Here is a 271,660-nt window from a genome sequence, read left to right on the forward strand (position 1 = left end):
CCTATCTTCCCTAGGACTGTTGAACCTGGGATAAGAGAAAGCATGAATCAGTCCTACATGATGGCATAAAATATGAGATAGGTACATCTCAGGAGCCTTAGAGGTCATTGTTCCACCTTGTTGGTATTTGATCTGAAATAAGAAAGAATGAAACCAGCAAGCTGAAGGAAAAAGAGAGATGGGGAGAGAGTATCAGATGCTCTCAAGACCCCGTTAGGAAGGCCCAGCTCTAGTCTTGTTCTTCCAGCAGTTTCACTATCTGACTCTTCCTTCAATTATTTTGCACTTAATAACACAAGGGAGGGGCAGCACAGTCCATCACCATAAAAATGTACTGCTAGCTAGTCACACAGACCCAGAGTACAAAGGCCAGTCCTCACAGAGTCCACAGAGAGTAAGTCATGTGCAATAAAAAGGCACGTTCTGCCCCACGCATGAGATAATCCTTTTAAATAAATTTCCCTAAATTAATTTGAGTTGAGTGTTTGTTGCTTACAAACAAGAGTCTAAATACTTGATAAGAAAAATAAAAAGATTTTATGGCTGGCTACCTTCAAACGTAGGAGATAATAGGAGATTTAGAAGGATGATTAGTTTGAGAAGCAAAGACAAACATGACTTTTGGCCCTCCGAGTATGCTGGAGTCCTTTGTCTTGCTGACAGCGGGGTTCTTTGGGACCTGATCACTCATACATATCGATATATGTGCAAATATATGTATGTAGGTTTATGACTGTCAGGTCTTTTCTTAGCACCAGATGTGAAAGCCAACATCTTCTCTCCCTGACTCAACGCAGTCTTGAGATAATATGGGATTATTTCGGAAGAGTAAGAAAGACAAATTTTGCAGTCCTCAGAGAAGTTCTGAAAGTTTATAATTTTCTAAAACTATATGCAAGACTTTGATAAAACATACCAAATGCTAATGTTTATGTGATAAGATTAAGAAGAAGACTAGGCCTCATGCAGAAGATAAGAACTGACCCTGGAAAGCAGATTTAATTCCCATCATATCGATGTAAACTATGTATCTTAGCAGCAGGTGATGTTACCGAAAAATGTAAAATGATACTAACAAGTTTTGATATTTAGAGATATAATGCTGAGATTGATGGTAGTTTTCTTGGTCACATCTTGGTAGATTATTCTATCAGCCCGCAATATTAAAAACACTCTGAATTAAAGATTAAATCATTTACCAGGAGCAAGTTTTATCCCACCAGAAAAAATATAATTAATTCATCAACTTGTTTTTTTAAAGAGATGGTGTGTTGCTCTGTCACCTAGGCTGGAGGGCAGTGGCATGATCATAGCTCACTGCAACATTCCAAAGGAACTCCTGGCCTCAAGTGATCCTCCCACCTTGGGCTCCCCAAATACAGGGGTTACAGGCATGAGCCACCATGCCTGGCCACACCTGTTAATTAAATAAATTCTAGTTTTCTTCATAACATCGTCTCAATGGATACTTCATAACACTACAAGTACTCTACGCTCATAAGTCCATGGTTCCTAAAACCTCTTAAATGCCCCAATTCTCAGGGCTCAGAAGTGTACAAAGCAAACAAATCTGCACATCATAAGTTAGTACAGGAGGCACAATTGTTGGCTAGTCCTGCCATTACATAAGCCAATACTGTCAAGGTTAGCTTCTTCTCCAGATTCTGCAGGTCATTAATATTCTTGAACTTCTATACAAGCTTGAAGCAGATTGGCTTTTTCATAATGTAAAAGGTCAGTTGCACTCCCGGCCCCTTTCTACTGCAAAGTGGAGGGAAAAGGTGAGCACAGGTGGTTCAGGGACACTTTGTGGTTTCCCGAAAACACAGGTGTGCTTCTGAACACAAATTGGACAATGGGGCCACAGCCCTGTAGTCCCGTCTAATCTCTTGTTCCACCATGTGTTGATGCTCTGGGCTTCTATTTTATATGGTTTTGCCTTTCTCTCTTAAAATGCTGTAGGAAAGTAGCTATTGAAATGGCCTTAGCTAAGAGGGGGAACCTCTACAGCCACTACCTTTACTGTACCCACCTCTTACCTGCCTTATCCACCAGCGAAACACATCCATGAACTGCTAAACAACGTGAGGGCAGGAGGGTAGATCTGGGAGACAAGCACAGGATCTTCTATTTGCATCTTTCTGACACCAACTCATTTCCCTAATTATACATTCTCATGCCAGACTTCAGGATAGAACTCCTTTAAAAAATGGCAAAATACACTGCTAAATTTGCATTCAGTTTTCTTTTTTATTTACTTTTTGTTTGTTTTTGTTTTTTTGAGACAGGGTCTCACTCTGTCACCCCAGCTAGAGTGCAGCGGCATCATCATAGCTCACTGTAACCTCAAACTCCTGCGCTCAAGTGATCCTCCTGCCTCAGTCCCCCCAGTAGCTGGGACTACATGTGTGTGTCACCACACTTGGCCAACTTTTTTTTCTTATTTTTTGTAGAGATGGGGTCTCACTATTGCCCAGGCTGGTCTGCATCTGCATTTGGTTTTCAGAGGGAAGTTTCAGCCCCCTGCATGGAAGGCAGACCACCATCTCTGGCCCGTCATTAAGAAGTGATCTTTATCACAGGCCCCCACTGCTCCCACCATCATCTGTCTGGTGCCAGAAAAATTTGATTTAGAAGCTGGAGAGGCACAGAAAAGATCCGTAAAAAGGTTTGAAGGTGGAGAAATTTTTTTTTTAATGAGCACATTTAAGTTGCTATGTGCCAAGTTCAAAATTCAAGTCACATATGAACAATTTTTACAGGGGGAGGAGTAACCTGATGTTCAAATTCATTTGCCTCCCATTTCGAAGTAATTCATCTTTAAAATTTCTGTGAAAATTCTAAAGTTGCCCAGAAAATGGCACCGACCATCTGTAAGTAAAAACAAAAGCTCTCTGTAGTATATATCACCGGTTCAAAGCACTTTGGCATCGGCAGATTGAACACATTATTAAAAGAATTTAACTGCAAGAAGAGCTACCATAATTACACAGCAGCTGGTCTAATGTTGACAAAACAACTTTTAAAGGCTTGCAGAAGCCTTACAGGCTAATCAATTAAAAAGGCATGAATAGTAATGTGCATCCTATCCTTAACACTTCGAGTTGCATCTCCTGCAAATACAGTGAGGTTTTCATTTTAGAACAATCATTTCTTATATCCTACAATTAAGCCAAATTTAGAATAAATTCTAAGTTGTGTCTAGGTGAGACAATTGTACTTAAAATAAAATAACTCCATAAAACTCAATTATAAACATTGAACTTTATGAGCATTTTCATTCTAGCAACGTTATTGTCAAAATACCAACAGCTCATGCCAGAATTTGTGCTTACTTTACCAAGAGCAGGCAAAGGAGTGTTTTAGATTACTACATTGGCCAACAATATGCTAGAGGCACTATGAATATGTGAATGAATGCATGCTGGAATGAGTCTGTGCACTGCATTCAAGGAAATGTGACTTAATCCTCTTGAGGTTTGCCCAGGTGGTCCATGCGAAACAGCCTGCTCTGCCAGGACAGCAAGTGTTTTCCTGTAAGGCCCCTGAAAAGACTTTCTGCCTCTCACAAGAACCCTTCTCCAGGCTTCACTCAAGGCTCTAGTCTTCTTTCTTTTCTGAATCTCTTACAATCAGAAAATTAGAAAGGATTTTACACATCTCTGGATTCAGTCCTACTTAGGGCCTTGCAAACGTTTTCTACAAAGGGCCAGATAACAAATATTTTAGGTTTTGTGGGCCAAAAATCTCCATCACAATGACTTGCCTCTACCACTGCAATTGGAAAGCAGCCATATAGAATACTCAAACAAATGAGCAATGGCTGTGTTGTAATAAAACTTTATTTACAAAGGGAGGTGGCCAGCAGATTTGGCTGAGTCCCCTCTTTCCCATCCAGGACGCAGAGTCTCTTTGTGAACTCCTCCAGTGAAGGGGCTAACCTCCTCCCAGCAGCCTGTTATCTTCTCCCAAGCTCTCCCTTCTACTGACCGAAATGAACCTCCCTGGAACTTGGAGCCATGGCCACGTCTTCATATCCTGCACACGCTGTCCCCTCCTAAGTCATTCTCCCTCCCCAGAGTACTCTGTATAAATAGGTCTTCAAAAATGATTTCTTTAATTAAACAGAAATACCACCAGTTTTGCCTTCTGGAGCCCCAGAGAGTAAGTCTAACACCTCTTCCACCCGACAGCCTTTTATGCATCTGAAGACAACGATTGGATATGGCATTTACTGTCTGTACCACTCATTGGGGATCTATCTTGTAGCGTTTTTTATCGTTAGTTTTCTTCTTCCATGTACACATTTTTTTCCTCCTCATTTAGATGGCAAGTGAAGCATAGTCCCTGGCACACAAGCTCCATTTAGTTTTACGAGAGAGAGTGGCAGAATGGCCACAGAAATATCAACCAACAAATCTTTTTAAACACCTTTCTCAGCAAATTCAATTGGGACGGCTTTTGAAACAGGAGGGGGACAGCTCGCCACAGCAGCGGGCAGACTGCCGGTGTGCCCGACTTCTCCAGATGTGAAGACTGACAGTGGAGAGGCAAAAGAACTCCTTTCTCCATCCTCTGCCACCCACTGTGCTCCTGCACTGTGACTTTAATTAGCACATTCCATAACACCGATGCTCCCCTGTCGCCTGTACTTGTCACACTCTCAGTCCTTCTTTGGCTCACAGTGAGTGACCCTATCTTTGCCATTTTAATATCCTGTACTATTTATCCCTCTCCTCACTAACCCCCATCCCAGAGCAATGCATATACCTTTTGCATTTATGTGAAGGTGCATGGTAGGCCTTTAATAATCCACCCTTAAATTAAAAAAAAAAAAAAGAAAACCCAAAGAGTGTGCCTTATGAACATGCAATCCTCCTCGAGGTATGAAACTGCATCCTTCGCAGGACTCCTACATTCAAGATAACATAAAACGAGCATCTCCCAATGTTACCTGTAAAATCTGCTCCCCAGGAGAATGCTCTCTCTCAATCAGTAATAAAACATTCAAATAGGCTATTCTTTTAATATCTCTGTGAGGAGGGTCTTTAAGACCATTAACAATCACCTCTTCTCATTTAACATCATCCTACCTTTCTATATTCCTGCTCCCCACTTCCAGAAAGGATGGGAGGGAAGTATTTCACAAAGTCCTGTACAATATCCAGTTCCTAGAAATAACCAGGGGTGCCGTGTCCCTGTGTGAAAGATCTGCCTCTGGATGCTCAGCAGGGAGGTGGGCGAGCCCCAGCAAGGGCAGTGTGGGCGTCTGTCCATGCTCCAGCAAGCCCAGGACAAGCTGTCAGCTCTGGCTGCACCATCACCAGTGTATGATAGACACTAGCTACATACATGTGGCTACTTACATTGAAATTAATTAAAATAAAACCAATTTAACATCCAGTTCCCCAACTGCATCAGTCACATTTCAAGTACCCAGTGGCCACGTGCGGTTAGTGCCTACCATGCTGGCCAGAGCATACATAGAATATTTCAGTCACCAAGGATAGAATAGACCGTTCTACTGGACAGTGCCAGAGGGTCCACAGGTAACTTTCCCTACCCGGGCGCCACTGGCTGATTGCTGCTCTCCAGCCAACATCTGCGGGATTCAGCGGAGTCAGATAAACTGTCTAGTCCTGCTGGAGTTGTACTCTGCACTTCCTTGAACCCCAAAGAACACACAGGGATATGGAATGCCACACCTGGTTATGCCAAGCAATTACCACCACATTATTTTAAAGGCATTCTTTAAGGAAAATGAACAAAGAAACACATAATTTGCTCTTATCTTGGGGGGAATTCTGCCAAAGTCCTCAGCTTTTGCAACTCCATGAGAAACTTTTACACAGAATAAAAACAAGATTTGACTCTCATCTAGATTCTAGTAATAAGTAGGAGGAAAGCAGACAAATAACAACATTTCTCTAACCATTTGTTCAGAAGTCAGCATCCTTTGTATTCATTTATGAAGTTCATTTTTGCTTTAGTTATCACTTTGCATTCAAAGCAGCACCAAAACTGCAGGATTGTCTTGGTTTTCTTTTTTTTCCTTTTTAAAAATATGACTCCAAAGTTGCAGGGAAAGTGTTAAAATACTTATGTGCCTTAGATTTATCACCAGGCAAGTAAAGTTATTCAATAATCTACCTCTAGGTAACACAGCATATAATTTTTTTTTCAAATTTACTGAAATTGTCATCACTCTAAACTCCAAGAACAAAAGAAAGAAAGTTGCCAATAAATTTTAAATTTCCCACATAGTTACTTTGGAGAACATGAAATTATAAGAGGAACTAAATTCAAATTCCAGGCTGCTTTCTGAAAGACGAGATAACCTCCTGATAGTCTATAAAGTCTGTGAAACATCTGTTTTGATAACATATGTACTTAAAATTCCACACATGTCAGTTTCAAGTTACTACAAAATATAAGGCGGCACCAGCTGCAAGGATAAGAAGGAGAAGCTGTTAGCAAAGTGTCGGGCAATGTTAAAGATTTTAATGGGACCCAAGTCTCTTTGCTATTTGCATATCATGATCCTAGAAAACAGACCGAACAGAAACTCAGTGCTACCCCTTCTGCACATGAGAATATTCCACCATGACCTTGGTATATTTTCCCTTACTACTTTATACTGCAGTGTGTTTACCTCTGGTAACTTTAACCAAAATGCCCTCTCCTCATTATTTCTGCCCCTCCAAATCCTAACCATCTGCAAAGACCAGTTCAACACCCTCACTTTCCACGAAGGTTGCTTCATCTCTCTAGCCCACAAATTCCTGCTTCCCTCTGCACCTACAGCAAATAATAAAGGACCACACAACTGCCCCTTAATCGTTCTCACTCTGTTTCTGACATACTGATCTCATCTCACGCGTGGAGATTTGCTCCCCTTTCATGACTTTTACTGAGAGTGCAAAGCTCCTAAAATTGTATCTTTAGCCGAGACTTTTCCCCTGAATTCATATTCATATTCCCAACCTCCTACCCCATAACTCCATTTGGAAGCCTAACAGGCATCTCAAATTGAAGGTGTCCAGACCTGATCTGATACTCTTCCCAATCCACTTCTCTTCAGCCCTTACATCTCAGTAGATGACAGCCCCACCCTTCCAGTCATTGGCCCCAACCTTGGAAGCACCTCTAATGCTGCTTTCTCACTCATGCCCCACATCCTTACCCTTCAGGAAATCCTGTCTCCTCTACTCTTTCCAAAGAGACAAAGAATGCCCTCTTCACCGCCTCTGCAACCACCCGGATCTAAGCCAACATCATCTGGATTATTCAACAGCCTTGTACTTAGTCTTCCTCCTTCCAACCTTGCCCTCCCATTTATTCTCACAGTAGCCAGTGATCTTTTAAATCATTTATTGGGCCATTCCTCAATGCAAAATCTTCCAACAGCTTGCCAACAAGGAAGGAAGGAAGGAAGGAAGGAAGGAAGGAAGGAAGGAAGGAAGGAAGGAAGGAAGGAAGGAAGAGAGGGAGGGAGGGACCAAAGCAGTGTGGTGAGCTCCAAGGCCCTGCATGATGGACAGCTCCCCTTACATCTGTGACCTTTGACTGTTCCCCCCTGGATTACTCTACTCCCACCACTGGCCTCCTTGGAGAGCAAGCCAGGCATGATGTCACCTCAGCACCTTTGCATTTCTGTCTGGAAGGTTCTTCCCACAGAGGTGCCCAGGGCCCTCTCCCTTACCTGGTCCAGGTACTCAGTTTCTCCATAGCACTTACCACCAACTAACATACTGCACATTTTCTTATTCATCTCCTTACTTTATGCTCCTATCCCTCTAGAATGTGAGCTCTATGAGGACAGAGATTTTTGTGGGCTTCCTTTACTGCTTTATCCCTAGAGACTTCTGCCTGTTTCATTTACTGTTATATCAATATTTCTACCTAGAACTGTGATTGGCACGAGTTGGCCCTCAGATACTTAAAGAGAGAGAGAAGCCAATCCCAAGTTTCATGAGAGCAGTTGCCGTGTCTTACACTCCCTTTTATGTCTCCATGTAGGGCCCAGAAAAAAAGTATTTGTTGCCTGACTGTTGCTATGTTTGCATTGGCAAATATAAAATATTAGATCATTCAAATTCTTGGATGCGTTAAACATAGGCAGTGTTGATGTGATATTAAAAGATGTAGCTATTTTTAAAAGATTTTAAGACTATTTAAACTTAAGCTCATAATCTCTGTTCAAGTATGAACAATTCGCAAAATCACCAATAAGAGAAAGTTTCTCAAGTGCTGCCAAAAAAATGACACAAATACCTAATCAAAAAAAGATAGGAAAGGAAACTGTCATTTTGGGGCAAAATTATAGCAAATAAAATAAATTTCAATGCTAAGCACAAAAAAAGTAATTTGAATTCTTTTGCCATTAGGTGGGTTATTAAAATGAACAAGTGCTTTTACAAATCAGTTCCATTTTGCCAAGTGATGATGTTGGTGATGACTTAGTCAAACTGTTAGGGAATTTGGAAATAGGGAAAAGTCAGTAGAGAGACAAGGAACCTTTCCTTTCCCGTGTCATAAAAAAGAATGGTATGTGTCTGCTCAACATTTGTATGTTGAAACCCTAAACCCCAATGTAATGGTATTTGGAGATGGCGCCTTTGGGAGTTTATGAGGTCATGAGGGTGGGGCCCTCATGAATAGGATTAGTGCTCTTATAAGAGACATTAAAGAAGTTTTGCTTCTTCTCTCTCTCTCTGTCACTTAAGAATGCAGCAAGAAGACAGCCATCGCCAAACCAGGAAGAAGACTCTCACCAGACAAGAGATCTGCCAGTGCCTTGATCTCTGACTTCTCAGCCTCCAGAACTGTGAGAAAAACAACTAGTCTTCAACAGAGACTTATTTAACTAGTTCAATAAGTCTGAGAAAGAGCTGGAAAGCCTCAATCTTTCTACACATCCAGAGCATCACCTATAAAACATCGACAATTAAGTACAGACCAATTGCAAACTAGATTTCTTTTTCACATAATAGGACTTGAAGGTTATGTAGAAGGCTTTATGGAAATCCTCCATCCATAAAATGATAGAGCATTCCAGAGGGGAAATGCTGTAACACGCCAAAACAAACCCTACCAAGTGGTTTTATGGCACTTATGTTCAGTCTCATAAAGAGCAACTCAGTCCTACGTGAGAGGACTCAGGTCTCTCCCAAGTTCACCGAGCTGCTGCAGTACAGAACCAACTGCATGGAAATATCTTGTCTGCTTTGTAAAATCTGTACAAGAACATCTATGTAGAATTTTTAAAATTTTATCTGTGCATTTTTAAAAATAGAAAAATTAACATTAAATACAAATTAGCATCAAGCTTGTAAGTCACAAGAAAAATTACTATTAATTGTTTTTAAAAAAAAATAGTGTTAGATGCCAGGTAATGGCTATATTACTGGCATGAAAGTGGTGACAATTATAATAAGCACTGCTCATTAACTAATCTGTTCATTTATTCAGCAAACATTGATCTAGTAGGGAGAGTCTGCTCGTCAAATATCTACTGAGCATCTCCTCTTACCAGTACTTGCTATCGGTGATGAACTAAGACACCCTTTATGTGTCTAAGGGAATAGAAAAGGTGGCCTCTAAAAATGGGAGCATAGAATTCAAAAACTGGTGCACACTGCACTTTGGAAGCCTCTCCAAGACAACTCAAGGAGGCTAAGGAATGAGACCTCAGAATCGAGTCGATATTATAATACATCTCTTATCTCTTTGGAAAAACATAGTTATCAATTGTTCACCAAATTTCAAAATGCAATTTGGAGTTTAAAAAATATGTAATTAAACATACATAACTAATTCCAATTTTTTTAAACAAGACAAGGAAAACTAAATAGGAATATTTTCATCAGAGTATAAGCTTGAATTCAAATAACAGAAAATTTGACAAATATTCTTAAAAATTTTAAATAAGGGTGGAGGACAGACAATGAATCCAAACTCATAGACCACTGTAAGATTTCTGCTGTAGATTACCTGTAGATTACCTGTAGAGATTCAGATTACTCTAATTTCAGAGAATTCATAAAGTAAAATTATTTCTATATGAGAAACAGCCCATGTGAATGCTTTTCCTCTCTCTCTTTCTCTCTTTATTTATTTATTTAGAGACAGGTCTTGCTATCTTGCCCAGGCTGGAGTGCAGTGGCTATTCACAGGCATAACTGTAGCCTGCTACAGCCCCAAACTCCTGGACTCAAATGATGCTTCTGCCTCAGCCTTTGAGTAGCTGGGACTACAGGAGCATGAGCCACACCTAGCTTTTTGTCTTTTTGACCCAAAAGATTACAGATGACCACTCTGTATTCCCCAACTCAACTATTTCTGTAGGAGGAGGTCCAACCCAGACTCAGCCATGCTATGCCCTGGACATCTATACTTGCCTCTAGTCCCCCACAACCTCCCCACAAAACACCTCAGCTTTCACCAAATCCTCTTCAAGACAAGGATGAATATGGAAGAAACCAAATAGAAAACCCAAGACTGGTGTTGGTGAGGCAAGGGGCAATAAACATCTGTAAGCCTAAAAATGAGGGGAAGAATAGCGCACATTTTGTATATATTCAGTATTCATCCTTTCATCTTTATGTTACAGCTCTATGATTAATTGCACTGCTTTGTTCAGAAATGGCTTTGTCAGAATAAAATCTTGGTCTTTTATAAATTGTTCTTTTCTGAAATATTATCCCCTCTATTAATATAAATGTTTCAATATTTCTGTTAGGGTATTTGGGGTGTGTGTGCAGCACTTGGGGAATTCATTATTTATGTGTTGACTGCCTGTGACTTAATGTAGTCTAAAATATAAAAATAAAGGGAAAAATGCATAGCTTGCAGGTTTGCACTATGTCAACGTGCACCTCTCTTAAAGTAGATGCAGGGATTTTTCTAACAGAGTACATTTTTGATCAAATTATTTATATACAGCACAAAAACTCTTCTAGGTAAGAGGCCAGGAGGCTGGCTAGGCAAGAAACAGGAAGGGAGACAAACTATCTAATTGTAGATTCCCAGAATTTAAAACCCAGAAGGATCTCAGACATCAGCTTGCTCAGTATTTTGTGTTGCAGAAAACACTGACCCTGAAGATAAGCCCTCAAAATGAGTATCATTGTCAAGTAGGCTGCCAAGCCTACTTGGGACTCATTGAATATTATACTTCCTTTCATATATTTAGAATGAACATTCAGGTACTAAAAGCTCTGAAAAGTGCTGCAATTCAAAATACAAAAATATTTTTTAACCCACTGTTTCTCAAACATACTTGTATTTGACCATGCTACACTTTTTTTTTTTTTTTCCTTGCACCATCCCACAGAGCCACTGTTTCTCCTTGCAGATCCTGCTCTGGAACTGCTATTCATATACAGTCATTTTAGGGAAACTGAGGTTCAAAGGAGTTAACTGGCTTGGCCAAAATCCTATATCTAATTGGTGGCTGATAATTCAGCAAATAGCATGATGAGAGTTTACATAAAAGTGGGAAATAAGCAAAGATCTCAACATCTTTCCTTTCCATCCACACCTTACCAGGAAAAGGTTACCTTCTCTGTGTTCCTGTCTCAGTCCCTTGCTTGGACTCATTGTCTCTCAACTTTTACTTGCCTACTTGATCAATATGTTACCCAGCTTAGATTCATTCATTAATGAGCATGTCCTTCCCCTTGGGGAAGCCTTTTAAACAGTGATCTTCTAGACTCAAGAGTTGAATCAATGACTTACCAAGGGAGTGGGTTTAGTGGAAGTAGTGGCAGGATCGTGGGAGATAATTTAACAGGAATGGATCTCTGTGGTTCTCCTCAAATGTATTTCTGTTTATTTTAGGGATTCCCCTGGACAGGAATCAAATAGGTTCAGAAAGTTTTCTTAAATTGATTATAAAGTAGATGGTACTTTTCTTATTGTAAGTCCCTTAGCTCCTTCTTCTCTGCCCTCCTTTCCTTTCCATTTTCTATTTCAATCTTATTGAGTCCACTGCTTCTCCTGGAAAGGCTGAAACCTACAGGTCAGAACCGCCAAGAAGCTGTAGGAAATGAGTTTACCCACTTGCCTGCAACATCTTATGGATGCTATAGCACTCTACGTTTCTTGAATTTGCATGACCTGGCTGAAAATTGTCCCACCTAGCAAAGTTAACTCCTTAATAGTTCCCAACTGAGAAGAAAATACCATTGCAGACATTTTAAAAATGCTTATTCCAGGCTATGAAATGTATTGCCCTTCAATTAGAAAGTTGAGCCTCCGAATAGCTTTGGTGGGAAAAACTTTTCACACCATGTTGACTTTCACTTGCCTGGTTTGCCTATACGAAAGAATAACATTGGCAACAGGAGTTGAACACCGAGTTGTTTCTCAGAATTGGGTGGAGTTGATGCTGATCCAGCCATATCTCACCTGGTACTCTTTTTTTTTTTTTTTTAATTTCAGCTTATTATAGGGGTACAAAAGTTCAGGTTACATACGTAGTCCATGTACCGCCCATCCCCCCGAGTCAAAGCCCCAAGTGTGTCCATTCCCCAGACAGTGCACACTGCACTCATCATGTAGGTATACCCCCATCCCCTCCCCCAACCCATATCCCCCCCGAGTCAGCACCTTCAAGCATAACCATTCCCCAGACGGTGCGCAATGCACTCATCATGTAGGCATACATCCATCCCCTCCCCCCACCCCCCACCTCAGTCTGATATCACCTGGTACTCTTAAAACAACATTTTAAATTAGTTGGCTATGATTCCAATCTATGGCAATGAACAGGAAGAAGAACCTTGGCCATTAGAGATTAAACAGATCTACCCTTTATTTCTCTGTTTAAAAGCAGCAGCCCTAATTATGAGCATTACTCCCATCTATGAACAGGGGGCCATATGGGAGACAGTTCATGAAAGAGTATTTCAGTGATATAGAAGGACAGCATACATCTTTACCAATATAGAGCAAGTTTGCTATCTTGTCCTCTATTTTACTCTATTCGGAAGAGAACCAAACACACTCAATAAAATGCTATATGCATAACTAGGTAGCCACCACGTGACCTAGAGAAAAAGAAATTACACATGAATAATTAAATCTTGGTGATGGAAAGAGGAATTATTTTCTTCCTTGAATTTTTCTGATTTTTTAAAATAAAATGACCTACGCATGGTTTAAAAGCACACTACATCTTAGTATGAAAGGGTGATGCAGCCAGAATTTTATTTTCACCTGTGAAGATGTCATACCTAACTTTCCAAAGTCCTAGGTCATAAGCAACTCAATGGCTTAGAGTCTGTTTTGTGAAGACCCTCCATACCTAGAAGGTAGTCCTAGGGCACAAAGGCAGGCTCTAAGGAGAATCTTCACAGCTTGTGGTATTTGTTTGCTTTTCCTGGACATCAGAGACCAAAATTAGATGGCAGTTGTCATTGGATACAAAATCCATCTGCTATGGTTGGACTGTGTCCCCTCAAAAATTCAGGTGTTGCCAATGTACTATTTACAGGTGGGGCCTTCAAGAGGTAATTAGGCCATAAGGGCTTCTCCATCCTCAGCGGGATTAAGGCCCTCATAAAAGAAGATTCAAATGACATTAACTCATTAATTTTTCCTCCTTCAACCATGCGTGGACAGAGCAACAAGGTGTCATCTTAGAAGCAGAGAGACCTGGCCCTCACCAGCCCGCACTTTGCTCTTGGACTTTCCAGCCTCCAGAAATGTGAGAAAATTGTTTTCTTTATAAATTTCCCAGCCTCGGGTATTTTGTCATAACAGCGCAAATGAACTAGGACACAGTCTTTTCGGATTTCCCCCCGATCGATACAGCTTTTCTCTGTGACAGCTGTCATGCTATTCAACATATGTACTGAGGGCTTACTCTGGGCAAGACTGTATGCCCATGCCGGCATCCATGAGAAATGAGAAATTAGGCAAATAATAAGCTAGAAAGAATCTGTCAGTACAAAATACAGGCATAAGTAAGAGAGCAAAACTTACAGTGATGAGGGACCAGGAGAAAGGGCTTCTGTGGGCAGGCTGCATTGAACTAGACCTTGAAGGATAAAAGGATTGCCAATTGGGGCACAAGGGATGGATGGATACTCCTGACCAAGGACACACCTGACCGAGAACAAGTCAGAACTGAGGCAAAAGATTCTGTGAATTCACTCAGCTGTGTGATTGGGAATCTGAATTAAAAGAATTCAACAAAAGAAAATTCTTTTATGAAGTCATACATAAAAGAAAAACCATGTACTTCTAATACCATTCCTTTGCTCTTCCATGAAAAGCTACTACATAAACGCAGAATATTACTTCTATTAAATTCAGTATTTTTAAATGGTAACATTTTTAGAACACCTGAAAGTGAATTTTTTTTCCTCTCCAAGATTGAAACTTTCTAAGAAATTAAACATATTCCACACTGATAGTCAAGGCAAAAAAGAGTGAAGATCTATATGGCAGGAAAAGAACAAATTCTGGGGGGACATGCTACATCTCTTAAATTATTTATCATAGATCTCATGTCCTTAGAAGCCAAGAATTCTTGTATGTTTAATTATTTTAGTCTATATACCAAAATTATGCCCCACTTTCAGTTAATCAAAACTATTTTATTAGATCAGCATTAATGGGTAGTTTTAAATGTCAAAAAATATATGTTGGTTCCTACTCATCTGGGAATTTAATTAGTGTAGCTTCTTGATTTTATAGTTGAAGCAAATGATGCCCAGACAGTGGGTGAATAACTGGCTAAAGGTCAGCCAGGTAGTTAATGGTAGCCAGTTGAACTGGAGAAAACTAAATAACTTGCCCAAGGTCACCCAGGTAACCACTGGTGGGGCAGAATTGCAATAGAAGAGAGTCCAGATCCCCCAACTTTCATTCTACACTGCCTCTCTGCCAATGGGAAATTAACATAACCTCTAACCAGCAGGTAGAGTCCTGTGGAAGAAAAGCTAAGCAGGTAAAAAGTGGAGGGTAAAACATGCTATTACTGTAAGTGCAAGTAAGTATATGCATTATCTAAATTGCTTTAATGGCATAAAGGAACTAGTATTTCTAGATGTCTTGATGGAAACATAAGTAATGTGTACATCTGCTAATTTATTATACTGTTTGGTACTGAAAAAAAGAAAAAAGTTTAAAATAGCATAATCTTTATTTCTCCCTTATTGCTCCTTTTAGGGAATAAAAATATTAAGAAATACATTTTTGAAAATGTTCACCCAAAATCCTACCACTAAAACACATTAACTGCATGGTTATTTAATTATGGAGAATGCTTAAAGATACTTGTTTTCATAGTTCAAGTAGCAATCATGATTTAAAAAAGAAACCAGGGATAGTAGGATAAAGCTGGGCTTAAGAATTCTCACATCTATGGCTGCTGAAAGGTCTACCAAAAGAGGAAGACTTTTACACTCAATACTTTCATTTTGCCTAACAACCCATTATGTGGTTATTATTCATGCATACACCTAAACTTTTTTGAAACTCTTTTTAATTTTACTCTGTATCCTCTTGGCAAAAAAGAGTAGGGATGAGCAGGTGGGAATGCAGGACAGGAGAGGGGGACCACATCATCTTTGAGCTTACTACTTTCTGTCTAAAATCCCTGTTTTCAGATAACAACTGATCTGTTCTAGTTTTTTATTTTCATGAAAAATAACCCAAATTCACTCTATCTTTAACTTCATGCATGAGAATTTGGCTTCAAGCATCTGTCTAGCTGTTCTACTCTAGCAACCTGATAAGGGTAAAAATGTCAATCTGATAAGGGTAGAAATGTCATGGTAACTAGTTACAACTATGACTCCTGATTGGTAGACTGGGAGAAAACTAAAATTACCTGATGGGGACATCATGCTTAGGGCTTCTCTGGGAGCCATGGTTCTGTTAACTGGACACATCCCTTATGGCTGCGGTTCCCAACCCCCAGGGCCATGGCCCGGTACCAGTCCGTGGCCTGTTAGGAACCTAGGAACTGGGGCACATCACAGCCTGAGCTCCGCCTCCCCACTCGCTCCCCTGTTCCTTCCCCTGCCTACCTGGAAAAATTGTCTTTCATGAAACTTAGAAACAGGACGGCACAGCAGGAGGTGAGCAGCAGGCTGTATTTACAGCTGTTCTCCATGGCTCACAGCTCTGCCAACACCCCACCCAACCCCCACACACTGTCAGTGGAAAAACTGTCTTCTATGAAACCAGTTCCTGGTGCCAAAAAGGTTGGGGAGTACTGCATTATGGGACCCTGGAAGCCTTGTCTATGAAATTGTTACAAGAGATATTGGCTCCTGGAGGCATAAGGCTTCTAAGCCAGAATGGCTTCTGCACCTGTCCAATATGGATTTCACCTCCTCACACCTGAGCTGTGTTACATGGACCATTTCAAGTGTTTCCTCAAGCAGGAATTCCTATGGGTTGGCCTCTGGTAGCCTTGGAGTCAGATTTGTTGAAGAAGACCCTCTAGTAGGCAGTAGCTTTCATAATGTATGGACAAGTGTCCTATCCCTTGAGCCTTTATCTTTACATGCCAGAGTTCTTATCTTTATATCCTGTCATCAGATAGCTACTTCCCCAGATTCCTCACTCACAATCCTGGGCACTAAGTTGATCATTTAAGCATTCTTATCTGATTCCTCCAAATCTGTCTTTCTTGAGAAATGAAAATCAGAGTTGCACGCTGTAACATATACAACAGATTTTATATAAGAATATGACAAAATGTTTTGTTCTGCTAAGATTCTTTCTGACAATACCAGGTATATTACTGAATGTTTTGACCATAGCACCTTATTAAGCTGATGTTGGAGAACGATATACAATGACTCCTAGATCCCTTTTGGGAATCAGGTGTTAATATTTCTCTTAGTCCATTTCAGGCTGCTATAACAAAATACCTTAGACTGGGTAATTTATAAACAACAGAAATTTATTGCTCACACTTCTGGAGACTGGGAAGTCCAAGATGAAGGTGCCAGCAGATTTGGTATCAGGTAAGGGCTCATTCTCTGCCTCATAGATGGCACCTAGCTGTTGTGTCCTCACATGGCAGCAGGGACAATGCAGGTCCCTTCAACCTGTTTCATGAGGGCACTAATCCCACTCATGAGGACTCTGCCCAAAAGACTCGCCACTTAAAACTATCACATTGGGTATTAGCTTCTAACATATAAATTGTGGGGTGATACCAATATTCAGACCATACCAATATTCACTTGTTAATATTTAATAGTTTGGGGAATAACGGCTCCCATGCAAAGATTCCAGCTTCCTAAGATGGGCAGGAGCTAATTGGGATCATACACACTGGTATCTGCAGTGGGGTAAAAGGTGTTGAACCCAAGCCAAGGCCTGAGAGAGAGGTAAAATCCAGAGCAAACGAAAGAAACAAAACACCAGTTCCAAAACACAGAAACAAATAAGAGATGGATACAAGTGGCAGGAGCTGGATCAAAAGTCGAGAATAAGCCAGAGGATCCTAAATGACCAACACAAAACACTTTTGTGACCCAGGGGTCATCCGATACAGGGACGATCAGGATGACTTACAGACACACAAATTAAGAGTGGGGTGAATCACGTGACCTCAGAGGATAAAATGGGCCCTAAGAACTCTTCTTATTTCAAATTTTTATGAACCTATAAGAGCTCTCAGTCCTTTCATTTAATTCAAAACATTCAATGGTATTTACTGGGAGACACCTCTGTGCCAGGCACCAAAGGAAGCATTGTGTAGTCAGAAAGGAAAGAAACAGACTTGGTCCCTGTCCTCTCGGGGTTTACAGCCTAGAAAGAAATCAACAATGCTTCCATAGCTTGGGTCTTCATATCCTAACAGTTATGGCAAAAATGAAATCTCTTTAGATTTCCCAGTTCTATCTAAGAAAGCACAGGTGTTCATCTTCAGCTGCACTTTTTCCCAATACCAAATGCAAAAATATTATCCCAACATGCTGCCCTTTTTATACAGGCGATTCAGGGAGAAAAACAGGCAAAATCTTCAACTACAGATTTTCAGAAAACATGGAAATGATCATCAAATGAGCTTTTCTTTAAAGTAAGACTACATGAAATCTGAGGTTATAATACTCAACTTATTTTTATAACATTTTTTTCTTATAAGAGCAATACATGTTTATTTTAGAAAATTTGGAGGATATTGAAGTAAAAGATGATAAAATCACTTGCAATTCCATAATACTCAGAGATAGTCACTGTTAATATTAATATTTCAATGTATTTCTTTCCATATAGATGAACAGATAGAAAGGATTTATATAAACTTACTGAACTACACATTTTTTAAAAAAAAATAGCATCACACTGATAAAGAGTTTTTTATCCTACTCTTTTCTTAACATTGACTTTAACTTGGTGGACACAATTTTTTTTTAGAGAGCTGAGAGAACATTAGCCAGCTATGTTGTCTGCTGATGGGAATAGAATTTAAAACCATCTCCTATAAATGTGCTTGGGATTGCTTTTCCCAAGTACACTTATCTTCAATCTTCCATTTTGACTTTAATCTTCTATTATTTTTCTTCCCATTTACGTTGTCTTCTAAGTTATTTTTATAGTTCAACTTTAGCAGCTGGGTTTTCACTTACCCAAAAGAACTGCATATCATCTGTAAACATTTATATTTAATAGAAGTGTAAAATAAGACCAGCCCCAAAGCACTTTCTGGAAGAGCCTACCTGTCCACTCAAAGAAGTACCTATTGATCTCCGCTTTTTGTTCCTCACTTCTTGGCCAGCTTCCCATTCAGAACAAAAGGTCATGAATGGAGAGGGAACTGGGATTTGAAACCTGGTTAGCCTTTTGGAATGATTAAAATATGACATATTATGCAACTCTTTAGCAACAATTACACAGTCATGCAGCCCTTAATGATGAGGATCTGCTCTGCGAAATGCATTGTTAGGTGATTTTGTCATTGTGTGAACATCACAGAGTGTACTTACACAAACCTACATGATACAGCCTACTCACAGCTATATGCCTATTGCTCCTAAGGCTAAAAATCTGTGCAGCATGTTACTGCACTGAATACTATGGGCAATTGTAACACAGTAGTATTTGTGTATCTAAATACATCTAAACATAGAAAAGTTACAGTAAAAATTCAATATGAGAGATAAAAAAAAAAAAAAAGGTACACTGGTATAGGGCACTTACCATGAATGCAGCTTGCAGGACTGAAAGTTGCTCTGGGTGAGTCAGTGAGTGAGTGGTGAGTGAATGTGAAGGCCTAGGACATTACTGTCCACTACTGTAGACTTTATGCACACTGTATAGTTAGGCTACACTAAATTTATTTTAAAATTTTTTTCTTTCTTCAATAGTAAATTAACTTTAGCTTTTAATAACATTTTTTACTTTACAAACTTTCAAATTGTTTAAATTTTTTTTACTCTTTTGTAGTAATATTTAGCTTGAAACACACTATACAACTGTACAAAAATATTTTCTTTCTTTATATCTTTATTCGATAAGATTTTTTCTATTTTTTAAAATTTTAATTTTTTTTTTTTTACTTTTTAAACTTTTTTATTAAAAACAAAGACACAAACACACACATCAGCCTAGGCCTACACAGGGTCAGGATCATCAATATCACTGTCTTCCACCTCCACATCTTTCCACTGGAAGGTCTTCAGGGCCAATGACACCCACGGAGTGGTCATGTCCTATGACAGCAATGACTTCTTCTGGAAAACCTTCTGAAGGACCTGCCTCAGGCTGTTTTACAGTTAACTTTTTTTATATATATATAAGTAGAAGGAATATACTCTAAAATAATGATTAAAGGCATAGTATAGGAAATATATAAACCAGTAACATAACAGTTTATTATCATTATCGAGTATTATATACTGTACATAGTTGTATGTGCTCTACTTTTATAGGTCTGGCAGTGCAGCAAGCTTGCTGACACCAGCGTCACCACAAACACATAATACGTTGCACTATGACATTATGGCAGCTACAATGTCATCAGGTGATACAAATTTTTCAACTCCGTTATAATCTTATGGGACCACCATTATATATGTTGTTGATCCTTGACCCAAACGTCATTGTGTGGTGCATGACTATATTTTCCTCCTTTAACTCTAATACATTAATCCGTCTTTCTTCAAAAGAAGTCGTTATTTTCTATAATCTGTGTTTGCTTTGAATACTGATCTCCCAGTCATCCACAGAGACACAGATCTGGTTTGATGGTCCCAGAGTCCTTCCTGAACCATTTCCCCTGACTGGAGTTCCTAAGGTCACCAGCCAATGCCCACCAATGCCACAGAGAGCTGTCACTTACACACCAAGTTTCTTCAGCACACTTGGGTGAAGGCCATCTAGTCTTGGTGATTTATCTGTATCTAGTCTGCTGATTAGGTCTGGAATATCTTGAGCACTTGGCACTCCTTGATTTATTACCTCCAATGTGTGTATTGCTTGAGAAAGTGTGGGTATAGGAATATTACTCAGCAAAAACAGAAGCAAAGAATTCATTTACACTCTGTTTTATCTCTTTTTATCTCTCAGTATATATTTGGTATGATGAAAGCCAAGTGCTTCCACAATTCTCATTTCACAGTATTTAAGGGCCTTTCATTACTGTTTTGGAAATCCAAAATCCAATTGTAAGGATCTTTTTCAAATTAATTTTTGGCTACCTCATTCTAGCGTGCCTGGGTCTCTATCACCCTTCATGTGCTCAATTTAATAACCTGCCCCTTCAATTTTTCTTTTTTCATTACATGTATCTAAATAAGCATTCTTTTCTTTCCTTTACTTTTCCTCTATGTATTTAGTGTTTTAAAGAGCTGGGGTACGAGATCTTTATTTTTCTTATCACATTGGGGTAGTTCCCATAAGGTAATTCATATACTCTGCATTTTCTTATGAGTAATGTGATATTTTGTAAGTATTGCTTTTCATTTTTCCCCCTAACATATCAGCTTTGAATTTCCTTGTAGAGATTGATTATGCACTTGATGTCTTTCTTTGGAGTCCTCTCTCCCATTAGAATATTTAATTGAATTAAAATATATTTAATTCATCATTATATGTAACAATCTGTTTACATCTGGCAGGCACTTGGTGAATATTTCCTGAAACAATGTATGATACCAACAGCCGACAATAATGGTGCATTTACTAAGTGCCATGTCCCATGCTAAGCACTTTACATTCATCATGTCACTAGGTGTCAGGTGATAGACAGTAAATTTCACAGGCAAGGAGTTTGTCCATGTATCCCTAGCATCTATAGCACAACTGATACATACTAGGCATACTAAACATTTGCTGCATGAATAAACTGAAAAACTGCATATGGTAGGTACACTCTTCATGCTTTACACATAAGGAAACTGAAGCACAGAGAGGTTCAATCATTTTCTGAAATCTCACAATTAGTTTAGACAGGATTCGAACCCCAAACTAATGTCCTTAACTAAGTCTTATCACTAGTAAACTCAACACCTACCCACATTAATGCAAACAAAATTAATCCCATTCATCTTAATAAAAATTATGCAATGTCACAATACTGTAAGCAATAATCTTCCAAGAAAAAATTTGCAAATGATGAGCCTCTTAAAAATAATCAGATAGGCAGATATCTGTAAGCTTCTTATTGCTAAGCTTTGCAAGTAAAAATATGATTTCTCTTTAACAATGTCTTCTGCTGCATTTGTACACTAGTTAATGAGGATTTCAGGACTTCAGATAAGTGGGTGCTTTTTTTTCCAGAGTGGTTCTGGGTTTACTTAAGTCATCTGTTTTGTCAATTCTTTTAAAAATAAGAATAGCACTAATGAAATAATCATTATGTCTTCATTGTTAATTGTCTATAGAGCTGATGAGGAGTTTCTGCTTATAAAATGAGATACATATTTCTCAAACATCTCTCCCACTACTAGTCACTTTGTTTTTCTGAAACACTCCATTAGGACATCATTCTTTAGGGTTTTGATTACTTGTATCTTTAACAACTCATTAGCAAAAATAATGTATACCTTTAAAAAGGGTAGTTCCTTAAAATCATTGTTAGCTTTCTCCTTAAATCTTTATCAATCCACACCCAAGTGGAAGCTAAGTGATATTTAGCAGAGAGCAAAGTCTTTTGGGAATGATTCATAATGGTCTTTCAATTGGGTTGAACAATAAAAAGAAGGGCAGAAATTAGAAGTAGGTACACACCAAAGATTTAGCCCAGCAAGAAGGAAGGAAGGAAGGAAGGAAGGAAAAGTGGAAGGGAGGGAGGGAAGCATTTGAAAAACACTTGACTTTGAACTCTGCTGTTCACCTTGAAAAAGTCAATCTCAGAAAGCCTCAGTTATTCCATGTGTGAAATGGGGATGATAAAAATTACTTCCTCACAGACACTTTAACAGATTTCAATGTGCCATATAAACTGTACAGTATGATACAATACATGGTATGATTTTTCTTTTTACTTGGCATCATTTGCCAAAAATCAGCCCCATTTCATGCATTAGTGCTAAACACATTCATCTTACAGAAACTGACAACAGCTTCAAAATGTAGCCCTATGAATTGTGTCTACCTTTTTTGGTCTGGAAGCATTTCTGATATTTTTAATGCAAGGAATCAATTCACAATTTTTAACAAGCTTCGCATGCCTACAAGCTCAGAAAGCTTACTGTGTGCTCTCAGGACTAGAGTTCTGTAAACCTCTGTTTAAACAATGAAGCCTCTCTTAAGTCCTGTTTCAACCTGGTGCTGTTGGTGGAGGTGAAAACTAAAATTGAAAACAGATAGATGTTTTACATTTCAATGGGTTTAACATAAATGTGCATTAAGCCATTTCATGGACCGTTGCACAAATATCTTTTGCAAACTTGGTACACGTGAGCACATATACAGTAACCATTAATGTCTTCTAGAGAAATAAGGTGCAGGTCCAAAATTTTAAACAGCTAGCTCGAGTTCCTCTTACTCGAAAGAAAATGTAATGGCTTTAAAGGAATTGCTCTAATAATATCATGGCATCTGCAATGGCTGGCCAGAGCAGAGCAGAACAGAGTGTATGTCACTGCAAGTCAATTTAACAAGAAATAAGCTTCTCCCTGGAGAATCTAAACTCCCTTGCCTCCCACAAAGAAAATTGAATTTTGGAGGTCACACCTTGGGTAGGTTACCAGAGGGAGAAGCTTAACATTCTTCATATGCTCTGGGAGGTCCATGGTGTTCTACCAACAAGTCGCTACCAAAGACCCTCTTCCACCTTCCCCAACCCCGCCCCCACCCCATTATAACAAGTCTTTGGAGTCCTCTAGGAAACGGCATGTGATTGTGACACTAAAGATACCAGCGACCACGCCGGATGCAACCATGTTCAGACATCAAGTTCTGAACCGTGAAGAGTAGGATCGATACTAGGGGGGACGAGGAAGGCAGAGGTGGTGAGGCTGTGGTGGGGGTCAGAGCGAGTCATACATACAGAGAGCTTTAGGTTGAAATTGACTGCTTAGCCAAATGGGAATCAACCGAACTGCTGTCACCAAAGAGAAAAACCGGTCGCCAAGTCAAGCCAAGGCGAAGTCCGGACTCCACTCTGGGGGTCGTCGGGGTGGGTGGTCGAAGGGCCTAGCGCGGTCTCGCAGAGGCGGGGAGGTGCCCCAGCGCATAGCTACTCCCGCAGCGGCTCCGGGTGGGCGCAGCCGGGCCACCGCCCCCGCCCCCCGCCCCGTAGCAACATGTGGGGTGTTGCCACTTCGCCACCTGGGAACTCCCTCCGGCTGGAGTTCCTAGTGGACGCACGCTCGGCCCTGGGAAGGTGCTGAATTACTCCTGGAGAAGAATCCTCCAGCCTTGAACTTGGCAGCTCCTGACATTTCCATCCCACCCTCCGCGCTCCAGCACCACACACACGCACACACACGCCCCTCTGGACCTGCCCAGGCTGCGCGCAGTGCTCTCTGCCCTCTCCGGAGCAAAACACCAGAGCAGGGTGCAGAGGCCGGGACCCACCTCTGCTGGCCCCAGGGGACAGTCCTAGCACGGGGTAGTTCCAGCGCCTCTGCCCACTCCCTGGCTTGGCCCAGGCCCCGCAGTAGCCGGGGCCGCTGGCACCAACCCCATCTTCTTTTGTGCTCTCCCGGGAAGCCCGCCTCTACTCACCCGGGCTGCGCGCGGATTCCGGCCGCCAGCGGCAGCCCGCTGCCCCATCCCACGAACACTGCGGCGCCCCCAGAGTGTGCAATGCGGAGCCCCGCCAGCGCGCGGCCGGAGCCCAGGAGCGCAGGGAGGGAGCGAGGAGGAGGGAGGGAGGGAGCGCGGCGGGAGGGGCGGGGGGCGGCGGGGGGCGCGCGCGCCACTCCCACTCGCGCCGGGCACTCGCCGCCGCCCGCAGCCGCCGCCGGCCAGCCCGGCCTCGAGGGCCGCGGCACCAATCACCGCGCGCGGGGGGAGCCGAGCCCTCCTCGGGGCGCGCTCATTGGCCCGGCGCGCGCGACCCAACTCCGGGAGAATCGGTCTGAGCGCCAAGTCTGCAAACTCCGGCCCGCGGGAGCCGACCGGCCCGCGCAGGTGGGGCGCCCCGGCGCCGCGCTCCCGCCCGCAGGGTGAGCGGAACGGGAGGCGGATTTGGGACCTGAGGGCGAAGCCTGTTCCCAGTGAGCGTTCAAAGCGAGCAGTGTTTGCTCAGGCTGGACCGATTCCTTCCTGTGCGCGACCCCCGGCGCCTCTCCCTCGCCGCCGGCCTCGCCGCGCCTAGCAGCTGCGAGCCGGGAAGCCTGGCAGTGGAAAACCGCCCGGGCCACATCTCACTCCCCGCCGGCCTGAGAGCTGGCGCTGAAGAGCAAGTCGAGCTCCGAACTCGGGGCGTACAGAGGCCACCTGACGTTTGCAATGGAAGACCCCGACTGCCGGGCGGAGGATGGAGGGGGTCGGTGGGGGTGGAGAGCGAGACAGGCAGGTCTAGGAACTGGGAGTCCAGTTACGGGTTTTGGTGGAAGAGCCCAGGGCATAAATCTCCCACACTCCGCCAAACCCTTTCCTCAAGTAAAGCCCCCGCAGCCCTCCCAGGAGGTATTGGTTTTTCTCCTCTTTGTTGTAACCCGTGTTTGACTCCTCTGCACTTTTCAGTCCAGAGCCTTGGCGTGGAAGTGGAGCACGACCCCACTGTGCTCCCCTCGGAGCAGCGGCGGGGTGAGCAGGGAAGGCCCCGGGCAGGTCCGAGGAAGGACTCCGCGGTACGTGGGCCGCTCGTACCCGCCGCCACTGCTCCTTTCCGCCCTGCGCCTGGCCGGCGGGGCTACCTCCACGGGAGCTGCCCGCCTCCGGGCTACATGTGTCGCCGCTGAGGCCACACCCCCTTCTCCTTGGACTTTCTGTTCCTGGAGCTTATTTTCAGGCCTCCCCTGAATCTCCCTGTCTCTGCTCTTCCCCATAATCTATCCTTCTCAAAGTAAAAACATCTTTATTCTTTTTTTTTTTTTCTTTTTATTATAACTTCCCTCCCCAGTCCCTCTATTTGGAAGGGCCTAGGATAATGTATTTTTGATCGACAGCTCCTGGGCCTCAGGAAGGTTTACTCTTTGTTTATGTGCACAGGCTTACTCAAGCTCAGAGTTCGAGGGGGCAAAAAATAATCAGCGCCCCTCAAGGGGGAAATCGCTGCTGTTCAGTCTTCCTGCGGGGCACAGCACGCTGAATGGACTGAATATGAATTAGTCAAAGGGAACCTGGAAGTGTCCCTCGAGGTCTGGGCAGGTTACCTCTGCCGGTTAGCATGTGCTAATGAGGGCATGTCCCGGCTGTCTTCGTTGACACTCATTTAGTTTCCAGAGGAGAAATTCCTTCTTCGGCAGTTTCCTTCCATGTACCTATTCACTCGATTAAAAAAAAAAAAAATCGGTGCATACTTTAGTCAAAACTTAATATTTGGGTTCAAAATGAAGTTCAACATATGAATGCAGTTTATGACAGTTCCTGGTGGAGAGAGAATCCTTAGGATCTCTTTTTAAAAATCAATCTTAAAAGAAGGGTAGAAGGATATGTATATGAAATGTCTGCAGTGGCTATGTCTGCATATTGTGATAATGGATAATTTTTTGTTCTTTGTACTTTACTGGATTTTCTAAAAAACATGTAATATTAATCAGAAAAAAAAACTTTAAAAAATTATGTTCACACCAACATACAATAACCCCCAGAAGAGCTAAAGTGTTAAATTCTCCTTCTACTTTACCCTCCCCTCTGATCAATCACCAAGTCCCGTAATTCTGCCTACTAGAATAGCTTTCAGATCTGTCCCTCCTCACTGTCTCTGCTGCCGCTGCCCGACTCTCATCAGGCCTTATGAGCGCTTTGGCAACAGCTTTTCACCGCTAGGCTCTCCAGTCAGCCACCACGCTGCCATCTCCATTTGAGAGTCATGACCATGATCACGTCACTTACAAGCTTAAAATCCTTCAGTCCCGCGACCCACTGCTATGAAGTTCAAACCAAGACTGGTTGGCAAGTCCTTTCCTTGCCAGTCCGCCCCCAGCTTTCCACGTTGGCCTTGTCTTCTCTCAGGCATCCTTAGGCAGGATGATCCAGCCCCGCGTGCAACTTTCTGTCCATGGGCCTTCACATGCCCTCGTCTGACTTCACAGCGCTGGAATGCTGCCCTTCTCCACCTTCCCAACCCTCTCTTGCCCCGAACAGCACGTTTCTACCTCTGCTTCAAGACTCACTGCAAATGTCACCTTTTTAATGAAATCTTCAAAACTGCCGGGGGCAGAATTAGCAATTCCTCCTTTCTGTACTTCAACAGCAAGCACCTTTATTCAGTGACTGTTAATCTAGTTCATTGTGCTATATGCCAAGCACAATGATGAAAACATATGTTGTATTTATACTCCTGGAGCCCACCATGAGAGAGACAGACTTTAAATCAAGTAGTCACACAAATAATTTCAAACTGAGATAAATGTGATGAAACCACTACATGCACAAAAAGAAACATGGTTCACTGAGAATGTATGTCAATCACATTTCTTACCACATCATATTGTAATCTGTTGATTTATTTATCACAAGTTCTGTATCTCATATTCATCTGTGTACCCCCATGTAGAACACAGTGCCTGGCTCTTAGGTGCTCAGTAAAAATTTTAAAATAAAGAAATGGAGGAATAAATGAATGAGTATTTGAAACCCCATGAGGTATTTACTTCATGTGTTTACATGCTACTATGATACAAAATCTAAAAGACTTTAGTTTTTTTGGTTTAAAAATTATCATTAGATCCTTGTCTCATCTTTCTGAACCCTAACTTGGTTCTTTCTGCACAAATTATCTAATATTTAATCTCTTCCCATTTAGGTTCATATTTAGGAGATATAGCTAATGTATTATTTATAGATAATCTATTGTTGCTTGGAGGAATTTATTCTTTTTGTGTTTTGCAAATTTTAATTTTAGCATATAAAAACCCAAGGCTGAAAATTTTAGTATACAAAGCTAAAAGCACAATCCATAAGAAAAAATAAATAAAATAGACTCTCTAAAAATTAAAACATTTGCTCTTCAAATAACACTGTTACGAGAATGAAAAGACAAGCAAGGACTAGGAGAAAATATTAACAAATCATATATCTAATACAGGACTTGTAGCTATTATATACATAGAACTCTCAAAACTTAACAAACAATAAGAAAACAAATGACCAAATTGTTTAAGTGGGCAAAAGATTTGAACACTTTACCAAAGAAGATATACAGATGACAAATGGTACATGATATGATGCTCAGTATTATTAGTTATTAGTGAAATACTAATTAAAACCACAATAAGAACTACTATACACTTATTAGAATGGCTAAAAATAAAGCCTGACAATACCAAGTGCTGACGAAGATGCAGATTGACCAAAACTCTCAGATATCGCTGGTGGGGATGCAAAATCGTATGGTCACACTAAAAATAGTTTTGCAGTTTTATAAAGTTCAGTATAACCCTAACCACATAACTCAAAACCCCCACTCCTCATTTTATTTTGCTTTACTGTATTGTGTGCACTTTAAAGATACTGTGTTTTTTACTAATTGAAGGTCTATGGTAACATTTTTCCAACAACATGTGCTCACTTTGGGTCTCTTTGTCACATTTTGGTAATTCTCATGCTATTTCAAACTTTTTAATTATGATTATATCTTTTATTGTGATCTGTGATCATTCATCTTTGATATTACTGAATTAATTGTTTTGGGGCACCATGAACCCATATACAATGGCAAACTTCATCCATAAATGTTGTATGTGTTCTGACTGCTCCAACAACCAGCCATTCCCCCATCTCTCCCCTCTCCTCGGGGCCTCACTATTCCCTGAGGCACAACAATACTGAAATTAGGTCAGTTAATGACACTACAATGGCCTTAAGTACTCAAGTGAAAGGAAGAGTCACAAGTCTTTCACCTTAGGCCTGGCATGGTGGCTCATGCCTGTAATCTTAGAACTTTGGGAGGCCAAGGCGGAAGGATTGCTTGAGGCTAGGCATTTGAGACCAGCCAGAGCTAGAGTGAGACTCCGTCTCTATAAAAAATAGAAAAATTAACTGGGCATGCTAGCACCTGCCTGTAGTCCCAGCTACTGGGGAGGTGGAGGCAATAGGATTGCTGGAGCCCAGGAGTTTGCTCACACCACTGCACCGTGGCCCAGGCGACAGAGCAAGACCTTGTCTCAAAAATAAACAAACAAACAAATGAAAAACAAGTCTCTCACCTTAAGTCAAAAAGCTAGACATGATTAAGTTAGCGAAGAAGGCATGTTGAAAGCTAAGATAGGCTTAAAGCCTAAATAGGCCGAGAGTTAGGTCTCTTGTGCCAGTTAGAAAAGTTGTGAATGCAAAGGACAAATTATTGAAGGAAATTAAAAGTGCTACTCAATGATAAGAAAGCAAAACAACCTTATTGCTGATATAGAGAAAGTTTTAGTGATCTGGATAGATCAAACCAGTCACAGCATTCCTTTAAGCCAACGCCTAACCCATACAGCAGGGCAGCAGGGTCCTAACTCTCTTAAATTCTATGAAGACTGAGAGAGGTGATGAATCTTCAGAAGAAAAGTTGAAAGCTAGCAGAGAGCGATTCATGAGGTTAAAGGAAAGAAGCCATGTCCATAACATGAAAATGCAAGTTGAAGCAGCAAGTGCTGATGGAGAAGCTGCAGCTAGTTATCCAGATTTAGCTAAGATCATTGATAAAGGTGGTTCCACCAAACAACAGATTTTGTTGTCAACCAAACAGCCTTCTACTGAAAGACTATGCCATCTAGGACTTTCATAGCTAAAGTGGAGAAGTCAATCCTGGCTTTAAACCTTCAAAGGACAAGCAGACACTCTTATTAGGAGCTAATGCAGCTGGTGACTTTAAGTCAATGCCAATGTTCATTTACCATTCCAAAAATCCTAAGGAAAGTCCTTAAGAATGATGCTAAATGTATTCTGCCTGTGCTCTAGAAATAAAAAAACAAAGTCTGAATGACAGCACATCTGTTTATAGCATGGTTTACTGAGTACTGTAAGCCCACTGTTGAGACCTACTGAACAGAAAAAAAAGATTCCTTTCAAAATATTACTGTTCATCAACAACACCTCTGGTCACCCAAGAGCCCTGATAGGGAAGTACAATTAATGTTGTTTACATGCCTGCTAATACAACATCCATTCTGCAGCCCATGGATCAAGGAATAATTTCAATTTTCAAGTCTCTCTCTTTTTATTTTTTTGAGACAGGGTCTTGCTCTGTCACCCTGGCTAGAGTGGAGTGGCATGATCATAGCTCAGTGTAAACTCAAACTCCTGGGCTCAAGTGATCCTCCTGCCTCAGCCTCCCAAACAGCAGGGACTACAGGCATGTACCACCACACGCGGCTAATTCAAGTCTTATTTTTTAAGAAATACATTCTGTTAAGCTACAGCTGCCATAGATAGTGATTCCTCTGATGGATCTGGGCAAACTAAATTGAAAACCTTCTAGAAAAAGTTCACCATTCTATATGCCATTCACCATTCCTGGAAGGAAGTCAAAATGTCAATATTAACAGGCATTTAGGAGAACAGTATGCATGCTATAGAGAAATCTTTCAAAAAAGGAAGAGTCAATCAATATGACAAACTTCAATTGTTGTCTTAAAAAATTGCCACAGCCACCCCAACCATCAGTGACCACCACCCTGATCAGTCAACAGCCATCAACATTAAAGCAAGACATTCCACTAGCTAAAAGATGACGTCTTGCTAAAGGCTCAGATGATCATTAGCATTTTTTAACAATAAAGTATTCTGTAATATAAGGCATGTACTTTGTTTTTTTAGAAATAATGCTATTACGCACTCAATAGACTACAGTACAGTGTAAACATGACTTTTATATGCACTGGGAAAATGAAAATTTTGCGACTCACTTTATTGTGATATTGCTTTATTGAGGTAGTCTGGAACCAAAGCAACAATATCTGCAAGGTATGTCTGTATTTACCCAAGTGAAATGAAAGAGCTATGTTCACACAAAAACCTGTAAACAAATATTTATAGCAATTTTATCACCCAAATCTTGAAACAATCCAAAAGTCCCTCAACTGGGGAATAGATGAACAAACTGTGTAGTACATCCATACAATGGAATACTCCTCAGTAATAGAAAAAATACACTGTAGATATAAACAAGATTATGTATCTCAAATGTATTCTGCTAAGTGAAAGAAAACAGACGCCTAAGACAAAATGCATACACTGGTTAAGAATGGCAGAGTATCAGGATAGAAGTATTCAAGGTTTTTCATTGATAATGGAGCCTGTCTTTGAGGTCTGAAGATCTAGATTTACATGAGGCAATTGTTTAAACCATTGTTATTTCAGATTTCCTGTCACACAGAGCTAAATCTCATTTTACCTAATATAATAAGTGCATATGTTAATCAAGTTAATGAAAATTCCACTAAATGTAAGCTTCATGAAAAGAGAAACTGCGACCGTCTTATTCACTGAAATATCACCATTGCATCCCAGGACACCAGTACACGGAGCGGGTACTCAATAAATATTAGTTCAGCGAATGAACAGATAAGAATGAAGATACAGTTGGAATTTTACAGGACAGAGTTTTACATTCAGATGAGTAAGCTCTCCTTCAAAGAAGCTACTTTGGCACATTACATTTTTCATTTGAGTGATGCTGCTTGCATTTGAAAATATATTCCCTTTCCTCTTTCTGCTTATTAAAATATTGCCCTTTAAGTAAAATTGTTTCCCCTAAATAAATTATTCACTTTCTTTCTTTCCCTCAATAAATTGTTTCCCAAACAATAAATTTAATGCGTCTTAACATTTTACTCATTTTTCAATATCCCAAGTAGTGTCTAATTTATCTTCTTTTTCTCTAACAAATATACGAAGTTTATATAACAGGCACAGAGTTAAAATAAAAATCCAAATTTTATGCAAAGCTTGAGAGATTTGGGCTCAAAAAACCATCATATTTCCAGATGTATCACTAAAAGTAATTTTCATTTATTGGACACTGATGGGTGACATTAAGCTCTTGAAATATCATTAAAATATTTCTGCTCTAACCAGTTTGCACAGTCAAGTGACTTTTAAAAAATCATTTACAGCTAAGCTGCTGTTACGGAATTTATTATAAGAACTCAATTTTCTCTACTGGTTTTTCTACTAGGAAACAGTAATCCTGGCTGCCAGCAGAGACCCCTCAGTCGCTGTAAGACTTCCGTCAGTTTTATACCACGTTCCTATCAGGGATCACTTTCTGCATAAGCACAGATACCATCCGATACCATCCTACGTGGAATTGACACTGTAATTCTTCAGATAAATAAACTTGTCTTCTAATGACCATCTGAGAATAAAAATATTGAGAGTTAAGGAGAGGAAGTTCAGGGAGATGGGCAGATATATGTAAGCTAAAGAGGATTTGCAAAGACTGTCTCCAAAAAAGCCTAAGAGTGTCATTACCTTTGTTTTTCCCAGTTTCTGTCACTGTGCCCGAGATCATCAAGTACAGTTTGAATTTTTCCCTATGATCTCAGTTCTGTACTCAGGGCCAAGAAAGGTGAAATGGGTAAGGGTTCAAGACACTGGGTTTCCTTCACCCCATCAACTTCCCTCAGCCCTGTGGCTGGTGCCTATAATTCCACCATCGGAGCAAATTTCCTTAGTCAGATGGCAAAGAGGGTTTATACTGAATTGAGCATTAATTTGAACTGTGGTCATGGCTGCCTGGGACACAGTGTTGACAAGGATCATGAGGCCAATTTGATGGATCGTCAGCAAACCTTTGGTGAACAAGGGCAATTTTAATTTTGATTTTAGACACGGACAGATTGAGGCGGTTGTAGGGTATCCAGATAAGATTACCTCGTGGGTAGTTGGATATGCAGATCCAAAGCTCAATAGAGATATAAATTTTTGAGGCTTAAGTATAAAGTTTAAACTGTCCCCACTCTCCATGTGTGCCCATAATAGGCATGGTGAACCAATCATGTGCTTGTCTCCTATGAGCCCAGCTTGACCTCGGCCCCCTTCTCAGTGCACTGCTCCTCAGAGTCACCCCCAACAGATAGTTGGAACAAGAAAGAAAAACAATTTTTATCACAAATTGTAAGACTAATCCAGGTTAGCCCTCTATGGGTTAGTACAACCCGACAGTGGCTAAGGAAGTTCTTTATGACAGTGAAAGCATTATTCAGGTGACTGACCATGTTGTCTAAGTTGGGTAAATGAACGAAAAATTAGGAATAGACTTAACAATGAGTTTTTTCCTCCTCAGTCCCAAGAATTGCTATGCCCAGGTGCTATACTCTCATCTGGCTTCCTTAGCTGTTGTGAGGATATTTGCATGCATGGATAGTTGTTCAAATCAGTGTTTTTTGCAGGAGGACAAATGTTGGCTTCCTGGGCTGTTTGCTGCAGAGGTTGTGAGTCACTTATGGTCATACGTGGTCTGGCCATTGTCCATTTGAAACTTAATTCCCAGTGCACCAGTGTTGGAAGGTGGGGCCCGATAAGCGGTGATTAGATCATGAGACTCTGCCCTCAAGAATGGATTAATGTCATTATCGCAGTAGCAGGTTAGTTATTTCAAGAGTGGGTTTGTTACAGAAGTGAGTTTGGCCCTCTCTTGCAGTTGCTCTTGTCCTCTTGCACTCTCCTGCCCTTCTGCCTCCACCATGGGATGACGCAGCAAGAAGGCCCTCGCCAGATGCCAACATCTTGACATTGAACTTCCTAGCCTCCATAACTGTGAGAAATGAACTTCTTTTCTCCATAAATTACCCAGTCTGTGGTATTCTGTTACAGTAACACAAAATGGTTGAAGACAGTATGCCTACTAGATTTTTGGACCTGCTATAACTATTCCCTAATTTTCTTTTCTCTCTTATTTTCTCTCTCTCTCTCTTTATTCTAGTTTCTAGGAAATTTCTCTAACTATCTTTCAATCCTCATATAAATTTTTTTAAAATTTCTGCTAACTTATTTCTCATTCCCAAGGGCTCTGTTTAATCTTCTGTTCTGATTTTCTGGTAGCCTGTTCTTGTTACGTGAGTTCAATATTAATCATTTCTCTAAGGATGTTTATAAATTTAGCTTTCATTATGAAATCTCATACATATATTATATATAAACTTAGAGTACTATGGTGACTACCCCCCTCCATGTGTTCATCACCTAGCTTCTCTGAAGGTAAAAGGTAACTGAAGGCAAAAGGTAACTGAAGGCTGTAGTGCTGAAAACAAGGGGTTAGGTAAAAATCTATACTCTGCAGCTCAGATCTCAGCCCTTCCCCCCACTCAGCTATCAGAAGCCTAGTAGACATGTTTCCCCCTGTATTAATTTCCCAGGGCTTGCCATAGCAAAGAACCACAAATTGGGTGGCTTAAAACAGCAGATGTTTATTCTCTCACATTCTGGAGGTTAGAAGTCTGACAGCAAGGTGTCCTGGAGGGCACTGAAGGAGAATCTGTTCCATGCCTCTCTCCTAGCTTCTGGTGCTTGCCCACAGTCCTTGGTGTTCCTTGGCCTGTAGATGCATCTCTCCAATCTCTATCTCATCATTATTTGGTGTTCTTTCTGTGTGTCTTCTGTCTCCTCTGTTTTCTCTTCTTGTAAGGAGAAAGTCATTTGATTAGGGCTCATCCTAATCCAGTATAACTTCATCTTAGTTACAAACACCATTATTTCCAAATAAGATTACATTCTGGGGCCAGGCATGGTGGCTCATGCCTGTACTCCTAGCACTCTGGGAGGCTGAGGTGGGAGGATCACTCGAGGTCAGGAGTTCAAGACCAGCCTGAGCAAGAGCGAGACCCCCGTCTCTACTAAAAACAGAAAGAAATTAGCTGGACAACTAAAAAGATATAGAAAAAATTAGCCAGGCATGGTGACACATGCCTGTAGTCCCAGCTACTTGTGAGACTGAGGCAGAAGGATTGTTTGAGCCCAGAAGTTTGAGGTTGCTGTGAGCTAGGCTGATGCCACTGCACTCTAGCCCAGGCACAGAGCGAGACTCTGTCTAAAAAAAAAAAAAAAAAAAAAAAAAGATTACATTCTGGGGAACCAATGGTCAGGACTCCAACATAGCTTTTTAAGGTATACAATTTAACTTTTAACACATACCCGTCCACTCTCCATCGCAGGAGATTGGATGGTAGTTTTTGCTAAACTCTTCCAAACCCCTGGTTTATCCCAAATCAAGCTCAGCCTCAGTTCCCCTACCTTTCAGGCCTTCCCTTTTTAGCAACCTAATCCTTCTGACAAAAATAGTCAACAGTTCTGTTTTCTATGACTACTCCCGTATGCACTAATATATTTCAACTCTGAGTACTCACTTGGAAAAAAAACAGTATTAAAGCATTTTCCTAGTGTTCCGCTCCTAACTGAGACATGTTTTTAAACTGCCATGCTGTTTTAAATCCAATTCACAGGGTTTTAGGAATGCAGTAACTACCTAGTTTGTCTTTGTAAGCCTAAACCATAACTTGAAAGGAAACCTGGAATATAGGGATAAACTTTCAATCACTTAGCAAATTATGTTTTTGTTAAGTATTCCTCATTTTTTCTCATACAGATACACGGACACATGTCTTACAGTGAATTCCTTTAATTATAGTCTTTGTCACTCACAGCCAAAAATTGCCCGTGTGTGTGTGTGTGTGTGTGTGTGTGTGTGGTAGGAGTGGTGGCCTCGCACAGATTTCACGTCCTTTCCCCCATTTTATAATCAAAATGCAGGCAGCATTGGGTGGGTAGAGTCCTGAGTAAACTGCCTTTCCAGCATGGGCCAGATTTCCGCTATTGTGTTGTGAATGAGCTGCTGTCTATTGGGAAGGACTGGGGGGCTCCTGCAGATGTCACACCTTGTCACCAGCCACCCCCACCATGAAGAGAACACCCTGTAGGCATCTGTTCCCTTTGAGTAACTGCCACCCTCCAAAGGGTTTTATCTTTTCCACAGGACAAAACATGCTTCACACAAAGTCCATTCCTGATTCAATGAGGGGCACAAAGAACATTCTTCTCAGGGGTTAAGTAAATGATCTAAAATGTAGAGTATACAAAGTTTTGCATTTTTTCCTACTGGCTGCATCTTATCAAAGGAAAGATTCTTATTGCTGCATCATGAACAACTGATGGTGTGCATTAGTTAATTTATTGGAGTAAAAAGAAAAAAGGGAGAACTAATAAGTATTTTAGTCGAGACACAGGAGCCTTTCTATACAGCAGAATAAAAAAAAAATGCCTGTTAAGGTATATTTTTCTGTATTTCTGCAGTCTTTGCCTGGAGGCAGTGCAGCCCCTGTCTTTGAACAAGGTCAGGTGCATTGTGCATACCCATGATTTGAAGAGCGTTGAAAGATTCCTGCAGGGGGTGTAGCCCCAGTAACAAATGGGTCTGTGGGGGAGGAGAAGGGACCCCACACAGACGGCTTCTTTAACTCCCAAAGGTAAGAGCCCTGCAGGCTCTTAACTAGCAGAGGTGGGTTAACACCTGCTCCCAGAAAGAATGTACTCAGGCTCTCTGGTCACAGGTAGCTGACTTCCTGATGGGCAGGGCTGGAGGCCCCTCTCGTGGGAAATTTTTCTCTCTTCATAGCAATGGTAAATGGATGGTAGACAACTGTATAATGTTTTCCAAGTTGTAAGGTCAACAGGTACTAGCTCTCAAAGCATGTAGCAAGGGGAGAAAAAAAAACCTGAAAATGTCAAATATGTACACGTTTGTATGTAGCTGTCCATTTTTGTATTTTAACATTACCTTTGGATACATAAATATTTTTGTTAAGCATCATAGTGCACTTGATTGAGTAATTAAGAAAATTTGAGATGCGTGGAGTAAATCAGTCTGGTAATTGATATTTATATCGAGAATTACTGTGTGTGGCTACCAGAGAATATGTCATTTGGGGAACACTTTAATGGTAAGTCATGGTCCCTGCTTTTAAGCAGTTGGCAGATTATTTGGAAAACAGGACATGCACACACATAACATTTCTAGCAAATCAACAAGTACTGACTTGTAAAACATATCACAAGTATTAACAGAAGATGTCAATGCTCAGGCTCTGTCAAGTGGAGGAATAAATAGGAGTCAATCATAGGTATCTTCCAGAAGGATTTCTTGCATTAACACAGAGGATGTGGAGCTCACTGTGGAGACGGGGGCTTGAAAGAAAAGTCATTTATTTACCACTTTCAAATGAATTAATTCAGACTTTTATAATGATCAAAAGGCTGTGAGTTCACCTTTCTGCTCTGAACATATTGCCAATGACAGATGAAATATTTGAAAAAAGAAAAGAAAAGCAGGAAGACCTAACCAGGCTCTGGTACAAAATAAACATCTCTGTGGGCCAGAAACAAAAGAAAAACATAAATTGTGGGCTGTCTGGGCTCTGGAATTAGGCAAGAGCGACTGAGAGTTTGGTCCCTGTGGGACAAGGGGCTCTGACTGTGAGTGAGACCTGGCGCAGAGCCAGGCTTCCTGTTTGATGCCAGAGGCGGACAGGGCCCTCCACCCTGCTAGGACCACGGCTTCAGATGAAGCTGACAGCCTGCAGCACAAAGCGGGAAGATGACGTGTGACTCCCAGGAACTGACGTGGAGACTCAGCAGTGGACCTGCCATATCCCTCAATGTCCCCCAGGGGAAGTACATCCCAAGCTCGAATGTAAACCTGGTTCTGCTTTAGGTGTAGGAGAGCTGAGCTAGGTGGAGAAGACCACCAAACTCTTAGGCAGAGAAAGGTTTGGAGGAGATATTCCAATGAGCTGCAAGACAAAATTTCAAAATGTATGAAGAAGGCTAATTTCTCAAAGGACAACCAAGAAACAAAAGACTTGGAAGTGTAATTTACTCCACTCTAAATGAAAGGTATTTTAGACAATAGTCTGAAAAGTTGTCAGAATTAATTCATTAGGATGGTTCAAAGATATAAATAAAGGCATTTATGCATTAAATAAATAAATTACAAAATAGAACGAGTCATAAATGACATGAAAATGAAACAAATGAAATCACATCCTCAGTTCTGACGTTGCTAGAAAGGTTGGGAACAAGCCTAGGTCATAATCAGACTCCTTCACCTACCTTGGAAGGGATGATGAATCCGTGAGGCTTACACAACGTTATTAGATGAATGGAAGATCTCTGTTGTTAGTCCATCCTGGTCCTTGTTAATATCCTCATGTCTAGGCCCTGTGGTCCCCCACAATGACTGAGCTGCTTGAGTTATAGGGAAGCAAAGACTGTACTGAAGCTAAGAGCCCTCAGGTCCAGGGCTCTGCCTTCCTGGTGTGCAGGTCATGTCCCTGAGCAGAGTGCCACCAAGGAGGAGGACACTGGTCCCACTGCTCTTAGGATATTCCCATCACTTCTATGTTTAAATATATTATACATGTTCTCGGGCCCTACTCAAAATTTTTGTTTCATTAGACCTGGGGCAAGCCTTGGAAACTGGTGTTTCTAAAAAGCTCCTCTTGTGATTCTTACTCAGCAGGCCCAGCATTTGGGAAATACTGATATTGTTTATAATCCTCATTTTTCAAGTGATGAAACCAGGTAGAACCAGAGAGAACAATACTTGCCCAGGTCCCATGGTTGATTGTTGCCAGAATAAAGCCTGATTCTTTCTTCTGTTCATTTTAGGTTTAATTCTCTCTTCTTTTTCTAGTTTCTTAGGTGTGAACCAAAGTCATTGATTTCAGACCTTTCTTCTATTCTCATAGAGGTGTTTAGTACTGTAAATTTCCTCCTAAGTACTGCTTTAGGAATCCCACAGATTCTGATATATTGTATTTTCATTTTCATTCCATTCAAAATATTTTTTAATTTCCCCTTTGAAGTCTGCTTTGACCCATGGGTAATGTATAAGTATGTTACTTATTTTCCAAATATTCGGAGATTGTCCACATATCTTCCTCTTATTGATTTCCACTTTAATTCCTCTGTGGCTAAAGAACATGCTGTGTGTGACTTGAGTCCTTTTTAATTTACTGAGACTTGTTTTATGGCTGAGAATATGGTATATCTTGGCAGATGTTCTGGGTGCCCTTGAGAAGAATGTGTATTCTGCTAGATGGGTGGACTATTCTATAAATGCTAACCAGGTCAAGTGGCATAGGAGTGTTCAAGTTTTCTTGCTGATTTTCTACCTACTTCATCTATCAATTATCAAGACAAGGGTGGTGAAACCTCCAATCATAATTATGTGTTTTTCTATTTCTCCTTGCAGTTCTATCAGTTTTGGCTTCATGAGTTTCGAAGCTCTGTTGTTAGCTATATAAATATTTAGAATTGGTATGTTCTCTTATGGAATTGGCCCCTTTATCAATATGAAATGTCCATTTATTTTTTTATCCCAGTAGTAGTCTTTGTTATGATATCTACTTTGCTTGATATTAATACAGCCAGTCCAACTTTCTTTTGATTAGTATTAATATGGTTTATCTTTTTCCACCCTTTTACTTTTAACCTATTTTTGTCTTCACATTTAAAGTGGTTTTCTTACAGACAGCATATAGTTGAATCTTGCTTCTTTTTTCCAATCCAATAATCTCAACCTTCTATTTTTATTTTTATTTGTTATTTCAGGATATTACAGGGATACAAATGTTTTGGTTACATAGATTGCTTTTGTACCATTTGAGTCAAGGTTATGAGTGTTCCCATCCCCCAGATAGTGTGCATTGTACCCAATAGGTGTGGATTTATCCACCCCACCCACCTGCTTGATTTCCAATGAATGTTATTTCCATATGTGCACATAAGTATTGATCGATTAGTTGCAATTTAATGGTGAATACATGTGGTGTTCGTTTTTCCATTCTTGTGATACTTCACTTAGAAGAATGGTCTCTAGTTCCACCCAGATTAATACAAGAGGTATTAGTTCACCATTTTTTAATGGCTAAGTAGTACTCCATTGTATACATATACCACATTTTGTTAATCCACTCATGTATTCATGGGCACCTGGGTTGTTTCCATATCTTTGCAATTGCGAATTGTGCTGCTATAAACATTCAAGTGCAGGTGTCTTTTTTATAGGATGTCTTTTTTTCCTTTGGGTAAATGCCCAGTAGTGGGATTGCTAGATCAAATGATAATTCTACTTTTAGTTCTTTGAGGTATCTCCCTACTACTTTCCGTAGAGGTTGTACTAGTTTGCAGTCCCACCAGCAGTGTATGAGTGCTCCTATCTCTTTGCATCCACACCAACATTTGTTGTCTTGAGACTTTTTTGAGAAGGCTCCTCAAATATATTTTTAAAGTAAAGAATTGAATCTATATGAAGAAAAATATTATAAAGTTACTGGCCTAATGCCATGTGAATATAGCAAAAATTATGCAAGTACTTTGTAAATAACTGAAGCTTAGGAAATACCTGTCTACCCCAAATCACGCACAGTACAAGGAAAAGAGCCTAGATGGGGCAAAAAATGCAATAACACACAATTCTTTAGTGAGAGAAGAAAAGCAAAATTCACTTTTCCTCTCACTATGTCCAGTATTCTTGCCAATATTTCACTGTTTCAAGCTACCCCAAGCCTGCCAATTAAAAAGGAGAGATTTCATACTCTTACAAAATATACCTGATCAAATAGCAATGCCTTTACAGTTGAAAGCCATAAGTAACCAGCTACTGGTTCAATTTATTTGTATCATAATAAAAACTTATTTTCAACCTCCTTATGGATGCTTCAGGGACAAAATTGTTCACACTCCTTCTACTGAAATTAAATAATTTTACAATTCATCTGTGAAGGAAAGGGTGCTTCATGTTAAGTGATAGAATCTGACACTGGCTTAAGATTTCCCCTACCTTGTAAATTCTGCTGTTTTTATGAAGAGCAAGAGGACAAGTCGGTTGTGAGAAACCGACTGCATCTGACTGCAAGCTCTCCATATAGATAGGTCCTTTAATCCATTAGGCACCAAAGGTACAATTAATTGCCTGCAACCCTCAAGATTTCCAAGGCCCTGTGAGAATGTTTGAGATGTGGAAAAAGAAATTGATTGGTTTCGAGTATAAAAAAAGAAAAAAAAATCACAAAATTAAAACTAATGTTTTTACTTATAAAAATACAACCTGAAAAGCCGTAACTCTTATATTTCTGTATTTATTTAATTAGATGGGGGTTTTCAGTTCATTCTAATATGCTTGATATGTTCTGAGTGGAACAGCCACAAGTAAGTGCTCAGGACCACTAAAGGTCTTTTAAATACCCCATATTTGATTACTAAAATTCCGGAGAAGGATTCAGAGTGTTGCTGGTCACTTTTGCTTAGAAATAGTGATGAATTGCAATAAATACAGGCTTAAGTTTTTCTTTTTCCCATTTTACCAAATGGGAATGCTGCTTAGGTAAATCCTAGTTATTTTACATTTTTGGTGTTAAATTTTCTTTGCTTGTTAAGCCAGTTCTCAAGCAAGATCAGAGAAATCCATATCCCAGTGGAGGTCAGGTCTTTTTCTCAGTCATCTTCTGTTGGAGAATTTTAACAGATCTGAATTGCCGCATGGCTTCTGGAATGCAATAACATTTGTGTTTCTTAATTTTTCTAAATAAAAGAAATCTGCTTCCAACACTCCTTCACCAAAGTTGATGAGGAGTTTGGTTATCAGGGTTTTATTGCCACTCTTGGATCTTACAAGAAGCCCAGGCTGATGTCATCAAGACAAATGGAGGATAACCCAGTTGGGGTGGAGTTATTTTTTCTTATTTCTTATTTCCCTGAAGCACCCTGTAAGGGTACACAAAACAACCGGTAGGGCTTACAGTGCCTCCAACAATTCTCTACACTCCCACCACACTCAGCTGAGGGCATCTCTGCTGGGACCTCTTAGTCTATGCTGCTCGGTTCCCAGTTCCACAGAGCCATCCCCACCGAGGTTCCGCCATCTCTGGAGTATTGTATTGCAGCCACCCCATCACGTTGGCTAATTACAGGAAAACTAACCATACCCCAGGGTCAGGCTCTGTGACATAACAAAAAATATATATTTTGTCTTTGCCCTAGGTTCCTGGCATAGAGCTCTAAAACCCTTGTAATTTCCTAAGTGACAAGGATATTAGGCACATCTTTGTATTTAATATTTGGTCTTTGATCCTAGTTCCCAACATTGAGTGCCTAAATCCCTTAGAATTTCCTGGAGATAGGAGCATCTTTTGTTCTTATGAGGCAATTTTGGATGGGCTCCTGGATAGCTTCAGGATTGGGGGAGGTCATCAGAAAGAACAAGACATGATCAGAAGCTTGGAACTCAGCCCAAGTCCCCATCTTCCAGGAGGGAGGAAGGGGTTGGAGATTGAGTTAATAGTTGATTGTGCCTCTATAAAAATCCCTAAAGTATGGGGTTCAGAGAGCTTCCAGGTTAGTGAACACACCCATGTGCAGGGAGGGGGATGTACCTCAATTCCATAGGGACAGAAACTTCTGTGCTCAGGACCCTTCCAGATGTCATCTATATACCTCTTTATCTGGCTGTTCATTTTTATTCTTTGTTATATCTTTTATAACAAATCATTAAGTGCAAATAAACATCTCCCTGAGTTTTGTGAGCCATAATAGCAAATTATCAAACCTGAGGAGGCAGGCATGGGAACCCAAGATTTGTCACCAAGTTGGACAGAAGTGTGGGTAACTTGGTGACCCTATACTTGCAATTGACATCTAAAGTTGGGGGAAGTTTTGTAGGGCTGAGTCCTTAACCTGTGAGGTCTGTACTAACCCTAGGTCGTTAGTGTCATAATTTAATTGTAGGACACAAATAGTGCCCACAGAATTGGAGAACTGGTTGGTGTGGAAAACCCTCCCCCTCACATTTGATGTCAGGCATGGTATGAGACTAGATAAAAACTGTTTTTCCCATTTAGGCTCTTTCTGTCTCCCGCCCACACGGCCCAAGTCCCCATCTGGTTCTCTTTTCAGGCAATGTAGTCCGTTCCCTCTACGGACCTAAAGCAGTGTTTCCCGTAGTGTGTTCCAAAAGATGCTGGTGGTCACTGGTAGCCCATCACATAATCTGCATGTGTTTTGACAGTTTCAAATGAATAAAAGCATGCAAGCAACTTTGTTTCCATCCGGTTCACAAATCAGAAATGTAAGATTAATTATGACTTTTACAGAAATCCCATTGAATCTTTTATAACAAACCCAAGTTTACCAAGAAGCCTCTGCTGGAATAGATGCCCAAGGGAATGAGATGAACCAGTCTAAGAAAGGACCAGTGTAAGAGATAAGTTTTTGGTGGTTTTCTAGGTAGCATTAGGCATTAACAACTATGGCCTCTGCAGAAGGGCCGGAAAGGTCTCCTCACACAATGTCACTCATACTGCCATCTTTTTTTCCTTCAGCTTCGCTTCCCCAATAAATAGAGTGCAAAACAGCTGAAGAAGGATCCTCATTACTCACAAGGAAATGTTAACACACCTGAGGGCTTTAAGTGTATACCATGAAGAGCCCAGCTTTATACCATATAAAGTAGTAACGTTGATGGCAAATGAAATCTACTCTTTAAAAGCCCCCTGGTATTAGTCTTCATGAACACTGTTAGGCATCTTAGGAAAGACTAAAAAACATTCTGGAGAGAGAAGAATGAGTTTAGCCAGTGGGATCAAAGCTATCTGGTGAAACCTTGAATTAGCACCACTTTCTCCATGGTAAATCTTCGCTGGAACCCTCAGATTGAGCCTAATACGTGATAGCAGTAGTGGTATATTACTTCTCTTCCCAAACACTAGAGTAACTAATAGGATCTGATATCAAAAATCATAAATACTCACAGAGCAATGCAATACCACCAAGAGCAGAATTGTTTAAATGCTGCCTAAGAGCTGCCTTTTAGTAGTTACCCAACAACACTACACGTAGTCATCTCTCTGCAACTGCTTCTGCTTCTCTAATCTATACTATGCAATTAACACCTCATTCTACCCCACCCTGTTCTCTGTGCTTTGGCTCTTCAGCACTTTGTTTTGTCAGTATAAAACATAGTTAATTATCACATTGTCTTCCCACTAATTGCTATTTGAAATTATTTTGTTTTCCCAACTAAATTTTAAACTTCTTGTGAACAAAAAAGTATTGAAATGCTTTGGCACAGCATACTTACTAACATAAGTCTAAATACCTAATAGCTTCTTAATTATATAATCAATAATTGACTCGGGTTCAAACCACACATGAAAAAATAAAACAAAACTGAATATTTCTTAGTTTTCTTCTTCCCAAAATTAGATGTTGCCTCAGAGGTACTACAAAATGTTAGATTTTTTGTGTTATAAAATCTATTTTTTTTTCTTTTTAAAAGTCCCTTTTAGCAAACCAGTCAGAAAAGTGCAATACCACTGAGAGATGGTGACATCATAGGAGAGTGAAGATAAAAATGGGTTCCCTGTTAGAAATGGAGTTGTTTTAGTACTAATTTGAGTCTTCAACTGGATTAGTTAGATTAAGAAGGACAGAGCCATTCCTCAGGCATGTTTGGAAGAGTCAAATTTGGACAGGTGGAACACTGAAGGTAAAAAGAACAAGACCCAGGTCAAAGGTCTTCCCAAGGGACAGGCTTCATGACTCTGCGTGATGAAACCCTTAGTGTCTGTCACTATGTTCAAAGCACAAAACAGTGCACAACCCAGGGCAGGTCCCTGGTTCCATCTGCCCTGTGATTAGTGACAAGATCACTGAATTGCAGGCTGATGGGCCCAGTTGCTGACTGAACCTGTCGGGCTCACTTTTTATCATCCTAGTATGCATTTGTGAATAACCAGAGTTTCCTTCCTCCCCTTCCTGTCTGGTTTGCATCACTGACAAATTCCACTTTTCCTCTCTTGAGAAAGACATTCTTCCTCGGCCTAGCCTATTTGGAAGAGCACATTCCATTTCAAAATGAAGTGGAATACAGCCTTTATCATAAAACAAGTGTAAGTGGTTGAGATAAAGCACCCAATAAAGCAACTGGAAGTAGGAAAAGGCAGAAAGAATCTGTGCCTTCTTATGAAGCAATACTCCCCATCCATCAGCTAAGAAGGAAAATCTGGATGGAATGTTGCTTAAAATTTTCATTAAAATGGAATAAAGTATCAGGAAGTTGGATTTGGACCAATAAAGATGAGATATTTTTCGTACAGTTCCTTTCCTCAGGACAGCCTTGCAGAGAACTTCAAAGTTCTCTCGCTGACCAAATTCAGTGAAGTTGCTTTTTCCTCCTTTCTCTGAATGAACCAGAGCTTTGGGAAGGGCAGTGAAGTAAGCTGAAATGAAATTGCCAAAGTTATGGTTCCCGAGTAAATGAGATTTTCTCTAATGCTTACCGACTGTCACCAGGTCAGATGGATTTTTCTGCTTGAAGTCCCTTGATGCATTAATTTCCCTGCTGTCTTATGGTATCCCTCTGAAAGTAACCTTAGCAGCCATAAAAACATAAAAAGAAAATGCATAGCATAACTGGTGCACTAAAGGATGGTAAGAAATAAAAAGTGGGAGAAGGCTGGAAGAAGGGTCTTAGATAAGCATGTTGTTTTGCTTGGCTTCCAGCTCAGAGGACAAATTCACACATCACTCCATTCAGACCTACCGGAAAATAGCATGACATGAGAGGTCTGGGTTGGCTGAACTAGAAATCCTAAGGTAGCTGCATAGTCTCTTTCCTTGGTTCATCGAGTGCAGTGATTTTGGGATAAGTTATTAAAGCAGAGGAACCATGATATATAAAGCAGCCAAAAATGGGGCTGCCCTGGTTGAGTAAAGGGTCTGTCCAGGAGGGCCTCCCCTTCCCACAGCAGTAGCCCAAGCAGGATTGGAGGTGAGATAGTCACCACTCCAGAGGATTTTTAGTGATGCAGCAAGTGACAACACCAGGACTTAATTTCTCTGAATGCAAATGGCTGTCATCTACGTTAGGGAGCAAGAAGATATTCTCTGCTTCTCTGTAATGTAATCATGTACAGTTTCCTCATTCACTCTGGTTTCTTGGGCTAAAAATTAGTATCATTTATAATAGATACCCCAAGCCTTACCACCTACCATCTAATGGCCTTCATCTTCCTTCCTTTGAAAAGCACTTCACCGGGTGCTTATTGAATCTCTCTTATGTCCAAGGCACTATCTGGTCATCGAAAGATATATATAAGTAAAACAGTAGTAGTGGTTACAGCAGTAATAGTAAAAAATAATAGCAAACACATATATAGCACTTACTAAGTGCCAGACACTGCTCTAAGCTTCTTACATGTACTAAATCTTTCAATCATCTAAATGACACTTGAGAAAAGACATGATTGTCATTTCCAATTGATAGATGAGGAAACTGGGACACAGAGAGGTTAAGTAATGTGCCCAAAATTGCATATCTAGCAAGTAGCAGAGCTGAGATTTGAACCGAGACAGTCCAGCTCCTGAATCTGTGCTTTCGGTATATTGCCTGTGCACTGTCCTTGGGGGCTGCCAGTGTGTTTTTATTTGTCTTATCATCTATGCTGCAAAAGAGAAGTTTCTGCTCACAGACCTTTAAAAGTCTTTCTTCCTTTAAGAACTTCATAAAGAACTACGGACAGTGTGTACGTGAGAAACACTGCTGACTGCACCTTTCCCTCCCAAATCACTCATCGAATACCTATTATTTCTTAGGTACAATCAATATCATTAATTAAAAATGAATCAATGAAAAAACTGAGGATTAGAGGAATTTATTAATTTGCTCACAGGCCTGTAACTCATGAGGATTCATGCTGAATTCTGACTCACACTCATCTCACAACCAAACCCACATCCTTAACGCTTCCCTTATGCTGTGAATCTTGGCCAAGATTGTGAAGTAGTCAAAGTTGCTCATCAATACCTCTAATTAGGATCATTAATGCCATGAATCCTTTGCTGCAACTTTCTTCTCTTGTACTGTGTATGTCCTCAGGTAATTGTTACGCTTGTGTATATATTCTGCAAAACATACTTGTAGCCTTTCACTTATTGACTGTCTGTTGTCTAAATGTGGAAGAGGGGCAGATACTGCTTCCCTGTAAGTCCTGAAAATGACACGTGGCAAGTATGGGGACTTGGACACTCCACCTCCTGTGGTTTTCCACTGCTTTATCCTGAACCCTGAGCCCTAGCCTGCTCAGAAGCATTCAAATGTCTGAATATTTATGATCTCGTTCACTCGTTAGAATGCACCACAGAGCTCTGATGACTTGAATGAAGCTAACGGGAGCTGACAAAGTCTTCCCACACCAGGAGGGTTGAGCTAGTTTTGAAGAGGGGCAAGAATGACAAATCTGCCTCAGTTTAAGTTGGTTTTCACTTCTCTTGCCTACCAACTGGCAAATAAAGCAGTGCAAACACCGTACACCCGATTAAAGAGCAACACGAGCAGTTGTCATTCCTGGTTCCTTTGGTGAAAGTCAGTGGTCCACTGGAGTGAGACTCTGCTGTGCTGGAGGAACTGGACCTACAGACTTGTAGACATATTACAATAAGTATCCAGGAGTGCCCTGGGCGGGCCGGTACACATGCATGTGCCTGCTGGTACCATATAAGTAATTCCTTGCAGCGCCAGTCCCACTTCTGAGTTCTATCACTTACAGCATCACTGGGACTGCAGCAGGTCTGGCCATGGCCTACTGTTCTGGCAAAGAAAATCACTGATGTCACACTTGTGTGATTGAAAAGCCCTGTTCCTGCCAGATGTCATTAGGTGTTCTGTCTGGGCTGGGTGTGAGACTGTTTGGGTAGAGCGTGGGGTTAAACAACACCACCTCCCGAAAGTCTTTTGGGTTTTCTAAGCAAAAAGCCACCTGTTGTAGATATTCAGTGAATTTATTACTCATCATACAGTACTTGAAAATATTTAAAACAGATGCCCACTAATTTCTCTTGATTTTTATGAAACCTTGAAGACCCATGTCAAGGAACTTGAATCCTCTGTACAATGTGGCTGCAGACATGACGAACCCATTGGATGGCCTAGGCATCCTCAAAAAGAAGAAAGCTCTAAGACATGAAACCTGAATCCCTGCCAAAAAAAAAAAATCATCTTGAGGGAAGAAACCTGTCAAGTGTGGCCAGCTGAGCAAGAGGGGCTGAGCCTCTCGTTCTGGGTGGAGATTAAGGCCCTCGTGTGCCCAACCAGATAAAACCCATCGTCGTGCCCCGGGGACGCCTGGGAGCTCAGCAAAGCAGAGGGATGGGGGATGGGGAACTATGTCATTAGCCACCCCCCAGCTCTGATATGGGGAGCCCTTCCGAAAGATCTGGTCAGGGAAGCAGAAAGTGCTTCCCTAGTGAACGGTGGGGAGGAGAAGCCATGAGACTGGTGAATTGGAGAAAGGCGCTGTGTGAACGGGAACCTGTGGCAGCAGGGAGGCCAGTGGCCCCTAGGGCAGGCTGGGCCTGGTGAGGGGTAGAGTCAGCAGGCTCAGGCTTGAGCGGCTTCCTGTGGTGGTGCAGACCCAGACAGGCCAGAGGAAAGCCAACAGCAAGGTGGGAAACAGCAAGGGCAGTGCCCAGCGGTGGCCAAGTGACAGCAGAGAGATGAGAGGCAGAAGCAGAGCTGCAAAGCTGCATCCTCTGTGAGACGACACCCCAGCTGGGACTTACGGAGGGGGACTAGCTCCATACCGGACCCTCTAATCCTAGAGGAATAAGGAGGCAGCTAGGAACAGTCACGGTGCACTTGTCAACACACTCAGAGATTCTCCACCATCAGGGGAGAGAGGAGACCAGACTTCTTGCCAGCTAGCCTGGCAGGGGCTTTGGAGCATGGAGATTCCAGCTATTACTACAAGTGTGACATGACATCTCACCGTGTGAAGCCTGGGACTTACAAATTACATGAATAGCATTTGAATCTTAGTCCAGATGAACGTGCCATCTCTGTTATTTGCTACTGGAGTTATGTTTCAGGAGATAACTCTTTGGGGGCTGCTTTAGTTTGTATGCTTCCACCTTTTTTAATTCAGCAAACATTTGTTGAACATCTATAATATATCAGACAGTAGGCCAGGGGTTGAGAAAACAAAAATACATACACAAAAATAAATATGGTGTAGTCTCTGACCTCAACAATCTCGCAGCTTAGTGGGGCACTGACCTGTTAAATAATGCATGTGAGGTGAAGTGATCGTTGTCACAGAGAGGTATGGCCACGTGTAGATAGATACGAAGGAAGGGCTTGGGGGAAGTTACAGAGGGTAGCATCATGGACGAGCTATACAGGGCTTACTGGGTGACGAGTTTGCCGGGACAAGTGGGAGGCAGGGCATTGGATCTGCAGGGGCGAAGGGACAGTGCCCCCCACCATCTCCAGGCTTCTTCTCCCTGCTCTGTGTCCTGTGAGTTTGACTTCTGTGAACACGTCACCCCTTGTTCTCTGCCTTTACGTTTTGTATTTCTAAGGGGAGGTGCCAGCAGGAGGTCAGAGGACCAGAGGAAAGAGAGATGTTTATTCCCCCAGCTCCCTGTCTGCCCACTTTGGCAGTAGCTGTGTTCCTCTATCCAAGACCGAGAGAACAGTGACCAGAAGGGGGCAAGAGTGGCAGCTTCCTGCTACTGCTGGCCCCAGGGTAGTTACCTTCCTTTACTGGCTTCATTAAGCTGCCCACACCTCTGTAAAGAGTCCCTTCATTTAACGTCTTCCCTCACCTTTCTGGGAGCACCATCTGTTCCCCGTTGGGACCCTGCATGAAATAGAGCTCTAAGCATAATAGCACATGCAAAGGAGCTGTGAAACGACACTGCTCAGTTAGGGAGCTGTTACTAGCTCACTGGCTGGAGGCCGAGCTCCCAACCCAGAGACAGGAGATGCAGGCGGAGAGGATGTCAGGGCCAGCTCACACAGAATTTCATGTGCTCTAAGTAAGAGACTTTATTCCAAAGACTCCACTGTTAATATCACTGCGGTTTATGTCTTTGACTTCACTGGTGAGTTCTTCAGAATGCCTCACAATACCTTAGAATCTCATATTATTCATAACTTTGGATTAAAGGTATTTCTCTATCTCTGAATTATAGAATAAAGCTTTCAAATAACCAAGCTGAAACATAGTATTATAGAACTTGCTCTGTGTTCTGCTGAGAACCCCTGTGAATTACTCTTACAACGAAAACACAGGACTCCGTCGAAGGAAGTAGTTTCCTCCTCTCAATGTGCATAATCCTTAGACAAATCATCTACTAGTAGATGATCCAGAACTTACTGCTCCCCTAGAATTAAACAGTCGTTGTTCTTCATTTTATCTTTCCCCTAAACAACCACTGAATTATCATGGGAACATGAGTCAGGCACGAGTCTTTGCAAGCCCAGAAAATAAAAGGCCTCTGTATATTCCATATTCCTTCTCAAAGTCAGATTTTTATGCTAGCTAAGAGTAGATGAGCCAAGTGGCAGAGAAGACAGTTCTTTATTATCAAGCACAGCACATTTACTATAATAGGATCTTGGTGGTGGACAAGAAGGCTCTAACACATAAACTCTCTAGCCAGCCCCAATTTAGAGGCCATGTTGTAGGTGGGCTGACCTGCACTCATTCCCAACCCCTTTCTCCCTTGTCAACCTCTATCATAGAAAACAGAAAAGTTAAATATTCATTTTACCCACCTCCCTAGTGAAATGGACATGTGTTGAAATTCTGACCAGTGAAATGTAAGTGGGAGTCTGCTAGGGGTTTCTGGGAAAACTTTTGCATTTCTGAGAAAAAAGAGACATCATTCCCTCCTCAAGTCCTCCTAACCTGAACATGGAAGAGCTGTCTGGAGCAGCAGCAGCCATCTTGTAAGTAGGAGGCAATAACTATGAGGACAAAAGGTATACAAAGAGATTGGGCCCCAAATGGCATTGCCGAGCATTTAGAACAACCCAGTGGTTCTACCTCTGGATTTCTTGTTATGTTAGATGCTATTGAGGCTAACATTTGTTGAGTAATCTGCTCTTATAACCAAATACATTCTTAACTAACACACAGGAACCACAGAAAAGCCACAGCTATTCTAAACCTTTCATTTCTTGATTAGAATCAGTGCTTCTTAAAAGATAATAGCATGTCTTGTACAATGAGCCAGGATTTTTTTTCCAAAATGACCTTGACATGTCTCTACACAGAAATTAATGTTCCTATCTCAATGAAACACATTTTGCAGGAACATTAAGTGCACTTCCGTTCTTGCCCACCTTAGATTCCATGGCCATTATTACCAGAATTTTTGAAAAGACCTTCCCCTCTTTAACCCCTCACTCCCGCCGTCATACTCAATTAGCAAGACCCCACAACTGAGAAGATCCACCCTCTTCTCCTTGTGGGCACCCAAGCTACTAAAGATCGTAGACTGGTTTCACATGAAGTCACAGTTGCCAACCTCAAACTGGTCCTCAACTCTGCCCCGAAATCTGGGCTTTTCTAGGGCCTTACATTTCTACTCTCTGAGATGGCTTTTATGCCCTTTTTTCTCTTCTCAAATTTCCTATTCAGCCTCCTCCTCCCTCACTGTCACAGTTTACTAAAAAACTAGACACTCTCAGGTAACCACCGCTTCCTACCTCTGTAGCTGCTCATCTTCTTGGGCTTCCCTTCTCTTACAACTAAAGAAATAGCATTTCTTCAGTTAAAGATATAACCCTTTATCCTCTACCCTTGCTACTCAAAGTGGTCTGTGGACCTGGGAAACTGCCAGAAATCTCAGGCCCCTCTCCAGACCTCCAGAATCAGAATTTGCCATGTAACAAGCTCCCCTGGGGCGGTTATGTGCATGTGTACATGGACATTGGACAAGTACGACTATCGACTCATTCTTCCTTAAGAACTTCATGCCTCTGGCCACCCTCATTCTCCTGAGTCATCATTTGCTTTTTCCCCACTGACACAATAGTTAATTCCTATTCTAGAAGATTGCTTTCTTCCTTGGGGAAGGTGGTCTTTTTGATTTGGGAGAACTATCAGAAGGGGCCCTTTACTCTCGCTTAAATAAATCAAGTTCCTACCAAGTTCTCTTTGGGTACACTTTGACCTAAACACTTTTAGTCTGGATGCTAAGAGTTCCAGGTCATCTGACCCACTTGGTATAATTAAAGCCGAATTATTGCTCTCCCTGCTGATGGGTGAGGACACGTGTGTTTTATCAGGCAGATTGTATGTTGCATTGTGCCTGCAGTTGTCTCAGAGGCCTCGGTACAATCTTTTGTAAGTAAAAGCTCACCGAGGTGATGAGGACCATGAAAGTCAAAGGCAGAGGTTACCATTACCAAGAATTAGTACCAGTCAGGCACTGGGCTAAGAGCCTGATATATACTGTCTCAGTTCATGTCTTGACTCGTCTTTGAGGTAAGTACTATCTTTGTCTCCGTTTCACATTTGAAGGAAACAAGACTCAATGGTTGAGTTACATTCAAAATGCACTATAGCTACACAGAGCAGAGCCAGGATTTGAACAAAATTCCAGGCAGTGTTAAGGGGCGGGTGTTAATCACTGTAGGTTAAGGAAGGCTCTTCATCTCTTGCTGGAAGAGAGGCACAAACAAAAGCAACTCAACAGGACTGGACTGGTCTGGCGCAGTCCTACACAAGGTGCTATTGAAGGCCCATTGCATTGTTGGCCAACATGTGCTGAGTCATTATCCAGCCGGGGCCGTGAGCAAGACCATGTTCTTGTGGGTGAGGTGGGCTTTCTCTACAGGGAGAAGGGCATTTCCACTGTTCACTGCCTTGGGAATAGGAAATGATGTTTGCAGAGGTGGGCCTTAGTCTGGAGAAACTGGACATTGCACTTCTTTCCTGGGCCTTGGCTCTGAGGGAAGGACACGTGTGGAGAGCGCGGGGAAGCCTTGCCCCTGCGGTCAGGCCAGGCAGGGGAGTCTGGGCCTGTGGGCCCTGCGAGCAGCCAAGCTAAACACGGCAGAGAAGCTGTGCTCTGCCCTCAGGGGTGTGATCCAAATCAGGAGAAGGGCGTTCTCTCAGGTTGGGAAGGAAAGATAAAGGGAAGAGCCGCCCAACCCCACCTCACAAGGCCAGATCTGGAGATGCAGCGACCCAGGGGAGACAGTGCCCTGGGCTCTAGGGAAAGCGTCAGAAACAGAGGTGTGGCAACACGACACGGAACAGAGAATGCAGGGGCCTCGCTGAGGGGCCCATTTCTGAGCACTGGTAGGAAAGCACCCTCTAAGACACAGATGACCGGGAACACTTTTGTTTCTTGTCCCCGCCTTCCGATGACGAGGATCTAGCCTGTCTCATGCATAATTCATTACTTAATATCTATAAGATTGTATTTGTAGTCACAGGCTGGTGAGACCTTTTCTTGTTTAAGGTGACATTCTTGATTTATAACTGATATTTTGTGTTTGTGTTTTAGTCAGAAATCTTTCAGATGCTGTGACAGAAATCCTGCAGAAAAGGGAATTAATTGGCCCATAGACCCTATAAGCGTAGGAGCCTGGGGCCGAAATGTCTCAAGCACTCAGGGCAGCCCTCACCCTCCCGGCTCTGCTGTTCTCTGCGCTGGCGTCTTTCCCAGCCAGACTCCCCCCATGTTGTGGCAGAGATAGCCCTTGCCACTCCTAAGTGGTGCTCTCTTTACAGCTAGCAATCCCAAAGGAGGTGTAAGAAGGGGCCACTTGCCCAAAAAGCTGCCACAAAAGTCCCAGAGAGGATTTGTGATTGACTTGGTTTAGGGCACATGCCCCCTACTGAACCACTTAGGGTCCAGGCTAAAGGGATAGTGTATTTTGGCCAGCCAGAGCTGGGTACCAGAGTGGACAAGAGAGACAGCACCATCAGGCAGGAAGCTCCTGAAAGGAAAAGATGCTGAACTAACAAAAAAGTAACCTATGTCCCTTTCAGTGAATAGCACATAATCAATTGACAATTTAACCAAAGGCGCTTTCCAGCGGGAAAAGATGAAACATGGATGTGCAGACACAGAAGAGTGAACAGGAAGAAAGAATAAATCCGAGGGGTAAAAAGGAGAAAAAGAATGACAACAAAGAGGAAAAGGTAAAAATGTGTCGATTCCAAAATAACCCAGGAGCTCCAGCATACGATTGATAATATCCCATAGATAATGGGAGTTGCCATGGTCTCCGGAAGGTGTAGAAATGATTCCTAGAGCTGAGGCCTGGGGATATGCAACCTGAGACGATGACATCCCTTTCAGTCCCCAGAGAGAAACAAAGGCTATTCACAGACTGGAATTTGGAACACAAGGAGAAAAGGCATCCATAAAAAATTCACAGATTTTAGGTTTGTCCTCTATTATTTCCTGTAAATTAAATTTCTGTGCAGGGAAGCTGTAATTGTATATATTCAAAGGAGTTCCATGCCAATAGTGACCACTTTCCCTGAAGCAGAATACCAGGGGATCCTACATGATCCAACTGGTATAGCAGCTTGCATGTAATGCCCAGGGTGGCCAAAGATGGAGAGAAAGAAGCTACGTGTTGGTGATGATCTTGAGATATGGTCTGACTCCAAAAGTGTTTAATTAGGCCCAACTGATATCTCTGCCAGTGAGTCTCTGGAACAACAGACTGACTGTGGAATCCTGTTAAAGATAAATATCTGAAACCAAGGCAGATTTCATAGACCATAAACCATCTGGTACCAGGCATGTAGATGTAAGTGTCTCCATTCAGAATATCTTAAAAATAGGAAAGGGCATACAAATAGGAAGAATATACACATAGAGAATGAGAGAAGGATTTTAGGATACATTATAACTGGCACCTTATTTTCACAAACAAACCCACCTGCATAAGGTAAGAGAGTAACATGATGAATTCCGTAGCCACGGGACTGCTTTGACTCATAGTGACCCTGTCACAGAAGGGTGATCCCCACAGTTTTAGCCAAAGGACTGAGAAAAAAATGCATCTTGTTTTCAGCATTTCAAGTTATCACCTTTCCTCCCTGTGCCCCAATCCCTTACCTATAGCTATTCTCATAGTGCTGGGATCCTCTTTCACCTGACAAGACATCTAACAATGTGAAAAAAGAGCAAAAAGTCTAGAACAGGTGAGGAGCATGCATGGGGCCATGCGAGTGATGGAAAGGGGTGAGAACGCACAGGTACCGAGCTGTCAGCCAGCCCCAGGCCCATAGGAAATCATCAAAACAACTATTTCATTGAAAGTCAAACACCAGCCATCATCCCTGTTATGTCATCTTCTAGGCGCCACTCATATTTCAAGTTCAAGCGCTAGGACACTGTATTACTTGGTTTTGAAGATACACTAATAAATACCCCACCTTGCAGATTCATTTTAATCAGCCCTGTCTTGAAATAGCTGTTTACTAATGTTGTATAATATAATTAAACACCCAAACACTATATTTAAGAAACATTAAAGATATGACTTATCCTGATGAGAGTTGGGAAATTCCAAATTTAGAATATCTACAATCCCTGGTGTTGTGAAAATAAGATTCTCCACAAAGACAGCAAGCTGGAATGAGAATTAAAGAGTATGGTTTCTCTTCTATTAACTATTATGATACATGAAGAAATACAAAAGGCAGGAGCTCGGGGACATTTGGAATCTCGTTCAACATTTTCTCCTTTAGTGAATCCAGTCCACAAAAACTGAATTTGACGTTAGCCTTTGGAGGCTCCTAGCTGGAAGGGTTTGCAGAAAAAGGAGGAAAGGTATGGTAAAGGAGTTAATAATTTTTACCACTTTTTAGACCACCTGTTCCCTCTCTGTCATTTGACGTCTCCCTCTCCCCTCCACAACTAAGTAAGAAACCTTGAGGTCGTCTTTGATGTCTCCTTCCTCCCTTTGTTTATCTTTGACCTCTCATGTTTGATCATTCTTACTCATCCTACATGGCCTTTGTCCTAGTGAGGACCATACCTTACCTGGGTCTCCCAACTGGGCTTCTGCCCTCCAATATCTTTTTACTCCAGTCATTGCTGCTCATACTGTCAAACTGGCCTCTAACAAGTTGTCTATGTCATTCCCATTACTCAACATCCACCAATATACTTCAAACTCTTGCTGCTGGGATTTAAATTTCCAGGCCATGTTTCTCATATGTTTTGGACACCTCTCTACTCAAATGTTTCTGCCTCAGGCAAATTTATCTACTTCTTTTCCCCTAATAAAGTAGGTCAATAACTTAGCACAGTGCCTGGTACACATAAGGGAGGATAAGATGTATTAGCTTATCCTGCTTGGAATTAAATAAAGCTACTATGCTCCTAGCCCTTTGCCTACATCATCCCTCCTATCTAATGCCCTCCTTTCTCTTTGCCACTTGTCAAAATCTGTTCTTTCTTTTAAGAGATAAAGTTCCACATCTTCCAGGAAGCCTTTTCTATCCCGCCATTTTGGTTATTCTTCTCTAAACTTCTGTAGAACTTGCCTGTCTAGAGCAATATTGGGTTCCAGTCCAAGGGAGAAGCTGGGGTATTTATCCACTAACTCCCATCCACCACTGGTTGAGAGCTGCTTTCAGAAGCATTGATTCTCTGGCATTTTGGCCTTCCCCATGCATGGACCAAGAATGCTTTCAGCCAGAGAAAGCCTCAGACAGAAGGCAGCAAGTCTTACAGTAGAAAACTGTAGGATTGTAAGGGAATGTTGAGGTCCCAGGGACATGGGGGTCCATCCTTCCATGGTGTCTTGGGCAGGGAGGCACTATGAGCTCCCCCAGGGAACCTCTTGTGTGTCAGATACCCCCCTCCCTGCCCCTGTGTTGTAGCAGTCACCCTCTCCCCTCAAGATGTCATTATCAGATGGAGCATGGTGGCTCATGTCTGTCATCTCAGCATTTTGGGATGCTGAGGCAGGAGGATCACTTGAGACCAAGAGTTTAAGACCAACCTGGCTAATATAGTAAGATCCCATGTCTACAAAAAATAAAAAATTAGCTGGATATGGTGGTGCCTGCCTGTAGTCCCAGCTACTCAGGAGGATCACCTAAGCCCAGGAGTCTGAGGTTACAGGGAGCTATGATTGTACTGCCACACTCTAGCCTGGGTGACAGAGAGAGACCCTGTCTTAAAAAAAAAAAAAAAAAAAAAAAGATGTCAGTGTCAGCAAGTGACTCCAGCAACCCCTTTCTCTACCTGCTAGACTATTGGCATGAAGAGCCAAAATAACTAGGCAGCAGTGGATTAGTATGATGTAGTGGATTAGTATGATGCTCTGTGGAATAGCAAGATAACCAAGATTCTTTGGACTATAGTCTGCCAGAGAACAGTGAACACAGCCTGAGGTGAGGCTCTGATTGGGCACTGTCGTTCATCCAGACAAATGGAAACTGCTTTGGATCCTACTTTCTGATGCAGCCTGAAGGGTCTATGCACCAAATAAAGAATCACATACCAAGTGCCCAAGAGGGAGAAGCTATGTTGATCTGACAAAGACACTGCATCCAGCACAGCTGCTGTGACTGAGTTTATGGTGGTCCACCATAATTACCATGATCCACCTGGATTTTTCAAGGGCTAGGTTGATGTATTAAATTCAAAAATCAGTGTGGGAAACACTTAGAGTACCCTGGGTTTATGTTCTGTGTGAAGTTTGTCTACAGAATCTTTGAAATCTGGGGATGATAGGAGATACTAGGGGTGAAAAACAAAGCTGCTTTCAACTGGCAAGAGGTGGAAGACTTGGATCCACCTAAATGGTTTGATCTGGGAAAACCACCGGAATCAACCATTGACTTACACGAATGATACCATTACTAGAAAAAAGGGTTGTGAGATTCTCTGGCTATATGGTGTTAAACTGTTCAAAAGTTCTCTGTGTTGGATGCAGAGAACACTGAACACATAAGGGGCTGGGACCTCAAAGTCTGAAGCAAGAGTGGTGCAAGTCTCATGCTAAACTCACTGGGGAGGAGTAAACAGCTGGACCAGGATGGATAAAGCTTCCCCTTGCCTGTTGCTGTCCTACACATGGAGGCTAGACCGAATGAATAATTCAGATTTTGGGAAATACACTCGTGTATTCTGATATCATTTTTCTGATGGAGATAAAAGGCCAGAGTTGAAGCTTTCCCTGGGAGCCTGGTCGTTTCCACTCTGAGTCATCCTGGGAAGAGTCAGCTCTGAGGACAAGATAAAGATTAGAGACAGGCTTTCAAGGAACTAATACTTTGAGAAGAAGATAAGAATATAAACGGTGATTATTAAAATAAATAATTATAAACAAAAACAAGAGATCTAGGTTATCGTTATTTTCATCACAAGTTCAGCTGCCCAAGCAGGTTTAGCCTGAAATCCTCTGAACCAGTTGCACAGAAGGGAAACATGCAACCCATATCAAGGACCCACACAACTAGAAAGCAACTGTTTCATCTTGCAAAATAATGTTCAAGGTGATGGAAACTATGCCAAGAAAAAAATGGGCTAAGGTCAAAGATAATGGAATGAGCAAAAGGGCTCAGAACAAAGGTAGTTATTACACTGGCTTTATTTCTCTTGAAATCTTTAATAGAAAAGACCAACTCTAACTGACAGTGAAGTATTTATATTCATGCTGCTGGAGGCTCTCTGAGGTGCCACGTAGCAGGTCGTTACTGACCAGCTCAGAGCACCGGCTTGCAGGGACAAACCTATGTCTGCAGCTCCCCTGGTCACAGACCTCTCCTCCTGCTCATGGGATCCACTGGGGGCCTCTACAAGGCTTCAGATTTCTATAACCCCATCACCAGAATGGGGAGTTGTCTCTCCACACCTCTTAGAGAATTTTATTTTACAACAGTATTTGATTTGATGTATCTCATCTCCAATGATTTCCAAGGCAAGTAAACCTACTAAAGTTAGTTACAAAACCAACACTTCATGAAGTGACATAACCAACCATCCCCATCTATAGGGCATATGATCTCAGGTATTATTAGGTAATATTCAGTATTATTCTACCAAAACTGGATAGATCCTAGTTATTACCAAGTCTATAATAAAAAGTAAGTACATTCATCCAGTTTTCATATCACATAAAAGGATGTGAAACACTACACCTGGGGATTGGTACCTTCTTTTCACAATGTGTCCCTCTTTGCCTTTGTTCACAGAGCCACCAAATGTTACCCTTTTGTCGGAAGCTAATGGATGGTGCCTCCACTTTGTCTACTCTCAGCAGCTGTGGCCATCATCTAAATGAAGATGTGAATTGAATTAACGTGCAAAGTGTGCCCACAGTGTCCTGAACTATATTAACAATGGGGATTGATGGCCCTGAGGAATAAGTTCCTCTTTACTTTGAAGCTCAAAATCTGTGCGAGGAATAGATTAAAACTATCTAGTCCATAGTTCACCCCCCAACTGTGAACTAGAAAGATGGATAACCCATAAGTGTACTTTACTTTGGTCCTGGGGTTTACTTCTGTACTGACCCCTACAGGTGTGCATGAAATTCTGGGAATTCATGAAACTTTGATCAAAATAACAAAACCACTATGTGGAGCTCTGAGTCTGCCAGGAAGGTGTTCAATTTCCCCTTGGCAGTCCACTCCAGACCGAAGAGGCCGTAACTGTTGTAGTCATGGGGCCCACAAAAAATAGAAGGCGTGTTCTGATGGGGTTTCTGGGGAGACTATAATGAAAGGACTCTCTGCAGAGGTTTTGGTGTGATCATGGAAACTTACAGGCAAAGTTGAGAATCCCAGGGATAATACCAGGGGAAGTCATTACCACCCTGACAGTTCAATAGAGGTTGACATTTTGTCTGTGTCTAGGTGATAATAATGGTGGTCATTCACCTTTTGCCCTTTCCCAAATCCATTCTCCACCCTCCTCTATCCTGACCTCTACAGGCTACATCATCTGGGTTCCATTGCCCTCTGGTATCTGGTTGCATTTGGCCAATGTGAGGCAATGCAAGAGATGGAAATGTAGGCAGAGAGAGAGCCGTTGGAATGTGTCTTCCACTACCCATGTTTGGAACTAAAGTGCTAGCGGTGGTTACGTCTCTCTCTCTGATGGTCACTCCTCCTCCCCTGGGGTCCCCTGTCCTCTCAGCTCTCCCAGGCTCCAGTAACACCCTGTCAGGTCTCAGTGTGGTATTTCCCAAAATATATTCCAGATGAGGAATCTGTGTGGGTGTGTGGGAGGGGAAGTTTCCTGTGGATACATTCATTTGGGAAACACTGGATTAACACATTAAACTCTGGATCAACACACAAAACACGTCTTATTACTCCAGGAATTTTCAAAGCTACAGTATGTTCACAAATCTTTTTTTAACAAATAACTGAGGGCTATGATGAGCCAGGCACTGGACCTGGTGTTAGTGACACAGTGGTAACAGGGTGGTGACTACTCTTGCAGTACTTACACACAAGTGGAGGACAGACAATAAGCAGCAAACAAAAAACTTACTTATTACAAAGTGTTTGCAACGAAGCTCCCACATGGGAATGAAACGTGGAGTGTGTTTCACACATAAGTTATTTAGCTTCAAAAATCTTTATTCTGGAAATCTTCTAGGTAGAAAAGGACTTTATTTGAGAAAGACCACTCTAAGTTTTTTTCAACTATCGTTTACATGTTTTGGTCTAAAATTTACTTAATTAAATGCTTAAAACCTAGTTTTTGACACCAGCTTTTCCCCCTGCTGGCCCTCGGCAGCCAATCAGAGAGCAAATCTGAGATTTACAGAAAACAGGTAATGGGAAGGTAACACAACAAACGGGAAGCAGTATCTCAGCTGGCAAAGCCACTTAAATCAACTTAGTATTTTTCTTGCAATGCAGACTTTTTCTTGGCATCCGTCCTGTAAGGCGAGATGATATTGTTACTGAAATGACCATCAGAGTAGAGGTGTGTGAGGAAGACAGACTGACTTACCAGGTTTCAAGGCAAAGTGCACCGTGGTTCAACAAAGATAAAACAAAGAGGAGAGAGTAACTTTCAGGGGTAACTTGTTTATAAGACACATTTACCTGCCTTTCTGTTAGAGAAAAGGCTTTTTAGAAGAAAACGTGTGCAGTTGTCGTGGGCGCGGGTCTCTGGACTGTGCACACTGCCCCAGCTGCTGTGACTGTTGCCTGCTAAGAGCTCACAGCTGCCCCTTCTTACGCCTCCCCTGACCTCTCTCCTGCAAGGGCCAAGTGCCCTTGAGTGCTTTGTGCCAGAGGCGCCTGCGAATCAGGCCAAGGCTCCACGTCACCCACGCCACGTTCGTGCTGACTTGGCCCTTCACGCCTTCCCTCATAAACTTCCCACAGAGCCTTTCCATAGCTGTGGTCCCCCGTTGTCCTCAGGCTTCACAGGAAACTGGAATCAGAAGGGATCGGGAAGGAATCACACAGCAAATTAACGACAGAGTGCGAAAGACATTATTAGCCTCTTCAATATTCTGTCTGCTGGTCTTTCTATTGTGCCTCGTGGAGGTCTAGCTACATTAGCACATTTAATAGCTCTCAATTTTGACTCATCTTCAGAAAGAATATATGTGTAGAAAAGCTTATTGAAGTAACTCTTTCTGCTACCCACGTCTATGAGAAGCTGAGCTATTTAGATCATTAGTCACCATGACCTTCTGTTGACTATTGACCCAAATTATGGGCTTAACTATCTGGGAAGAAAATAAAAAATGTGAGCTTCCAAGAGCAACACTCTAGTGAGCTCTTTAAAGTGACAGCAAAAGTTACAATCCTTAAAAAATTTTGCCACCTATTAAATGTTGTTAGGATAGCATTTGCATTGCACATTATGACTTATAATACACTGTCAGAAATATTTCACTTATCCTCACAGTAACCCTGTGACATGAGTAAAATATTAAGATCTCTATTTCATAACTGAAAAAAACTGAAGTTCAGGGATATTAAGGGACTTGCTCAAGGTCTAATAGTTATTAAGTTGCATACTGGAGATTTGACAGAGTATTTTTTTTTAATTAGCAAATTTCGAGCCTTTCTACTTAATTGTCTATTTTATCAACTTTATTGTGTTTTGTCATTTCTTAAAGTGTTAGACATTACAACAGCAGCTTATTTCGTCATCACAAATCTCTGTAGTACTATTTTTTTTATTTCAGAATATTATGGGGGTACAAACATTTTGGTTACATATAATGCCTTTGCCTCCCCCAAGCCAGGGCTACAAGCATGCCTTTCTCCCATACTTTGTGCTCCCCATCCATTCGTTGTGAGTTTATCCACCCCCACCACCCCCCCCACCTGACCAACACCCAATGAATATACTTCCATGTGAGCACCTTAGTGTTGATCAGTCAGTACCAATTTGATGGTGGTAGTGCTATGTTTATGCTAGAACACGAGACCTTCTAGAATTTCTACAAGATAACAAAATAGGCTGCATAATTAAACATGTATCCTATTTCTATGAAGTTGATGTGTCAAGATTTTTGTTTCACTCCACTTGTTATAAATTTGATTTGTGGCTCTGTAAAATTAATGTCCATTGATTTCTCAGAAAACTGTGTATTCCCTACATAGAGGGTTTGGTTTTTAGAAGAACCAAACAGTACATCATTATTGATTATGTATTGCCTTTCCTTAACAGCTGTTGAGAATGTGAATACTCTTCTAAATGGATACTCAGATGTAACATTTTATTTAATTCATCTCCAAGATTCAGCCTGTCTCCTAGCCAACCACAACATTGTTTACTTTAGAAATATCAATATACTCTTTCAGCCAAGAAAAGTCAAACAATATTGCCCCAAGTGTCAGCTTTTATACACAGAGAAAATGTATGTTTTCAACTTTATGAGAGACAATAGAAACCATTTCTTCCCTGTCGCTAAAAAGAATATACCCTCGATTTCCACTATCTTCTTGATACTGGAATGTGCAGTTGAAAGTGACAATGGGAATATTGATAAGCCAGAGAGGGAACACAGAACTATCGAGGGGCTCTGGCATATCTTAGAAATTATCATTCCAAGTGCCGTGTGCACTTATCTCTAACTCTGGGCATGCATGAAAGAGCCAAGCAAATTTCATGTAATTGCCACACTCTGAAGGTTCCAGAGGGAAATCACCGAGCACAATTATTTACTTACACACAAATGGGAAACTTAAGTAACCTCAGGGTCACACCGAAACAGCTCTGGACTTGGGTTACAACTTCAAAATTAATGGGAAAGAGCAGGCAGTAAGGTCACGGGCTCATTGAGCAGCCTCGCCACAATTAAAGACCCACACCAGAAAAATGACATTATCCACTTCTCTGGTGGGGAGAGGGTTTACTCATTCCAGCAGGTCTTAAACATCAGGTAGCTGCAAGTTCTGGCCACAAAGTTCTATGCCTTTAAGAAAGCAAGTTTCCTTCTGTGTTGTTGGTAAACTGATTGTCAGGGGCAGTCATTTTAATTACTTTTAAATCTTTTATAATCATGTTATCAAAAGATTTACATACCATCCCGTGCCTGGCATAGGGCTGCAGGCACCACGCACAGAAGGGATCCGTGTACAATTAATTAGCTCTAATAAGCATAGAGAGCTTAACTCTGCAAGCTTCAAACAAACATAACTTGTAAGTCGATCAAGTCACTCAGAGCCAGAGATCTAACTGTTAGATTCTTGGAAGGTACAACTCACTTTGGAAGGTGATTATAATAACAAGATGAAGTAAGATTTGGAGTAGAGTGAGAAACACATGCAGAGCGCCCCAGCCGACAAAACTTCACTACCAAGTTCTCCCGTGGGACACATGCAAGCAACGATTTAAGCCTGTGGATGCAGCGAGGTCACTGCGATCGTCGGGCTATTTCATCACAGCTGGGTTTGGGTCACTGTATTGGCAGAGTCTTTCTCCAGAGGTGGCTCCTAACACAAGGAAATAGACAGCCCTTGTCTGTGGCCTCCCCAAAAAGCCTACTTTGGTCACTAGCCCTTAAAGATGGAGATGCCACAGAGCATCCTTTTATGAAATGTGTGAACATAAGTAAGGCAGAGAACCAAAGCAAGATAGCAACAATGGAGAAAAGAAAAAAAAATTTTAACTATTGCTTTTCAAGATATCTGATAAAATTAGCTGACAGAAATTAGAGTTTTTGTTTTTGTTTTGTTTTGGGTGTGTTTTATTGTTTTGTTTTGTTTTTTGGATTTTTTGTTTGTTTGTTTGTTTTAGCTTTATCTGCATAATTGCTTCTGGTTCCAGTCTGGGTGGTGACATACCAGACATCGGGTCCAGAGGCATCTCATTAGAACCGAAGGTTGATACAGGGGCACCTGGCTTCACCATGATCAAGGCCACACATTTCCTCAGCTTTTCTGGCTTAGAAGCAATAATAGCACCTTAGCGAGCTGTAATAAGAACAAGAGATTTTGCTTTTACTGTACTTTCCCACATGACATTTGAAAGGCATGACTGATCTCAAAAGTTGGATAATGGGGTAACTGAGTCAGAGTTTAAGAATTATTTGCCCCAAGTCAGGGAATCTGATAGAGTCACGTCTCCCAGGTGCAGTAGAGCATCTTTGTGAGTGGAAGTATTTGAGATTAGCCACCCAGAAAGTTTCCAGTGTTACTTAGTAAAACCAATTCTCAGCAAGCACTTGAAATATCAACCAATGCTTTCAAGTCTCTCTATGATTCACCAACATGTTTCTTTGTCAGGGATTTCTACTTCATTTCCACTTCATACTTTTTATTTGTACAGTATCAAATTGATTGCAAATACTTACAGAATTCTGGATGCAATACCTGGAAGATCTGGATTTTTAAAAATTTCCCTTCCCCAAGGATTAAGGTTAACTGTATCTTCTTCCCAGTATAACTCAATCAGACCAATAGATAAAACTAGGATCCAAATACTCATGTATTCGATACATGAGTGGACTAATAAAATGTGGTACGTGTAGACCACGGAGTTCTACTCAGCCACAAAAAACAATGGTGATATAGCACCTCTTGTATTATCCTGGATGGAGCTGGAGCCCATTCTACTAAGTGAAGTATCACAAGAATGGAAAAACAAGCACCATATGTACTCACCAGCAAATCAGTACTAATTGATCAACACTTATGTGCACATATGGTAGTAACATTCATCATGTGTCAGGCAGGGGTGGGGGGGGGAGTGGGTATATTCACACCTAATGGGTGCAGTGCGTACCGTCTGGGGGATGGACATGCTTGTAGCTCTGACTTGGGTAGTACAAAGACAATATATGTAACCTAAACGTTTGTACCCCCATAATATTCTGAAATTTTAAAAAAATAATTAATTCATTATAAAAATTAAAAAATAATAATTATGTCTTCCTAATGAATTCACCATTTTTTGTTATAAAATGTCTCTGCTTATCTTAGATAGTTCTCCTTATCTTGAAGTCTATTTTGCCTGATATGAATATATCCACTCCAGCTTTCCTGTGCCCAATGTATGTATGATATATCTATATTCATCCTTTTACTTTCATCCTATCTGCATTTTTATATTTAAAATGTGTCTCTTATATAAATAAAGATGGATCATTTCAAAAAACTCATCAGAAAAAAAAATACCCATGTTATTGGTAGACTACAGAAAAATCTGTGTTTCCTGATATAATAATCAGCAATATTGCTGCTTTCCAATTATTATATTAATTTTTTAAAAAAATTAATGTATTAATTTTTAAAAAAAACAGAAATATTTAATATTTAGGTGGATTGTTAAACATGCAATGCTAGCATACTTGCTGCTAAGTGCAAAAGCTATTTTAATGCACCACTCGGTTGGTTAAGCCATGTGCGCACAAGATAGCACATGACACATGTCCCTGCAAAGTTGCCTCAAGCTCAGTGTCTACACCCACCTTCCTAGACAGTAGGATCAGAAGCCTCTAATTTCTTCCAAAATCTTCTGTGGCTCTTTAAATGAAAGCTACAAACAGTATACAAATTAGGCTACATGCAGGAAGAGGCATTTAAAGAAAAGTTGAGGATCTACCCTAACATTATTCCACCATTCTTGTTCTAAAGAAATCTTTTGTATCCTTTTATAGTTAAAAAAAAAAAAAAAAGAGGAAATTACTCATTTCAGAAAAGTAAAATCAGACCATTTTTATGTGTCTTCGTATTTTCAGTGACTGATAGGTAGGTTTTTTTTTTTTTTAATGAATATCCTTTTTGTTTCTTGAAATAAATTTCTTCTGTTCTAAATGTAATGCTTTATTTTCAATTAATCTAAGACCTGAGAGCATTAATTATCCCAGCAGCAAGTCAAACTAAAACACTGATTACAGACATTTAAACTTTGACCCTAAGAAGTAGTTACTCTTCGACATGATTCATTTTATTTTTTTCCTCCAGAGGTCTAATCTTTCAACCCTTCCCAGACAACCTATAATTCTGTTCCTTTGCCCTCTCTGAAATTACCCAAGTGCTGTCTGCCTTCAGGGGAGATTTACTGCCCTAATGGCAGAAGCTGTGAAGGTCAGCCGAAAGCTTCGGGTCTGTCTGCCTAGGGACAGGGGATTCCTAAATAATTTCAGCAGTCCCCCAAAATAATGATTGGTTTCAGTAACTTGATGACAGGCAAACTACTACCCCATACAGCAAGGAAGTTTGTTTCTCCACTGGGAAGAATTCATTTGCTCAGTTTCTGTATATAATGACAGTAACTGACTGTGGGCAGAGTCAACACCACTGACTCTGTGACATCATCAACAAGCCATTAAACCACCACCACGTCTCCAGGAGTTTGTGCGGTGGTTGCTGTTGCTCCCTTTTAAGTGCACACAGCATTTCGTTCTCATACCAAATCTTCCCCTTGCTTTCCTCAGGGCTGTATAATGCAGTGTTTTATCGTCCATCACAGAACAGCTTCAGACCTGGCTCTCCAACTTCTCTTAAAAGATGTATGAGATGATTTCAGCTAAATTCTTTTGAAGGTTTGGTCTTGAACTAGGTTAATATCCATAAACTTTGTGAGCTAGAAATGGACTCGAATTGCTGAAGTCAACTCTTCATTACCTGAGAGGGGTTTACCTTGGCTCCCCATGACTCCCTACGTGCCTGTGGGTCAGCCCATAAAACACCAGAAGAGGCTAGATGGGGGTGGGATGAGAGTGTGAAGGTGCCGGAGATCGGTGTGTGTGCTGTGGCTCAATGTCCTTCCCATGGCGTGACCAAGGCAGATACTGACAGCTATTCATTCAGTGTTCACGAAGTCCATTCATGATTAACTCCCTAGTATCGTCCACATTTTTCCCCTACTGATTGAATGTTTAAATTATGAAAATAAACCTTCTCACAGACGTGACACTATATCTGTCGACAAATCCACAAGTATTTGTCTGGTTAGTGGTCCTCTTAATCAGTTTTCAGTCTCAAGTGGACAAAAAGTAGGAAAAGAAACATACCAACAGCATAAGGCAAGACTCCGGGATATCAGAGTGGAGTTCCCAAGGCTTGGCTTAATATTTTAGCCAGCATCACAAAAAGCATTATTCAAATAATAGAGAACTAGACTTTCTTGTACTCCATACCGTCTCCTTTCCATTTTAATTTCTAGATTTCAATTCAATTTCAATTTTCTTCAAAAAGCACCAAACAAGCATGCCAAACACATACTGATGCATATAAAGTCACATGATCTCAGCTCTGAAGGATTACCTAATTGTACTATTTTCCGTAAAATCTCCACAAATCATTCTCCTCCGCTCCTTGGCCTTCAACTGCCTTTCTCAGAGGGTGATGGTGACTTTCTCCTTTCATCTGTAAAATATCAGGGGTCTCATCCTAGTCTTAAAATGTCTTCAAAGAATTGTTACTTCTTCAATCTCTGTACAGGCTTCACTGTTCCACTTACGTTCTACTTCTCTAGTTTTCTACAAACTTCCCGTGGTCATGTAGTGCTGTTCCTTTTTTTCTTTCTCTCAAGCTGTATGCATGAACAAATTCAATGACACTACCTATACATATATGCATGAGCCATTTGCCTTATTTTTTCCTTGCTTTAAGGCAAAACTCATTCAGTTTTAACAGCTAATTATTTTATATCATTGTGCTGGTATGTCTATGCGCAGAATACACACCGAAGAAAAGTTATTGGTTTTCTAAATACTAGGCCATTGCCCCACTAATTGCTATTCTTGTTTAGAGCTATTTATGCAGGCTTCAAGGTCATAATTTAACCTGGCTTCCTTAAATAAGTTTCTGCCTCATTTTTCTTCCTCTATTTAAACTTGCTTTGTCCCTTTTTTCATACTTCAGTTTGATTATTAATCACTTGTCCTTGTTTTCCACCAAACTTAGATTAAATTTCTTAATAAAAATCTCCCAAATACTAAATCAGCATTTCCTATGCAGGAAAAGACACAATCATTCACACTGTGCGGGGGATTTGCCATCTATCCACAATAACATCTGCTTCCAAAAAACAAAGTCACACATATTACTTTTGTTGATTTTTATATTTTGGTTTCTGGCTTCCTCAGAAGCTCTGGATTTATTGCCCCATTACTATGATTTGGTCCCTACTTCATCTTTGCATTGTTGACCCTTCCAATCTATTCACTGATACAATTACTTTCCTTCAAAAATGGAAATAAATCTGCCTAAACTTGGGATGGAATTATAATTTATTCTTTCAGTTGGCTTCCTTCATTAGTCTCTCACTTTTCTTTAAGAGTAGTGGATTTTTCACATCGTCTCTTTGTCCCTGCTTGTCTACTAGAGTCAACACCCTATAGTAATTTGAAAAGCGTCAGGTAGCATTGGTTACACACACATTTTTGTGACACCCAATAAATTCAGCACTAGTTCCCTAAGGTTTAATCAAGAGAACCCTTCTAGTACTTGGCTAAGCAAATGAACCTTTCTTGAAGTTTTTCAATGAAGGGAGCTAGCATTTACTGAGTGCCTGACATGCATCTGTCCTTTTACCACATTAACTCATTTAATTATTGGAAATAGACTCATGAATTACGTAGTATTATCCCCATTTTGCAAATAAGAAATAGACCATCTCACAGGTGAAGTAACTTCATAAATTATATAGTTGCTAAATAGCAGAGATGAAATTAGTGCCCAAGTCAGCCTGACTTCAAAACAGCTGCTTTGTCTATAATATACTATATCATTCTGTCTCTAAACAAGTTCTATTATACCTTTCAAGAAACAGAAGAGCAAGACCTACCAGCCTACCCTCTCTCCGAGTCAGAAAAATAAATAAATAAAATTCACATTCTTTGTTAATGGCCCATCATATATTACTCCCAGACAAGCTGGGGCAGGCAAGTCATTCCATGACTGTTCATGCTGGAAAGATTTTTGCTGTCTTCAGTTCCTAAGTTCTATTCAAACTATTCTCATAATTTAGTATCACCAATAACTAGCTCCCGAACCTATCAAAATTTATTAGCTTGTTCTTAAACATTGTTGACTCTGAGTTTACATAGCATGTTTGTGTCTACAAAATAGCCCTTGGGCATGGGAAAACAAAAAAACTTTTATGATTTATCTGTGTGGCTCAACTGACATTAAGGTATTGAATGTGTATTTGAGAACATCTGGATTTTTCAACCACACATATCCATTTTCTCCCAGCTGTTAAGCATATAAATTCTGTTACCGTCTCTTATTTGTTCTTCCTTTAAAGAATTTCTTGGTTTTGCCTCTTTCTGTCCATTCCCGTAAACTCAGTCCATGGATTTTTATTCCTTTGTTGCTGTAAAATCTTCCTGCATGCAGGCTCTCTCTCTCTTCAATTCACAGGATGTGCCATCATAGCCAGGCTAATCTTTTCAAAGCTTTGCTTTCATCCTGTTACCCCCTTACACAAGCATTTCCAATGGTTCTGCCTGTTTCATCAAATATGAAATTCCTCTAACTGCTGAGCGCTCAGAAATCAAGCCCCATCCACATCAAACTCCTTTCTCCCTGTTCACCAGCACAAAACCATCCCTTTGGTCAGGCCAGTTCTCTCTTTGGGTTCTACATGAGTCTGTGCTGTGTAACCCAAAGTCCCACATCTGTGCTGACGGCTACATGGCAGCCTTGATCTGGAGCCTTCTCCACTTCCCACTCATGTTGTGTAACTGAACGTGCAGCTGGTGGAATGAACCGCTGGTAGACAGAACAGACAACAGGTGGCCTGAAGAAGGCCCATGAAAGGTCGTGGGAACTGTGCTTCCTTGGGAACTGAGTATCAGCAACAGACCTAGGAGGGATGAGGAGAGAAAGAAGGGCAAAGCAGAGAAGAAACAAATGGAAAGGGGGTTAAACAAGTGTTACCCTAACAGCAACAAGGGTCTTGGGGAAATAAAGCATGAGCCTATTTCTGGGACGTTGGGAAGAAATTGGAGATCATCAGAAGTCAGTGAACTAACCGGAGAGATTTCTATTGTCCTAGTGTAGAAGCACAGAATTTAGATTCTGAAGAGACTTACCCGTAACGGTGGGCGAAGTAACTCAAGGCTGCAAAGATCAAAAGCGATAATAACAGGGTACCAGATAGAGCACTACAGCATTGAAACTTTCAGGGGTGATTGAGCACCCTTCAAGAGGACCAGAACATGAGACTAACTCCTTTCACAGCGGGCACATTTGCTCAATCTCACAGTGCTCAGCAACTTCCTTGTAATTCCAGCAACTGTTTCTAGGCTTATGCACAACGTATGGGGATGTGTCTTAGGTGGGAGGCAGTGTCTGTATTATACATACTACAGATGGCACAGCCAGACTAGAACCCTGACTTCGGAATTTTTTTCTGTCTTGAAAGTCATGCATCCTTTCATTCAACTGTGTGTGAGTCTAGACATCTGTGAGCATAAATTGGTCTTCCTATGGGCTTCAGAGTGCCAAGGGGAATTTCCTTTTGGAGTAGCTGGATGGTAGCAAGATGATCCTAAAGATGCTGTTCATGTTAATAACCAACATTTTCTCGGGTAGGGGGAAGTTGAGGCCAAAAGTTTGTTGTCAAATACTACATCTCTAACAATAGCCTTAACCAGGCTGGATCTGGCCGTATTCTAACTTGGCACAAGAGTTTTAAAGAGCCCCTTAATTGTGTAATCAGCATTGGAAATTCAGCAAAAGGTTTATTCAGCATGATACTCCCGAGGAATGTATAAGCATAGCTAGTGAGCTCTGTCAAATTACATAACCTTTTTAAGTCACAAAACTGTATGTAATTATAGCACCATAGTCTGTCTTGCAGTATTGTTGTAAGGATTAAATGAGATCATGCATGCAAAGTCCTGAACATGTTGCCTGGCAGATGGCAAGTGCTTTCATATGAGAAGCTTTATAACTTTATTGATAATGCATACAACAGCTCCATGTGTTGTAGCATTGTTTGGAAATACAATGTATTCTGCAAGTAACTGAAGCCTAATTCTGTATTAAAACTTTAAATTTCCAAATTTTAGTTGAAAATATTTCTAAAATGTGTTCCATACATTTGTGGTCTTCTAAATTACGTAAAGTGAGATGAGGTCTGTTCTAGGAGCAGAGAACAGGGGGCTGTGTGGGAAAGATGTTGTACTTTAATCTCTGGATTTTCCGTTGCTGTATGTTTTTAAAAATTAAACCCCAGGCTGGGCATGGTGGCTCACACCTGTAATTCTAGCATTTTGGGAGGCCGAGGCAGGAGGATTGCTTGAGGCCAGGAGTTCAAAACCAGCCTAAGTAACATAGTGAGACTCCATCTCTACAAAAAATAGAAAAATTGGTTGGTCATGGAGGTGCACACCTGTAGTCCCAGCTCCTTGGGAGGTGGAGGTAGGAGGATAGCTTGAGCCCAGGTGTTTGAGGTTACAGTGAGCTATGATGTCTGAGCAACAGAGCAAGACTTCGTCTCAGTAAAAATAGTAATAATAATAAATTAAAAAAAAATTAGATCCCAAAGTGGTGCTGACAAGGACTGAGAATCTCAAGACTAATATTAAATTTGTTTCAATCTTAGTATTTATTTTCATACCCCCAAAACACCATTTAAGCCCTGAGGAGAAAGAATTGATTTGTTCATTTAACAAATACCTCTTGGGTGCCTACTGTGTGCTAGGAATTGTTCTAGATACTAAGTAAACAGCAAGACATAAAACAGACAAAAATCTCTATTCTCATGGAGCTCACGTTGTGGTAGGAGCTTACATTCAGACAAACAAACAAACAAACAAAAAAATTTCAATATAAGATATGAAAAGGTAGTAAGTGCTGGGTGGGGACTACACTTTTAAATAAGTAGTCTGGAAAATCTTCACTGGTAAGATGACATTTGATCAACGTCAGAAATTTGTTTAATGTATTGCTGCCCCAGCATCCATTTTTAGCCCCAAAATAAGCTATTTGAAACCCAGCAGTAGCCTGTCATCTTTGGCCTAGTTGAAACTTCCCCTCCCTGTGTGGTTGTTGGCAACATAGCCCGTTTGTTACTCATCCCACTGACCCAAAACCCAACACAACCCACAGCTGCTGCCCACAATACAACCCAATGGTCAACACCGGAGTCCTATAAATAAGTTTCCCCTTTGTGCACGTTCTCTTTAGCCACTCCATAGCCCCTAAGGGCAAGCCTAAGGGACAATATCCATGGCCCTTAATAAAGACATAGTCCCACAGGACCTCTGTGTCTCCTCCCCCAACCCCACTTGTGAGCTCCCTGCCACCTCTGACTTCCTGTTGGCCTCCCATCAGCACCCCTAACCTCTCTGCGACCTATGGGTAATAATTTTCTTCTGTTTCCTGCATTTTAGTTTCACCTCCTCATTGGGTCTCACCTGACACACACACACCTGCACCCAATCCCCCTCCTCCATGGTTTCTCCTAGACAGTGACTATCTTGGCTTATGGCCACTCTCAAGAGAGAGGTCTCAAGACCCAATTAGAAAAGATCACAACAATCAAAGACATGAAGGAAAGGAGGGAGGAAGAGTGTAGTATTATGGGGAAAGAGCCTTCCAGGCAGACGACACTGTAGTATAAAGACCCTAAGGTGGGACCTCCCCTGCCATCGAGGAACAGCAGCACAGCAGTGGGGCCTGTGACAGTGAGAGGGAAGAGTGGCAGGAGATGAGGCCAAAGAGGGTTCATAGGAGGTGAAGGTTATCTTCCGGACCTTGGCCTTTCCTCTGAGCAGAGGGAAAGTCCCTGCAGTGTTTTGAGCAGAGGAATAATCGGACTTAAGTTTTCAAAAGTCAAAACTCCAGCTGTTAAAAATAGACTCTGGGGGCAAGGATGAGGACAGAGATCAGAATAGTCACCCAGGTGGAAGCTGATGGTGGCTTGGCAAATGGTCAGATTCTGGGATGCATTCTGAAAGCAGACTTCCTGATGGAATTGGTGTGAGGTGTAAGAAAGAGTGTCCACAATAACTCCAAGATTTTTGGACTGAATAGAAGAATGGAATTATGATAAACTGAGATGGGGAAGACTACATGTAGAAGAAGTTTGAAAGGGAAGAAGGAGCTCGGTTTAGGAACATGTCTAGCTTGAGATGTCTACTAGACATCCAGTGGCAATGCCAAGTAGGCCATTTGGATATCTGAGTCTGAAGTTCTAGAGAAAAATCCAGAAACAGCCTCTCATATTAACAATCAATGTTTTAACAAAGGCATTAAGATAATTAAGTAAGAAAATAAAAATATTTTCAATAAATGCTGCTGGAAGTAGATATTTATGTGGAAAGAAGTAAATCTGGATTCCTGACTCATACCATACCTATACATTAATCTGAGATGGATTATACTTCTAATTGTAAAAACTGAAACCAAAAACTTTTGGAAGAAACATTAGCGAATATCTGTACCACCTTGACGTACGCAAAGATTTCTTATAGTGGACACAAAAAACCACTAACCATAGTGTGGAAAACTGAAACTTAAACCTTAACAAAACTTAAAAGTTCTTCTCCTAAAAATAATTTAAAAACAAGTCTCAGAATAGGAGAAAATATTTAAATATATCTGATAAATGACGTGCATCCAAAATATATAACAATCTCTTACAAATTGGTAATAAAATGACAATCACATTTTTAAAGTGGATATAAGTCTTAAATTGTCACTTCATTAAAAAAGACATAAAACTAACCAATAAGCACCTGAAAATGTGCTCGACATCATTAGTCATAAGGAAAGTGCAATTATAACACCCATGAGATACTACTTCAAATCCATTAGAATATCTAAAATTAAATAGTTTGATAATGCCAAATGTTGGGAAGGCTGTGGAACAAGTAGAATCCCCACACATTCCTGGTCACAATTTAAGATGGTACAATCACTATGGGAAATCACAATAGCAATTTATTATTATAATTTGAGCATATTTGCCCTTTGACCCAGCAATCCCACTCTCAGATATTTACCCAAGAGAAATGAAAACATACATCCACAAAAAGACCTGTAGAAACATGCATAGCAGCTTTATTCACAATAGCCAAAATCTAGAAACATCTCACATGTGCATCCACGTGTGTACATTCAAAACAAGTGTGGAATATTCATACAATGACATAATAATAAAAAAGAACAAATTACAGATGCATGCAACAATATGCATGTGTATCAAAAACATTTTGCTGACCGACAGAAGCTGGGCCAAAATAAAAGAACATACTATAATAAGATTCCATTTTTAAGCATTATAAAAATAGAAAAAACTAATTTATCATATTAGAAAATCAGAAGAGTGATTACCTCTTTAGTTGGGTAGGGCTGACTGGAAATGACATGGGAGACTTCTCTGAGGTGACAGAATTGTGCTCTATCTGGTTTGGGTTTGATTTTAAAATAAAACTACTGTATACAACCCCTCCCCCCTCCCCCTCCTCCTCCCCCTCCCCCTCCCCCTCCTCCTCCTCCTCCTTAGCAGCTTAGCTCCCTGTTCTCCCAACTCTAACACAAGACTCTCCTCGGAGCAGGCAAGAGAGAAAGCAAGCCAAGTGTGAGCTGCAAAGCCCTATTAGGTGTTGCTACTTATTATTAGACCTCACAACAATAAGGGAGGGGAGGGAAGAATTTATCAAAAAGGAAGGATTAATTTTTATAGACACGTCAAAGTAGAGTTGTATAATATCTTCCAGGATTTCACCTGTCCCAGTTGTACCTAAGGTTAAAATAACCTGGTTTTAGGTAGCTTGCATTCTATAGAGCAATCTAGAAAATCTGCATATTCCCACAGTTTTCCAAAGAGAAAAATACACATTTGCTAAATAATTGGTTCAACTATTTTGTGAACTGACTCAAATTTGTATTCCTTTTGATTTTTTTTGTATGTTTTGCACAGATTATAAATAGGGTCTGAAATTTATTACATAACATCCAGCTGGCAGAGCAGGGTCTGGGTTTTCTCCAAACTTCACAATAACCCCGTTCCATCCAAGAGATAGCCTCTGATTCTAAGCACATGTGAGTATTTATTTTTTATAGCCTGAGTTTTTTATGAATATGAATCATGTAGTATAAGTCTCAGAAGCTATTGAGATCTTGAAAGAAGTTTGACTTATATTAAGTCATCCCAAGTAACTCAATGAGTTTTCAAGACTATTTTGTAGTGTTTTCTGCTTCTCACCTTGTAGTCAGGCTGATCACAATCATTCTGTTTTTTTCCAGCTTCACTGAGATAATTGGTAAATAAAAATTGCATATATTTAAAATGCACAACGTGATGTTTTGATATACATATACATTTTGAAATGATTACCACAATCAAGCTAATTAACATATCTATCACTTCACATAGCCACCTACGTGTGTGTGTGTGTGTGTGTGTGTGTGTGTTGAGAACATTTAAGATCTATGCTCTTAGCAAATTTCAAGGATATAGTACAGTATTATTAGCTTTAGTCATGGTGCTGTATGTTAGAGCTCCAGAACTTGTTCACACTGTGTAACTGAAACATTGTACCCTTTGACCACTATCTCCCCATTTCCCCACGGCCCAGACCTTGGTAACCACCATTCTACTCTCTACTTCTACCAGTTCGACTTTTTCGATTCCACATGTAATTGAGATCATGAAATATCTGTTTTTCTGTGCCTGGCTTATTTCGTTTCTCATAACATCCTCCAGGTTCGACAACTTTGTCCCAAATGATAGGATATCCTTTTTTAATAAGGCTGAATGATATTCCACACAATAATTTCTAGATGAACACATACTTCCTTCTAGGAGCCTTGAGGTTACTTCCTGTAATTTGCTAAGGGCCAAGAAACTAGAAACCCAGTCAAGTACTGTGTAAATTAAGTACAAATTGTAGTTAAATTAAGTATGTCCCCCTTCTTGGTCCCTGAATGTTTCACCAGTTAAGTGTGCAGAAGCAGAGAAGGGTTTTTACTGGGGAAGCCATATTTTCACTGGGTTTCCATCAACTCTGGACTATGCTTGTAAAACAGGTAGCCTGGGCTAAGAATGCAGACTATGAATATAGGATAGTTAAAAGTTCCTTGGCTATTATAGCCTAAAATACATGGCATTGTCCTCATTTACATAATCGTCCCAAGTTCCTTGAGATCAGAAGTACTATGAACTGAATGTGTGTGTGCCCCCAAAATTCGTATGGTGAAATCCTAACCCCCAATGTGATGATTACGAGGTGGGGCCTTGGGGAGGTAATTAGGTCACCAGGGTGGAACCCTCATGATGGGATTCGTGTCCTTATAAAATGGATATCAGGGAACTCTCTAGTGTTCTTTCCACCCTGTGAAGACACAAGAATATGGCCATTTGCAAACCAGGAAGCAGGCCCTCACCAGAACCCAACCACACTGGCACCCTGATCTCAGACTTCCAGCCTCCTGAACTGTGAGAAATAAACGCTTGTTGTTTCAGTCACTCGGTCTGTGGTAATTTGTTACAGCAGCCTGAACTGACTAAGACAAATAGCCACAGACAGCAGATATTGTCTTCCCTCTCTTTGGTGCAGGAATAAGGTGTGTGGAGGCCGTTCTGTGGGCTGGTAGAAGAGCAGGACCTAGACTATTCTAGAATCATAGCTACCTCGTTTTGAATCCTGGCTCACAACTTACAATCTGAGCTCTTAACCTCTCTGAGTCTTACTTTCCCAACTATAATATATGGATAATAATAGTAACTACCTTAAAAAGTTGCTATGAATATTTAATGAGATTATGTTTATAAAGTACTTAGCATAATGACTTGATATGATACATGGGAACTACTCCACTATTGGCTATTATCTTTATTGTGGACTAAGGACCTTAATTCTCTATCTTCTGAATAAAAATGTGCTAAAGTATCACAGGACGATTTAGGTTGCCTTTTCGTGGACATTCACATGGTATCTTGAGAAAAGTATAGTACTTCCTATCAGGAGGTCTGATGTTGGTCCCAACTCTTGCCTCTAACCACGTGAGCACTCTGGGCCTCGGTTTCCCCATATGTTAAATAGAGTTGTTGAACTATTTATTGCTATACCCTTTTTGGTCCAATGTTATACCCTAGAGAAATGCAAAACGGCAGATAAATCAGGGTCTTTATACATGGCTGTATCTTCACTATGTAACAGTTAGCGTCTTTGAGCTACCATAAGTCACAGTTTTTAAAGCCTAAAGGAAAGTATGTATTAATTTGCCAAACAGCCAGAATTATATCAATCTATTATAGCACTGATTATGTCACATCAATCAGAAACTCCAATTGGCAGTTAAATATCTTCAATTAATTTTTTAAAAATTACTTAATAAAAGAAGTTAATTAAGTATGCTACAAAGCATGGAGAAAAGTGGTGAACACTTTGCAAACCACTAGCCTAAGTGCCTAGTACCAATGAAGATAGCCCAGCCACTAACAGTTTCATAGGAAAGCGGAAGTGATGTTAATTAACAGAGCACATAACAATAGTAATAATGAACATACCAATAGTGTTGTGCATTTACAGTGAGCCAACAACTATCCAAATCTCTTTAAGTGGATGATCTCCTTTAATACTCACAACAACTTTGTTTAGTTATTTCCATTTCACAAATAAGAACACTGAAACTTAGGAATGAGACCTATTGTAATCTAAATAGATCTCCAGAATGCAGTGTTTCAAGGACCAAAAAGTCTACAAAAAGTAGTCTGAAAACATTTGAAATTAAATGCCTCTTTTTTCCAGGCAAAGCATTGGTAATACACAAGCCACACATAGGAGGTAGCTCCTACTCCTCAAGTCCCGATTTTTAGAGGGGTGAGGGGTTGGTGAGACACATAAATAACACATGACTGTCATTTAGAAAAAGTAACTGTGAGTGGATTACCTACATCAGAATTATCACCGGAACATTTTTAGTTTACTCTTGTATCTCCTTGCTATCCAGCACCCTCCAGGTTTGTAAATTCACATAATTAGTGTGAAAGCACTAAAAAACATGAATTTTTGTTTTAACGCAAGCAAATATAATTAAAGAAGTAAATCTACAAAAAAAAAAAAAAGAAAGAAAAGAAAACCATATAATGCCTTGCAACATCCAAGAAAATAGCTTTTGGATTATGTGCTATTAGGAAGTATTTTGCTCATGTTCCCTTCTCTTTACTCATTTATTTATTCATTCCATAATTATAGGGAACCTGCTAAATATGCAGGAATATGACCCTGAATTAAGGCAGATCATGGAAAACTGATGATGCTGAATTGATGCTGAACAACTGTTATCATCGTTAACCGAGGTCCCTTCCAGAGGTGTCCTTTGATCTCCAAGTGCAGTTGCGAAGGTGTGAAAAAGAAAGAGAAAAGTCAACACTGGCCACAGTCAGGGCTTTGTCTTTTGGCCAGAGGGTTCAAGGTGGATTTACAGCTAAATCTTTCACAACTGATTCCAATTACACATCTGAGTCTCACCTCCCACCAGTGTTGTCCTAATCTTCCTCAAAATACAGAGGTCACTTTGAAAGTGCCTCAAACAAACTCTAAATTACCAGGCTTACTTGCTGTTTTTTTGAAAATGACTTTCATGTGAAAATGGTCCAGCAACATAAAAGTTAATCGCCCCCTATCATTACTCGCATCTAGCAGCAGGGTAAAGAGGAAATTAAATTCTTCTTCGTTCTTTCCTACAAAATGAATTAGAAGCTCAATCTCCTTCACAGTATATGTAGAAATGGAGCACAACTCAATGCTTCTCTTTTTTTCTTTCTTTCTTTTTTTTTTTCTTTTTCAAAAAGCCCAAGGTAAAACACAGAGAATGTTCTAAAACTTTCAAAGTTGGAAAGGAATTCCAGGGAGAGTTATAATTCTACCAGAGGTAGAAATACACTAGGGGTGTATTGTGAAGGTCTGGAAATACAAGTTAATGAGAGGTTAGTTCTCTAGCAAATGAGATGTGACTTATTCACATATTCAACATAAACCATGGGGGCTACATAAGAAGTCTGTTACCCTAGATAGTTATTCAGCAAATTCAGCCAGTATTCAGCAAATCCTTTATGTTCATTTTTTAATATTGATGCCCAATCCCCATGCTTCCTTCTTTTTCAAACTTTTCCATAGCCTGGCCTGAGTGTGAAATGGAAACCTTGTGTTTTCCGAACTCCAGGCTTCTCAGCTTGAGCTCTATGAATAAAATATGACTCTGATCATTAAAATGTAATAAAAGCTAGTACTTTGAAGCCTTAACCTAAACAAGCTTGCTCTCTGATCTTGGGGGCAAACTTCAGCTGTTCTCTCAGCAGGGCCTCCTCTGCAGAAAACCCAGGCCTCCCAGAAACCACTGTAACCTGCTAATCCGGGACCTGCACAGCTAAACACACAGTCAGGACCATTTCCACAGTGGGGGCCTCCCAGTGGCTCTCGGTGCCTTGTCATTTTCAGGATGCCGGAGCCTTCTCACCCTCCTGCCAGAAAGAACAATGCAGTAGACAGGGGTCAGGTTCAGGTTATACAGAGGCTAAGTTTGTAGCTGAGTGTCTCTACCTTTTGTCTCCCCCAAAATCCCCTTCCAGGGGAACAGAATAAGGTGACTTGTTAGGCAGCTCATTCTTTAAGGAAGGTTGGACAAATGTTCACAAAGATTGGCCAATGGGATGGAGAGAGCAGGCCCTCAAGCAAACCGCAGAGAAACGATACACCTGTGGTCCGACTGTGCTCTTGGAATGTCCTTTTGACTGGCGTTAATGTAACCCGCTAAACAGTGGATGGGAAACAGCCCCAAACTACTGCTGTTGCTACTGCTGCCAGGATTCCCCAGACAGGATGTTAACACCCAGAGAAAGCTGTCCTAAGGCCTGTGTTCTTGTGCTGGGGTGAAAAGGCCAACGCAGTTCACATCCCGGTGTGGAAGTGACATTTCTGCTCAAGAGAACACAGTTCAAGATTTCTCTCCTATTATCACAGCACGGACAGAAAACAGAACTACTCAACCAGAGGAAAAAGAGGTTTTATTGAAGAAAAACAAAGCTGTAAATAAATAAATTAGATAACCCCAGGTAATATATAACTGTCTGATTATTTTTGTGGGGATTTTCAGAGGAAGGAGAAAACATCTTAGCAACACTAGTGATTAAACTTTCATACTTAAAGAGAATTTGGGGTTATCATGTAAAAAGAGTGATAACTTCCTGAAATAAAGAAATAAATAAAGGACTGAGAGTCTAAATTCAAGATCCCAAACCTCCTAGTGCTAGGCAAGTGTGACTACATCAAAATGGTGCATTTGGAATCTACTGAAATACCTATCACTGTAAGTTTTTACTCACAATACACAGCGGGCAGCAGAAGGAAAAGGCAACTGGCCCAAACACACACACGCACACACACAATACACACACACACACACACACACACACACAGAGATATAAATTAATTTGGTAGGGGCTTTTGAAGACAGAGCCAGCCTATGATCTAACTCTTAATGTATGCTTGTCCCATATCTAGAACTCTGTTGAATAAATTTCTGCTTGAGGAATTTAATCAATAGCTTGAATCCTTTAAGGAGATCAAATCACCAAATAACATGGAGTCTGGGTATGGTTTCCATATAATACTGGCAAAGTTCTATGCTCAACTAAAGCATTTTTCTTAACCTTAGCTCCTTAGGAGGCAGGGTGCCCCAGGAGAGTCTATTAATCTAATCCCAAAGTTCAGCTGCTTTCTGGAAAATATCTATATCATTGATGAATTTTTCTCTTTCATTTAGGCCGGAGTCAGGTAGGCTGACCTTCAGAACACATCTATTCCTTGTTCTAATTCCTTCCAGCCTACAGGATGATAATAGTTTAATCAGGGCAGCTCAAACCCAGAGACTAATCCTTCTGTGCCTGGTGCAGTAACAATCCCATTAACACAGCAGTGATGTTTGCCAACCCATCTGCATGGAGCCCTGCGACAGGGACCTGCAGACTCTGCTGGCCCTGGGGTTAACCCTTTGGTTGTCAGGTGTGAGGAGTTGGGGTCCTGAAGACAACGCTGAGGCATCGGGCAGCAAGCAGGCGTGAGTGAGTGTACCTCGGGGCTGAGACCATTTCTAACTCAGTATTTTAACAGCTGCTACCACTGGACTGGTTCATCCTGGCTGAAGTAAGCCCTGAGTGGCTCACAGAATACGAGTCAGAAGAACTAGAGCTGTGAAAATGGAAGATCCGTAGAATCAAAGTTTTAAGTGCCTGGTTTAATATACCCAACAGTTAACCTCCACTAAAGCTCCCTTTAAAATTACTCTCCCCCTCTTTAACCCCCTTCCCCTTTCTCTCAACCAACTCTCGTTTTTCTCTATTATTACATTTATCTTCCATTTAATGCCTGGACTCTCCCATCGCCTCTTCTCTTTAAAAAAAAAAAAAAAAAAAAAACTTCTACATTGTTCTCTGTCTTTGCTCTTTTTCTTGTTGTCTTCCCTTTCTCTTCCATTTCCTCTCTTATCACTTCTCTCTACTCCCTACAATGCCCTAAAAGTAAAACATTTAATTTTGTAGAGTTTTTCTGTAAGTCATTGTGGCCCACTCAGTGTAAGGGCAATATGGAAGGAATTATACACATAAGAAAATAAAATGAAGAATAAGTCTTTGTCTTCATTGTGTGCAGAAAAAATTAATTAATTTCAAAGTTACTAATTTTAAAATCCCCCACCCTGCCTTCCTTGTATGCATTACCTAAGGCACCCAGGTCTTGGCTTTCCCAAACCAGCTGGCCAGACTTGTTTCCATAAATTACTTAATTGCATTGTTCAGCCAAGGTCATGAGTTTGGCCATTAGGCTGCTCACCCCTGCCTTGTCCTCCATTTGCACTTCTACCCTAGTACCAAATTGTCACAGCCTTGGCCAAACCTGAGGACAGTCATTTCCCTTCCAACTGATAGCAGCCTAAGTATAAAGCTTAGACAACAGGCTTTGAGAGGCACCGCCAAGCCCAGCAGATGACATGCACAAAAAGAGCTGCGATCTTCCAAATAAAGCAGGAGACGGTTGTTGGTATCCCACAGCACAGGCGTCCCAGGCACACCTTGCCATCCTAGGCCTGTCTGCCTTGGAGTGATTTCCCTGCCTGTCCCCACTCTGCTGTTTCTCTGGTTCCCAAGGCGGTTGGCTTCTGGCTGGTGGAAGAGAGAAGCCAGTGTGTTTCTCTCCTTTCCTTTCTGCTTTGGGCTATTCCCAACACACCACTTTTCTGCTTTAAACAGAACTCTGGGTTGGCTATCTATGGCCTGGTTGATTTGTCAGCTTCTTTTACCTTCTGTGAAATCAATTCCCTGAATTAAATTCTCTCTGCTTTAAGTGCTCACGATGGTTCCCATTTTTCTAGTTGGACCTTGACCTTGGTACATCGCCTTAGGAGCAGCCACTTACTTTAGGCAGCACCACTCCTGCCTCCCCATCCCTAACTGCCCCCCTCTGCACCCACACACACCCTCAGCCACCACCTGCACAAATCTGCGCCTTCCTCTGTGCCTTTCCAGTTAAATTCCTGTTGTTACAGGAACTACAGGCCTAACTTTTCTCCACTAGAGGAAATCCAGGACCAGGGTCCAGAATCAAGCTGGTCTGGGTTCAGAGCACAGCAGAGTAGGAGCTCTCTCCCCAGCACCCAGCATCCGCACCAAACCTCAGCTGAGGCATCCTAAACTGAGCAAATGACAAAAACTTCCCCAGAGCTCTCTGGATAGATGCCACAGAGTCAGAAAACCTCATGAGCTGGCATGTGAGGTTTTATTTGAATGTGTCTACATTTTGTTTATCAGGGGAAATGGTCTGTTTATTTTATTGATTTCTTGAAGGGAACACAAGCCAAAAACTGGTGAAGAAGAAAGTGACTACATCAAAATTTAAAACTTCTGAGCACCAAAGGACACAATCGGTAGAGTGAAAGGGCAACCTATGGAATAGGAGAAAATATTTTCAAATCATATATCTGATAAAGGATTAATACTCAGAATATATAAAGAACTCCTATAGCTCATCAACAACAACAAAAAACCAAACAACTCTATTAAAAAAATCAGCAAAGGACTTGCATAGACATTTCCTCCAAAAGATATGCAAATGGCCACCAAGCACAAGAAAAGGTGTTTAACATCACTAATCATTAGAAAAATGCAGATCAAAACCACAGCAAGATACCACCTCATACACGTAGGATGTTTAGTATCAAAAATAATAGAAAATAACAAGTGTTGTCAAGGATGAGGAGAAATTGGAACTCTTGTGTGCCATTGGTGGGAATATAAAATGGTGTAGCCACTATGAAAAATAGTATGATGGTTCCTTGAAAAACTGAAAATAGAATTACCATATGGTCTGGCACTTCCACTTCTGGGTATAGGTACCAAAGAATTCGAAGCAGGGCCTCAGAAAGATATTTGTACACCCATGTTCACAGCAGCATCAGTCACAATAGCCAAAAGGTGGAAGCAACAGCACCCAGCTTCACAACATTTTTTAAAAAATTTTTTAAAAAGGAAAAAGTTGAAACCTACCATACACTTGCAAACTCATTTTATAGCCCAAAGGGTAATTAAGGAAGACTGGATTTAGGTCACATTACATCTTTTCTTCTTCACAATATAAAGTAATTCATTGGATGGGATTTGGTTTGCTCAGTTTAGGGGTGTATGACTGGCCAGAATATCTCAGATGAAGATGGCTTTGGAGACGTGGTTTGCAAGTATTGACTGGGTTTCAGATTTCAATAGACATCACACAGCAAGTGGGCTTATTGCTGTGTAGCCAATGCCAGGACCTCTGTCCTCTGGTGAAAAGAAAGCAACATGGCCTGAAGAAAGGAACTTTAAACCTGGAGCCAGGAAATCTGGGCACGAATCCTTGTCCCACCACTAATGACCTGGAGCAAGTCAAACAGCTTGTCTGTGCCTCAGACCCTTCATCTGAAAATGAGGAAGATGATACCTGTTCCCTATTTCATGATGTTGTTACAAGGCTCCAATAAGAATATGTATGCAGATATACTTTATAAACTGGAAATGTGATTCCAGCAAAGGCATTAGTATAATTCCCACTTACAATACTTGGTTTATGTTCTCCCTCAATTATTTTTACATCACTTTTCCAAGTCAATCTGTTATTCATTAGTTCTATTAACTTAAGCAACTTAGCATTTAACAAAGACTATAATAAACAATACCAGCCTTGTGAAAACTATCTCCCAATCTTTGTTAATGTGCAGACGCACATCTCTATGTTGTAATGAGCTGTTGCATACCACTTTATGTTCTGTCTTTTCCACTTAACATTATACACCATTCTCAGGTATTAACATGCCATGTAAAATAACTATGTTATTGCAAACCATCAACATGCTATAGTTTGCACCATCATTCCTGAATAGGCCTTGGCTTAAAATATCAGCCAATAAATAGAAGGCTTTAGAGGAGAACCTACATGCTAGATGTGCTCTTGTACAAAAATGGCAGACTGTAACAGAATGGGATTTGGGGCAGAGGCAGCATCAACCTTCTTCGTTGAGAGAATTCTGAGGCAATAACCAAAGGAATACAGAAATGATGAAGGTAGTAAATGACAGTCCAACAGGAGATAGAACTAAAGGCTGCCAAGTTATTACCAAGAAGCAAGACTAGATTTATCATAAGTGAAACACCAAAACAGTCCAGCAGGGAGTGGGGAGAAGATATACAAAGTGGCCCACAATTTCAGTAGCAGAGTTCATGAAAACTTGGGTTTGAGTTCTGACTCTGCCACCAGCAGGTACCACTTACATATTACTGAGATGGATACTTAACCTTTATCAGTCCCTATTGTTCCATCTATAAGAGGAGATAATAATAGCATCTAACTCATAGGGTTGCTTGGAAAAGTAAATGAGGGCATTCACATAAAACACTTAGCAAGTGCTCAACATTGCAGATATGAAATTAATTTGGGCAGTATGTTTCTATATCTTCACCACATTTAATGTAAAGGCTAAATGAGGTCTCTGCAGAATGTTCAAGGCATATCAGTCTTGTGGGAGTCAAACAGACATCCTCAACTGAGAGGTACCAACTCGCAATCCCTTCTTAAACATGTTAACTGTTTTATGAAAGTAGCATTTTGGTTGCATTCAAACTGTCAATGAAAGGATGGCACCTCCTACTCTAAATTCTTGACTGTTCCCTATGTGCATAATAAAGTATGTTCTACTTCCAAACGTCTGATCATCCAGTACTAATAATCCAGGATACTGGCCAGCCCCACCTCAAGTCTCAGAAATCATCAGGCTGACATTCATCCTTCATTAGATAGCAGTATCTGTTGTCCAAGGAAAATATAGAAGTCCACTTCTAGACATTGCAGACTCCAGACAAATGGAAAACATTTCTAAAGCTGTTAATGAAAAGTAGGTGTATCCATGTGTGAAAACAAATCCTGTGTTCTGAGGAAGGCAAGTGGCATGAAAGCAGCAGGAGTTTTGCAGAGTTACTAAATTCTGAGGGTTTGAAACTGCCCCACAAGCCACAACACCCAACAGGTTCAGGGTACGTGTTTCTCCTTTTAGTATTGACCCAGGACTAAAAGCTTGGCTCTTTGCTTCACTTGGCAGAAAAGATGATTTCTAACATGTAGAAAACATCAAGGAGTTGATGCAGGGAAGGGGACTTGTGCATTTCCCTATTGTTCCCCAAATATGATCTTTACAGGCACACCATTTGCCTCTGCAATCCCACTCCTAGGTGTGTACTCAACAGATGGGCCACATATGTGCACTAAAAGACACACACAATAGGGAAGCAGCTTCACTCCCAACAACCTCAAAGTGAAAACAACCCACATGTCCATTATTGGAATGGATAAATAAATTGTGGTGTATTCATATAAAGGAATAATAACCAGCAATGAAAATGAACTACTACTATACACAACAATATGAATGAATCTCACAAACATGATTTTGAGTTAAGAAGCCAGACAGAAGACAATATTTTCTCTTCTGCCACGGGATTGGTTTCATAAAAAGCCCCCAAACAGGCCAGCCTAATCTATGATGCTGGAGGTATGAGAGTGGTCACCTTTGGCTGGGGACAGGGCTCAGGGAAGAAGGGGATAGTGACTGGAAAAGTGCCAGTGGGGCTTTTGGGATGCTGGGAATGTTCAATTTCTTGATCCAAATGTAGTTATATGCATGTGTTAACTTTGTGCTAACTCATCAAATGGTCACTTCGATTTGTGCGTTTTTCTATAAGCATATTATTACACGTCAATTAAAAATTTTATCAAAATAGATTTTTACTGTATTGTAAATATTTCTAAATTTTCCATATGTTCTGATGTTTCAACATCTTAGAAAACCTGGGAAGAGCCCCTTCCTGGGGCAAGTCAATTCTTAGAGCCAGCAAAGGGCCCCACCTGGGTCATGTCTATATGCCAACTAACCAATCCGGAGCCACACCCCCTCTGTCTGGCCATGCACCCAGGAGGCAATATTCCTCCACTGAATCATCCCCAGGCCATGTCCCAGTTAACTAGGCACCTCTCCTGCATTCCAAACCCTGCTGAAATTATTCAAAGTAGCCAGTCCTAAATTACTAAACTTGTCTGCCTTGCCTTTCCCTAAGGAAACCCCAATAAAGGTGGTGCCCTAAAGCTTTCCCTGCATCCTCTCTTTGGCCTGCTGGTCACCCTGGCGTCTTTCCTGGATGGCATGGCCTGCCCCTAGTCCCTTGGACCTGCAAATATAATGGACTTTGTCCTCCTGAGCCTCTCCTGTGTCTCGTCTTGTGGCCACATCAGAATGACCATCTCATAAAAGAATACAAACCATTTACAAAATTGACTAATACCAAAAAAAAAAAAAAAAAGGAGAAATTGCCTTACTGGATAGGACTGATGGACAATTCAACCTAATTTTCTTATAACGAAACCAAGGACATGCGTTGGAGTTGCTAACTGAGGCATCACCATTAAACTAAACTTCCTTCTTTTATCCGAAGGCTCTAATCTAATAATTCACTATTACCTTCTTGAAGTTACATTCTTTTGATTTAAGTTTCATATATTCATTATTGCCATGAAAAATATTTCCTCCTTTTGTATAATAGGTACTAAAATGAGCTCTTTTAAGCCTCAACATGTATTCCATCCATCCTAATAGGATAAAATTTAATCAACAAATCCATTTTCATATTTCATAATTTTGCTAATGCGTTTGGTGTATTCTCTTCAAAAATTTCCAGATTTAACAGTTCTAAGTTTTAAACAGTTGATAGAACTCCAGTGCTGGAGTTTCTTTTTATATATCTCTTTCTGGCTTCCTGATCACTTTAGTTGCCTTCTTTGGACCCGGCTCTCATTCATTATGTCTTTCCTAAGGTCTCGATGGGCAGCGATTACTTAGGAGGTGGGGGGCTCTGCAATGGCGAGCATCTCCCCTGCTCGTGCTCACCTTTCCTGGGCCTTTCTGGGCAGCTTTAAGGGAGATAGAAACTGCTGGTCTGGTTGGCCTGGATTAAAGCTGTTAGCTTACCTTTTATATGTGTTATAACAAATATATTATTTGTATTTGTCACATTGAAGCTCATCCACCTCATTTTGGAAACACCCCATCACAGAACCTTATGTTAGCTTTCTAAAATAGATGACTACTAGAAATTCCTAGAGTTTCTTGATCCTTTTTGCAAAGCTGGCAACTTCTGTACTCTTGCCTTCAAAACAAGTATAAAAGACATAAAAATATATGGGTCCAGCATCAACTCCTACGTGACCCCACATTTTGACTTGCTGATCTAGAGAAATACTTATGTAATTCTATTTCCTGGTATTCATCTGGTTCTTGATAACACATTTTTGCAAAGTTTACAATAGCATATTTTTTAAAAGATTTTGACATAAAACCTATCCCTTGACCTTTCAAAAATCCAATACATATATCTAGTAGCTGACACTTATCCAAATAATGACAACAATAAGTAATAGCTAACATCAGGAACTTACCATGTACTGAGAAACTTGCTAAGTGATCACATGCTTTTATCTCTTTGAATCCTTTCAAATATGCCATGACATAAGTACTACCACCATTCCAAGTTTAACAACGGGACTGGGGTCACCTATCCCTCCGCTGGCAGAGCCTCAGTGAGAATTGACGTGCACCTGCTGCTGTCCACGCTCTTAACACATTATTGTCCCTTTTGAAGCTTACTCACTTCCTTGAACAAGGGAACTAGCTACCCCATGCTGTATTAATATTACGAGTGCTTCATTACCCCATGTTAAAATTAAAGCACCAAAGTCCATTTCAAAGCTAGATTTAAGTTATTTTTGAATTAGGAACTGCTCTTAAATTATCTGCCACCATTGGCATTGGTAATCAAGGTTTGGATGTAAATAGTAACAATCAAAAGAGTAACTAGAAAAAATACTTGGCCCAAAGGTTTGGTACAAAGAAAGGAACAGAAAGAATCCCTCCTTTTGTCTGACTTTGCTGCTGCAGGCAAAAGTGATCTTGTTACACTGAAGATATTTGTAGCAAACAAATATGTAGGCAGGTGTATTAGGTGTCTTTATATTTATTTGTTACTTTATCTTTTTTCTATTACCCTCCGGTCTCCAGAAGTCAACGAGATTAGTGTGCCAGCCACTTATTTAATGTTAATAGTATGAATTGCACTTTACTTTTACAGGACTGTGATAAATGTCCAGACTGTGGTCATCAGCAGTCTCAAGAAAGAGGTACTTAAACTTTCATAGGCAGAGTTAAGGGCCAAGAAGTCACTGAGAACATTATGCTAATGTACATTAATACTTATAAACAGAGTCCACTAAATTAGAAGCTTTGAACTGAACAGGTAAGATAAGTGAGGGTCACTAGGAAAGTGCTCCTCTAAGACAGCTCCTCTAAAACAGGCTCAAATGAAGACAAGGAGATTTTAAAAGGCTTAGTTTGAAATGAGCTAAAAAAAAAAAAAAGAAGCCCGACAGTGAACTGCTGGACAGCAGTGAACTGGCATACATTTCATTTGAGCAGTATTTTTATCCTCGACATCATTAGTTCTGTGACTGAATCAAGAAGAACACTTGAAAATTAATTACACATCTATTCAAAAATGGAGATAAGTTCGTACACACAGGCCAAGAAAAGGCTTGTTAGCTGAGCATGTTAATGCAAACACTCTGAGGTCATGGAATACTCAGTATAAACCTCAGTCACCTTTGGGAATTGGACAATGAAGAAACAGGGCTGATGGGAACTGCAAGATATTCATTCATTTCACGTATAAGCAAATTTTACCGAGGTTGAACTATCTCCTTGGAGGTGATACTAAAACACTCACCAGGAATAGGCTTTTCCATGAAGAAAAAGAAAAAAAAATAACCCTCAGAAAAAATTGTCCTCAATGAATCTACCTTATCTCTCCTACTGCAGTTACAAAAGGAAGAAGGAGGGAAATAGGGAGGGAGGGAGGGAGGAAGGAAAGGGAAGGAAAACTTGCCAAAGGACAACTCTTCTTTGTTTGTCCAAAAGGCAGCGTGATGTTTATGGTAAGGTTAAGAGTATGGTGCCTATACGACCCACCACTGTCCCATTTTATGCTTTGACCCTGCTTTCTTTGTCTTCACAGTGCTGATCAATACTTGAAATCAGCATCTATCACTTATCCATTTGCTGGTTGTCATGTATTTTCGCCACTGCAATGTAAGCTCCATGCAGGCAGGGGTGTGTCTCACTCTAGCTGTATCTCCAGCTCCTAGACCAGTGTCTAAAACAGTAGGCACCCAATACATATTTGTGAAATGACTGCGCTAATGAGTGCGTTGACTGATTAGTTAATTAATTAATTAATTGATAAGCTGAGGTATCAGAATATTTTATTTTTTCAAACTATTAATATCTGGGCTTCCTTTCCCCCATCAGCCATCAGGACATGGAGGTGGGGCAGGGTTTCTCTCACAGTCACAGGAAGATTATATGATTTACCATTCAAACTAGAATACTGTTGAAAGTGAAAGGAAATATTACTCATAATTATACAAGGCGAATATATATAAACCACTACTATCTCAGGAAAATTGGGATATATGCACACCTTACTTATTAGAGACAAACACATTTCCCAGATGACCTGGGAGTTGGAAAGGGTGTCCCCTTCTTTGAGCACTTTGCCATCAATATTGGCTTCTGTCATGAAGAAGATGGGTTAGCTGTTGAGTAGGCAACAAACTGTATCTGCTGTAATCCCAGCCCTCAGTACAGGTCTATGATAATGCGGCTGAATTTGCTCTTCAGGCCATAGAAATAGAGAAGGATACCTGCTTTTCTGAGAACAAAGCTGCTGCAAAAACAGATAGAGCTTTGATGGCAGTTACCACCCTTCCTCCAGGCTTAAATCCTCACAAATCCCACTATTAGACATAAAACTCTCTACTGTCCCATTTGAGTTGGTGTTCTCCAAGTGCATAGAGCAGTGACTTGTATTTGCAATTGGTTTTTCAATGAGTGGACATTCATTCCTGAGCCCAAAGCATACATGCACACGTGCAGTCAAGGATGCTCACCTGGGAGACACATTTCAGCCCAACTATCAGGGTGAATGGCGTTTATACTCTCAAAGTTGAAAATTCCAGAATAAATATCTTAAGACTTTATTCTAGTTTCATTCTCTAAGTCATAACAATGAAATATTGCCTCTTATATAATTTCTAACCATTCTATTTTTAAAAATCATCTGATATACCTTTAAATCAAAAAGCCTCAAAGTCCTGAAAGGTTATTCAAAAGGCTGGCAAGCAGTCAAACAGATGTGCAATTAAAATCTTTGCAATCCTTTTTTGATGGCATCTATCTGAAAACCTAAATCCAACATTCTGTTCCAAGACTGTTTCTTATGGTAGGAACACATACACAATATGTCTTAAAAACTAAATGCTAAGGGCACTGAACCAGTTCAAGTTCAATATGCTCACAATGAAAGGGGAAATACTTGCTGTCAGATCTTGATTTTCCTTCACATCCATACAGCATGATGCCTAAGGTCCAAAAATCAAGGCTTTGACATTCGGTATGAAAAAATACTCTTAAACCCTTGTATTTCTATTATTAAATCTTAATTTCCATCTGGAATAATTGACAGTGAAGCGTAGGGATGAAGAGAAGCATTTTTACTTTCTCTTAAGTCTGATGCCTGACTTCAGTAGTGCAGGTGAGACTGCAAACCCCAATCACTGGAGCAAAAGGTCACGCTGGAGAACGCGGTAGGATGTGTGTGTTTGCACGTGCAGATATTGGGGGATGCTGCTGGTCACTCAGGGAGGACTCAGACTCCATCACCACACCTCTTGGGGCATCATTTCCAAAATCTCCAAGGATGAGAATTAACCTATATGTCAACTACTGATCCTCTCAGCTTATGAAATATTAAAAATCCCTAATTAAGTAGAAGGCAATGAGAATCAGCCAAGATTCTCCATTTCTAACATAATTAGAATCCCATTATTCTTCGCAGTTTTTAGTGTGTATTAGAGAGATGCCTCCCTTTCCATGAATGTGTAACATGCCCAAGAAAATAGAGAGCCCTAACTATATCTTAGACTGGTTTCAGTGACCCTTACCAAGGAGGGTTGATACTCATAAATGTGCTTCCCAAATGATCATGTATAAATTCTTCTAATCAATCCAGTCCATTTTTTGGACAAAATCATATTTCACTATTATTTTCAGGCACATTGCATTGGTCAAAAACAACCAAAAAATCAACTCAAACATTTAAATACATTCTATTTCTCATGAAATGAAGAAAAGGGCAGGATTGCCTTAGTCATGGTCCCCTTCATGCTCATTTTTTTCATGCAACAACAAAATGATGTCATGGAGAAGACATTAATTAAAGAAGTAGCTTCGGAAAAGCAATTTTCTGGACATAAATGATTGCCAGTGGGGGGCGCAGGGGAAAGAGGTTTTGTACCTGTCAGACAAAAGGATTCTCATTCAGCATGTTGCAAAGACTAGGGCTCAATCTGAGACCTTAGTTTCCCACTAAGGTCTCAGACTGAAACCTAATATCACCACACAAAGTCCACCTTCCACCTTGGAAGACTTTGTAGATTTCTGTGCTTTGCAGTTCCTCATGCAGAGATCGCGTATCAAACATGCCATCCCAGGAAAAGCACCGAAGTAAAACGCAGTCAGGATCCTGCCAAGTGTATTAGGGGGTGACTAATAGTCAAACAGATGCAGGTAATATCTTTCTTCTTCTTCAATAACAGTCTCAAAAATCCACAGGGATATGTTTTGCTTGTTTGCTTTTAACATGCCTCATTTATATAGCCTAAAATTGTACATTGCTTGGCAAATGGGCAGATAATTTTAGCCAGAGGACAAGTTTCATCAGACAATGGACTGTTTGCCCCAAGCTTCCCAGGCTTCACTCAATGGTGGTTCTCAGTAAAGGCACATCAAAGTCAGGAAAGCACCCAAGGAGGAAGGAATTAGAAAGTAAAACAATTCCAATAACAAAGTTGGCATTCTTAAACTGCCTCTGCACTCTCATATTAAAAAAATAAAATCTCTAGATAAGTAAAATTGTTCTCAGCACACAAGTTCACTCTATCCTCTCCTGGATCTCTCTTATAGGATTAAAGACTCAACACAGATTGGGGTGTCCTGCGCTAGTAACACTAACACATAACTTAAGACCTTCACAGACAAATCACACTCCAAACTCACAGCTATTGACATAAAGCTTCTCTACTGCCATGTGACTCTTCTGTTCTAGAACTTGAGTTTCCCTCTCACCCCAGCATTACATAGTGACATGAAAACATGCTAATTTTTAAAAAATTAAATGGAAAAAGATATGATACATAGAAATAAGACAATAGAAGTTATTCTTGAGTTATGAAACTATGGGTAGTACTAATATTTCTTTCTGCTTTGCAACTATTCCTAGAGTTCTTCAATAAGTATATGTTATTTGCATAAAGAAACATAAATGCATAGAAAACTAATAGTCACAATCATTATATTGTTGATATATTCTCTTTCTGAAATAAAGCATGTGGACTTTTCTGAATGCAAATGTTATGCAGTTCTATTCAGTAGGTTTATTTCCTATTCAACTCCTTTCTTCACTCTTTTCATTGCTTTATAATTTCCATATTTAGGTTGGAAAGGGCTCAATCTTTGGTCCTCTTTAACAGAATTTTTAGACATCAGTTGAATACAAATAGATTATATATACTGCTACAACATATAAATATCTTCCATGTATCTATGTATTGCTCTTTTATAAAAAAAATGTCTTGAGGGTAGGGAAATAATTATCAATGCACTGTGTGGAGCTGTAACTATAAAGGTTTAAGTGGAAATATAATACAGGCCCTATTCTCTTACCTCTTACCTAAGAACATTTTTTTTACTCATTATCTGTCCAAATGTTCCAAAAACCAATCAGCTGAAAGCCCCAGAGTTCTGAATGATAACGTGTGGAAGAGAAGAGATGTCCTAAATCTCAGAGATTCTGAGAGCAGGGCCTATCAACTTTCTGCCCCTTCCAAAACATAACTTTAACATTCCAGTAGAATAATTGATTTTTGAGGAAGACTGCATACCAATGAACCTGCCAGGTCAGTTAACTACAAAATGTGCTTCCAGGTAAATCATTTACCCATGCCCTCTGATGCACACAAGCCCCTTTGCAATAGTTTCCACGCTGAATTGAAATTATTCGCATATACCTCTACTACTCTGGACATAAGGGCTCCGGTGAAGGCAGAATGCTTCTCCTTCCCTCCCAAGTCCTTATCAGAGTGCTTAGCGCATAGCTAATATTTATGAAATATTTATTCAATGACTCATTTAATGTATTGATTATTTGAACTTTTGGATGAACAAAGCTATTACCAGAAAAATACATTTTTTTAAAAAAAGGGCTTTGTGATAGACACAGATTAGCCAAGGCATGACGTTTCTACCTATTCCTCTGCTCAATCCTGCTTCCCCTCTTCCTCGCACGGGAATTGATCTCCAGTTAGCACCTCAAAGTCTGTTTCTGTACCTGCTTCCAGAGAATCCAATCCATGAGTGCCAGAAAATAAAACATAAGACAAAATAGACTTTAAGGCAGAACACCTTTCTGGGCTCTGATCAAACGTCACATCCTCAGAGAGGTCTTTGCTGACCCCTCCCGCTAAAATAGGTCTCCTTGGTCATCCCCACACACTCCACTCCTCTTTCTTCCCTTTTGTTGCTCTATTTTTCTTCCTGGCAATATCTCTTCCTGGATTGTCTGCTTGCTTACTGTCTCCCTGCACTAGAAGATAAATTCCATAAAGCCAGGACTTTGACTTGTTCATTGCTGTATGCTCAGCACCCGAGAGCGCTGCCTGGAATGTAGAAAGCATTCAGTAAATATTTATTGAGTGAATAAACCATCACTACATTTATTATCTAGGAAACGTAAAAGAAAAACCTAAAAGCCAGGTTCTATATAGTGAAATTTTAATAAGAGTTTCTTATAGTTAAACTTTTTTAAGAAACTTATTGGATATACCAAATAGTCTCAGCAGTTAATTGGATTCAATGGTTATAACTATAAGCTTTTGTGCAATCATGGAAATAATTACAAATTCATAAATCGTGAGCAAATAAAAATGTGAGGCAGACCTAAGAGGATCATCAACCACCTTTCCCCACTACTGATTTGGTTTGGTTTCCATGTAACCTCGTCTTATTTTGTTTTGTGTTGTCTTGTTTTTAGAGAAAACTTCAAGGGTAATTGTTTCAGGAAGATGTCATTCTCTCATAGGCTGGAGAGGGGGATCATAGTAGAGGGAAAATGCAATGACTAGGAAGAGAAAGAGACATTATTCTATGTGGGCTCATCCAATTCATTAATTCACCTTTAAAGTATGTATTTAAAAGTATAGCAACAGAGAGATGACTTTGAAAGCTTTGGAAATAGATCCAACCACCTCGGTGAGAGTTGAGAACAGCTTTTCCACCTTGGCTGCTCATTAGAGTTTAGATTCTATCACTTCACACTTCACCTCTGACAGTTCACACTTCTAACCTTGGATTTCCTGCTTCACACTCCTCACTTCACACTTCCTAATTCCCACTCACAACTGTAAAACTTTACAACAGTGTGATTCTATTGCCCTTCCCTCTGTGTGCCCTTATTGTCATATGTTTTACCTATACATTCGTTATAAACTCCACCTTAACATGTTACTATTTTTGCTTTTAAATAGTCAGATGTCTTCTAAGAAAGTTAGAAGGGAAAAACCATATCCTTTTATATTTACACATTTTCCATTTCTTGTGCTTCCCATTCCTTTGTATAGACATGTTTCCAGACCATTTCATTTCTCTTAGCCTGAAGCTTTTAGCTTTTCTTATGGCACAGTTCTGCTGGCTACAAATTCTATCATGTTTAATTTATATGAAAATGTCTTTATTCCACCCACATTTCAAAATAGTATGTTCACTAAATACAGAATACTGGGTGGAGAAGTTTGGTTTTTCTCTCTCTTTTTTTCTCAGTACTTTCAAGATGTTATATCATTGTATTTTGATCTATATTGTTTTTGGTTGAGTATCCAGCCATCATTCATATCATTATCCTCCACACAATGTGAAATTTTTCTCTGGCTGCTTTCAAAATTATCCCTTGATCTTTGGATGTCAGCAGTTTGACCATAATGTGCCTGTGTTTGGTTTTCTTTGTGTTTTATCTGTGTGGGGATTACCGAGTTGTTTGAATGTCTAAGCAACTTGATATTTTGCATCAAATTTGAACAATTTAGACCATTACTTCTTTAAATTTTTTCCTGCTACATTTTCTCTTCTCTTTCTTAGACTCCAATTATGCATATATTAGACCATTTGATATTTTCTATAGGTACCCAAGGCTCTGTTCATTTTTCTTCATTTTTTTCTCTGTGTTCTCCAGATTTTATTAATCTGTCTTCAATTTCACTCTCTATTTTGACATCACCAATATGTTATTGAGTCCACCCCATGAATTTTTCTCTTCAATTATTTTACTTTGCAGTTTGAGAGTTTAAAAGCTATATAGTATAGAGAGATGGAATGTGCAAAAAGGAGAGATGAGATCTAATGGAAAAGCAAAGAGATTTATCTTTAGTTTTAATGACAGGGAGGAAGATGACAAGACAGGTGCACATGACGATTGACTTTTAGATTCTATCATGGGGAGAGTTCAGAACTCTGGTCAATAGTGTCTGATTTCTCAGTGTTGTCAACTGAGACTAGGTATGAAAAGTAGCAGGGAGACTTAAGAAGACAGAAGATGGTAATAAACTGTTATCTTCAAAAGTAGGAGTGTCTTTCTTAGAAAATAAGCAAGGGTTGTTTGGTATGCTTACAGGAAAACTGTTTTCATGACTTTCTCACAATATTGGGCTACGTGACTGGAGGTAATTGGAAGTTTTGCCAGGCAGGTGTGATGAAGGGAGAGGACAAAGCATTTGAGTGAACTTGCTACTCAGTAGACGATGCACTAAAAGACAAATAGGAAAGTGAAGGCATTTGTGAGAAAGTGTTGGCATCACTGAAGTGAAGGTCATGATGAGTTTGAAGACTGGCAGCAGTAAAGGCAGATGCCCTAGGGAGCCTTAGGTAGATAGAGTTGGGAGTGATCTAAGAGTGTGATGTTTAAAACTGAGAGTTTTAATTTGGCAAATTTTCTAGTGAAGAAACCTTTCTGCTAGAAATATGGAAGGCATTCATAGTTGAGACAGTCAAGGAACTGAGATGTTAGGGGGTCAAATGAATAGCAGGGCTCAGGAAGGTGAGAGAGTCTGAGTCAAAAGGTAAACTAGATACAGAGGAAGACCTTTGAGGGGGAGAGAAACTAGGAGATGCGCCAACCAGTACGTAGAAAAAAAGTCCAGGTGATGATGGAGACCTGGAAAAGAGAGTGGGACTTTTGGAAGGACCTGAAATAAGCAGGGGATGAAACATGATAGAACAAGTTTTAGAGGTCCCTTAAAGGGTGAGAATACAGTTCTAGAGTTATGGACCTGAATATTTAGCTCCTTTCAGCTCAAAGCATTCTGGCAGAGAAATGACTTGTGCAAACTACATACAATTATCCTGAAGGTCTCTGATGTAGGCTTGGCTAGGCTGATGATAAACTCCACCTCATTGGCAATATCTAGTCTGCCAAAAGATTTTTTTTTGAAAACTGATGGTATATATCTATCTAGCTTTGGTGTTCTCCAACTATCCGTAAACCAAGTCAATATAATAACTTTTATAAACACGCAGATGGAGATTTTTTCTATTTAAAAGAGAAATAAGTCTTAGAACTATTTTTATAAATCAGCATGCATCTGAGTTTGTTCATGAACAAAGCAGAAGCAGTATCCAGAGGCTCTTTTGCAATAGGTTTACAAATGCAGTCTGTGGTTTACAAATGTCTGGAGAAATTTTATGCACTCTTTGGATTTTGAACCAAATGAAGTAATATTGAAGAGGAACATATATGTTAGAACTTGAACTCCACATGTTCAGCACAGCTCCTTAGGAAAGCATCCTTTGTGCTTGCAAGCTAAACAAGCAAACTACAGCGTGGTTTTTAAAGGAAACCCCTTCATTACACAAAGGTAACACAATAATATGATCATTTCATATGCATTTGCCACAAAGGACCCTCTGAAGATAAAGCCAGTCACATTTTTAATATGATATGTGCCCTCCCCAAGTACTCCGATATTTTTTGACAAATATGCATTTCGATGTCTGTATTCCTTCTGGTATTCCCTGCGGCTCTTAGGGTAGGATCTGAGTATACAAAGACTAAAAAAACCTTATTTATGTCTCAGTGTCTGACATATAACAGGTACTCGAGAAGGATTTGTGGAGTGGATTGATATAGGCAGGCAAAGGAACACAACCAACGTAGTCCAGCAAGGAAACTAATGCTGTAACCCCTTGAATCCAGGATCTGTGACAGAATAATAGTTCATCTTCTCCATTCTGTTTCTCATGGAAAGGAAGAGTTAATATAATGCCATGAGTAATAAAATGGTCAGACTTTCTCTTTAAACTGAGTTTTGAATTGCACTTCCCTGAAAAAGACAGGCTTCATGCTTCCAGGACAGAGAAGACGAAGAGAACTCATTGACTCACCAAAATGTGCCAAGGAGTTGACTCGATCAAAAGCTTGTAAAAGTTCTGGCAGCATCCCAGCCACATGGAGGCATTTAATACGCAGCCTATACTGACACTACATTGAACATAGTACGTATGCCTTGAATGACATATTGTAGAGATCCACTCTAGGGTGACAAATAAAACAGGGATGTTGCAGTTGACACTAGTGGCACCTTTGAGAGTTCCTGGTTCCGTCCTTTCCTCGTGGCTGTTATTTTATGTGGCTGCATATACCAACAGCATTCCCAGATACTTCAATAGAAAACAAAAGGGAAAAATAGTATCTTAGTTCAAAGAGAAGGAGGAAATTGGTATAAAAGTACTGTGTACACTTTAAAAAGAAAAAAAATGTGAATTGGCAACATATTCGATACGTAGAAATCACTATAGCAGAAATCTTAAGGGAAAACATCCAGATTTTGCCTCCAAAAATGATACAGCTACTCTGCCCAATCAGCAATGGTAATACACCTCCTACACCCTTCCACATCCCTGTGATTGTTGCCCTCTTCCCCGCACAGGCATGTATAGCCATAGTACTTTGCACTGGTTTATGTATTTCCTTTGTGGTTATTAAGGTTATTCACATGAGACCTGTTTGTCTCATTAGAATAAAGATTCGCAAAAAGATATGCTTTTATCTTTTCTTCTTTCCCCTTCTTCCGTATCTCTGCCTTTCCTTCTGCCTGTCATCTCCAGCTTTCTTTCCAACTTTCTCTTTATTTAGTCTCTAAAAGGGTTGCCTCAATCCATATGTCTCTATCCTTGTTTACAATCACATTCTCACTCCCACTCTTAACTTCTGGGCTCCCTCATAGTCTTGGAACTTTACTGGGTAAAGGGAAAAGCATTCCATGCAGAAGTGACAACAAGAATTTGTCTTGGAGGGTAGGTAGGAGTTGACTTCAATATACCTCTTTTCCAGTGCATCTCTGTGAGATACAGAAGATGGTGGTTTACCTTGAAAGTGATGCCACTCACCTGGGCAGGAAAAGAATGTCAGGTGTTGAGACTGGAGAGCCAAAGACCACATCTGATCTTAAGGGCTGGGACATGGAGGTAGAAAGAGAAGGGCTCATTCCAGATGTAGTATGTAGCCAAGACTAGAAACCCTTCAGATGTGTCTATCTGCCATGGCATCGTAGGAACGCCTGGGCAAATGTCTGTGCTTAAGTCCTAAAATAGCTGGTAACTTTGGGAGCCCAGTTCTGAGAAGGCTTGGAATGACTTTAAATGAGCAAAACAATTGAAGATAAAGACTTTCACCTCTAACCCAGGACCACTGTATGGTCAGTGGCCCTAGTCCACCAAAACGCTCTTCTTTGGTGGGTATATATTACTCCGAGCTGCCATGTTACTGGACTTCAGTGCCACGTCCCTGCAGAGCTTCCAGCCATGGGCTGGCGTGGCACCTGGTGGCCTGATGTCAGTGTTTCAGCAGGATAAAGGCAACAACTGCCAAAAGAATAAGAGGACTATTGGCTGACTGAGACTGAGCAAGTTTCCTGGATTTCAGTCAATAGAAGATGATCAAATTAGGCCTAGATCCCCAGACAGTGCAAACACTACTGGAGTTCTTGGAAAAACCCCAGGAAGGATAACAGCAGAGAGGAAAGAATGGTATTATTTGTGATAGACAGAATGGGACTCCTTGACATTTAACGTGCATATTAAAAGTAATGAGCTCTGCTCTATGCCCTGAGCTGAAGCGGTCACTGCACCTGGCCAACCCAGAGGTCACATGCAGACGGTTTTTGCACGCACCAAAGTTCTGGCAGCTCTCTCTGGAAGGAGCCATAGCAGCATGTTCAGCCAGCCGGCAGGGCAGCCCAGAAGGATAGAGTTAACAGCCCAGGAGCCACCCTCAGCCAATGCCTGACCTTCCTTGTCCCTCAAGGAGACAATTCTGAGGTGTGATCCACAGTGTCTCAGAAGGTCCCAGGAGTGTGGAGCTTCAGTTGCCCGCAGCACTAACATACTCATTGTGGTCTCCTTCATGTCTCTCCTCCTTTTCCTGTCTTGCTTCCCCACTCCTTCGTGGGGCTTCCTGAGACTAGCTCTTTTTCCCTTTGAAAGGAGAGAGAGAGAAAGCTGACTCATCCAAAAATCCTTGTCTCAGGGTCTGCTCTGGGGGAAACAAAACTAAGACAAGCCTAAGCTATGGAGAGAGACATATCTATTTAACCTCTGCACATCTGGCTTCCTATGAGACTGAATTCTTTGGGGGAAAAGGACTCTATTCTTTGCACCTACCACATCCTGATATTTAGAAATTAAAAAGACCTCATCAGGTCTTTCAATATTTGCTTAATAAATGAATGAGGAACTTGAAAATGTCCATTTAAGCTAACAAATTTTCCATCTTATAAGCAATGCATTCAGTTATTGCGTAAAAGCAAACTGATGACAACTATTATAACGAATGAAAAGTGGTACCCACTTCTAAAAAAGATGCCCATTTGGCTTTTGACAGAATGAGAAGCAAAGATGACCTCACAGCCTAGGCCTACCAAGAGTTCACTAAGGAATCATTCACCACCACACACACAAACACACATACACGCTCACACCCCTGCACATGTGTGCACACTCATATATACATGCACACGCATGTGCACATGACTGATGTCATACCAGACAACACCAACACTATGCACACCATGAAGGGGAACACACAGCTAAGGCAAAGTGCCTTTCCATTCCTCGCAAAAGCATTCAGCAACACACATCCAGACTGGTGAAACAAACTTAGAGAATTGTCCAGCTGTCGTCAGCGTGGAGAAATAGCTGAGACCCAACTTTGAAAGACAGTAGCTTCAAATATAATTTCTATCCCTTACTTCTCAGCCTAGTTTTTGTATCTATTTCTTTCTACCACTCCCCTAAAATAATTGCAACGCTAATAGGTCAAAGAATGATCCAACATCAGTATGTTCTTGGTTTTTCAGTCTTAGCTAATAAAGTACAATTTTTTATACACTCATTTGTGAGGTGAGAAGGTTGTAATGTACCATCAGGGTGGGAAGCGGGTCTCTTGAATGAAGTAGATATGCCCATGCAGTCATCCTGAGATGAGGCAGCTTCAGGGCAGGAACAGAGACCTAAGAGATAGGCTATAAAAGGGAAAGAAACTCCTTCCTTTCTCTGTACCAGGTGAAGATGGATCTGCAAATAACGAAAGCATTAAAATGTTTGATGGATTCCTGGCAGTCGGGGGTATTGTGGGCAAGGGAGGGGATGGTGTTGGCAAATGGGTGGGAATGGGTAGCTGGCTGCTGGCACACAGAGGCTGGCTGGGCAGGTGTCAGGGCCCTGTAGAGTGACCCTGTGCAAATGCTTTAAGTATCAGTGGTCACTTACTCTGTGCTCTACTTTCTCTCCAAGTTGACCTAACTTGTTGTGTTCAAACTTTGCAGCATGGTCTTAGCTAGGAGGGATTAAGAGAGAGAATTAGTGTAGGGGAGGCCATGCCCAGCTCTCTAAGCCCTGAGTGGTGTTAAGAGGAGCAAGCAGCCTGAGAACAGAGGACGATTTGTCCTGATAGTGGGGAAACAGAGCAGAAAGATGCAAGGAACCAGTTCTTAGAGAGAGCAGCATTTCAGGGGAGTTTTTAGAAATAATGAGAATCACTCTTTGATTGTTGGTTCCCTAGGTCACCTCAAAGTGGGTGTGGCTGAACATTTCCTGGAAGTCCTTGGTTGCATGCAGTGAGCTTCTGTTTGTTCTGCACCATGATAAGGGGGTCAGATTGCCTAAGAGACTCCCTCTGCAGCTGGCTAGCCGGAAGTGACCCCTCCCTCTCTTGAGAGTCCTTTGCAAATATCGTCCAGACAGTTCTCATCTCCCAGCTATTTGGCAAAAAAAGAACAAATACCATTTATTGATTACAGTGGTGGCTCATTGCAATGACCAAGGTTAATGATTTATCCATTTTAACTAGACTGATGTGTTTACATTAATCCTTAGGGTCCAGAAGAAAATTTTAAGGAATTTGAGTTTTCAAACTTCTTCAATTTCACTTCGATCTTGGCATTTGAAAACATAATTCATCAATCCGTGAATTCTTTTCTGCCATTTGGACATCCGCTTGTTGGATTTTTGCCTTTTAATGTAAATCTGTTAGGGGTTAATCAATAGGTGTTAAATTCTAACCCTCCTCCACCTCAAATTCTAGAGCCACTTTTTCTATACCAACCAAAACAAAACCTACACATAAATGATTGAAATGCATTGAAAATGGAATACAGAATGAGACCATGTTTCTGAAATTTTGATATAGAGGCACCTTTCTGGAAAAGCTCTTATACGCTGATAGTCCAGATCTCTTGACCTTTGGGAAACAGGAGAGACAACCCAGTAGCCAGCCCTTGGCCTGATGTGGTTGAGTCCCAGAGCTGACATTATTTATGGAAACATAAGCAGTTGGTTGGATAAATGCCCAGGGACCTTGGCATTGTAGGTACTTAAATAAATCAAATGATCCAGAAAACCAGTATAATGTGAGACCTCCACTTGAACTGCCACCTCCCCCGTACCCACCGGCAATCCAAAGGGCAGGGAGGAAGAGCATTACAAGGAAGAGCGGGGCCAAGGAGGATGAGGGGGCCCAGCCAGGCATGCCTGGTGTTAAGCGACATGGAAACCTTGCAATATCATGGTAGGGGGCAGAAAGAGACTGTGCCCTCCAGATATAAGAAATGCTGATTAGAGTGTTTCTGGTGCAAACTTGGCTTCTAGAATCCAGGCCATTCCTCAGGACCTTGTCCTGAAGCTTTACGGAAGCATACATGCATTTTAAATCAGGTTTTGATTATTTTAATAATTTTGAAATAAAGTTATTTCTATCATTTTACTAAACACCTTTATCCCTGTGGCTTGCTCTTCAAAGATCTGGTTATCTTGCAGTCTCAAATATTTCTCAGAAATTTGCCCCCAGGAAAAATAAATCCTACTTGAACATATTAAAGAAATGCAAACTTGCCATCTAAAAACTCAGGCTAAAGGCAAAAAGACCTAATTGAATATTGACCAAATAAAAGCTATCTTGCTTATTCCTTACTTTAATATTCTTTCTTAAAGCAAATTTAAGCAGTCTAGCCTCTTTTCCATTAGACAGATCTTCCAGCAAGATCAGCAGGAAATTGGAAATGCTGCATTAGGATATTTAGATCATAAGTCTCCAAAACTGGAACCACATCTGTCTGCTGGTTCAATGGATACTTGGGGAGACCGATGAATGTTACATCAATTAGCACGACAGCAACACCAGCAAATGTGCAGTGAGTTACAGCTCGAATGCATTCAAGATGGACTTCACTTCCTCAAGAGGTAATTAGATGCTGTGCATATAAATAATCTCACACATCCTAATTCCCTATCCCAGTTAGGGTCACCCTGGACCTGCAGCCACTTGCTCTGCTTCACCATTAGATGTTGATTTGAAAACCAGGGGCAACTAATGTCAGGGCCAGCCCCAAAGGAAAGTAAGCTTTCTGGGCCTCTCGAACCTCCTTCTTTGTGCCTCTGTGGATTGTATCCCCGTATAAGCATAGCCCCCACTGTCCAGAACGTTGGAACAAAGGACGTTTCCCACCAGCCCTGATCTTCAAAGTTTCAAGCCACTGAAAATGTGATAGCTGGCAAGCCATGGTCTTGTTAACCAAAATGCAAATACTGATGGAATAAATCAGATGTTGGGGGCAGGTGGGGTATGGAAGTGAGAAGAGAGACCAAGAGGGAAAAGCATCCACACATCGCCACATTTAGTTTTAAAAAGACCTTCCAAGGTGGGTTCCCACATATTATTTGGGGTGCTGACCAATCACAGTACTTAGCCCACCTATGGCCACTTCTAAGGGAAACTGCCCCACCTAGCTGCCGTGCAGAGGGGCAGCACTGGGACCCAGGCTCCCTTACCTGCTGCCTTCCCCACTGTTGGACCACAGTGCCCTGGAGCAGAGACAGCCAACCTCTGGCTGAACAGGGGCTCTGGGGAAGCGTAGAATGAAAATGACTTCCACATCAAGAAAGCGCTGAGCAAATCAAACCGTGCAATCGGAGCAAACGCAGAAAGGTCATGAGATAAAGAAGTTACAAGGGCCCAGAAAGCCAGAGTCATGAGGGGCTCAAACATCTGAGTAAGCAGAAGCTGCACCATAAAGAGAGGGTCAGGAAGCCAGTTCCTAGGAGGAGGGATACAATGAAAAGACACCAAAAAGAAGCATAATTGGAAAATCACCTCAAAGATATTGCAGTAGAGAGATCCAAGCTCTTCTGCTTTACAAGTGTCTTGAATCCCAGTGGGCCTTTCGTTGCAGTCTCAGAGAGAACTGGCTAAACCACGTTCTGTTCTGCCCAGGAGGCCTGGTTCCCACACCGCCTTGTAGCTGGGAGACTCGCTTTCATTTTCCCCACATATTAAAACTAAGCCTCTGATAAGCTGGGCTAATGCTTTTCTGGTGGGCACATTAAAGTCTCCTTACGTAACAAGCATCAAGGACAGTGTAGGAACACTCCAGATGAATTTACTTTTAACTGTCAAGTGCAATAGAACTGTTACCCATCAGCATCTTGAGAAGCAGGCAAAAGCAGGATAATTAAACCCAGCCTTTCAAATAAGCGTAGTTGTAAAGGTTACAAAACACTGCAGTGTTGCCAAACTTGGTGAAATCAATTTCCATTTTGTTGCAGTATGTGTCATGCAGAGAATGCTGAAGCCAACAAAATGAAAAGCATTAATAATTGGTATTAATAGCATGTATAAATTAATTTGCTTATTTGCCTAAAAAAATTAGCCAAACAATTCATTAAATGGAAGCCCTGCACGTTCGCTAATATAAAGCGTATACTTCCTATTGTTTTCAAAAATGAGGCATTTGAAGTTAAAGAACTCTAACCAGTTGATGGAAACTAAATGAAAATCTTTGTCAAGAGAATGAAGTCAATTTAACAGGGTGCATAAGAAGCATGTTAGTGACATCGAAACCACAGAAAGTATAAAGGATAGTGAATAAAATATTACTGATTGGCTTAAAGTGAAATGGAGATAATATTTAATATCTGTTCACATTTGTTTGCAGCACTTGCTGACGGCCAAATACGTGATCTTCCTGCAACGCCTAGGAGGTGGATGGGAAATAAATAATAAGCACAAATGGGAAATCAAATCCTGGTGAAGTTAAGTACTTTGTGAAAAATATTTCATGGATTCAATTTAACAGGTATTTATTGTTGGGCCAAGCCATGGTTTGCCTGCTGCCGGCTCTATTACAGGAACCAGTGTTGGGTGTGGTGGGAGTTGGCAGGGGAGGGAGTTGGAGACCGTCTGTGCCAGGTTTTGTTTATAATCATGTTTTTTGTCACATGCCTTGGCCACATTCACTTCTTCAAGGACTAAGTTACAAGCTTTGAGGACTGTTAGACTCTAGGCTTCTTCCCCTATCGTTCCTCCCTTCTGCCTCTTTATTTTTGTTAAGGATTGTACCAGAGGTTGATTTCTAACTGCTCCCTATGAAGGACAAATACATCAAAAGTTGGCTACAATTACAGAGTCTTAGAAATTTATCATAAAAAGGCAGAACTTCAGCTACATGGTGTAAGACAGGGAGTAGGAAGAACCTGATTCTCAAATGGAATAATATATGAGATTGCAAAACCATTTCCTAGTCACATCTTATAAATTATTCACTTTCCCACCTACTGACCTACACAACATGATCCACGCATCCTCCATCCAAGAGAACCACAGGCAGGAAAAGCCATTCTCATTCAACAATCTGGTCCTGAGCGCCTACTCTGGGCCAAACACCTGGTACCTTAGGGCATAAGTCATTCCAACACTGGTTATAAACTCAGAACAGAGCTGCAACAGCCAAAGCTCCCCGAAGGTAAACCGTTTGGCCAGCCTTGACCTCTAAATTGAAGGTACTGCTGAACCCAAGCAGATTCCAAGAGAGCGAGAGTTGCCAAGACTTTCCACATGTGTGGTTTTCCTACTCATCTGTGCAGATCTCAGATTACACTTCCCCTAAAGGCACTGCAGGCTTCTCTGAGTAAAAGAATTAAATGCTTATTAGGATTCTGCACGTGTGCCCTGGGAACTGCATCCCACATACGATGGTGCTGTCCTTGCATCGTTAGCACAAACACTTATCCAAGTCTGACAAGGGACATCAAACCACTTCAGGTAATTGCATTTTCAGAGCAGCTGATAATGAAACAGGGAAGATTTGGCCTTGCCCCTTGCCTTGCTCAAAAAATAGATAAGATCTAGCATTCTTGCTTTTTTTTTCCCTTTAATAATCACTCAAAAAATTTTGCCTCCAACTATTTGACTGTTTTCTCCCTAACCGTGAACTCTAAGTTGTAACCATGTTCCTTTTGTTTGCAATATGTGTGTCATTATCGTATTTAATCATGGATTATCTTTCCACTTAATTAAACTCACTTTTCATATTGAAACTTTGCATTAAAAAGAAAAATACAGATGTCATGTAGAATTATTCCACTAATCTATTATATTGGTCAAATATTAGCTCCCTGCCTCCAGGTAGTTAAAGATGAGGTATTGTTGCAACTATGATCAAAATCTTTCTCTTGTCTTTCTTCACATTCCTGAATTTTTAAAGCCCAGCAAGTAAAAAAGTGCCAGATCCTGAAAACTGCTAAGAAAACCTCTTCCAAAATCAATGATAGCCATTCAATTTATGATTAATTACAAGAAAAAGCCCACCAAAAGAAATGCGGTTTTCCTATGTTAGGCGAAATACTGCATTATTCTTTTAGTTTACCTTTCAACTTAATTCTACCTTCATTTTCCTTGATTGGGTAAGATATAAAATACTTTCCTTAAGGATCTGTCCAGATCTCTGACAAAAAGGTATTCTCTCAGTTCATGAATGAATTCTGATCTAAACTCATTAGTTAAAATGTGGATAGATACTTAATATTCAGGACTCATCTCTGACTCAAGATTGATTTCATAATAAATCTGGTAATATTTAGAAATAACAAATGACTGCTTCAGAGAATTCTTCAGAAAACATATAGAAAGATAGGAAACAAGAAAATGTAATCAGAAAACTTGTTTCCTTGATTGAGTTATAGTCGAGCCCTAAGGAGTGGTGAGCACGAGTTGGATTAAAATCAGTTCTGGACACTGAACAGTCAATAAACATAAGAACAAAACCAAAGAAAAATTATGCGGAGCTTTCTCTTTTTTAAGAAAATCTCTACACCTCTGCTCACCTAAGGATGACGGCAACAGGTCTGTACAGGAAGGAGCCTATGATCTTGGAGAAGTGAGTACCTTTGAAGGTTTAAGTTTCATTCATTCATTCACTGTGCATTTATTAAGTACCTATTAATAGGATATACCATGTATTTTGTAAGTCCATGTCTTACCCACCCCCACGTTTTTGCAGGTTTCCCCTTCATATCTCTGAACATTTGTAAGGTGGTGTTGGCTACACAAAGTGTACTCTACAGAAACTAGACGCTCAGTGAAGAAAAGGTTCTCTCATGGAATCATTTGGGAAGCGCTGCAGACCCTTTCCACACCTTGCAGATTTGCAGTGTACATTAACCAAAAGAAAGTGTGGTAGGAATTGCAAGAGGCTGGGGAGCTTCTCTGTCTGGGTCTGCTTGTAGCTCGCTGTGCGCTTAGGGCAAGTTCGCATAGTTCCCAAAGGCTGGGCTCTCATCTCTGACACGATCGCATTGTCTCAGCCACCTGCCTCCCCCCAGAGCCTCACACTGTGCGGCTCTGCAGCAGATGGTTCTGGCTGCCCACCCAGATCCATTTCTTCTCGCCTCCTCTCCAATCCTGTTGTGTTTGGCTATCTCTCCTCCACCCATGCACCCTACATGCCTACATGCCTCAGGGGGTACTGAGTTGTGTTGCCTTTAGCTGTACTAAGCCAAGGGCCACCACACCATCCTTGCTTGCGATTTGGTGGGAGGCTGGGTGAAGACCTTCTTCTCATCTTGGAGAGCTCCCAGCAGCTTCCCTCTGTCTATACCCTGGTGGGGCTAGACACTGGGTGGGCAGTATCGCACAGCTGTGGCCATCTGGGTACAAAGGACATGAGGGAGGTGAGAACCAATAGAATAGCAGAGAATGGAGCTGGATAAAGTCCACCTTGAGACCCACTCTCCCTCTGGACTTCCAGTTGTGAGAGCCAAGAAATTCATTGACACATTGACACATTGGACTCTGTGTTATTTGCAGTTAAAGTTATCTGGTGGCTACAGCACTCTATGAAAGATGCCATCCTTACATGGTGACCCTCAAAAACCTTACCAGAGTCCATCTCCAGGACTCGCCTGGCCCATGTTGCCTGTTGTCTTTTGGACAATATTGGCATCAGACCTGGTTTTGAGTCCGTGCTTAGCCCCTGCGGATGGGCTCACCTTGTCCTTTGCTTTGCATGGCTTCTCCCTGCCTCTCTCAGCCATGACTCCCAGGGACTCCCCTGAACATCCTGCCTGAAAGGGGGCCCAGACTCCCCCCCCCATCCAGAGTTCCCACTTGTCCCAGGCATCCCACAACCATTCCCAACATGGCAGCCCTGCCAAGCCACAGTGTCCTCCAAGTGCTCTGGCCCCTTAGCTGGGACTGACTTTCAGTCATGAACCAAGAGAGTCCTCATATGGAGATTTAGAAGATATGTGATGCTCTCAGCACAGAGCTCTACAGCCTTATTCTGAGGCCCTGGGCTGATGGTTCTAAAAATGAAGCTCTAAGGCTATCAGTGTGAGAATCACCTGTATCAGAATCAGACGCTTGTTAAAAATGCAGAGTCCCAGGCCTGCCACACAGTATTCCTAGCAGAGCTGTGGAAGCCCCACTTTTCACAGCCCAACCATGGTTATTGCACACTCTGGGTCACCCCAAAGGCAGCTCAGCTTCCAGCCTCAGCATCTGATGAAACAGAGGCCGAGGCAATGGACGAGGGTGGCTGGGAAGGAGGCAGAATTGTGAAGGTGGAGGGAGCGTGGGAAGCGTGACAGAAAGATCTCAGCCTGTTTCGGATGCACAGTAGGGAACTGTGCCCAAAGGTGGGCTTCAGTCACCACAGATGCTTGTTTTCCAGTTTCTTTGACTTTCACCTTTGTATGTCCACGAGCCTTTGTCTTCAGGCATGATTTGCACCCAGACACGTCCGGCATAGCTACGTACCTCTACGAATCGTACAGTCAATGACAAAGGATGAGGCAAAAAAAAAAAAAATGTCCATGATCCAAAGGACATAGCAAACTGTTGTTAGTTGTTGTAATCTACACGTCACAAAAGTTTTGTCTAAGAGTCGAGTCATCTGACAAATGTGAAATATATTTCCCTGATTCCATGCCACACCCCACCTCCCAGGTCCCTGAACGTCCCTGTTGCTCACTTCATGCTTTGTGTGGCTTTATAAGCCCCTTCCCAGGAAAGAGAGAGAAGCCCACCACCTTCTTTTTTCTTATGAAATTTATTTTACCCAGTGACTGACATGACAGAATGCAGATTGCATGGAAAATAATGCCTATAATTTCTGACTGCTAACTTTGACTCCGAATTGAAGTTAGGGAGTTTGGACATAGCTGGAGAAGAAAGTGTTAGGTACCAGTTTTTTCTTTCTCAAAGCATGATTGATGGATGGGAATTCAAAGTTTATTCTAGAATGTAGATCTATTCAAAATGGACCCTGACAGGCCATTCCCTCAGACCCTCCTCATATTCATAGCTAATCTCCTTGTCTCTTTTATAACAATAAATCTACACATTCCCCTTCTTTTAGGGCCCCACTACTCCAGTTCTCATTGGACATTTTGACACCAAAGTGCTTCTCATTTTCTTGTGTGCTAGGGGCAAATTAACCCGAGGTCTGGGATACTTGGCCACTTCAGGTCCCTGTGCAATGGACTTAAAAATCCATTCAATGAGCCCTAAAGACTCTATTTTTTTTTTTTTTTTTTGGTTTTTTTTTTTTGGATTCTAGTTTATCAATTACATTGGAGATACCGCAGAGTCAATTTAACATGCGCAGGGCTTTCACATTAGAATGCAAAGGTCAGGTGCTGGAGTCTGCGCCTCTGGTCACCGGGAACACCCCCGTAGTTTATCCTTTCTTTTGGTGGCCCACAAAGTGGCTGTGTATCAGAATCACTTGAGGAGTTGGTTAAAAATACAATTTTCACATGCCTGTAGTCCCAGCTACTCGGGAGGCTGAGGCAGGAGGATCGCTTGAGCCCAAGAGTTTGAGGTTGCTGTGAGCGAGGCTGACACCATGGCACTCTAGCCAGGGCAACAGAGGGAGACTCTGTCTCAAAAAAAAAAAAAAAAAAAAAAAAAAATTTTCTTACTCAACCCAGACATAAAGAATCTGACTTTCTGGAGTTGGGGTCCAGGAGTCTGATTCTCTTTCTTTTTTTTTTTTTTTACAAGCTCCCCCACACGATTCTCATGCAGACGCCAAGACCCCGTCTACTGAAGACTTTGGGGGAGCACGTCTCTGATCCAGTGGCTCTCAAATTTGTTAAAACACAGATGGAACCCTCAGAGTTTCTGAGTCAGTAGGTCTGGATGGAGTCCAAGAATCTGCATTTCTAATGAGTTTCCAGGTGACACTGATGCCACTGATCTGAGGGCCACACTTTGAGAACCTCCCTCCGACCCAGGTTGCTTGCACATGCGTTTATTATTCATTAGCATTTCAGTTATGCGGCCAAGGACCAGGTTCAGAAGGAATGATCCTCTCCGGTCAGAGGTGACACTCTGGCTGAGAGTGATAATCACCTGAAAGTTTCTATTTTTTTTAATTTAACATTCAATTATTGGCATCAGGCTTGGGCTTCATCTCAGATCTGCTGAATCACCATCTCCAGAATGCCCTGGGAATTTGTTTTATTTTGAAGTTACCCAGAAGATTCTGATTTATTACAAGGATTTGAAACCATTTTCTTAGAAGAGCCAGCCTTGTGAGTTCATGAATAACTTCAATAAAAAAATACTTGATTTTATCTGAAATTCAAATTTAATGGGGCATTCCATATTTTATTTGTAAATCTGTAAATTAAATTGTTGTTTATCTAAAATGCAAACTTAATGGGGTATCCCATATTTTTATTTATAAATCTGTAAATTATTTTTTTGTTTATCTGAAATCCAAATTTAATGGGGCATCCCATATTTTTATTTTAACCTCCTACTTACTCGGTGGCTGTCTTTGCCAGAAGTTTCTTTCGTCTGTGTATTCCCTCCTTTGCTCAAATACCCCTATTTTAAAGGCTTGAGGGAGGGGAGAGGAGGGGAGAAGAGAAATACATACAAACATGATGTGTGGGGTGAAGAAGAGAGAATTAAGATGTTTCTTTGGGAAAGAAAAAAAAGCACACACACAAAGGAAAATTCATTAATCTAGACAGTAGAAACAAAATCAGAAAAAAAAAAAAAGATGTACTGTCTGCTAATGGTTTTTTACCAGACAATTCGTCAATTACACAGTCAAAAGAAACCCTGGGGAATAAAAAGACACAAAAGATGCTATTAAAATGTTCCAAGTGAAGCCATATATAATTAATTTCAAACAAGCATAAGCGATGAAAAAGCAAATACTTCAAGGTGCTGAGTGAAAGGTGGGATAAATCTACATCAGGCTTCAAAACTGATGCTTCCAGGTGAGTCTCAGTTTAGGCCAGAGACAGGGAGATAATGATGTCTGCTCCCTCCCTGTTTTATGGGACACTAAAGAGCCCTAAGATGAAACACTGTGTGTGTGTCAAGGATGAGAAGAAACATAAATACAGGATAGCGCATGACATTAGCACATAACTGCTGAGAGCTGGAATGGAATACATGGAATAACAGAGAAAAAAAAATTCACTGATGCAGAAGACAAAACAAGGGAAGGGACCTGGCAAACCACTGCCCAGGCTGAGTAATCGTCATTAGCACCATGGTGCCTACAAAGAAAGCAGTTTTCTCCTTAAGCAGTCTTAATATCTCATAGGTGAGAAGTCAGCAAACTTCCTGGGCAAGACAGCTTTTAGACTTTGCAGACCATACAGTCTCTGTTGCATCTATGTAACCCTGCCATAGTAGCATAAAAGCAGACAGAGACAATACATAAACAGACAGACATAGCTATGTTTTAATAAAAATGTATTCACAAAATTAAATGGTGGGATGGATTTGGCCTGTGGGCATAGTTTGCCAACCCATAACATAGGTGGCCCCGTATTGCAAGGATAGCATTATTAGTAGATGCTACAGGGTACTCAGTATTCTAATGGTGGACTTTTTTTTAAGAGAGTCTCACTCTGTCACCCAGGCTGGAGTGCAATAGTGTGATCATAGCTCACTGCAGTCTCGAACTCCTGGGCTCAAGCAATTCTCCTACCTCAGCTTACTAAGTAGGTGGGACTATAGATGCACACCACCACACCTGGCTAATTTTTTGCAGAGATGGGGTCTCACTATGTTGCCCAAGTTGGACTTGAACTCCTGGCCACAAGTGATCCTCCTACCTTGACCTCCCAAAGTACTGAAATTACAGGAATAAACCACTGTGCCCGGCTGTAGATGTTTAACTGGGGAAAAAACATTCCATTAATGTATAGATAGCTATACATACTAGGGCAGAGTGTTTAAAGGTCACTTCAAAGTATGAAGGCAAAAATCAGGATTCTAGAAACAGGGAGAAGATGCTCATTTGAATTTCTGAGGTTCTGCTAAAAAAGGGAAAGAGGAGGAGAGAACGGAACCAAGTATTTTACCAAGTGTTTGGAGAGGTCCTCTTGGTGGACCTGACATTCAGGGAGAAGATGACTGCCGTGGGGAAAGGGGCCCTCACCATTTTCTCTGACTGGGACTCTTGAAGCTGCTTCTGCTGAGGGTGCATCATATGACAAGGTGTCATCTTCCTTGATCACGGAGGTCCCCTGACCTCCTCAATTCACTAATGTTTGCATTTAGCAACTGAAAATGTATCCTTCCCAAACTAGAAAAAAACTAAGTCACTTTGGCATAGAATTTTATACTGTAACCCAGCATACATCACCAACAGCTCATGGAAACAGCACTTCAGTGACCTTCCCTATGAGCCTGGTAGATGTATCACGACAGGGGCCTCCACATCAGCCAAGCACAAGTGTGAATTTACACTGTATAATTTAAAAGCTTTATTTCCCCCCCAACAATTAGCAAATGGATTTCATATTAGTTCAACAGCAAGCTTTCTCCGTACAGTTGCCTTTCTCATTGACGATGCCATTGGTGGGGGAAACTGCTCTCTCATGGGGGTAAGGGTTAGATTTCATAGAGACACTCTGAACTAATTACAGAAACAACAGGGTTTGCCCTGGCAGCCTCCTGTCAACAAGGTCAATAAATTGTTTCAGCTAAAGGCCTAGTCAGGTGGGGACCAATTGCCAGGATCCTCCCTGCAGAACTGGAGTCTCCTTTGACCAGGAAGCCTAGAAGCTGGACCATCTTCTCAGTTCCTGCCAAACTCCCATGCTCAGTCTTATGGTCTCACATGGGTGTATTTTATCAAAGCAAACCACCAGCTTCTGCCTAGGGGTCCGAGGTGCACTTTTCACCAAGTGCAAGATTGGTCTTCATGCCAAAGTTCACCGTGCACACTGTTGTTGGCTTGTGCTTTAGGGAGCTGGTCTCTGCCTCTCCGAGGAATGGTGGCATCATAGCAACGGAAGCACCAAGAGCCAGACGAGCACTGGTAGGTAGGGCGCAGGGACGCTGCTGCCCGATGTTCTCTGAGCGTGCATGATGGCGAAGACCGCGTTGGTGTGATTGGTGGGTAATTCTACATTGCAGATCATTCCTTCACAGCAAGACCTACACTCCTGTTACAAAAGGAAAAGAGGAGGAGGAGAGTGAATAATAGGAATAAGAGAGAAAGGGAAAAACAAAGAAAAACGGAAGAAAGGCTTCACCAGCTTTGTCCGAAGACAGACAGTTAGAACTGGCTCTCCAGACTGTGTGTCACTCAGGCCCTCGGGTACCTTTCCCCTGTAAATGGACCAGGAGAGAAAGACCATCTTGACAGTCTTTTCATCTGAACTGTGATTTATTTGCATCAAACTCAAGCACTAGCCAGGCAAAGAATAGGAAGAGAAATGGAATAAGACTGCTTGATTAAGTCAACAAATCTTCTAAAGGTTTGTAAAGGAAAACACTGAGATGAAAATGAAAGCTAGGAAACTTTTGGATTAGTCATTGATTTTTTCCTTCTCAGACTACTTGTTAGGGGATAATAATGGCTTTCTATTGTCTATGCTAACACCTGATTCCTATCATCACAGCAGCAATGGTTTGATAATTACGGCTGCTGAGTGGTGACAAAGGCTTGGTCCCTAACAGGTGCTTTCAGAGGATGTTTTCAGGTAATGCCAATTTGTGCCTGGTACAACTGCCTCCACCACATCAACCCAGCCTTTCACAGAGGCTTCCAGGATGGCATGATGAAGGCATCAACTCTAAGCATCTATATCAGTGGTTCTCAACCCCGGCTACACATCAGAATCATCTTGGGGAACTTTTTTAAAAAAAATCCTAATGCCTGGGACCCCCCCCCTCCCCCCGCCCTCCCCACCCTGAACTTCTGTTTCAGTTGGTCTGAGATGCCCCCTACTACCACGAGCACAGCTTGTAAAAGCTGCCCTGGTGATTCTTGTGCAGCCAGAGCTAAAAGCCTCTGGTATCAGAACCACTTTCTACACTTCTAGGCTAAATCAAAGTCTAAAACCTCATGAAATGAACATACTTTCAAGCAATGTTTTCTCAAACATTTCAGGATTCCAGGCATATGAAAGAGTAAAATGCTCATTTAGAATGATAGAATGAGAAAGGCAAAGAGATCAATTGGTCTAAAATGTATCTATAATTCATTGTATTAAACTAAGGCTAATCTTTCAGACTGTCACTCCCTCATTAAGCAGATGTAGTGGGAAACACAAGGTTTCCTTGGTAAAAGGTGTTCCAATTTTCCCTGTGCAGTGTTCTTGGTGATTCCTGGCCATGAACAAAACAGGTGAGCTGGACTCTGTCGTGCCTGTCATTCTCTCACGGATGGTTTGCTCTTGAGCCACCAGAGCTGGCTTCAGACCACTCACCCAGAGGCCTGGGGTCCAGCTCTGGAGTCTAGGAACTGTCACTCATTTTTAGTAACATTATTTCTTATTGAAGGACAGAAAATCTTTGACTTCTTTTGGTCTCCGTTTTATCATGGTAAGGGTCTTTCCTCAAAATATAAATATGTTCATCATGTTATCCTTACTGCCTCTCCCATGAAGTATAACTTACCATTCTGAGCATGAATTTTAGACAGTAACTTACACACACACAATCCTTACCGTGTGTTCAGAATCTTGGCTGCGGTGGCAACCGACAAAATGACATTCAATCCTGGAGGCACACTTTTTGGTGATGGATGTACTTCTTCCACGGCTGTTGAAGTGATGAACTGTCAAACAGTACTGTGTATCTGGGCAAGAAAAAACAAAAACAAAAACAGCAACTTCATTTTCAACACTGCAAAAGAGCTCTCTCAACAATCACTTCAGAAACGTCTAAAATTCAAGGCGATCCTTAAGTTTCTGCAAGAAATTTAATAGCAGTGAACTCTAGAGTTTCCAGGTGGCATTTGTGAAAAGACATCAGCTTCTGAAGCACACGTATGTTTTGAAAGCCACTATAAGCAGGCACCCGTCCTTTGGTTTCCGCTAAAGCCAAGGATAAAATGTGCAAGCTTTTCATCAAAACCGTGGGTCTGCTCATTTAACACCAAAGCGTTTATGTCTCTGGGCTTCTTTCTCTCCCCCTCTGAAGCACGTGTTCTAGAATGAAAATGCCATGAAAATTGTGAATGTAAAATGCAGTGGGTCAGAACACCTGTCGCATCATGCAATATTTGTGTCTTATATACTAATGGGCCACGTGTGGAACCGCAGTGAAAAGCAGACGCTTCAAATCACACATCAAGATCAACTTCCTTATCATCTAGCTCTTATTCTTGTTCTAATCCTCCCAAGGTGTCAGACTTTTCCTCAGCAGTGTATTTCCACTTTTTCTCCTCTCTTTGACTCTTACTCTCTCTGCTTCTGCCCACCTCCTGCTCTGCACAGCTACAGCACTGTGCTTCTACACGGAGTCATCCTTATGGTTTTAACCACTCGCATGTGACTACTTCAGCTTCTTTTAAGACGTTTCACTCAATACCCCAGGACATTCTGCTTTGGTTCCGCGTCCCTCTGTAGGCTCCTCAGGCCAATGAAATGCTTCCTCGTTTATTGATCAGGGATGATGGCAGCAATGTCATAGAGTGGGGACAAAACTGCACTGAAGTTGAGAAGACTGGCCTTATGGAACTGCCCCTGTGACAAGTGAGTAAGTCACGTTAGATCTTTTGATCTGGTTTCCTCTTTCGTCAAATGTCAGTAAATGCCCTGACATTTTGACAGGGTTGTTGGAAGCTTTAACTAATGTTAGCAATAAGCAAGCACATATTGAATGTGTGCCATCAGCCAGGCAGGTACTTCTAACTTGTGTTCATTCCTTCAATCCTCACCAAAATCCTTAAGGTAAGTTCTATTAACATCTTCATGTTACAGGTAAAGAAACTGAGGCACGGGTTCTTGTTCGTGGAAGAACATGGTGGAAGGTAGGATTCTAACTAAGGCAGTTTTCTAGGGTTTGTCCTCCTAACCAGAGCACAATTCGAACCCTTAGTACATTTAATGTTAAACTCGATGGTGCTGTAGAATGTTCGATAAGAGTAGCTGACTTCTGAGTTCAGAAGGAAAGGGAGCCACTGAATGTTTTTAGAGAACACATTCAATTTCTACTACAAACAAACAAGAACTGAAAACTGGTAGCTGCAATGGGCTCATATAGAACGTCACACATGCTAAAGCAGCCCTAAAAAGTCAGCATAAAAGCCAGGGTAAATAAAACGAGAAATGTCATTCTTGTCATATCCTGTTACACTGAGAACCTCTTTTAACAACACCAACAGACCACAGAAGTGAAGCTATAAAGTGAAAAGGAAACCTGAGATGACAAAGAACAATAGCTGCAGGCCTGTTTGCCCCAAGAAATGGTTGACTGTCACTCCCCGAAATAATGACCAAATGGAAAGTGAGAAATGACACTCTCCTTTAGAATTCCAGATGGTTAGTATCTTTGGGACGTGACTGGCAAGAATGTCCTGTCATGCCATGCTGGAATGCAGGGACATTCCGTGTTAATCTCGTTAAGAGTCAGCTCCTCGGGTGGACATGGCAGAGCTGACTCTCTTCCTCCTTCCCAGCTCTGACGTCTTCTCCGTGGTGGAGAGCTTCAGCTTTCCCTTTCTGTTCACCCGTGCTTCAATGGAGAAGACAGTCTAAAACCCAGAAATAGCCATGTATCGTCCCTGCATGCATGCTAAAATGGCTTTGGTTAACGAATGACAAACTGGTGCATTATGCACAGACCTAGTAGGAACAGTGTTTTGGTACAATCAAAACAGCATGTTCCATGGAGGTAAGAGGTTGAACGTCAATGCTTCAGTTTATACTGTTCTAACCCTTACCACACAGTTTTTAAGGCAATTTAAAGCAAATTGTTCAAGAATGATACTCACCCTCTGAAACAAGTTAGTAAAGAGAAGTATTAACCAACCTTGAAAACTTTGAACTAAGATAAATTTCTGTGGAAAATCTAGAAACAAATCCCCAAATGTACACAATCATACATGTACTCATAAGTGCACACACGATTTAAGGATGATCACTCTGCAGGAATGTAAAAGAACCCTAAGAACAATATTTTGGTAATCAATTATTCTTGAGAAGAAATAATGAAAAATATTGTCCTTATAGATGTCACAGTCATTTGTGTTCATTTACAGCATAAGATTCTTGGACATGGTGGAGGTCTCCAGTGGCTTTATCTGAGAAAGGTAAGGCTATGCCACTGTCATAAAGACTATGGTCTAGAAATTTCCAAAAGAGTCAAGGTAATAGTAGACCAAAACCAGTAATCTCTAATTCTGTAGGAATGTATTTGTTTATTTTGGTCTTTTATATCTGAGAAATCTAAAAACACTACACCCAAAAAATCTGAACAGTCTGATCTCCTTATAAGTAGAGTTTTTAAATTCTACACCATCCATCAGCACATTCTGTCCCTGTCTATTCCTACTTGGTGTTCCCTTCTACTCTTGTCCCAACCATCCATTCTCCACACAGCAGCCAGCTCAATGTTCTGGAACATGACCAGTATCACATAATCCCTAGCTGAAAACTCCCTACTGCCTTCCCATCACATTCACAATGAAATCCAAACTCCTTATTAGGAAAAGGAGACCCTGCATGTCCTGGTCCTTGCCTCCCTCTTGGATTTTTTATCTCCCGCTAAGTCTCAGTGGCCAGGCTCCTTCCTGACCATGACAAGGCCAAGCCTACTCTTGCCCCTTAAAACCTTTGCATGTGCTGTTCCTTCCTCCTGGCATGCTCTTCCTACAGATCTGCACATGGCTTGCTTGTTTTGGGTATTCAGGTCTTAGTTTTAATGTATATTCCTCAGAGATTTCCCTGACTGCCTCATCAAAGGCACCGATTCATTCAGTCAACAAATATTTACTAAGTGCCTCATATGAGCCAGGCACCAGATTAGGCACTAAAGACACTAGGGTTGTCTGGAAAAGTATCCAGCCATGTTATATTTTATTGTTATATTAACAATGGCTGGATACTTTCCAAATAGCCCTCATATATCAGGGAACTAAACAAACTAAAAAGGTACTCAAGTGTTAACATTTAGTATTATCTAACATTTAGCTTGCTTGTGATTTTTCTTAAATGAATGAATGAGTTTCCCAAGGATCAATGTATCTCAAGGGTACAGAAACTTTCCTTTGTGTTAAGCCTCAGTAAGTATGACTTTTCTAGAGGCATCATTAAGCATTTATGAAATTCTGAAAATGCCCTAACCCACATTGTGGTCTATCTGTTCTCCCTCATAGACACCATTTAAGAAATATTTCCTCAAGGCATGCAACTACAAATTGAGGCTTAGGCATCAGTTTCCAAGTCCTCTCAGAATAGTCTGATGTCTGGATAGTCTCTCAGAAAAAAAACCCTCTGATTCCTAAAGAACGTCATCAGCCTGTTGGTACACTAATCCATTAGGTAAGACATCTCTGCTGTAGGCAAGTCGGGAGAGACCTAAACGAAGTGAGATCACCAAAGAGTGTTCCAAACACAGCACACTTACTTTGTGGACACCATTTGTCTTCTGCCCATCGATTGCAATTATAATTATCCCCTGCGTTTTCACAGGTAAAACACTTGAAGCTATTTGGAAATGGTGTAGCTTTAAAGAAAAAACAGCAAAGTGAAACAATAAGTTACAAAAATTTACAAAAAGTTGCAAAACTTTCAAACCTCAAATATGGCACAAAATTAGCAACTTTTATTAGATGAAACAAAATTTATAAGCCATCATCCTTAGAAGTTCTGTTTTTAGGGAGCTGGATTTACCCATCAGGCTTTCAGGGAATTTCTTTGTTCCCTTTTATTTAAATATTTCATCTGTGAATTTCCACTATAGAGAAATGAAAGTGACTCCACAAGCCACTCTAAAAGATCCATGGTATTGTTCTATTATCATCAATGGTTTGGGAATGAGTGAGGTTGGAGGGGATGGACAAGGGTGGGAGTAGTATTGGAACCAATCTTCTCAGTGTTGTCCCTGAGAACAACTGCAGTCCAATTAACCTGAGTTTGGAATCTGTCCCTTCCACTAATTAGTTGTGTGATGTTTAACTTCTGAAATATAATAATATTTATAATAACAATGAAGATCCCCATGACTTGCAAAGATACAGTGAGGATTAAATGGGAGGTTACAAGAAAAAACCCAGTGGAGTCTCCAGCGCATCAAATCATGCTGGTTTCCATCCATATGCACTTCCAATACTGCTACATTTAACCTCATGAGTAATCTCATTTGATATATGTCAATTATCACAGCATTAGACGCTGACCAGGAATTTAACATTTTAATATGAGGATGACAGTAATTCTTAAGCCCTTACAGTCAGGTCAGAGTGTTATGGAAAGAAGAAATTCGGAGTTGCTGGCAGTCTGGATTGAGAGTAACTAGTATTTTTTTTTTTTTTTTTTTGCCTTGTATCTTGTCATTTTAACAGGCAAGAAGAAAAAATAAAATAATTTGACATTTCTGTATAGACCAGGGTATAGGGACCTGTGTAAAACTTTCAGTTCTCCCATTTTTGGAGAATGAAATAGACAAAGAACAAAGTGACCCCAAACCATCCCAGTAATATAACCAAAAGCTGGGGTGAAAATCAGAAAGCAGTGGGTGTTTCAGATAAAGGGGAGGATATGTATTGCTGCACAAAACAAGAATAAAATAAAAGCTAAATTTTGTATGACATGAAGTTAAATACTGTGAATACATTTCTGTTTTGCCTGTGTATTAATATAAAAGTATATTCAGTAGGTAAATAAATAATGACATCCATTTTCACTTATTAAATCAGTATAGTTTAAAAATACTAATAGTGATGGGGGGGTAAATGGTTAAAGTATAAATTGGCACAACCTTTTTAATTTAGTAATTCTAATTCCAAGAAATCTATTCTAAGGTCACTAGCCAACTGAAGAGAAAAGTGCATTTAAAAAGATTTTCAGTGAAGCATTATTTAGCATTTAGCTTACTTGTGATTTTTGTTTTTCTGATACAAAGTATGGGGAATGGTGAAATAAGCTACAGACCAGTCATGAATATTTTAAAAATGTAAATAGAATTAAAATATTTTCAAAGACATGGAAAAATATTCAAAATATAGTGTAAAGGAGAAAAATAATATAAAATTAAATTTCTGTGATCTCAGTATGTCACATACTTAATATATATACATAGAAAAATGCTGGAAGGAAATATTCTAAAATATACAGAAGAGCTTCTTTGAATCTTGAGGTTATGAATAAATTTTATTTTATTCTAAACATTTCCTGTTTTTTTGGAGTTTTCTATAATGAAGACGCATTACTTTTTTCTCTTTTTAAGATTTTTATTTATTTATTTATTTTTTGTAGAAACGAGGTCTATGTTGCCCAGGGTGGTCTTGAATTCCTGGCCTCAAGTGATTCTCCCACCTTGACCTTCTAAAGCACTGGGATTACAGGTGTAAGCCTCTGAATCTGGCCACTTTTCCACTTTTCCCTCTCTCTCTTTTTTTTAATGATTTTCTTTTCTTGTCATAAAATTATACTAAGCTTAACAAGTTCAAAATGTGTAGATAATTCAGAATCTATGAAAACAATGTGCCATGCCTTTTAGCATCAGTATATAATCATTATCAATTTAGAAGTGTAAAATAAATGATAGCTCAAGGCATGTAATATACATGTGTATCTGTACATGTGTGTAGTATACATGTGTACTGACACACACATACAGATATGACTGAGTGTCATGTATGATAAAGAAAACACAAAGTAAAGAACAGTAATGATACAGACCTCACTTAGGAGAGCACAAAAACAGTGGTTCTTGGCAGGGCATGGTGGCTCACGCCTGTAATCCTAGCACTCTGGGAGGCCGAGGTGGGCGGATCACTCAAGGTCAGGAGTTCGAGACCAGCCTGAGCAAGAGCGAGACCCCATCTCTACTAAAAATAGAAAGAAATTATCTGGACAGCTAAAAATATATAGAAAAAATTAGCCAGGTATGGTGGCGCATGCCTGTAGTCCCAGCTACTCGGGAGGTTGAGGCAGAATGATTACTTGAGCCCAGGAGTTTGAGGTTGCTGTGAGCTAGGCTGACACCATGGCACTCTAGCCCAGGCAACAGAGCGAGACTCTGTCTCAAAAAAAAAACAAAAAAACAAAAAACTGGTTCTCACACTTGACTGTGCATTAACAACATGAGGAAGGCTTTTTTAAAAAGAAGGGAAAAAGAAAAGAAAAAAATATTCTGCATCTCACCCTCCTGACTATTAAATCTCTGGAGAAGTAACTTGGGGCTATGTAGTTTTAAAGGCTTTCATCCTGATTCTGATACTCTTCCAGGTGTGGGAACCACAGGCATTCACATGTGTAACAAATAACTTTTACCATAAGAATCTCTCTCTAATAAGGAATATCAGAGAAGTTTTTCTTGTTTGAAGGAAGACAAAGGAGGGGTTACAATATATGTATACACATATTTATACATATATGTCAAATACATTAACATCCATTATCCTGTAGAAGGTATACACTTATGTTTGCCTATTTTAAACTAGTAGTGAAAAAGTTGAGTGTTATATAACCTTTGCCAGTGGTGATCCTGTATAATAGTGATAAAAATCCAAATAATATTCCCTTCCAAATTTCAAACACACTAATCTGTTTTCAAAATTGTTAATGGTCATTTGAAAGAATTAGTACACCATTTATGCAGAAGCTTTCCACAGCCAATATCCTTTCCCAGTGAAGAGATTAACAAAGAACAATGAATTTCTTCTGCTAAACCAGGATTAGGGACAGTGTTCAAAAGTTTTATTTTATTTTATTTTAAACAGGAACCCTTTCAAAACTTTAGCAGGAAGCCAAACCATTTTAAAGAAATGGAGAAAATTTCTGTCACCATACTCTTACCCACAGAAACAGTGAAGACTTTCTGTTTTAGTCTGGTTATCAACTAAATGTTCCAGAAAGATAAATGGAAAAGAGGGCCTCAGATGGACACTCTGACCCCACGGCCGTGCACTGGGGCGGCAACCACTACTTACGGTCAAGGGGAGGCCTCACATTATAGAAGTTGATGTTCTTGGCAAATGCCCAATTTTCTGAGAAGATAAAGATCTGGACGACAGCTACAGCTAGGGCGTGACAGAGAGGCAGCATTCTGACCTTGTGTTTTGGATGGTCCAAACGCATGTATCTACGGTGAAAAGACAGACTGGTTCAGTTTCTTTCTATCTTACCCAGCGATGGGAGCATGTTTTGTTTCTGTCTGGAAAGCTCAATGATTCAAATATATTCAGCCATCTACCTGTTGTGTGGAACCAGTACCTGTGAGCAAACTGCAATCTTTTTCATCAGATGCAAGGTAAGCAATTACTGCCTTCTACTGGTCAAGCCTCTGCACTAGCCAGGTGAGTTCTAGCAGGACGCCCGCCCAGTGGCCTTGCAGGTTCAGGAAGAACAGGCATCCAGAACTGGGCTGCCCACCCACGTCCATCGTGCCTGAGGCTAGCTGGTTTACTGCACGCTGAGTCGCCTGATCTCTCTAATCCACCCCGGCTCTGAGGCATGTTCAACTGAAGTTACTCCACCACCTATCTGTCAAGTACGTTCCCTGAGTAAATACTTATGTTTGATAAATTTTGCAACCCTCTCAAAACCTGGAGGAAACAGTGAAAGTGGGAGCAGTGGGAAGGACAGTGGGGAAAGGAACAATAGTCTGAGAAATAAAAATCTCTGCCAGATCCCAGAGGACACAGACGTCGAGAAGAAAAACAAGTCGCCCTGAAATGCCAGCCCCACCTGATTCTGTCACACTAGGGGCAAGGAGAGGCTGCAAGGAGGTTCTGGAGGAAAGAGAATAAAAGTTGTTTGAAAAGCTGAAAGCCATACAATGTTAGTCCTGGCCCACAAATACTACTCAGTGCGTTCATAGACTTTACATAGGCAGGGGTGAAACCTACCAAAAGGGCAGACATGCACACAGCACTCAGGAAAAGACAGGACATCTTAAGCCCCATAGATTCTATCCCCTAGAGGCAGAACTGGTAGCAAGAAAATCTATAATTATAATGTCACCACTGACAGGTTCTTTTTGACAAGGGGGAGGTGAGGGCAGCAGCAGAAGAATGTAACTTGGAGTCCAGTTTTTGGTTCAGGTGGCAGCTCTGCTACTTGTTAGCTGCCTGACCTTGAACAAGCTCTTTAAACTCTATTAAGCTCAATTTTCTCATCTGCAAAGTGGCTTAATAATACTTGCACTGCCCACATGTTTAGGTAAACGTGAGCATCAAATATAGGCTCTGATAGGATCATCAATAGGATTGTGTACGTAAAAGCGCTCATAATAAAAGTTCTGTGAAAATGTTGGAATATCAGAGTTCAATAATACTGGCTGAATTCATTTTCTTCTTGCTGAATCAAATGGTTTCAGTGGGTTTAGGGAATTTTTCAAAAAAAAAAAAAAAAAAAAGGTTTGATCTCTGCACATATGAGCATTATTCTTCACATGGACATTTGGTTTGAAGCCAGGGTAACAATGCATGGATTCTAGGGATTTTCTTCCCCCTCTGTTGTGAGTATATTGGTTTTGCCCATGTGACTGATAATGTCTACCTATGGAGATGGAACTGACTATAGACAAAATGAAATGTAGACACATCGTAACATCCCTATAGATGGTATGTCTGCCACTGACAGAACTGAGTCACTAAGGAAGTACTCAGCATAATAACAAAAAACAAAAAACCCTGGTGAGTAAATTTCAAAAAGCAACAGTGCTAGACTTTCTACTGCATTCCAGCTCAGTACCTAATTGGTCGTAGTGATATATAAAAATATATATAATTCTTTCCTGGTTCATTTTAGAAACCAAGATTGACCTTTCATAATTATTGGATTTCTAAATTCTATTCTTATACTCTTTCTGAAGAAATGGACATTTATCCAATCATATTATTCCATATAGTCACGTGGTTATACAGATACAAACTCTGCTTCTCCCGTTCACTTCTCTGAGTTGGTCTGTTTCCTAGTCATGATTAATCTGTAGACAAGGAATGGATGGATACTCCTTCTGTACACCAGTGGAGACCTTTTGAGTAGGGGATACTAATCCCTTTTTCACAAACCTCAGAATGACTGTGTTCTAATAGCAATCCACAAGTGTTCTTGTAATACAGAGATGATGCCTAAGATTATCAATTTCAGAATCATGTTGTTGACATTCAAATCCCTTATTTTACCACTAGGCAACTATGGGAAATTAGACAAGTTGCTGAAGCCTTCCAAGGCTCAGCTTCGCCATCTGTAGAACAGGCATAGGACAGTGCTCACCTCACAGTTTTCAAGTGAGGACTGAATGACCCAGCTGAGCGCTCAGCACATGGTTAAAGCTGTTACTATATTTGTTGAGCACTTTCGATTTGGTAGTGAAGAGCACTGGCTCAAGCACCTGCTTCCAAACCTGCTACTTGGTGCAAGTTCCTTAACTTCTGTGTAGCGCAATTTTTGCATCTATACAGTGGGAATAATAATAATACCTACTTCATAGGATTCTAGGAATTAAATGCATTATCTATTAGCAATATGCTCAGAATTTTGCTAATTCTGACTAAGTAAACATTTACTATGGAATCACAAGTCAAAATCCCTGGTTTTCTTCATGTAATCTCAGTGTGGGACAAAAGCCCATTCGTTCATTCAACATGTTGTTATTGACACCTAATATGTAACAGTCGCTATCACCAGCTCCCCAACAAGGTCTTTTCTGTCATGCAAATTGCATTTTAGAGGCTGAAGACAGGCAATACACATGGAAAAAACATCATTTCAGATAGTCATAAATTCATGAAGGAAATATTAGAGTAAGGTGACATGTTGGTGAATAGGACGAGCTACATACATGGTGGCCTCAGGACATCTCTCTGAGCAGGTGACACTGGAAGAGGTGAGTTAAGTGACGAGAAGGAATTGGCCAAGCAAAGGATCCAGGGAAAAAACCAAGGTGCTAAGGCTGGAAGAAGCCTGTCTCCTGGGGGACACAAAGAGCAGCCAGTGTGACTGGAACACGCAGACAGCGGGGAACAGACACGCTCAGGGATCACACGGGCACTTACACACGGCCCGTGGCAAGGATTTGGAATCCAGAAAAATCACAAAGTTGTTTAATTTCAATTATCTAATTTTGAAAAATACCAAGAATGCTTTGTCTCTTGTAGGGTAATTGGTCCCAAATTCCTAGCCTTATTTCTAGCTCCTGGGAACAAAGGAAAACAAGTGATAGTGAGAACAGAGGACTGTGGAATTCGGATGTGCCACAGTAGTTCCTCTGAATAAATAACTGAATGGGTGACAGGCAACTTAAAATCAACTGAATGAACAACACAGTCAAGGATCAGACTTCGGTTTTGGTTTCTCCATCCCTCAAAACAGCAGTGTGGGGGCCGTAGCGTCATTCTCATTGTACAAGTAAGGAAACTGTGGTCCAGAGGCCATGGATGCAAAGATCCCAGCACACTGCCCAGAACACAGTATCTCCTCGGAAAGTTTCCACAGAGCACACCCGAGCCTACTAAACTTGAAAACAAATAAAAACTAAACCAAATGATTGCTGCTTCCATATAGAAAAAGTGTGTTTTCATTTCCATTTTTAACTAAAACAGCATAGCTTTATGCTATCAAAATTCTCCAAAACTGCAAAGGTTTTACCTGTCAAATGAGAAAAGCACTAACTAAAAATGTCTTATATCTCCGGAGCATGCTTTACAATCCATTACCATATACCGGTTCTTCCCAAGCACTTCTATCTATCTCTGTCAAATCTTCAGTGTGTAGGTTTGTGTTAACATGACTGTTTTATTTTTCACAACCAAAAGACATTAGGATAATGAAAAAGTAAATGACTAACTATAGCATCTGAGAGTAGTTTTACATTTGGAATCATTTCACGGAGGCTCTGAACTAAAAATTATCTGCTGAGTAGGCTCTCACTGCAGTCTTTGTGGAAGAACAAGGTTACAATAGTGCTTATATTTTGTTCCAGAGAGGAAAAAAATCTGTAATATGAGTTAGACTAAACCATTCAGGTTATTTTCTCCAAGGCCATCACATAGAGCAGGGTTACTTCTCCACATGAGGGATGGGGTGACCTATGAGTTTCCTAAGGTTATTTGCAAAATTGTGTGTCTGGACATATTTTCCCTCTGGGTAGAGTATCTCCAAGGAACCTGTGACCAACAGAATGCTTAAGAAGGGCTGCTTGCTCTTTCAGAATATGCCAGTAATAACTTGACCTCCTGTGACTTAGATGTTTTCATATTTTGACACTATGAGAAAAAGTTCTACATGTACATCTGGTCCACACTTCTCAAACTCAAGGGTAGCTCAAAACGTTCTTCCCCAGAAAGAACTTACTACCTTCATCCATTTTCCCTGATCCACTGGCCTGGTCAGAAACCCCTCACCTATGGTGCTGGTCTTCCCTATGTTATATGAGTCCTCTCTTTGGAAGATACATTGAACCTTGCTCCAGAAAGCAGGGTGCTTCTCTGCCAGGAGAAGGAAGGGATTTCTGCAAAGTATATTTATAGGGATACAGCAGTGATAGACAACTTGCAGGCATTCTATAGAATGGCAGGTAGCCAGATTTGTAAATTTAAGAAACCCCACCTGAGACTACTGCCCAAAATAAAGGACTTAAATGGCACGTGGTCTGGAAGCACAACTATTTCCTAGGTCTGAGCCCTGGTAACCATCGCATCCTACATGTGGCCTTCTACACTTCCATGGAAAACACAGAAAGTTGGTAGGGGCCTTAGGAAGCAGCACACCTCTGACATCATAAACTGTTTTGAGGTAGAAAAATGACCTACATTGTTTTTTTATATTCCCCAGGCCCATGCTCAGCACATGGTAGATACTCAGCAAATACTTTTTGGAACAGAACCAACATCATTAGCTATGACCTGTAAGGAGCGCTTTTCTTAGCAAATAAGACAAAGCTGTGGGCAGTAAGGAGTTGGGAGGGTGTCCAAAGATGATAAAGAAATGATGGACTCAAAAGGAGATTTGAAAAAGAAGAGACTAAACAGAGATGCTTAAGTGCTGGCATTTCTTGCTCAATTGCTAAAAGTGAGTCAGAAAGCACAAGGCCAACTTCGACTGCTAATAAGACAAATAAAATAGATAATGTAAGAGAAACAGCTCTACTAAGTCCAACATGCCTATCAACACTCACGTTCACACCTTCCTGCAAGCACCACTTATCCCACAGTGAGACACTTTAACGACAATCTTTAATAGGCCTGGCTTTCCTTGTAAAAAGAATAGAAGGCAAAGTGGAGATTCAAAATGAGTGCTGAAATCTTACACAGAAAGAATGGAATAGATGAAAACACTCCTCTTACAGGGGGAAATTTGCCAGAAAAGTTTACCGTCCACAGTAAGGGTTGTGATACTTGCTTCTGGCCGTTAAGCCATGTTGACAAAAGGGGATATTCTGGTTCACATTAAATTTAGGAAGAGTGTGTGGGATTTATTTTGAAAGTGGGTTCTCACTCCTTTCCTTGTAGGGGAACTGAGGTTTCAGTTTCTAGCCTTCCCTGGGCATTGAAGACTCAGTTCCTAAGGCTATAATTTCTACCTTCTCTCATAGGTTCTTTCTCTAGATTTTGTACACGGGAGGGTTCTTCTCCCCTCCCCCAAGTTTAAATATAAACTTATTTTAATTTTAAAGATATTTAATCTAGCATTCTATATGCCTGAAGCAGAATCCAAGAGAGAAGTTTAGCTTATGATCAATCCATCATCTTGATCTGAAAATATAAACTCTCCAGAGAGCACAACAGACTTTACTCTTGGATAACAACATTCAACAGAGAAAAACAGAATCATGCATGATTTAGCCTTCATTGCAGCTTGTCCAAATCTTGAAAGTGGTGTGATTATAAGTCATGCATTTATACCAGGCATTGCTCCAAGCGTTTAGTACACAATAGTGAATAAGAGAGACACAGTCCCTGTGGTCTCATAAATTATTGGGACCAAAAAGTCAGTATGAGCCACTGGTAAGATGTGATTGACAAGATTTAATGCAATCATCTTTGAGATGAGGAATAATAATGGGCTTTAGATTCAGAAAGACCTAGAATAAAATTCTGGTTCTACATTAATTAACCAGGTGACCACAGAGTTCAAAAGTATTGTGCCATTTGCCAATAAGAAAATTGAGGCTTAGGGACATGCAGGCAACTTTTCTAAATTGTGTGGATTGAGTGCAATTACTAAGTAAAGCACCTTTTATTTAGTTAGAAGGAGTTCAAGAAATTTTAAGTTCCTTCTTCTCCCATTTCTCCCTCCTTCTCCCCTTCTCTAGAAATCTATAGCAGGAGAATAGAGATCAGACCAAGGGATAAAATTGTGCAACTTCATTCCATATAAGCTGGACCAAATCTGGTAAACAGTATTGAGTTCTGTGCACTAATTTCTTAAGAGGATTTAGAAATTTTCTATTGCAACCAAGGTGGAAGTTGGAAGGAATGAAGACCAAGGTCCCTTCCCCTTCTAATATTCTACGATTTTTATAGAAGGAGATTAATGAAGAATTTCCGTTATTCTACAAAAAGTCATGAATGTAATACAGTATTCCCATATTTCAGCTTCCTGCTGCACTGCTTTAAAGAGTACAATCTTACACACACACAAAAAATCTCATCAAGCACAGAATCAAAAACTCATAAAAATGAGTATCTCCTTTCTAAGCATGAAGCTGTACATTTTGCAATACCAAAGACTAGAGCCTTTTCTACTACATGCAACCTGATCAAAGAGAATGTCTGAAACAGTGCTGATGTTAAAATAATCTCATTATGCAAATCAATTTTAAATCTAATCATGAATTAATACAGGGCCCATAAGTGTATAATTTGGGCAGAGAAACAGTCTAATCAATTTCAAAGACATCTTTTTAATGTGATTCAAATTTTAAGAAAAAGCTAAAAGACATTTCTAAGGTAATAGCTTTTCAAATGCACTTTTTGTCAAAGACATGATTTTATATCTTTGAGGATGCTTTCATGACACCAGAGGGGTAAGATGGTAAGAACTCTGCGTGTACAAGATTTAAAAGATTAGATGTTTAGGAATTAGTAACTGGACTCCTATTAAAGAGAATGAAGATTGGTTTGTCATATTTTATCCAACTATTTGGACAAATGGCAGGAACCTAATAAAAATGTGTTGATTGAATTTGAGAGTATCCTTCAAAGAGGTGAAATAATTTTTACCCAGTTTGCTTCCATAAACAATTTTTAGGAGGCTTATGCCAAATCACTTAAGGCTCTTACAATACTGAATAAAAGCCACACTGGATGAAAAGATAGTAAAGCTCCTATGCCCTTCCTCAAACAGTGTGCTCAGCTGTGCGTGACCCTTCGCTCTGCACTTCCTAGAAGCCAAGGGAGACACAGGGGACACGTCCATTCTCATTATTTGAGAAAAGGAACCCCTTTCTGATACTTAATTCTCAAATTAATGAGTCTTATGAGTTATATAGAGGGCACCAAACAACATATGGATAATGCCCCAAATTTGTTTTGAAGAGCTCCCGATGCATCCATTTTTTGGACATTTCTTGAAAAAAGCCAAGGACATAATAATGAAAGGTAATTCTATAGAGATACTTCCGCTATCAGGTAGGTAAATGAAAGATTTGTTTCTCTTTTCCATGGGAGAAGGATGTCTTTATGTTTGAGATAAAGACGGAACTGGACAGGAGTCCTGCAGGAGAGCTGCAGGCACACAGGTGTTTGGTGCTACTCACGAGCAATCTGCTTGCAGAACGGCCTGGCTTTAAACTGATGGGCAACCCAGGCTGGGCACGGAAGACGGTGTCTTTTATTTTTCATATCCTTGCTTGCTTTACTGAACTCATTTGTTTTAATAACCAATCAAAGCTCTCGTAATAGAAATCGAGGCTGGGCCGGGCGCGGTGGCTCACGCCTGTAATCCTAGCTCTCTGGGAGGCCGAGGCAGGTGGATCGCTCGAGGTCAGGAGTTTGAGACCAGCCTGAGCAAGAGTGAGACCCCGTCTCTACTAAAAATAGAAAGAAATTATATGGACAACTAAAATATATATATACAAAAAAAAAAAATTAGCCGGGCATGGTGGCGCATGCCTGTAGTCCCAGCTACTCGGGAGGCTGAGGCAGTAGGATCGCTTAAGCCCAGGAGTTTGAGGTTGCTGTGATCTAGGCTGATGCCACGGCACTCACTCTAGCCCGGGCAACAGAGCGAGACTCTGTCTCAAAAAAAAAAAAAAAAAGAAATCGAGGCTGAAACGTCTGACAGCTGGCTAAGGATCCATTACTCTGCATTTGTTGAGTGGAGGAGTATACCATGCCAAGAATGCACTCTCTAATACGTGGCATTCAGAACGCAATGAGGAAATTTAGCATTCAGGGTCACTTGGTGTGTAAGGTGATGGCTAGCATTTTTGTTTAGTTCAGCCTCAGTTGATATAGAAAAATTATCATAAAAATAAAGTGTTCAATACAGATGAGTTTCTCATTTGAATCTCTATGTGTGTATGTATATATTGATATGTGTATATATGCATATAAACATACATACATGCATCTTACTGAATCAACTAATTGCTTAAGCACTATGTGCCAACAAGTAAAATGTCCCTAGAACTCTGTTTAAGAGACTGTATTGCCAATAATCTCAGCTGCTTTCAGCACCTACACACCTACACAGTTATCTTGCAATTGGGAGAGCTATAGGATGTAGAATTATTACTATGCATTTGTTCTGTCTTCTTTCTTCTGTTCTAGGGTTTTATGTCACTGACCATTATTTATAAAGCCTCTATAACTCTACTCTTTATTCTACACTAAAAATATAATACACAAGTAAATAACATGTTTGTAGAATATCATTTGGAAACAGAAAGGCATTTAACACATTGCCACACTAGAAAAAAATTTTTTCCTTGGGGCCAACGTCTTTTATTACAAAAATAGAATAAAAACTTCAAAAACAAAATGATCCTTTCTAATTTAACAGAAAATTTGCTATTTTTCATTGTTTTCTGTGTGTGAGTTAAATGCAACTTGAAAAATAGTTCTCACAGCTCCCAAGGTAAAGAGATGTGTGAGTTACATATGCTTCACAAGGCCCCAGGCTCAAAACTAGCGTGTGTTAAATACAACTCAACACGGTACTTACTGTGTTAAAAAACAACAATAAACTGCATACAATGGCAAAAGAATATCATGCTGACTTTTGAATACTCCACAAAATCCAGAACAGATTATTCAAAGAACTCTCTGGAAGCTGACAAAGTTATAAAAGCAATCCTAAGAAAAAAAATTTCTGCATTCTGCACATATAACAAAGTTACAGTGTGTCACTTGCTCTATAAATTGTCACTATTACCACTTGGAGCAGAATGAAATGTACACCTATAAAGATATATATGTGCATAATTTCATATTCCCAGAGGAAACTGAAAAATTATATACGTTAAATAGTGTTTTAATTGCAACAGGAAGAACTACATTAAATGGTTCATGATATGGTTCACGATCCCACAAGGGTAAAGTTGAGCATAAATGCTGTCTAGTAAAATGGGGGAAAAAATGGCCTTTGTATGGCACCTGGGCCTGGGTGCAAATTCTGACCCTGTCCTGCATCTACCACCTCTAGGTATTACTTCATTGTTCTCAGACCCAGTTTCTCTATTAGTAAAAGACAGATATTAAATATCCATTTTGCAGAGAGACGTTTTGTGAATTAAAGGACAATGAATGGTAAGTCCCTACTTGATGCCATTTTTGTCAAATTATTAAATCAATTAGGAAGCTAAATGTAGAGATGTATTGTTCCTGTATGGCTTACCATACTGGCCAATATCATCAAGGTCATGCAATAGCTGACAAGATTTAAGACTGAAATTCAATATACATTATACATTTTCAGCTCTCAAATTCTATAATTATCTGAGCATATATGAGAGAGCAGGATGTGAGATTCCTCTGAAGACCAATTTTAAGAAAACTGCTCTAGAATATATGTGGGAACAATATTTAGGCCTCACCAGAGCATTTCATTTGTCAGCTTTCCGATAAATCTATATTCTTTGCCTATACTTACAGTCGTCATTCTTACAGCATTTGTTTCAAAAAGGCAGTAGGCTCTGTGCTTTCACAGGTATCATTGTTTCATCGCTTCAAGTATGTGTTATATTTCCTTCCCATCCTACTTGGAAGGCCCAGTGAAATATTTCTCATTCACAAAACCTTTCCATATCTACTCCAGCCCATGAGTTAGTGTCTAGTCTGAAAAAAGCTTGTTTGTGGCCACAGGCTGTCCTTCCTTGCTTAGCACTGGGTTAGGCGGAGAAGTTCTAGTCCATGCTTGGAGACGGGTTGAAGGTTCTAACATGATTACAGACCTCACACACTGGTAGGCACTGGCACTTTAAAAAATATATTTTTTTCATATTTTCTACCAACAGAATTGTCATTTCCATTTTTATCATACACTTAAGTGAACAATCTTTTAAATATTTTAACACTCTTTTAAGTTACCCAAGTGGAGAGCATGAGAACTCCATTTTCAGCAATTGGAGATCTGCCCAACAATGGCCTAGTGCATTTGTGTGTGGTTCAACACACACTATGTTGGGCCTAAAACAGACTACAATCACACAATCTTCCCAAGCTATGCCAGTCGGTGGAAGGAAAGGGAACTCTGCTTCGCTTCACCCTCTGCCCCTCCAGCCCTCTCCACCTTGCACTGCACCCCGGGAAGCTGAGCTATAAAGACCACTCGCATGGTTCCTTTCCACTGGCTTCCAGTTTGGCTTGGCCAATAGCAGGTGCTCACAGACTACAAGCTGGAAAGACAGCGAGGCTGGGCATTTATTCCCCTGACTCCCTCCCTGTCAGGTTGTCACCATGTCCCACAGCTCCTGCCAGGTGGCCCACTCCACAGCTACCAACTTCTGGATTTTGGTAACCGTTTTCTCCTATGGTCCTTTAGGCCTATGATACAACATGGCGGAAATGGCTCCTCTCTGTTGCTAACCGTGGAGTCTGGCACTGTTCCTGAATCTAGCCCACACCATACTAAACAGCCCTTCATTACTAACTCTCTCAAATAACACCAGTTTGATTATGCCATCTGGTTCCTCCAGGACCCTGACTGAGCCTTGAATCCGGTCTTGAACACCAGGAAACGAGCCACTCTGGACCAAAGCGTCATGGCTTGTAGTTATAGCAGAGCTAGTGCAGGGACAGCTGCAGTGAATAAACAGTAGCCTCTTTACTAGTATAAGTTATAGGAATCTAACAATTGGATTTATGCTCCACACCAGTCAGGGTAAACAGGAAGACTTCAGTAAGAAAATGAGAATATTAATGAGCACTATACTGGAAGATAAATCTGGCTGAAGAATATTTTATAATCTTGTGCAAATATCATGACCCACCAAAGTTTAGCTTTTTCTGCTTCTATCATCTCTGAAGCACCTCATTAAATAAGCAGAGAGAGATGGGCAAGATTCTTGAACTTCAATAAAAGAGCTGAGAAATACGAACAAATATCCTCATGGACTTAGCACTGAAGCCCACTGGGGCTATAGTATATTCTGGGCTGTATCTTCTCATTACATTATAGACCTACAAATATCTGCACAGACATGAACTTTTATTCAAATATAATACATTCATTGAAAATGGGAATCCTCTCAGGATTCAGTGTGCCGCGAAAAGAAAAAAGAAAATGGGAATCCTCTATTAATGTAATAGTGCTTTGCCTCATAATTTCCCACCTAAGATATTGTATTTCAAGAAACAACACTAGATTCTTACTTAGCAATGGGCTTCTCATCTAAATTAAGAACTTCTTCCTGAACTGCTTCTGGTTATTCTTCTAGTGACCTCTCGTCTTCCATAATCCCAGACCTTCCCACTCGGACAATGTTCTCAGGAACATGTGCCCAGAGAAGCCCTTTCCTTCACTTCCCAAACTTACTCATACCCACCTTTCTTAATTTTCTTTCCTCCTCCTCCTCCTCCTCCTCTTCTCCTACTCCTTGCCACCCTCATTCAAGGACACCTCAAAGGAACAAAAATTAAAAAAAAAAAAGTTCAGCTTGAAATGCACATTGAGATCTCATCCATATTCTGTACCAATTTCCAGACCATAAAACTCCTTACTGGCAGACAAAGTGTTCTTTGATAATGCTTGAAATAGCCCCTTTTACCTTGTGTTGAAAATAAAGCACACCTTGAATGCGCTTTTAAGAACAGTGGCATGTAACAACAGGAGTCAGAGGCCAAAAAACAGATTCTTCTTTCCTTTATTCCTTTTTCATTAATGAATGCAAAGATTCTTCTCACTAAACATGCATAAGAGAGAAGCCTGGCTGAGGGGCTCGGTGAGGGTGGCATCTGGACGGCGAGAGGCCTGAGGCAGCACTGATGACCCTGCAGGTCATTCACGGTGGGCCGGGCATGGCACGTGCTGTAACTGATGCTCACACCCACTGATGGCAAAGACAGCGTCCAGTCCACGGGCTCACAACCTGGGCAACCGTCTTCTGCTACGAGCAATAATCACTCCAGCAGGGAGCACAGTGCCTGCACTTCAGAGCTCCTCACCCTCCCATGTAACCTCCCCCCAACTCCCTCCCAGCTGCCCATCACGGTTTGTGCAGGATAGGTACTCAGGAAGGAATCCTCGAATAAGGCTGACTGCATTCTTTCATTCAGCTTGCAAAGTCTGTCCCTGCCTCTGAGGCAGACCGATTTCCCTTCACCCTTGAGAGCCTGGGTTTGGGCAGGGGGCAATTATCCCAACTCCAGGGCTGCGAGGCCTCAATTTAGCACATTCACTATATTACATGATTCATCTTCAAAGAACTTTCCCATCCGAAACTAATTAATCCTCCCCACATCCCTGTGAGGTAAGTACAGTGTGATCATCTCCAGGGTATAAGGAGGAAATTGGGGATGAGGAGGTTACAGGCCGTGCCAAAGGTAATTAAGGCTGTCTGCAGGGGAATGAAGTCATAACACAGCAATCCCAGATTCGGTTTCTCCATCTTTCACCACGCTTTGACCACCTGATCACTCTCTGGGCTTTCACGAAGGTGCAGACACAGTCTAGCAAACATGAGCATTTCAAAGAAAAACAACGTGTTATGATTTGCACTGGCCCTTTAAGACATCTTTCCTATAGTAACTTGGTATTAGAAGTTACTTCTCTTGGATCTTTTCCAGGAAAGACGTGTTGCTAGGTAGATTTAGTACTGTATCCTGGGAAGAAGGCTGAGAATGATACATCCTCTTCACCTTCCTAGGAAGCACACGGTGAGGTCCACCATCATGTCTACAGAGGCACAAGCCAGCGCACAGGCAGCCTTTGGGGTTCAGGGTTACTGCCCGTCCAGACCCGTGAACCGCCCAGAGCAGAAGGATGGCACAGCCTCCTTGACACACTTGGCCTGGGCCCCCGTGCTCTGCAGCACACTTTGTGTCTCTGAGCACGCCCAGAGTGTGGCATATGGCAAACATCTCCATCTTCTCTACCGTAGAGCTTTCTGACTTTCCTGAAGAACCACCCCAGCTATTTCCAAGGGAGGAGCACGCTTCCACCACCAAAACATTGTCCTCTTTCCTTTGCTGGTTCCTCTTCCTCCTCCCACCTGCCCCGAGTTTCAGGCTTTTATGTTATTACTATTTACTTTCCTGTACTATGTTATACAGGATGTTAGTACTAGTACTTTCCTCAGGGGTCACGTTCACTGGCATGCATTCAACTCCCAATTCTATACTGTCAAGTTCTAAATCACCAGGCCTCTCCCTGACCTGAGGAGGCTGTATGGCAAATGATAATTTTCTGCCATTTTTATATAGTGTGAGTTACAGTAGATAATTTGCTATTTCATTTGAGGAATGACTAGTCTTAATAGACATTAAAACACTCTTTAATGTGCCAATAATTAAAACAGTGTAGTACTAGCGTATGAGTAGACAGACAAATGAAACAGAATGGAAAGCCCAGAAATAGACTCAAATACATATGGGAATTTGTTATATGTTAAAAGTGGCTTCTCAAACCAGCGAAGTAAGGATAGATTTTAAGAAGTTGAGTTGGGACAACTGAGTAGCCAGGAAAAAAATAAGGTTGGATACATACCTTATCCTATATACACAAAAAAAAAAACTATAATAAAACCAGAAGAGAACATTTGAACACAGCATGGTATTAGATAATTTTAAGAAGTTAGTGGTATGATAATAGTATAGAGGGTATATTTTTAGAAGCCCTTACATGTTATTGATATATATATATATATATATATATATATATAGGTGTACTTATGAAGAAAATAATATGATGTCTAGAGTTTGCTTTTAATATTCTCAAAACAGGTAGCAGAATAAATAAAACAAGATTGGTAAAATATTCCTAATTATTGAAGCTGGACAATCTGGGGTCTATTATACTATTTTCTCTAATTTTTGTATGTTTAAAGTTTTCCATGACAAAATGGTTGTTTTTTTTTGAGTGCCAGAAGAAAGTATGAGTGACTTCTTTGAAGTAGGGAAAGGCTTTTCTAACTATGATTCAAAACCCAGAAAGTATAAAATTAAAGTTTGATAAATCCAACTACATTAAACAATAACTTCTATATGACAAAATATATCATAAGCAAAGTTAAAAACCAAATAACAACCTGGGGAAAATATTTTCAGCTCTCATCACAGACAAAACAATAGACAATCTTACTAATATGTAAACAGCTACTAGAAATCAGTAAGAAAATTATCAGAAATCCAAAAGAAAAACTGGCAAAGAACATGAATAGACATTTCATAGGAAAATAAATAACATGGCCTTAAACAGCATGAGAAAAGTTGAGCATATTCTCAATAGGAGAAAGGGAAATTAAAGGTATACTTTATAACTTCTAGATTTTGGCCAATCTGATAGACGAAAATGTTTTGTAACACTCTCTTTTGAGGAGATCATGGAACATCAGACATTTTTGCATATTGCTGGTGGGAATACAACCCTTGAGGACCAATTTGGCAATGTCATTAAAATTACAAATGCATTTACCCTTGACCCAAAAAAATCCTACTTCTGGGAAATTTTTTCTACAGGTAAACCTGCATACATGCACACTGATATGTTGCCATGATGTTCACTGCAGCACTGTTTGTAATAGCAAATGACTAATGGGTACCCAAGTACCCATTAATACACATACATGCACACACATACACACACACATACACGAATATTATATGTCACCTTTTGTGTTAGAGAGGGAACAGAATAAAAAACTCTATGTGTATTTATTCATACATGTATAAATATACTAAGAATATAAAGGCTACTAATAAAAGTCATGGCCTGTAGGTCAAGGGGACACAAGTGAGAAAGATTTCTCAGAGTGTAACCCATGAATGTAATGACTTATTCAAAAATCAAAACAAAACAATTCAATTGGCCCTATAGTTTATGGTTATGCACCTAATATATAGTTAAAGTTCAACAGTTCTCTCTAATGGACTGGTGGCTTGGAAAATCCAAACAGCAGATGGTACAAAATGGCACTTTCATTTGGCTTTGAAATGCCTCATTTGGGGGTGGGTGTCCCTGACAATTCATCCTCCTAATGACATTCTGCAAATTCCACTGGTAAAGAACCCTGAGATCCTGGTAAAAATACAGTCCCAGGTGTCCAACGTAAGAGCAGATTAAGAATGAAAATACGGAAGATAAACAGCCAGGAAGCATTGCCTGCCTTCGGAACAGGTTTAGCATTTGAGTGCACAGTATCTCGATTTGTTGGCTATTAGCACTTCTCTCTTATGCTACAGGCCAATGGGTGCTGATTTTTTCATCCTCAAAGTCCATTTCTATCTTGTCCTCAATCCAAACTTCAGATTCCACGTTTAGAAGCATTTATCCAAACTATACATAGAAGATAATAATGTTACCCCTTTTTAAGATTAAAAACACGCAATAGCCATAAAAAGTGTCTGATCCACATGTAACTAGATTATTACATTAACATAAATATAATTTTAGAGAAATGTAAAAAAAATATTTTTATACGCTCATTAGCCCATAGTGTTTTAATGTCCCTAAATGAACAATTTCATTTATGCTCTATGAAATCATAGAAATAGCTCAACATCTCCCATGACTACATTTGAGGTCCTGAGATTCCAGATTTTAGGCTGTTGAGTAGGTAAGAGGAGGCGGCCTGAGAAACCTTCACTTCTTAGCCCCTGGCATGAAGTCTTCTCAGGTAAGAGGGGACTATAACCCCCTCCCATAGGAAGGGATGCAATGGTTCCTTGTGCACATACATCAAGGGGGAAAATTCCTGTTCTTTAGCTCAGTGAACAAGCTAAAGATTTCGCCATACCTGGGCTATTTCTCAGCGTTTCAGTTTCCTTACATGCAGAATCAGGTCTTAAAAGTTGGTGCATAACATTGGGCAAGTTATTGACCCTCAGTTTCCTCATTGTAAAAATGATATAATAGCAATGCCCTCCAGTGAGTGTTAATTTGTCTCAAGCACTTAGAATAATGCCTGGAAGATAGGAAGAACTCAATAAATATTAGTTACCCACATGTAACATCTTAGGGGTATGTTTAAAACTCTCTCTCTGGAGCCAGTCTTCCAGGGTTACCTCCTGAGAAGTTACGGAATACAGCTTCTGTCACCATTTTCCTTAGACTAATTACCTTTGGTACAAATGGAAATTATTGACTTTCATAACTTTACTAGTGTTGAGAGATTTACATAATCCTGTAGCTAGGAGGTCCCAGAACCGCATTCCTTTCTTTGGCAAATTTGTACATCTTCCTCCAAAGGCAATATTTGTTCATCACATCTTGTCTGAGTAATGACTTTGGGCTGGGGTTAGGTGGAGAACGGCAATCCCTTTCCCCACCCTCTTCCAGGGCTTGGAACACCAGAACAGAGAAAGACATTGTACACAGAGAAAGCCAGAACCAATCAGCCCTCACTGGGCTTGACAAGAGAGCTTAGAAGACATCCAGGGTAGGGCCTATTTACAAATGAAAAAACAGGGACTCCAGTTAGACTCCAGAAGCTGACACCTCTGAGTCTCTTTTTTCCATCACAAGGGGGGATGTTTAACTCATGATATAGAAGTGAATGAGAGAAAACGTCATTTAAAATCAGTAGTTTAAACGTGTTTGTCTCTCTGCTATAGTGTCTCTTCTTCATACTATCCAAACAGGAGAGCAAAAGGAACTGGGAATGCTGTACCCAGGAAGAAACGATCTAGAATATTGCAAACATGCTCCCCCAAGTCACTTGATTTTAGGGACGCCAGTGGCTCATACCTATAATCCCAGCACTTTGGGAGGCTGAGGCAGGAGGATCACTTGAGGCCAGGAGTCCAAGACCAAGTTATCTGATCTTAAGGAAAAAAGTGGAACCAATTCTGTGTCCCTGATGAGAAATGAAAGGGCTAACGTTTTCCTGGCTAAACATTTGAAAAATTCACTTTGCCATACTTTAAATCTTCAGCTATTATTTCTTTCCTTATACTTTCCTCATTTAAAATGCACATTTTAATTAAGTAATTTGATAAAATAATCCAATTTATACCCTCTAAGTGAAATAAAAACATTCAGTTACCCAACCAATATTTACAGGGCACCTACTATCTACCAGGACTCATTTTGTTCATTGGTATAGCCTCAGTTCCTGCCCTCAGGGAATCCTACTTTCCAATATTTTGCTAATGATTTCCTCTATGTGTCGTCATGCAGAAATAGTTCCTTTTTAAGATAACATTTATTGAGGGCTCATAGGTGTCAGGCATCTAATACCATTAATTTATTTAATTCTCATAATACCCTTGCAAGGTAGGCATTATTATTATCCCCACCTTATAGATCAGGAATGTGAAGTTTAAAGAGGGGGTGAGTACCTTGCCCAAGGTAACAAAGTTAGTGAATCATGGATAGAATTTAAATTCAGGTCCAATTGCAAACCCCTCCATCTTAATCCCTACACTATATACTGCCTTCGAAACTTCTTTGCTATGGTGGGTATATTTAGTTTATAATAGCCTCTTCTGCATTTTCTTTGTTTGGTTTATTGTGATTCTCATCTTCTTTTGTACAAAGCCTTTCTGGCATCTAGAAAATGATAATTTTGCAACAATCGTATCAAGTCATGGGACCATGGCAGAGGAGGCTAAGAAATGACAGCCATTTGTACATAAATATTTAAATATATGTGATACACTTCACTTAGTGCATTATTTAAATCCTAGGCTTATACAAAAAAGTTTCCAGAACTTACCAGATGCTTCTTTTGTGATCTCAATGATTCTCAACCAAACAGACTCAAAGGCACAGCCCAGAGATATTGCAGGTTCAGTTTCAAACCATCTCAATACAGTGAGTCACATGACATGCCTTCCTCACTAAGCTTAAGCATGTCTAGCTTTTGATTTAATGTGAGAGATATGAGACTCTTCCTTTCACTTGAACTCTTAGAGGCCATTGTTGGCTTATTAAGTGCCTTAATTTCAATATTGCTGTGTCTCAGGGAAAAGGGAGGCCCAAGGGGAGAGAGGGAGAGAGAGAGAGAGTTGGGGGAATGATCAATTGCTGAATCAGTCAGAACACCCACATTTTATCAGTTGAGCTTGCCATCTTACACAGGTGTGGTTCATGGTGTCCCAAAACAATTACAGTAGTAACATCAAAGATCACTGATCACAGATCACTAAAACAGATACAATGATAATGAAGAAGTTTGAAATAGTGTGGGAATTGCCAAAATGTGACACAGAGACATGAAGTGAGCATATGCTGTGGGAAAAATCGTTCCTATACTTGTTCAAACCTTGCCACGAATCTTCGATTTGTAAAACATGCAGTATCTGCAAAGTGCAATACAACCAAGTGTGCCTGTATTTTCCAAATCAGCCTCCTGATACACCTGGTCCCTGATGTCATTTGCCTCCCTTTCTGCCAACCCCAAACTGACTAGGGAGGGAACCAATCAGAATTCTCTCTCTGTAATTTCTTCCTTTCCTCTTTCTCCAAACCTTGCATTTCCCCCTAAAACCACCTAAGCCAAAACCAGAGTTCAGTGAACTGAGTGTGATTACACAATTATAAACCAGCTCAGGGAGTAGCTCTAATTACTCTAATCAAGGATACGTTCCCAGATTGCAGGAGGCCTGACCGGCCTAGAACGCTTGCTCCCTCTCTGTGGGCGGCGTGTCAGCAGATGGCAAACACTGCTGCTGTTTTGCCAGGTTAATGTGAGATTGTTCTGGTTTGGGGCTTCAGACCCTCATTATTCTCCTCAGTGACTTCTTTAATTGGTCCACTGGAAAAAAAAAAAAAAAAAAACTTGCTTTCAGTCGCAGAATGTCCCAGAAGCCCAGGCAACAGTTGGGCATGGTGCCAGATCCTTCAGTGGGAAGAAGCAAATAAGAAGACGTGTGCAGGAGGAGTTGGCTGTCTCCCTCTCTCACTGTACATACACGCAAGCTCCCTGATGGCAGGGGTAGGCTTTCATGCCTAGCAATGGGCCCGGCACAGAGCAGCGGCCCAGTGGTTTGCTGGTATTGTGGAATGCAGAAAGGAGGTGAGAAAGCAAATAAGCAGTGCTCCTTATTTTCTTTTAAGGAGCACTTTATGGGATGATGAATTTAATAAGAAGAAAAAATGCTTGTGCAAGGGACGTGCATATCACATACTACACTTAAACGCTGAGAAGACGGGGACTTAGGAGTGTTCTGAGCCACATGGCCAGCGTTCAGTACCTATTTGACAGCAATGCTTATCTGGTCTCTCACCGCCAAACAGTTAGAGGTGGCAGATCTGTATTAGAGAGAGAGAGAAAGAGGTAGAAGTGGAAGTGCAGAAGAAAAGTACCAAGCTGACATTGAATCCTGAGCTTCCATCCGGAAAGCAACAGCTGCAGCAACGATCAACAGTCTAACAAGCTCAATGTGGTTATAAAATCCTTCAAGGAAAATTCCAGAACCTCAGGAATTTAATACCTTAATAAGGCCTACTAGGTGGCTGTACATGAAAAGACATCTATGCCTTCTCAGGTTTTTACTTAACTTTCTATACTTTTTGGGAATGGTAGGAAAGTTGAGAGCTGTTGCAAGAGTTCCTTTATGAGGCTGGGTTTGCTGGGCCCTGCAGAAGGACAGATCTAAGAAAACTCGGCAGAGCTCTGCAGCTGCTCCGTGGCCACACACTGGTGAGTGCATTGCACGTAGCTGGCTTCCTTTCGTGTAGGTCATAAGGTTATGCATTGGATTCGGAATGTCATGTTTTGGCATCATCAACCCAAATTTACCTTTGGAGTTTTTCTTAGTAGAGAAAGCATTAATCAAATAAACTGTTAAAATGGAAAATACATGTACATACGTATATATGTATACATACACACATACATAGAGGTACATATATGTATCTTTTTATTTTACCCATTTCGTAAGCATTCTTGAGCACCTACTGTGCACTATATAAGGAACTAAAAATAAAAACTTAAGCAAGACATGGTCCATGCCCTAAAGTGATTTGACTATAGTGATGAAGGTAGTCTAGGTACAAATGGCAAACACGTGGCAGTTGCCACAGGGACAGTGAATTATGGAGCATTACTAACTCTGCTACATTCATTCTTCTAAAATGCTGGCAATTCTTGTAGCTTGTAGTAAGTAGGGAAGCATATTATTTATGCTGAAACCATGCAGAGATGTTCCCAGAAATAAGCACATCTGCAAAAAATAAATCTACACATATTATAGATTGGCCAAGTAGAAGAAATGTCTCAGGAAAAAAGGGAAGGGAAAGAAAAGGGGAGGGAGGGAGGGAGGGGAGGAAAACAGCAAGCACACTGGCTAAGGCTCTGTCTACTTGGAGCTGGGCAGTCTCATACTTTGATGATTTTCCGCAAACTCCATAGCTCTTATGTCCCCATTCTTGGTTCAGAAATTCTACCCTTCCACTAAAGTTTGATTCCTCCAGAAGCATAAGGTATAGTAGATATGCCAAGCTTGGAAGGCAAAAAAATTAAACTTTACGGATCACCAGCTTACCCTTTGCAAATTAAATCTCCAGTGTAGTAAGTAGTACCCAGCAGGCCCCTGTTTCCCTAACAGGAGTTTGTACCAATATGCTCACCTTATTTTCCTGAAGGTATTCTAGTTATCTTTAAAAAAATGATACATTTCCCTATGATCCAAAATGAAATAATTTTCACTTACACGAAGAAGTAAGTATTTGCCATCCACTTACTAGAGCGCTAGGAGCATTCACTCTGATAATGGACACAACTTAATACAAGAACCTTTGAATGCAAAGTCATGTGGACTGTGAAAATACATAATCTCTTGAAGCCATCAAAGGGCTATTTTGCTACTTGTAAAGCAGCAGCCCCCTCAGTGAATAATGGCGTCATTCTGACAGCCTGGGCAGCGTTCTTTCTGGCTGGGACTTTCTCCTGGTTGGTGGTGAGCACCCACAGAGCTTTAGAAAGGTTAGGCTGACTCAAGGGACTGGCAGCTAGACTCATTCTAACTGGTCCTAGAACCGAGTTCCACTTGAATTAATTTTCAGGAGAGTACCTCACCCAAACAACTTATTTACTCTGCTTGTTAAGGTCCTCCACGTCCATTTTAAACCCTGAGAATATCGACCTTGCTTTGGGAGGACTGAGGATTGCCAGGATTTCAAGTAGTCTTCTGATGAATACATGACCTCTGCTGCCAGCACTCCACAAATAGCAGGTGCTTGGAGGCTATCAGAGACCAAAATTCTGTTAAACAAATCCCTATGAAGTACCTACTGTGTGGCCAACACTATGGCAACCACTGTGGAGTTTTATAATATAAGAAACACCTTTGACCTAAAGAACTGGTGACACATGAAATGACTAGAGTAAGCAAAAGGCAGAGTGTAACTAAGAATTACAATGAGTGCCATAGGCTACAATAAGTGAGAGTGATAATACCTAATGCTAAATGCCTTATTATTATTTAAGAACAAAAACTAAAATACACAGAGTGCTTAAAATTAAAGCACGTTCACATACACTACCTCTTTTGATTCTTACAACCACAGGGTGAAGTAGGTAAGAGAGATACTGTATTATTAGCCCCATTTTACAGATGAGTAAACTGTGACCAAAGAGGTCAAGAGGCTCAGCCAAGGGCACCTTGCAGATAAGCAGCAGAATTCCAGGAATGTGGCCCTAGTGTCTCTCCCTGTTCTGTATTCTCGCTGCCTCTTGCTAAGTACCACGGGAGGGAGAAGAGGGTGAGCCGTAAAGGATATTGGCGAGGGACAAAAAGGACGCAGGGTGTCCATGGGAAAAGGCATACAGTGAGATGGGCAAAGAGTACGGCCACAGGCTTGGGGGCAGAGAACAGGGAGAGAATGACTTAGTGAAATGGATGTGTATTAGAAGGCGGTGGAAAATAGGGTTTGATAGGAAAATTAAAGCATCCTGGAGGATTCAGAAAGTCAGGAGTTTGAGTTTTGGTCATTCAAACAATGAGACTCTTTTGCAAAGGAGACTTCCAGGATCAATGCAGAGTTTAACAAGTTGATGCGGTGTTCGTGTGGTAGAGGGGTTTGAGGGGTAGAAGGTGGGGGGGCAAAGAGTCTGGGTTTCTGGAATCTGGGGGCAGGGGGTAACTGAGGGCCTGACGGAGTTCTGAGATATCGAGGGAGCTCGGCAGAATTCATCACCCAGATTCACTGGTTCCTTCGCTGTCACTGAACAACAGCAGAGCTAAAAGACTCTGGTGACAAGAACAGGGCATAGAAAAGAAAAGGACGATTTGGTGTTTACAAACTTAACATAGATTAAGTCATTTTAAGTTGGTTCACTTAAAGCTTGCAAGGTACGCTGTCTCCAGGATTCAGGATTAACAAAGGTAAAATTACCTGCATTTCCAGGCCTTCGTTTAATGCCACTTCCTGCGCTCAGCCAGTCTGCTATTAAACTGGAATGGAGGTGGCCCCACCGGCCCGCTGGAGTTCCAACAGATGAAGGGGATCGGCGTGTAGTGGGAGGTACTCTGGGTCCTTCATCCCCATTTAAATGAGAATAGATCAGATTTTAGGATATTTCACAAAATTTCATTTAGGTAAAGGGTTCCATAGCTTAAAACATCTGAAAAGCCAGTGATCTAGTACAAGCCCAGCCATAGGCAGACGAGGAAATAGGATCAGAGAAGGGTGCAGGGCCCGGTCCAAGGTCACAGAGCAGGTAAGGCCATTTGAGGGGCTTTTTCAGGTGCATTAAATTGGCCAACCGAGAACTCGGAAAACAAAAATCATTTCATGTACTTTGAAGCCGTGGGGTCAGGATTCCTTCCAGGCCCTTTGTGTGCCTGTGGCACAGCCAGCCCCCAGACGCCCTAAGCAGGCCCAGACTGAGGATGGGGACATAGCTCCTGGGGACACCAGGCCAGGCTCGGCCTCACAGCAGCGGGAGACCCGCAGACCCAGAGCCTCCTGCCTACAAATAAAACTCAGGGAGCTTCTAATAAGAAAAGAGTCTAGTTAATACCCGCTCTGACTCATTCATATTTCAACGCTTGCTTACTTCTTTTTGCCTTCATTTTAGTATCCTTTTTGGAGGCTAAGGCCAAAACAAAACAAAAAGAAACACCACCACCACCACCACCAAAAATCACCTTAAGAAAAGGGCTGCACATGCCCCGGGGAAGATAAAGAAGTGCTGCAGGTTTGGAATTCTCACTGCTACCAAAGAATTATGACTCAGAAGCAGGGAATCATTAAATCCAGCTGGTTTCACTTGTATAACAGCATATAACATTGTACCGGCTACCGCACTGCCCGCTGAATCAGGAAGTTTAGGAAGAAAACAGCCCAGCAGAGCCCCTAGTAAATCTGTCTTTTTGTATTCCAATCATAAAAAAGCATTCCCCGCACTTTTTCACACAGGGCCTACCGTCACCTTAACTATGTTTATCGAGGCAGACAAAGTGTCTTCGCTGAAGCTAGAGCATTTCTCTTCTTTGACAGCAAACACTGATTAAATCTTCCTGGAGAAAAGTTAGGCAAACCAAAACCCACCTTCTTGCCAGTTACAAAGGGACGGACTTTTCAATTCCGGCATTTCTTTTCCTTATCTTATTGTCAGGAAAAATAAATAAATAAAAGTGATTGAATTTTGTAGAAAATTTCCACTGAATTTATAGCTTTTTATGTTTTAACTTAGCTTGAAAGATTTCCTACCAGTTTTATGGATTATCTAATCTAACTAAAAGAATTCCTCAACCGCCTAGGCTTCTTATTGTTCATTTAGAAAAACCGGGGAGAATACAGATGATACACAAACCAACGGTGCCAGTTAAGCTCTACCCTGGCAGGATAGCACGTCACTGTTTTAGGATGGAGAATGCTGAAGGGATCGTGACTTTGTTTACAATGATATTAGTGGCAAGAGACATAATTCATAAATTATGAATTATCAGCTCTCTGAGAACTGATTAATTCCTGGATATCCTGAATGCCTGGTTTAAAATATAACAAATCAAAACGACCTTTTGGGCACTCACCACTACTGCTAACAGAAATATATCCCAGTTAGAAATCTGGAGGAAAAAATCACATTTGTGGCACATGTGCTGATCGGAGCAACAGAGCCTGTCTTTTTAATCATTCCTGTTAGGAATATAAAATCTCCTTAAAATAAGTCACACAGCTCTCTACATTTCGTGCGCAATTCACCAACATGAAAGCTCCAGATTTTATAATAGTTACCGGCACTGCCAGCTAGCTGCTGAGGGTGATTGAGATGGGTAGACTTGGTTTGGGAGTTAAAATATCTTGTGCTGCCTCTGAAAGTTATCTGTATAATTGCAAAGCTTTCTAATTCACATTCAAGATCCATCATTATCCCAGGAGAAACTGAGGCTCTCTGATCCCCACCCTGATAACTCAATGCACAAACCTCCCTTCAGATTCTTCTGGAAGGACCAGCGCTTCAGCATCACTGTGGGAAGTGAGGGCAGGCCCCCAGCATGCACTTCTGCCTCTGGCCTGCCACTAGTCAGTGACTCTGAAATCAGCGTGTACAGCCGGAACAGCCTTCCCTGGCTCCCAAACTTGGGAATCTACCAACTGGCTAAGGAAGGAACAATGAATAATCTCTTGACCATTGGAGGAGACAGATAAGAATGAAAACTATAGATGTATACTTTTATTTCTGAGCTGAATTAAAAACGTAATCTCCATCCTTCCGCGCTCTAAAGGGCTGCGTTTCATTCCATCGGGGAAGGCGGAAAGCGTGCTTTGTGCAGACTGGCCTGGCCTTTGACGGATTTATTGACAAGACGTACTGGTTAGAGTAAGTACAGGGATGCATCATTTGTTGAGAAAGAGAAGAATATATACCACTGACAGGTTTCCAGCAGCTCATAAAACAGTCGTTAGGCTTAGAAGACCATGTCTACACGTATTAGTATCGGGCAGAAAGCATTAAGGCATTTCTCAAGTTTAAAGGAAAACAAAATTTCAAAAGCAAGGTGAGTTTGCTGCCAGTGTCCGTCTGAAAGTGGACAGAGACTCTGAGTGCTTTAACTCCGACAGACTCTGCTCTGCAAACAGGGGCTACACTACGTGACCTCATGTCTCATGGGGAGATGGGGAGAAAGTGGTAGAAAATGGGCTTTTAGTTAATTTTGCACTGACATGTAGATAACAGCAATGACACGATGTTGTCTTTGTAATATTTTAGATTTTCAAAGGACGAAAAATAAATATCAAAGCTCTGGCATTATTGGATGGCAGCAGAGGAAAGAACGGTGAACCACTGTCTATATGCTGCATTCCACATAAAGAGACTGCGCTGGGAGCCTGATCACTTCTCAGCCTGAGTGTCCCTAATGGAACACAAGTTATTCTTAAGGCTTAGTGTATCCTGGATTTCATTTGAGTCAGGGATTCCTTGTTCAGAACCAAAACTTAGGAACTGCTAGGAATTGTTGAACCTAAGCAAATTGCTTACATTCTTAGAGTTTCCATTTCCTCATCTATAAGTCAGGACAGTAACATGTACATTTCAGGGCGTGGTGAGGAGTAAATTACAAGAAACAGTGAGAATTAAATTAAATGAATTAACTATAAAGTATGTTTCACAACGCCTGGCATATAGTAAGTGCTCAATAAATGTCAGCTCCCTTTCAGTTGTTTTTTGTTTTGTTTTGCTGTCAATTGTAGAAAGAAAACTCTTACAGGAAGGCAAAAGTGCCAGGTTGTACAAGCAGATGATGCAGGTTGAGCTTTCTTGTTACTCGGATGGCAGACTGAGATGAACAACCATCAGTCCCATAAACCAGCTCTGCACACTCGCCTGCTGAAGCTGCTCGTTACAGGGAATGGATATTGAGGTGTCCGGCAGGGATGAGATTTGCTAGCAGAGCATTAGCCATCTACTCCAGTCCCTTGCAGATCCCATGGCAAAGCATCCTGCCGCTGCCTCCCAAAACATGGGCCCTCTAAGCCAAAAATCAATGCATGAGTTGTTTCATTGCCCCTGGTCATCTGCATCCATTTTCTTTACAAAAAAAGCAATGCTACTGGCTCCCAAAGAAACAAGGTGAAGAGGAGGCAGAGACAGGAGGAAACAGCCAAACAGAAGAAGAGCTAAGGTAACCAGATATAATAAACATCTCTCTCGACTGCCAGGACACTAAAAGCAGAATCCCAGCCAGCTTTGTGAGTTACTACCTTAGCCAACTGGCTACATGTTTGATGGGAACAGAGATCTAACAATGGAAAAATAAAAGCATTTCCTCACCAAATGAGGGGTAGTCAGAAATGCATTTGAAGAAAAATGGCATTGGGGTGTTCCAGGTTGAGTCTCTCCGTGTGATGCTAATTAGATCACGTGCTTGGGGGATGTTTCTCTAACTATGAATGCTGCCAACTCCACCTGCAATCTAAAAAACCAGGCTGCACATGTGGTTCCTCAGCTCTCCACAAGTAATGACTGAAACAACGTTTTTCATGCTCTACAAAATGCAAACACAGCTGAATCGTTCCACTTCAAATCTCCACAAGCAATTCCACTGAGGATGAAAGCAGGTAAAACATTTCAAAGTAAAGAGGGTCGGATGACTGGGGGAGTAGGGATGGTGGGTGGTGTGTACGGGCGAAGGTCTCTTGTCATTAGAGTTAGCCCTGGTTTAAAGCATAGGTGCTACTCCAATTTTAAAACCTGTCAGATATGCATTCTACATGGCTGCATGTGATGTGTTTTGGAGTCAAATCCACTGCCTTCTGTGGACTCTTTGGGCTGCTATCATGCCAGGATGCAGGTGGCTCCCAGACAGGGCCTATCAACTGCCTGTAGTCACGTGTTTCACCTGAATGCCCCACAAAAGTCAAAAATCAGACATAGTTTGGAAGTCTGCGAATCACATGATTGAGGAACGAGCAAGAAAGTCAGTAGATTACACAATTACAGGACCAAGTACGAGCCAGGGTCTGGGGTGAGGAGGTCATGGGGGCAGGCAGAGGGGCCTGCACAGGCCAGACTGGGAATCCAGGCTCCTCCAGGCAGTTTATCCAACAGACACTTTGTTTCTTTCTTTGAATGCCTTCCACACTTTCTAAAACTGATGATCGATTGCTTATTCTGTAAGGCCCAGCTCAAATTTTATTTCCCTTGTCCTTGAGCTCACAGGCAGTTGTCTGCTTTCTTGGCTATATCTTAACTAGGGCTTATTTACTATATTATGTTTATAAAACTCCATCTTTATTATACGAGTAACACACACACACTCATGTGCCTCATACCAACGTTTCCCTCAGGGGTGGACTAAATGTACAACAGTGGTCCCATAAGATCGTAATGGAGCTGAAAAATTCCTATCACCTAGTGACATCATAGCCGTCATAATGTCATAGCACAACACGTTACTCACATGTCTGTGGTGATGCTGGGACAAATAAACCCACTGTGCTGCCAGGCATATAAAAGTACAGCACACACAATTATGTGCAGTACACAATACTTGGTAATGATAATAAATGACTATGTACTGGTTTATGTATTTCCTATACTACACTTAATTATTATTTTACAGTGTACTCTCTCTACTTATTAAAAAAAAAAGAAACTTAACTGTAAAATAGCTTCAGGCAGGCCCTTCAGGAGGTATCCAGAAGAAAACATTGTTATCATAGGAGATGACAGCTCCATGCATGTTATTGCCCCTGAAGACCTTCCAGTGGGACAAGATGTGGAGGTGGAAGACAGTGATATTAATGATCCTGACCCTGTGCAGGCCTAGGCTAATGTGTGTGTTTGTCTTTGTTTTTAACAAAAAAGCTTTAAGAGTTAAAAAAAAATTAAATAGAAAAAAGCTTATAGAATAAGGATACAAAGAAAACTATTTTTGTGCAGCTGTACAATGTGCTTGTTTTAAGCAGTGTTATTAAGAGTCAAAAAGTTTAAGAATATTTAAAAGTTTATAAAGTCAACAAGTTACAGTAAGCTAAGATTAATTTATCACTGAAGAAAGAAAAATTTTTATGAGGTTAGTGTAGCCTAAGTGTACAGTGTTTATAAAGTCTGCAGTGGTTACAGTAATGTCCTAGGCCTTCAAATTCACTCACTACTCTCTCGCTCACCAACTTTTCTGGAGCAACTTCCAGCCCTGCAAGTTCCATTGGTGGTAAATACCCTATATAGGTGTACTATTTTTTATCTTTTATACCATATTTTTACTGTACCTTTTTTTATGTTTAGATACACACTCACCACTGTGTTACAACTGCCTACAGTATTCAGCACAGTAACATGCCGTGCAGGCTTGTAGCCTAGGAGGTATGGGCTACGCCATATAGCGTAGGTGTGTAGTAAGCCATACCACCTAGGTGTAAGTGCACTCTATCATGTTTGCACAATGACAAAATTTCTTATCTCCCTTCCCTTCACTAGACTATAAACTTTTTGAAAGCAGGAACCATGTCTTGTGAATTGAGTATTAGACTAGACATGGAAGAGTCACAAACAAACATCTCTTTGATGTAATCAATGAAGGTGCAGATTGTTAAGTAGTTGGTTTGTGAGTAAGAAAGAAGTGATTAGTCAGGTCTAGGATGGGTGAACCCAGGTAAAGTACAGCCAAACGAATCTCCCTGCCTTTGTGACATGGTTACAGGCTATCACATCAGTGGAATTCCATATATGACCTAGATTTTAGCAAGGCAGTACATAAAAGTTTTTATCCCTGGGGAAATGGTAGCAAATTATGATCTGCCAAATCATGTTTTTTAATAGAACAAGTCTCAACCCTAACTGTTCTAGTGGTATACTGCACAACTCTGTTTTTTCCTCTCCTCTCCTCCCTGCCCTTCTCTTCTCCTCCCCTCATCTCCTTTCCTTACTTTATTCCGATTACCATTTTTACCAACTACTTGAATGAAGGTAAGAAGGCTTCTTATGAAACCTAATGATGGCACAAAGCCAGTAAAGGCAGCTACTATGTTTCATAACAGAATTAAAGTCCAAAATAAGACTTGATAAGATATTAAATACAAAGTTGTGCATTTGGGTTTAAACAATCCACAACATAGGCACGGAATAACCAAGACCTTGCTAGATAGCAACTAGTCTATATGAATTATGAGTAATTGCAAACACCATGTCTTTTTTTAAAAATACAGTAATTATGCTGCTGTTTCAAGAAATAGTGCACCACTGAGCCTCATCTTTAGATAACAACATCTGCATCAAGCAAAAGTCTTCTTCACGAGTGTATTGGGGTTTTCCAGAGCAATGGAACCAATGGGACATACATATGAAAAGATTTATTAAAAGGTATTATCTCATGAGGTTAGAGAGACCAAAAAGTCCCGTTTACCATCTGCGAGCTGGAGACCAGGAAAGCTGGTGGTACAGTACGAAGGCCTGAGAGCCAGGAGCACCAAGGGCAGAAGATCCACATCTCGGCTCAAGCAGTCAGGCAGACAGAGCAAATTCAATCTTCCTCTGCCTTTTTGTTCTATTCAGACCGTCAGTGGATTGGATGATCCATCACAGTAAGTCTGAGCTCCTTTGGAATAGTATACCCAGTTCTGACTAGGAGACCTATAGAATCAGATACCCCGGCTGTACCCTTGACCTTGACACAATCACACACTGCATCAGCTCCAACGCGAAATCACCTATCCCAGGAGAGCTTTGCTCTTTCAAACCCACACATGTGGTCAAGTAGCTTTTGCAGCTCCTGACGACTGGCCTGGGGGAGGAGGAGCTTGCTGTTGACACCGTAATATCAGGAGGCATATGGAAAACGAGGCAGAAAGGAGCCAAAAGGGCAAAGGGTAGAAAGAATGGGCCTGGGAGGCGGAAAGCAGGGAGCCTGGACTGAAGACCCACAACTCCAGATGGAGAGGGGTAATCACCATGTCGTGGGCTCCCACACAGATCATTGAGTTTTACTGCAGATCCTGGGAAGGGGACCACAGAACACATTTCAGTAGTAAAGTATTTTCTTCCTAAACCAACACAACTACTTCTGCAGCAGAAATAGCCCCAATGTTCTTATATCTCTAAATAGTGGAGAATAGCATTGAAAAAAATTTTTTTATTCAAAACCTTTTCCCCCATCCCTATGTTACTGCAAACATGTGGCCTTTCTTGAGTCCCCCTTTCGATGTCTGCTGACCTCTCCGCTCATACACACGAAACCACAAAAATAGGCTGAGGATACAGGGCCAAAAAAAAAAATAATAATAATAATCAGACAAAAAAAAAAGAAAAAAAAAAAAAAAAGCCCTCACATAAGGAATGAGAAAAACAGAATTCCTATCCTTGAGTTATGAAAGCTGAAAGAGGGGGAATTTTATAGACCCAGAAAGTGATGAAATGAAGAGAAAGACATCATAGTCTACCCAAAAGGTGATAAAATATTTTATTTGTTTTTTGGTTGTGAAAAAGAAAATAAATCATTAAAATGACTGTCAGAATGCCTCAAGGATAAGGGCATCGAACAGGACTTGGCTATAAATGTTGTCAAGAGTAATAAAAGAGTTGGTTTTGTTTCCTTAGCAGTTGTATGAGCTGAGCCCTCCCATTTCAACACGGGAATCACGGGCAGCAGTGAAGTCAGCCTGCTCCCGGGCACACATCACTGCCGTTCCATGCAGGCCCTGCCCGCGAGCCCCACGGCAGCTGCTCTCGCTCGTAACCAGGTTTCCATCTCACTCTGACCGTACAGGACATGCTGCCACACTGCCAGGGCTTCAGGATCACCATTTGATTTATTTTCACAGCCACTAATTACTTCACGTAGACCATGCTTATAAAACATTTCTTTTTCTCAGTCCTCAGAATTCAAGATGAAGAAGATAAGGTTCCTGCCCCAACGAGCTCAGTCTACAGTCTAAAGGGCCTTGGATTAATTCTGATGTTGTTTAATGATGTATTTCAAGTACCTGAAGACAAAGAAAGGTGATAGAATAGCTGCTATAATAGTGACTGTTGGTTTATCTAAACCAGCAGTTCCTGACCTTTTTGGCACCAGGGACCAGTTTCATGGAAGACAATTTTTCTACCCACTGGGGCCGGGGTAGAGGGGGGAGGTAAGGGGTGGGGCTGGAGCTCAGACAGTGATGCGAGTGATGGGGAGCAGACTGTAGATCCAAACCCAGGAAGGATTAGTTAAGAATTTGTAGAAGAGGTAGAATTTTCTACTAACTCAAAAACTTACATCCAACATTCTGCCTTGAATATATTCTTTTGATTTTCCACATGTCATGTTCTCCCTCCAACCACAATGGCTCAACTAAGTCTCAAAATACAGCTCCTGCTCAAAGCTAAGTTTCTTTAGATCTGTAATGGATACAAATATCAAGAATTTGCAATAACCTGAACTGTGAAAGCAACTAAACACACAAGCCAACCCATATTGATCTCTATAACTACCCATACATCCAAACGTAATCCAGGACAATTTCGTCTCATAGTTGTCATCCAAATCACATACAACAGGACCTGAGAATAGCACAGAGAACAGTGACATGATAGAAGACAGGTAGTATTTGTAAAATGGAAATGACTCCAGCCACCTCTCAGCAGTACTGGTCTTTGATGGCTCATGTCAAGTGCGAATGCCCTCTCAGTACTGTCACAAGAACAGGGACTGAAAGGGGGCTTACTAAGATCCCCACTGAATACTCAGTGGTCAACATGCAGCACTACTGAGAATGCATGGGCAAGAGGTGCCCCTAAATCACCATCCATTTTTATAGCTGTATCTTTACCCGTGAGATCAACACCGTGCAGGCCAGAGAGTCTGGTCGCTCATGTGACCATTCTACACTGACCGTTGAGATGGACACTTCTGATGAGACTAGCCAATACAATTTCTCAAATAGACATGTAGCTGAAGACCTGGCCGGTGAAATATCTTTCCAGAAGGAGCCATGGCTCCATGTCTAAGGCACATTTATAGAATTCATATTACTAAACTGGAGCCTTGGCCCCAGACCTCCATTGCCTGAAGAGTCTCATTCAGTGGAAACCAACATGCACCAGCCTGGATGACTCAGGGGGAGCGGTAATGATGGGATGAGTAATGGTCCTCTTGAAGTCTAGTTAGGAGAAGAGCAGTTCTTCATTACCTGACGGGACAGGTTTCTCAGGCTGGCAGAGAACAGGACAAATAAATCAATGTCACTTTCCTCCCTAACATCTTAAAACCCTGTATTTAAAGTCTGCATTTCAGCTCACAATTCAAGGAAAGCTATCCACAGAACTATCCGTTTGGCCTCTGGTGATAACAGGATCGACCAGAGATGGGTGAGAAATGGCAGAGAAGACATTTGTAACTTTAGTTTTAGGACAGAAGTCCTACAGGAACACTACTGGTTCTCTGCTCTTTGTCACTGTCTCGGTTATTTTAGGAATTCTAGTGTCGTATTGAAACAGGCCAAATAGGCATGTTGACAAGGGAAAGTAAAAGCCTCTAACATAGCAGTACAGTTTTAAAATTTTACAACTGAGAACCTTACCCAATCATAACCAATCACAGAGTCATAACCAATCACAGAGCCGGTCCGCGAATGCATTAGGGGTTCTTGTTTCCTAACTGATTTAAATCCCCCCACTATTTCCATATTGCATTATTGTAATTTACCCTTTTAAGGGAGATATGTTAAAATATTGTTTAATTACAAATGAAGTACTACTAAGAACATACAGAAAACACACTAATTTAATAGATGGCAAGTAACTGTCTACACTACTGCCTCACATTAGCATTCTGTTGCGTAATTTCCAAATAGGTTCATATCATGTGTGATTTCGGCAGCAGTCTGGGGATATTGCTAAAGCTGCAAAGTAAACTTAATAGGGCTTGACCACACACCTGATCAAAGGATACCTGAGGTTTCAATGCAAAAGAGAAGCTAGGCCCCTATGATCAGAGTACACGATGCAGGTTACGTTACCATCCAAACACATCCATTCATTGTCTATCCGGTGGCACCACCCTGGGTGGTTATACAGATCTGCCACCCAGGAGGAACAACCTTTACCCTCTTCAGTCTAGCAAGGACCCACATTCAGAGAACGGGGGTGGAGAAACACAGCTCATAAGCACACAGAACTCAATATTCATAGTTTAAATATGGACAATGATCCTGGTAAGAACAGGCACATTGTGGGTGGGCTTGTCATGTTTAGACAAGGAGCAAGTTTTTATCTCTATTCTAGAACCACTTCCTGAGGATGAAATTGCAAAAGCAGCTTAAGGTTCAATCTGGAATGCTGTGCTTTAGTTGGACTGTTGGTAACAACCTTGACAGAAACAGCCACTGTGGAGTATAAGAATGCTGCTAAAGTGGCTGCTACTATTACTGTGGGTCACAACCTGAGGGATACATGTGCAGATATGTCACTACGCCTTCTAACCGCTCAAAGTATTTACCCAGCTCTGTCTTCCTTGCCAAGAGCCACCCTAGAGCAAAGTTCTTTTTTTTTCTTTAACTCTTTTTCTATATTTATTGTTAAGCAAGCAATCATCTTCACTGTAGGGTAAAAAAAAAAAAGAAAGAAAGAAAGAAAAGAAAAGACAAAGGAAAGGAAGGGCTTCCACAAATTTTCAAGTATTGCCCTCCTGCAATATTGGTTATAAAACCAATAAGACAGGAGAACAATTAAACCCAGCAATCCCTAGGGTGAGTCAAAACTGCAGTGATTTCACGGAAATGCCGCGTCTGAAACATCCTCTACGTGGATAAGATAAACAAAACCCCCCTTCTGTAGGCACGAGGACTTCCCCGTGCCCACGAGGACGCACTGCGGTGAGCCGCAATCCTCTAAGCCCACTCAATCACGCCAGTTCCCACACTGTCCTGGAAGGCCCAGCTGTCTCTCACCTTTTAATCAACTAAACCTACTGGGAAGCAAAGCTGCAGGTAGTGGTAGTCCTGGGTCACCCAAAAGGAGGGAGCAAAAGAGGTACTGGCCACTGGTCTGTTTGAAGCATCACAGCGCAGGAAGCAATTAAGTTTATGGTGGGGAAAGAACAGCTCCAAAGGCCTCTGAAACAAAAGACGCTTCCTGCCTGCGGTGTGTTCTGGGCCATCCTGTCACAAAGGCAGGGCGAGCTACGCAGTCTCGGCGGCCCACTGCACAGCGCAGCGCTGTCTGCACAGAGAACCCGCCTGTCAGGTTCTCTCTTCTGCGCTAGGGGATAAACTGTCCCAGCTGGTTTGAATAAGAAAAAAGGGAAGTAAGCGTACACAAGAAAAAAAAATACTTAATGCAGGAGAGGATTACAAACTCTTCAAGATTTGGTGAAGGAAAAGATTACGGAGGTACCAGAGTTTCCACTGGTATGGGGAAAATGTTCTTAGGATGTTGTGCTTGACAGTCAAGAAATCTATCCTTCAGAGAAGTTCCCGCTGTGGGAAGGTGGGAGAGGATGGAAGGGGAGGGGCTGTCTGCAGCCTGGGTCTCCCTAGTTCCGGCCCACATTCTTTCCTCTCGGGTGGGGCCGTGCATGCCCACATTGCCTGTCTTCCAGCTCACGTTCTAGCTCGGGTTGATATTAGGGTGAACAAGCAAGTTCTCTTGTATTCAGGGTTGTAGCCAACACTCCCAGCAGCAAGGGGACAGTCACAGATGCTAATCTCAGTCCACATAAGAGGATGACGATGTCACAAAGAGGCTAGCTGTGGAGTCAAGAGACAAGGATGGGATTTGAGGTAGCCAGAGTGGCTTCCACTAAGCCTGAGAAAGGTGGTCTCTCCCCGACTCCTGTGCTAAATGCAAAGTGAGAAATGACCATCCTAAGATGCCAGTTAATCCTCGCCCCTAAACGTGTTCCACGCCCCTCAAACTCACGAAGGGGCGAAGGGCCCACTGCTAAGATATGGGTCCTATGGACCACTTCATCCACAGCTTTGAGGAGGACCTCATAAATGTCAGTGAAATTCGTCATTTTCCTTAAATGAACCACTTGTTCTACCTGGAGATTAGACTGAATTTAGTTCCACAAATGCCAGATAAAAAACGCTGTCAAGCTATCCTTTCCCTGGGGTAGCTCTTAAATCAAAAGCTAAATAAATACATTTTTTTCCACTGGGGCTGAGTCTTTCTGATTACCTGAAACCAAAACCAAGAGGCTATCTGAAAGGCTTCAGAGGGCTTTATTAAATATTCTCATTCTTCAAACACTTCCCCACCCCAACCCCCACACCCAGGAGACACTACTGGGCCCAGGAGAATTACTCTCTGTTCCATGAGATCATGAGTATCTCTATTATATCAAATTAGGGTCTCCTAAAATGCAACTACATCCATTTTTGGTCACATGGGTGTACCCAGAAAGGACTAGTGACCACCTCCAAATAGCCAATTCCCCTGTCTCAAGAAAAACCACACGGTCCCAGAGAGAACTCTGCTAAGAGTCAGGAAGATTTGGTTTTCATTAACCAAATGAGAAGCACTTGGAGTTAATGCACAGATCCTGGAGTCTGACCTCCTGGGGTATGGAATCCCGGGTCTGCCACTTAGTAGCTGTGTGACTTTCAGGGAAGTTACTTAACCTCTCTGTGTCTCATTTTTCTCACTTATAAAATAGGGATTAAAAATAATACCTATTCATAAGATTTTGTAATGACTAAATGAGTTACGATATGTAAAGGACTTCAAACAGTACTTGCCATACAGTGAGAACAATATTAAAATTTGGTGGTGTCATTATCATCTTTATATTATTATATTTTGGGGTACATTATGAAAGACCTCTGTTTTCTAGGCTTTTCTTCTCTCAGAGGGGCTGACGAGACCATCTGTATTCCAGGAATTTTCAAAGACAAAAAAATTTTAAAATAATTTCAGATTTCTTTTACATTAAATTTAAGAGGCTGCAATAAATTAAAAATAGCCACATGAATTCTTTCAGCTACTCCCATTAAGAGGGTGAATCCATTTCCAATCACCTCCTCTTGAATCTGGGCTGGTCCTATGACTTTCTTTGACCAACAGAATGTGGCAGAAGTGAGGCTGTGTAATTTCTGAGTCTATGTTTCAAGCTTGCAGCTTCTACTCTTAGCCTTTTGCCAAATGGTTCTGTCATGGGAAGGAGCCTGAGCTAGCTTTTTGGAGGGGGAGACCACAACAAAGATGAGCTATCTTTATAGCTGAGGTCCCCTAGATCAACCAGCTCCCAGGTACCAGCGGAGTGCAGTGGTATGAGTGACCCCAGATGAGACTAACATAAGAACCACTCACCTGAGCCCAGCCCAAATTGCTGACCCGCAGTATCTTGAACAAATAAAATGGTTGTTGTTTTTAGCCACTAAGTTCAGGGTAGTTTGTTATGCAACAGATAACTGATACAGAGCCCTACACAAATGAACCTTTATTATCAATATCATTTCACACACACACACACACACACACACACACGTACACATATAAAACCAGGTCATTTGTCTATTTGCCAGCAGGTTTACCAACTACCACATAGTGTTTCAAAGCTCTCATCCCACCCACCTAGGACCGGACCATTGAGGGCACTAAAGTCAGCACATTAACCTGGAAAAAGCTAAGACCAATTAATGATCAAATCTGGGGAGCGGGAGGCAAGCTTTCTGCACCAAGATAAGTACCAGGTCAAGTCTTTGCAGAGGGATGTGATGGGAATACAGGATTGTGTTCCTTCTAGTCTGTGATAGAATACAGGACCAGCAATGCCAAGATTCGGCTTCCTCAGAAGCAGTGTTATTCCACAGGTCTTGGGTATTGCACAATGATGTGGGTAGATGACTCCATGGCATGAGCAAACCAATTCAAGATCAGCATCACCAGGTAAGAATCAGGGGAGTCAGTCAGAATCAACCAGGTATTACCCATGGTCCAGATGTGTGGCTCCAAGAATGCAGAAGACCCAAATATCTTCATTTTTTCCTGCTGGTCAAAGCAAGTGAAGTTCAGGATATGCCAACCCCAAAATATGTCACATAAGTATGATTACTTTGAGCTGAAGGCACTTGAAAAACAGCAAATGCAGGGAGAGGTTCCCTCTGAGCTCCCCTTATCTGCCTAAAGACAGATCTTCCAAAAGGATCTAAAGTCATCAATCCCCTCCCTAGGAGTTTCATTAACCAGGGAAGATTAACTCTTATCACAGGAGAAGAGACTAGAACACGCACCACACCCAGACACAAACTCTCCTCTCTATTCTTCTGAGGGCCCATTTTCTTTCCGCAAAATCATTTACTGTCCCCTGAGTTATCTACCTCCCTCCTTTCCTCTCCCCTATGAAAGGGTATACAAGCTCCTAAAACTCACTGTTTCTTTGGGTATTCACTTTTTTCCCCTGTGATGCCTCAGGCACATAATAAGTTTGTATACCTTTTCTCCTGTTTATCTGCCTGATATCAGTTTATTTCGTAGACCCAGGAGAGTTCAGAAAAATCCTGATGGCATAGAATTACAGAACTGATTAGATGTCCACAGGTGGTGCTATAAAATGGAGTAATTTACCCAAGAACTTGCAGCTAGTTTGGTGCAGAGCCGCACCTGGTTCCCCTGGGCTCCAGGCCAGCAGTGTTCCTGCCCCACCCCACAGAGACCCTTCTCAAGACACAAGGTGTTTATGTTAGGTAGATAGCAAGGACCTCCGAGACTCTCCTAGGGACAAAAGTGGGTGCCTTGCCCTGGTGCTGCCTTGAGCAGTTGCCCCAACTGGGAAGAAGGACAAGGGTGGGCACCCGTCTTGGTGCTGCCCCACCTTAATCCTATCCTGAGCAACTGCCACACCTGGGGGAAGGAGGAACCCCTGCTAATCTGCAAAAGAATGCAGGGAATCCCCCAGCCTGCAGGCCAGGCAGCCCAGGCACAATAGGATTTGGAAAGTAACTTGGAGTAACCTAAGGCTAACTATCATGTCATTAACTATCCATCAAAGTGGTTCCATGGTGATGTCTGAACCAAGAGGAGGGCCCAATACAGACACTATAAAACAGGACCCCAGGCCATAAGCGGAGCCCTTTTGTAATGACAGTGGGGTCCTTTCATAGCTCTGCAGTGAACATATCTTGCTCTTACTCTGTAAACCTATCTTGTCCTTCCTCAATAAACTTTGTTTCATGCTTGCCTTGCTTTTGGTGTGTCTGGTCACTCTTTGCCCAAGAGCACACCAAGAACCGAGGGCAGACTACACCCTGAGGTTATATGAGCAAAAGCACAAGAAACTACTTACGTTAAATTTAAAATTCAAAACTTAGATATGCAGTAATTATGTGAAGAAATGATACACAAGGGGAAAACCCACAGCAAATTACACTACAGTGTTAATGACTACAACTGGCATCTCTTCAAATTGGGCAATTTTTATTTTTAATTCTTTCTGCTTTTTTCCATAGGCCAAATATTCTTTAACGATCTTGAACTACCTATATATTTCTTAATTTTTTGGCTACCTCAATGCAGAAAAGATAATATGTGAACAGTAGATATGGTCCGAGGCAAAAGGGAACGTGAGCAGGTGCGAACACAGAGTTCCCGTAGAGCACGAGCCAGAAGTGCCCACATGGACCCTCATTTGTGCCACTGTTTGGCTTGGCAGTCCAACTTTGGGCAATTTGCCTACTCTCTTTAAACCTCAGTTTCCTCAGCTGTAAAAGGTGGATGTTACCAGAACCTTCCTGGCAGGAATGCTGTGCAGACTGAGAGAGACAATGCATACAGAATGCTCAGTCTGCTGCTTGAGAGTAGGAGCAATGTTAGTTATCGTGATGGTGGTGACAGAGATGGTTAATATTAGAGCTGGATTTTTTAATCACCATTGTTATTATGATGATCAATCACTATGATTATTACATTCCTAACACTGCATTTAACACTGTTACTAACTAGAAGTTTCTTTGTTTTAGAAGATGACCCAATGATCTCTATGTTTCGTTGCTGGACTGTCTTGCCTCTGATCTTCATATTTTTGGGGTTTGTTAATAGCAGACTCTTAAGTTGAAGTAATGGCTCACATACCACCCAATATGCCCTGGGGAAAAGAGTGATGATAATATACAGATTCCTACTTGCTTTCTTGGGCCTAATTACGACAGTACAATGTCATCCATTAAAGATGCCTAAAGAGTAAGGCATCTTGGTAGATAGTATATAGAATTCTGCTTTGTACTTGAAACATATAATTATCCTTAACAAACTGGGTGCTAATAATTCAATCTGCCCTTTACACAAAAAACAGGAATATAAACATAGCCCTGGCCCTATCAGCTCCTAATGTCAGCCAATTTCCTTTGGATGTTTCCTTCCTCCCTTCCACCCCTCACATGCAAAGTGGGAGGTCTGTTTGTAAGGCAGAGGCCCCTGAGCTGGGAGGTGACAGCCCTGATGGCCAGGAAGAAGTCTGCTCAGCAGACCAGGATCAGACCCTGAAGCCTTACAAAGGCATTCCTTGGCATATGCAGCCTAACCTCAGAAAACCAGACCTCTGAACTGATTCCTCATCTGGAAAACTGGAGACAGTCAAACAGTCTAATCTGGTCAGCCTGGGTGGGCATTAAGCACCACACCTACAGCCAAAAGGCAAAATGAACGAAATAAAAAGCAGTCATCAATAAAACACACTTTAAATGTGCCCACACCTCTGCTGTTGTCTCCTGTTGTAGGGAACACTCTCATCCTGTTTTGGATCAGCAAATATTTTCTAAGCTTTAACATTTAAATGTCCTATAATTACAAATACTCAATAATTAGTGCACACACGCACTAAGTGTATTCATCAATGTATTTCATTTAATACAGACACTTTTGAAAATTTCTTCCACTCCTCACATATCCCCATCCATCCCTGAGAAGTTTACACTGAGTAGGTTCCATTTTAATTGAAACAGTGTCTTCTATGGTAATCAGAGATGTCTTTGATCCAGTAACCACTCCCTGGGCATGGAGACTCTCCCCTTGGGTTCACCAGAAATGTAACTTAAACCCAAACCAGGCTTCCAAGTCCCAGGACCACAGTAAGCAGTGAGGAGTTTGGATGGGATAGAAAACCTGGCAAGCTGTCGAGGAGATGGGAAAAAGACAGAGTCCTGAGACGTTTGGGAGTCTACAGAGATCTAACCAGAGAGGCCAGATGAAAAGTCGAGGGTTGTCCATAATAGCTGCAACTCTTACCTTGAGAAAGAGAATGTGGTTGTCAGGCTCCTCTGGAACAGTGAAGAGGTTTGTACTCCAAGTAAGGCCTACCAAAGATAAAAAAGATAAGGCAAGAGCCACTGCTGCTGCTAAGTTGCTGAACAACTGGAAGGTTTTCTAACGAAAGGCAGGCTTCCGGGTGTTTGGAGACGTTTCAGGATGGAACAGCAATAGAATCAACTGAACAATATCAAATGCACAGAATCCCTGGAATCAAGTCAAGAACGTTACAGAGAGTGTGAGCTAGCGTTTTATTAACACACACCTGGGCCCCGTCTAATTGGAAATGGTAATAGTTGGTGAAATCATACACCTCATCACACCCCTCCACAAAAATGTCTGTCTACCGAAGAGCTGGCAGAGCTCCCTGTAACACTGACATGCATCGGGGTGCTTGGCAGGCCGCGGCATTCGCACATTCGCACATTCGCCGCATCCACAATGAAGACTCTGTGCCGCTTCGCCAGGCCTGGTTTGGAAGGCAGCCCTACCAGCTGACGAAACGATGACAACGTGAGACTTGAACCCAGAGGAGGAGGTGGGAGGGCATTGGAAGCTTTCCCTGCATGCGCTCAAATAAGCAAATATAAAAGACAATATGCCCACTCTTAAGAAAAATCTGTTATATATTTATCCCTACCTGTGATGGTTAGTTTTATGTGTCAACTTGGCTAGGCTATGGGGCCCAGTCGTTTGCTCAAACTTCAGTCCAGATGCTGCTGTGAAGGTGTTTTTAGATGGGATTAACATTTAAATCAACAGATTTTGAGGAAAGCAGATTACTTCTCATTATGTGGGTAGGCCTCATTCAGTCAGAGAGGCTTTGCAAGAAAAAACTGAGGCTCCCCCACAAAAGGAGTTCTTTCTCCAGACCACCTTTGGACTCAAGATGCAACAGAACTTCCCTGGGTCTCCAGCCTGCTGGCCTGCCCTGCAAATGTCTCACTTGCCAGTCCCCACAATCTTATGAGATAATTCCTTAAAATAAATCTTTGTCTCTATGTACAGAAAGAGATATTATAGATACATACATACATATATATGTATACGTGTGTATATATACATACATACATCCTCTTGGTCAAGGTTCTCTGAAGAACACTAACTACAACACCGTCTAATTTCAAAAAAGGATGAGTTAACTTACAAAACATGTATACTATGTAAAGAAGAAAACATAAAAAAAAAGGCTAGAAGAATGCACATGAGGAAAAGTTAGTCCACAGAAATGTATGTTGTAAGGTGCTAAACTATTACTTGATATGGTTCATAAATTAGGTTCTGAGCTTCCGAATGACCAAAGCAAAGAAGAAAATAAACACAGTATAATCACATTGAACCTAATATAAAATACAGTATACATACCTCCCCAGAGTGTTAGCTTCTTCTTGTCATTGAAAAATTTTTCCCAAGGTGTTAATAACCTTCTCTTCCTTGCATAAATCTTAAAGGATCCTTTATCATCCACATTTGTGGGTAAAGAGGGGGGAAGTAATTAATTAACAAGGTCTCTAAGTACACGCAGTAGGGAGTGTCCTATAATGCTTCTTACTGCATCCCTCAACATGAAATATGACGCCAAAGCACAAGTCACTGATGTGACCTGGCAAGGCCAAAAGGAAAAAAAGAAAAAGAAGTAGCCCAATCACATAACAATCTGATCATCTGGCTTGATCCAGGGATAAAAATTAGAATTTCTGGAAGAATTAATGGAGTTCATATCCTTTGAAACATTTCCCATAAATATTATTATTTCTCCCAATAAAAAGTTGAATGGGAATTGGATAACAATTGTCTGAGACTATAGTCCTGGCAGCAGCCTAGAGTAAACTTTTTTTTCTATTGCCAATTGGGGCAGATGCACAGAAAAACTGCCCTCAGGCAGGTTTCTAAGCTCAGGTAATAAATGTCGAAGGAATAAAAAATGTTTATTTTTTTATATTTTTGCATATGCATAAGTCTCATATATCCTTCCTGCGTTGACATCAATTTTTAAAACTTTTATTATTGTAAAATATATGCAATAAAAAATTTACCATTTTAACCACTTTAAAGTATGCAATTCATGTGGCAATGACTATATTCACAATGTTGTATAACCATCATCATTATCCATTTCCAGAACTTTTTCGTCATCTCAAACAGAAACACTGTACCCATTAAACCATAACTCCCCACTTCCCCCTCCGCCTAGCCCCTGGTAAGCTCTATTCTCTTTTCTGTCTCCTTGAGTTTGCCTGTGCTCACATAAGTGGACTCATACAGTATTTGTCTTTCTTGTATCTGGCTTATTTTACTTAACACAATGTTTTCAAGATTCATCCATATTGTAGCAGATATCAGAACTTCATTCCATTTTATGGCTGAATAATATCCTATTGTAAGTACATACTACTTTTTGTTTATCGTGGAGTCAATTTTTTAATATAATTAATTCACCGAGTAATTATTGAGCATCTACAATGTGAAAAGTCTTGATTTTTAAAATATTGGCTATATTCTAAGAACAGTACATAAGAAGCAGAAAAGCTATTCCCCAAGGAAGAAATTAATTACACAAATCCTAGTTTCAGAATCACTGGTAGCAGCAAGGAAACAAAAGTCTGTTAAACAGTTTTTCTTCCCTAAGGGTTTGGTAAACCCCCTCATCTGAATTAATGTTCTTTGTATTTAAAGCTGAAGTGAGATTAGAATATCCTCCACCATGTGTAACTCTTAGCATTATGGCGCCTAAAGCTTAGAATGTGTCATTCTTGACCCCTGACCCAGCGATAATGAGCTTCCATCAAAACAGCTGATGTCAAGAAGCAGACACTGCCGTACCAGGAAGCACTGGTTTCTATCCCTGCAGACAAAATACCCTGACAAAATCCACTAGAAAGGCGTATCTCCCCCTAAGCTGCTTGCCGTCCAAAAGCTTTTCATTTCTAGGGCATATAAAAAAGGTAACCAGCCTTCTGTGTGGACACGTGGGTCCTCAGAAAAACACAGCTCCCTGGCAAGAAAATTTAATAGCTGAAATAAAAAGAGAGAGGCTCCACTCTGCTCTGGTTTTCACCTTCAAAGTGGATAGAAGAGCAGATGGCATGAAGAGGGGATGTCACCGCACACCTGAGTGCACAAAAGTGGCCCGGTATGGCATCAAAAGATGTCCAGGGGAAGTTGACAAAAAACAACCATTTTTGCACTCCAGCAGGCAAGCTGCAAGCAGAATCAATAGCCATGGAGGATTCAGGCCGCTTTGTGCAGCACAGACTTCTCAGCTGGGAGGATGTGCTGTCACCCCAGGTTGTTAGCACTCAGCTGAGCTGAAGTTCATTTGCCACTTTGTGTTCTGTTAGCTGGGAACATGTCATTCAAACAACAAAAGCTGTTTGGGAAAATTATATAGAGAATTAAGTCTTGAGTTCCTCCTGTATGTTTTTGTCTAGAACAAGAGGTTTTTTTAGGTGAAGACAAAATGAATACTATTACAACGGTTCTTTTTAGTATAGAGGTAGGCAATCCATTGCCTCTAAAACAGGAGACATTCCCACAGGTTGTAGCAGCCGGTCCCTGACAGGCTGAAACTAGGAGCTCATACAAAGGATCCCAAGGTAGCCTGATCAGAAACCCCCGGAATGAGAAGACACTCAGTTCTCCGTCCCAAGTCATTACACAACGCCCAGCCTCAGGTCTCAGGGCATCAGTAATACACATTCTGGAGATAGAAGAGATGCACAACTTGAGCACTAGAATTTTAACTGTGACAACCATTTTAACCCTCCAAGTTGTAATTAAGTTCATCATGCCTTTCTGATGCATAACCCCGAACCGCCCCCCAAAAAAAGTTCCATTGGCCTGAAGCCATCCTCAAAGATAAGAACCCCAACAGGGCAATCAGGGTTCATCAGTTATAAACTTGAACTTGGCAGACTGCCAATTCCCTTCTGTGCCGGGACGAATTGTGTCCCCAGCCCCCAAATTCATATGGTGAAGTCCTAATCCCCAGTACCTCAGAATGTGGCTTTATTTGAAGATAGAGTCTTTAAAGAGGCAATTAAGTTAAAATGAGGTCATATGGGTGGGCCCTAATCCAATACGACCGGTGACCTTACAGGAGGAAATTAGGACACAGACATGTACAGACAGAAGACATGTGAAGACACAGGGCGGGACGGCCATCGACAGACAAGGAGAAAAGGCTGCGAAGGAACCAGGAACCAGCCCTGCGGAGCCTTGATTTCAGACTTCCAGCCTTCACAGCTGTGAGAAAATAAATTTCTGTTGTTGAAGCCACTCCATCGGTGGTACCCAGTTGTGGCAGCCTGAGCTAAGACACCTCCCGTGGTCTTTCTCCTCTGATTGCCAGAATTGCCCGGGAAGACTCTGGAAAGGTTTCAGGGACACTCAACCTCCTGTCCCCTCTCAAAGACCTCACTGCCATTCACTCCCTTATTTCTAAGTCCAAAGAAAGTGACAAATAGGAACATCTCACAAATGTGCCAAAGACCCCTACCCTGAAACAGGGGAGCACTGCCTGCCCCAAGCCCTCTGACCTCCATTATGGGACCTCTCTCTGCCCCCCAAATTCTCTATGCTAAATAGAGGTTGCCCTGCAAACAGCATTTTGGGATGCTGTTCCTAGAAATTGCATCCTCATTTCTCTTGCCTTGTTACCCGGGGCTGGTTCAGATGCCTTAACTGACCTCAGTTTCCCCTCTTCTTATAAAGAAGAGGAGGAGGAGGGGGACAAAGGGCCTTGCACATTACAGGAGCCAACCCAGAGCAAGAGATTAGCAGGGACAAAAGGACTCCCAGTTGCCTCAAGACTTGATCGACAAGTAATTACTTTTTCCTTCACTGAAAGCTTCATACAGGAGAGCTGACTGATGTCCTTTGTTTGTGCTGGGAGCCACGAACACTGTAGTTTCATTTCTATGCTCTCCATAGACAATGCCTGGCCTATAGCATAGGTGGGCATCAGATCTGACTCCCAATTCTATGGCTCAAAGGGGGTTGCAGTGTATTGAGAGGGGGACCATAACTAGATGACTGTTGGGAGCTAAGTCACAAGTGACAGTGATAGAACGAGGGATCATTTAGCCTGTCCTCGTGTCCCAGGTCCATATGCTTCTTACCTCCCTGATCTTGCTCACCAGCCTCCTGACACAGCCCATACAAGCTTGGCATGGCTTGCCCAGAAGTATACACAAATGAATATGAAATCGCCTTTGTTATCAGTAATGCCCTCGAGCACTCCCGGGGCCAGCACTCCAGGCCCCTTGGTCCTCTCCAGGCTGCAGTGACACTGGGAGTTCTCCCCCAGGGCACATTCTAGCTGCAGAGGACTGCTGACACCTGCCAAGTCCCAGCAGTGGAAGAAAAAGGAGAAGAGACTGAAGCAATTAGCCAGGTGAACAGGGACGTGTCAAACCATTCAGATAAGACAGTCCTTGAATATATTCAGTTCCCATTACCACAGCGTGACTGTGTGTTCCCCCTACCCTGCAGATTCTACAGGGTGCAGAGCATTTTCCTAGCATGAGAGTGAGAAAAGAAAGGATGATTTCTCAGCCTACATATTCCAGGGCTCTGCTGTTAAATCAGCACGGATCATGCATACCTCAAGCCAAGGGGTAATTGGACTTTAAGGGATCAAAGGACACACCCTTCATCTCGAGTGACTGTCACAGAATCTCAAACTCAATGATGAATTTTTTAAAAAATTCAAGTATCCTATTTATTTTAAAAAAATCAGCTATGCTTCCTTATCCAGGTCCATACTCCTTACATTTCTTACCAATTGATTATGTATTAGCTTTGCTAAACGGTTTTGCTTCAGTTATTGGATTGCGAGCATCTCAAGAGTCCATATGAAATCTTATTATCTCAGCTCGCTCCCAGTGCCTGGCATAGCATTGGACACAAAATAGAAACTCAGTAAATGCTCAATTACTGACTGCTTCTTGCTTTTGAAATAGTTTTCCCTGTAGGGAAGCAAATCCACTCTACCTGCCTGGTTTTTCAACCACCACTCCCCTGCTCCCCCCAACCCGCCCCCATCACCAGACTAACATCAGCAGCAGGATCTTCGCAATGAATGTCTATCTGTTCAGTGGATTGTATAAAATAACCAAGTGAAAGCTGGGGCTGGTTGGTAAATTCTAATCATCTATTTTTAAATCTGGACATATCTGAATTAGTTTCCTAGCGATGCTGTAACAAATTATCAAAATTTTGGTGGCTTAAAACAACAGGAATTTATTCTTTCACAGTTCTGCAAGCCAGAAGTCCATAAGCAAGGTGTTGGCAAGACTGGCTCACGCTGGGGGCAGTGAGGGGCAATCGGTTCCAGGCCCCCCTCCTCCTGGTTTCTGGTGGTGCTAACAATTGCTGACATTCCCTGGCTTGTAACCATATACCTCCAATCTCTGCCTCGAGTTCACAGGCTCTGCCCCCTGTGTCTCATCGTCAAATCTTTCTCTCCTTTCTCTTATAAGGGCACCAGTATTGGATCTAGGGCCATACTAAATCCAGGATGAGCACATCCTGAGATCCTTAACTACATCTATGAAGGTACCAGGGATTGGGACTTGGATGTATCTTTTGGTGGGGGGATACTATTCAATCTACTACAATATACAAAACCAGAACACATCCTCTTCACCACAAAATTCCATCCTCTTCCCAACTCTCTTTTTCATATTATTAGAACCACTATCCTCCTAGTCAGGATCCAGAATGACCTCCCGAGTGGTCCTCAAGGGCTCTCACCCTGTCACTGCCAGTTCCAGTCAGCTCCATGATGCACAGTGATGGCGCGCAGCTGAATCCGCTGTGGTCCACTACACCACTCATGCCCGACCTCTCTCTGCCACATCACCCTGGCCCCAGCTTGGATCACCTGTCTTGGCCCAGGTCATGACTTCTTAACTGCTTGCCCCGCTTCCTTTACCGACCACACCACAGGCTGCTCAGAAAGAGCCTGATCCTACCATGACACTGTCCACAAATGGGGGAGGATGAGAGAAGCACAAAGGTAAATAACAATGACCCATTGCACACTGTTGTTAGTATCATAAAAGAAATATAAATGAAATTCTGCGGGAAGCACAGAAAAGGGAGCTTATGGAAACAGGGAAGTTTTATGGAGGAGGTAGAACTTAAGATAGATCTTGAAGGATAAACAATATTTTGATGAGCCAATGTTGGGGAGTCAGGGAAAAGCGTTAAATATCAAAGAAACAGCATCAGAAAAGACACAGAATGGTGAGTGATGAAAGGAAAGGCTAGAAAGTTAGGCCAGCATCTGGACAGCTGTGACAAGGAATTTGAAACTGCGTCTGCAGGAGATGGCAGCCATGAAGGCTTTGGGACAGAGGGGAGATGTGGCCACATCTGCATTTTCAGATGATCACTCACATGGTACAGCAGGACCCGAACCAGGGTGTGCATCAGAATCATCCAGAGAGCTTCAAAATTACTTAATATACATAGAAAAGTATGAACAACAATATAATATTTCTCTATCCATTAGAAAACCATGTTGATGTTTTGCCATTTTTTGCTTCAGAATTTTAAGAGAAATAAACTATACCTCTACTTGAGTTCCCTTTTTTCCTTTCCCCAGATACAAACACTTTCATTTGGTGATTACCCTTCTAGTCCATACTTATGTGGAGAGGGAGGTGGAAAGAAAAATAAATATATGTATCTATCCATACATAAACTATATAGCATTGCTTTTTTTAGATCTTTGTTAATACAAGATGATATACAGCAGTGGTCTCCAACCTTTTTGGCACCAGGGACCAGTTTCATGGAAGACAATTTTTCCATGGACTGGGGTTGGGGGGGATGGTTTTGGGATGATTCAAGCACATTACATTTATTGTGCACTTTATCTCTATTACTGTTACATTGTAATATATAATGCAATAATTATACAACTCACCATAATGCAGAATCATTTGGAGCCCTGAGCTTGTTTTCCTATAGCTAGACGGTCCCATCTAGGGGTGATAGGAGATCGTGACTGATCGGACAGGAGGCGGAGCTCAGGCAGTGATGCGAGTGATGGAGAGCAGCTGTAAACACAGATGAAGCTTCGCTCTCCTGCCTGCCCACCACTCACCTCCTGCCAGGCAGCCTGGTTCATAACCAGTACCAGCCCTTGGCCTGGGGGGTTGGGGACCTCAGATATACAACATTGCCTTTTGCGTTAAAATCATATAAATGATTCATTTAGTAAAGATTGTTTTAAATTTGCTTTTTTCAAAATTCAGATTCCTGTATCCCCTCTAGATTTAATTAATTACAGTCACTGGATAGAGGTGTCCAGAAATATGCCATTTTTTAAAATCCCAGTTCATTTTGATGTCACTAGATTTGTATTTGGGAGTCACTGGTATAGAAGAACAGGAAAGAAGAGAGAGCAGAGGTGGGAAGAACAGTAAGAACGTTTTGAAACAATGCAAGCAAGAGGTGATGAGGTCCTGAGCAAGGGCATCGATGAGGGAAACAAAAGGTGGGGACAGGTTCTGAGACACAGTGAGGATAAAAGCGACCGGACTTGGTAACTAATTAGATTCTGGGGTGAGAACAAGTTGCAGTTAAGAAACGGCCCTAAGGATTATAGTTTGAATAAATTGGAGGACAGTGACCCCATTAACAAAAATGTAGAGCATAGGAGGAAGAACAGACTATGGGAGATAAAACTGAGTAGGTTTTAGATGGGTGAATTTGAGGTTTCAGCAGGACCTTTGTGTAAACACCTCCAACAGGCATTTGTGAGAGTAGACTGGACCAAGAGAGAAAAGCAGGGCTCGCGCTGCAGAGCCAGGATTCCCTGCTTACAGGGAATAGCTGTACACATGGCCATGGGCATGTCTGTTTCAGAAGAGAGAGAAGAGACCACAAGGCAGGTCCCTGAGGGTGCATGTGTTAATATTTGGGGGAGAGCAGGCAAAGCAGCGTCCATGAGCAGATGAACCAAGCTCATGGAACTGACGCATGGCCAGAGGAGGGTAGCTGGAACTAGGAAGGACCAAGGTCAAGAATCCACGGTGACAGGCATGATGCAGAAGAGGAAGACTGAGACAGGTCGTTAAACTGGAGAATCAGTGACCTTTCAAAGAGCAGTAGCAGCCTTGAGGGGAAGAGTCAGAGTGTGACATGGGTTAAAAAAAACCACTGGAAACAGCAACGTGAAGTTACTCTTCAGTGCTGAAAGAAAGGAAAGAGCAAAAAGAATGGCTGAAGGATAATTATTTTCGGGTTTAGACGAGGAATCTGAATACGTTTGTAGAATGTGAGGAAGGAGCCAGTGGTAGAGAAACTATGAAAAGATGAGAAAATAAAAATAGATGAATTAAGGCCTTGAGGAACTAAAAGAGAATCGGGTCAGGAAACAGAAAGACGTCCTATTGCAAACGGCCAACCAGTCACACACGCTTCTGTCCTTCCCTTCCCAAATCCTCACCGAAAAGAATGTTGGTTAATGCTCTTAAATTTTTCTTACTAAGATAAAGAGAACAAGAAGTAAATTACTGCAGAGGACTCTGGAAAATAGAAAGCAGAAGGACAAATGGTAACTAACTCAGCTTATGGTAGTCTTTGTCCTGCCGACAGCTGGCAAGCAAGGAACCTGGAACGAGCCAGCTAACTCGTTCTACAGAATCTCTGAGCTGTTCAGCACTTGAGAACACCGGGTGGCAAGAAGGCAGGGGTGAACCGTAGGCTGAAAACAGGTCATATTTTTAAAAAAGTAGACAGAGCAATTTAGACCTCCAGAGCACCTACCCAGCCCTACAAAGCAAGGCACTGATCCTACAGAAGACTAGGGCTTCATTCCTTGGAAAAATCTAACTAGAGGGTTCTCCGGACTCAAGAGCACCAGGCAACATGGAGCAGTGGGATGAAGTGTGAGACTGAGAACTGGGGAATCAAATGACAGTCTACATACTAACCCGTCTGCTCCCAACAGCAGCGTCCAGCCACAGAACCACACACCTTCCTGCGTTCCCCCAGCACACCTGCCTCCCTCCTCCCTCTCCAGGAGTCTGGACCATCCTCTGGAGAAACCATAGTGCCCCAGAGGAACACCATCCGTCACCTGCAGGAGAGCCCCACCCGCTGGCACTGAACTTTCAGCTAAAGACAGCCAAGGACCAGCAGACATTGGAAGAAAACCTCCCACAAGCCAAAGTGGGACCAAAACAAACAGATAAAGACCATACAGAACCCAGAGGCAACAAGGAATATGAAAACTACACACACACACACACACACACACACACACAGGATATATATATATATGTATATATATATTCCTCAGAAAGACAAAAATGTCATACAGTTGTTGTTTTATAGATGCAATATTTTTTTTGTAAAAGGAACAATGAGAATAGCGTAGGATTCTTAGGTAGAAGTATAATTAAGTTAACAGAAATTTTTTGAAATCAGGAGAAGGGTTGAAGACGAAGTCAAAGAAATCTTCCAGAAAGTAGAAAACTTTATGAAGAGAAATGATAAGAGGTACAGAAGATCAGTATGAGTCAGACAACTAAAGTTCTAGAAACAACCAGAGGGAGGAAAAACATAAGGAAAGACATAATCAACTAAATTCTTTTAAAATTTCCACAGTAAAATACATGAGTCTTCAGGTTGAAAGGGCTCAGAGAAGTCTCAACAAAATGAATGAAAAACCATGCACATCATTGTGAAATTTTAGAACCTGAAAAGAAAAGATTTTTTAAGGTTTCTAGAGAAGAGAAAATAAAAAGATCACGAATAAAAAACCAGCAGTCAAAATGACACAAATACGGAAAAGCATGGAAAATGCCTGCAAAATCCTAGAGGAAAACTATTTCAATCTTTATTCTACCCTCATACTTGAGACATAATCTGGCACAGAATTAAAGATATTTTTAGATATGCAAGGGCTCAAGAACTTGGCTTCCTATTAAAAGATGCTTAGAAAGAAATTAGAGGATGTGAGCCAGTAAAACAAAAGAGTAAGCAAAGGAAGAGGATGATAAAGCATTCTGAAAACAATAGTCCCAGCAAAGAACCACCACAAAGCGAAATACCAGTACAACAGCTTCACAGCAAGCACAGAGAACAACCAGTGCACATTAAAGCAAGAGGACTGAGGACTCCAGGCTGCTTACAGCAATTTTTTTTACATACATTCAATCAATAATAACCTCCAAGTAAAATGAGAAGATACACAAGAAAGGGAGTATGTATTCACAGTACATCATTGAGTAAGCAGTGACAACATTGCAGGATTCTAATAATGTGAACAGTCACTATTAATATAACCAGGGTCTTCTGATATAACAAAAAGTCATAGATAACATCTAAACCTGGTGCGACAAGAAAAAGTGGTGTAGGCACATTATTTAGAAATGCAGAGATCAACACCAAAAGCAATAGCTACCATTGAGGGAGGAAGTGTCTATGGAACAGGACCAGGGAAAGAGTTCAAAAGGCCCTCATTATCAACCTGTCAGAGGCTGCATAAAGTAAAAGAAAGAGGAAGAACTGACTTATGGATACTTTCTGAGGATCAAGTGATAGGAAGGAAAGTTCAAGATGTTTTCATATAATCAGGAGTAGGGGAGGTTATACAGGGTGTCCCAAAAGTTGCCATATGCAGGAAAATGGTAAATTGTAGATAAATGTATCTTGATTTACAAAATATTCATTATAAAATTTTTCTTTTATATGGAGACTTTTGGGACACTGTGTATATCTGGAGAGTGAAGCAAGTTGGGGAGTGAGAAAAGAATTTAATTGAGAAACCCACTTTACAATTGTGAACTAAAATAAAATCTTAAGGCTTTCCCATCCCACCTGACTAAATGGACCCTCTCCTGGCCAAGAGGATACCCTAAAACTGAGTTTCCAGCCAACAGAGGTAGGTCAGACATGCCTCATCACACCCCCCACCCTTCTTGTACATATCCTTTGTAACTCATTAACGGGCCTACGGCTATACAAGACAAACCTGCAGGTCCTCAATTTACACAACAAATTTATGTCTGGTAGCTTGTCTCTGATTAACAGACTTATCTTAAAACATTCCAAGCCTTTAGACAAAAGCTTCTTTTTTAACTAACTGCCAAGTCAAAGAATCTTTAAACCCACCTATAACCTATAAGCCTCCTGCTTCAAGATGGCCCACCTTTTTAGGCCAAACCAATGTGTGCCTTCCATGTATTGATTTATGACTTTACCTGTAACTCCTGTCTCCCTGAAATGTATAAAACCAAACTGTAACCCAACCACAACTAGTCCACTTGTTCAAGGCATCTTGGGCATGGCTCCAGGTCATGGTCCTCAAATTTGGCTCAGAATAAACCTCTTTACATTATTTTACAGAATTTGGCTTCTTTTCCCTTGACGCAATGCATACAATACATTCTAATTTCTTATATGGAGATCTTCCATGGCCTCTTAGAATATAAACTCCTCAAAGGTACTTCCTTTGCACCTCCTACAGGGATTTGCTTTCAGCAGTGATTTAAAAAAATGTAAATTGAATGAAAAAGCAACTAAGATGAACAGGGCCAGCCATTACCTTGCAGGTGTAGCACACAGGCATGTATGTTTGCCTGTGTGGGGGGGGGATGGGAGGTGGGAGCTGAACTGAGTACAAGAGGAGACTATTTATGCTCAATAAACTGAGAAAAACAGCATTATCAAAATAACATACAAAATTAATTCTTGGACGCTTTACTTTCTAGACCTTAGTTTTTTGCTTTTGCCTTTGTTTTTACCCATAAAATGAAGAAAACCGTGAAGACACATAACTTTTCAAGTTCCTTCTAGATCTCTGGTCATTCCTGCCTAACTCTGAACACCTGAAATGCTCTTCCTTGTCCCTCCCCCTGTCCATGTGCTACACACCCTTCAGGTCTCAGTTTCAACCACCTTCTCACAGGTGCTTTCTTCCATGCCCTTTTAGTTGTACTATCTCTGCCACACTTATCACCATTCCTAATGATATATTTGGTTTGGGGATGTGGCCACCGTTTGCTCAGGAAGACTGCAGGCTGTAGAGGTCAGCAGCACATGTTTGTCCACCATCCCATGATCCTACTCTATGCCGGTCGGCCGAGCACTCTTTTTATACATGTTGGCCACGGAATCAGCCTTCCTTAGCACTTCTTTAAACAAGAAGAAGCAAACTGGCAATCTGAAGGCTAAAATGGCCCAGAGAGGTATTTAATTTGGTCAACAGTTTTTTTTTTTTTTAATGGAAAAATTCACATCAATATCTGTATTTCTAATTGCTCTTGCAAAATCAAAACAGCTGGCCATTTTGGACTCATATGGTAACACCACATGTCTGGAGACTAGAATGAGACAAGGAGAAAGAGGCAGGCCCAGAGTGCATGAGCCTGGATGTTCTTCTAAGGAGAGCGTGCAGAGCTATTACTGGATTTGCAAAAGGTTTATGACTCAAAAAGTGGTTGAGCCAACAGCCTCTCTTCCTCCCCTAACATTTTATCACCCTCAGAGTGTTCTGCCCTCTGCTCCTCCCACCTCTGTAGTTGGGCAAAGATCTGAATTTCACTCCTTTAATCTCTTTTCAGTGACTCCCGCCAACCCTTAATCACTTTTATGACTCTTTTCTAAATGCCTCTGATTTGTCTGAATCCAATGGGGAAGTCCTGCATTTCTTTGCCCCAAGAATACATAACACACCTTAGAATTACTCAGCAAGGGTTCCCCTAAAAACTTTTAGAAAAAACATACAAGATTTGACATGTTAAATCAATTTCCACAGGCAGCTGCTGCCCTCAGAAAGGAAGATGCAGAGTGCTCCAGACAACGGAGGCGCCGGACTCTTATATGTAGATATTCTCCTATCATTTCTTGTGTGTTGGATTGACACAGGCCAGTGGGTCCAGAGATCTGCTCCTGCAGCCATCTTGAAATATCCTGACAGCAAGAAGAATCAGAACCACTCGTAGCACAGAATGCGTGACCACAACCATCTCTGACTACACACACACACACACACACACACACACACGCTCATGTGCATAAATTTGTAATCAGCCAAGCCTGCCCTACTCAATCCCAAAGCTTCCTGCAGTCACACTAAAGCATCGCACAATTTTCTCTGACTAGAGGTAATCATAATACATAAATAAATTCCTGTCAAATGAGAATTAATTTAAATTCCTTTCCAAGCTTTTCAAGAGGCAGAAAAGCCTGCCCTTCAGAGATGCCTTCTCCCGGGTTAATGACTTGGATTATTCTGTTTATCACAAGCCAAAGGTGATTTGGTAGTTGGATTGATAATAGCTCTTTCTCAGATTGCTTCCCCAGGGGGGTTCTGCCTTGTTTTTTGTTTTGTTTTGAATGTGTAGAGTTTTTGGCCACACAACTGTCCCCAAACCTGGACACAGAGTAGGCACTGGGGCCTTGGGCACAGAAAGGCTCAAAGAGAACTTGAGCCAGTGCTCTAGGGGGCACACTGAGAACCTGGAATGATGCATCTCCCACCCCGAGTCTCAGAACAGGACTGTGTGGGAGAAGCCCTTCCCCTGACCGTCACCAGCAATCCCACTGCAGGAGGCAGCCTCAGGAGGGGCCTGTATTCTGGGTTCAATTCTAGAACTTTCCATGTGTGCACCTTGAGCTTCTTGCCCTACCTGTCAGTGTTGCTAGGGAAAAAAAGTACTGTTCTAGAAAAAGCTCTACAATGTTTGAAAAATATTTCGAAAGATAAGGATGAGGGTCTTCTAACTCCACAGCTACCAGCCCCAAAGTCGCTAATGCCTATTGTTTGTTACTATAGTGATTTTCCTGGAGTTGCTTTTCCTTCACACATCCTTGGGGCTGTTAATATTTGGGGTTTCCCAAGCGTGGCCCCAGCAGTCATAATTCAGGCAAGACTGTCTACAGCTGAGAGGGTCTTCACTATCTGGGGGTCCTCTTACCCAGGCCTTGTCAAGTATCTCTAACCTGATTATAACGCTTCTTTATGTAAATGTCCCCAAAAGATTCCCAGTGCTCTTCAGAGAAAGGCGAATCCTTTCACAGGGCCTGTCGTGGCCCAGCCCTTCTGCCCACCTCCTGCCATTCTCCCACGTGTTCTATCTGCTCCGGCCACACTGGCCTTCTTTCTGAGGTTCACACTTGCCACGCTCCATCCTACTGCAGAGCCTTTGGACACGGTGTCTCCAACCTAGAGGGCCCCTTCCTCCCTTTTTCTTGCTCTTCCCTCACACAGCCGTCCTGTCTCGCTGCCACGCTGCCTGGAAAGCCTTCCCTGACCTCTCTCACCACGTTTGACTCCATCTAATGAAGCCTCTCCTTCGTAGTCTACTCTTCATTCTCCTGCAAGCACTTCACAGAGCTGCAATTTTATACTTGCCCGTGTGCTTATGGGATTAACATCTGTCTCCCACCTTGGATTTTAAGCTCTGTGAGGAAAGGGACCATGACTGTTTTTGGTCACGAACTGTATCACCACTGGCACCGAATAGAGGCTTAATAAATATCAGATGGATGCACGGAGGGAAGGATGAACACACAGTCCCGGCAGGACTGTCTTCTTCCCCCACCAGGTCTGCACACTCTACCTTCTCACATTTTCACCTTTGGCCATCAGTGTCCTTTGCCCAGAGGTTCCTGCCCCCACATCGTGACCGGTTTCTTCAGAGGGCTGCCTCCCCTACTACCAGAAACAGACCTTGTACACGGTCTCAGATTTCTTAAGGCAATGCCTTCATTTCTCTTTCTTTTGACTGGCACCCCCACGTTCACTGGGTCACGCCTCTGCTTTTGGATTGACCAGAACACCACACCATGGGGCTTCCTGGGCAGTCCCCGAGGGGGCAGAGGATGCCAGCTAGAAGTGAGGTAGCATTAGCTCCTCATGGGACAAAGCTTTACCAACGTGGAAAGGGAGATGGGAAGGAGGCTGGCAGATAAGTCTACCCCCCTTTCTCTCTCCCATGGGTTGTTTCAAGGCGTGGCCCCCCCTTGGGACCCTCCTGCAGAAGAGACAGATGTGGTTCTTCAGGCTTGCCAGAAGGTGTCAGTTAGCGTGGTAAAACATCCCAGCGCCTTGTACGGCATCTTCCCTTGTCCCATTTCTCTTTTCCCGCACCCTCACCACCCTGGGCTTGTATCTTCCAAATAAATTGCTAGCACCTTAAGCTTTGCCTTGGACCCTGCTCTCTTGAGCATCCAGGTAGATACCCTCTGACACTGTGTGTGTCCCCTAAAGAGAGTGACTGCACCCATAGCTCAAGCACACAGTACAGTACTTTGAGAGAATCTGTTCACTAAATGGCCAACAAATGAACAAAGCTACTGAAAATACAGCTGGACTATCAGAAGGGAACTCATAATCCCATTGCTTAATCCTGTGCTAGTCAGAACCTGCCATCAATGGTACTGATTTTAATTTTTGAGAAACCCATTTTAAAACTGTGTCTCTCAAATTTTTCAAATGATGGACCTCTTAAAGAATCTGATCAAAGCCATGAACCCCCCTTCCCAGAAAAATACACATATGCATCTGTTCACTCTCAGTTTAGGGAGTTCTCAGAACCCCTGAGCCTCATCCACAAATTTGATGTCAAGAAACCCTGCTTTAGAAAAACAGACAAAGAAGAACACAATCAATGGACAAGTAGAGCAGCTGACACCAGTTTTTATAAGGAACAGCTGAAAGAACGACTAAATCTTAAAAGAAAATAAAAATCAGGGACGCATAACATGAAAGTTGGTGTATTTAAAGGCATATCGAGTGGAAGAGGATTTGTTCCTATAGTATCTCCTCTTCTGGAAGTGACTCTCTGCCCCCATTAGACTTAGCTGTGCCTCCTCTTTGCTGATAGAGCCCCAAGAGTATGCTGCAGTTCTAACTCTTAAAATATTAGTCTTTTATCTAAAGGGCCAGATAGGGATAAAGGCTCCATTTTGGCCACAGATGCTAAAAAAAGCAGTGACAGTAGACCCAACGCCCAACCCTGTTTCTTCTCTGCTTCATAAAATCATCCTTAGCTCAGGGGCCCTACAGAAACAGGTGGCAGGCTGGCTTTGGCCCTCGGGCCACAGGCTGCCACCCCCTGCATCAGAGACTGGCCACTGATGAACCAGTCCATCTTCCCCACCACACCATGAGTTCTCCAAGGCAGAAGTCATCACTTCCTTCACTCTGGGGTCCCAGTTCTAACACAGCGATGGGTACACAGTCAAAGCTTAATCTGTGTGTGCTGAATGGAAGGATCCCCCACCAAGACTCCCTCATCACCTGGTTTGAACTGACCTCACCTCATCTTGCAGGGCCCGCTGACCACTCCTAGTCACCCAGTTATGCTGTGTGTCGTGGCTGTCCGCAGGCTGCAGTGACCTAAAATGAGTGGCTTAGCAAAACCAGAGAATTCTTTCTTTGCCAATATTCAGGATGGTTTTTTAGCTTCTGATGTGAAAACATAAAATAACCACTCACTATGTATTTCCATAAGCTAGCCTTTTAAAAGTATTATCAAAAGTGGGGATGACGCCAAGAAATCTGTTAAATATTCTTGTGCAGCTGTTCACATCTTAGCATTTAATTAGTTATAATTGCAATTTAAAAAACAATTAAACTCTGTGGGGGTTATTTACTGCATCTCCTGATGATTCTGTCTTTATGCGCCTCAAAAGAGACAACTGGAAAGCGAGATCTGGGTCTAGAACTGCTGAGATTGAAGGGACAAGTTATTGTCACTGATAGTTAATTTCCTTTGCCATTCTTTTGGGGTAAGGGTGGGGTGATTCTTCTTATGCATCATTTTGCAATTTTAGAACACAGATTTCTAACTTTTGAAATAATATAACCAAAACTTGGTGGTATAGACATGTAGTTTTCTTTTCACTCATATCCTCGGCACAGGAAGACCAAGAACTGCCATTTCTGAAAGTCCTTGCCCACATCATAAACTCATCAGCATTTCTAGCCCTAAAAACAAGTTGGAATCAAAATTTACATACTGCCAGCTAAGAAGTTGGGACGGAAAAACAAAAGGGAATTAAAGTGTGTTAATATTCTCTTGTCTTATACAATAGAAAGCTAACAAATTAAACTTTGCTAGAAAACAAATGTATTTATGAATAAGAAAAAATTGGGAGTCCATAGATGTAATGTGGTGTCCTAGATGGGACCCTGAGACAGATAAAGGACAGCAGGGAAAAACTAAGGAAATCTGAATAAACACAGATGTTAGCTAATAATAATGTATCATTATTGGCTCATTAATTGTGACCAATGTACCATACTAATGTAAGATGTTAATAATAGCAGAAACTAGATGCAAGGTACGTAGGAACTCTCTGTACTATCTTTTCAACTTTTCCATACATCTATAACTATTCTAAAGTAAAAGGCTTATTAATTTTTAAAAATAGGGATAGTTCCTAAAGAATATAATTAAGATATGTAGCTTATAAAAGAGGTGGAAAAGAAAAAAAGCAGATTAAAAAATATTTAATTAATCCAAAAGAAGGCAGAAAGCCAGGCACAGTGGTGTGTACCTGTAATCCCAGCTACCTGAGAGGCTGAGGTAGGAGGTCACTTAAGCCCAGGAGGCCAGCCTGGGCAACATAGCAAGACCCTGTCTCTTAAAAAGAGAGGGTGGGAGGAGAAAGGGAGAGAGAGAGAAAGCAGGAAATAAGAAAAGGGTGTCTGTGTGGGCAAGAGTTGATAAGCATTGTACACAGCAAATACAAAAGAAAGCAGCAAAAATGAGGGTTGAGTTCTAAGGATGCAGTATCTCTTGTCCCCTAATGTAATATTTGGCTGCCACCCTCCAATTCCCTTCTCACTCCGAACTTCTCCCACTCGTATCCCAGGCAGCTTATGAGTGATCTACGATTCAGTCAACCAGTTAACAAATATTCACTGAGCCCTTGGTGTGGGACCCTCAGTAAATGCCATGGAACTAGACCACATTCCCGGAAAAAGCAAGGTGGCTGCCCCCCAGGGCCTCCATCACATGTGCCTCCCAGACCCGGCATGGGACTGGCTACAGACAGCAGTGCTCAATAGACACTGTCCAGGTTGTCTTCTGCAGAGGGTCTGGACCCTGACTGCACAATGAAATCACCTGCAGAGCTTTCAATAAATACCAATGCCCAGAGCCACACCAACAGACATTCCAACTCAACTGGTCTTGGGTGAACTTGGCCAAAATGTCAGTATTTTTTAAAAAGCTGACCAGAAGTTTCTAATATACAGCAGGGTTGCACATACAGGAGGCTATAAGGTGAGCTATAGCAGACTGAGTCTGGATGTTAAGGTATCAGTTAATTGTCACAGCAGTACAGACGTGAGAATTCCAGATCAGTACTATTTTCTCTCCCTCTAGCAGCAGCTAACTCACTGTGCAGACAAGAATGGAGTCATGCAGCTGCAGACCAAAGACCGCCAAAGATTGCCAGCAAACCACCAGATGCTAGAAAGAGGCAAAGAAAGATTTTTCTACATGTTTTAGAGGAAGCATGGCCCTGCCAAAACCTTGATTTCAGACTTTTAGCCTCCAGAAGAACCATGAGAGAATAAATTTCTGTTGTTCTGAGCCACCCAGCTTGTATTCCTTTGTTACAGCTGCCCTAGGAAACTGATGCAGCTTCCAGTTAGGTATGGGATGGGGGAGGACAAATGAAAACTTGATAATCTAACAGAAGGCAGGAAGTTTTTGTCATTGCAAAAAAAAAAAAAAGAAGAAGAAGAAAATAAGAAAGATTTTATTAATATACAACAAACAAAATAACATGGCAGAAATAAATTCAAATATATCAGTAATTCAGAATCTATGGACATATTAAATTAACTTAGCAGACAAAATGCTGAATGGGTTTACAAATATGATTCATTGAAAGATGATTTTCATAGGACACTTCTAGAACAACAGAACAAAATAATACAAGATACGTGAAGAATAAAGTAAATGAAAAAGATACACCAAACAGTAACTTAAAAAAAAAAAAAAAAAAAAAACTAGTGTAGCAATACTGAGAACAGAGCCAAAAAGTAACAATTCATGCTCACAATACACCAACAAGAAATAACTTCAATGTCCCTAAACAACATAGCCTACAAAACCATAAAGGGAAAACTGACAACTATAAGGACAAATAGAAAAATGCACAGTCAGAATGGAAGATGTTCTCTTCTGAGAGAAGTGGTCTGAGAAAAGATGTAGGTAAGAATGAGTAGGACAATATGTGATGTGAATAACTTGACCAGCAAGATTAATCCAAAAATATGTGTAAAACCCTACTCCCTATGAACAGAATTCATATTTTTTTTTCAAGCACACACAAGTATTTATAAAATTGACCATATACTAGTTTCCAAGGATTTCAAAGAACCAGGGTCACATAGGCAACATTTCTTGACCAAAATACAATATCGTTTCTCTCTGAATTTAACTTCACTCAGACAGAAATGCAAATTAAACTACAATGAAATAGCATTTTCAATTACATTGCAAATACAAAATAATAGTAACACACTGTGTTGGCGAGGATGTAAGAAGATGGGACTCTTGGCTATGGGGGAGGAGGTAAATTGATAGAATATCAAAATTTAAAATATATATTTCCCCTTTGCTTCCAGTCCATTTCTAGGAATTTTTCCTATGGATACATTTAACAAATGTACAAAAATAAGAATGCACAAAGATATTCATCACAGTGTTGATTGTTATAGCAAAAGATACAAAAACCTTAATGTCCATTAATGTGGGAATGATTAAATTGTGGTCTTCTCATATAGTTGAATATTAACAACAATGATGCAACTCCGTGTTTACTGATATGGAAGAGCTCCAAGATCTGTGAGATGCAGAACAATGCATATAGTCATAATCCTAATTTTTATAAGGAGAAGGGTATCTACATTCTAGAAACATACCTAAGAATCTGCTAACAGTAGTTGCTTCCGGAAAGAAGCATTGGGAGACAGAAGAGACATACTTTCACCAAATACCTTTTTGTAATATTTGCATTTTTACCATGTTCATGTATTACTATTCAAATAATAGGCAAAAGCTCTTAATCATTTTATTTGTTCATTTAAAATACACTATTCTAAAGAAAATGAAGTCTGTAGTGATAAGCCTAATAAACTTATTGCAGAAATTCCAAATTCCTTCCCACATTCCCTTTATTTTTTATTTTTTTTTTTTTTGAGACAGAGTCTCACTCTGTTGCCCAGGCTAGAGTAAGTGCCGTGGCGTCAGCCTAGCTCACAGCAACCTCAAACTCCTGAGCTCAAGCGATCCTCCTGTCTCAGCCTCCCGAGTAGCTGGGACTACAGGCATGCGCCACCATGCCCGGCTAATTTTTTCTATATATATTTTTAGCTGTCCATATAATTTCTTTCTATTTTTAGTAGAAGTGGGGTCTCGCTCTTGCTCAGGCTGGTCTCGAACTCCTGAGCTCAAAGGATCCGCCCACCTCGGCCTCCCAGAGTGCTAGGATTACAGGCGTGAGCCACCGCGCCCGGCCTCACATTCCCTTTAAATTCCTTTATTTATGAACTCTCAGGGCTAACATGTCTGTACATTTAAACCAGAAAACACGTTCAACAAGGTTTTCAAGAGGTTCATTATCGAACTGCTATATGTAAAGGTGCTCAGTCAAAACAGCAGGGTGAGAACAGTATGAACAAATGAAAGACTGTTTCCTTTCGTGGCAGAGCAACTTGACAAACCGTGGCTACCTCTCTGCTATCTCTCTCCCTTCCCTACCCTATGTGGACACACCAAGCACGTTCTGGCCCTGCCTCAGGACCTTTGCATGCACTATTCCTGTTTCCTGGAATGATCCCACCCAATCACATGGCTTACTCCCTGGATTCACTCAGTTCTCTGCCCAAATGTCACTTAGTCAGAAAGGCCAGCCCTGGCCAGCTTATCTAGAACAGTATCACCCTCCTAGTCTATGTCCTGATCCTGTTTTCTGTCTTTTTTCCATCACTTACCACTATCTGACATGACCTTTGTGCTTGTATGTTGGCCTCCCACATTAGAAGATAAGTCCCATGAGCAGAGGGACTTTGTTTACTGCTATCTACCAGTACCTAGTAGCACACGGTAGGTACCAAATAAGTATTTTCCCCATAAATACAATAAATTTTGCAGATGGGAACTCTAGAGCATAGTTTTCTTTATGTTTTGGCCAAATCCTTCCTAAAGTGTTTGTTTATTTTTGCAAACTGCAGCTTTCTCTCATCTTTTATGCCTAGCCAATGATCAAAGATAGGACAAATGGAGAAAAGTTTTTTTTGGAAAAAGAGGAAACTCAAGGATGGAGAAAGGATTTGTACCATGATGCTGGGTTTTTTTGTTTTTTTTTTTTAAATCACCAGGCTAACACACTGCTGGTTTAGAAATGTCATTTATTTTCTTGGTCACCCAATCCTAAAAGTAAGGGAAAAGCTTCTTTCAAACAGTATGGGGAATAAAGCACCAATGCTACACAAGTACAAGAATTCTAAAAGCAAGGATGAGTTTAAAGAAATTATTTGAATCTAAGAGTATGAGAAGGACGTTGGCCCTCATGGCCCGGCGTGTGTGAACCAGATCTAGCTGAGTCCCTGAGGGTCAAGCATTCAGCCGCCCGTCCCCTGGCTGCACCCTCTGATTCCTGTCAAATTCAGCTCCCTATTGGACTTCTCCCATTCACCTTTCCTGGGCCTCACTTATCCGAGAAATGGCACTTATCTATGTCAGAGAATGACAGGGACAGAAAGAAGTCTCATCACCTTGCCACTTCTAAACAATTTTGCCACGAAGACACTCCCCACACTTTGGTTCTTTAATGGGGCCCCACATCCCGTTAAGCATTGAGTCACAAGCTCGCCCATCACCTTAGCCTCCCCAGCTCCGACTCCCACAGAAGATGGTGTTACGTGTGGGCAGCAGGCCAAATGCTCCACTGTCCCCAGCCCTTCCCCACCATGGCCTGTCACCCCATAAATATAGAACTACCTGTCTAATTCTTACCCACACCCAGATGGTCCTCTGAGAGTAGGTTATATACTTTTGTGAATTTGCACACAGCCTGGTGTCAGCCCAATAAACCACTCCTGGAATCCAATTCTGGTAAAGAAAATAGCTGCTTACTATTAAAAGACAGAAAGGAAGAAAAGAAAGAGAAAGAGAGAGTATGAGAAATAGGAAGGAAGGAAGGTAGGAAGGAAGGAAGGAAGAGAGGAGCCTTCTCTGCTTCCCACTCATGGGCTTTTCCAGTCTCTAGGAAGTTCTTCTTATAGTCTAACCTAATTCTTCCTTGAATCAATATAAGACTTATATATGTGTCTCCTATTTTCACTGGAAGTGGAGTTCATAAATATGGTTCATATTATATATCTTCAATTACTTAAGGGCCCTTCTCTGCCTTCTCTTCTCTAGAATAAATGAGCTCTCTTCAAGTCCATGGCAATCATCCAATTTATTTCATTGCCACCTTGATCTTAAAAAACTGCAAATTCGAATGAGAGATTAAAAAATCGTTATACTGCTGCAAGTCTGCTCCTCTTACACTTAAACTTGCCCAATTATTATACCTCTTTGCTTGTTACATTTTGAACAGTGCAGGGAATGAGAAAAGAATTGCCTTTTCGAGCATCTGTCACCACTGACCCTGGGTTACCTCTGAAGTGTATGCTTACAGCATTTACCTAAAATTATTAAGTGCTCCAGTGACATTATTACAAGAGGGGGCAGGAAGAGTGTCAACCTAATGAAGCATCAGATTATACCTGACGGTCTCCATCTGAAAATCAGCACGGGCCAGGCTGCGTGCTAATCAAATCACCAAAGGCCCTTCGCCCTTGGACAACAGCAGCCTTTGTCTGTACCTGAGAGGAAAATGAGCTGCCTACTTTCCAGTGCTAATCAGTTTAGTGGAGAACGAGTTATGTTCCATGGGAAAAGCTGGACTCTCCTCTTCCAGGGCAGGCATCCAAAGCCAGGGGCTCTGGGAGGCAGTAAACCATTCCTTCCCGAGTTGGAACTCGGACCGCTTCACTGGAAGGCTGACACTGTGTCCTTGAGTTCAGAACTGCATAAGGTCTCCGTGTATGTTTGTTGAATAAATAAATGAGTGAGTTACTAAGATTTACATCTGGTTCTGAACTTCCTGGTAACCAAAGCAAAAAGAGGAACACACTAGTTTACAAGGCTTTCATATGTGCATAAGAGAGAAGAGAACACTGCTTTAGAAAACACAGTGCTGCTAACGTTCGTTTGGAGAATGTTCGGCACATGCATCTGTGCTTTCTTAAAATCCTTTGCTGAAACCCATGCAAAAGGCCACGTTCACTGCTTTATTTGCTAGCTGGAAAGATCTGCTGGTCACAGATGGATTTTGCATCCATATATGCTTATGTGGCAAAGATCAAGGTGAGTAGCTGCTTCTCTACATCCTTAACAGCCAACGTGAACATACCATGGAGTTGCATTCATTCGAACTGGCTGGTTGGCCCTGGAACAAAAGATCGCACATTCCTAATGGCAGATAACTCCCACAGAGGGTAAATTTGGTTTAGCAACGCATCCATGGTTTCTCAGCAAGTGGTCAAATTCCACTTGCTAATTATATGCAACTAATTCTAGACTTATTTTTCCTCCCTAGGCATATATTTACCAATGACTAGAGACTGAATCCATATATTCAAACAGGAGTGCAGAGAGTGGAAGAGAGGACATAATTTGAGTTTAAAAATACTAATTTCATTGAATAATATCATCACACATACCCCCTCAACCCATGAGAGAAGCCACAATATATTGTCCTAATTTCTAAGCAAGGTAAATAGAGACTTAGAGGAAGCAATATAAGCCTTCTGAATTTTGGAATTTAATGATACTTTGTAAAGTGTGAGAAGATTAATTCCTAGTGTCAGCCAGGTTGAGGTGAAACAGATAATTTTACATGGTATTAGAGGCAGTGTCATTGATACATTGTGCCAAACTGTCCCAGAAAGATTTTATTAAAATTTTAAATATGTATTCCTTTGATCCAGCAAGTTCACATCCAGTTATCCATTATAATAACATAAAGAATATTTCTTTATAAATTGCAAAGATGTATGTATGGGGATTTATTTGCAGTATATACGTGTTTATGGAAAAAAATGAAAACTATCTAAATGTCTATTAATAGAAACTTGATTAAACAAACCATGGCATACTTAAGAACTACAATGAATATTTCATTCTTGTATGCAAAAATATTTATCAAGCATCTGTTATGCTGAGCTTGGTTCTAAGCACAAGAGTTACATCACACAAAATATACAAAAATCTCTGCTCTTGTCGAGTTTATATTTTAGACGTAAGGTTTTTAAATAAATTCTTAATTGGTAAATCCCAAAATGGCTACATATTTTTGAAATAGAGACACACATATATTTGGGAGAAATATATTTTCCTGTTTATATAATGCCAGATGTGCCCTTGAACAAACCCCTTGCAAAAGCTCTGAAGCTCCTGTGGGTCCGATGCAAACAGGAAGCCAGTGGAGTACCTTAAAAATAAAATAATAGCACACTTACACGGTTTCAACCCTGGCTTTGATATATACACTAACTGCATGATCTTTACAATGTACTTGACCTCACTAATCCAGTTTCCTTCTCTTTGACTCACTGGATTACCAGTGAGAATTCAGGAAAAAGAAAATTATCTAACACTCTTTACGAGATGCTTAGAAAATAGTAGATGCTCAATAAACATCTGTTTCCTTCACTTTCTCCTTAGCCTGCCTTGGGATTCAGAACACAACTATAATACTTAACTGCCTTTCTCTACTAATTTATTATGCAACGCAAAAGAAAATGCATCCATCAAAAACATTTAAATAAAGAATTATTTTTGCTGGATCAAAGGAACTTTTAATTTTCCTCCCCATCCTCTTTCCTTATCTCAGCCTGCACATACGCAGCAAAAATCAATCAATCTTCTTTCCCTCGGCAACTGCATCTTTGTGCTTCTTAGCACTGTTCCCCCAAAGAAGCTGGTTTAAAAATATTTAATTAAGCAGATATTCATTAGCTTATTTTCACCTGTATTCACATTTGTCTTCACAAAATAATTATTTTCTCATAAAGCCTCTCAGTCAGCAAGGGTGAATGTTTCTGCAGGATTTGGAGGAGGCAGCCCCTGCTAAGGCCTGCTGCAAGTCCTCAACTGACTGCCGCACCCTCACAATTTATTTTCTATTGGATGTTTCTTCTTAATTCATACACTTCACTTAGTGCCTCAGTCTGTGAGCATGATGAAATCTTTCAGTAGAAGATCTATTAGATAGTTGCAATCCAGAAAATAAAATCCAGTGGCATATAAAATAAGGCATCTCATGGACCCATTGCCACCTGGGAAAGATGCTCCAACAGTGAAACGGCTAAGAAGCTAATGAAGACCCAGAAGCTCCCGATGCTGCAGTTGCCTCCAGCTGTAAGTTTCTACCAAAGCCATTTAGTCTAGGGCAAGGGTAGCTTATGAAGTGTTGAAAATAACATTTCTTATGAAACTCACTGCCTTGATACCATGTTTCATCAGATAAATACTTTCAGGAACTTAGCACCGAGGAGAGGAAAAATGTATCTTCTGAAGTAATAGTCTGTTTAGACGCACACGCATGTGAAAACTGTGAAACCAGTGCATTTTTTGGCTTTGGTTACCAGGAAGTTCTGAATCAGACATAAATGTTAACAACTCATTCATTCGTCTATCGATTCAATAAACGTAAATGGAACCTCTATTGCATGTCAGGCACCATGTAAACTGCTGGTGATTTTAAGTCCAAGTACAAATGCTAGCCTTCCAGAAAGCCACGGAAAAATACTGAATTAGCAGGTAGCTACTACTATAACTGAGGCATATATAGGATACCCTGGGAGCCCAGAGGAAGGGCACCCCCCTCAGCCTGGGGTACGGAGGGTGGGAGGGAGAACCAAGGGTGGGGTGTCCCCTTAAAGTGACATGAGATATCAGCTCTGGTTTTTAGTAAATTATGTCTCATTTGATTTCTGATGTTTCTTAATTCTTGCCTTAAAAATGTTTTAGGCCTCCACAGAAACAGGTGGGGAAAAAAATACATATTCATTTATTCACACATACACATATCTAAATATACCCAGAAAACTCATAAAACAATATCCTTTAACTAAAAGAAACTCTCAGAATTTCTTAAAAAATAGCTTACAAAGGCACCCTGGGAAAATAAGACTCAACTGGGAGTAATCTTTGAAGAGCTGATGGTTGCTGTGAATATTTTCCATGATTCCAAAGTAACTGTGGTTTAGAAACATTAAAATATTTTATTAATTTAGCATATTCTTAACCTTGTCTGCTTCACTAAGTTTATTCCAGCGCATCAACCCCAAAAATCTTGATCAAGCGGCTCTGAGCTGGCAGATAGTGATTGACAATTCAGACTGGCTATATGGTTTCAAGACGGGTCCTGGCTTGCTTCCAGATTTGGCTAGTGCGAAGCCAGTGCATTCCTTTGCCTCCTCCTATACCAACTTTTCCCTCCAGCACATCATACACTGTGAGAGAATGGGGTTGCTGGCATAATTTCAAGTTATATCACTGATTCAGATCTATTCCCAAGCAAACCTGCTTTTATTTCAGACGAATACTCTCTAGTGATCTGAATTGCAGGGGCAGTAAAACAACTCCACATTTATGTAAGCATTCTCAGCCCCCAAGGAATAGCTTTCTGTGCCTACAAATATCTTAGAAGCGATAAAGAGTTTGGTAGGTTGGAGTCTTTTTTGTGGCTTTTGAAAAAAGCAGACTTCCATGTAATACAAATATGATGAATTTGGTGCTTACCAACAATAACAACAACTGCTTTCATGAAGTATATTCTATGCATAATTCTCATTTAATAGTAGCTACTTCATAAAACTATGGTAAAAATGATAATATCCAACTGATAAATCAAAATCAGTCAGGGTAGCAAGATGTGTCTTCAGAGAAGGCCTGCAGGGAGAGGCCAACTCCCTCCTCCTGGTGCCCTCTGCCCAGTCCTTCTCCAGCTGAGAGCCACAGGAGCCTCCCCCCTTCCTTCAGATCTGCTCAAATGTCCCCTTACTAGGAAGGCCTTTACTGACCATACTTCACAGAATAGCACCCCCAGCTTTCCCTAGTCGCCTTCTCTGCTTACTTACATTGCTAGCCCTCCCTCCCTTCCTCCCTCCCTCCCTTCCTTCCTTCCTTTCTTTCTTACCTTCTTTACTCCATTTATTTATTTTTTCACAGCACTTGTCACCACCAGAAACATATTTGCATGTTTGTTTTCCCTCTTCCCTTCATAGAACATGTGCCCCAGGGAGCAGGGACTGTGTTTTGTTCACTACTGTATCTCCAACGTCTGCCCCCAAAGAGGCATTCAATAAATATTTGCTGAGTGAATGTGGTTTTTTAAAAATTATTTCACTCTTTTAGCTCACCCACATTCCATCCGTGCTCTCCATATTGAAACCAAAGCACACTAAAGGTAGAAAGGACATTTTCCCAATATCCTCTTCTCCCTGATTTTAGTAAAGAGCAGCATCCTACAGAAAGTCAAGCCTATTAAAGCAAATGCCCCAAGAAGTTCTATTAATCCTGCAGCAATACGTCTAGAACTATACCTTATAGACCAACATTTGAATGTATTTTGACTCAATGGTTCCGACACTTTGAAAGATGCCCACTCTAACCGGTTACCAAAAATGTTCCCTACAAGTTTCTTAAAAAGAGGAGAAATCAAGTGAAGCATCCTAAGAATGGAAAAACATCACATGTACTGACCACTAAATTGGTACTAACCGATTAACACTTATGTGCACATACGGAAGGAACATTCCCTGGGGACTGGGCAAGCGGGACAGAGAAGGTGGGGATGGGCAAATTCACACCTAACAGTGTGGGGCACACTGTCTGGGGGGTGGGCACGCTTATAGCTTTGACACGGGTGGTACAATTTATGTGAACAAAGCGTTTGTACCCCTATAATATTCTGAAACAAAAAAAAAAAAAGAGGAGAAATCAGCAGCAATGTCTGGCTATGATTTTGCAGTGGAACAGATTTATACTGCCTCTTTTTCCAGCATATAAGGCCAGGGAGAGCAGGGGACATACTAAGACCCAAGGACTATCAATGACATGGGCATTCATCATCATGAATTCATGATTGCAAATTAAGATCAACAACTACCTTTATGTCCAAACATTCTAAGGCATAGCTTTGCATCCCAATAACTTCACAGCCCCAGTTCATCAAGGCCACTTTGCATTCAGAATCTCTCTGGCCAAACACAGTAATCTTCCTGAATATGAGTCTGTGGGACCCTTTAAGTCTTAAGTCTGGCTAACGAGGAAGCCACCCAGATGTGCACAGAAATGAGAAGCTGTGAGCTACTGAAGTCACTGGGGATCTAGAACCAAGTAAAAAGAGAACTGTAAGAGATAACTAAATAAGCAGTACAGTTCCTTATCCATAATTGCTCTGGGTCTGTCACCACAATGGAACATACCATAGAAAATGTTTTTTTAAATAAGTAGATAAATAAAAGCATCAGTCCACAGGAGCCAAGCAGCTCTGAGCAGACTTAATTCTAAGTCTCAGTATTCTGTCTTGGCACTTGCTACCAAAGTGTTCTGCTAAACTGCCTGCCAAGGAGCAGTGAAGCAGAGCGCTAGAAATGCTTCCAAAAAGCTACCGAGAGTGGAAGGCTAATTTAACAGGGCAGGGCCAAGTGCAGTTAACAAACTGCACATTTGTAAGATGGAAATAAGTTGTCCTCAGTCCTTAGCAGTAACTCTCCTTGCTAAGTAGCTCTGAAAGAGTTCCGAAGCCTTTCCCCCTCCCGGTGTACAGTTGCCAATGAGTTCACTTCCATCTGCAGAAAAGGAGAGGCAGCCAAAGCGTGGGGTTTCCCCCAGCACCCATCAGGGCTGCCAGGGATTGAGCAATTCAAGCTGCACCTAACCCCTTCCCTGCAGAAAGAACATGTGGAATCATGTTCTACTTATTATTAACCTACGTAGCTTTTCTAAGTCCCTTTCCTTTTGCCCAAACAGAAATCAAATCATGGTACATGGAAGGTGAGTTCATTCCCACGTGAACCCTTTGAGTGCTAGACTGTACCAGGCTTCCTGGGTTCCATCTAGAATGTTGCTTCTATTTGCTGCACACAGGGAGTCTGGCATGGCCAGAAAAAATAAACTTCATTCTGGGCACAGTTCTTCTTTGAGCATTCAGCAAAATAAACTATTATCTGCCCTATTTCACTTGAGTCTATGTACCACAGCCCTGATTTGCCTAAGACTGCTTCTTAAAAAGGCAGCCTAACAGTAGGGAAAGGACCCGTGATGCGTGGCTTCACTCAGCCCCTCACCTTGTAGCTTTGGGCGTGTGACTTTCCCTGTCTTGGTCTCAGTTTCCCCATCTCTAAAGCAGAAAGACTAAAATTTCTGAGAATGCTGTCTACTCTAAGATTCTGTGGTTCTGTGGACTTTTCTGAGATGTTTCTCTCTTTGAAAGAAGCACTTTCATCATCAATTCTTTCTAGCCTCTCATTCCGTTTTTAGCTCTTTTCTCCCAGAGACTTTGCTGGTCAGATGTCCTTTGGCCTACGCTGGGAAATTTTCTGTGTGACTTGTGATGACTTAGGACTCAGGAATTTCCAGCTCTCTGGTCACTCTGGGCCCTTTCCCATCCTTTGGTCCTCAAACTTAGATAGGAGAGAAGCGACCATCACACTGTCTAATTTCCTTAGGGGCCTGAAGATGGGCCCTTCCTAACTCTGGGCACATAAATCATCGTGCAGGAGATTTGCAGCCCTGAAGTGGTAAGTGGCCTAGATCACCAAGAGGCTTCTCTTCCTTCTCTTCATCTTTCTCAAACTTGCTCATTCTTTCTCATTTTCCTTCTTTCTTTTTCTTCCTCCTTTCTCATCTTTTCTCTCTTTGCTTGGTCCTGCCAATACAACTAAGGAGGTTATTTAGACCCATTAGTGACTCACAGGAAAATAAAACAAGAAATTGCTGCTTATCTTCAGCGAACAGAACCACAAGATTAGGACTCAAAGCTGTCTGAAGCACTTTCATGTTGACGACGTTAAGGAAGCTATAACATAAAAGCACATGAGATGAAATGAATTCATGATTGCAAATTAAGATCAACAACTACCTTTATGTCCAAACATTCTAAGGCATAGCTTTGCATCCAAAGCTTTCATAAAAAGCTGATATGCGTAGGGGAAGATACTGAAGCCACGGTGTTTAACGGAGGAACAAGCAGCGTAATCCCTGAGATTAATGAAACTCCAGATCACAACTGTTTAGTATATTTTTGCTAAGCATGAGTAGCTCATGTGGTGAGGATTTAGAGTTCAATCAAAATACCTTCTCTACATCCACTTGTGAACATAATACTCACAACATCCATGTGATTAACAAGAGCGGCCTACTCCAGGAGGGTTGCCAACGGCAGGCAGAAGTGTGGCATATCTAAACAAATGAACACGAAAAGGTATCATTATGACTGATATTGTAGACATTTGGGATAAAAGGCTTTTAAGTAAGTAGAAGATTTTAGGCTGGGGACACGTCATAAAGAGGTCCTTAGGCTCAATAATCTTTCCTAGCCACCAACCAGCTATAAGAAAAACCCACATTCTGTACAGCATCCTTTCGTCCCCAAGTAGAAAGATCTGATGGGACGTAGATGGAATGGATACCAGTTTTTAGTGTCTGCAGGAACAGGGAAGAAGAATGCAGTCAATACTCCTCTCCCCAATCACGGAGAATCACTTAATCCAGCTCTGCTATAACTCGGTGGGACCAGGCCTAACACCCTCTTTCAGGTGCAGAAACCTTTGGTTGTGAACAAGCATCTTGAACTTTACCTCCAAGTAGAAAACAGAACTTGTCACGTACCTAAGATGGATGAGTAACTTCTGCCCCCGCCCCTTGATTAATTACTCTGTGGATGTTTGTCTAAATAAAGACTCGTTATGGTATGGTTACAGGACCTGAGCCAAACCACTCTGATGTCCAAATTAATACAGTGACTTGTCCCTTTCTCTTCCCCTTCAAAAGTCATTTAAAGATTCCCCCCCCCCCAGAATAATACAAGTGGAATACATCTGGAAATGTGTCATTTTGGTAGCAGGGGCTGGGGGACAGTTCCACGGAGTGGCGCAAACTGTCCTCAGTGAGAGCCTGATGGCAGAACCAAGCTCTGGCTGTGTCCTGAGTAAATCCAAGGCAGAGAAAGGCATGGTCTTGTCTTGTGACGTGGAGGGAGAAGAGCTGCCATTTGGAGTCCTGGTCCAATTGGCCTCCCAGGGGCAGACAGGAAAGAAGGACCCGCAGTCACTAAATTAGAGCAGAGCCTGTCGTACCCAGGCTCTTAGACCAAAGGTGAGGGCCTGGGAGGCTGCAGAAGCAGAAGTCTCTGGGAGCAAGAAGAAACAAAATGAGAAACAAGAAAATCACTTTTTTCCACAAAAGGAAAATTGGTATCAAGAAGAACTGAGACAATGGCAAAAGAAAGAGTGAGACGATGTTAGCGTTCCACTTCCCAGCCCCTCCAGGCTGGGTACCTGTCTGTGTGCCTCTTTCTTGTTCCTTCCCAGGTACCCTGGCCCCACTGATAGGTCCTGGGCTGACATCCACTCAACAGCCAATACTCACAGAGCTCCTACCTTGCACCAGGCATTGAATTAAAAAGGAATGATACAGAGGTGAATTATACAGGTTCTCTGCTCTGTACAGAAAGCCCCTTCAAGAAAGCTGGATGAAGTCCACCATGAGTCTCATTTATTTCATCACGAGCACAACAGTTGGGGATGCCACCAGCACCACAGGAAAAGCATGACAACTCTAAAAGGCACCCAGCACTCTCCAGCCCTTCCTCAAAGGTAACTTCTGCCACCCAGTAGATACACTTGAGAATGCAGCTCTTACACAACTAGAGCTGCATTCCATTGACTTGAACATTATCTCCAGTTAAAGGCCAGGAGAGGGAAAACCAGGAAGCTTATTAGTCATTTATAACTCTGCATGAAGGAGCTAACTGCATCTTTCCCAAAGATAAGATTTTCAGATAGAGAGTTTGAGATATGGTTCCCTAAAGGAAGTACAGGGTAGGAAGTCAATGCAGAGGGCAGCCCACACCTGGCACTTGTCCTAATTCCTTCAGGCCATACTCCCAAGAAACATCCTGCTTGCCGATTTTGTATATTCTCAAGCTTGTAAAAATCATTTATACTCTAAGTAATTTCACCCACTACAGCTCTTGTTTTTGGGGGTTTTTGTTTGTTTGTTTGTTTGTTTCCTTTTTCTTATTAGGGTATTAGAAGTCTGGAGGAGATGGCTTTTTCAGGAACCTTCCTAAACATATGGGTTTTGGTCATTCTTGCCTTGCAGGTAACCAGCAGAGGACCTCTTTGTGTTTAAAGGATATGCCCCATACGCTGCGTTTTAGGAAGCAGGAAATTGACTCCCCAGATCACATATTCCCTTTGCTAGTCACCCACTCAACATCACACCTCAGCCAATCAGGGATTACTTATCAATTTTCATTAGAGAAGAGATGAGATTCTCCAGGTAAGTTCTCTCTTTCTCTCATTTGTGAAATTAAGGCAGGTGGACTACATAATTCTCATCAAGTTTTCTCTTCTGGTGTACAATCAAGGACATCAGAACACTAAGCAAGATTAAAAATAGAGCTGGCCAGGCGCGGTGGCTCACGCCTGTAATCCTAGCACTCTGGGAGGCCGAGGTGGGCGGATCCTTTGAGCTCAGGAGTTCGAGACCAGCCTGAGCAAGAGCGAGACCCCATCTCTACTAAAAATAGAAAGAAATTATATGGACAGCTAAAAATATATATAGAAAAAATTAGCTGGGCATGGTGGTGCATGCCTGTAGTCCCAGCTACTCGGGAGGCTGAGACAGGAGGATCGTTTGAGCTCAGGAGTTTGAGGTTGCTGTGAGCTAGGCTAATGCCACGGCACTCACTCTAGCCTGGGCAACAGAGTGAGACTCTGTCTCAAAAAAAAAAAAAAAAAAAATAGAGCAGTCTGTCAAGTGCAAATAAAAGGCAGGTGACATGTTCTTCATTGGCCTATCCTTATGCACCTGAGCCATGAACAGATACATAACCTTCTACAAGGTACTCTGTTGCTATTTTGTTGATACAAAAGGCTCTGTAATTGCCCCAAGAAATTTTGACTTGTTTTGAAAGGTTATTTTTTACAAGAGAAAAATTTAGGAAATGTTCCCCATTCAAAGACTCTCTTATCACTATTCACTGGGAAATGCTGAGTGCCTTACACATTTCTTTCAATAGCCTTCATCCAGATGAGGCAAAAGCACTAAAGACTGCTTTGATTAACACCAAATAAAACACAGTTCTATCTCCACTTTCTATCCTTGTGAGACTCTCTCATGTAATTACAGCAGCTGCTCCACGATAATATGGAAGGAGATGTGGTACCGGTGATTAGAACTAGGACGAGGAATCCATTTGCAGAAAGTATCCCTGAAGTCCATGATTTAAATCTGTAACTTGAACCAAATAACTTGCTCTACTAATTAAAGACTGACCTATCAGGAAATTTCAAATGCTATCTGAAGGAACATCCCTAGATACCACACCCAGATCTCTGTGAAGCCGTCTGAAAAATGCAGTTCAATTCCAGAGAAGCTTATTACATGGTAAGTATAATAGATATAAAAAGAAAAATAAGGCACAACCCTGATTTCCAAGAAGCAAATGATGGCAACATCTAAGTGGAAGAAATAAAAATATTTTAGTGGGAATAGGTTTTTTTTCTTTTAAATTAAGAAATCATATAAATGATATATCTTAGCTAAAAAATTTTAAAGGTAATGAATACCCAAATATGGAGTCCAATTTTTTTCTTTAAAAATATTCATTTGCCTATACAATGCTATATTTTGAAGACACACCTCTGGCCAACAATCTTTGGGTGATCAGTCCAATAAAAGACCATAAGGTAGAACATGAAATGCTGGGCATTAGGGCACCATCATACCCCATAAACCAAGAGTAGAGTAGTTCCGAAACTCAGCCTACATTCAGGCACAAGTTAGCTGTAACTGAAAGGAGCTAAGAAACTGGGGCACACTCTACAGAGGTCACTTTTTTTTGCATCTAGCCCATATTCTTCAAGGTCCTCCTGCTACAATATATCAAGATCCTGAATAAATACAATAAACAAATCTTATAATACATTTCTGACCACCAAAAAAGTGAAGAAAATGTCCCAATGGAAGGAAGCCGGGGCAGGGGGGAGGGAAGGAATATAGATAAAATCAAAATACTAAGTGGCAAGCATACACACAAGTCAGGGTTGCCCCAGGAGCAAGTTTTGCTAAGACTCTGGAGTCAGACTGAGCATCAGGTCCCTCTCACGATGGGGTAGTTGAACCTGAGATTTACGTAGTAAGCTAAGATCCTTGGAGGTTGCTAAAGCAGTCCCAAGTCAGTTGTGCACCCAAGCTCTAGGACACAAGTAATGCAAATCTTCTCTGGAGGAAAGCTCTCAAGTTAAGCCCTCAATATTGCTACAAATTAATATAAGCTCTCACAAAAATTTCTCAAAACACAAAAAAATCCCAAAATAACATAAATAAGAATTAGCAGAGATAAACAACACAATCATACCCTCAATTACCAAACATTTAGTATTCTCAGATATAAAATATTACTATATAAAAATATTTTATATAATAAAATATGGAGCTAAAAAAATGAATAAACAAAAAGATTTTAAAAAAATGACCAAGAGGATTTGCAAACTAGCCAAAGAGAACTTTTAGGAAAACAAGAGCAACAATATAAAACTATTAAAATTAAAAACTCAATGGATGGGTTAATCCACAAATTTACATAGCTGAAGAGAGAACTACTGACCTGATAAGCATTATGAAAAAAGTGATCAGAATGTAGGGGCGAGAAGAGAGAGAGAGATGGAAAATATTACAGGCTATTCAGAGGCATGGAGCACAGAATAAGAAGGTTGAATACAAGTCCAAAAGATGTAATAGAAAGAGAGAATATAGAATGGAGGAGATGAAATTTTGAGATACAAGGGCCAAGTTTTTTCTAGAACTGAAGAAAGACACCAATCCCAAGATGCAGAAAACACTATACCCAAAGTAGAAGAAATAAAGTTTTCCACATCTAAATACACTGAAATGATATTTCAGAATACCAAAGGCAATCACAATGTTATAAAGCAGCGGGAAAAGATATCAACAATTAGACTGACAGCAGATTTCTCAACAGCAACAACTGAAGCCAGAAGACAGTTATCTTCAAAGTGATAGGAGAAAATAACTATTAACTAGAACCCCCAATGAAGCTTTTTTTTTTAAGAATGAGAATGAAATAAACATATTTTCTTATAAATAAAAACAGAGAGTCTACTACCAGCATAAATTCACTAAAGGAATTTCTAAAGAACATACTTTAGAAAGGAGGAAAACAAACCCAAAGGGATGTCTGACATACAAGGAGGAGAAAAGTTGGTGAATATGTAGGCAATTTTACAGATATTTTAAACTGTCTCTGTAAAATAAAACCAATGTTTATATTGTGATAATAAAAGGGGTCAAAACTAAAATATTAGATAATATTAGCATATAATTCGAGAGAGTATGATTGAAGTACTCCAAGGTGCTTGAGTTGTTTGGAAAGGGGGTTATGATGCTGATTAGCTTTATTCTCAGTGGGAGAAAATGGTACCAGGATCCTAATGCACCGAGACTAGCACCAGGACTCCCTGGCCTCTCTCTCCCATCCTAACTCATCCCAACTGAGCCTGCTCCTTCCCAGTTGTGATGGGGGTGGGGAGGGATGGTTTAGGAGTTTCTGGACAAAATGTAATTCCCTGGAGGGATTCCATGGCCCCTAGAGGCAGGGTGGCTTCCCTCAGGGAGGAAGAGGGGCTCTCAGGAAAGAAAAGTCCTCCAGGGGGAAGAAAGACTGTTTTGGAAGCCTAAATTTTCAGCTGTGTCTAAAAGGTAATCCACTTATCCTAACTTGCAGGCCAGGCGTGTCTTTGTTTGTGGAGGGCTTTGTTGGGGCTAGGCATTGTTTGACTTTGGCAAACAGGCTTGGAGATTAGTGATTTGTAAAGTCACAGCACTGACTGGTAGGGAAGGATGTGTTTGAGTTTCTGGGTTTTGCCAGTCAAGAGGTGTGGGGGGGTGGAAATGAGGGGCTGTGAAAAGTTTATGTTTGAGTAGGAAAGTCCAACTTCCTTCTAGAGTTTTTCTGCTAAATACAGTCTGACCACATCAACCCACACCAACTTTCTTCTTAGGGGTGAAAAAAAAATCACAGCAAGTCTGTTCTTCAAAGCCTTCCTTGTAACCTGGTTCCTGAGCCTGGGGCTACCGAGTGCTGAGCTCTGGGAAACTTACCTAAAGTAGCTTCTCGTGGCTATGACTTCATCATTGTTACTGACAACTTGGACAATGGGGCTGGTACAGGAAGAGGGAGGTGATAAAAGAATTGGGGAGGAGAAAAGCTGTAATTAGAATCCTAAACTTGTGGAATTTGGGCTCCCTTTTACATAATCTTAAAGCAAACAAGGAGAAAGATCAATTGGTGGGAGAGAAACTGCATAACACATTTCAGTGCCAGCTCCAAATTACTTATGAACTATTATTTGGATGATCTCTACCTCTGATGAACTCCATTAAAGGAATTAGTGAGCAGTGACAATAGTAGTTCATAACTGCCCTGGTACCATAACTTTAGAAGTGTCACAAGTGGCTCTGCTCTCAGGGGTTGCCAAGGACAAAATGTGCCTAGTTGTGAATACTGCGCTACTCCAGCATGCACACCTGTTGGGAGTATCATATGATCCCTCACATAATGCTCTGTAACCCCTGCGAAAGAACAGATCCATGCATGTAACACCAATCACACCATTACCTGGGTTTCCCACATGCATATAATTGCCCTGAGTGCTGACATAAATTAACTGCTATGTCCAGAGGAGACGATGTTCTCTGCCCAGTGGAAAAACTATCACTAAAAATTACAAGGTAGTTTGTCCCAGCCCCAAAGAGGACTATTATTGGTATACCCCAAGAAGCATGCCCCTCTGTGAGCTTAGCCCTTTATCAATTCCTCTTCATTTGAACCAGTGGGGTGAATTCCGTGTCCTGCTGGGACTGTTACCAATACAATCATCAAATTTGGTCAGTCAAATCAGTACTATATTCATAAACCACATTCTTTGAGGGGTAATACAGTGAGGAATTTAAAGGAAGAGACATTCTTTAATATTTCCAACAAATGGAATTAATACTTAAGAAATACAGTCAGTAAATATTTATGAGAGTTCAGTATGCAACTTGATTATGGCAGAAATAGGAAGAATAGCCCTTGGGTTCTACAGGAAAGAATCCCTAACTAGCAAATCCTAGACCAAATGAGCCTGTGGGGTCCTCTTGGCTAACATCATGTGAGTGCTTTCTAAATATGTGATACTACATCATCCAAAAACCTCATGAATTCTTGGGATGAAAATTCATACAGTCTTTTATAAGTTCTTTTCTTCTTTCTTCCTTCCCTTCTTCTTTCCTTCCTTCCTTCAATCTGTACAGAGAGGCCAAGATGACCAGTTTAGCACCCCTTCCTCCACAGTGATTGCCCACCTGGAGTTATGTGTAGACCTTTTTTAAAGAAACATGTTCTCTTGAATCTCCCTCAAATTATCATTATTAGCATGTTACTCAGAAAACAACCAACATAAAACCAGGTGCAAAATCCTTAGACATATCACCCTTAATCTACACAAACCAAAGAACATGTATAAATAAATACAACCCAAACTGTACAACCAATAGCATTCAAATTACTACATTCATTTAACATGCCAGACGATGCTCTGCTGAAACACTGTTCCAAACGAGGATGTGTGTGGTGCTGGTCACTGTGGCTTGGGTCCTTTTGAGCTTGGCCAGCCCTTACTTCACATTCCATGTGATGACTGGATTCTCCCACCACTCTCCCTGCTGGAACTACTGTGTAAACTTCCTTCATCAGCTTGCTCTGTGAGCTCCTGGCCTTTGAACATAAATAGTGCTTTGGGATCAAATTAAGTCTACCCTGATGTTTTCTTAAGAACATTACACATGTAAAGTGGTTCTACTTGATACTAATTTGAACACAGACCCAAATGTAGGTGCAGACATGGATGTGTTGCAGTGCTCAAGTATAAGACAGTCATCCAAATGGTCCAGAATATGTCTGTATTAAATTTTGAGTGCCATCCAAATAAAAGCAACATTTTAGAATTCATACAGAGGACTCAAAAACTCCCTAAGTCCATAAATGCTCAGAGACTCTGGGCCCCCGGTGTGAGAAACTGCCCTGGGGAATGCGACCATGTTGCTGCACAGACAATCTGCCCTAAGCCTGCATTTGAAACCAGAACATACTCAGCTCAAAACCTTGAGGGGTGAGGTTAGGAGCTGGAGGAGACATGGAACAGCTACTATGAGGTATAAAATCAGAGCTGACCTGAGATGACTACAAAGACTGCCAAGGAGCAAACAGAGCCCACAGACCTAGGACTTGTTTTCAAGTCAGTGCTGAGTACACTTTTAGGAGCCCCCAGCTCTCTTACTGCGATCTGGTTATCATAATAACGGAAATGCAATATTTAAGGCCTTTCTGAGAGACTGCAGTCCAGAGAGATGTGAAATATGATCTGAACTTGAGATTCTGCAAAATGGGCCCTGTACTGCTATTGACACAAACTTCCCATCATTATTGTGCTACTTTGTTTTGTTTGTTTGGTTTTTTCCATTTGTCCCTTCACCTCCACCAGCCCCAAATCCACTGTCTGCCCTGCTCTGTGTTCCAGGAATGTGACCCCTGAAGGCAGCATCACCCAGGTTCCTGTGCCAAGTGACTTCGGTTGGGTTCCACCAATGGGAGGCACTGCAGGAGACTGGAGGGAGGGAGGTTGAGGCGTTCCCTCCCACTCCCCCGCGTGCCTCAGTCCCATGGCTCTGGTGGAAGCTACATCACTGTACAGCCCCAGACCAGCAGGCTCTGCTTCCACCACGGCTGTACCTCTAAGGGCTCCTGGAATATCACTTCCTCCCATTGTCCCTTCAGCTCGGGGCTGGCCATGAGCGCTCATGAAACACTATGTCCCTCTCTTGTCCATTCGGTCTAGGGCCAGACACGGCTTTCCACTGCTGTAGTCCCTTGCTTGCTCTGGAACCAGCATGCCCTTCTGTGGGCTTAGCCCTTTATCAATTCCTCTTCATTTGAACCAGTGGGGTGAATTCTGTGTCCTGCTAGGACCGTTACCAATACAATCATCAAATATGGTCAGTCAAATCAGTACTATGTGAACTCCTCAATGCTGATTAGACTCTGAAAAATTAACAATATACAAAAAGAAGAACAATCATTCACTATCTACCAGGGAAGCAAACCCATGAAGATACATTGCATAAACAATAAAATTGGCCTTGACTCTCTAAATCTACTCTTGAAAAAAATCGAACTTAAGAAAACAATACTTTAGGCAATAAAACAATCTATCTTCATGAAGTTTATTACATTGTCATCTACAGCAGAGGAAATTTTGGAAACAATCTACATGTCCAACAGGAAGGGAACAGTTATTATAAATTATGACCTATCAATTTGATGGACTATGAGGCTACCATGAAATATTATTAAGAGTTTGTAGCATAGCAGCAAAAAAACCTTTATATTAATAAGTAAAATATATATTTGAACCTGCATCTGAATTTCAATTATTTAAAAATACATATGCATGCACCTAAATGTTAGATGAAATTTCACAAAACTAAATCTCATGTTGGAGGACTCAAATTCTAAGTACTATATATTTCTTTTCTAAAATATCCTTAAAAATAAAACAAAAGAAATAAAACAAAGGGTATAATATCCAGAGACCTCCTAGCTACAGCTCGTGATAGCAGAGCTGCATTCTGGAACTTCGGGCTCCCCAGACCACACCCCGCCTTCCACTGAGTGAGCCGCCTTAAGCAAGACATTCAACTTCAGTCTGCATTTCTCTCCTTTGCACTCCTCCTTTCCATTTCTGACCCACTCACAAGAATGTGAAGTTAATAAAACCTAACAGGACTGCAAAATATTTTTTTTTTTTTGCTTTCATATACATGCCTCAATGTCTATGCTGACTATATATGCTGACTCTAGCTTTGACAGTTTAAAATGAAAGCATTTCCTCAGACAATTTTTGTTGTGTAGTGCTTGTGAGCTCTGTTTCGGAGATTGCACACTTTCATTAGGCAGTGGCAAGATGAACATCATCATTTGGGGGTCTTCACTGGAGGTTTTAAAATATGTTTCCTGCACCTCCTTAAAGAGATCCCAGCTAGCAGAGTGATAACAGATTGATGGCCGTGACCTTCTTCACATTCTTCTAACTCCTTTTAAAATGAAATCAAGGCTCCTGCTGCTGGTGTCCATGGGCCAGGTGCCAAGGCAATGTAATGAGGGCTACATATCATCCCTCGCCCTCAAGACCATCATCTGAGTTCATCGCTAATGTGTTAACGCCACCAAGGATCACATCAAAGAGGAGAAAAATCCATGAGAAACATGCTTTCCCCATTCCCAAGGCCATTTTCTTTAAACAGTGGTTGTCAGAAAAGCAATGCCTTCGTGCTGAAGACAAATATGACACCATATTGACATTCCAACAAAATGCTTTTACAGCCATAAAGCTTTTTATGCTTTAATTTTAAACTGATGATTTAATATATTCCTAAATTATACATCAGAGTTTCCTAATCTAAAACATGTATTGGTCTAGAATATATATTAACTTGAAATATTGCTATTCCCATTTCATAGCCAAGCCATGATAATTTTCTTTAATTACACATTAATTCCAGTGTATCGCCTGGATAGGCAGTTATTGTTTTAACAGGGTCAGGATTAATGGGCAGGTGCTCTGCGGTAATCTGACTAAAGAAGAAATGAAGAATTATACATGATTCATTTTCTTACCACTCTGAGCTGAATAATATTAATAACACTGCCACCTTAAATTTATAAAGCACTTTTCAGTTTCAGAGTGTTTTTGTATCTGTGATTACATTTTCCTGGATCTTTTACCTTTGACAGATCCTTCCAGATACTACACAACTGTACTGCTTTTCAACTTTCTGATGCCAAAACATATTTTGTGTGTGTGTGTGTGTGTGTGTGTGTGTGTTTACATCAATGGAATACAGTGAAAGGTAGTAGATTAACCATGGCAGACAGATCTACAACCATTTACTGCATGACCTTGGATGAATTACTCTGAGTATCAGGTTTGCCATACTTACAATGGGGATATCACCTTCCATCAGTGGCCAGTAGAAAGACTAAATATCATTTATGAAAACGGTCTGGCACACAACAAACACTCAAGAAATAAAATAGTTATTGCCCATTATTAGCAGCCATTTCTACACCATCTTAAACATTTTCTTGCCTCTGTCTGATTCATTTTCTTCAAAATATTTGGATTCAGAGAATATGGAGGAAGTGGAAAATCAAGAACAACATTAGTCCCAGAAAGTATACCAGAAGGTACCACATCAGGCTAATCTCAGGCCCCTTCTGTTTTGAGGGCCTTATTCAAGCAGCCTGCAAAAATTCATCCATTTCCTTCCTGCTTTCTGCTTAAGTACAGTGTAAAGTTAACAGTGCTTTCAATCAATCCCAGTATTCATCAGTTGGCACTCCTGCATTCTCAGTTTAAAAGCATATATCAAACCAAAGAAAACATCTCAAATAAATAATGCTCTTTGGTTACCATGGTAGCCAGCCCCCACCAATGATGTCACCTCCTGGTGTTCATACCTTTGCAGTCCCCTCCACCCCCTACACACACATTAAAGCAGGGCTGGTCTACCATGCAACCAATAGAATTAGGTGGAAACAATGACACACGACTTCTGAGGCTAAGTCATAAAAGACACAGGCGTTTCTGCCTTGGTCTCTTGAATTAACTGCTCTGGGAAAAGCCAATCACCATGGCATAAGGACTCAAACAGCCCCATAAAGAGATCCACATGGACAGCGACCAGCTTGCCGGCGTCAGCTACCAGCCATGTGAGTAAGTCACCTTAGAAATAAATCCTCCAGCCCCAGAATAGCCTTCAGATGACCACAGCTCCAGCCAACATGTGACTATAAGCTCAAGAGAGACCCTGACCCAGAATTGCCTAGCCAAGCCACTTCTGAATTCCTGACCCACAGAAACCATGAGAGAGAATAAGTGATTATTGGTGCTTTACACCACATTTTAGAGGGCTTTCTTACACAGCAATAGATGATTATTACAGGAACAAGGGTAACTGGCAAGATTATGGATTGGAGTGACTTGACTTTTCATCATACAGCTACATAACCCAAAGAACGTGGCCAAACAATGATGGATGAGCAACATGGCCCTGCTATACAAAGAGAAATGACTTTAACATAGAGACCACTCATATATTAAGCATAACCACTCCACACATTGGTGGATCCTCAACATCTCCAAAAGCCCAAAGAAAAAATGAATGACATATTTGATTATATAAAAATATAAATTATCTATATGGAAAAACCATAAATAAGTAAAAATCTATTGACAAATGAGGAAAATTATCAGCAACGTAGGATAGAAAGAGGGTTACTACTCACTACATAAAAGAGAATGTGTAAATCAACAAAAAGAAATCACTCAATAATAAAACAGTGAGCAGACATGACTGAGAGATTCAAATGAAGGAGAAGTCCAGAGACTGAGCTCTAGGGTACTCTAGTGTTGATATTTAGACACCAGGAAGAAAAGGATTCAACAAAGGAGACCAGGGAGTGGCCACTGGGACAGGAGGAAAACTAGAAGATTCTGGCGTCCAGGAAGCCAAGAATCAAAGAGAGGTTCCAGAAAGAGGGAGTGATGAAATACGCCAAACTCTGCTTATAAGGTCAAGGAAGATGAGAACTAAAGGTTTACTAGATTTTGCCTCGTGGAATCAGTGGTAATAGCCACATCATCCAATTTCTCTTCCTACTGTCAATAAACATTCGTTGAGTACCCATTATATGCCAGACCCAGTATTCCTTGAACTTAGCTTCCATCCTTTATGTTGTCACTGCTAATATGTTACGACTGCTAATACAGTTTTTTCCTTCAGGTTACACCAATAGGATGGTAGAGATTCTTGGGGGTTGGAGGATGGGAAAAGATTCAAAGTAATCAGATTCAAATCCATTAGGCGTCAGAAAACGGCACACCAGCAAATTAGTAGTAAATATTAGGAGGGAGCTAGGAGATATCTGACCATTAATCACCATAATAAATTTAAGACTTCTTTATACCTAGAGCAGTCTGGATAGGCTATGTTGTGCTGCCATAACATACAAGCCCTCAATCTCAGTGATCTGACATAGCACAGTAGTGCCCCTTTATCCTCAGGGGATACACTCCAAAACCTCCAGTGGGTGCTTAGAATCTCGGATAGTACCAAAAACTATTATACCATATTTTCGTATACATATATACCAACGATAAAGTTTAATAAATAAATTGGGCACAGTAAGAGATTAACAATAATAATAAAATAGAAGAATTATAACAATGTACTCTAATAAAGGTTATGTGAATGTGGTCTCTCTCAAAATATCTTATTGTACTGTACTCATCCTTCTTCTGTGAGATGATAAATGCCTACACGATGAGATGGAGTGAGGTGAATGGCACTGGCACTGTGACATGGCGCTGGGCTACTACTGACTTGGACACAAGCACTGCAATGCCATCGTGCTCTAATAACGGAGATACCTACTAAGTGACTAATGGGCAGGTAGCAAATACAGCATGGATACATTGGCCAAAGGCATGATTCGTGTTCTGCACAGGATAGAACAAGACAGCAAAAGATTTTATCATGCTACTCAGAACTTCCCACAATTTAAAACTTATGCATTATTTCTGGATTTTTTTCATTTAATGTTTTTAGACTGAGGTTGACGACAGGTAACTGAAACTTCAGAAAGTGAAACCTTGGATAAGGGGAACTACTGTATTGGTCTATTTCTTGTTTACTCAAACCCTTCTGTTGGTCTAGGCACCTTTCCTGGATACATATCTTTCATGTGTTGCCTTAGCATTCCAGACAGCTCTGAACTGTGGAACATTTCCAGACTTAAACATTTCCACAATCACCACAGCAGGGAAGAGAGCCCTAAAGAGTCTCACACCAGCAATGAAGGGGTGTGGCCCAGAAGTGACTCATGCTCAACCACAACCCACTGGCCAGAAAAATGTCACATGACCTGCCCAATTGCAAGGGGAATCAGGAGGAGGACTCTTCCCATGAGGATAAACTAGACATGGGTGAGCATCATGTCTCGACCACAATCAGGATGCTAGTCTTTCAAAGGATCTGACATCTAATCATCCTTTGACCATGAAAACATCCCCAATAAGGCAGGTAGAGATTCAAATCTCCATTTACAGATGTGGAAATTGAGGCATCAAAAGTTTAAACAATGTATCTAATTAGTGGTAATATTTAATTTACATGACTCTAGTGAGGATTGCTTCCTAGCTTTATGAGCTTTCATCCCACAAGTCCATGTTGACATTAACTGGGGGAAAAAATCATTAGTATCATGGTATATCTAAAATATATCACAGAATAGAACACTGCATGAGGCCCTAAGAACACCACACAAAAGACGACCCTTTGAAATAGCTGGGATCAGTCCCTTCAGACATATGCTTGGCAATGACTGGCTGATGCCTAAAATGAAAGCTAAAAGGGCTTAGGATGGAAGAAGGCTTAAGTTTTTCCTAGTAACACTCGAGTCTCCTGTCTCTGCATCTGTCACTAAAGATTAGCCTTCAGAACAGTTGTGTGTGAACCCCCTACATGTTAGAGATGAACTTTAAGTTTCAACATTCCTTACAGTCCTCACTTGCAGGCTGCTGGAAGCCCAGATGTAATGGAAACCAGCCTTTACGACTTCTGTGTTAAGCCTTACGGTACAATTTCCTTCTCTCAGACATGTGGGGTCTTGATCAGGGTTTTAGGACAGTGGGGAAGAGTTGCACTTGGGGTTTTCTTTATCATAAGTGACTTACTTAATTCAGCAACACAAAATGTTAACACTTTTACAAAAGAAATATTTACCCTGCTTCCTAGATCAAAATGAAATATCGCTTGGCATTGAGATAAAAGCATTATTTACAGTGATAAGACTTTTCTCCAAAGAGTGTGTATTCTGAAAGAGTTGAAAGAGCGATTAGCTATGAGCTCTTACTTTCTGTTTCAATCCTTAAATTCCACACTGTAATCTTTAATTTAGAAGTTGGTATGTGAGTAAAGTACTACGCAAAAGCCTCAGTTGATACCAGGTCAAGCCCTTGAAGTTCTGTCCACAGTTTCCCTCCCCTGTGCTTTCTTGGGCTTTCTGTGGGAAAGAGAAAGGAATGGAATTTCCAATGTCAAGATAAATCTCACATGCCCAAATCTGACAGTAGTCAACCACCTACCATTCCACCTCGGAAACGAACAAGCATTTTCAGGCCAGAACTCTGCATCTTCTTCTCAATACCTTATGTAGCAAACGCACTTTATATAGTGGAGCTAACTTAGTCTCCTGAAAAAGCAACCATGTAGCTCCCTCCAGGAAGCCACCTACACTCACTTTTTATCCTAGTCAGAAAAAGCCCTACCCAGAGGATGTGGAAAAGGTGCCCAAATGTGTGTTATAATGGAAAGAGCATAGGAGACTGGGTTTTATTCCCAGATCAATTGCCAGCTATTCCCATATTTGTCATTTTTTTTAAAAGCCCACTTTTAAAAGCCCATTTTTTAAAAAGCCCATATTCTCAAAAGAGAATATGGTGAGACTCAAATGGAATTACATATACACATGAAAGCACTTTACATTTCAATAGAGCCTTATGGTTTGCAATATATTATACTTAGTATTGTTCCTCCTGGTCTATATGAAGAACACATCCTTATGCTGTCCACTTAGGCAGGACAGAAAACTTCACAGTAGAGTCTCTTCCCATCCCAAATGCTTTTTTTTTTTTTTTTATTGAAACAGGATCTTGCTCTGTCACCCAGACTGGAGTGCAGTCATCATAGGTCACTACAGCCTCTAACTCCAGGGCTCAAGTGATCCTCCCACCTCAGCCTCCTGAGTAGCTGAGACTACAGGCCTGCTCCACCTTGGCTAATTTTTCTATTTTTTGTACAGATGGGGTCTCACTGTTGCTCAGGCTGGTCTCAAACTCCTGGCCTCAAGTAGTCCCCGAGTCTGCCTCCCAAGGTGCTAGGATCACAGGCATGAGCCACCATGCCTGACCCCAAATGCTATTTATCTTTCTTGACTTCGTGATGGAATTTTCTATCTAGAAGTTGACCTTGACATCCTTCTGATCTCAATTGCCTACCATCCTACTCTCCATTATAAGATACAAATCTCTGAGCAAAACCATCCAAGAACATTATTGAATCCTGTGAAAATTTTTAAGGGTTCCACATCTCTTAAGTAGGGGCAGACCATACTTCAACATCCAAACCAGGACACTTCTGAAAGTGAAAGGGAACCCTATGAATGATGACACCAGGACAACAGGTAAACTGGGACTGCTTTCCAGGCCATATTCTCCTAACATCTCAAGTTCTAACTCGAGGTACAAATTGGGCAGCAGATGAAAGTCTTAAAGGTTATCTATAAATGAAATCGCATTTTCATTAATTTATTTTCTGATGCATTAGATTTTTTCCAACTGATTTTTCAGATGGTAGGGACCATCTGAGCTTTCAGTTCCTCTCCTACTATATCTTCTATACATCTTCTTCTCCTGTTAAACAAAAATCAATAAACTGGAAAAAAAAAAAAAGAAAGAAAAAGATACATATATCATCTGGTGTTTCTATTTAAAGGAACTCTGTTTATTTGTTGGCTTGTTGGTTTTACAAACACAAAAACTGTACTGAATGGAAAATAACCACCAGTTATATCCCCATCACCTAGAACAAAATACTAACTAAAATGCTAACATTTCAGCAACTTGTTCCAATCTGTTTCCAGTGCTTCTAATTTTTTTTTTTTTTTTTTGAGACAGAGTCTCACTCTGTTGTCCGGGCTAGAGTGAGTGCCGTGGCGTCAGCCTAGCTCACAGCAACCTCAAACTCCCGGGCTCAAGCGATCCTCCTGCCTCTGCCTCCCAAGTAGCTGGGACTATAGGCATGCACCACCATGCCCGGCTTATTTTTTCTATATATATTTTTAGCTGTCCATATAATTTCTTTCTATTTTTAGTAGAGATGGGGTCTCGCTCTTGCTCAGGCTGGTCTCGAACTCCTGAGCTCAAACGATCCGCCCACCTCGGCCTCCCAGAGTGCTAGGATTACAGGCGTGAGCCACCGCGCCCGGCCCTAATTTTTAATTACACCAGTAATACATAAATATTTTGACCCTTTTAAAACATTGGAAAATATAGAAAATTAGAAGGAATGGTGTAATCACCCAAGAACCTACTAATTTCCAGGCATTTAACATACATCATTTCATTTAAGTCTCAAACTAACCCTTAAGGATGGTAGTGTTTTTATACACATATTACAAATAAGAAAACCAAGGGTAAGAGACATTAAGTGATGTATATGGGGGCCAGATTTTAGCCCAAAGTACTTCCAGATTCCAAAGTTCATTCTATTTCTGCTGTATAGCACTACTTTGAATACTTTATGCATTTTCTTCCTATCTTTTCTCTGCATAGTTTTTTCTTTGTTTGTTTAACCTAATCATGCTAAGTATAATATATCTTTATGTGTATTTGCACATGTTAATATAAACCATGTGAGAATTGCATCTCAGTAATAAGAGGAATGCAAGCTTAACTGGAAAAAAAAATCAAACAGTACAGAAAGTTATAAAGGGGAAAATACAATTTTCCTTTATCCCCTCTATCCCTAGGATCCACTCAATCTGTCTCTCAGAGGTAACCACAGGGAACCCTTTTTCATGTCTCCTGTAAGGCATCTAAGTGTGTCAGGCACACACATCAGCTTACATCCATTTCTGTGTTCCCTTTTACAACATGACTCCAAAGACCAGCCAAGTTCACTGTCACCACTTCCTCACATTTGTTTTCTCTTGAATCTACCCCAGCCAGACTTCCATTCTCACCACTTCAACAAGACTGCCCTTGTCAAAGTCACCAATGTCCCCCACATTGCCAAATCCCAAAGTTACTTCTACAGCCTCATTTTCTTCAACTCTGAGCAGCAACTGACATAGTGTATGATATCCTCTTTCTTGAAATATTTTCCTTCTAATGGCTCCTAGGACGTCACTCTCTTGGATCTCATCCTGCCTCTTTGGCCATTTCTTCCTGGTCTCCTTTCATGGCTCTTCGTTTTCCTGACCTCTAAATGTTGCATAATCTCAATCCTCAACCATCTCCCATTCTTTGTCTGTAGTTACTCCCTACATGATCTCATCCTGGGCCTGGCCTTTAAATACTGACAACTCTCAAATTTATGTCTGCAGACCGGACTTCTCCCCTGAACTTCAGACTTGTACATGTAACTGCCACCTTGATATTTTATAGAAAAATCTCAAACTCAGCGTGTCAAGCCTGAAGTTTTGATTCTCCTCTCCCAATTTTCTCCATCCTAGTAAATGGAAACTTTAGTTTTCTTGTTGCTGGGGGTGGGAGGGTGGGGGAAGATGAGAAGACAAACAACAATAAAAAAAAAAAAAAAAAACCTTGAAGTCACTCTTAAATTCTCTCTCTCTACCCCCTCTCCTGCTCCTATCTAATCCATCAACACATCCTGCTAGCTCTAACTTCTAAATACATCCTGGGTCTGATTGGCTTCTCATCACCCTAACAACCAGCTCTTTGGCCTGGAGGATTATAATCGCTTCCAACCTGGTCTCCCTGCTTCACCTGTTACCTACAGTCAATTCTCCACATAGCAACAAGAGTAACACTTTAAGAGGGCAAGTCGGGTCATGCCACTACCTTTCTCAAAACCTCTAAATGAATTCCATCATCCTTTTAATAAAACCCAGTTCTTACTACATGCAGCAAAGCCTTGTCTGACCCCCATCCTCCCAGTGCTCCCTGTGACATCACTCCCTGCAGTTCCTTCCCTCGCATTCACACCACACCCCGCACACTGGCCTCCTTGCTCTTCCTCACACGTGCTAAGACCATGCTCTCCTCCTGTTATTCCATCTCGGCACTTACTAGTCCATTTACCTGGAATGTCCTTCACCAGATAGCCACCAGCTGTGCTGCTTCACTTCATTCCACTCTCTGCTTAAATATCAGCTTTTCAAAGAGTTTTTCCCCCGATATTCATATACTGGTGTGCCCTGTTCCATTCCTCTTTTGTTCCCTCTCCCTTTAATCTGCCTTATTTTTCTTCAAAGCACATATTACTACTTGATAAATTATATAACTATTGTCTCATTGCTCATATCCAGCCATAGAATATAGACTCTTTGAGAGGAAAGATTTTGTTTTATTTGCTATTCTATACTTGATGTCTATCACATTGTCCATATTCAGAAAACAGTCATTGAATAAATGAGGGAAACATAGCTATAATCTATGTATTTTTTATATTAAAATGGAATAATATGTATAATATTCTACAGATAGTCATTTCCACTAGCCAGATGGAAAAACCTTATAATTCATGAGACATATGATATGGTACTCAGAATTGTCTTCTCTCAGTACTGGGGAATGCTTAGCCCTAGACTAAATGTTGCTATGGTCCTGCCTAGAAAAGATTTTTTAAATGCCAAAAAGGATCAAACTGTTTCCAAGAAACTTAACTGCATCCTAGAACAAAGTTCAGGAATACTTACAGGAATACAAAAATATCCAGCACCTAATAAGGTAAAATTCACAATGTCTGGCATCCAATCAAAGATTATTAGGCATGATAAGAAGCAAAAAAACACAACCATAATGAGGAGAAAAATCAATCAATCAAAACCACCCAGAACAGATACAGATTATAATTAGCAAGCAAACAAGGACATTAAAACTACTATAACTGTACCCTGTATATTTAAGAAGTAGAGATATATAAAAATTTTAAAAGCCCCAAACTTATACAAAAGAAAACTGCAATATCTGAGATGAAAAATACACTAGATGAGATTAATGACTAATTAGACATTGCAGAACAAAATATTAGGGAACCTGACAATATAGTAATATAAACTATCCAAAATAAACAAAGAAAGGAAAAGAATTTTTAAAAATTAAAAGAACATCAGTGAATTGAAGAACAGCTTTAAGCAGCCTAAAATAAATGTAATTGAAGTTCTCTTAGGAACTAAGGATGGGAGACAGAATATTTGAAGATATATAGGCTAAAAATTTTCCAACTTGATGAAAACTATAAACTTACAGATTTAAGACACTCAAAGAACCCTGAGCACAAGAAACATAAATAAAACTAAAGCAAGGTATAGAATAAAACTATTTAGAGCAAGTATTAAAAAAAGAAAATCTTAGAAGTAGTCATAGAAAAAGAGCACATTACGTGCAGAGGAACAAAGATCAAGAGGACAGCAGATTTCTCACCAAGAACAATGCAAGCAAGAAGACAGCTGAAAACCATCTTTAAAGTACTGAAAGAAAACAATCTGTCAGCCCAAAATATTATACCCAGTAGAAATGTATTTCAAAAGTCAAAGTGAAATAAAGACTTTTTCAGATAAACAAAAGCCTTTAGACCTGCACTACAAGAACTATCAAAGAAAGTCTTCCAAATGGAAAGCAACTGACACTGAGTAGAACTATGAACCTACACAAAGGAATGAAAAGTATCAGAAATGGTAATTACATGGAGAAATGCATAAGATTTTTTTCCTATACTCTTTTTAATAAATAACTTAGGCCAGGCACAGTGGTCATGCCTATAATCCTGGCACTCTGGTAAAAACTCTCAGCAAACGAGGAACAGAAGGGAACTTCTTGGACCTGATAAAGAGTACCTATGAAAAACTTACACTTATTTACTTAATGGTGAAGAACTGAAAGCTTTCCCCTGTGAGGAGAAACAAGGATGTCTGTTCTTACCTCTTCCATTCAACATCATATTAGAAGATCTAGCCAGTGCAATAAGTCAAGACAAAGAAGTAAAAGGTATCCATACAGAAGAAATAAAACTGTCTTTATTGGAGAATACCATGATCATCTATGTAGAAGATCTGATAGAATCCTCCAAAAAAGCTACTAGTACTAAGAGGAGTGACATCAGTGAGGTTGTAGGATATAACAAAAAAATCAATTGTATTTCCACATACCAGCAACAATCAGAAATTAAAATTTTTATAAAGCAATATGATTTATAATGCCATCAAAATAACAGAAACACTAAGGAGGATAAATCTGACAATAAAGTGAAAGAATTATTCACTGAAAACTACACAATTCTGCCAAAACAGAGTAAAGAAAACTTAAATAAATGGTGAGTTACAGGCTTGTTCATGGACTGGAGACACATATTGCTAAAATGGCAATTCTCCCCTAATCAATCTATACACCATTTAATCAGAATCCCAGCAGGCTTTTTTGTAGAAAGTGACAGGTTGATTCTAAAATTCATGAAATGCAAAAGGACCCAGAGTAGCCAAAACAACTAACCGATTTCAAGACTTGTCACATAGCTGCAATAATCAAGACAAGAGAGGCACATCAACTAGTGGAAACAAATGGGGTCCAGAAATAGACATATACTGGCAAATACATGATTGATTTATTTTTGACAAATATGTAATGGCCATTCAATGGAGAAAAGGATAGATTTCTCAGCAATGTTGCTGAAACAATTGGATATAAATTTGCAAAAATTTGAACTCTAATCCGTACGTTGCATCACACAGAGAAATGATAAATGTTTAAAATGATGGGTATGGTAAATACTCTGATTTGATCATTATACTATATATACATCCATTGAAACATCACATTCTACCCCATAAATATGTATAATTATGTGTCAATTATAAATAAAAAAGAAAGAATAATAATTCAAAACAGATCACAGACTCAAAGGTAAAACTTGAAATCATAAAACTTCTGGAAGCAAATATAGGAGAAAATTTTTGTGACTTTGGGCTAGGCAAAGATTTCTTACATATGACACTAAAAGCAAAATCCATTTTTAAAAAAGTTGATAAATTTCACCAAAATTTAAAACTGTAGTTATTTAAAAGATACTGTTAGGAGAATAAAAAGACAAGCCACAGATTAGAATAAAATATTTGTAAAGCACATATCTGATAAAGTATTTGCATACAGAATATATAAGAATGCTCAAAAATGAATGAGAAAACCCGATTTTTTAAATGGGCAGTCACCTCACCAAAGAAAGTATACAAATGGTAAATAGCACACAAAGGATACAAAACATCACTACTCAGCTGGGAACTGCAAATTAAAACCACAAGATAAAATGGCTCACATACCACATGCTGGTGAGGATGCAGAGAAACTGGAACTCTCACACACAGCTTGTGGGAACATAAAATGGTATATAACACTTTGGAACACAGTATCTGCACAACTACCAAACAAGCCAGCCATTGTACTCCTAGCTGTTTACCCAACAGAAAAGAAAATACATATCCATACAAAGACTTGTACATATATGTCCAGAGTAGATTTATAATAGCCCAAAGCTAAAACAATCCAAATCTCCATCAACAAGTAAATGGATAAACAGATCATGGCTTAACTATACAATGGAATATTATTCCGCAGTAAAGTGGAATGAACTAATGATATACATGACATGTATGAATCTCACAACAATTATGCTGAAAGAAGCCAGACAAAAATGAGGATATACTCCCCTCTTATAAAATTCTAGAAAACGTAAACTAATCTACAGTGGCAGAAAGCACTTCCCCTCCTGGAAAAGGGGCAGGCAGAGTGTGGTGGGAGGTAGAGGTTTCCAAGGGGCACAAGAAAACATTTGGGGGTGACGAATGTGTTCATTATCTTGATTGTGGTGACAGTTTCACAGACATATACTACATATGTCCAAACGTAACAAATTATACACTTTAAATATGTGCAGTTTAGTGTAGGTCAACTATATCACAAAAAATCTGTTAAAAAAATAAAAAGGAGGCCGGGCGCGGTGGCTCACGCCTGTAATCCTAGCACTCTGGGAGGCCGAGGCGGGTGGATTGCTCAACGTCAGGAGTTCGAGACCAGCCTGAGCAAGAGTGAGACCCCGTCTCTACTAAAAATAGAAAGAAATTATATGGACAACGAAAAAAAAATATATATATATATATACAAAAAAAATTAGCCGGGCATGGTGGCGCATGCCTGTAGTCCCAGCTACTCGGGAGGCTGAGACAGGAGGATCGCTTAAGCCCAGGAGTTTGAGGTTGCTGTGAGCTAGACTGACGCCACGGCACTCACTCTAGCCCGGGCAACAGAGTGAGACTCTGTCTCAAAAAAAAATAAATAAATAAAAATAAAAAGGAGAGATTGCCTATTTGAGGATGCCCTTTTGCCAACCTAAATTTTGGCCTCATTGCAAAAATTTTCTTGAACAGTATTTAGGAACAGACTGACATCGTTAAGCTTAATGCTCTGTGAAATAGTCTGAGCTAATTGTTTCAAAGGCCTGTGGCAGCAGTTTTCTGAGATTATATCACAAGACACTTTTTTTTCTTTATGTAAACAGAAGCTGATGCTGTCGATGGAGACCAAACAATGCTGTTACTGCAGTAGTCTCAACCATGTTCGTGCCAACAGCCAAACGTGTCATTTCACCTAAAGAGGACTGAGAACAACGCCCTGAGTCCCCTGTGTCATGCCTGTCACAATACAGTGTGGCTTCCTCAGGAAATTATTCAAAGGAGATGGCAGGTTTGAGTCACTGGTGGACTGGTTGGTGTATGTGTGTATATAATATAAGCACACTCCTGAGTGAGAAAGATTGAGAGACAAAAACTGAAGGACAGGGACCCAGAGGGACATATAAAGGGACCCTGAGTCAAGTATCAATTCATAGATGTGTTCCCCTTCTGGAACTTTCTGGCTTTCATCCAGGTGTTTCATTCCTACAGGAAAAAATGTGGTGTCAGTGACTTCTAAATAGCTGCCCTCTCCCCTACATCCTCTCGTCCTACCCTCAGGAACTCAGAGTCCACAAGTCAATTGCTCAGCTTTTGCAGATGGAACAAATACACGTTAACACAGACGCAAGTGCAAACATGTGCATCTGAACCCAGGTCCCTCCAACAACACTGCAAATGTTTCCTTTTATTTGCTTCTTAGCAGAAGTTGCCAGAAACCTGTGTTACCGTGAAGGCCTCCCTTCCTCACACTCAACAATCGCATCTCACGTTGGGTCTCTTCACACTAACTTAACTGTTTCCTAAATTCAGCCGTGCCAGTGACAACTTGGATTTGACTAAAACAACGAAGGTGGTCCATCATTATTATTTACCTACTATTTTTTTCAAAGCAATTCATTTCTTTATTAATTTATTTTTTAAATGTGCCTTTATTTCTTCAAATAGGAAGCGAGTATCCCCTGGTAAAGGTAGAAGGCAATTCTAAAAAGAAATACAGTGAACACTAAAGCCATGAGCAAATGCCTACACAATGTCCAGCAGAAGCCTCTGGGTCTAAGTTCAGCTCTCTCTTTGGGGCTGGTGTGTCAAACTAAGGCATCTCTAGCACTTGCTGATCTCTCTTTTTAACAATCTGATACTCTCCTCTTGACGAATGAGTAGGGCTGAAACAGAGTTAAAAACGGAATAACTGGTTACAGGTGTTGGGTGTGCCACCTGCAATCATCTCGTGCGGTGGGAGTTGTTACCCTCCGAGATCTCACTGAGAGCCTGTCTCCCGAGCCTCGAGACCAAGATGAATTCAGAGTTCACCAAAAAGTGTGACCTACTGTGAGAACACAAGAGCAAGCATCAATGCCCTCACCAGTCCATGTGGCACCTTTAGTGCCAATTATAGAAAGGTGCCCAGTCTGGGCGGATAAGCCCTGCCATGTACAAGGCTTGGAGAGAAGACGGTGCCTGTGTGAGTGTTTCAAAAGGCCTCCCTTTTCCAGGTCAGCATGGCCTTCTGCCAGGCAGCACGTGTGTTGGGTTTTGGCCCCACTTGATCCCTTGGTTCGGTGCCCTTGTGCAATGAACAGTGGATACCACTATACCATGACGGTTTGCCAAGCATTACCTAAGCTTCAGCATTTCCACTGCTTACTACAAACTCCTAATTCAGTGGCTGCTTTTTTAGGGATATCTATGGTATCCCCCAACCACTGCACCCCAATTCCTTTTTATTTGCAGCCTTTGGGCTATGCAGTCACTCACCAGTGCTTCCACTGGGACACAGAACAAGACTCCACTGGTGAGAGAGGAAGCATTAGCAGCTCCCTTGAGGGGTCCAGATGTCCTCTGGTCTTGGCTTATCCCTGCTCGCCCTGTCGCCTGCTATTTTCATGGCTGGCGCTAGAGGAGAAGCACCCCTTCGTGGAGATGGCTAAGTGCCTCTCAGTCACGCTGATACTGAAGAGCTGAGTAATTAGCTGAATTTGGAGGTATGCCTCTTTTGCCAACGGCACATGCTAATGAACACAAAGTCCAGGTAAATTATTGAAAGCAGCAGAACTGGCAACAAGAGGGTCTATTGTTTAAGTAAGTGTGTTCTGACTGTCTGAAGACAGATCTCTGCCCTGCAAGATTAGAACATTGACAAGAGTTGGTTCAATCAACAAGAGTATGGATTAAAAATGCCACAGAGAGCGGGATGGCAGGCGGGGCCGGGTTAGTATTAGCATAGACAAGAAGCAGATTTTTGTTTTGCATCTTACACTCTGAATTCTGGGTAACTTGCAGCTCAGTCTGCATGGTAATTTTTAAAAGAGGATTCTAAAATGTAAAGTTTGAAGATGAATTTATATAACTGCTTACATAAAGCCACCAGCTTAAAAAGGCCACATAAATAAGACAGACTTGGTTCATAACGCCCAGTGGGAGTTGGAAGGAGTAATGAGGAAGAACTAAACTTGTCCAAGAACAGGATATGCTAGATCTCTTTGAAGGTTAGCTCTCTTTGAAGGCAAATTTCCTGAAAGGTCCCCTAGCTCAGTCCTAGGACCCACTGCCCAGTGGTGACAGAGTAGGGGGATCTAGAGGAAAAAAGCCAAGATCCCCTATGCCCAACCCCCACACTGAAGCAGTCAATATCCCTTCCCCAGTGGCAGACCACCCCTTCAGCCTCCAGCCTTGCTTGGCCCTATTTCTGCCAAGGCCAAAGGATACTGACCTGCTTTTAGGAGATCCACAGAGCTGCTTTTGAATACTATATTTTGACAGAAGAAAGGAGAAAAAATAATCCAGCTAAACCAAAAGTGGCCACTGGCATCAGCTCATGAGTCAATGCCAACTGACTAGCAGTAACTGCTTGGAACACTGAGCTGAGCAGGGTTCTGGGGTCACCCCCGGGCCCAGAGGAAAAGGGGCTATGTTTGATGATGACTTTAAAATACACAACCCAGTGTAAACTACCATGTATTCCTCCTCCCCAGCAGCCTCTGGCAGACATCAGTAATCAATCTTTTCCAAACAGGAAATAAGTGGGTATAAATGGTTCTCTTTAGAACAGAAATGTGAAACTGAACATAATGAGGTGAAACTGCTCATTCAGAACAACAGCAATGGTGGGACCACTCCTGTGCTGACAACAGCTCTTTGAGGCCCATGTGAACCTAAGAAATACCTCCTGACTGAAGCCTCTGGCCTCCTAGTTATTAAATGTCACATTACTGTGCCAATAAGCTTGCAAGTGGTCTAACGCTAATGCTGGACAATCAGGTGTGGGCTCACCTCAAGGGCTAGCTCCCCTTTCAGGTTTTAGTCTCTGGGTCAAAAATGTGGAAACAACCCAGGTGGCCATCAATCCATGAGTGGATTAATAAAATGTGGTATATGTACACCACAGAGTACTACTCAGCCTTAAAAAAATGGTGAACTAACAACTCTTGTATTAACCTGGATGGAACTGGAGACCATTCTCCTAAGTGAAGTATCACAAGAATGGAAAAACAAACACCACATGTACTCACCATTAAATTGGAACTAATTGATCAACACTTATGTGCAGATATGGAAATAACATTCATCGGAAATCAAACAGGTAGCAGGGGAAGGAGGGGATGGGTACATTCACACCTAATGGGTAAAATGCACACTGTCTGGGGGATGGGCACACTTACAACCTTGACAAAAGCAATTTATGTAACCAAAATGTTTGTACCCCAGTAATATTCTGAAATTAAAAAAAAAAAAAAAAGGTCTCTGGGTTTCAGGCCTGTCTTAAAGAAGATCAGCCCACCAGAAAAGAAGACATTTGATCATAGACTAGACATTGCTCCAGTGCCATGCACAGAGCTTTTGAGAACTCTAGGAGGCCAGAGATGGGCCTAGTACTTCCTGATTATTAGGACTCACTTCATTATACAGAGAATGTGGTCTTTGACGGTCGTAGAGTTCTACTAGGTTCCAAGCTTGTGGGGATCATAAAATTGCCTCCTTCTGGCTCTGGTATGATCCTACCATGAGAAGGCCATTGGGCAGTTCAGAGACCCTCTCTGGTCTGTGAACAAGCAGATATAAGGGAAGTGCCTCTGTCCCTCCCTGAAGGGATTTACCTACCCTCCCTAGCCCAATGGACCATAACAGCAAAGCTTTTTTTCATAGATTTCACTAAGAACGGGCAGTAGGCCTTCAAAATCTCAGCTCATAATCAGTTGTATATGGAGGGTGTTAATGGTCATTGGACATCAGGAAACATTTACTTAAGCAATCGTTTTGGCAGCGGGTCAGAAATTCAGGAGGCGTTCTAAGCCACTGATCATTGCTATGACAGTTCAATATGTGGGAAAGGCATTTGGGAGCCTTGTAAAAGTGTAGGATGTGGCAGTGCATCAAAGTCCCATCACTGCACATTTGTCTTAAACTTTCCACTGCAAGACAGTATGATTTAAAAAAAAAAAAAAAAAAAGAAGAGGAAACATATACATACACATACATACATATATAAAACAAAATTCCAATGGATTTATACAATAGATAAGCTTAACTTACAGAAGCAATGCAAGAAATCAAACCCATTTTTTAAAATCTCCTTGGTCATGTCTCTACACAACTCATGCAGGGAAAACAGATTTCAACAACATGGATCAAAATCAGTCTGAGAATGTAAAAGTTAGGGAAACTTTAGAAAATTTAAGTCTCAGGGATTCAAAATGGAACTCAGCACATAAACACAGGCACTTACAAATGTGTGCTGAAATCATTCACAGAGAACATGGAGGCTGGGTCTATTAACTCCTAGGATTTCCCACCTCAAAAAGCAAACAAAGGGCAAAGTTACAACAAGTAGGTAATTATTCACAATATTTATTTGTAAGTTCTTTAAAAGATACTGCCTCAAAGTAATCAAAAATGTAGTATGCAGGCCAGCTGTGACGGCTCATGCCTGTCTATAATCCCAGCATTTTGGAAGGCTGAGGTGGGAGGATCATTTGAACCCAGCCTGGGCAACATAGTGAGACTCCATCTCTACAAAAAATTTTAAAAATTAGCTGAGTATAGTGGCATGCACCTGTAGTCCCAGCTACTCAGGTAGCTGAAGCAGGAGGACTGCTTGAGTACAGGAGTTTGAGGTTGCAGTGAGCTATGAGATGATGCCACTGCTCTCCAGCCCAGGCAACAGAGCAAGACCCTGTCTCAAAAAACAAATAAAATAAAACAAAAATGTAGCATTCAATTCTATGATTTAAAAAAAATTATACTACCTTCTATGGCGTCACTAAGTAAATCTTGTGTCTGTGCATCAAAAATCATTTGGGTATATGAGGGAATGACCAAATACTCCAGGAAAACTGCTGATGTTTAGATTCAAGCACACTTGTATTTCTCACTAATGCATCAAGAGCCATTGACTTTTCCGAAAGTTGGTAAAGCAACTGAATTTATTTAACAGGATCTTTTTATTGCCTACTCTATAACTTTGTATAAATCTCTGATAATATCTGATCCAAAAACTTTGCCTTCTTTCTTTTATAATTATTCCTAGTTACATCCACTCTGCTTTCTGAAAGAAGGTACAAGGATCCCAGAGCAGATGAACTTGTCACGGCTCTGAGGATGATGGACTTAACTACTGCCCAGAGGAGACTGTTAGGGCCCCATGGTCCCCAGTGGAGATGACTGTCTCTGGCTTACCAGTTTAGCAAATAAGAATCCAGAGTACTCATTCAAATCTGAATTTCAGATAAACAACAAATATTTTTTTTAACTGTTGTTTATCTGCAATTCAAGTTAAACTGGGTATCCTGTTTATCTGGCAAGTCTACTTTCCTCTACAATGTGTTACCACGTATGATGCACATGAAAGGATATTCCTTCCTAACATCGTGTTGGGATGATTGCAACTTAAGCAGATATAAAGCTACCTACATCTAAAGTGCCTACATCTGCACCTTGTCTTTGAAGGCCTCATTCTTTAAGGACTTTCAATGTGGCTTTGCCCTGCACTTCCAGGAGGAGAGGTTCTCTTTTGGGGGGGCCACAGGCGAGCAGAGGACAGTGGTGCATGGTGCCCTGGGAGCAGCGTGCCCGCGAGTCTTTCAGGATCCACTTCCGTAGTGATGCACCGCTCCCAGGGCACTCTGTTGATTACAGTAATAACAATAATGTCTTGCTACTTTTGAGCACCTGTTTACTATTTGCCAGAAACTGAAATTGAAAAGCATGTTTGGACACCTCCCATTGAGAGCAGAGATTTAGCTGCACGTTTTGAGATCTGGCTGAAAAATATTCCTATAAAAACAACTAAAGTTTTAAAGGTTTTATTCACACTTAACAAATTCTCTCTTTTGGGCCTGGAAAAAGTAGCTGATCTTTCTCTCTCCTCGTTTTCAGGCCTAAAATATTCCATGTGTCCCCTTCTCCTCTTGATGGGACCTTTACCTACCTCAACTAATGAATCCCACAGTCAGCAACTTGCTATCTTTTCCCACCTGCAGAAAGTGGGTTTAGGAAGAAAACAACTAAGAAGGAAAAAAAAAAAAAAAAATCAACCACCCAGGGATACTGAGAGGTTTAATTATTGCCTGGAAAGCAACAGCCTTTCACAACATCTTTAAGACTGATTTTCATAATTACTTACTGATTGAAACTGGGACTTGCTACAGAGTAAGCTCATTTCCATATTAATATTAAGTAATGATTAATGTGGTTCAGGACCCAAGTTCAGGATCTGAAAACATGGTCTAAGTGGAAACTAAAGACATTTAAACCGCAGGGGTAAATTTGCTATTTGTCTCTCAAATGACTTTCCATTCAATAACCAGCATTCAATAAGTGTACATTTGTGCCATGATAACTCACAAAGAGGAAGTTCAGGCAGTTACCAAGCACCACAGCAAACACAAGACCTCCTCGGGCTTGCTGACATCCTAGCTCCCGTTTCTCTCTCTCCCTGTCCCTCCCCTGCTTGTTCTAGTGCATATTCTCTCTCCCTGTGTCCCTGTCTCCCTCCTCCTCTATGTCCCTCAGTCCCTGTGTCTCTGTCTGTCTCTCCCCTGTCTCTCTATCTACTGCCTCTCTCTGTCCCCTATCTCTCTCTCTCTCTTTCTGTCTCCCACTCTCTGTCTCCTGTCTCTCTAACACCCTCTCCCTTACTTGAGATCTCTTGCTCCGTCCTTTGTCTCACACGGCCCCCTTGTGATCTTGCTCTCATTCCTTCTCTCCCACCCCACAGAATCAATGACTCAACACCATACACAGAGAGATAATTAACCACATTAGCTGAAAGTAAATAATTTTTATGTTCAATCCAAGTGCACACAAATCACTAAGCACCGCTGTGCTTAACCAAACTTCCATTGTGGGGTGTGGGGGGAAGAGCTAGATACACATTAATCCTCACCATAAGAAGTAAATGTCCTCAATTATATTTATGCAAGAGCAAGGTATTACACTGGACTGCATGCTACCCCTTTTTAAAAAAGAGAAATGTTCTTTCAACTTTTGCCTTTATCTTAATACATCAGTCATAGTTTCAATGCCATAATTGTCTAAAACAAAAATTTTTTAAATATTAAAAATCACACAAACCAGAATATTATAATAATAATTTCTTATTGTTTTTGATACCTATTTTTGGAGTTGCTACTTGATACATGCATCACTCTCCTTAAAAGTCCTTTGATGAGCAGCAAAGCAATGCCAAGCAGACAAAGCACCCACAATATGATGGTGGTTTAAAGGGCCCCCATTACAACAAAGTAACAAGTTAGGTTACCTATTGACAGGGATCAGAAATGAAATTAGGGAATGCTAAAAGTGCTTATGTGCATATTTTCTATAAATCTTTGTTTTAAATGTTTTTAAAGTAAAATCTGTTTTTATTTATTCTTCACAAGAATCTGAGAGCTAATGAATGCTCTGAAGAACACCAGTCTTCATGGGAAGTACATAATTACTCTCCTGCTCCAAAAGACACCACATCCACAACCTAATCCCTAAGTGGTTAACCACAGGGTAGCTGTCTCCTTACTACCTATTCATTCCCACGAGCCTGGGGTTCACCAGTATTTTTCAGATAATCCTTTGGATATTTGATTTAACATATCTAATTATGATCTTAATGTGCAAAATGTTTTCCCAAGATTATATCATGTCCCTGGCATTCCGGAAGTTAAATTACAAGGTTTTATTCAATTTTTGAAATTTTTTCCTGAGTCCAGTTGTTCCTATGTAGTTCACTCACAAGTATTTAATGAAATTGTGATGTTCAAATCCTTGCTTGGGCATTTAAAGAGGAAAAAAAAAAGTTTTATTCTATGTACTATTTATTATGCCTATTCATTCACACACAGGGACCAAAAATAATTAAATCACTACCAAAAATTAAGTAGATAATTATTTTCTTATTTGCTGGAGGAAATCTTCTCATTCATTATACATGTTTATTTTATCCATTTATTGCTCCTCCACTTTATAGCCACTCCATAATATCAAAGTAATATTCTATTTGAATACATCTGGAACAAAAAAAGTCAAGAAAACTCTTGTTCCATTATAATTAGAAAGACAAAAGGTGGTGTAAAGGAGTCTCAAAGTGATTGATAAGAATCACAGATTAAGAAGAAAATACATCACCACACTGGTAGAAGAGCTGGAACTAAGAGGGAGAAAATAATTTAAAGTGACCAACATAAATTGGAAAAAATCAAATTATTTACCGAAAAGAGCTGAAGAAGTAACAAAATGCAGATTCATAATATATGCAAGAAATGTAAAAAAAAATTAAGGGAAACAGAAAATCACAAATTGTTTGTAACAGCCATGATTCATCAGGAAAATCTGATATTAGAATATATACGTAGAAAGTGGGAATAAAGAGACCCAGCCCTGTCCACAGAGTGAGGAGTGAAAATGTGTAGCTCGAAGTGTCAAATCCAAGGGAGATTACCTAAATTTGATCTTTAAAGAGATACCCCATCAGCACTCTGAGAAAAAGTAAAGTTCATCAGGAACCACCATGGACTATCCCAGAACGATGGTCAGTAGACTATCTTTACTCCCTTTCGGAAACTGTTCCCAGTCTTATTAATGGAAATACCGATAGGACACCTGACAGTTCATCATGCGATCCCTTCAGACCAGGGCCTATTCCTGCCCCAGCTTTAGCAACTACAGACCTTATTTCCATGTATGTACCAATCCAGATGCAATACTACAAAAAACATCTGCTTGAATCTTTGATACCAGCCTCTGCCACCATACTTCACATCCTACACTTTCTTAATCTCTGCCAAAAATGTAAATTTCTACCTATGCATTCCCAGACTCTCTTCCCCAACCTCGTTCTCATTGGCAACCATCTTCCTCTGCACTTTGGCCTCCAAGCCTTTCCCTTGTACCTTCTGACAGTGTAGTTCCAGGTAAAACATCCCATAAACATCTATAGCTCTTCTCAGAATACTGTTTCCAACATCTAACTTAAACTGAAATCTGACTCTTCCATGAAGAGATTGCTTATTCCCCTGCTGATGCCAACTGCTCCCTTTCTCCCACTCCTGAGACAGGTGGAGGAGTAGTTTGGCTGTGTGAACAAAAGTTCTCTGCAAAAGGAATTCAGAGGAGAGACTGTATTGCAGTGAACAGTTTGCAAACCAGGGACACACAGCCTTCTGTAAAAGGAAGGTGTGTTCCAGAGAACAAAGGGAGGGTTTGGGTTTTATAGCAAAAGTTCTCGTCTGGGTCTGTTTATGCAAATGAATGATTGAAACTCACTTAGTTATGATTGGTTGATACAGCCAAGCCCTGATTAGTCAAGGCAGGTGAGCTCTGATTGGAGGTTCAGTTGAGTTCTGAAAGTTCCCAAAGTTAAACAGAGGTGTGAGTTTTCAAGGAACTCAAGAGTGTGTATGTATGTGACCTCTAGTCAGCAAATGGCTGCTTGGCTCTATTTTATTAATGCATTTAGGCCCAGTTAGCCAGTCAGTATCCAGCTTGAAGGATTAGTTCTTTCAGGTTCACAGCTGTGAGTAACAGAATCCCCAAGACAGCAATGGCTTTAGAAGATAAGACAATGTATTTCTCTCACATAAGAAATATCTAGCAGTGAGCTTCACAAAGTCAGAATGAACCCAGGTTATTTCTTATCTTACTGCTCCACCACCTTCAGCAGTGTCTTCTGCCTCATGGTAAAAGAGGACTGTCTTTTCACAAGAAACCAAATGTACTGAAGTTAGAAAGACAAAGGGATGGTTGTTTTTTCTCCCCAAGGAGGCTCTGTGTCTTCTGTATGCACCACAACCACTTCTATCCTATTGGTCAGAACATAGTCACATGGCCATACCTCATTGCAAAGTGGTCTGGGAAGTGTAGTCTTATTCTGGGTAGCCATGTGCTAAAAATTATGTCAAGGAAGAACAAATAAGGGAAATCAACTCACCATCTTTGCCTCAGATGTGAATCTTTGACTCCAGGGCTGCTTCCAGGTTGTATGTCTGTCTTGGTTTATAGAGACCACCTAGTCACTTCACACACTAACTGATGCCTGGCTCATGGTCTTTATGATATTCCATGTCCTGTCGTCATCTAAGACAATTCTCACGTACAAGCAGAGAGCCTACTCGGCACTCTAGTGTCACAATTATTTGACTTCCTCAATGCTGACACTTCCACATCCCCTCCCCCACACACTAAACCCTGTCATCACCTTTGACTTATTAAACTCACACCCACCACCACATCCTCCAATCCCAACTTCCTCTCCTTCAAGCTTTCTCTCTCCTGCCCTGTTACACATCGAGACTTCTAGTGCCCTGACAGCTCCATTTCTCACCATCTACCAGACTTTCTCTCTCTCTTTCTCTCTCCCACCCCGCTTCCCACAGTCTGCATAATACATTTGCTCACGTGAACTATCACCAGCAGACCAAATGCCTGTGGAGCCCCACCCCACCTTGCCAGGAAACCTCCACCCTGAATCAATTGTTTCTAAAGCAGTGGTCCTCCAAAATGACTTAAATTTGTCACATTATCTTAAAAGTATCCTCTTATGCCACTTTCTCCTCTACTAGAATAAGGTGTATAACCTCTCTCTGTTTTATTTGCAGAAGTGGCAAAGTATGTGATTCATAGGAGGCACCTAATAAATGTTGATTAGTTTATGGGTAGAATGATGGATAGATAAATAAATTGATGACAACAAGAACATAAAGTGGACTTTAGTATACTTAGGAAGATTTGTAGATTTTTACCTATTTTTAAAACCAAAGAATGGCAATCATGATGAATATAAGCCCAAGGGAAGCTAGTGAAACGTATAGTTCATTACTTTATCTTTGGACTTGTCCTGCTCAGAAGCATGAATGAGGACATAGTTGGCATGACTATTAAACAGAGCAAAGACCTGAAGCTAAGAGAGTAAATTAAACATGGTATTTCAGAGCAAGATCCAAAGGCTCTCAATAGACTAGAATAATGGTCCAAATATAAATATCTATTCTGTGTAAATAATCTTTATATACAATCTTTTTAATCTCTCATATATACATTTAAATAAAGACAAAGTCCTTCATTTCCTTTAGGTCTTTTACTTGGATCCAACACCTCAACTTCATAGATGCAGAAACAAAATGGAATAAACAAAATTGTACACATGAAAATATATCCTATAAGGTTTTATTATATTACAAAGATCAGTATAAATCAAGAGTTACCCAAAAGTTAATGCCACTTTATCCTCCCTTAATAGACATAAAGCATCAAGAACTGAGAACTACTTTATTTTGTATATAATCACACTTTAAGCACTGTGTTTGATGCAGGGCACCCACATATTTTCAGAATAATTTGAATGAACCAGAATAAATTCAAACAAAAATAACTTCACAAGACTCATGGGAAAGGTCTGCATATTAATCATTGTTGTATTTGTTTCTATGCTTAGCACACTACATTGCCAAATGCTGTAAGTTTTACACCCTCATGGTTTCAAAATGGCCAATGCCTGTTATAAAATAGGCACTTAGCATAAATCTGTTAAATAATTAAATGAATAGACAAATTCTTATTGCTTTTGTATCAAGTTTTTAAAGATTTAAGACCTTTCCATTTGTTTTATGTAACTAATATCACTGGGTCCCCTGTCTGAGTTATCTCATCTAATAGTCTGAGATTACCTTTTTAATAAATTAAAAAGGTATTCTTTCAAAATAAGCAAATTATTATGTACCCAAAATAATTAAAAAATTTGTAAAAAGAAATTTACTTCCTCAATTTATCCTAAATGAATGCTTTCCTTAAATTTTTTACCATATCCATTGAAGCATGATATTTCTAAAACATAAACACATAGAGTATGAATGATCATTCAGGAAAAATATTAACATCAGGTTTAAGTATTTTAATTATTTTACAGAATCATTGGTTCATATCAAGCATAAAAAGGAATGGAAGAGAACATTACTAGATCAAAGAGCTTATCTGTGAGTTAGAGTGGAGGACCGGCAAATACATGGCATGCACCTTACCAATATTCCCCCTAGAACCTGTATAGACATAGTGTATCCCAGTACTTCCCACTGCAGGCAGATGTAGCCTCACCATCCTCAACCCAGCATGTCAATCGGCCCCTTCCAATCTGAAATAAAATATGTTAGCCAACCCTGAATTGGACTCACAAGAGACTGCTATACAACAAAAGATAACTAATTGCCTGGAATGTTTTCCATCCATGTATGTTACATTATATGTCAAATGGCTCTCTACATATTTAAAAATAACATTCATAGAAGTCTGAACATGCACACAAATTCACTTATAATATGCCGGGCACTATACTACATGTTTCATACGTGTTATATCTTTCCATCCTCATTATATTGGGTACTAGTATTATCACCATTTTAAAGGAGAGGAAATAGAGCCTTTGAGAAGTTATTAATAAATAGCTCCTCAAAAGATGCTCAGGATATATGTGGCAGCTCTGTCATTCCAAGGACTGTGCTCTTAGCCGCTACATTGAGTACTATCTCCCCTTTTCTTCTCAAAGGCTCCAATTGTCGATTTTATGAAACCTTTCACGGGAGAATTTCACAAACTCTATTTGTCCCAGTATCTCTTGGCCCTAACAAAGTTAATTACTACTGCAAAAGTTCTCTAAGTTTTCAACACCACAACACTTTGTTTAGCCATCGTGCATGGTTCTAACACTAAACCTCTCACATTCAATTTAAATTGTATTGAATATTCCTGTATATACTTAGAATTCCTTCAGCTGCCATGTGGTAGAGCTGTACAGACATGGTCATGTTCTCACACTGTTTACAGTGGAATGGGTACCACCAGCAAGGAGGGGGCGGGGAAGCTGACACGGCTGGGATTTGCTCCTGGACAGCGTAACTTCCCATGTAATCAATGGTCCCAAGAAGAAATAACCAACCAAACCAAAAAGACAACAGCATATTCACATAATAAATTTTGAAACTCAAAAAACTTTGGACAAAGGAACATTTACTATACTAATGTATCTGTTCATGTTTTCCTCCCCTCTAGTAGAACCATATTCTGGGAGGGTATAACCTAGCCTACACTGAACACAGACCACAGGTAATTAGGAAAATGTTCCCAAAGCACTTTAGCTCTAAGCATTTCAAAGAAAACCTCTGAAAGAGTGATGTGGTTGGTCTGTTTTCCAGATGTTTTAGAAGGCTCTAGAAGCTACCCACCATCACAGAGAAGGAACTTAGGGCACACCCAACATCCTCAGAGAATATAACAATCTCACAGGTGGAAAGTAGAGGGCGCTATGTGGGGAAGGGCGTGGAGAGGGGAGCAAGGAGATATGAAATCCTCTTCTTACAAAGGTGGAATGTGGCTGGGAGATGAGAGGGACCAGAAACCAGGGCACTAAATTATTCATCTGCAAAGGCAGAGGCGAGATGACCATTACCACCTAGTGATGTTGCAGAATTGCAACCCTTGCCAATAAAGCAGTAATTTCCAAATTCCATTTGCTTGAAATCTCCTGAGGCACAGGTTGAAAATGCAAAGTCCTACACTCTGTTTCCAAAGACTCTGATTCAGTAGCTATGATGTACGGCCAGGGATGAACATTTTTTAAATCTTTGTATGTGATTCTGGTGTAGGTGGCACTAGATTGAGAGGCTCCCGAATTTTCTTTGGGCACCAAGTCCCAGTTCTGCAGTTTATACCAAGGAACCACAAGGACCTGTTAGTAGGCAAGCAAAACTCTGGCCTATCCGCAGATACGGGGGTTTTGCATAATGCATACACAATCTGCTTGTCAGAGAAGTATATATAACTATTAAAGAATAGTATACATCATAACAACTGACTTCTTTCTTTACATACCTAAAAATCTAAAAAATTGCGGAATGAAAGGAGAGTACCAGTGAGCTATTTTTTCTTCATTAAACTCAATTATTATAGATCATACCTTAAATTTTACTATTGCTCTTATTTCTGGTACTTTTTTTGTTGCTGGGAGAAGGTTAAGTTGCCCACCAGAGCACCTTTTAGGAAGCTTGCTTGTAACAGCTTAAGTTGCAAATATATTCATGATTTTTAATATTCGAAACAAATAACAGGATATGTTTCTTTAGGTCCAGTTATGGGCTGATTTGATGCCCCCAAAATTCATATGTTGAAGTCCTAATCCCCACGTACCTCAGAATATGACTGTATTTGCAGATAGGGTCTTTACAGGGGTAATTAAATTCAAATGAAGTCATTAGGGTGGGCTTTAATCAAACATGACTTATAAAAAAGTGAAACTTGTACACCGACATTTCCAGAGAGAAGACAGCCATCTACAAGCCTAGGAGAGAGGCCTGGGACCCATCCCTTGCTCACACCCTCAGAGGAAACCCACCTTGCCAACACCTTGCTCTGGGACTGCCAGCCTTCAGAACTGGGAGAAAATAAATCCCTGTTGCTCAAGCCACCCAGTGTGTGGTATTTTGCTATGGCAGTCCTAGAAAACCGATACATCTCCCCATATGAAAAGAGAAGTTTTATTGCATCCAACACCTTCCTTAGGACAGTATGTGACCACTTTCCCCTTGTCCTGGCTCTGAAGGGAGGCCAGCCTTGCTCAGAGTTGACACCCTGGAGTAAGATCGAGAAAAAGGAAGGAGGGAGAGGAACATCAGATTTTAAACATTCATTGCTTCATGATACCTCAGAGCTCACGGCACCATGGCTGCTCGATTTCCAGTGGCTTTTTCCTCTCCTGAGGCTGGGGGAGCAGAGCGAGGACTGGGGCTGCAATGAAAGAGGTCCGATATCCACAGGCCCGAAGCCCACCCACCCTTCTGCTTGCCTTTCTGATAACGGATAGAACGGATGGCTGCCTTCTGTTTCTGGATGTAACGTCCTTTGGTTTTATTAATATGAAGTGTGCAAATACGGGTAGCCTGTTTGACACTGGGGCAGGCTTTGGGGCAGTGTTTATATATATAGGAGCAGGAAAGCACCTTCTGGAAACATTTGATGTTAGAAGACGGAAATGGGCCACATTCCACCCCAGTCAAAACACTTCCCCTAAGGTGCATCCAAGCATTGAAAAGGCAGAGGCCCCTCCACCTGGCAATGCTCGGATCTTGGTGGAGTTGTTTTTAATGGACCTTTCTGTCGCTCCCTGCATTAGTCAAGAGGCAGTGACAGGCTGACTTCCTCCTGCAGGTAGTCCCAGCCCCCACTGCTCAGCCTTCTGCAGGGGGCTGCCTCCCATCCACTCCCACTTGTCTCTATCATCCTTCTTCCATAGTAGTGACAGAAAAGTTGGAGAAAGGATAATGCTTCAAGTCGCAAAAATGTTAAGGAAAAGTACTTTGACGTATAAGTTACTAGATGAATTCTTCAGTCTCCTCTTTGCTTTTGCAATATTCAGTTATCACTAAATCCTTTCTTAGGTTCTACAATTTTATAACTGACTCAAACAAAGTTGATTCTTAAAGAGAACCAGAGCCCCACATCTACATGCCCACTGCTGGAACACTCTAAATACTTCTGAACAGAAGCAGACTTTAAGCTAATTGCCAATAGTTAAGAAACTACTTTAAATGGCTCCACTCTTATACAAGGGGAGCTTGTCCGTTAACTAACTCAAACTCCTCAAAGGCAAAAGAAGCCAAAAACAAACAAACAAACAAAAAATAACACTAGGAAAAAATAAACAACTCTGTTGAGCCACCTCTCCCCATCCCAGCTGTAGCAGGAAGCCAAAGCCTTCCTTTCATCTTTTTGGAGTTTTGGATTGGGTTCCCTCTGTATGGGCTTTGCCACCAACTCAGGGTGAAGAAGATATGTTGCAAATGGACCTGACCCATGAAGAGGTCAAGAACAGGCCACACCATGCACACTCTTCTGGGGATCTCAAGGGGTACTAGCACATGCTGGTTGCACCTATGGACTGCAGAGTCAGTCGCCTATGTGTGAATCCAGCTCTGGCAGATCTAAGGTGTGTACCTGTGCAACTGACAACCTCAGTGGCTCAGCTTCCTCTTCAGTACTGGGAGTACGACATAGCAGCACCTATGTCATAGGATCGCTTTGAGGATCGATGAGTTAACAGCTGGAAAGTGCTCAAGACACTGCCTGGCACATATTAACTGGTAAGAGATTTTGTGGTTGTTGCTGTTGCTATTTCTTGTATCCTTGAGATCTAATCTGTACTTCATCCAGGATTGGTGTTCTTGTCTGTCTACAGATACTCTTTTCCAGTCACCAACACTAAATCACAGTTAAGCTGATTTTGAGAACCAAGAATTCCACACCTCAGTTTGAGACAAAATGAACAAACAGAAGAAACTCAAGGCAAGACAAGGACGGCTTAGAGTCCACTGGAAAGACCAACAAAGAGGGGAGAGGATGCAGGGAGGACAGCCTGTAAAACACCAGCTATCAATAGAATGTCCTTATTCATTTGAACACTCCTCTTAAAATCTTAGGTTTTAAAATACAAATGAACTCATCGATTTTCTAAAATATATTTCCTAGCTCTGTCCATTGAACAAATGTAGAATTACCCTCCGCCCCCAGCAACAAGCCCACGTGGCATCCAGGTCTGGGTTTCTTGCTGCATTCTCCACAAAAAGGGGCCAGGATTCTTGGAGGAGTAAGGACTGATTTCAGGTCTTGGATGAGAAAAGCGCAAGATGAGCCTGGGGCATCCGGTCGTGCCAGAGAACAAGGCACCATCAGTCACAGGGGCTCCACTTGAAGGACAACTAGAGTGTCAAAAACAATAATGGCCATAATTGATTACAACATATTAAATAAAAATGAATCCAAAGCAATACTGAGAAAAAGCCTATGTGAGGAAAACTCTTCTTTACAGAAGAATATCAGCAGCTCAATGTGGAAGGAATGGGCCGGGCGCGGTGGCTCACGCCTGTAATCCTAGCACTCTGGAAGGCCGAGGCCGGTGGATCGCTCAAGGTCAGGAGTTCGAGACCAGCCTGAGCAAGAGCGAGACCCCGTCTCTACTAAAAATAGAAAGAAATTATATGGACAACTAAAAAATATATATATAGAAAAAATTAGCCGGGCATGGTGGCGCATGCCTGTAGTCCTAGCTACTCGGGAGGCTGAGGCAGGAGGATCGCTTGAGCCCAGGAGTTTGAGGTTGCTGTGAGCTAGGCTGACGCCACGGCACTCACTCTAGCCTGGGCAACAAAGTGAGACTCTGTCTCAAAAAAAAAAAAAAATGTGGAAGGAATGAAAGAAAGAATTATAAAATCTCCATTTTGCAGCTCCAACAGAGTAGCTGATTTAGGCTACTTGATTCCAAGGAAGCTTCAAAACAGGGTTGCCAAGTTGTTGGGAAGCAACATATTTGCACTTTGCCAATTATCACTACACAAACTCTTACTAATTGCAAAGGAAAGTGTATTTTCACAGTGAATGATCCAGCAGTCATCAGCTCAATATCAGCAACACTGAGACAGCAGGGCAGCGAGCGATCTGAAGTTCACAGCAACACCTATGAAGTAGCTTTGGCAAAAATGTTTCACCTGGATCTACTCAACGCCTCTATACCTAACATCCAGTTTACAGGAAAGACACAGGATAGAGGAGTAGGTAAATGACACATGAGGAAACACCAAGAAACCCATAATGTGGGGCATTCTCTAAGACAACCTTCCTAGACTCTTCAGAAAGTGGGAAAAAGGGTGTGGAGGCTGTTACTGCTTAAAAGAGATTAAAGAAGCATAACAACCAAATGCAATGCATGAACCTTACCTGCATCCTAGTACTGAACAAAGCTATAAGATGTTTTTCAAATAAGTAGGGAAATTTGGAAATGTACTAGATGGTAGATGATAAAACAGAATCATCGTTAATTTTCTTAGGTGCCGTATTGCATTATGGTAATGTAGGAAAAATGTCTTTATTCTTAGGAGATGCATTCTGAAGTATTTAGGGGTGAAATGCCATGATGTCTGAAACTTGAGAGAGAGTGACAGAAGAGCAGGTATAGCAAAACGCTAACTAACTGTTTGCTAGTGCAGCATGCAGGCACGGTATGCATGAAGCGCTTTCCTTTTTCAGTAACTGTTCTGCAGTTATGCCCTACTGTGCTGTTTTCTTACTGTTAAAGGGTACTTAGTCCAGTATCTCTAGCCTGGAGACATGGGTTTCTGCATTGGCTTCGTTATCTGACAGCAGGAACATCTGCTCCATGTGCTCGCATTGGGTTTCCTTTCCAGAGGCACACCCAGGTGCAGCCAGGCAGTGAGAAAGCTGTTCCACACCCTGAATTCCTTATTTCCTACAGGCAACGGGGTAGAAAGGGAGGCCTGAATTATGGTCGTGGCCAGCCAGGTTCAGCGGACAAGCTTTTCCAGCTGCCGTGCTGCATGGTGATTATTAACCATACAAAGGAAGTCCACCCAACCTGGGCCCTCCACTGGCACAAGAAAAATCCCAAATAATTTCAAAGAATAACAATGCCAAGCACAGCTCCTGAGTACTTACTACATGCCAGATACCATTCTAAATGCTTTACATGTATCATAATTCATGGATTTCCAGATGGGCTTTAATCTCTACCACCTTAAGTACTACTATCAAGTACTGAATAAAACACTCATTGTAGGCAAAGACAAAAAGAAAAAAAACCTATAATTCACATTCAGAAGGCTAAGTCATCTTTGCTAGAAAAAGCAAAAAATTGGTTCTGGGGGTGGGAAGAAGTTCACTGTTTCTCTCCTAAAAAGAACAATTTATGCAAATCCCCCCTCGTATTGCAAGGCTAGGCATCCATAACCATCTACCATGAGAAAGAATGTATCACAGTCAAAATCACACTTTGCTTCCTGACGTGGAGTCTGCCTATCACAGCAATCAAACCCAGAGAAGCAAAGATATATGACCTCATCCAGTCGTGGCTCCCAGGGCATCTCTAATTGAGGGCACCCCTAATTGACCAGCCGGCTGCATTGCCATTGCTCAGATCTCTCTTTTCACACGTTAGTGTTACAATGTTCAAAAGACTCAACCAGATGTTTGCCTCCTCAAAGTTACTGCAGATAGTGATTAAGGGGAAAATAAGCTTCAAATATCCCATGAAGATAGAATAAAGAGGAGTGCGGAGACCTGCAAACACCAAGAAAGTTAAGTAGGCATTTGAATCTTTGCAAGTGGCAAATGAATTATATGAATGTGTTAAAAAGAGAAGTGTGGGAAACCATTCAGAAAGTGACTCCAGTATTGACACAGTAGCTATATAGAAGACAGTATTTTTCATTCATAAAGTAGGAAGGCTATACCGAAATATCATACAACAATTAGAATAAATGAACTACAACTATAGGCAACAACATGGATGAAACCTCACATAATGTTGACTGAAAGAAGTCAGACACTAAAAAGTACATACTATAGGACTATGTGATATTTAATTTTTTTAATTTTAAAAACATGTAAGGCCGGGCGCGGTGGCTCACGCCTGTAATCCTAGCACTCTGGGGGGCCGAGGTGGGCGGATCGTTTGAGCTCAGGAGTTCAAGACCAGCCTGAGCAAGAGCGAGACCCCATCTCTACTAAAAATAGAAAGAAATTATATGGACAGCTAAAAATATATATAGAAAAAATTAGCCGGGCATGGTGGTGCATGCCTGTAGTCCCAGCTACTCGGGAGGCTGAGACAGGAGGATCCCTTGAGCTCAGGAGTTTGAGGTTGCTGTGAGCTAGGCTGACGCCATGGCACTCACTCTAGCCTGGGCAACAAAGTGAGACTCTGTCTCAAAAAAAAAAAAACAAAAAAAAAAACATGTAAATATATTCTAAAATATGTATATAAAATCCAAAATGAGCAAAAAAAAAAAATGATGCTGATAGAATTCAGAATAGCAAGAAGGGTGTAATGACAAGAAGGTGTGACAGAGGCAGTTGCTGGTCAGATTCTATTGCTTGATAGGGGTGCCAGTTACACAGGTATGTTCAGTGTGTCAAAATTCATTGACCTGTATTCTTATATATGCATTTTTCCATATGCATGTCATACTTCAATAAAAAGTTTAATTCAAAAATATGAAAACAATCCTCCTCCACCCAGAGATCTCTGAAACAACCTCAGAAATGGTGGTTATTACACAAAATCCTAGACTTAAGGAAAGCGAAGAGCTCAAGGCAATCAGAGCCAACATCTAAGTCTACAGGTAATGTGAAATTAGACACAGTCCCTGCAACAGCCATACAAATAGCTCTGCAGACATTAGCAAGAATGGCTGGCGGAAGTAATTACAAAGGCCTTTGATCTTCTATTATAGCTTCTATCTGGGATCTCAAAGAAGCCAGGAAACAAACAAGGCTCCCAGCCCTCTGACAGAGCTCCTGTGTTGCCATCTGTTTACAGCACCAGGCCTGGAGCCAGTCCCCTCTGCATGGTAGCAGCTAAATTCAAGAAAGGACCTAGAGGTCACTAATGTCCTGATGTGAAGACTTCATGACTTAAACCAGACTCCACATAAGTTCACTTCTGTCTACTCTCTGTAACAGGATTCCAGTCAGAAAGCAAATCTACATGTCCCACGTTGGCGTTTTCTAATATACTGGATTCTTAAAAGCGAGGCAGAATAGAGAACTTGAGAGAAGTAGAGCAGCCTGCCATGTCAGACCTCCCCATCCCAGCTGACCTTTTTGCTCACTGTATGCGTTGAATTGTGTCCTCTCCCAATGCACACGTTGCAGTTCTAATCCCCAGTACCCTAGAGCATGACCTTATTTGGAAAGAAGTTCACTGCAGATGCAGTTAGTTAAAATGAGGTCATGCTGGAGTAGGGAGGGCCCCTAATCCAACATGTCTGGTGCCTTTATAAGAAGGGTAAATTTGACACAGACACACACACACACACAGGGAGGATGCCATGTGAAACTGGAGTTATGTGGCCATAAGCTAAGGAGGCACCAGAAGCCAGAAGAGAGGCCTGGAACAAATCCTTCCCTAGGGCCTCCACAGGGAGCCCAGCCCTGCCATCGCCTCCATTTCAATCTAGCTCATTTCAATCTAGCTCAGGAACTGCTTCAGCCACCTAAGCCACCAGTTTGTTGCTTTAATAGCTGTAACAAAATAATACACCTGCACAGACCCCTCTGGCAATGTTGGCAAACAAAGCAGTGCTGTCCTTATCTTAGAGATAAAGAGAAAACAGAGAGGTAAAGCAGATGACCTTAAATCACAAAGCTACCTACTGACTGAGTTCAGAATGCAGGAATCAAGACAAATTCTGCCACAGAAGTGGTGAGGAGTAAAGCATGAAAGAAACTCCCTTTCCCTGGAGGCCTGCTAACCCCTCTGTCTGGGCTGGCTTAGAATGCCTCTGTCTAAAGGGAATTGTAGGGGCTAAAGTCCATCCTGGAAGGTGCCTCCTAGCCCCACAAATCTAAGCCAACACCAGCACACCTTCCCCTATAGACCTGTAATTCCCACTGTGGGAATGAATTACTTTTCAAATGCCTGAGTCTGCTAATAAGAATGTAGTTACCGAAAATGAGGCAAGAAAAAAAGAGAATATGAATAGAAATGGCATTTTAATAAGTAATGAGACTTCAAGGGAGGCTGGCAGTTTAGAATCACTTCTGAACTTTAATACAGAATTAATCTACGTTGTCTTCTAAAAACATCAGTCCAGCAGAAACCTTGCACAACAGTGTCCATTTCAAAGGCAGCCACAGAAAATAAAAAGGAACCTCTAAGAGCAATCAGTGTTAAGGCAGGTTTTATGAATTGCTCTCTGGTATATGCCAGCTATGGCTAAAATCCAAATTACATTAAACATCAGTAAGATCCAGATTAAGTTTAATATTAGCAGGAAAAGCATGGCTAGAGTTAAATTCTATGAAATAGAAATGCTCTCATTTGAGAAATATCAATTAGGCACCTGCTGTATTCCGGATACCAGTCCCAGCACAGAGAGTTAGACCAGTGGGGAACAAAACAGTCAGAACCGAGCTCACAAACTGGAGTCCAGAGGTAACTCACACCATGGTAATATTTGTTGGTCTTAAAGGTGAAAATTTCATGTTAACAGTCTTAGAAATTTCTATTTGTTCTTCCAAGTTTCAAAGTTAGCCAGACCTCCATGATGATCTTTGAAGTTAGCAGCAAAGGCTGGGTTTTGCGCGCACCTTAGCTACACTGCATGGGAAGAGCGTTCCCCTTTGTGCGGTGCAGCAACCACGGAAGCAGACCAGGACACGGCGTGGGAAAACCAAGGTCACTGAATTGATCCCCAAAGGACCAGGGAACATCAAGAAGACTGTACTCTTTATCTTGGTGACAAGTTTCAAGCCATCGGTTTACAGAAAGGGATTATACCTCCAAAATACTCAGAGACAATCCATGCAAAGCATTTCATGAGCAGAGAGGGAAGCAAAAGCCAATACATACAAAGATCCTATTGCGGCCAGAAACACTCAGGCCTCTGCCCAGGGCTCACGGCACCTTCCAGAGGGAGGCAGGGCTGCAAGGTAATAGCAGCATTCCCTCTGCTGCTATGGACGGGACTCCCTCAGTCCTTCAGGGACCCTCCCTTGGCCTGACAATGTGGCACTGTGACCTGACACTGTTCCCCTGACTTCCAGGGGAACTATCACACTCCTTGTGTGAATTCTAAGAGCTCCCTTTCCTACTGAGGACTGAGCAGTTCAGCAACAGCCCCCTTTAGGAAGCCTGCCCTTCAGGAAGCAGCAGCAGTGGCTTCAAGGAGGCAACTCAGCTCCAGCCCAAAGCTGCACCATTAAGACTTGATGCCATTCCAACTCACCTTCTTTCTCCATGACATCAGATCACTTTCAGCCAAATGACAAATTGAAGAATAGATGCCAGTGTGATTAACTTCCATTTTTACGTTATTAAATGTGCACTTGTCCGTGAAAAAGATTCCTGGCGCTTGCCAGGACCAGGGCTGGCACACCGTGCTCATGGGTTGAGTCTTCACTGTGGCACAGGCAAGCTTAAAATTGAGGCAATTACAGTTGCATGTGTTCACGTGCATACGCTCAGCTCACCGACTTTACGGAACAAGATACCGTACATGAAAAAGTAGGGGCGAAAACCTTCAAAGCTACTCTCTTCAAATCACTTTTCAAACAGGCTGAAAACAAACACTTTGAAGAGCTGCTCCGGCAGAGTTCCTGGGGAATTTTTAAAAACCATGGTTCCCATTTTGTATTACATGCCACATTGTCTTTAGCAAGAAATGGAAATGTATAAAAATGAAGTTTCCAAATGTGAAGGAAACATACTTTCAGAGTTAATCTATTATGTCCAAGCGGCTGTTTAAAGCATGTGGAAAACAAAGCCTTCACCTCCCCAGGCTGCAGAGAGCTAGTACATTCCACTGCCCCCCAGGTTTTCTATAAAGGCAGGGCTGGGGGCCGCTTGTGCTCTGGGCACACCCCCAGTCGGATCTTTTGCCTTGTCTTTTTAAAGTTATAAGCAACTTCCTGGGAATTAAAAATGAGCCGCAGGGGCATTCTGTGGCATTTTACAAGCCACTGATCACTAAGTCATCCGTCCATGCCAGCAGCAGGCACTTTGGCTAACGCCAGAGGCACAGTTTGTCATCACTGCAAATTACAAATACCAAGAGCACATGGGGGGTGGGGGGCTGCAAACTCTGCACATCCTAGGTTAGGAATGTTTTCACTTCTCCCTATTAAGAGTTACCTCCTTGTCTCCTCCCCACATAACCAACTCCAACCCCAGCACACCTTAACCTTGACACTACACAGCTACAGAATTTACAAAAATGCCTTGAACACCTCAGGTTTAAAGCATTCATCATTAATATCCTCCATTGAATAAAGGCAACCAAGTTTTCTAACCATTTTCAACTCTTGCTCTTTTTTTTTCTGTTTGAAGTGAAGATTTTTCCTCTCCTTTTTAAGGTAATATAGACTCATTGTAGCTTATATATTAGATCCAGAATGGTTTTTTAAAATTTCATTGCATATACACTATCACCATTACATTTCCTTCTTGTCTTTTTTTCCATAGAATTGTATTCTGCTTCATACCTAATTTAAAATATATCGTAAGTATTATCTTAGCCGTAAAATGGCCCATCATATGCATGTAGTACCATAATTTATTAATCCATTCCCTTCTTGTTAGACAACTCACTTGCAAGTTTTCTTTATTATAAATTACAAAAGAATACCTTCATGCCAAATCCTTTTCTGGATGTCAAGCATTTCCTTGGAAATCGTTTTCTAGACTTAGAATTACTCTAGGTGTGAGTAATTACTCAGGTGGGCAAATTATTTTAAAGCTTTCAATGATACACTGCCAAAGGGTTCTCATTCTTTTCAGTGCTAAGTCATATGAATAACATTTCACTTTCCCACACTCAAAATCCATTCTCCCCTCTTCCCTAGAGTCTTCCCCACGATGACTCCTGCTTCTGCCCCATCAGCAGGGGAACAGGCCCCAAGGTCAGAGCTTAACTGGTCTCACTTGTAAGAGTTGGGGTTGTCTGAATTTGCTTTAGTTTCTGCCTGTTGTCACTCATCCTCCAACACCGCTACAACACAGCCAGGAAAGTACTCTACTAACAGTGTTTTTAAAGACGAATTGCATATTTATTTAGCTCACCTGCTTTTTAGAATATAAGACATTTAGTGATTAGAAACATTTGTTTAAGTGTCTATGAAAAAAAAGCAAAACGGAACAAAACTAAGATAGTTCTATGACCAACTTTCTAATTTCTTTCTTTGTAATGTTTTCTACAAACTTGAAGTCAAACTCAGGTCACAGTCAAATTATTCACATTAGTTACAGGTTCTTCTATCAGAGGAGCTTTCTGGAATTTCTGTCCTCTATTCCTTCACTTACACAAAATGAACAAGTTTCCTTTTTTTCTTTTTAACTTGAGAAGTTTGACAATTTTTAAAGAGTTTAAAATTATGTTTATTGGCTGTTTTATTTTTCTAGTATCCCAGGAACTATTTAATTCTATCACATTAACTGACATAAAGCAAGTATAAATCGCTAGAAATGTGAAGTTCAATAAGATGTACACACTGCGAAACAAAATACAAAAACCACAACCATAAACATATAAGTCCATCAAAATAGAGGTGGTCAATTTAAACTTGACTGGCTGTTTCTACATTTTTCTATTAATATTTGTTTACTACTTATCCAATCAGGACCAGTACCGACCCACAAGGAAGCAGCAGAAAATGCCAAAGATTTAAGAACAATTTATGAAAAGGGAGGGAAAGAGACAGGGATGAAGATTTATGAATTTAAAAATCAAAAGCATCCAGAATATACAAGAAACTCAAACAACTCAACAACAACAACAACAACAACACCAACAACAAAAAAATCCCCTTAAAAAGTAGGCTAAGGACATGAATAGACATTTTTCAAAAGAAGACAAATGGCCAATAAGCATATGAAAAAATGCTCAACTTTACTAATCATCAGAGAAATGAGAATTAAAACCACAGTGAGATACCATCGTACATTAGTCAGAATGGCTATTATTAAAAGGAAAAAAAATAATAGATGTTGGTGAGGATTCAGAGAAAAGGAATTCTTATATCCTGTTGGTGGGAACATAAATTAGTGCAACCTCTATGGAAAATAGTATGGAGATTTCTCAAAGAACTAAAAACAGAACTACCATACGACCCAGCAATCCCACTACTAAGGAAAAGAAATCATTGTACCAAAAAGATACTGCACCCATATGTTTATCACAGCACTATCCACAATAGCAAAGATATGGAATCAACCTAAGCGTCCATCAACAGATGAATGGATAAAGAAAATGTGGTACATATACACAATGGAATACTATTCAGCCATAGAAATAACAAAATCATGCCTTTTGCAGCAACATGGATGGAACTGGAGGCCATTATCTTAAAAACGTGGACACAGAAAGACAAATACTGCATTTTCTCACTTATAAGTGGGAGCTAAATAATATGCACACATGGACATAGAGTGTGGGACGATGGACAGTGGAGACTTGGAGGGTCGGGGGGTGGGAGAGGGGTGGAGGATGAGACATTACTTAATGGGTACAAAGTCTGCCAATTACTCCAGTGATGGATACGCTAAAAACCCTAACTTCACCACTACGTCATACATCCAAGTAACAAAATTACACTTGTACCCCCTAAATTTATACAAATAAAAATAAACAATTTTCTTAAATAAAAAGCACAAAGTATATACAGCACCTTAATCTGTGGTTGCAAACTAGGAAAAAATCACCATCATTTAATTTTAGCAACAAAGCAGGTCTTGGAATAATGAAGAGGAGTAGAGCTTTACTTCCAAGACACTCTCTTCCTTTCTTCATTCCATGTGGGCCTCACGGTCACTCTGCCACCTGAGGCCAATGCTGTGAAAATGACAGATAACAGTGGTTTCTCAAACTCCCACATGCCTCTAAGTTACCTGCCAATATATAAAATGCTGATTCTGATTCAGGTCTGGGCTGAGACCTGAGATTCTGCATTCTAACAAGCTCCCAGGTGACATTAGCACTGCTAGTCTGAGGACCAAATTCTGTGTAGCAAATACATACACTACAGCATCTAGGAATTTTGTAATCATTGGATTTATAACAAAGTTTCTAAAATACAGCTGTAAGTGATTGATTGACTCACTGTGTTTTATGAAATACAAAGTCCTTAAAAAGAGAAAAGGCATCTTGTTTTTCCTTAAGACTGTTAACCCTGACTGAGCACACTGTATGGTATATTCACAAAATATATAAGAAACTGGGAATATGGGTTGCCGTGAGGAAAAAAACCAGCTGATTGAAGGAGGAGGGGTCGGAGGGGGATTTTCACTGTATATTCTTTTGCAGCTTTTAAATGTTGAAACATATGATTGAATTACCTATGTCTTTTAAAATTTTAAAGCATTTCATAGGACATTCTGGAAACTCAATAAATGTTAACTGAAATTAATCCATTTCCCAGGAAAGGAAGTGGTAGGCCCGGGGAGACCACTTACGTTAAATGAGTTAGCATTTTTCTTCAAAAAGGGAACATCCTTTCATTCAGCCACCTTCTGGGATCATGCCAATATTATATTCTTATTATACTAACACTTTTTCATCCTGATTACTCTTCTCTGAGACTGGAAGGGCCCAACAGCATACCTTGATTCACAATAGATTGGGAAAAGCCTCTATGAGTGTCCCTAGAAGTCAGGGTCCTATTGCTGATGGCAGGGAGAAAACTGCAGAGAACTTTATCATCTCAACCTCTGCTCTGTACGTTTGAGAATCAGGCCTATTTGTGCTATAATTGTTCCAGTTGGTGACATTAAAAGTTGGTGTTTTAGATCTAAACAGAAGTAACTGCAACTAAAATCAGAAACCGAAGGAGCGAACAAGTGAGAGAGATCAAGAGTGTGTGTGTGCACTTGTGTCATCGCAGAAGTGACCCTACGGCCAACCCTTCCGGTAAACATTAGCCAGACCATCTGACCTGGACCCATGTTGACCCAGCCCCACCTGTACACTCCCAGGTCTCCACAGCAGACATGTTCCTCTTTACATAACTTGGTCACGTCTTGGCTATAACACTCTCTGAAAGCACCAGTTGCATTTGCAGCTTCTGCATTAGTAATCATCCTGAAATGCTCGTCTGGGTTCTGATTTTCTGTTGAGTCACCATAAGCCAATTGGATCATGGTCTGCTGAGGCTTCCTTCCCCAGACCCCTCACTTCTGTCCTTCTCCATTTGCATGGCCGTCACACTGGTCTGAGTCTCCACATCCTTCCCTGGGTCACTGTCCTCTCCCTTTTGGGTTTGGCCTGCACTTATAACTCAGTGAGTCAGCAACGTGTGCTAAAGGGAAAGACCATAGACAGCGGACCAGCCAGAGGGAACCCGAGTGCCATCGTCCTGCCCGAGGTCCAACCCGTGTCTACAGAAGCGGGGTCACCCATGCCTGCTTGAGTCTCCAAGTCTGTTATCCCAGGAGACACGGCAGTGGGAGGACGATAACCGGAAAAGGAGGCCTCAGCAGTACGGTGGATCTTCCCGATTCTCCACTCAGCACAGAGCCCCCAACAGCTGCAGGACATAGCCCAGAACCAACACCAACTCCAGCAGCACAGGGGTGGGCTTGGACAGGACGCCGGCAAGAACACGGCAGATCCCAGGGCCCAGCCAGTGAAAAGCTAGAGGACCTCTAACCATCCAGGGCTGGAGATAGCAGTTACAGACGCCAGCCTGCCATTCCACTCACTCAAAACCCCCAATAGCTCCTCCTACATCACCATTATCATTGTCATTAAAACCAATAGTGACTGGGCACACATTACCCCTGAAGACATCACCTCTTCTTAGCATCCTTCCTGCTCACTCTTCTCCAGCCACTTGGTTCCTCCTCGATGTTCCTTGAACAAACTAGGTACATTGCTACCCCGGAGCCTTTGCACTTGCTGTTCCCTCTGCCTAGAAGGCTCTTCCCACAGGTAACTTCACGGCATTTTCTTTCTCATCCTTCGATCTTCACTCAAGAGTCTGTCTTTCTGGACCACCCTATTTAGAATCCCTCCACCACCCCAGCGTTCTCCTCCTTTTCCTGTGTTGTTTTTATAGCACTTATCACATTGACATTCAGTGTCAGTGTTTTACTTATGTGCTTGCCTCTTGTCCCCTTCACAAGAGGCACATGTGCTGGGAGTCTAGAAAGGAAATAACTTTTAAGAAAAAGAAAAGATGTTACTAGCAAAACAACCAATGCCCATTATGTCCTTCTTCTTCTCCCCATGACATAGCCACTTGCTTCCCCAGTGCTGTATTTGACCTTTGACACCTAGAGTGAGCGACCTCCTCCTCGAGGTTCCCCTTTGTGCCTCTGCTTCCCTGGTCTTCCCTTTCTCCAAACTTCCACAGCATTGTCTCTTCCATGTAAAGCTTCACACTAACCAATAACGCCTGCCCTGTTGGGCTACTGGGAGAACAACTTAATTCATGCTTAGAAAAGCACAAGGACAGTGCTCAGCCCTAAGTGTCCAGTAAGTCACAGCCATTATTATTATTTAGTGTATGTACCTAGTATCACATATACTGACTGATTCAAGTCTTAATGCTACAGCTAGATTATAAGCAAATCAAGGGCAGAGATCTTATCCTATATTTTGAAATCCCCTGGAATACTTAATACAGGTTTTTAATGATTATTTGACAACTGATTGGAACAAAGGATTTCAACTTTTAAAGATTCATTTGAAAACCCTTAGAACCTCTATTTAAACAGTGATTCCAATCCTGTGCCTCTCCCAGGACTGACCTGGTGTGCAAATACAGCAAATCCTCGAAAATGGCAGTTATAATAGGAACTTTGCTATGGCATGAACAGCAAAGCCAAAATACTATACAAAAGATCAAACAAATATTGACTCAAAGAATTTTCCCCAAGGCAACTGTTATAGTCTTATCTTGAATAGAATGTTTGCACAGTTAATTAAGTATTGCTATGGACTCAGCAAAATCCCAGGCAGACCCTGCCAAGCCGAGTTGTACATTCCCACCATCTTATCACTGTTTACAAAGCCACACACAAGTCCCTTTCCTCCCATCCCCTCACCTATCAGTACTGCTAATGCCGGGTGTGGGATTAAATGATAAGTAAGTCATACACCTTTTATCCGTACACAAAAGATAATGAATCTCAGTGCCAAAGATTCCATTTACCTATCCCCCGGCAAATATGCTCTGTCATTACCCTCCCAGAAATCAATCAGGCTGCATCTGTTACTACCTGTTGACTTCTTGGAAACGTATGAAATAGTAGAACTGTGTAGAGAGAGAGGCATTCACTGGTTTCACAGGGACATGCCTCTATACACCAAATACTACTGAGAGTTTACTTCCTGTGGTTATCAAGCAGGAAGCCTACCAGAACACAGGAGCCTCAAAATTCATCTCAAAATCATGGACTGTTCTGTGCAGTGGGAGAGCCGATTGCTAGCTTACCCTGGGTTGTCTGAATTGTGGGGGAGGTCACTTAGGATGAACAGAAGCCGACAAGATCATTCACAACCTGTCTTCCTTTCCTCTTTCCGTTCAGCCATTACTTACTGAGTGCTTACGATGGTCCCGGCACTATTCCAGGCACTGAGAATATATTAATATCATGCCCTAGGGAAGGTTATATGGTGGGGGCGGGGGTGGGGGTGGGGAGATCAATAAGATAAATAGGTAAAATTTATATCGTGCTAGATATTGATAAGTGCTAAGGGGAAGAGGAAAAAAACAGGAAAGCAGGATATGAAATGCCAAAGGGCCAAAAAAAGGAAGTGAAATTATAGATGGGCAACCAAGACATCCTCAGTGAGAAGTTAGTGTTTGAGTCTGAAGGAAGTAAGGAAGCCAGCATTGCAGGTAAGTGAGGAAAAGCATTCCAGGCGGAGGAACTGTAAATGCAAAGGCCCTGGGGCAGAGCAGGGCTGGCGTGCTGGGGGCTGCTGGGGGAGGAGCCCAGTGTGCACAGGGAGAGAGATAAGAAATGAGATTTGAGAGGAACAGGGAACGAGACCATACAGAGCCTTACTTCCAAAACATATGCTTTTTTATTAATCACAGAAATGCTATCTGTTTACCAAATTTTCATTTACTCAAAACTCTCCAGTGGTTATTTTTCCAAGAATTTATATATCCATATTTCAAGAGAACAATCCACTAAAAAAAAAAAAAAAGTTATATAGCAGCCAACATATTTACCTGGAGAAAAGCCTAACCTTCTATTAATAAAAATGAAAACCGTTCATGGCTTTGAGTATAAGCTTCTATAGGGCTGGAACTGGGCATCACAATTGTGAAAACTGCTCGGCACCATAGACAACTGGACACTCAAAGATGTTATATATAAAAATGTCTTGCTGGCTAAAAATATAAATATGCAGAATTTCAGGAGACCGGAGTGTTGAAATTTACCACGGTGATTTTTTTTTTTTTAAATGTGGCAATGCCTCAAAGTCTTTGGTAAATTTAAATGCCAAGCTGGCGCATGCAATATCCAGACCACACATCCATCCTGCCCAACCAGCTTCTCAACATAAATAAAATGCTATCAGCCAAGATCTGCGACACAGCAGATTCCAGGGTGGTACCTTAAGATCTGCTATCTTCCGATTCTATTCCACTCTGATCGACCTAGTTTCATTCATCATGTTAAATAGTTTTCCATTAACAAAAATTCACAAATGACTCTATTGCAGTGACTCCACTGTTCTTAAGTACACACAGTCTGTGCCACCAAGGTGACAAGCATGGACTATAAGGCATACCCTGAAACTTGTGTAACCAAAAATAGTTATTATAATTATTACCACTACGTAGTCACAATCCTTCCCCCATTAAGCTCTCCTGAGGCCAACTCCTACCACTCCACCCACAAAATGGACAAATTCTTGTTGCTGGATCACTTCCTTGGCTCTCCTTGGAAGTGATCCAAAAACTAAAAGAAGTCAGAGAGAGAGGCTAAAGTGAACTAGGCAGTGGGGTTGGAGAAGGGGGAGTGGGGGTGGGAGGTAGGGAGGAGAAGCAGCTGAAACTTCAGAAAGGCATAGATGGAGGCATAAAAATGAGTTTAGTATAACTAACTCATGCATAATATGGAGCAAGAGACAGGGAGAGAATTTTAGAAATGTAACTTAGAATTTTTAGAAATATACATTGAATTCTTTTCATTGTTCTCTAAAAGATGGGAGTAGAGTTGAAAATTTGGAAATACTTGTTAGTTACTTTAGTTTCTGAACTGTGTTCTTCTGAATGGTAAATTGCATCAGTTACTCTTGGAACAACTAGACTTGGAGAAAGAGTCTAATCCATGGACATAAGAAATGCAACAAATTTGTCACTTGATGTAATGCATTCTGCACTGTTGAGAGCACTGATGGAGTCGGAAACGAAGCATGGCAAAGATGCTGCAGGGAAAAGCACAACCAGACTTCTCCTTCCCTGCCTCAAATACAGGTGCCAGTTATTCTACAGAGGTTAAAAATTACGTGCCGATTTCTTCTCAAACTGCCATAAAAAGCAGAGATTTGGGCAAGGATTCATTCTAGCTAGCATTTTTTCAGTCTCATTAAAGGAGCCAAATAACAAAAACCTGCCTCCTCACAGTGCTAAGGTGGTCCCCACTCATCTAGAAGTTTCTAAGCAGTTGACTTGAGAAAAACAAGACTTTCTGTTGGGATCATTAATGTAACCAGACCTTCCCTCTTCCCTCTAGAAGACAACCTATCAAACAAGTTTGAGAGGAGGGTGGTTGAGTATCCTTCAAAAACAAAAGGTTTTCTACCCTCCAGGAAGTTTCTGGGCAAAGAAGATTCAAATATGATATAGAATATGCTCTACCAGTGAGTAGGGCAATTTTTCCAATTGCACAAAAAAAGATAATAAATTCTCCTTCTGATTATAAAATAACTATTTCAGACATTAATGATTATACCAGAAATCTTTAAAAATTATATAAAACTTAAAAACAAGAAAAAAGATTCTCTTTTAAAACAAAGACAAAGGTTATCGCAGAAGATTCTCTTAAAGGAAAGAAGCAAAGATGGTATAGTACCACATTATAGCACAATCAGGAAAAAACATGAAGTTTTAAAAAATTATACACAGAAAACATACATTTAAAATATTTTCAATAAGTATACTAGGGTAAATTGCTATTTACTTTTTGCTTCTCTGTATGTTCTGAAGCTTTTATAATGAGAATGGATTAATTTATGATGAAAACAACTTTTAAAAAGATGTTTAAATTATTAAAATGTCAAAAGATTAAAATGCATTTAAAGGTTATAATATATAAATATAAAATATGATCAGAGAAATTATTTATCACTGATCAAGCCACCTTTCCTAGTTAAATGATTTATGTTATATACCAGTGCTTCTAAACTGGAGTAGGCTAACACATCTGGAGTGTGTTAAAACACAGGTGATGGAACCTGAGAATCTGCATTTTTAATGAGGTCTCAGGTGGTATGATGGCCCATCAATCCACTTCACTTTGAGGAGCCAGGTTTAATGCAATAGGAAGTAAGTGCAGTCCAGCTTGGAATCTCTCCCAGGAAGCATGCCAAGCTCATTCTAGACTGAGCAGAAAAGAAAGTGAGCTCTAAATTCCATCTTCTTTCAAAGTTCTAAGGCAGGAGCACAGATTCATTTCTCTCTAGTCAACCCTTAGTGATTAAATACTCAGTCATGTCCTTACAAGGGGTCAATGAAATTAAGATAATCATGATCCCAGGACTAATGAGCTTGTTAGAGCATCTGATGGAACCAGCCTTTGGATCCAACTTGGCAGACTGCCTCCATCCTCCCTAGAATTCTCTATAAACACACCAAATCTTTTGGCAATAGTTTTCAAACATCACATTGTTTCCTACAATAATTTTGTTGGGTGCCTTAGAAGGTAGTCCACAAATTCAGTGTCTATTGCTCATAAGGAGACAGAAGAAGATAAACATGCACTCTATGAGCTGACTAAGCACTCACCAGGCGACACTGGAGTGGAGGCAAGGAGGATAACCTTGTAAATATCAGGCAGTCCCTGCCCTTTCACTCCCAATGTCACACTCCCCAGACACATCACAGTCCTTCGGGAGCCAATGCCAAACACCACACTCAGAAACTCCATAAAACCTCAGTAAGAGACTGCAATGCCTAAGAAATTACTCAGGCCCACACCCACTGTCCTCCATCCACTGAGCAAGCCCATCAAAGCACAAGAGGGTGACCTTCGTGTTTCCTTCACTCTAAGGGAGAAGGTTACCTGGCTGGGAGGGCTCCAACTTCTATGCAGTGAAAGCCTCAGAGAGAAACTAACTTAATTAACCATTCAGATGAGCACAGAGAATTCCCACCAGCCTCCAGGTCCCCAAACGCCACATCTGCCATTTATTCCCAATGCTGTCATTTCCTGCCTGCGGTGAACTAATTACACACAGTGGGAATTCTGGGGCTGCCGCTTCTAATGTTTATCTGCTGTTAACTTGTTGTGTGACCTCAAAGATCCGTCTCTAGTGCCTTTATTTCCTCTGCTATAAAAGCAAGATAAGGGAATGACATGCTTGACAAAGTGCCCTAATATAATACTATAGCTACCAAGATGCTCACAGGAATCGTAATTAACGTGTCTCTTTTACTAAGGCCTTTAAAGATAGCTGATGACATGTTGTCAAAAGCGTAGGATCTCAAATGATATTTCCTCTTTTGCTAGAACAGGTTTTAGTAGCAAATGCTACCTATAAAACTGTTGATAAAAACAGTACCGAATGTGCTTCTTTGTAAATCACTCAGTTTCATTCAAGGAGATGTCCATAACCATAACTCTAACCATGGCATCATAAGTAGAAGAGATCCTACAAACATCACCTTACGTTAGCGTTCCATAACCATTCCTCATTCAAAACTTAGTTAAGTAAAACAGAGCTGTGCTTCCTCACCAAAGAAATACTTTGAAATCACCAAAAACCTATGTTTTAAAACACCAGTTAGTGACATAGTCCATGCTGGCATCTGAGAAAAGCTGTTTACAAAGCATTCTGTGTATAAAACAATCAGTATAATCTGATTTTGTAAATCTATGTGGGCATGGAAAAATATTCAATAAATGGTAGCTATTATATTCCACATCTGTTAGGGCCCCAGACCTTGTCTTATGCATTTGAGTGAACAATACATTAAAGTTATAACATATGTTAATCATTTGTAAGTCAAAAATTTAATGTAAATTTTCTCAGTCTCTTGTCTCTTCATTTGTATAGAAGTTTTAAATTTTAAAATATTCAAATTTGTTCATCTTTTCCTCACTGGTTCCTTCTCTTCCTTTAAAGCTATGAAAACTGTCATTCCTGCACAGACCTAATAAATATATTTTTTGCTACTTTTTCTATAATTTGATTCACAGTATTCAACCATCTGCAGTTTATTTTGGGGATATGATATGTTTACTGGGGTTTAAATTGATACCTTATTATGCCTAAACCTTTTATTAAATAATCTATGAAATACTTTCTCGTTATTTTGAAAACTTTAGCACATGTGAACTACATATATTAGTTGGGAAATTATTCCAAAATACTTTTTAAAGTATCACTTTTTTTGTATCTCTAAGATACAAAAACCTCGAAATAAAAATCCAAATATACATGATAGTTCTTAAGAAATCTCAGTAGGGATTATCAATAAATCAAATCATCATCAAGCCATTTTCACTTCAGTGGGGCATCAGTGGGCTAAGCAATAATTCCTATTTAAAATTAGTGCTTCCTATTCAGGAGAAGACTTTGTGAATGTAATTGCAGGGTATGTAAGTATATGGTAGCTGAGTCACCATTACTGTTTGAATTCTCTGCTTATTTTATAGGGAGGGGCTACTTCTTGGGTGGCAATATTATTCTAACCCTGAAACAACTGGAAATAACACTGCCTGGCCTAAAAAAAATAATAATAAAAGCAAAGAAGTAGAAGAATTCATTGTTTAACTTGGTCAAGATTTAGAACTATCATTTTCACTCTATTGATTTTTTCCTCTAGATATACTAGAAACCTGCCATATATAATACGTACTATATAAATTTGCACTTGTTTTTAGGTTTCTAATGCCTGCATTTTGCCGTTCCCATTAAGATATAAGCTCCTGGAAAACAAAGGTTGTGTTTAATGGGGAAGGAAGGGAGAGAGGGAGGGAGAGAGAGACTGGTCTGTGAACCTTGCAGCTACCTCTTTGCTGAACTTTGCACACAGTGGATACTCAGGAAACACTGCCAATAGGCCAACTATTTTAGTATTTCAGCCATAAATGATGCTTAAGGAAAAAAACAAAGAACATATATCACTGAAAGCTTTCATCTGAATTCATCTCCCCTACTGACTAATATGGACAGATTTTTGCCATCAATTCACACCCTGAAGCACAAGACATGATGATCTTTCTTTCCATTTGCATAACTATGATTCGTCATTATCCAGCCCTATTTTTTACTCAACAAAATAGCATTGTACCATTAGGATTTCAGCGTGTCTATTCTTGCAGTCACTGTTTTGAATTGTGCCTTTTAGAAGCAACAACTTAAAAAAAAATCATCACTTCTAAAGTACAAGAGAGGTTTTTCTGGAGCAACACAGATGAGGAAGTCCTCAACTCTGTAATCCTGCTTTTAATTCCCCTCTCCCAATAAATAGACTAGAGAAAGCACCACCACCAACACCATCATAATCATCATCCCTGCAATTTACTGAGCATCTTATCTATGCCAATCACACTCTTAAGTGCTTTCGGGTTATTTCCAATGCTGTTTTTGTTACCCAAAAGGCTCTAGAATGTATTTTCTTCCCATCCCTGAAAAAAAAAAAAAAAATGTTCCATTTATTCTTATACTTAAGCATAATTTTAGAAATGTTGCTTAATTTTTAACCTAATAAATGACTAGTGTTTTAAGAAATTTGATGTTTAATTTCATAATATATCCTCATGTATGAAATAGAAAAGTAAAATCTACAAGAACGTCCTGCCTGTCCCCGAGTCTCTCTTTTCTGTTAGGGATACGTTTGCCATACAGCATAAGGAGGCAGGGAAGAGGAGAGAGATTATTTTACATGCTGGCTAAGGACTCATACTTGACTCCTCCCATCGCTGGCCCCATTCTACTCCCAAGCCCTGAGGACAGGAGAACTGGGAAGCAGAGGTCCACACGCCAATAAACACTCACTGCTGTGTCTCCTGCCCTCTCACCAGCATTTGCCCAGGGGTGAAAACAAGCAGTCAGGCTTGCCTCCCAGGAGGCTCCCGGGGAGAAGAAAGCAGATGCCAAGGAGTCCAGAAAAAAATGCAATTCCTTCCATTGAACTGGGAGAGGGGTATTTAAAAACACAAATGAACAAACATATTTTATTACTGATTTAAATATAAAGTCTTATGGCAGCAGTTCACATCCATTACAAACCGTGTTTGAGAATGCACTGCAGCCTGGTAGGTCTGAGAAAGGCTACAGAACATCCCTGCAGAAACCCCTCTCTCACCTCCAAGTTTTCCATGAAGTATTACTGGAGAGGGTTATCATCCCCATCTCATTCCAGAGTCTAGATTCAAATCCACACCAGTCTATTTTCCCCCAAAATGAAGTCTCTCCCAGAGACTCTGAGAAGCAGGAGAAAGAACCTATTTGCGAGGCCCAAAGGTTAGCGTTAAGACAACTGCAGGAAAGTCGCTAATTGAAGCCAGGCCCCTGCAGTTCCAGGCTTGCCCGAGGTGAGTGTTGATTTTGTCCCTCATGGAAGCTACTAAGATGCAGATTGGGAGACAGTAGATGCAGCCTGTGGGCCACATTGTTGGCCCCAATCCTTCACCTCTCCCTGTGCTCATGTCTTTTGCCTGGTGACTTTGTACAATAGCTCTTCCCACTACAGGGAGCCCAGGCCTTAAGAAACCTTGCAGGTTTCCTCTTACACCTGACAGCTGTGCCCCTGCCTGGGGAAGACTGCCCCAGGATGGCGGCTGCCCTCAGCTTGGATCCCCCACGGGGCAGGTGTGAGCCCAAACTGCAGGCCCAGCCAGGCCTCAGCCAAGCCCCAGGCAACACGCAACTGCAGGAGCAAGAATAAGTAATTGTTGTTTTAAGCCACTGTGTTTTAGAGTATTTTTTACATAGCATTATTATGCCAATAGTTAACTGATACACAGTCTAGGAAACTGCTCATAGAAAATATGATATGCCCCCTGCCCAGAAAAATGACAACTAAATTTTACTATGTGCCCATTGTTGTAAGAGCTTAAGGTAAATTTATGTAGCTACTCTTCACATAACCCTATGAGACATAGGATTTTTATCCCTATTTTAAAGATGAGGCAGCAGAGACACAGTTAAGTAACTTGGCCACAGCTGGAAGGTGGTGAAGACAGGATTCAAATTCCAGTCATCTGCATCCAGAGCCCTTGCTCATAACTTCCAACCTAACCGGCCTTGCAAACCTCATAGCCCACCTTGCCTAAAATTTTGCTGTGGCTTCCCAAGTCCTCAGGACAAACTCCAAACTGACCAGCAAGTTAGTACAGCAATGGGTGCAACATTCAAGGCCCTGCACAGCCTGGCGCCTGCCTGTCCCAGCCAGATTCCTGCTTCCTTCTCCTCCTCCTCCCTCCAGGTCTGCTCCTACTGTGCCAAGTCTACTCTTTACCAAGCCCACCAACCCCCTCACGCCTTTTCACCAGCCACTCCCTCTGCCTGGACCACCTCCAGGTCACCCTCTAGCACACAGGCCCAGCCATACCTCCTGCAGGAACTATTTCCTGTCTCCAGCCATGTGTGCACGGCGCTCGTCCTAAGTGTTTCCCCGTAGCACTGAGGACTCCGGGCTGTTGCTGCCTGCTCAGCTCTTGCCTGGCTGGGCATTTAAGTCCTTTGAGAGCCAGGCCTGGATCTTGTTCACCTGTGTCAGCCCAGGTGTTAGCAGTGTGCTTGGTCTCATCATGGGAACTCAATAAAAACTGGCTGAATTAAAAACCAGGTGAAAGGAACAATGACATGATGGGGAAATGGATACGGAGACAGGAGACTTAAAATTTCATTTTTAAATAACCAATTCTTCATTTCTAATAAATGTTAATTAAACTGCTCAACACCCCTGGGTCTCCCGCTATACGTTCTTCAATTAAAAGCTCTTCCATTATGGTTTCCTCTGCCAAACCTCTCCTTGCGGGCTGGTGTCTTCACAAGAGCGTCTTGGGACAAGTAACAAAAGGCACTGTTTGCTTGAAACCACAGGAGGAATCAAAGGCCTATTCCCTAAATGTTCACTCTTGACGACGCAAAGTTCATATATTGTGCTTCCAAAGGAGAGGCAGGAAAGTTTGTGGCAGAGGCAGGCAAATTATGGAGTGAAAGGAAAAGATTTCCATGACAGAGAATAAATAGGTGAAGACTTGACGTGAAGTCGAAAAGTTATATTTAACAGGAGCTCGCAAGTGACTCACGGAAGGCCCTGCTCTCAGAGCCCGACCAGGTGGTTATTACCGTCTTCCCCTCGGACGCCCATTAAAGGCCTGAGCTCAGCGGCCTGCCAGGTCCTACAGAGAGCTGACCGGGGTGCAAGAGGGAGCTGGAGGCTGCCCTGAAAATGTCCCATCACCCAGGCCACCTACAACCTTAGAGGGAAGGAGAAACTATATTCAGTAAGAATAAAAGGGGCTGCTCCTGGAGTCAGAGCCGAGAGCCTATGAACACAAACGCCTTTCCCCGCTGACATCTTCATACTTACTAACAAGTGCCATTTCTGTTGCTAAAGACACACACCCTGGTGTCACCTGAGAGAGCGGGGTGGGGGGACCCCAGAATCATGGGTGCTCCTTGATCCCTTGATCATTCAGCTTGGAGCAGATGTCAGAGTTATAAATGACTGAACGTAAGAACCAGAAGATATCTTTGAGATCAGGCCACCTAGTAGTTTGCAAACTGTTCAAACAGTACAGAAGGGTAAATATAGGAGAGGAAACTAAGGCTGCTCCCCTTTGGGGGGCAGGGGCAGGAACCCCAGTTGTTTGTACAAGGACAACCTCTGAGATGGCTCCATGGAGGCTTGGGAATTCCATTGGGAAATCATGCATTTAGTCCCAGCCTGCAATTTTGCAGATATGAAAACTATGGTTTGGAGGGGTAAGGTGACTTGTCCAAGGTCACACAGGCAGAAGGCAGGAAGACCAAGAACAGGACCCAGGTTCCCGGCTACCTTTTCTAGGAATGGCCCTCCACCCCTTCCCTGCCTGCATCCCCATTAGCAAGTCCCAGGGCCACTCTAGGGCTCAGATTGAGGTAAACAGTAACTCAGTGACAATGTTTTACTGATGCATTTAGCTCTGCTGTAACCAGAGGGGACCAATGTGTCCCCTCCTCACCGCACCCCAACTGATCCCCAACATGGTCCCATCATCAGAGACTGGCAGTCACCTGGAACCTCCTCAGGATCCCCTTTGCGCCCCCTTTTCTCTTCTGCTGCATTTCCCTCACTGAATTAAACGCCTGCCTGCGATGTGTAGTTTTTCCATTTGCTAGTTTGTTCCTACACTGTATTTGTGTTTGGTTTTAAAATGCTGTTTGCTCCACTATTTAATTTCATTTTAGAAGCCTGCAAGGAGAGAGGCCAACATTTAATCGTAGGGACCAGAGAGGACTTTACAAACTGCTTACAAGGCACAAATAGTTATTTTCCTATTTCTCTTTTGATTGAATTGGCTGCTGTATCATATGCAGTAAACAATGTGAACCGGAAAGCACTTCCACGGCCTTATCTCACCCCCTCACATAATCAAAAGAAAAAATGCATTGTAATAAAAAAAAGGGAGGAAGAAATAGAACTTTGTATTTGTTCAAAAGTTAATTAAACTTGAAAGGTTTGTGGAGACGATTCATTTTCTTTTGTAGCCTGAGACCATAAGGTTTGCATTTCATTTTACCAATAGGATGATAACAAGTAACTTGATGTTATTTTCATCCTAATTATAAAGCTAGAGTAAAGGGTTTCTTTTTAAATAGAAAAGTAAAAATGGAAACACGTGTTATCATACAATTCTCAGTAGACTTATTTAAAAAAAAACTGTGTAAACTATTTTAAGGTATGACCTATTCAATTGCTTTTGTTAATACTACTTTCCTTCTTTCCTGGAAAGATGACTGCAGTGAGCACACGGGTATGACTTTCTATGCATCCTCGTTAATCCTCTGAATTGACAAGTTTAAAATAGACAGAGTATCATCTTTACAAAGAAAAGCTGAACATACAATTAAGAAGAACAGGAAGCCTCCCTGAAGCTTTCTGCGAAAGTCAGATTTGGAGTTGGATAACGTCCCCCTCCTTGTCAGTTCCACGTCAAAAGCATCTACTGGAAGGACAATGCTGAGTAGTTTTTGCAGGTGAGGGGAGGCAGGAATCCTAGATGAGTCATATGGAAGATGAACATGGGGCTGGTGTTAGATTACCCAAACCAGACACAACAAATGGAGCCAGGAGTGGGCTGTACATGGATTGCCTCCCTTATGGAGAAGGTCACGCATGCACACGTGTATGTGTGTGTGTGCGTATGTGTGAGATAAAACATTTCAAAGAAAAAAAGAGTTGCTGATGAGAGAGAACAAGAATTGTTGAATAAGGTAAGAGGTTCTTCCCATTGAAAAATGTGGACTTGGATAAAAGGGTTTCCAAGGCTCCAGTTCTAAAAATTGTTTGATTCTGTGGGGTAGAAAGTGAGTGTGCCAGTAGCAAACTGGGACCCCAGAACCCAAAGGGTGAAGGCCATATCTGTCACCTGCCTCTTTCTGACAGGTGACCCTTTAATGGAAACCACTTGCCAGAATATTTAACTTCCTAATCCCTGTGTGTCTGCCCCAAAGGACTTCTCCATGTGCACCTTGAGGACATGGCCTATGTTTAATTCACCTTTGGGATCCCAGCACAGTACCGGAGGCAGATAGTGGGCACCCAAAAATGTGAAAAGGCAGGATGGTAAAACTAGTATTTCAATTTTATTTTTATATAATGAATGCTTGCATATTAGATAATGTTAGTCAAACTCCTTGATGCCTAGACGTTACATGAATAGATTCTTAAATTAAAATACTTCTTTGCTAGTAGCCATTATCCCAAGCCTCCCAGTGCATGGGACAAAACGAATCTTCATTGTTTGATTGGTCCTTCCCTAGGAGAATCAGCCGGAACCTCCTGCTCCATCACCCAGATTCTCAGAGTATAAAAATGATCATAGAAAAATAGCATAAATCATACCAGCCATCTCACTAATCAGGAACATCAGACAGAACAAAACAAGGATGTTGCTCTCACCACTTCCATTCAACATTGTACTGTTTTCTAGCAAAGGCAATTAGTCAAGAAAAAGAAATAAACGGCACTCAGATTAGAAAGAAAGAAGTAAAACTACCTCCATTTGGCGATGACATGATCTTGTATATAGAAAATCCTAATGAATTCATTATAAAACCATTATAGCTAATCAACGAGTCCAGCAAGCTTTCAGGATACAAGATCAAAACACAACAATCATCTATGCACTACCAAGGAATAACTTAAAAATGAAATTGACAACTTCATTTACACAGCATAAGAATAAAATGCTCAGGAATAAATTTTACAAAAGAAGCACAAGACTTGAACACAGAAAATTATAGAACATCATTGAAAAGAATTAAAGAAGACTTAAATAACTAGAAAAACATCCCATTTTTATGATTGGAAGACTTAACGTTGTTAAAATGGCAACACTCCTCAAAATGATCTACAACTTCAGTGTAACCTCTAGCAAAATCCCAGCGGGCTTTTTCTGCAGAAATTAAGCTAATCCTATGAAAATGTAAGGGACCCAAAATAGCCAAAACTATCTTGATGAAAAAAGTTGGCAGACTTACACTTTCCAATTTCAAAACTCTCACAAAGCAACAATAATCAATATTTTGTGGTACTGGCATAAGGATAGACATATAGATCAATGGAATATAATTTAGAGTCTAGAAATAAACCCATATATTTATAGTCAATTGATTTTTGACAAGGTTGCTACGACAATTCAATGGCAGAAGGAATACTTTTTGCAAGAAATGGTGCTGGGACAACCAGATAGCCATATGCAAAAGAATAAATGTGGACTCCTAATTCACACCACATACAAAAATTAACTCAAAATAGATCAAATATCTAAACAGAAGAACTAAACTTATAAAATTCTTAGAGAAAACATATGTGTAAACCCATATGATCATGGTTTAGGCAACGGTTTCTTAGATATGACACCAAGAGCACAAGGGGAAAAAGAAAAAGTAGATGAATAGCATTTCATCAAAATTAAAAACCTTTGTGGTTCAAAGGATTCTATCAAGGAGTGAAAAGACAACTTACAGAAGGCAAGAAATATTTGCAAACCTTATATCTAATAAGGGTCTAGTATCCAAAATATATAAAAACTATTATAACTGTGCAATAAAAAGACAAATAATTTTAAAATGGTAAAGGATTTAAACAGCCATTTCTCCAAACAAGATACATAGGGCTGGGCACGGTGGCTCACACCTGTAATCCTAGCACTCTGGGAGGCTGAGACGGGAGGATGGCTTGAGCCCAGGGGTTTGAGGTTTCAGTGAGCTATAATGATGCCTCTGTACCCCAGCCTGGGTAACACAGCAAGATCCTGTCTCAAATATATTGCCTTAGTAATAAGAAAAAATAGAGGTTATCATTTTTAAAAAGGTAAAATCATGTTAAGACAGGAAATCCTTGTATTTAGAACTTGAAATAAAATTATTACTATAATTGAGTATTTTTAGACTTAGCTCCAGGCTTCCTGGCTGCCAAGGCAAAAATAGAAATATAAAAAATTATGTAGATCTTCACTTTTTGATATATCAGTTATTCTCAGGAGACAAACTACCATCATCCCTGCATTAAGTTCTAAGAGAAATGTATAATGCACATTTCTCAATAACACTAATACCTACCCTGTCGTACAGGCACAGTAGTGCATTACTCATGTCCCTTATCTTTGTTCTAACTCTCCTTATAGTTGCTTAAGAACTGTGGTCCTCATGCCTTGCTAAGGGACGAATCACACACACACACAAACACACTGTGCCTATTTTTTCCATAATGTGCTTCCATCCCTGTTTTCTACCATAATAAAATAGTCCCAAAATGAATGAGATGTTTTCAACCTGACACTAATGATGTAATATCTGGCTTTTATGTGATATTTTGACAGTGGTGCTGTTTTCACAATGAACAAGAATCCTCAGAATACATCTCACAGATGACATGGAGCATGAAGAGCATCAGATGTAGCGTACTTAGAGAATGCACATTTCTTAGTAATGCATCTGGTGAAGGGCCCTCTGAGAAGAGAAAGTAGACAAAGTTAGGCTAGTGGCTGTGGATGGTTGCTCCAAAGCTTGATGGAAGTCACACAAAAGCAGGTCTAAAGCCACCAGCCCTGAAGTGGCCCCTGGCAAGCTGAACGTCACCATGACAAGTAGTGGCCTTCAGCACAACACACAGACTGTCAGAGTCAGAGCGCCTGACCCTCCAATATGGGGAGCAGGGGAATGAGGGGAGTTGAGTCTAGTACTCTCTGCGGATTTTGTGTATTCACTGCTATAGAGACAATTTAAATTAGATTTCCCCTTTGTTTCTAACCTACAGTTTCTCATAGAGCCTATGGATCCAAGTCACCCACAGAGAGAGCAGAGGTACCACGGAACTTGGGAGACTGCTAAAATAACTTCCTCCTCCTTCTAAATCCTCCATATCCCCAAATACCTCCCACTCCATATGTCTGATGCTCACCTTCAAAGCCAAAATCAAGTCTTTCCTGACCACCTGTGTGACTCTCTTCTCATCTGTGACCTCTAACAGCACATACCCACTACACGATTCATTGACACCCATCTTGCATGTCCCCAGAAGAGCTGCGAGCTCTAACATGTTGGGCCCTTTACCCAGCACCTGCCACAGTACTTAGTGATAAAACTGGCCAGGGTAGTGGGAAAGCTGGAGAAAATGTTGGAGGAATCAACATTACAGTAGACAAAAGAACACTCTGACGTACCAAGGGAGCTGCTTTGAAACCTTCAAAAGCTCGTCCACTGTAAGATGGGCTGGACAAGCATTTTTCACACTGCAAGAAGCAACCCATTGGTAGATCATGATATCACTTTAGAGGTACAAGACTTACATTAAGAGAAAGTGCTGTTTCATAAAATGCTCGACAGGGGTATGAGAGTCTATGTGTGTGTGTGCATATGCTCATACACTGGATCGTGCAAATGGAATTCTTTCAAAACAGTTTGCAAGGCAGTAAGTTAGAAAAATTATGTGGTATGTTACAGAAGGGCACATTTCAATTCAATAGAAGAAAAACACCTCTAACGAGTAAAACTATCTCACTATATTATTTTGAATGGCAGAGAGTTTCTAGCCCATGAAAAATTTCAAGCAGCACCCAAGCCACAGATTGTCAGGAAGGGTACTCATGTAAGTAGTAGAAAGTTAAATGAGCAGAACTCTTAAGTTTTCTCCCCATTCTATGAGACTATCAGTCTAGCTCATAGGCAATTCACTATCCTAACAATAGAGGTACAATTAGAGGAGAAATGATTCCACAGGGTGAATGTATACAGCCTGAAATTTCATTTGGCCATTTATATTGGAATAGCAATGTGAAAGGAAAGGTTGAAAGTGATATTTATATCGGAGGTTCTCAACCTAGATGAATGTCAGATTCACTTTCTGAATCCTGACATACGAGAGCTGTCCAGAAAGTATCCAGCCATGGATACGATGGATACATGGGTACAATGGCTGGATACTTTCCAGGCAGCCCTCCTATATCAACTAAAACACTGGGGCCCAAAATCTGTATTTTATTTTAATGCTCCCCAAATAAAGGTTGAAAACCACTGATTTATACATATGAAATGTATAAATGACATTTTATAATGCACAGAAAGATGGAAAACACCACTAAGATTTTACATGAAAACTCATAAAAAGAAAAAGCTTAAAAACATGAAATCAGGGCTTTTCATTTCTGTTCAGGACGAAGAGAGCTGAAAAAAGCATCATTCCCATACTTATATCAAATAAAAAGCCAAATAAACCAGAAGTGCATAACTTTCTGAAATCTATTAGAGAACTGAGGTCACAGGAACACAAACTAGCCTGAAATTTAAAAACAGGAACCTGCAGGAAGAGGCAAGACATGAGCACTTGTCTATAGATACACCAGGACACTAGTTAACAAGCACCAGGTAACAAATAACAACGGACTGCTGCTGGGAGAGTTGAAAGGGCATGGAGGCAGACCACTCTGAGGCCCCATACAAAAGGAAGACCTAAGACTGACAGTGGCACAGACATTGAGAAAAACCCTTTGGCAAATGAACTCCAACCCTAATCACAAGGAATCACTAGAGAAACTTGAAGACAGGGGTGCACAGAGGTTAACCATAGCAACAACAAACCTCAAATCCAGTTCAATGCCTGATGAGACTGATCAATCTTCACACAAAATGCCTAGTGGAAATAGAAGGGTGTGCCCCTTTCCAGGCATAAACACTATCTATCCCAGTCTCTAATGTCCTACATAAGATGCCTAGTTCTCAACAAAAAATTATAGGGCATATAAAAAGACAACACTGCCAAGAGACATAGCAATTAACAGAATCAGACTCAGACATGACACAGATGTTGAAGCTACCAGACACAGAATTTTAAATAACCATAATTAATTCTAAAAGATCCTACTGGAAAGGATGGACAACATGAAAGATCAAATGGGTAATTTTATCAGAGAGAAACTATAGGAAAGGATCAAATGGAAATACTTGAAAGGCTAAACAGTAACAAATAAGAGATGATTTCAACAGGCATTCTTCAGTAGACTTGACACAGCAAAGGAAAGAATCAGTAAACCTGAAAATAGTTCCAGAAAAATTACTCAAAATAAACAAGGGGAGAAAAAATGAAGAAACCAAAAAAGAACAGAACATCCAAGAGCTGTGGGACCATAGCAAAAAATTCTAACCTGGTTATAATTTAAATTTCAGAAGGACAAAAGAGAATAGGGCAGAAAAAAATATTTGAAGAAATAATTGCTGAGAATTTTTCAATATTAATGACAGATATCAAACCACAGATCCAAAAGGCACAAGAATATCAAGCATACATGTGTACTTGCTCTTTCTTTCTCTTTCCCTCTTTCCCTCTCTCTCCCTCCTCCCTCCCTCCTAGACATAGCATATTGAAAGAGCTGAAAACCAAAGATAAAAGAAAATCTTGAATGCAATGAGAGAAGAAAGATACATTAAACAAAAAAGAACAAAGATAAGAATTACAGAAAACTTATTATCAGATGGCTTGCAAATAAGAAGAGAATGAAGCAACATCTTTAAAGTGCTGAAAGAAAAACAAAACTGTCAACACAGAATTTTATACCCAGTAGAATATCTTTCAAAAATGCAGGAGAAATAAAGACTGTTACAGAAAATAAAAACTGAGAGAATTCATTGCCAGGGTGCCTATACCACAAGAAATGCTAAATTAAATTCTTTAGGCAGAAGGAATATGATGCCAGACAGGAAATTGGATCTACACAAAGAAATGAAGAGTTCTGGAAATGAAATAAACGAAAATCAAACAACATTCTTTTTTTCTTATTTTTAGTTGCTATAAAAGATGAATGTCTAAAGCAGGAGTCAACAAACCATAGCCTGCAAGCCAAACCCAGTCCATGATCTGGTTTAATATGACCTATGAGCTAAGAATGTTTATATATTTTATATATATATATATATATATATACACATATACACATATATAAAGAAAATAATATGCAACGGAGACTATCTACGGCCTAAAGCCTAAAATATTTACTTTCTGGCCCTTTACAGAAAAAATTTGCTGACCCCTGATCGAAAGCAAAAAAAAAAAAAAAAAAAGTAGCAATCTTTTGTACTATGTAAAGAAAATGATAACAATAACACAAAGGATGAAAGAATTATAAATATACAGGTACAAGACCCTTACACTACACATGAAAGAGTATAATATCAGTTGAAAGTAGACTTTGATTAATTAAAAATATATATTATTAACTCTGGAGTAATCACTAAAAAACAAATTAAAGAGGCATAAAAAGAAGTCCATAGTGAAGATAAAAGGGAATATAAAACATGCTAAAGTAACAAGGAAAAAAAAGAAACAAAGAAAGAACAGATGGAACAAATAGAAAACAGCTAGCAAGATGGTAGATTTTAATTAAGCTATATGAATATCATAGTAAATGTGAATGGCCTAACATACCAATTAAAGGACAGATATTGTCAGATTGGTTAACAAAGTAAGACCTAACTATATGTTGTCTGCAAGAAATCCACCTTAAATAAACAGACACAGGTTAAAAGTAAAAGAACAAGCCAGGCACATTGACTCATAGCTGTAATCCCATTACTCTGGGAAGCTAAGAAGGGAGGATTACTTGAAGCCAGGAATTCTAAACCAGCCTTTAAAAATTTTTTAAAAAATTTTTCTTTTTGTGGAGATGGGGGTCTCCACAAAAAGAAAAAATTTTTTAAAAAAAGTAAAAGAATGGAAAAATATATATGATGTAAACACTAACCAAACAAAAGCTGGAGTAGCTATATTATTGACACCCAAAGTAGACTCCAGAACAAGGAATATTAACAGGAATAAAGGGGGATATTACAAAATAAGAAAGGGATCAATTCACCGAGAACATCACAACCCTAAATGTGTATGCAGTTGACAGTCAAAATACAAGAGGCAAGAAGTGACAGAACTAAAAGGAGAAATAGAAACATCTACAATTGTAGTTAGAGACTCTAACATTCTTTTCCTAGTTATTGATAAAACAAGTAGAAAGAAAATCAATAGGGACAGAAGACTTGAAAACCCTATTAAGCAACTTGACCCTAATTTATATTTGTGCAACCTTCTACCCAGCAACAGCAGAACACACATTCTTTTCAAGTGCACATTGAGCATTCACCAAAATAAACCATCTTCTGGGCCATAAAACAAATATGGACAAATTTAAAATAATAGAAATCATGCAAATTATATTCTGGGATAGTAAAAGAATTAACACATTTGCTGCCATATGAGTTGTGTTTAACTCACTCTAGTTTTGACCCCGGGGCCTCATGAAGCATATATAACTCACACATCTCTACCTTGGGAGCCTCATGGTACACAGGCAACTGAGGCTGCCATGCTGTAGGATACATGTAACGTGATGGGTGGCCCCCTGGGAAAAACCCTGCATAAATTTTTCATTAACTTAGAAAGGACCATTTTGTTTTCTAAGTTTTTATTCTATTTTCATAATAAAACACCATGGCCCCAAGGAAAAAGTTTGGGTTTTTTTGGTTGGCAGTCAATGTGTTAAACTAGAAATTGATAACAGAAAAACTTCTGGAAAATTCCCAAATATCTTAAAATAAACGACATATTTTAAAATTATATATGGGTCAGGAGATAGTCTCAAAAGAAATTTTAAAATATTTTAAACTAAATGGAAATTTAAATACACATATCAAAACTGTGCAATGCAGCTAAAACAATGCTTAGAGGGAAATTTATAGCATTAAACACATATAAAAACAGAAGAAAAATCAGTAATTTCAGCTTACTCCTTAAGAAAATAAAAGAGTAAATTAAACCAAATGCAAGGAGAAGAAAGGTGGTAAAAAAGAGCAGAAATCAATGAATTTCAAAACAGAAAAATAATAGACAAAATTAATTAAACCAAAATCTGGATTTTTGGAAAAGATCAATAAAATTGGTAAACCTCTAGACAGACTGAGCAAGAGAAAGACTGAAGACACAAATTACTAATTTTAGGAATGAAGGAGGGAATATCATTACAGACACCACAGACATTAAATGGATAATAAAGGAACACCAGAAATAATTCTATACCCATAAATTTGACAACTTAGGTGAAGTAGAATAAGTGTTTGAAAGATACAAACCACAGCAATATTTATCAAAAAGAAATAGATAACCTGAATATTTCTATATCTATTCATAAAATTAAATTTGTAGTTAAAAAACCTTTCAACAAAGAAAACTCTAGGACCAAATGGTTTCAATAGAGAATTCTACCAGACAGAGAAGAAAGAAATAACACCCGTCCTACACATTCCCTACCAAAAATACATCCCAACCAAGTAGAGTTTATCCAAGTAATGCAAGGCTCGTTCAACATTTGAAAATCAGCTGAATTCTCCATATTAAATATGAAGAAATATGATCCTGTCAGCAGATGGTGAAAAAGCATTCAACAAAATTCCAAATCCATCCATAATAAAAACTCCCAGTTAACCTTAGGAATACAGGGCAAATTCCTTAACCTCATAGGGTATTTACCAAAAAACCCTTAATTAACATCAAATTTAATAGTGAAAGACTGATTACTTCCAACCCTCATGATAAGAAACAAGGAGGATGTTCTGTCTCACCACTGCTATTCAATATTGTACTGGAATTCTTGGCCGGTGTCATAAGGTAAGAAAGAGAGATGGGTGGGGAGAGGGAGGAAGGAAGAAATAAATACAAGGCATCCAGATTGGAAAAGAAAAAATAAAACTGTCTCAGGCCGGGCGCGGTGGCTCACGCCTGTAATCCTAGCACTCTGGGAGGCCGAGGCGGGTGGATCGCTCAAGGTCAGGAGTTCGAGACCAGCCTGAGCAAGAGCGAGACCCCGTCTCTACTAAAAATAGAAAGAAATTATATGGACAACTAAAAATCAATATAGAAAAAATTAGCTGGGCATAGTGGCGCATGCCTGTAGTCCCAGCTACTGGGGAGGCTGAGGCAGTAGGATTGCTTAAGCCCAGGAGTTTGAGGTTGCTGTGAGCTAGGCTGACCCACGGCACTCACTCTAGCCAGGGCAACAAAGCGACACTCTGTCTCAAAAAATAAAATAAAATAAAATAAAACTGTCTCTATTCACAGATGACATGATTGTGTATGTAGAAAATCCCAAAGAATCTACAAACACACCTAGGACAGAAACGTGGCTTTATCAAGGTCACAGAATACAATGTCAATATACAAAAATGAATTGTATGTCTACATGCTAGCAACAATAGCAATTCCCAAAATGAAATACTTAAGTATAAATCTAACAAAATATGTGCAAGGTCTATATCCTGAAAGCTACAGAACGCTGATAGAAGAAACCAAAGATTTAAATCAATGAAGAGATTTACCAGGCTCATAGATTGGAAGACTCAATCTATGAGTCTTCTTCCTAAATTCTTCCTAAATTCAATGCAATCCCATTCAAAATCTCAGCAGGATTTTTTGTAGATATTGACAAACTGATTCTAGAATTCATAAGGAAAGGCAAACAAACTAGAAGAGCTAATTTTGAAAAAGAACAAAGTTGGAAGACTTGTACTACCTCCCAAAACTTATTATAAAGTCACAGTAATCAAGACCACGGAGTGTTGGCACAGTGTAAGCATATAGATCAATGGAATAGAATTGAGAGTCCAGAAATAAACCCTTATATTTTGGTTGATTAGTGACAAAAGTGTTAAGATAATTCAATGGGGAGAAGGATAGTCTTTTCAACAAATGGTGCTGGAACAATTAGACTTCCACATGCCAAAGAGAAAAAAAGAAAAGAAAAGATCATTGACCTCTACTTGATACCTTATACAAAAATTAACCCAAATGAGTCATAGACCTAAATGCAAAACATAAAACTATGAAAATTCTGGAAGAAAACAAAATCTTCAAGACTTTTGCTTAGTCAAAGAATTCCTAGATACAACAAATGTTTGATCCATAAAAAAATGATAAATTGGTTTATCAAAATTAAAAACTTTTTGCTCTGAGAAGACAATGTTAAGGGAATAAAAAAAGATAAAGTAGCAGTTGGGAGAAGTAATTTGCAAATCAAATTTCTGACACAGGACTTATATCCACATTATGTAAAGAACTCTTTAAATTGAACAATAGGAAAAGAAGCCAATGAAAAATAGTTCATCAAAATTACCCTTCGATGTGTAACACTTCAGTGCTATAAATTTTTATTTGATTTTGTATATTTTTTCCAGTCAGTAATAGATCCAAACATAACCTCTCACCAATTTTCATTTGTACCATATTACTTGACCTTGGAATTAGACTTTTGATCTTATTAAACTTTGACATACTTTATACTGACAAAAAGAACTTATTAGTTTTCTTTGAACTCAGGAGATAAATTTCATACAAATCCTTAGTAAAGAAACCACTTTCCCTATCATATAAAATTCCCTCCATTCTAAACACCAATAAAAAGTTATAAGTTCCTGAGGCATCAAAATTTATTTTCTCATCTTTTAAATAACGAACACTTGAGGATGAATCAGCTCAATTTAAATCACCATACTTCCTCCTTCTCCTGCTACCAAAACTAAACAATTCTGGGACATAATGATGAAAGAAATGACCCTTATTTTCCCTTTGCTCATATTTCTTTATTTGTTTCTCATCACCTGGTACTTGCTTTTGTAAGCCATTCTAAATCATGTTGGGGAAAAATGTGAGGGAAAACAAACAAACAAATAATTTCTACATGAAAGAAACTCTATAAGATCAAGTTACTCAATATTTAACCTTCTTTTTCCAACTGAACATCTGGGTTTTTTGGCCCCAAACCATATCTGTTCAGGCCACATTTCTCTGCCAGAAACAAGAGAAAATAAACCATGAAGATTTCCAGCTTGTTTCCAATGACTGCACTCTTTTCTGGACCTACTTTATTTTTCATTATAGTACTTATAGTACCTGACATATCAGACAAAACATGAATAAATGTCCTCATCCAGTAGATTGTAAGCTCCATGAAAACAGGGACTTTGTCTTTCTTACACTTTCTTGTATCCTCAGCACCTAGAACAGTGTCTGGCAATAAATATTTGTGGAATGAATGACTGCCCAAGGCATTTCGCTCTCCCTCATTCCCTCACATTCTTCCAGTGATCCTAGCCAGCCCATGGCAGTACTGCTGGAGAAACAACAAAATATGCGGCCCACCACCCCCTCCTATCTTCCAGGATTAGTGACCAGGTGGTTTTGCCAATCTCTGTGCTAACTAGATATTGAGGATGGACGATCGCCAGAAGTAGCATCCCTGGCTACCCAGTCTAACTCCAAATGTCCACCAACATCCATCACATCAAATGGAAACAAAAGGTAGCACTCGCCTTGTGCTTCAAATGAAAGCGTGCCAGATGATGTAAAAACAGTTCATGGTAGAGGCTGGTTTCCTACCAAAGCAGTCACTCTTGTCTTGGGAGAATTGTTTTCTAGTCCAGGATCTCCCATTAACTGTCTCTTCACCAAGTCTCAGCCTGTTAGTCTGAAGACAGGCAAAAACACTGAAACAAACATGATTTAGGGCAAGTGTACT

The 271,660-nt window shown here is 40.9% G+C and overlaps 1 protein-coding gene across 2 annotated transcripts; it reads right to left on the reverse strand.

Moving 5' to 3' along the window:
• Positions 1-113,082: 113,082 nt before the first annotated feature.
• On the reverse strand, positions 113,083-241,809 carry LYPD6B (LY6/PLAUR domain containing 6B). Of its 2 annotated transcripts, XM_069472880.1 has the most exons (7): positions 241,735-241,809; positions 205,436-205,496; positions 194,908-194,978; positions 122,729-122,880; positions 119,200-119,298; positions 115,296-115,426; positions 113,083-113,786 (listed from the first exon to the last, which is right to left on the reverse strand). In XM_069472880.1, exons 3-7 carry the CDS (start codon positions 194,910-194,912, stop codon positions 113,622-113,624), a joined length of 552 nt encoding a protein of 183 aa, XP_069328981.1. In that variant the 5' UTR covers positions 194,913-194,978; positions 205,436-205,496; positions 241,735-241,809; the 3' UTR covers positions 113,083-113,621. The 2 variants fall into 2 exon arrangements, with proteins under 2 accessions (XP_069328981.1, XP_069328990.1); XM_069472889.1 differs by lacking the exon at positions 241,735-241,809 and having other exon boundaries at positions 205,436-205,498.
• Positions 241,810-271,660: the final 29,851 nt, after the last annotated feature.

This window comes from Eulemur rufifrons, chromosome 1 (genome assembly GCF_041146395.1).
Source record: "Eulemur rufifrons isolate Redbay chromosome 1, OSU_ERuf_1, whole genome shotgun sequence".
Taxonomy (NCBI): Eukaryota; Metazoa; Chordata; class Mammalia; order Primates; family Lemuridae; genus Eulemur; species Eulemur rufifrons.

Excerpts from the sequence above, each read along its gene's own strand:
- LYPD6B (XM_069472880.1), bottom strand. Across the intron at positions 119,299-122,728 it reads TGTGAGGCCTCCCCTTGACC|CTACACCATTTCCAAATAGC; the intron begins GTAAGTAGTGGT and ends TTTTCTTTAAAG. Across the intron at positions 113,787-115,295 it reads GCCAAGATTCTGAACACACG|GAGTGTAGGTCTTGCTGTGA; the intron begins GTAAGGATTGTG and ends CTTTTGTAACAG.